Below are 288,358 nucleotides of genomic sequence, written 5' to 3'. Positions count from 1 at the left end.
CAAGCTACTGAACATCCAGCACTTAGCAGATCTGACGCTTGTCCCACAGAAAATTTAAGCTCAGTAATGGCAGCTTCCTTCTCCTAAAAAGGCAAGTCTAAGATGACCCTTGGACTCTAAGTTTCTAAAGGCCGTGAAAATAACAGCTGGCCAGCACTCAAGCGTCAGTACAAGCAAGAAGGGAGAAGGAGCAGCATCAGCAGCTGACAGGTCGCTGACCCAAGGGCAGGTGGGCCCTGCAGACTGTTGGGCAAGAGGCTTCTCTCCTCATGGCAATTTACACAGGGATTAAAAAAGGGGAGGTGAAATCAGGTGGCACATATCAGATGTTTTTCCCAGTTTCTACAGTGACATGGACATTAAAATCAAGAATGGCAGTGAGGAGGAAGGCAGACGAGTGCAAAAAGAGGCATCATACGTCCCTCCTAAACCAGAGTCCTCTTGAAGCAAAGCAGAGAAGTGCCAGCCAGCCAGCCAGCCAGCCAGCCAGAGTGCTGCAGGCAGGTTGTAGCTGAGCCAAGGTATGCAGCGTGCTGCTGACACAATGGGAGCATTCTGTAAACACGCAGTGTGGAGCTGATGGCCAGAGAGACATCACTGCTCCTGGACAAAAAGACAAGTGATGGCAGTGAGCAGGACAGTGGGGAGGAAGGACAATATGAAGCTCTTAATGTGCCTTGAGGAGAGAGAGAATAGCCTAAGAAAACCCTAAAGGGCAGTCGGGACAATCGTGGTCAAGCATCTCCTCTGGTCCCTACAAAATCATCACCTCCAGTTCTGTCTGCTTCCCAGGGGCATGGGGGCTTTATGTTCATGGAAGCAGCTGAATTACTGCTGCACATATTCACGTAATTCCTATGGCAACCTGACAGGCCACAGAGGACTTACTTCATCTGTTACTCAAATGCAACATTAAGGATATTGTTCAGGCTATTAATTATTCACAGACATTATCACTGCTCTAAGCAGAATGGACCTAGTTTTCCCTTTGTAATTAAAAAGGAACTAGTCCAATCTGTGATAAAATTTTGTATCACAGCACCCAGAAACTTGAGACACTTGTCATATCATGGAGTGGTGATAATGCACACAAAAACTGCACCCGTGGAAGGTGCTCTGCTGCTGGTTCAGGCAGAAAGGTGCTCTGAATTGCTCAGCTTTGCCCAAACCCAACTCACAGCAAAGGCAATTGAAAGACTCCTATTAACCCCTGCAGGAGCCAAGATAGGATCAGTGTAGATGCATTTTAAGCATCAAAAGCCTTCAAGCTCAATCCAAAATCCACTGATGGACACTAGAAGTGTGGGTTGGCTTAAACCCTTATCTATTAGATCTCAGTGCCAAAATATATGAGTTAATCTTTATAAATGCTACCCTGCCTAACAATGCATTTTCCAATTAGGTAAGCTTTCTGACTGCTGTGTTGCAAAAGTGATGTACAAATCACCATGTCTTATTACTGCATATGTTTGTGTGTCATCTATCCCTCCTGTGGGATGAAAAAATATCTGCAGCTTGAAAACCCCCTTCCTCCCTTCTTCCACTACAGAGAACTTGGAAACAGTCTTTTTAGAAATGTATCCCGCAAAAAGTGATTACTGCAATCTCAAGGTCTGGGACTTTGTGCTTTCTGCAGTAGTTCAGTATCCCAGGAAATCCTAAAGTGCTGGTGGCACAACTGAGAGTATACGGTTCCTTTATAGTGCTCAGTCACATAAGGGCTTTGGATGGTGCTGCCAGCCCTTTATGACCTTGTCATTCTTTTCACTGTTTTCCTTTTGTCTTCCTATGTCCCATACCCAGGACTGAGTGTTCCCTCACTGATCTCTCTTTCTCTCTCTCTTTCTTTTCTCCCTCCCTCTCCTTACCTTGCTACCACTATTGGGATGTAGAGTAAAGATGCTGGTATCAGGACTTTGGTTATGTTGGATGAGCAAGGAGGTAAGTTCAGATTGCTTCAGTAAGGATGTAAACCATTCTCAAAGTACTGTACTAACTGTGTGCAATCCTGAAAACCAGGACCATAAAGCACGTGTGGTTATGTATGAGAACCCAAGAAATTTTTTGCCTTTAGCTTAACTGTTTGGGGAAGGAACATACAATAACTGCGTAAGAGTCTGCATTTCTTTTGAACTGTTTCCCAGTAATGTCAAAGAAAGCAGCAGGTTGAACTCATCAAAATCTTCATTTCTTCAACACGGATTGGGTCCCAATTCACCTACATGATTTGCCTCCATAAGTATAAAATCCAACATTATTTCAGCATGTGCTATGTAATCTCCCTTGTTTAGCTACAAGTGAGAGGCATGCACTGTATGTATCCCAAGAGAAGCTGCAAGGGTTTAGTTGGTGCAAAACGCAGTTTCTTGTTGCATAGAAGTGTCAGTGAGGATAACAGATTAATACTAAAAGCTGTAGTACAATTGGTTTATTACAAGAGACCATATATGAGACAAGTCCCTGCCTGTGGATGACTGTGTAGATATATTCAATATATACAAGGAAATTACAGTTATGCCCATTATAATATTACAAAGTAGTTGGTTGCTCCTCCTCCCTCCCCTGAATAAACCAATATTTGCTGCAGACCCACAGGAGCAACAAAATGGTGTCTCCAAAGAGAAGTTAATCAAGAGAATGTGAATTTCTGCCATTCTGCATCAAACCAGGCCCCCCAAAGCCCACATAATTACTTGGCTCATGCACGATATGAAACTGTATTAGGAAATGCTTTCTACAGTGGTGATGCCATATTGCTCATCAAGCCCAAGCATAGGTTATAGGCAGTAGTGCAACATTATTGAGAAACGGACTGCATAACCTGACAAATTCTTCTCATCTGTTACATCTCTGCTTCTCTGGCACTAAAATGAATGAAAAATAATAAAATGACCTAAACAGAAAGTATTTTCTTCTGTTTGCCTTTAGGTATGCATATTATTGCTTATTGTATTTTATTTTTCCCCTTTTAAGGAAAAGAATCTAAGCTAACCTAAGCTAAGCTAATCTAAGCTAACTTAGTTTGTCTTGACAAGAAAAATATTACAGAGCATATTTTGTTATCTATGGATATTTTTTATTTCTTGAACAATGGCAGTAGAAGAACTATCACTGAATACAGAAGAGAGATTATTTATATTGAAACAGATAGCAACTGTGTATATAATGTGCTTTGTTCCAGAAATGAATTACACACTTGAAATCAATCACAGATATTGTCAGAGAAATTCTGTAAACAGCCAGGTGTGTGCAGCAATGTAACTCAGAGGTAGATCAGCAGAAACCTCTACCAATCCTTGCTCTGGAAAAGGACGTTCCTTCCCTCTAACTTGTTTTTCCACTGACTGCTAGGGTTATTTATTTTATTTTTAACTCTTAGATTTAGTGGCCTTTTTTTTTGTTTGTTTATTTTTTTGGAGTGTTATTGCAGTACAGTTAATAAGCCCTGTGCACACGAGTTACCTGACCTAGTCATGCTAGGAAGGATGTCAGTGGGAGCCATGCTGCTGATGTTGGTGCCACTGACCTCCCAGGAGTCCAGGCACCTCAATGTTAAACTCTTTCTGACAGTGGAAACTGGAATGTGTGTTGAATGGCCAGAGACACAGTTAGCTGATACTTACAGGAAACAATCAGACAACTTAAAAGCCTAAATTGGTTACGGTCATGCCTTAAGTGGTTCAGTTAATTAAGCTTGTGACTGTACAGTATGAGTTTCCCAATGAAAACAGCCTAACAAGTGCTACTAACCCTGGGAACATTTTAATCACCGTGTTAAATGTTTAATTATGTTTTGTTCGCTTTAGCCATATGCATCTGTAATAACGCCTGATTTATTTATTTATTTAATTCTGTTTTAGTGATAAAGGACTTCTATTATTGGGCAAAGTACACTAATGATTACTTTGAACCCTCTGTAATTAGTGCAATCTGTGTAACTCATGGATGTCTCAACAGATTATCAGATTAAGGAAATAATTTGCTAACACTGCCATGTGATCTCTTTTCAGCTGACTGCACAAGTCACTTAAGATTATTAGGTGTTAAACAGACAAAAACCATGACTTTGATCTTTCCAGTGGGTGGCAAGAAGAATATCTAATCGCTGCAGTTGCTTGAAGCTTTGTTTCTAGGTTTCTTCACAAAATAGTTAGAAGTTAAACATGCTTCACAAGAAAAACATCTTGAGTTAACACAATCTAAGTAGTACAAAGTAGAACTCATTTTCTAACATCATAAGCATAAGCCTTTGGGACTGCAGACTTTTACAGTGCAAGGCACTTACACAGTAAACACAATCTGGCCAGCACCTGTTCCCTAACAGTTTGGTGCAATGGACTACAGAGTCTACTGTGACCCTACAGAAAAATGTAGCTTTACAAGAGCTTTCATTACTCCTGATTCACAAAGAATGGGGCTGTCAAGTTAGCTCTCTAATGACTTCTCGCGCCTTTCGAAGTCACTGGGAATCTAAGTGAGCTCCTGGAGTACAGAATCACAGAATAGCTTAGGTTGGAGGGGACATTAAAGATCATGTAGTTCCCATTTCCTGCCCCATACCAGATCAAGCTGCCCAGGGCCCCATCAAACCAGGCCTTGAGAGCCACCAGCCTGTACCTATACCTGGGACTGTCTTGACCCAAGAGCAATACTTTCACTGTGCCTTGCTGAACCTCATTAGATTCTCACATGCCCACTTCTTGAGCCTGTCCAGGTCCCTCTGGATGGTGTCCCTTCCTGCCATGGTGTCAACTGCACCACTCAAGGAATAGCTCCTCTGCAAAACAGAACTACCACTTTATGGGTCAGCTATTCTCACCCAAGCCCATTCCACACTGTCTTTCCCTTGGGGAGCATGCAGGAAGGAGCTGAGTTTCCTTCTGAATGAGATGACAGTGAAAAGACTTTCCCAGAGCCTACCTGCATCCATAATGCTTATGTGTTATTTTTTTTTAACTTGATATCAAGTCCAACTTCCCTATTTAATTAAATATACTTTTTAAACTTTTTAAACTAAAACGTTGACATTCTATACTAAAAACGTCACACAACAAAGTCTTACAGAGCAGTGACAATTGGTGTCATTTTAAAAATACATCTTTAAAACACTCTGGCTTAGAAAAAATGTTAATATTTGGATGCATTCTGGTTAAAAGCTGACTGCAGAAATGAAACCGATAGTACAAAGTGGAGATACAAAGATAAACCTGGACTGCTGAACTGGTGCAGGCACTACAGCAAATTTCTTCTTCCAATGGGAGGGAATTTCCTCCTCAGAAACTGCCATCACGTGGCATAAATGGCAGGAAGAGAAGTCTGGACAAGCATGGATGGGTGTTTCATTGTTGTTGTTGTTGGTTGGGTTTGTTTGTTTTTTTTTTTTGCATATGGAGATTATAATAGTATAATACAATAATATAATAGTCATGCATTATTACAAAGAAATTTTTTTCTTGTATTCAAAGTGAGGCAGGGAAGAAATATGTCCAGTAACAACAGTAGCTACACTGCCCTTTTTCATCCAAGCCAAGACTGAAGAAAATGCACAACTTTGATAAGCTGCAAAATAAGTGTCAATGCAACCAAAACTGCAAAGAAATTGCATATGCACAAGCACCCTGCCCATGAACACAGAGTAACTTAATGTACTTAATACCTCAATACACCAAATTAAGCTGAAATACAGAAATAAAACTTGGGAATAACCAGGAGATCCCACATGTAAAAGGGTTGGGACCATTTAACAATGCCCTTGCCAGCTGAGCTCTCTACAGTTCTTGCATTAATTGTGTATTTTCAAGTTTTTCCATCAGTTATGGTTGACCTGTTTCCATGGCTCTGGGGAAATAACTGCAGTGAATACAAACATAATTACAATTTCTTTCCTCTAGAGAGCAAACCCTACATGCAGGCCCCTTCTCCAGATTATTTCCTATTTAAGATCTAGCAAAGAAAGTGATCACAGAATCACCAACTCACAGTATCGCAGGGGTTGGAAGGGACCTCCAGGTATCAAGAATTCCAACACACTCCTGCTAAAGCAGGCTCCCTGCAGTAGCTTACACAGGCAGGTTTCCTGTATCTCCAGGGAAGGAGACTCCATAACCTCTCTGGGCAGACTATTCCAGTGTGCTGCCACCCTCAAAATAAAGTTTTTTGTCATTTTGTATGGAACTTTCAGTTTGTGATAGGCCACAAGAGGCGGAACTGCTAGAGGTGCTCCAGCAACACCAGTATGTTGATCTAATGACATGACCAGTCAGAAATGGTTTGCTAAGTAGTGGAAAAAAAAAAAAGGTATCAACTATTCTACACGGAAAATAGCATTAATTATGTTGCAAGTGTAGTGCAGAACAAAAGACAAACAGATCCCCCACAATAAAAGGCTGTGCCTTGTCTGTTATTTTTAGCACCACTAGACATGGGCTCACAAGCACTCCCCACCAGCTTTCTTCCATTTGTATGCACACTTAGCAATGCCTTTCAGATTGGAGTTAGGTCACAGCTCGGGATTTCTGAAAAGGCCATGCTAGAAATGTACTACACTCCAAAATGATTCTTCCTTGTGGAAAACTGGATCACCAGCTATCATTGGAAATAGTTACTCTGCTGACTCTCTTTCAAACTGAACCCTCTTATAATTAAGATGTGCTTTTAAATGTTCTTTAAAAAAAATTAAATTGTCCTTGGTGGAAATTACTTCACTGCACATTTCTTCTCTGAAGGAGCAAGCTACCTTCTTCAAAGGCATTTAACTGACATTCAGGAAGGCCAGGCCCAAATACTGGACACAAGTTGAAAAATATTTTTTATAAACTGCAGATGGGGATGCAAAGGGGGAGCACCAACACATTTGCCCTGTCCTGGTCTTTCATCCAACATTGTGCTAAAGATGTTTTTGCAGCTGTTTCCTCAAGAGGACAGAGGAGGAGCTCAGGGATCCCCTCACCACTGCTGCTCTATCCCAGCCACTTCCCCAGGGATCAGTCAGAGAGGGGATTTGCCAAGCTGTTACAGAAGATCATTGGAAAATGATACCATAAAACTAGCAGAGCAAGTTTATGGAACCTCAGTTGCATGCAGTGTTGATACAGAAGTAATTCTGAAGTGTAATCATATAGGTTAAAAAATATACCCTTCCATAAATCCTAAGACCTGTCATCAGTTTGCTTTAAGATTTGAAACCAGAAATATACCCACTATGTTTTAATTAAAGTGTTGCTCTCAGACTAGAATAGCATCAATACGCAAAAGGGACTACTAATCAGCAGTTTCCTGGAAAAAAAAAGAAGAAAAAAGAAGGAAATCAGAATGAGCACACCTCTAACATGTATTCTGCCATTAGACTGAGATGCCAGTTATCTTATATGCCATGTACATGTATGCATATGCATATAATAGTATATGCACACATAGTATATTTCAAGAACACAGCAACAAACTAGCAAAAAATGTTAAGGCTCCAATCTTGAAGTGCTTCTGTAAATTAGTGATAAAGGATACAATATTCGCTAGTGTGAGTTTGCATAAGCTCATGGCAGCATGTGCCAGCACACTGTCTTAAAACCTTTAATACCATACACTAAGTTGGACTAGGGGAGGTCTTTGAGAACAGCAAATTAAGCTTTTGATACTCATCTAATTACCTGCCAACAGTGATTCATTCTGGGCCAGATTTTAGTATCATTCATACCTAAACAAATCCAGAGTGACCTCATTAGGTTAACTCCTCTATAATATTTATGCCTCAATAACTGTGATTAGATTCATGAATCTATTTACTTGCCTGTGAGACCAGAACTTTGATAGGTATGAATTGGTGTTGCTCCATGAAGCCAGCACAACTATGCTAATTTAAACCAGTTAACAGTGCTGCCCAATGTATTATCAACTAGCAAATGGTTTTAGGAACTGTCTAGACTTCTGGGCTACAGACATGGCATAGTCACTTTACAATGATGAGGTTTCCTTCAGTGGAAGACAAATTAGTTATGAGTCCCTTTTCAGAAATACTATATGCATCAGACAAATTCTAAAGCGGGCTAAATTAAGCCAGATTCCTGGAGAGAGCTATAACTTAAACAAAAGCCTTTAAGTCATGTTGAATATACTCTTCAATTAACAGTTATCTAATTAGGCTGAATTGGAAACAGGAAAAAAAAAAAGCTCAAAATGCCCTGCTACACACTTGGCTTCAGAGATCTGAGGAAGGAAACATGCTTGCACTAGAAATCAAACAGTATTACCTGATCGACAATTGATCCCTGCAGTCTCACCTGACATTTTCTATTGCATAGCTAAGGTTAGGAAAATACAGGCAGCAAAGCTGGTGAAAGAACCATCAGTACTTCTTGTCCCCACAGTGTCAAATATGCATATGGTAACATTCTTTTAACTGAGAGCCCTGAGAACCAGCTAGGCTGTGCAAACAGCTCTCAAGAGCAAAAGGAGGGAATTTGCAATGGTAATTTTGCAATTCCCTTCATGCTGCATAAGCCAGCAGAACAGCCAGCTCACACTCCCATCACCACCCCCCAGAGCAGGAGTGAGTGTGGCCCAGCTGCACAGGACTTGGAGCTAGTGAGAAGCAGGAGTGCTTGGAGGAATACCATCTTCTACCATGTACTCACAGTTCTGGTGAGATTCACAGTCTGTGGGTACAAACATGAACTACTGCTTCTGCTCAAGCCTCCACACCAAAATGTAAAATTACGGTGGGCACTAAAACAATACAGCCTTGTACTGCTACAAGAAATACACTCATTACAAGAAAGACATTGAGGCCCTGGAGCATGTCCAGAGAAAGGCAGTGAAGCTGTAAAGGAGCACAAGTGTGATGGGGAGCATGGCTGAGGGACCTGGGATGGTTCAGATTGGAGAAGAGGAGGCTCAGGGGGAGACCTTATCATTCTCTACAGCTGCCTGAAAAGAGGGTGTGACGAGATGGGGGTCTGCTTCTTCTCCCAGGTAACTACTGATAGGATGAGAAGTAATGGCCTTGAGTTGTACCAGGACAGGTTCAGGTTGGATATTAGGAAAAAATTCTTCTCAGAAAGAATGGTGATGTGCTAGCACATGCTGCCCAGGGAGGTGGAGTCACCATTCCTGCAGGTGTTCAAGAACTGCGGAGATGTGGTACTGAGAGACATGGGTTACTGGGCATGGTGGATCTTGGATTTGATGATCTTAAAAGTCATCCAACCTTCATGATTCTGTGATTCTAGTTTTTAGGTCAGCAGTTTATTGATCTGGCAAAACTTGAGCAATGTATCTCAGGTTTCCTTATCAGTTTCCCAATACTTTGCTCACAATGTACATGCTCCTTTTAGAGGACACTGCCAGGTAACTCTGACCCTCCCTGCATTTGGGGTCCATAATGCCTGTGCCATCAGGAGACAGGCACATCCAGATGGGAAGAATGAAAACTGACAGCTGAAGAGCAGATGCAGCCAGCATGGCTGACATGGCACTTTTCCTTCTCCAAGCCCGGCTTCATGCAAGAATTAAACAAACAGCTTAAGTCCAGTATTTGAATTATTTCAGCTTGAATAATTTAGGACAGTATTTTCAAGGCCCTCTAGGGGTGAGATGCCTAACTTTCATTAAAATTAATTAAATATGATTCATTTTAATGGGAATTGAGCATCCAAATCCCCCAGACAGCTTTGAAAATCTAAGCCTCCATTGTTATTAGAAGCCCAAGTAAGAGATTAGGCTTATACATGTTCCCAAAGAAGTCACAAAGAGTTTCATATTGACGTCAATATGCACATGGCATTTTTTTTTTCTAAATGTTTTCCTTTATTTCCTTTATTTATTTATTTATTTATAATCTTGGCAGAGCTCAATTAACACCAGGGATGACATTGGATTTCTCCTACAACCAATGCTGTCTTAGTTCCTTTCCTCTCAATTCAAATTCTGTGTTTATATGTTCTGCTCAGTGAAGGGAACAGGAATGTGATTGTTTCACTGGGTTTACTTAGACTCCTTGGGTATAGTTAAAATGTTGCTGGATTGAAATGCCACTGCAAGTAACTTTTTCATCACATGTAATACCTGAGTTTATCTCTCATGAAATAAATGTTGAAGCTTTCCACCAGTGTAAAATGCCATAGCTACCACAAACTCCACATAAGATCCCCAATCCCACTGGATCCAATTTCTGCTTATATACTTATATCAATGGAGAATCTGGTCTTACAACTTTACATTGTAGCGCTCTGCTTCTCTAACACTTTAAGTTACTCTGACCCTTTAAGTCACTAAGAGAAGCTTAAATCACTGTCAGCCTTCAGCAGAAATAAGCCAAATTCTGTTTAATGCCGGCAGAGACAGTGCCTGTTTTAGGCTGCTCACTGCACTTGATGCTTCAGTCACTTTCCCTGGAACAAACCAGAAGCGCTCCCATTGGAAAACCTTACTCTTCACCTATTGTTTTCATAAAATTGCTTGGGGAAAGAGACAATGTATGCCACAGCCACTGGTCCTCTTTCAGCGAGCATCGGGCTCCAGTAGTGGCTGTAATTCCTCTGTTTGCTGGAGTTACTCTTGATTTGCAGTATCCATGCAAGAAGGAAAATCAGCCCCAAAGCCATATGCAGATTCAAGATTAACTTCCAAAGCCAATCAGAGAGGCAGGTTTCAGTTTTCTCAGGCCCTGGAAAAAGGTATACTTGGACATAGCTCTTAAGAGCTTGTACACTATCTCTGGTCCTGTTACTGCCCGTTGCCTCACCCAGTCACCCACTAAACCACGCAGTTACACTGCCACACCTCACCAACTCCAAGTCACTTATAAGCATAAGTAACTTAGGTATTTTCCATGGAAGGCTATCTTTTCTTTTGTATTAACATGATTAAATGCAAAATAATAACGTTCTCTTTCTTTCTCTTGGATATCATTGGTCTTAGTAAGTGGTGTATTGTATTATGTTTCTGGACCTTGAAGTTTATAACCCTTCCTTTCTACATCATTACATCTTGTTTAAATTAATATATTTTGAACATCTTCCACCATTGTTTTAATCTTTCCGTACTAGTAAAAAACATCTTTGGCATCCAGAACGGCTTCCATCATTTTAACAATGCATCAGATTGGATTAATGCATTGTAACGTCATTATTGATTCAGTTCCACATGGTCATTTTTCACATTCTGTTGAAGACAAAAACAAACAAAAATACAATTCATTCCACACTGTCATCCCTTTGTCCTGACCAGAACAACTCGATCGTGTTGAAGAAGGCATGAACCATATCAACCAAGACATGAAGGAGGCCGAGAAAAATTTAAAAGATTTAGGGAAATGCTGTGGCCTTTTCATATGTCCTTGTAACAAGTAGGTACTGGGTACCGGCTCTGCTATGTGGTGTCCAGTTTTTTTTGTCACAGTGAATGTCTGAAGTTTTTGTCTTTTTTTTCTTTGTCCTTTTCCATCTGCTTCATTCTGTGGGGATAAAATACTTGTGTTTAATCAGAACAACTGGAACGCATCGAAGAGGGAATGGACCAAATCAATAAGGACATGAAAGAAGCAGAAAAGAATTTGACGGACCTAGGAAAATTCTGTGGTCTTTGTGTCTGTCCATGTAACAAGTAGGTGCTGCCTGCCTCATCTCTTTGAGCACTTAAGGCTGATCTCAAAGGCCTTGTGAAGCTCATCCTTGCTAGGCACATGGACAGGATGAGCATGTGGCATGCAGAAGGAACGATTCTGGTTCGAACGCATTCATCTCATAGCATAGACAACTGACTGGGAATTACTGTAGATGCATTAAAATCAGGCATACTGCAGTGAAAGCTTCACTGTTGACACCTTTTGATGGTAAAAGTTTCAACATTTTACACAAAGTGTACTGAGTGGTTCCATTTTCCGGAGATCAAAACCACTGAAGCTACTTTATTCCTGGAGATCCAAACATTTTTGCAAACAAATTTAATAGAGATTAAAAAAAAAAAAGTCAGTTTAAAAATGCAGAAGAGGCGATAATAAATGGCAGTCAAATTTATAGATGAAAACCACACTTCTCATTGTTTAACAGAAATTGTTCTTGACAAAACTCTGACAAAGACATGATGTTTCACAATTGGAACTCAACTTGAAATGGTTTTCATTCTGTCATAAACAACCAAATTTGAGAACATCCAACCATGTCATGCCAAAAAAATTCTCTCATTTCGGTAGCATGTACACTAAGCAAAAATGTTGAAATTTATCAAATATGCTTGCATGCCATCACTTTTGAACAAAACTGTCCTCCAAGTAATGCAAAGCTTGTTTTAAATGCCAGATGAAAATGTGAAGTGCTGTTATGCGGATGTAGGAAGTGGGGGACAAAGTGGGCAGACCAGAAGTCCTCAAGGAACAGCAAACCCAGCATACAATGAGTCAGCAACCAGATCGATTACAGTGAAAGCATTTATAAGTGACTGGCCAGACACTGTACTGGAAAGAAGGCAGAGAGCAGGGGCTCTGCAGTACTGTACTCTCTTTCTGTGTGGCACAGGCGGTTTCTTCATAGTCAATCCTACAATGATTATCTAGATCAAATCCAATCCAGAAAGAGAGCTGCCATGGAGTTCAGTGGAAATTTGGCCTGGGTTTCTGTCTTATTAATCCTGATTTCTTTTGAAGAGAACTCCCTTGGGACACAATGCAGTTATTGCCTCAGATTTCAAAATTGGTTTTGCACCTGTTTACCCAGCTACAAATACTTTTCAGAGGTAAACATTTGGCAGAGAATATGTATGCTTTTACTTTGACATACTGAGTGGAAGAGAGGCACTGAGAAATGGAAAGAGGTACACTCACATAATGGCCCCTGTGAGCGGGCCCTCCTGCAGTCAGTTCCAGTTCTGATATTGGCTGCATCCCTGATATCCTTCTGAACTAGACAGGCATTTGAACAAGTGCAGGAGAGCTGCAAGTACAGAGGTATGCAGCAGTACCTGAGACGCTCCCACACTCTAAAAGCTGTTGCAAGCTAAAGAAAAGCATGCCAAGACAGCATCTTGCTCCTCCTGGAGAAACGCAGCATATGCCAACAACAAAAGTTCTTCCCTGAAGCACGATAAATCATTATGTATTTTGCAGGAATCTTCATCTTTCAGAGCAGATTTAATTTTTCTATTCTGTATGAAAGGCTGCTCTGAACTGACAGCCAGACCTGTGGCATGGATGGGGTCAGTACCTGACACATGGCACTGAAGCATTTATCACAACGACTGCAGTATCATGAAATCAATAGGTGCAAGAATAGGAAAATACTGCGTGCATTTGATGTTCATTTTTCAAGTTGTGCCCTCCCGGCTACAAAGCAGTATTCTGCCTTTGCAGACTGCCATGAGATTACATAATATAGCACTGCTAATCAGTGAATGTGTTTAGAAACAAAGTATGGATGAACAGTGCTTTTATAATCTGTTCCTTTACTCACCGTGCCAGGAACTGACTGGTACAAATAAGATGATATTCTGAAAAGCGTAGTGTAGGAGGGAGAGAAATCCAGATAGTTCTGAGCATCACCATCTGAGTATCACCATGATCTCAGTGCTTTCCTGGATAGTGGTAAATTAAATGCACGGATTTCATAAAGATTAACTGTTTCACATACAATTGTACTCTGCTGTGAATACAACTGAGCGAGTCATACCAAAATGCAAAACTTGACACTGCATTCTTAGAACAGCAATACCCATGTCATGAAACTAAGGCTAGACTGCAGTCAAAAGGACAAATGCTACTGACCTTGAGCAGGCCCAGGCTTCACCTGTTTTAATATTGACTCTACAAGAAAATAGAGGTTGGGCTCTGGGTATATAAAATCATTCAATTCTAACATAGACTCTGAGTTGTATGGGTCTAAAGAGCAGACAAATATCTGTAAATGTACAAGAGCTACTTCCACTCATTTCTAGAAATGCAAAACTCAATGGACAGTTTTAGAGATTTGAGAAGTAAGCCAAGCATCCTCTTTTTAACTCCTCACAAATTTAATAGAAAGTAAGCAACAAAACAACAAAGGATTATTTGGGAAAGATCCTCTTTGCATCTGTATTTTAATCCTATACTGAAGAATGTAACACACCTTCAGGCTTAACAGGTACTGAGCTCCTTCAGAGGGCATGGAATGAACATAACACCAGAGATAAGTTTGTTGTGTCCTTTCCTGAGGTCCCCAGAAGCATGCTGTTTCTCTCCCAGAATCCAAGCCACAGGGCTGTTTATATGGCTGATCACTGCTGACCAAAGAACAGGGAAACCATGGGGATTTGCAGTTCCCAACCAGTTTGTTGGAAACTGCTCAATTTCTAGAATAAAATCAAGAATTTGTAGATACAGGTCCTTAACATTTATGCTGTCTTGTTTAAGTGTTCAATCTTGTCTGACAGCTCCAATGCAGCAACCCTAAATATGCTACACATGCTAATCTCCACTGAAAGTATGCCTGGATTTTAATTTTCTGTCCACGGCGGCTCAGTCAAAAATGGCTCTCTGAAAGTGAATAACAAATATAACAAATACAGTGACATGCTAGGCTGCTATAAAGTCCTGTACTTTAAAAATCCTGAAGGAAGTAATGATCCATTTTTGCCTGTGTCTTGCTTATTGTGAAGGCTGTTACTGCTGATGCATTAAGAGTATGACAAACTAATGGAGCAACTGTGCTTAGTGAGAATGCTTTACTTCTTATTCATGCCTGTAGCTGGTGCATGAAGAAAATGTAGAAAAACTTCCCTTTCTGATGCTAGATTGCTTGTATCTATTCTTTTCTCCTGCATTCATTTCACTTCTGCCTATTTTACTTTTTGTCTCTGTGGACAAAGGTTTGTACATCAACTGTAGATGTATGATTACTATTTTCATGTACCGATATATTATTTGAAAATCTAACAAACCCTATGTGTTTTATGATAAAATAATGCCCAAACCACCTTGGAAAAGGTTAGGGGCTTTAAATGCCTCTTATGCCACATACATGTTAACAACATCAAAAGCCCAATGTTCTGCACTGTAAAATGTTAAAATCTACCCAAATCCTTTTTACTCTAAGAGGGTGTGTTGCTGTGATGTGATGTACACACTATACTTGGCAGTTATGTTTTTATGTCTGTCTGCCAGTACGTTCTCTGTGTTTGATGTCACGATGTATGTGTCGCTGAAATGAAACAATGTTTTCTACTTATCTGTATTTCTTCTCTCTTTTTCTTTTTCCCTTTTTTTTCTTTTTTTTTGTTCTTTTTCTTTTTCTTTTTTTTTTCCCTTTCTGGAAACTCAGTCAACATCCAAAAACTTGTGTGAAGTGTTGTGGACTTAACAGTTGCAATTCACCCTATTGGATACAAAACCTCTGACCATCACAGTTGTTGTGGCAGTAAAGTTTAAAAAAACCCACCCAAACCAAAGAAAAAACCCATCCTTTTATTCAGGGTTATGATATATCGGTATACAACCAATGACCCTCTGAAAACTCATTTGCTTGATTCAGCTTCTAGCTTGGAGAAGTAAAATTTTGCATTTGTCCTTGTCCACTTGATGCTTTGTTACTCATCAACTTTTTTGCATAGGCTTAAATCAAGTGATGCTTACAAAAAAGCCTGGGGCAATAATCAGGATGGCGTTGTAGCCAGCCAGCCTGCACGTGTTGTAGATGAACGGGAGCAGATGGCCATCAGTGGTGGCTTTATCCGCAGGTGAGCCTTTTTATCCACTGTTTTCTCTCTATTTTGCTTGTCACGGATATATTTAGATTTCTTCCATATGGTCATGAGCTCTGTGACACTAGTTAACTCCTTCGGTGACGCTGGGTAATGTGATAGTGCCAGTGTTTTCCCCCATGTTATGGGTGCTCAGATGTAGGTTGACACCAATTAGGACAGGTGCTAAGGACCCACTGCATTCAGTGACTGTCCCCAGCTCTGCTGGTGTTTGAGCTATTGTAAAGGATGGTTATTTTACCAGAAATCCTAACGCCAGGGTCTCATCCTTAAGGATCCTAAGATGCTAGAAAAAGTGGTCCTAAGCCTTTCTCCTTGACACTGACTGGATTTGGGCAATAATAAAATAAGAATAATGCTTCACAGCAGCAGTGTTAGGATGTAGATTCCCATGATTGGTCAATACTGTCTACTGCACTCGGGCTCCCTGGGGGTGAACAAGGCACTATTGTCAAATACTTCAGAAATGAAGCATGAGATAAATACTGACTTCTTATTATTGTTTCAAGATATCTAGTGCTTATTATTTGTCCTTGCCAGAAAATGCACCAAATCATTCAGCAGCTCTTCCTTTCTCTTCTAAAAGAAAAGAGCTTTAGGCTTTCTGTCAAAGCAAAGCCAAGCACAAAATTTGAAGCACAATTTCTACCAGAGGTAAATATTTTTTGGGAAACCACTTCCCTACTCGTGATCATCCAGGGAACCTCACTGAACAGGGAACAATGCCCCATTCTGCAGCTGCCAAAAAGCCAAAACCACGTGGAAACATTTCCACTTCAATCCACTGGCAATCCCTGGCACTCAGGTGAAAGCTACTTTGAAACACACAGCGATACTACTGGCAACCAAACTGCAAACTCCCCAACATATGGGGATTCAGCAACAAGTGCATACTGATGACAGTGGTTATAGAGCACGTATTTAGATGACAGTGTTATGCTGAATGGATAAAGGCATACCAGCAGGCAAAGCTTTGATCTCTGAAGATTAACGACACTGGATTAATAGGTAATTATCTTTCCGAAAACTATTATCCACTTATTTTTTTGGCTGCTGTGATAAAAGGATATCAGTGCGATACAAACAATGCTGTCATGCAAGCTGGAGTGTGGGATGGAGTTGCCATTAAGTTTGCTGGGTCTGCCATTCACTTTTTTTTTTAATTATTTCTGGATGGTAGCCCCATCAAAGCAAAGGCTGGGGCCTGCTAACAGAATAGCAGTGAAGAAAGTTATACCATGGCATAATTCTTCCACGAATAGCTTGTACTGCCCTTTTAGCACCTCTTTGAAGATAAACTACACGAGAGACTCAGAGCAATGATTTTATGAGTGGGACACGTGGGCTTGCTTTTCCAAGTGCCAGTCTTCATATGTCTTTTCAGTCCTAGGAGAACTGAACTTGGTCCTCAGTCAAGCACAAGTGTTTTCTTTTAAAAAACAACCAACTGTAAAAGATGGGGCTAAGAGGACAGAAGATCTTCACTATAGGCAGATTATCTGGGATAATCTGATTCTATCTGCTGAAAATACATTTAAATAAATACAAGGTTGGATCAGGATTTTCTCAGTCAATATTTTGGCAATCCCCAGGTTTGTGAAGACTGGATGGTATCCTGTGTAGCTGAATGCAAACAGCTGATACAGCTTCAGTTCCACCACCCTCTGGCATCTCCAACACTGTAATCACACACAGATCTGAATGAAGCATCCTTTCATTCTTCCACATCCTTTGAGAAGGCCCATTGCTAAGAGGGAGGTGTAACAGTGGTACAGACAAGCTCAGACAGCAAAACTTTTAGGAGCAGAAGGAATAAGCAGTACAAACTGTGAGTGACAAACTCAGACAATTAATCCCAGCATCCAAAACATAAGCTTGTGAAGGTTTTTAGGATAGCTACTTAATAATCCCTTTCTTTCAAAGCTGAGCACAGTAGCATGCTCCACAGCTGTCAGATAAGGAAGGATGTAGGAGAGGTTTTAGGTGAATCAGAGTTTCAGGGGAATTTCCTCTCTCTTTGCTTCAAATAACTGTTTTATTTTATTATTTATTTACTTATTTATTTTTTGTTCCAAGGGTAACAAATGATGCCCGGGAAAACGAAATGGATGAGAACCTCGAGCAGGTCAGCGGCATCATTGGCAATCTACGTCACATGGCCTTGGACATGGGCAACGAGATCGACACACAGAATCGCCAGATTGACAGGATCATGGAGAAGGTAAGAACTGACATTTCCAAGAGAACCCCAAAAGGGACTGTTTTCCCTTCTGCAAGCACAGGCTGTGCGTAAGAATGGCAGACGTGTCTACCAGCTGACTCCCAGATCTTTAAAAGGGGTTATGCTGTAGTTTTAAGCCTGCTCAGAAGAGGACAGATGACAGAAATAGCTCCTGGCTCCTCTCCTACTTCCAAATCTTAGGGCCAAAGCACTTCTTGCTGCTGCGGATCTCCAATAACTTTCAGTGCTGGCTAGGTTGAACCAGCACTTTTGGGTTTGCAAGACAACAGCTGTTGAGACGCTGCCTTAGAACAAACAGATTGCTTTTGCAAGGGGGTTGGTTGGGAAAGAAAAGTACCCTGAGTTGTACAGAATCATGAAATTTGGACCCTGGCACTTCTTGGCAAATTAGAAACCTTCCTGGACTTCACTCAGAAACTGCACAGGTGATTCAGAATAGGATCGCTCCTTTGAGGACCAGTCACCAAAAGAGGATGGGGATGCACTAAGCAAGGCTTTGCTGTATGGTAAGAACCCAGCTAGGCTTGTCATGCTGCCTGATTATAATCACATTACAATACATCTACTGGCTCTCTTGGTGTGCGTGCATCTAACTGGGCCCTACATGGGCCTGGTGGAGTCCAAAAGCTCAGTATCTCTATTGCAATATCACCAACTAAAAAGATAGAAAGCACCATTCCAGTGCCAGACCTGCATTGCAGATTTCTGAAGCAGACAGCATCACCCTCCAAACCTGGCTGGGATCTCATTGCCGTACTCACATCTCAAGATCTGAAAGCCATCTGCATTCATACTGGCAGCACTCCAGGCACAGGCAGTCAGGCTGAAGTGACATAAGAGGCTAGATCTTCATCTGGTGTAAAATCAATATAACACTTGACTTCAGCTGAGATTTACGCAGCCTGAGGATCTAACCCAAGGACTTACATGTGGTGCTTAGAGTTAATGCTGACCAGAAGTGGTAGAGCTTTTACTCTTGAGCCTTCTGACATGTGCAAACCTTCTTAGATGAGCAGGATGTCCATGTCAGTTTTTCATGTTGGTTAATTACATTAGATACGAGTATGCATGCACACATACACACACACTACACAAAAATTGCAGTGAGGGATTCAGTCAGCTCACTTTCCTTATTGGGGTTTGATTCCAAGAAGGACTAGGTGAAGAATATATTGCCTTACAGGCAGGAAGCTGGTCTCCGACAGTCACACAACATAGAAGTGTGCACAGCTTTGTATCAATCAAAAGAGTGTTTCATAAAGCTGCATCTATTAGTCTGCATGTATTGGAAAATGTGCAGTGTCACCATGATGCCATTCTGCAGCACTTCATATTTTAGGGAAAAGTGAAATGGATATTGGGAGCTGATAGATTTACCACCATTATGAAAAGCAGCAGAAAGCAGCAAATTAACCTACACTGCAACAAGGGACTGGAAGATTATACAGCCCATGCCATAACTAGGTTTAAATGAGTCTTGGACATACATTATTTTTTCAGAGGAAGAACAAACACACACACATTAGCAGCTATCCTACTCATGACATAGCATAGTGCAGGAGGCATTCCCCGTGGACAGAAATCAGATGCATCCTATCCATGTCTGCAGGATGCTATCACAAAATGCAGCGATTCTAACACGGATTCTGCTATCAGTTCATGCTTGTAAACGTCTGGATTTTGAAAATATTGACAAGGCCCCTTGTGAACACAAAAAACACGGGCCATATCTCTAGGCAGTGCATGCTGAGAACGGTGGCTAACTGAGAGACTGGCCTTCCATACCTAAGTAGTGTTCCTACAGGGTTAGGTATGCAGTGTTTCATACAGCAAATGAAAGAAAAAAACATTGCTAGCTAATGCAGTTCATTAAATCCAGCCTCATAGGCTTGCCTTGTTGGTCAGAGCCCTTAGCTAAGAAGTATGACATATTTCTGAAAGATGCAGTGTACACAAAGGAATCATCATGAAAGCAGCAGAAAAATAAAAGTCTTCAGTCTTAGTGAAAATCTGCTGAATTTCTTCAAATAAGAACATGTGGCTCAAGCAGAACTGAGATACTAGAAAAGGAAACAAAATATTACAATAGCCCTCTGTTAAAGATAGAAGTTACTGAATCTGGATAATATCAAAACCAAAAATGTATATACCTCCATTTTGCAATGAGACATGGGAATAGGCACCACCCCTGGCTGGTGGCAGGCAGCGCAGTGTGGCTGGAGCGGTTTTCTTTTCCCAGCCAGCTAAAGCACCGTGCTCTCAGTCAACTATCATGATTAGAAAGAGCCTTGATTGGTATGTGTTGCAAAAGCTTGGATACCTCACCAAGCTAACCCAAGTGCTTCAAAATCACTTATGTTAAACCGGATGCATGCATTCAAATCAAAGCAATTTCATAATGCAGAGAGGTAAGCTTAGCTATCCATGGTAATCAGATGAGACAACAAATAAAAGGTTTTATCCTTCCTTCAGATCAGAGAAAAAGGGACAAAAGCCAAAACAATGTTGTGATAAGTAGGTCAGATATCATCACCAGAAGACAGTCAAAAAAGAGCCATTAATGGAAAGCTAGGAGGAAAGTAGAGGGGACTAAAAACATTTTGTCCTGACCCAAGTGGGAAGGTCTGGGCAAGGACTGACACTGACTTGGATGAAACATCATTTAACAAATCTAGGCTTTAGTATTCCCACTTCGAAACATGATGTTTCATCAACACTTAATATTCAATCAATATTAATGTATTTCATGATCAACATAAATGCTTTCAAGCCATTCATTTATCTTTTGGGTAATCTTTCGGCAAGAGCTATACTGTGATAGACAAGGTCAAATTCATGGATAAAAGAAACAGAAACGTGGTTCATAATGAGTACTTACGGTGACTTACTCTTGCTGAGGACCTGGCACATGCTGCTGTACTAAAAATACATATTTACATTTGCCAGAACAATTAGGAAAAAAAGCCCAAGCTGCTTAAATGTGATTTATTGCAGACCAGTATAACGATTTTCAAAGGCTCTGAAATGAATGTGAGGAAGTTGCTTCATCACTCTGCCTTTGCAAATTGAAGATTTAAAATTAATCTGCCCTATTTGGGTACACCCCAGAGAACTGGAAATAATCATCACAGCTAAAAAAAAATTAAAAAATAAAAAGTGAAGACATCAAACTCCAGAGAAGAGTTTGCTATTTGTTACTTTTAAAGCAGTATTTTCTATCTAGTTCTTCTGCTAGCAACATGGCCTTGAAATGAGCTTTGCCAGTCTTTGTCAGCTACAGTAACATCTTTCACTCCAAAACTGACTTCTACAGAGTGACAGAAAGCCACAGCTAAAGTCTCTGCCCTCCCAAACAGAACTCCAGAATGCGCTGTTTCATTAACAGCATTTTTAAAGCATTGCAGGTGTTACAGCATGGAGACGGTGAAGTTAACAGTTCAGCCCACACTGGGCTAAATTCCATTTTCATTTTTTCAAATAATGGTAGAATCCCAAATAACGATGGAATCCCTTCCTTCTTAATTCCCATCTATGCAGCTGCCTGATCAGAGAGGTTAACCTTTCTCACGGCTACTGTGAGCTCTTCATATAGAAAGAGGAATAACGGCATCACTCCCGCTTCTTCTTTCCTTGTCACACACAGAGTTAAAAGATCCAGACAGAGTCCAGGTCCACTGAATCGAAGCCTTACAGAGCACTGGAAAATTTTCACTGATGAAATCCACAAGCACATCACAATTTTCATCCTGCCTTCCATCACTGTTGATGGTGCAAGCCATTAGCACCAGCCACAGATCTGGCACAGCATTTAAGAGAGCTCAAAAAAATTGAATACAAACACAAAAGCTTGTAGTCTACTCAGTGTCACAAAATCAGGCTAATCTGTAAATTCCATTTGTTTTGTTTTGTTTCTCCTGACATAGTCAAAACTAAAGGAGTGCCCACAAAGCATTGCACATATTCTCTCCCTGCCACATAATCATCTGTCCACTTTCTTTGTGTTTCCCTAGGCTGATTCCAATAAAACCAGGATTGATGAAGCCAACCAGCGTGCAACAAAGATGCTCGGCAGTGGTTAAATGCAGCCAAGTGCATTTCCTTTTAATGCTGTCCCAAGGGGCAGTACCTTCATGCTTTTATCATGGTATTTACCTACTAGGTTTGCACACATGCACATATCAGCCCCGTTGTAAATGTTGTCCTGTGTAGTTTGTCAGCTTTCCAAAAATACTTGTAATTAATTTTTTTCTAGATATCTTTCTTTCCAAAGGTTGTACATAGTGCTGATTTGATGGCTATAGCTCACTATAATGTTTTTTGGGATTTGCCCTTTCCTTGTTTCTGTTTGGATTCCTTTTCCTTTATCCTCTCCTTTTTTAAAATGATGTTTGCTGAATGACAACCATGTTGGAATGCTAAACGTGCTGTTAACCTTTAAATATACAGTATTGTTCTTGTAAAACTGTGACATTCCACAGAGCTACTGCCATGCTCCTGTCTTTGGGTATCATGATGTTTAAGCACTTAAACCTGCTGTCTTCAGTTCTTCATCGCCATTATCTGTTGTTATGATTTCATGATTAGACAATGTGGAATTATCTTACTATAACAAGCATTGCACTACAAAGTGATGTGATTTATGCATTTATGCATGAGGAATAAATAGACTTTTAGACTCCTACTTAAACAAGACTTTTTCCCATGGCAGTAGCACACCAACAATGACAACAAAAGCATGCTCAGTATTCGGACTCTTTTGGGACTATGTTATACCAGCAAGTTTGCAGTCGTGCCACTTTTTCTTGTTGATATATATATATAGTTATTAATCATGATCATTTTTTTTTTAATTAAGAAAAAAAAGAGGGATTTGGCACTCACCATTTAGCCATTGCCATCAAAACATGCTTGGCTGAAAATATGACAAAGACAAAAAGAATAAGTGTAATATATTGGGTTTGTCTGCTGCTTTTGAAGACTATCTTTTGAAGGAAACGACTACCATATGAAATGGTGCAAAGAAATGTAATTTTTATAAGGCTCTCTCTTACTAGTCGCTAACCCCATGTGGTTTGTTATCAGTACAGTTCTCTGTTGCTTACCTAGAGCTATGCACACCAAATCGCTGAGATGTTTAGTAGCTGACTTAATTAAAAATTATAAAAAAAACCTAAATGAATGAACTCTAGATAAACTGTGAGATAAATATCATTTACAGCATGTAATATGAAATTCCTAATGTCTCCTGTCAGTTTGTGAAGTGATTGACATTTTGTAGCTAGTTTAAAATTATTAAAAATTATAGATCTCAGAATCCATGCTTGTTTTATCTATCTGTTGTTCTATGTGTCAATGAGACCCAGTTATATGCCGCTTAACTGGGGAAAGGAGAAGGGCAAAGAAGTCCAAAGACTCTTTACTAATTGGTTCTGTATGAGAACTAGAAACAAAAGATTTGTTTGCAATATTGTATAAAAGGAGAAGTGTCTGGTCTAAAAATAGCATTTTACGCAAAGTACAAAGTGAATACTATTTTAAATAACTTGGCTTGGATTGTCAAACACTGAATCAAAATATATTTTCTTGTTCAAGGGAAAGGAAAATGAAATAAATTATATGCTGCAAAAGGATACAGTTCCTTAGTCAATAAAATTCATTCCTGTGGTGGATCTAGATACATGATACATACCTCTTTTCAGGAAACACTTTGAACTTGCTAAGAATAATTTTTAAAAGACTAACAACAGTTAATGTTTACTGGCAGTGAAAAGTGTTATTATATTTTCCCAGGGTTTTTTTTCCCCCCCATCTAGGCAAATCATGATTAACTCTACATGAGCGACAGTTCACTCATGCATCTCACATGGCCCTAAGTAAAAATACACAAAGAACACAAATGCGAGCATAATTAAAATCACATGATAATGCACACACAAGCTGTATTTTCTTTACCAGCTTTTTATTTTTAGTAGGTATTAAAAATTAATTTATGTAAATGTTTCCCCCCACTACTTCAAGCTGAAGAGTAAACTTCAAGCAATTATTGTTAATCTGCTGGTCGTTTTCAGTGCTGTTCATTCTAGTACTTGTGACAGCACTGTCATTCTGCAACATCAAGGCTACTGAAAGGAGGGAAGTAATCGTGCTGGAGAACGTGACAGTATGAGAACATAGAAATAACAAATAACAAAGGTATTTGAAAAGGGGAAGGAAAATATAAGGTAATGATTATATTAATAGAGATATCATTATCATCTGTGAGACAATAAAGCACTCCATCTGAAGAAAATCAGACTTTCGAAGGCCATTATAGCTGATCAAAAATACATGCTGTGGTTGTGTAGGAAATCGCTATGGCTTGACATCTGTTTTTGAACTGAACAAAGATGAAGACAACCAAATTAAGCTTTTGCCAAACTGAAAATTTAAAGCCTAGAAATACTGAAATGTTTCACTGTATTTGTCTTTGTATCCCCCCACCCCACTGTAGGCAGGGTCTCTGAGGAAACAGCTGAAAATGGCTTCAGTAAACAAGTGCAATACATTGCATTTCTCTGATGTTTTTGAAAATTGAATTATTTCAAGAATAATGAATCCTGCAATAGTCAAAGAAAGCTTCGATTTCATGCAGCTTTCTCCTAGAACAATCCACTTCTGTCAACCAAATTTTTTACTCATTAAATCCCTGACACAGCAGCTGACTCAATAGTTTTAAAGGCAATGTTGCCTCAACTGTGATATTTCCATATTTGTTTGGCACCATCCGTTCTGCTCTGCCTAAGTTTCCCACAATGTGATGCAGGCTTCCCCTGATTCTGAACACAGAGTGCAGGGTTACCTGCCAGAGAGTCATGGCTCACTGCAAGGAAGGAGACAGGCAATCCCCTAAGCCCTAAGATGAAGGGACCCACACTTAGTGGCTTCTTTCATAACATATATGCCCTTCTTTTATTAGCCTAAGTGGGAAATATCAAAGTAGTCCTTCAGGATATTTGAACATTATTCCTCAATACAAAAAAATACATAAGCAGTCTAATATGCTGTGCAAAAAGTCATCTTCATTAAATACATAGCCTGATTTCAGCAGCGAGAAACTCAAACAACTGAGAAATTTAATAACATCCAGGAGACTCATCTGAAAGAAAACTTAAAGCCTCTAGGATGTTGAATACTTCTCAACATCAGCATAAACACATGCTAATCTGGTTAAGGTTTTTTTTCCACAGGCTTTAGATTTGGACCCAAATCAAGCAAGATTGTTCAAGACTTATCTGGAGGATCTGGAAGAATACAAATTCTCACTGTCTCCTTCTCCCTTTTTCTTCTCCTACATGTGCATATGCACATATAAATCTTTTATTTTAAAGGCTCTGAAAAAAAGGCTCTGAGCACTTAGTAATAAGGAAAATTACATGTGTCAGAGACAGCTTAAGTATATGCACTGCTGCTGTGTGCGCCATGGGTGGAGGCATGCAGGATGTGAATGCTGTCTTCTGAACCATTTTGATCTTTCTAGAAAGAGGCAGGGACAGTTAGTTTGGAATTTTATAGTATTTTTAAACCTGTAGATAACTAAAAAAAAAAAAAAAAAAAAAAATGCAGACATAGGAGAGGAACCCTGCTGAGAAGTTAGGGCACTGGGATGGTTTGATGGGCCAGGGCTGCCTTTGGCTAATTCATTTTGCAAAGCACATGCCAAAAAGCTGGATCCTCTGTAACAGGAGTCAGAGAGATCATGCTTGCGTTGTAAAACACTAAGTATTATTTGTTTGTTTAGCTGTGAATGTTATTTTGTAATTAAAAAATAATAATCAAGATGGCATTGAGGGAAATCAAATTAAATTATTACATAAGACCAATTCCCAGGCATTAGAGATGTATGCTGAGATCACTGCTGCCTGTGCAAATACTGCATATAATGGGGTAAATGATTTGGTCTCCAGGAGTCAGGCAGCTGGTATGGACAGAATGGATGCACATTTCTGCCTGGTAGGCTTCAGTGCTTCCTGCTGAAAGTGTCATCAATGAGTGTGTCAAGGCTGTTGCTGCCCTAGTATAAAAATAAAATAAAAAATGCTGTAGTAATCTTTCATGGGAGAATCCTAACCTTGAAATGCTTTTTCTCCCCCCAGACCAGACTCCAGCTCCCTCCACACTGGTTCTACCCCAACCTTCAGTGAATTCTGAACCTCTGCCCCACTGTTCCTCCTGTTCCCTTCTCCTCTGATTTCTATCAGCTCATCTCACCCCTTCCCTCATCATGCAGCACTTTACCAACTACTTTATGCCTTTCCTTTTTACTGTTCTCAGTTGGCCTTTTGTCAGTCCTGTCCCCCATTTCACTTTACATCCACCTACCTGCATGTTTGTCAACCCTGGGCTTTCAGTCAGGCTGTGCCCACACTTCTAAAAGGAAGAACCTTGGAGAAACAAGGAACTTCTTGCCTTCCACTTCACAGCTAAGCAGTATACTGGTCCAACACCCACCTGGAGGGACACCCTGTGAAAAGCCTTTTCCAGCCCTGTCAGTCCCAGCAGACAACTCACATGTAGCCTTGGGAGTTTTCTCAATAGTCTATCCAGTCTGCTAATTTTGTCTCCAGTATTGGTAGATACTGCTGTTTCTCCATAAGACTGCTAGAGGATCTTCTTTAATACGGACAAAAAAGCTTCCCTTCTCTTCCCCAAATTTTATTCACACACACACTAAATAGACTGGCAATTTTAAATTGAAGCTTTCAAAACTGTGTTTATAACAAGCCATCAGAGGAAGTAAGATTCCTTCACCCCACCTGGATTATGTCACTCAAAATCTGTAAGAACTCAAGTTAGCATAAGAAGGCTAAAATGAAATAGTGTATCATAAATGGTTTAGACTGCTTCTCTATAGGAAGTCCTAAGCTAATTTGCTAAGTGTTGTCTTAAATATAGGCAGCTGTAAATTCCACTTACAGCACAGTAGGTTTTCCATCTCAATTCTGATGGAAAGTTCACTAAAAGAAACAAAAGGGTCCTTACCTACCTTTGTGGGTGGCTGATTAGAGCTCTGAAGCATAAATATACATAAATCCCACTGCACTAAGCATTTTCTTGGGTACCAAAATCAACAGTGTGCAAATGTGAGCAAAATAACTTGAAGAGTAACACTGCACACCACTTCCAGACTTGACTATATCAACAATAAACCCCACTAAGGTCAGTGTTTTATGAGTGACTTTTGACAATCAACAGGATCCCTAAAAGCCTAGGTGGCCCTCCAAACAGCTAGGTTATATTATAAACCCCGTGAAAACACATGCTGAAAAGTTAACTTAGAGACAGTGGTAGCTATCATTCTGAAACAGCCTTAAGCACTTATTTTAAAACTTATTTTCAGCACGTGCTGCACATATTTATTTCTTAGATTATATTAGAGATATTCACTGCCTTGCTTGGCCTTGGGCTCAAAAAGGAAAAAAGCCCATTTGCCCTCAAAATAAGTTACAATTTTACTTAAGCTCCCCAGGTATGCAACAGAAGCACTAGCAAGTCAGACAGCTACAGAAAAGGAAAGTGTCAGGGGCCAGAGGAAAAAAAAACAAACAACTGAATAACAGTAAAACACATGCTGAGAAGCAGAATAGCTGTGGTGGATTTGAGGACACAGCACGACCGCAAGCCGCAGCCTTGCAGTGGTGCAGTGCTTTGAGGTGACCTGATTTAAAGACACATAGCACACAAGCAGAAAGTACCTACCAGTACAGACACATGCATGGTTATGCACGGTTTGCTTGAATGAGCAAAAAACCTGAGCAAGAGTTGAGGGGACCGGCTGATACTAAGTTGGAAACCTATGGAAACCCTATAGACTATACAGAATCATGAATACCCAAGTCGGAAAATACCCAGAAGGACTAAGGATCACTGAGTCCAACTCCTGGACCCACACAGCATGACCCAAAATCAGACTCTATGTCTGAAAGCAGTGTCCAAATGTTCCCTGAGCTCCAGCACCGGGGTTCTGCCCAGAACCTGTCCTGTGCCCACCGCCCTCTGGGACAGACCCCATCCCTATCCCCCAGCTGCCCCTGCCCTGACGCAGCTCCATGCCATCCCCAGAGAGCAGAGCTCAGCGCTGCCCTCCACTCCCTGTGAGCAGCTGCAGCCGCCATGAGGCCTCCCTCAGCTCCTCTGCACTGATCAAACATAGGGGCTAGCACTGGATCACCACTGCCTGGTAACCAAACATTTAGAGAATTTGAGTGAAGGAGAAAGAGAATGCAGAAGTGAAACAAGCAGACGGATGTGGGACTGCCTTGCTGGCCACTGTCCTTGCTTAAAATACTGGTTCTGGAATGTGGAATCATTGAACACCACTGGCTTTCTTAATGAACCTACAATACTATAAGCAGAAAGAAACACTGAGTATAATTACTATTTTTGTTTAAAGATGCCTAAACCGAAGTGAAATGAACAGCTGAAACACTGAATAAGAAAGCAGCTTTCACTCACAAGTTGCTTACTTAACTCCAGCAGATTTGACCTAACCAGGAGCAGCACACAATGATTTAACTGTTACTGTTAGCCTGCATGAGCTGACTTTGCTTTTTGCTGTAGTTTCATAATTTTGCAAACTACATTTCATGTATGTAACTATAGAATATCTGGAGTTGGAAGTGTCTCACATGGATCATTATACATGTTTCTGTATTATGAAATTACCCTAGAATACTTCTTGTTAATACTTAGTTGCAGAAGTTAAATCAAGAAAAGCAATCCATGGGAGGAAGAAAAATCACCTAAGTTTCACAGTAGCTTAATTTAAGTATTTGCTTACAATTCCCTCTAAAACACTTCTATTTAAAAGCAATCTGAAGAACTGGAGTAAACAACCTTCATTCAACTGCAGATAGTAGCAGTGCACTGCAGGAAAGGGTCTGTCTTGTTACGCATTAAGTGCCAGCCAGATGTTCTCCCTGCCCATCAAATCCCCTGTGCCAACAGCATTTGTATCACAGCAGCACTTCCAGCTGTCACTGAGGTCAACATCCTTTTGATATGTGCAGGGACAGCCCGCTGCTGCCCAACAAGTTTACAGCCTAAGCAGACAAGAAAGTCCAAGTTGTAGTTACAGAATGAAAATTATATGCAGGTGGCTTGCTCCAAGCTAGCATCCACACATTACAGAGAGAAAACAAACTGGCTCAGGGCTATCTTCTTTTCTTTCCATCATCCTAACTGACACAGGTTCGTCTTGGTTGAGTCTGGCTGGGTAATGTGTTGACAGTGCTGAAGTCTGAGTGAATGCAGTTCATTTTTCCTCATCTATCTGCAAACTCTACAGAGGTGCAAGTCGTTTCACACGAATCAATATCCACCTACTATTCAGCCCAGAAACATCCAGCATGTTTCTATAAAGTTTTTTTCTATAAAGTTTTAAAGGTGAGAATGGCTGATGAGAATTGAAGCTATCCAGTTTTTTGGATGTATTACTCCTTTAACCACTGCTATGCACCACTGATGTTCATCACCCTATTGTCACTATACAAAATAACTAAGCCCTTACTTAGGCATTTGAAAGTTCCAGTACAGCAAAAAAAAAAAAAAAAAAAAAAAAAAAGGAAAAATCTGTGTATTGATGAAGGCACTGCAACCATCACTGAAACCTTTGAGCTATACTTTACATCTTGTCAGGCACTGTTCAGTACTGGATGGAAATGCTCAGCTCAACAGGTCTTGCTTCATGCAAACTCCTGAAGCTCTGAAAACCATGTGAGGCAGAAAAATACTTTAAAATATGCAAAATAATTTCTGGAAAGTCTTTGAAATACAGAAAAATCTTTTGAAAGGGGACAAAGTGTAAGATGTGGGCAAGAGGGCTTGAGATATTATGGTTTCAATGAAATCCTGACAGATAGCTAAGCAGAACATTTGTTCTGCTTTATTTCCACTCTTCTGACAGTGGCTGCTAGCTAAGTATTCAATCCTGAGCCAATAAAGCAAAGTTTCAGTGCTGAAGCTGAATTCCTCAATCTTATTTTATTTTAATGGGAACTAACTAGGACACATGGGACAGACTTCAGTCAATGAAGTGGCACTGGCAATGAAAATTAAACTGAAAAAATAAAAAGTTGCAGGCCCATAGCAGCTTCGTAATTCATGCAGCATTTTCTCAAACAAAAATACTCAGAAGTATTGACACTATCCCATGAATACTCTCTAGGATTAAAAATCAATTTTATATAGTGTACAACACTGACACTTCAATTTACAAAGTTGGTGATTCACAAATATATGACTGCATTACTCACAAAAGACACTGATTGGCTGCCAGTGAGTCACGAAAATGAAGATGTTAATAACTAAGACGAGAATTAAAGCAGCAAGTAAGCAGAGGAAAGCTTTCTCAACAACCCTGCCCATCCTTTCACCAGGGAGTGGCAGACAATTTCTGTTTGAATTCAAAAGAATTAACTTCAAAGAATTAACACTTAAATCCCCAACTGTCTTTGGTTGAGTATATTCCTTGGGTTTTGCCCATCACCTACAGAATGAAATCTATTTTTACAGTAAAGAACTGAATTCTTTAGAGCAATTTTCTTTTTCCCCATAAGCACTGTTTCCCAGTAAAGAACTTTCATTTTTCTATTAAAAAACCCCATGTTTAGGCAAACTGAAACAGAGCTTAGTAATTTTAAAACTTGAAAGCACCTCAGGCTCTTGCTCCCCACTCTGAACTGGATTTCAGTACTGATGTGGGGTATCATGCACTATCAATGCAAGCACGTTAATAGAGAGTACAACGGGACAAGAAAGCTGATCCTGGGAGGCAACAGGGAATTAAAACAAAAAAAAACACAAATGCATATAAGATCTGAACAGCAGCTTTCACAGAACAAAATGGCAGAATTGGTGCTTTTTTTTTTTTGCATTCAAATTTTATTTTGTTGTTTAGGTGAACTAAGTTTTTGTTTTCCCTTTCAAATTGAAATGTTATTTTTCAGAAAAACGCTTTTTTTTTGCCATAGCATCCCTTCATTTTTTAACTACCTCTGTCTCTTTCAAGAAATCCCCAACACCTGCAAAGGCACATTCTGTAGTGTCTGAATTTAAAGCTGAGAATAACTTTGGAAAAAAAGGTTATTTTGCAGCTCCAACGATAAAGAAAATATGCTGTCAAGACAAACTACAGCTGTTTAAATCATTCCTCTGTGAAGCAATTGTTTGCCACAGGGAGAACTCCTAGAAGTATATTTTTACATCTGCAAATGTCTTACCTGCTCTCTTGCCCAGCACAGCATGGAGAAAACTGAGATGAAGTCATGCTTCCGCTCGCTGCTTGTGGGTTGGGTTGGTTAGTTGCTTGTTTGCTTTTGGGGTTTTTTTTTGTTTGTTTGTTTTCAAACAAGTGCTTCAGAAAAGGACAGAACATTTTCCCCTCCCAGCCATAAGCAGCCCTGCTAAAATCAGCACGGGACAGTTCTCAACACAGCATACATACTGTGGTGGCTGGGGGAAGCTCTGATGTTGACTCCAGCATATCACAACCATCTGAATACAAGTAGAAAGAGAACACTAAGAAAATACTGACATTCAAGCTCGTTTTGCTCTGAGGGACTTGGGTGCCTAGACAGGACACCTTCAAGAAATCTCTGTGGCTGTAGGTCAGTTAGCAGACAAAAGTGCATCAAATCCAGCCTGGAGTTGCTCTAGACAGTAGGTAGCATAGGCTGGTGTTTGTCTCTGCGTTCAGAAATAGGCTGACTTGGGCAGGTCAGGAAATTGTCACATGCCTTCTTAACAGCAGGCACACTCTGGAAATGCAGTCTGTGCATCGCTTCCAACATGCATATCCAGAGCCAACAGCCCCACAGCAGGCTGTATTCTTCACCTCCGGAGACCATCACCACAGTCTCAAGAAAAAAAAGAAAAAGAAAAAGAAACAACAGTCCTAAATGTCTGCGTTTGCCAAAAATGAGAAACTGAAAGGCAAAAGCTTCATTTTTCATTTCAGGTAGGGTGAAGAAACAAAGACTTCATCAGCAAAGCAGGGCCATATTACTACGTAGACAGGAGAGAAAAGTTCTGTGAGAAATAAGGACTTAATGATTCAATTTAAAGAGAAAACAATATTGAGCATTGAGTATCATTATTTTCAATGAAGAATGATCTTCAACTTGCCCCCAGAGAAATGAATGGGCTCTCTGGAGAGGCAAAGGGTTTGGCCATGCAGAGGTGTAAGGACATGCTGCACAACCCCAGAGACGAGCTCGTCAGTCCTTATTCTAAGTCACTGATGCAGACTAGAGGTCTGGTAGAGTACTGCTAGAGTACTGGTTCTGCATCTGCTTGTGTCACTGTTCTCTCCAAGGACGGGAGGCTGAGGTAGTACCCCAACACATCATGAGGCTTTCTGCTGCAGCCGTGTCCTGAAGGGCTTTGAATGTGAGGGATGGTTAGAAAGTGGGGCACCCTGCTTCAGCCTTCTCAGAGCACCGTGTGCCATCCGGTGGCTGCTGGCCATTAAGGGCTGAGCTGAAAATGCTGAAGCAAGATTTGTTAATGTAGCTCTTCGGGGAAGTGCTGGATTAGCCCAGATTAGCAGCTGACATTGTAGTTGCACATAATGAATTATGTAAAGCAGTCCTGCTCATGTAAAGCAGATGTACTACCACATGACTTCAGCTGCAGGCAGTTAGGAATGAAACCGTAGATTCAGTTAGGAGGAGGGGGAGACAGGATTTTGCATACTTCCCAGCATGCACTGTATCACAGTGCATATTTGCAGAGATGTCTGAAAACAACACAATATGGTGATTTCAGCACATGAAGCAAGACACTCCACATTTAGGGGAAACCATTTTCCTTTGACTTCCTGTTCAGAGCTAAAGGACTCAGGGAGCACTGTATGAGCCTCCAGCAACAGCCATCAGCTGTAGCCACTCTTGAAAAGATACTGATCTGAGGATGCAGTCTAACCATTTTTTATTAAAAACAAACAAACTTTCACCTAATCAGATTAGTGTATGCATTTCGATAATGTACTTCCCTTCAGAGGTAGTTCCTCAATCAACTTAAGTGAATACAAATGCTAATTAAACAACCAATACAGGGATGTTCATCAGCCAGCAAGAACAAACATGGGAGATCATTATGAAATAGGAAAGACAGGATAGCATATGTTTTCAAAACAACCATATACGAGATTAATTTACACTGAAATGTGGTCAACAAACCCTTTAGATATGGACATGGAAATGTAGTATTTGGAGAACAGGACTCCTTGAGTTCAACGATACTAGATGCTACTTACCACAGGCAAACTTCACACAGCAAACTGACAAAACAAAACAAAAAAATACACAAAGAATAATTTCTCTACGTTTACTAGATAAATGTAGCAAATAAAACTGGCAAAGGAAGCTAGATACTCTGCAGTCAGAGAAGGTAAAAACACATGATTCAAGCATTCATTCAGAGGATAGCCCTTCCCTTCTACTGACAGTTTTCATAGACTGATCAGTCAGAGAGAGCTTCCCAGTTATGGACCACACCAAGGTTTCCATTCCTGAGCAGCGGTATAAAGATCTTGTCAAACCACAGCTACCAGTTCTTCTAAAGCCTACGTGTTACGTCTGCCACTGGCTGTGCAGAAATTGAGATGCAGGAATGAAAGTATCTTAATAATGCATATGTTGTCAGTGGAGAGGAGTCAGATGTTCATTTCACCTTTTGCAATACTGCTGCACCATCCAGCAGCAGGAAATGTGAGATCCTGTTGTGTGTGTCCCAGGCACCAATGGCAGGGTTTTAGGGGAACGTACTAAAATGGTTCTGGCACTTCTGAAGAAAGATGAACCTGAAGAACCCAGGTCCTCCACTAGGAAATTCACCTGCAGCTCACACTAGAATCATTGCTCTTTCCTGCTCTTTCAGCATTTAGACTCAGCCACTAGATGACATATTTAGACTTAGACTACACTGCAAGCCATACACACATATTCTTCTTTTCTTTCATATACAATTTGCTACTACTAGTAGTCATCTGTATCAGTTTGCTAAAATAGTTAAGGCTGGTGGGAGGAAAAGGGAAATAAAAAGACTTGGTGCTTGCTTTGTTCAGTCTGCACTTTACACCAATGAGAGATATCAGTGTTGAATCCAAGAGAGGCATTACAAGCTCACCTATCCCAGCTGATTTAGACTTGATCACATGTACTTTGCAATGCATTTATACACATTATCAGGCACAGTACTACAACTGTAATGCGACTTGTAGTTAGCTACTGGCTAACTAGTATGAATGTGACTACTTTATACCATAAGGAGGCTGGTTAAACAGCAATAACCCTATAACCTTATACTTTTATCTCACATTTGTGATAGGTTTAGCACATGTGAAGCACTAAAAAAAGAAAAAAACAACAAAAGAGGCAAATCAAACAAAAAAAAAGTATGCACAACAGTTTGAGTAACACAAAATCTTTATATCTTTTAATACAAGGAAATAGCCCCTCCTTCAAAACCCAAGTGTTTTGGATTTGCTTTTTTGCATTTTAAATCAGCTGTTTTCACAAGAATGTATTTCACATTTTCAAAGGAACAGTCATACTCATCATATTCTCTATGGACATGGAAGAGGAAATCGAGAGTATTATTAATGCTGTTCAATTCAGAATCTAGATATTAGTCTGAAAAAAAAATAGTACTTTGATTGAGAAAAGATTTATGAACGAGAAACTGTAATAGCACAGAAGTTGCCCAGAAAGCTATGCTGCAGCATTTTATATTGCAGCACTCTGAGCTGCCTGTGAGATCTGTACAATTTGGGGGATGTTCATTGAAATTCAGCACAGTACATTGCAGTCAGGGAAGCCTGCCAATGATTTTATTTTTAAGATGCAGCAGCTACATGACCCATTTATGCTTTCAACAACGAGAAACTTCTCCCCCAAAAGAAATAATGATAATAATAATAATAAAAAGAAATGAAAACCAGTGCAGGATTTAGTACCCACATTCTACGTTCTGATTTCTCCCCTATCTACACAGACAATGCAGAAAAGCAGTAAGAACTGACAGACAGTTGAGATCTGGCTGTTTTCCTACTTCATTTTTCAGTTTTTAATCTCCTTGTGCCCAGAAAGAAAAAGTGACACTATGAGACAATCTACTACTTAAACTGGCAGATCAATTACCATGCAGCTATTACTTGATAAGACCCTGACAAAAATGAAGATTCTGTCTGACAGCATCAACATAACAAGAGAATTTGTCAACCACTCCAAAACAGCAGGGTCCTCTGCTACCTTTGTACCACTCAATTAATGCTTTGGCTGTGTATCAGTCAGCTGGTCCTCTCACTGCCGAGATGGCAGAGGTCTCAGGAGTACATTACTTACATAACACTACAGCAGAGGAGAACAGACTGTGCTGAGGCTTCCTATGGCTCACACTTCCAGGAAGAACAGTGCTCACTGCCCACAGGAAAGAAGAAAGGTTGCTTGGCCAGATCCTCAAGCTGGAATGGGCACAGCCAAGTCAGAAAGAGAGACCTGGGGAAAGAGGTGTGGAAAGAAGAACTGCAGACAGCAGCTATAGAGCTAACAGAAATGAACACCTGTGGGAAAGTATGTCTCACTACACACGAGTGGGAAAAGGAAGCACAGCCCTTATGCACATCTGTGATTAAGTGCCCTTTCAGGGCTACCTGACTCATCACAACTCTCTGCTCAAGTCCTGCAGCACATACACTAATCCATCTTTATAACCCATATTAGCCATGTCAAACCTTAAAACCCTCTCCACCCCTACCCATTCTTTATAACAGTAGACCAAAAGATTATCTCTGCAGCAGCAGTCAACCTACTTGGAAACTCTCAGATTCGTATCAAACTTCTCTCTGCAAATGGTATATTTTCTATTTTTTTTAATTATTTTTATAATGAAAACAGGGATGCTACATGTCTATAACTGTAGTAAGGAGCCAAGCTCAAGAATTTTTTCGCATGAAGAGCAAGCTTGTCTACATCTGCTGCTTCAAGACAAATCACAAGAGTTCAACTTTGTGTCTGACAAAATAAATCATTCTGATTATTTAACATTGCAGAAGTATTCTGATATTCCTAGATAAAGAGAATGGTCAGGAGCATCATGATTTACAAAGAATTAAGCAGACAGTAAAACTCCTACTGCCTAAGGGTGGAACTGTCTGAAGTTGTTTATACAAGCTCTAGAGTCTCAGAGAACACTAATGAACAGTAAATGGGTTCAAAGGTAAGAATACTTTGGCCAAAATTTAGTTTGTAGATTGTCCCCAAACTAGCTATTTGGAACAGATTTCTTCCTGTAGATGTCTGCATTTGCTCTGTTGTATACTCAGTAACCTCACTAGATTTCTACCAGCTGTGCAATTGCATATATAAAGGGAGAACCTTGTTCACAAATTCAAACATGCTAGAACTATTACATTTTTAAGTGAACACTAATTAGCATTGATTTCATTTTTCACTGTACTTTTGTAGAGATAATTTATACTTGAGATTAACAACACTTCATGGTAGCCCCCTCTCTAAACAAGAGCTCTAACAAAAGAAAACATACACCAAAATGCCCAACAAAAACAAACAAGCAGTATGTATACATGAACAAAAACATAAAAGCAAAATTTGGGAAGGCCAGTGCATGCAGATGACTTTGTAGGAGAACATTTCACTGACACTGTGAGCTTTTGGAACTACTTTAAGATGAAACAGGCCTGGAATTCAAGTAGAGAGAACCCTCTGAATCAATTCTTTGAGACTCCTTTGTCTCTTCACCACTAGTTCCTATCTTAAGCAACCAGGCTTTTTTAACCAGTTTGGCAACTGCAGACTTTTTCGTTTGACTGCAAGAGGGAGCTTTCTTTCCAAGCACAAGTACAATTTCTTCATCCAAACTCAAGAATTGCCCCTATATTCTGACATAGATCTCAGAGACTCAGTGTTCACTCTCCATACCAACTCTCAGGACAGATTCATGTCCAGAGGTCTGCTGGTAGTCCACTTTCTACAGTCACAGTTGTTAGAAGTCGTTTACTGCCTCAAATACCTGAGTATAAAATGAAAGTCACCTGCACATGATTCCCCTTTCCATGAGACTTTTCCAGCAACCTTTTGCTGCATTTGCCACTACAACAGTTCAGCAGAGGCCCTCCCAGGAGCAACAATATACACGCACAATAGGCATCTGAGAATCCAGAAAGACTGTACAACATTTGAAGCAGTTCCCTGAAAAGATCAAGGGATATGAGGATCAGAACAACAAGGCTTGGACTAATAATAGTCAATCCACTACTGGGATGAAGTGAATCAGATCTTCACAGTGCTCTACTAGGTATTTTTTTTTAGGCTTTCTATGCTGTTTAATGTCTTTCACAAAGCAAGGATTATATGGAAAAGGAGGACACTGACTTTGGACTCGATATAGGAACTACTGAAGTTAGAAAATATAGAAAAAACAGCATTGTTGCTTTAGAGAGGAAGTCGTAGGATTTTAAAATATTTGCCTAAATTTACAAGGTTGCTGGCAAAGAGGAGTATTTTGGAAAATGTTATTTATGCTTTATTGCATAGTAGAAAAGGCACAGTGTCACTAGAAGTTTGCAACCTGGACATCAGGTGACAAGTGATGACATCCTATCAGGGGCATTACAATTGCATCGAGCTGAGAATACCTATGGAGAATCTTCTCCAGCATTCATTGTAGTTATACCAATAAATCAAATGAATCATTTATGCAAAGGTTCTTTGTTTTTCAGTAAAGCTAATTATTTTAAATACTGCGTATTGTCATATAATAAACACTGAGATTATATATAACCTACATTTCAAAGTTCTTGCAATTTCTGAAGTGTTAATTGCTCACATTGCCTATACTAAAAATATTTTCTTAGATACACTGAAAAAATTTCCTATTATTTGAAAAGCTTAGATTTATTTGGATAGAAAACAGCAATGACATAGATAACCAGTTTTTAAGATAAAGATTTTGGACAACTCGACAGCTTTTCTCCAACAAATAAGCCATCCAAAATCCTGTGATTATCTGCAAGTTTGTGTTCCCAGCTACAAGAATCAAGAAATGTTGGGTTCACCAAGTATAGCAGCCAGAAGAAAATCTCTGGACCAAGCATACCAAGAAGTCCTGTGAATTCCAAAACTAAGACAGTTCCATCTCCTGAAGTTTCTATTCCTTCTATTCCTATATGATTCTGTTCCCCACAAATGTCTCCCTTGACATTTAAACAGAATTATGCCAAGACTTTCCATTAATTTTGAATGTACCTATGACAAACATTTTTGTAAAACCCTTCCAGCTTTTATATATATGATCTTGAGGCAGCCATGTAACACCCTTATTGAGTAACCTTTAATTTAATGAGCCCCTTTCAAAGGTGTCTCAAATTAACAGTCAAATTAAAGAGTACCAGTTACTCTCCTCAAAAAACCCTGCAGTCATCCTATTTTCATCATATCCTTGGGTGACCAAGACACGTTTTGTTATATTTTAACTTAAAACATCAACAGAAAAGGGAAGATATCACAAAGCACTACTCTCAAATGGATTCAATCAAGTTCCTGCAGTGAAACAAGTTTAGTTAATAATCCCTTTTGCCTACATTTGCCTTCACATTAAACATCAATTTGCTCTCCCATACTAAAACAAAAAGGATTCTGATATTCTGTTTTATTTTTTCTTCTCTCTGTGCAAAACTCCTGTATTTTCATGACAAGAACTCTTCAGTACAAAAAATACTTGATTACTGAGAATGCTTTATTTTATCAAGCAGATTATATTTTATAGCATCAAATTCTGAAAGCTGAATGAATAGTTCGCCTCTATCAATTCTGCCTTCAAGATTCCCATATTCAATTACCAAGCAAGTGGAACGAAATACGCATATAAAATGCATAAAAAAGTCATTTTTCCTTCTATGCCAAGACATTCTGCTAATGCAACACTGATACAGAAAGCACCTAAGCGCTGTAGCTTATTCAGAGATAGGACACCCTGGGACCACTGGAAAATTGGAAGCAAATAGAGAGAAAACATGCAAGCAAGTAGAATACAGAAATGCTTATTTTTTCCAGAAAAAATTCTCTCTTGTCTTGGCCAGCTAGCTGTAAGAACTGAGAAAAAACAGGCAGGAGAGAGCTTGTCAGCAAGCAATGAGGCTGGGAATACATAAGAAGCCTGAGTAAACACAGACCAAAACTAGCAGAAAGCCCTGCCAAATCTAAGCACTGCTTAGTTCTCCCCTTACTTGAAGACTGTGGTAACCTAACCACTAATCAGGCAACACCTCCCAGCACAGGCAGCTCAAGATAAGCAGTAGTCTGTGCAGAGCTTCCTCAGCTCACCTCCACTCAGAGCTCACGCTGAGTACCTTATATGAAAGTGAAGAGGACTGCCTAGATGGGAACTGACAAAAAAACAAGTAGTAACCACAGAAGGACTGTTGAGTCACAGCACCACAGAGTGGATGTGAAGGAGTCACAAACCCACAAACTTACCACAGGATGACAGTTTTCAGTGATGACTGGTGATTTTCACTGTAAACAGCTTGTAAGTGATTAGTACGAAAATCTGAAAGTTGACTTCCCTTTAGAAAGAAAATGCTTGGCACCTTTTGGAGCTCCAGTCCTTTGGGGCATTGCTGATGACTACAGAATGGCAGGGTCATTCTGCCTATGAAATACAGGAGGTCAGGATGACTTGTGAGATATCTTAACAGGGCTTACAGCTCAGGACCGCCTATTTGTTTTGACATAAATATACAAACTTAAATGTTGTACCACAGTAAAAAGTATCTACGTTTTCAAGAATTGAATAATCTATTTAAAAAGCAGAACAAATTATAGTTATATGAGGAGGATTTGCTTGAGCAAATAATGGCATGTAGTGAGACGCCATTTGGTGGCAACACTATTCTGCTGTAGTTTCCACAGAAATAAATAGGAAGCATTATATTTTGGAGCAACCCACATATTTCCCTTCCAACTTGAATTATTCTATTGCAGTGTCTAGCATCTCAGAGCTACAGACTAGTTTGATTTAGGATAAAATAAAATGGAATTCACATCACAGTTGTTGGTGAAAATGCTATAAGCATTCATCTTGGACACACTGGTGAAGTGGGAAATTCAAACCTATCTTGACCTCTACCTTTTCTACTTTAAAAAGCACAACAAAGAGAAGTTTTCTAGAAAGGTAGCAGCATCTGGATATACTATATATGACATCTTACATTACTTTTACCCAATTAAAAGTAATTAAAAAAAACAAAACAACAACAAAACAAACAAACAAAAAAAAACAAACAATGAAAGCATTTCATAAAGCGCTTTTCACCCGTCAGAAATTGTTTGATACTAGATTTGTGGAAACACAGCATCAACAGTCCCTTCTAAATACAAGAGTTTAATAAAGAAAATACTTATAAACACAGCTTTCAATAGCTATTAATAGCTTCCAATGTAAAACAAACAAACAACTTTTATCTTTCTTTACTCAGACTAGCTCATCCTTAAAGCACTGTATACCACATAGATAGCTAATGGCTGAATAGCAGTGCAGATCAGTACAAAGCAGAATTACTTCGGTCTTAAAACTGACTTTAAACTTTCCCTGCTGCTGTTGGTTCTAGCTCCCTTTCTAAGAAAAATCTTTGGCCATCACGCCATGTTCCCCAACATTACTTCCAATGTGGTAGCTATTATTCTCTAATATGATTCATTCATTTAAATAAACAAAAAAACCCAACCACCAGAGAAACAGAAAACCCAAACCTTTATGTATCCCAAAGGGGATAATGGAAAAGAGAAAGGATAGACTGACTGACTGCTGGCACAGACAGCAGCCTACAGATACACAACCGGAGAGCAGACCTGGCATAATGGCCAAGGTTTGCAATTCCAGCTGATTGACCTGGACTGAAGCATCTACAAATTAGCTGCTGAAATTCTCATTTTATAACACAATACTGTTTCAGTGTCAGTTGCCACTTATTAAAAAGCAGAAGGTTAAAATGTTACAGTTCAGCAATGTAAAAACACAGGCAGACCGGACTGCTAGGGGCTTGGACATCTTTGTTCTTATCATTCCTAACCATAAGCTAGAACTGGAACACATAGGGAGTACACATTCAACATTGTATTCTTTAAAAGATTTGCCATGGACATCAGGTATTTTAATTTCCAGTTTTGTGAGCCAATATAAGCAACACTGCAGTGTTTCACTGATGTACTGTGGGCGCAAGAGGATAACTCCTGAGTTCTGACCTGCTCTGATGATACATCCAATACCAAAAGAAGCATTAACTCTACATCTGCAAACCAATTCCACCATCATTTTAAACTTCATAATCATTTTGTGCAAACCAGACCGAAGGGCTGGGAGTAAGGTTTGTCTGCCTCAACAAAGCAGCCTGAGCTCAATCCCATGACAGCATTGCAGCAACCCAGACTAATTGATGACAGTCTTATCATAGCAACCAAATCTTTAATACATATTTTCTTCATTTTTCTAAAACTGGATTGATCTTGGAAGGATTGGACTCCTGCCATTTTCTCTATCCTTAACTTATTGCCCATCTGCAGCTGACAGAAGCGTTGAAGTCTACAAACAGAAGAGGGAAGAAAAGATACAAAAGCGGAGGAGAGTCTTATCTTTGATCTATATAGTTATTCCAGACCAATTCAGCAAAAGACAGATTTTCTCCGCTGAGTTGTTTCCCTCATCTAACAACTTGCCAGAATGTGTCTCCTAGAAGGACCGAGGGATCTCAGAGGTTTCAACCTGTAACGCAACATAAACTTCACTATTAACTTCATATGTAGTTCTCCTACTGTGGTACTGAGCAGAAAAGTCTCACATGTCCTGATCAAACAACCTCCTGTTCTTTAATACATGAAGATGTGGATGTAAAACAGAAATCCCTGGATCCTTTATAGACAAAATATGAGAGTAAGATTCACGAGACAAAGGACCACTTCTTCCCACATAAGATGTGATCTACAGAATCTCATGTAGGGCTTCATCTTCTAATTTATCCAGAAGCTGCATTTTGCTATCCTTGCTCTGTCCTACTGATTGCCAAGTACTCCTCACTCTGCCCTTCAATTCAATCGCTGACAGGATTTTCTTATTTTTAAATAAAACAGATGCCATTTAAGTATTATCTCAACATGATTTTTTGCATACTGGTCTTAGAACTGGGACAAGAAAGACTCAGACCTAGATGTACTCCTTGGCAAAACTGACATCTCATCTGAGCTCCTGCTTGTTTTGTCCCTTTATTTTCTTATGAAACAGATTTTTAAAAGTAAGGACATACCTAAAGAAACATACTTTTAGGCATAGCTGGGAAATAGCTCTAACACAGTCTATTAAAAATGACAGCCTAGACACAGCCTGGCACAAAAGTCCTTGAATTGCTGATTGCTGGAAGCTAACAGTACGGCAGCAAAGTTCTTGCTGTTCTTCCCTGAGCACTTACAGGCCCCTTTAAAGAGCAAAGGACAAATAACAGCATGGATATTTACCTCATTTGAGATTATGCTTACTTTGGCTCATCCTCAGTCACAGCTTTTAAGGACCAAGATCATCTTTTTTTGTCTATATTTTGTTTTCTGCCTTCTGTACTCCAGATGAGTCAAACCACAGAGCAAATTTTCTATGTATTCATGGGGAAATGACGGACTTTTCTTTGTCCCGAGAATATGGAACAGATGAAGACCCACCTCCACAGTCCTACAGGTTTTTGTTTATTTATTTTAAGGAATAAAATCAGTTTTCCAGATTTTCTTACCATAGAAGTCACTGTAACTTTTCCCATTTAAAAAGTTGAATATGTATATACTGTTTTTGACAAACGTCAACATGCTAGTGCTTTTGAATTGCAAAAGGCCAGAATCTCAACAACTCCAGTTGTTGCAAGCTAAACTGATTCTGGCCCATGCAAGGCCAAAAAGAAACCTTCCAGCCCATTCTTCAAGGCCAAAAAGAAACCAACGAGAGTACACTTGAGCTCTGGGAACACAGCAGCTCCCACATAAATCTTCTGGCTGAAGCAGAATCTCCTTGGTAGACACTCACTCTTCACACAAAATCTCCAAGTTCCCCATCAGGGTCTACACAGAGAGCACAGACCATACTGTTTATGCACAAACACACAGAACTATGACTGTCTTCAAATTAATTGCACCAAAAACGTTCTGTTGAGATGATTTCCTAAATTCATTATCAAACAGCTTCTACTAGGAAGAGTCTGAAGGACAGTTTCAGCTTCTGAATATTCCCTTACAGATTAAAGTTCCTCTCTCACTGACTTATCTAAAACAAAGATAAACATCATATTCAGCTGGAATACTACTGATAGCCAGATTCCTGGATAGGACAATTTTTTTTTCCTCTAACAGCTTTAAGAAACACATATTTGAAATGAATTTATACATTCTTGATTAAACATTGCTGAACGTAAGAAACAAGTATACTGCACATAGTTTGATCTCTACTAAATAAAGTTGAAACTCACTACACTAGATATGCAATGTAGTGATTTTCTATTAAGGCTTTCTTTCCACTAAATGCACAGTAAAGATCATCATGCACTTGCTATATAAACTATTTGATGTCTTTATTACCTGGAAATATCAATCCAATTTTCTATTTGAGGAGCTGTTCTCCACAATTATGATAAAATGGAGTGCTTTCCTCCCTTCCATGTACAGAAATAATCTTTTGGCTTGTGGCTCCACAATCACTTGTTCCTCCACATTTCTTGTCTGTTTCTAAAATCAAATTTATTACATCTATGGAACTGATATTGTGCCTTACAATTACTGTTGGGTTTGCCACTCACCATGTCCAGTCATTATTAAGGTAGGCAAACATTCTCCATCTGGAGACAGTACTATAAATATAGATAAGTGAAAAGACTTGCAATTTGAGCAACTGCAAGCCAGTGATGAATTGAAGGCAGCCTCATCACAACATCTTGAAGCAGATGAAGAAATGTATGACTTCTAGAACAGATGTGCACTTTCACATTGAAACCTTTAATATCATCTTCCTATCAGCTCGCAGCAACTTCTATGCACAAACAAATCATCATGGCAAATAAACTCCTATTTCCTAATAAAACAAACTGTTCTTCTGAAGTTGACAGGCCTGCTCAGGAGAGGTTAATATTAACTCACTAAAAAGTTTGCAGTCTGCAACATCCTTCACTACCCAAAGCTTCAGGCAGAATGCCTGCCAGCAAAACGTAAACTCATCTCTGCTTTATCTCAGAGGTAGAACTACTCTTAGCAAAGCCTGACCAAACACATTTTGTTAATTTCACTTAGACGCTTGTCTCTAGACTACACAATTCTACAATGATAAGTCCAAAATTATCAGGTACTGCTTTATGGAACCATGAAGAACCACCTGGTAAATTTTCCCCCAGAAAATGTCTTACACTCAGAAGTACTTTTTTTTTTTTTAAATGAAATCACTTAATGTAACGCTTACTGTTCCATTTTAAAATATAAACAGAAAAGTGAAAAGATGTCTGACTCCTTTACTTCCCACCATTTCCAAAATAAGATTAAAAAAATGAGGTTAAAGGTGAGTGGATAAAATCAACTATGTAAAGCATCAAAAACTAGTCACTAAAATCAGATTCTATATTCACAGGAAGACAGGTAGTATATAAAAGTTTGCAAAGCTTTTAAATCAACAGAACTTTTCATAATACTAAGATCCAAATCTCAGGAGAAAAACTAATAACTGAGAACTGAACTCACAGCTACACGCAAAGAATACACACTTCTGTGTAATGCCATAGAGCTCTACAGTTCCTAAGCTTTTGCCTCTGTAACAGCACAGGATCATTAAGTGCAATTTTCTTAAAATAGATATATTATTTTAATTTTTAAAGAAAATACCACAGTTATTTTGCTGGAAAGTGCATTTGAGATACATTCCTCCCCCTCCCCCCAAATCTAAGAGCAACTCAGGAAATAGATTTAATAGACATAGTTCTGCATGACTTGATACCAAAATTTTTCAGCAACAAAAGGTGACTTCAAAAACAAGTATAATGCTTTCCACTTCCTACCCTGATGTTTTTGTATCCCATAGAGAAGTAGACTACAAGTTCAAAGTAGAAAAAGTTCAGCCGTACAACTTCATATTTTTCCTCATTTAATAAATAACACTATGATCTTCAAATACAAGCCATACATTAGAGAAAGGCATGTATTAGTACTTATTGCCCAAGTTTCTAAACTGGTTCCACACCATGCCAACATACAAAGAGCCAAATGGAGACAGTCCAGACACAGATTGCTTCTCCAGTACCTACAACAGCCATTCATGGCTAACCTCAGAAATTCTGTAATACATAGTCTCTCTTTCTTAACATACACTATGCTAAACATAAACAGTAATGTTCTGCACACTGCGTAGGAGCAAATCCGCCTCTGTCCCACATACAGAAAGACTGGAGTGACATCTGCTGTTTCACATGCAGCTTTAGGAACGAGATTCTTCATTTAGCAGCCATTTTGATTAAATAGATGCCACAGATCTTAACTCCTAAAAACAGCACACAAACACATTCACTTACGTTCCTCTCAATGTGTTGCTATTCTGTTGAATGCTGATACATGAAGTCCTCGAAGAGATTTTACATTTAAAATGACATCAAATGCATAGTCTTTCTTATTTGATTATATAATATTTCAGTACTCAAAGGAAGAGTTTACACAGCTATTTTCATTATGAAAACCCTAAACTAATTTCTCCACTCTTTTGCCTTCGATATTAGTGTGTTATTTGGAGATTCTCACCACAACAATAAAAAAGCACATCTCATTGCTTAACACAGGCATTGACTATTCCACTTCCTTAGCATTTTGTATAATATACTTCTGATTGCACACACACATACAAAGCGCTTTATTCTTGAAGAAAGGAGACAGCAGGGACATCTTTCTCTGTCTTAGCTATTGCCTGATTAATCATGTTTCAGCTGAGAGCAACTTTCAATCAGAAATGCTCCCAGCTGGAGAACATTAGCACATCTAAGTGGCCAGACCCAGCATTTCTTCAGTGCCTCTACACAATAGTGAAAAATAAAACAAAACAAAACAAGCTTTCTGCTCAAATTCATACTAACAAGCAAAGTATCACAACAGAATAGTTTAATACCTGGCTTAAGGAACACATCTAGGCCAAATATAAAGCAGGGAAATAACCATAGCACTGCTCATAGAAATGCATCATGTTGGAGCAATACAAGGAGAGTCTCAGGAGATGCTTTCTAGGATCAGGATTGTAAACACTTGAATTTAGGTATAGTTTAAAAATATTTTTACTTTTTTCATCTCTACTCCCAACACAACTGAAAAAAAGGAGGCATGTAAAGCCAAGCAAATGCATAAAAAGGAGGTAAGATGGCAGAAAGCAGTAATAGACTGAGAAAACTCACTTTTTTGAGTCACCTCATGGGTTGCAACACTCAGGTGCTATCAGAAGGACTGGGGTTGATCCTCTTGCTGCCTTGGTATGCTCTCAGCTCTCCGGACTGTGCTTAAACCAGATCTAAATAGGTGCGGGGGATCTTCCCAACCAAATGCAACCAGGAGCCCCACACGTAGCAGATCCCATAGGATTTCTTCTCAGAGAAGTTCCCCCTTCCAGCTGGTTCCCTGCTCCCCAGCCTCCTCAGTCACTAACCACTTTTCCAGCCCTCATTTCTCCACAGGTGCCACCATGTCTGCCTTCAGTAACAGCCCCTTGCAAGCACGCTTTTCTGTCCTCCAAAGCCAGCGAGGCTGAGGCTCTGTTTGCCCCTTGTCACCTCACCAAGAGCCAACCCAGCTGCCTGAGCACCTCCTCAGAGCAGCACACACTCCCCACGGATCGCGCACTGCACAATTAACAAATGCTGGCTCTTTCCCCTTGCATGCTGCTTTAAAATCAGCATTTTTTCCCCACACTTTTCAACAGCACGCGAAGGAAAGCACGCACCCTCCGCGCTACTTATTCCAGAGGCGCTGCACGTGGCGGGGCTGCTGAGGGCGCAGCGCTGCCCCCTGCCGGTTCCAGAAGGTTCCGGCTGCTCCCCCAGGGCAGGGCGGCTCCTGCTCAGGGCAGGCAGGGCGTGAGGGGGAAGGGGATGATCCCAACAAATCGGCACCTGTGCCTCGCGTCCTGCCGCCGCCTCCAGCCCTGCTGCATCCCCACAGATCCACCAGCACAGGAGCAGGGGACTAGCACACCCCGGAGTCATAAATCAGGGCACAGCACTAGGTTTGCTTCAGCCTCTTTCAAGAGTCTTTCAAGAGCTGTGACTCCAGTAGTCACTACAATTCCCTGAAAATCACTCCGTCATAACCCTCGAGTACGCTATTTATCAGCAGAGGTTGCTACTTAGCCTCACGCAGGAGCAATGACTCAGAGTGGAGCTGAGTCATAGCTACGGACTGTGAAACTAATTCCACCCCAACCTCCCACCTCCTCTACACAGTCCTCCCCACGTGTAACAGATGAGACTAACAGTAGCATAAGCCTGAAGACAGGAGATGCTAAGGGTGGCTGTCAAAGTTGAAGAAGAGGTGCATTTGTAAAAGACATAACTTTATAAAAGCTAAGCAAGTTACTAATAAAGAATAGCTGTTGATATTTTGGGGTGCTGCTGTAACAAATGCTTAGCAAATATTTAATAGTAGGATGCTAGTATTTATGATGTACCTGAAGAGATCTGCCAGAACACAAAACACAACACCAGCAGTCTGCCAAAACCAGACTGTGCCCAGCTGAGGCAATACCTACACAATATTTCTGTGTATTAGTGGCACAAAGTGCCCACCAGCCCAATGCTGGAACCTAATCTGCTATTGGTTTATTGGTGTTTTGACTAAAGATGGGTGTTTCTGTTTGTCTGTGCTGTGACCATAGTTCTGCTTCCAACGTGAAGAATAGACCTGGGGGCATGTATGACTAATTTTTCCAGGACAAGGTACATTAGCAAAAAGTAAAGGAATTTCTTGTTTGAGAAGTTGAGATCATAGAACTACTGGCCAAGAAGTTATTTGTATAATGCAGCTCATCCTTACCAGTAAACGAGTAGAAATCAAGTACTAAAAATATTTAAATAAACACTGCCATGTGGTTAGAAGCAGCTGCCTTCTCACACAACCCAGTCTCCACAAACTATAAGCATGATGGAGGGCATCTCTTAGCAATAAAAGGATCATTTCTGCATCTTCAGAACAGAAATACAAATCCAGTTTAAAATATCTCTTGCTATGACACTGATTCATGGATGTCAGCTTTTCTGAGACTGAACAGTTTAGCAGTCAGATGACTCACTTCACATGGCACAGCTGAGAATGTGACATACTGCTTTTTGCTACTTAGCACAGCAAATGAAGGGCGCAGGTTTAAAGTTCAGTTTTAAAGTAAACTAATTTGTACGTGCTCTACTTTGCTTCTTACATAACAAGAAACATTCTTCTTACAAATTTTGGCAACAGTAAATATTTCCTTCTCTTCTAAAAGGGAAAGACCTAAAACTATAAAGGCTGGTTAGCCTAGAAATGCCTGAACACATTTGAAGTATCAGTGCTTTGCCACTGATAGAGTAAGGTTCCGTCTCTTGAACTCATAAACCTGTTTTTACAGAGTTTGCTTTCAAAATAAAGATGTCCTATTTATTTCCATGGAAACTACAGCAGGTATAATGAACACAATAACACTGTTTGATAGAGCACATTCCCAGCTATAAAACAGTATTTTTCAAGTCACCATCGTTGTGCTTTCGCTGAGTGGTGACCGAAAGCCTGCATGCTGTATAGAAATCTGCCTAAGCAGAGGTGTCCCACTGAAAAACACCACCCACTACTGCACTGTGCAGTGGGTATCAGTGGATGTGTTGTGATTTTTTTTCCCATATCGAGCAATAACACTAATAACACTAATTTATTCCACTGAATGAACTTTAAATTCTTAGGAGTGAATAGAATAATAGTGGTCACGTAACTGGAGATATTTAATTTTCTCAATCTGAAAACAGACCAGAGGAAAAAAACCACCATTTTTGCATCTAAGCTTCATAACGAAACATGGTAGTTTAGCAAAGTTAATTTTATGAGGCTCTTGGATTGATATCAGAATTACACTTGAATTTTAAACAATATCCAAAGTTTATTCTACCTGCATTACCTGTTAGAGTAACACTAAACCTCTAAAGGTACAGGAAGATCATAGCACAAATGAGAGCTGAGTCTGAGCTGCCCACAGAAAGCCATGCTAGCTGCTTATTTATTCCTTTCAGTCACAATGGGAGACAAACTCACTCACTAAGACTGTGCCTTCAGGTATACACAATCATTTAGATTCATTATTCCTGATGCTTTCATATTTTTCATAGTATATTAGAAAATCAAGATATGAGTAACTCCTGTAACAAATTCCCAAAGGATGCCTTTATAGCACTGAAGTAATCATATCAGATCATGAAAAGAAATATAACTTTTTCCCCCCAATAATAAAATGATGTTCATTATAAAGAGAAGTCTATACAAGAGGCCTGGAAATATCAGCTTTTAATTACACCTTTCAAAACTGAGTTACACAAGACAATCTCACTGTTTATATTCAGTACATGTATTAAAAACTTTGGAGATTAAGAAAAATTAGCAGGCTATAAGTAATTCTGTTTTCTGCAAAAGCATGTCATGAATAATTTGTTCCCATGACTGAAAACAGAGGGAGGAGAAAAGGGGTAAAACAAACAAACAAAAAACACAACCTGTAACACCCCTTTTGATCTCATATGCATGCTGAAAATGAGAAAGTCTCAATCAACTACAGCCTCATTTAAAGATCAAAGCAAGCCTGAGAAGCTTAAAGAAGCAATGCACAAATAGTTTTGTAAGTGGTTAAGTGGTACATTCTTGCAGCTTTGCTTAAGTGGTAGAAACATTATTTATAAGCCATCTTGTGTTCCAAAGAATGTGTCCAGTGTATGAAAGCTTTTTTTCACACCCTCAGACTGCCATTTCTTTTCACATGTGTCATTACCTGCTCCATCAAGAGATTTAGGTTGAGTTTAATACCTTGCTAAATAAATTACAAGTGAATTGAAAATCTACCAGCAATTTAGAAACAAAGTGCATATAGTAAAGGCTACAATGAGGCTACAATGTCTTCAGAACAAAATCTGAAAATAAGAAGTGCTGCTCAGGTATTTGCTAAAGAAGCTTTTGCTAAGACTACATAAACCCTATGCCATGTTTTCTCAGTAAGCCAACTTCCTCTATTCCTTCAAAGATACCAGTTTCTATAAACACCCAACACCTTGCATTGAACAGGAAGAACATCAGGCAGCTTCTTTAAATTCAGCAGTATTTACTGGAGAAATTGTAAATTCCTCAGAAAATGTTTGAGGAGTCATTTCATTTACTTTTCTGAATATACTAATCAGAATACATTAAGTCATGTTACTGTGCTTCATAGAATACATGGTTAATCATTTAGCAGTTTCTAACATCTTCAACTTTTGAGAATGCTACATCTGTAAACTGATAACAATCAGACAAATACTTACTGGACAAATATTTGACCCAATTCTTGTCTGTTATCCATACTCAACCATTTTTGAGTACCTTAATATGTTATAGATTCTTAGTTGAAAGCAGAGTAATATGACTGTACAACAATTCACATCAGAGAGCTAATTTTGATCTTCAATTATGCATGAGAGATCCAAAATCAAACTGACTGTCTCCACAGCTACTTGCAAGCCATTATACTTTGCAGCAAAGCAGTCCAGTGTCATAAACTCAGCAACCTTTACTGAAGGCTCTTTTGGGCAGCTCTCTATAGGAGGAGAGCCAAAGAGGGGTCGCAAAAGCCTCCAGTTGAGATTCTCAGTGCTACTGTTGATTCCACAGCCACATTTTGAAAGTAAATCTGACCAATTGGAGACAGAAGGAAATCCTGATGGAACAAGCCAACAGTGTGCATAAGCCATGTCGGTGAGAATTTCTCCATCATCATGACTCAGAGAACAAGCTACAGACTCCAGTGAGCGGCAAAAAGCATCAGCGACCAACTGGTACTGTGTCTGAGAACAATCCAGATCTTTGGAACTGCTAGTGGGCAGACAGCAAATCTTTAAAGAAAAAAAAAAGAAAACAATGTGGATTTAGAGAAATAGCTTTAGTCAAACATATACTTTTTTTTAAAGACAGTTCACAGTCTTGACAAAAAACTTTTTAATTTGCTGATGACTTCAATAAGAAAAACTTTTAGACTTGTCTAACCATGTCTGCATGGTTATTCAATTAAAGTCTACAATTTTATCATAGCAGTTAAAATAATAAACACTACTGATACCTAAAGAAACATTTATGAGTACAAATGTTATATTAACGAAACTCTGTTAATGGCATCTTTGATTTCAAAGTGCTTCAAAATGGCATCTTTGTTTTCTGAGCTTAGACAAACATGCAACATGTAATATACAAATGACAAATATATTAACTGTAACAAATTCCATAAAATTCCTGGCTACTGAGCAGCTTTAGAACACCCTTCCTTTTACATACCCTGTGTCTCAGGTATGAAGCCAAATGAGTTTCAGTACAGCCACCTCCTAACAATGCCAAAGGTTCCTTGAGTGTTAACTGCAACACATGCTCCGCAGTTTCACAGGCACGCTGAAAACCATGTGAATTTGTAATGAGAAACAACATAATAGGATTTCCCCCAATTAAAGAACAACCCCAACTGGAATAAAGGTTTTAGTCATCCCTGATACTGACTTCATAAACTGAAATGTGAATGTAACCATATTGAGTGGCTTCCAAAGCCATGTTTACTGAGTAAGGAATGTCATTATTTGTCCACACTCCATACTGAAGTGCTCGAATAAAAATAACAACTGTACTTCACTCCTTTTTTGAGAAACTGATTTATAAAAAGGTGGCCTGTATCAACACCACTTGTAGCGTAGCTGTTCAACAAAAACCCGCACTGCTGTGTGGGTATTGCTGTTGACTTTTTGCTGGGCCATTTATTTATGATCCTATAAACCCAAGAGAATGGAAACATTTACCTAGCACTGGCTTCAAGAACAGGTGAAAAACATTCGTTTCTGAACAACTAGCATTAAAACAGAAGCATTAGATGAACACAAGCACTCCAAGGATTCTTAAAGTCCAGAAATAAAGTAGTTCCTGAATGGCTTTTGAAGTCTCCTAAATTTTAAGACACATTCAGGAACCAAGCCTACTGTTAAAAACCTACTGTATCTATGCACATTTCTCATTCTATTTTTTTTTCATTGAAAACATCACTTCTTAACAGAAGTTTCAAAATTTGCTTACCTTCAGTTCATCCCAAGTCGTTTCATTTCTGTTACAGAGTACTAAGCTGCAGACAACTGTGTCATTAGGAATTAGATGCACAAAATGTTTGGAGGCAAAACTCTTGGTGCATACATCCTTCAAACTGCCATAACAACTGGGAGACAATGAATATATTGAAGCTATAGGCTTTGAACCTGTCCAATTAAAAAAACAGAACAGTATGTATTACTATCACCAGAATGGCCATCTGTTGCATTCACAAAGCACTGACCTATTTCCACTAGGCTTTTTAAATTTTGTATGTTCTTCAGTACTTAACACTTGTGTCTACGCAGACTACCACAAGCAGAAACCAGCATGCTTTCAAAGTGTAAAGCTTAAATCAAGATATAAATTCATCATTCTCATTAGACAGAAGTTTGAAAATAATCTACATCTGCAAAGAGTTGCTAGAATTACATACTCATCAGAGCAGCTGTAATCATCTGTGCAGCATGTCATCACTGCAGCCAGCACAAGATCAATCACTTCTAACTGTTTTCAGAATGAAATGGAGCACTTTCTAGTCTGAAACACTTGCTCTGCTGCTAAGGTAGGAGAAAGACAGAAATACAAATTCCTGCTCTGCAGTGACATCAACCCAGTGAGATTTTCATTATGAGACTAACAGTAACTACTCAGTACACAAAAAAAAATTAATTACCTGCCATTTGACTCAGAGGTTCCATCACTGATAGTCCAACTCTGTCCACAGCAACGACGTGGTTATCTTTCAGATACTGTTTCAAGGATGGGTGGATAACCTTCTGGCATACGACAAGACCAACCTCATCATTAACCAACTGCTTTCCTACATTAAGCAACTGAGTGAGCTCTGACATTTCTAGAGAAATTCTGTGGTGAACTGTTACTGTTCCTTCTTCTGGGTCAAAGAGATCTCCTGACATGGACACACAGAAAACTGCAATCTTGACAGCATCAGGAGAAATTCTTTTGACAGAAAATGTTTTTACAAATTGAATTTCCGGTGTTTCAATCAACAGTCCAGGAATAACTGCAGAATCCAGAACTCGTCTACCTTTCACAGGTACTGTTACACACTTCCCTAAAACAGGCTTAGTTTCAGGATGGCACGGAACAGTAAACATAAAAGCCTTTATAATCAGCACAGCAAGATGATCAACCTCTCTTTTGTTAAGCATGCAAGCAGGTTTGCTTGTTAATATGCTGCGTACCAAACAAAGAAGAGTCTCTAGATTACTAAAATCCACAGACACTCGGCAGCCACAGGCCTCAGACTTGAGGTAGTCAGTACATAAACTCAAAAGATGTTGGCTTATTTTTATGACAGTGCTAGATGCAATATTTAGGTTTTTAAAGTTTTCAATCAAGCTACAACAAAGAATAGCAGTAAATAAACCACAGTCACTGAAGCGGGATACGTGGTTCTGTACAGAGGCTGTCAAAACCTTTAACACAGGGTGACTGACAGAAAGACGACCAAGTAAGGCTGAAGATTGTGACGTTAGACAAACATAGCCTCCCACACCATTGTGGAGCTGTTTAAGTCTACCAGCAGGCCCATAGCACGATTTTAATATCGCACTTAACAGCGACAGTGGCTGACTAACTGTAGTCAAAGGCTCACTAAGAATTAATGAAGGCTTTCTAGCCTCAAGGCGAGACATTTTCAAAAGAAGATTTTATTTCTGATAAACAAGAGATTTCATTTTTACTTGGATCTAGAATTCATAGCACTTAAAGTAGTACACTTATTCTTTGCTGACAAAGATTATTTTAAACGCAAAACAAAATACATTTGATTCTGCTCACCAGCCATCTCAAAATGAGGCTTATATCCCACTGTGAAAGTGATAATGGCAGCTGTAAGCTATTTCATTCATGACGATCATCTCTCTTAGTTTCTGAATGTGATCGAGCAGATTTTTTTGCAACAAAGTTTACAAGCATGGTTCCAAAATGGACCCCTATAAGTGACAGTCCTGCCACAAGCAGGAAGTTCTTTTTACTCCAGCTAGCTTTCCTCATGTCTTCTGGCAGCACTCACAGATGAAAAGCTTCAAAGCTAATTATATCTACAATAAAAAACAGAAAGGTATTAGTATAATCTAACAACAGCATCACACAGCTTTAACTGCTTGGTGTTTTTTTTCCCCCAGAAAAACCTCCCATAAGGACAAATACCACAGTATGAAATTTAATTGAAAAAAAAAAAAGCCCCACATTGTATATAAGTATACAGTACACGAACTACAAATTTTTATTGCTTTCACTTCTGACCTCTAGGCTTTATGCTGTCTTACCTATGGGCCTATAGGTAGCATAGTACTACAAAAGACACCAAATTATATGAAAGTATCAGATCACAGCAATGTTAAGCTGTTATTAAACAAACAAAAAAATGAAATAATTAACACTGCTTCTCACGCAGCCACTTCAGAAACAAAGATAATAAATGTTTAAACAACTTCTAATTCTTTACCTCTGAGAGGAGGGTTTCTTACTTCAACTTACCCAGCATATACTTTTTTAAGCTCTTAAACTTTTCAAAATGGAAAGATGAATTAGTTACATCCATATACAATGTCTACAGTAGAGGCTTCTCTTGTACTTAATCATTTTGTATTGTAACTATCATCTCTATTAAAAAAGCAGAACGATACTACGTAAAGTCATAATTCTGTCCAGCTTGGAATCTGGAAAGGACACTATTACATACCAAATCAGACACAGGAGTTCAACTATTGCCTTGAAAAGTGATTGGGATTTGTTTCAAAATAACTTTTAAAAGCTGTAACAGCATCACATAATCAATCCTGCTACACAGGATTGATCACAGTTTGATAATTCACATGTCTTGTATTTTAGGTGCAGGTAACTACCAGGTCAACTCATTCACAAAAGAATAAAATTCTGGAATACTAACACCAGAGCACCAATACTGCATTTTCCAGAGAAGTGATTTAATTGACACATCCCTGCCTCAAAGATGCAGACATAACTGATTAGGAAGCTTACCTACAACACAGTCCCAGTTCTACTTTTCCTTATTTTTGCGATCACTCTGGTTCATATATGCCACAATTCCAGGTTCTGGAATGACCTCCTCTGTCTTCACTTGGAAAAGAGGACTGGATTTGATGTGGAACCACGACCAATGCACGAGGACAAGGCTAGTTCCCATAACAATCAGAACTTTATAGTCCTTCCACAATGTTTTGAGGCGCATTGTAAACTGGCATTTATCTACCTAGGCAAAGAAAATTAACTTTATTTTGAATACATTCCAGAGATCCTTCTTCCACTCTTATAATATTCACATTCAAGTTTGAGTTTTGTGCTATCTTTAATTACAGCGCAGCAAATGATTGCAACAGCGTGACACGGGAAAGCCTTACTTTTCCACCTCCAGAGAAAATAAGAGACTAATCTCAATTCAGACATCTCAATGCATTAGTTGCTATGTTGCTTCAAGTTTTGGCATGCTAAATGTTAAAGCTTCATGACATTTCCCTAATTACACATTACCACTTCAGACAGCAAATATTTGAAGGCTCAGTCAACAACACAAAGCAGTTTTAATACACCACGTGTCCCACACAGATAACAAAAATAACAGAGAGGGTTCCTGAGAGAGCATCAGCTTTCAGGCTGCAGGCTGAGCAAGCCGCTGTGCCTCCGGCAGCACTCCAGGCCAGACTGCCCAGGGCTGCAGCTCAGCCTAACCTCCTTACCTCGGTGCCCTTGAGCCTCAGAAACTACAAGGGCATCATCACCACAAACGGAGCAAACTCAGCCGTTCTTATAAAGAATATGAAGAACTGCTCACGCAAAGTAACAAGTATGTGTAGGAAAGGATAACGACATGTATTTTGATATTATATCAAGATATCTGCTTGATTTGAAGAGCTACAAAGGTACAGCTCAGACACCAAGCGTTTCCGGCTGCTTCAGCCTCGCACTGAGAAGGGGAAACCTGGTGCCGGAATGTGGGCTCTGAGCTGGCCCCGCTACAGCGCAGGGACCGAGGTGAGCGGCCCCAGCGGCTCCGCAGGGCCGTGCGGGCGGGAAGGCCCCCACCTCACCTCGCCCGGCATCGCGTCGCTCCACGGCGACCTCGAGACGCGAATACCCACCAACACAGCACGCACTCTGACACCAAGAAAACAAACTAGAAAAAAAAAAATGCAGCTGCAAGCGCTCACCTCAGCTCGCACCGCACCGCACAGCGCGATAGGACTGGATACAACATGCGCCGCCGCTTCCGTGTTTAAACGCCCGACGGCAGGAAGTGGCCTTGCGAGGACCGGAAGTGCCTGAGCGGGGGCTCAGGGCGAGCACGCGCGACGGCGTCCTTCTCCTTGCGTGCTATTGGCCAGGGTTTTATCACGTGATCAACAGCTTGGCTCTCTCCCCTACAGCTTCATTGTCAGCCGCCGGCCTCTGCCCTTGGCGGCCATTTCACTTTAGGGCAAAAAGCTGGGCGTGCCGCGGCTACAATCGGTGGCCATTTTGGATAGGGGAGAAGAAGCTCACGCTTGGCAGCCATCTTGCTTCGGGGCAAAGCGGCCGTTAAGACCGTTGGTGGAGGTGCCTCTTGGGTACGGCGCGGCAGCGCTGCTCCTGAGGTGGGCCTCGTTGTCGGGAGCCGTGCTGCCCGGACACAGACGTGCTCGGTGGCGGCTCGGGGTAACGGCCGTGCTGGGACCGGCTCCCGCCGCGCATCCCTCAGGCACCGCCCTCCGAAGCTCCGTTTGATTTGAAAAAAGCCGCCTCGTTTTGCTGCCTATCGTTGTGTCCGCCCCGCGGCGCTCCTGCGCTCGTCAGCCCGAGCCTCCGTGCAGGTACACGCTGCTGCTGGAAAGAAACGACTTCAAGGCGTTCTCAGCGCCTGAGCTCCCAAATCAGAGCTTTCCTTCTGCTTACCTCCCTCTGTACTTTTTCTGTATTCGCTCCTCTTTCGTTTTCCCCTATTCCTTCAGCCACTGTCCGTAACGTTCTCTATTGTATACGCCCGTGGTTTTGAATTGGCGCCGGGTTTGCGGAGTTTATAACTATAGCCAAAATCAGGTTTCTTAAGGCTTAACCTAAACTGCGATGTCTATACGGAAAGGAGCGTAACAGCACTGAAAAACGCGTGGTCCAGCTGATTTTCGCTCAGCAAGACCGAAGCGCTGCAGCCTGGCTGGGAGCGCTGCTGTTCCCATCACTCCAATATCAGCAGTTGCATAGAGTACCACTGTTACATCTGTATTGTACCTTAAAGGCGAATTGGCGCTCTGAATGAAATAGTTTAGATAACGGTGAACAAAAAAAAAAAGCACACGGGCTTGTTGGAAGAGTAGTTTCTGATGGTTAAGTAGAAAAAAATGGGCAGAGTGGACCTGGGGTACCTGAGATGGCGCTGCCTACAGCTGGTGGCATGTTCCTGCTGCGGAAATGCTTTATGAAGTGGCCTTCATAAAGCTCGGTGCTACCCTGCCGACCCGAGGTCCGGGCTCAGCACTCAGAAGCTGCCTGCCAGAGCGCTGGCTCCATGCTGGGCAGCACTTGCTGTTCAGCACCTAAGCTCTGGAGAGTTCAGGAAAAAAATATTTGATGTTATGATGGTTAATTTAAACTCTTTTGTATATGATAACAGTGGGTTATCCTAGAGAGCTCTCCAGTTATTGTTTTGGTTTTGCCTTTTACAGGTGTCCTTCTCTTCTCACACGTGATAACAGCACCCGAAAATGGGCAGAATGTGAACAGTTTGTAGCGTTACAAGCTGCTGTATGTGGGCATGTGTGGCAGGAGTTTTCAGTTCCTTATCCTCACTGATTTCCAAATCCCTTCAGCACTGGAAGCCACTTCTTTGCTAAGGTAAGATGCTGTTCATCAGCTGACTTGATTTCTGGGAAGCCTGATTTCCTTGGTTCTCTAAGTGTCTACCGTTCCACTTCAAATTTTAGGAGAAGTATTCTGTCATGCTATCTTTATTACATACCTGATGCTTCCTACCAGGAAGCTACGTGTTTAGTTGGGGGGAATTGTTTTGATGTTTGTTTATTGTGTTTCTTGCTGGTGCAGGATTCAGGCTTGCATTAGTTTGTGACAGATACAATGTTTCATGAGTCAGATTTTGTCACCATTAGTGGCAATTGTAACAGATCTTCATCTTTTCTTTTTTTGCAACACAGACAACATCAAAGTATTTGTGGGATGTCTGACATCTTTTCTTTTTGGCATTGTTTTTCTTCCCTCATTTCGTGGTGTCTCAATATTACTGTGTTTCGTATTTTTTTCTTTTATTACTTTGTACATTAGATTTGGAGAGGAATTGTGTCTGCTGAGGGCAGTGGCTACATAAGCAATAGCAGCCTTCTTGGGTGGCAAATTATGTTGGTGATACTAGAAAAAATTCAGGTGATGCACACCCACCTCTTACTTGTTTTCAAGCAGGACATGAGCATTTGAAGAAAAAACACTTTTCTGATATACTTCATTTCTTCTCTTCTTCATATCTTACCCAATGTAAGGATTAATGATAAAATAGGAGTCTTGAAACATTATTCAAGTGTTCACAAACCTCATCGCTGTTGTGAAATGCGTGCTATATATTGCTCAAAAGTGGTATCTCACCCAGGTAAATCAGGCAAAGTACTTTGTGTTCTATCACTGTTAGCATTTTGCTTATTGTGTTTCAGAGTATGGCTAATTACATGGAAATGTTAGGTTTGGTCAGTGTTATCACTGCTGTTGTAGAATGTGTGTACTCTGCAGCACATAGCACTTGCAATTCTAAGTTTCCTAGTTTTATTTTATGATTCTTGCTGCATGTGGAAGAAAATTACTTTTTTTATATATTTTTGCCTACTTATACAGAGTGAAGTTAACAAAATGAATAATACCAAATGGTATTGTTAGCCAAAATACGTTATAGATGGTGTAAGTAGAAAGATAATTGCGATGAGAAAATGACAAGTGCTATAAAGAGAAATGCTCACCTGTCTCTGAGGATCAAGACCCTCAGGCAAAAAACTCCACAAAGGAGAGATCTCCAACAAGAGAACTTTCCCTAGTGGTGGTTAGCCCTTAAATGGGGTCTGGGAGAGGTGGAGCCAGACTCCACCGCTTCCAGTCATGCAGGTGAAATGCCTTCACCTGTGCTTCTGCAGCTGACTCAGTGCTTGCCTCAGGTGACCAATCAGTGGTTCTGGCCATGATTCAATGGTTCTCAAGCACTATTCTTTTATGATTATTTTTTTTCTATTTGGTTGTGGGGTGGAGGTATAGGGATCATTAGTAAACCTCTGAATTAATACTAGTCTTTCACTAAAATTAAAACCCCAACTCTGAAATGCTGCTGTGAATTGGGAGACTAGATATTTTTTGTTGTTACTGGTTTTGCAGTGAATCTGATAAGCCATAAATGTCTGGGGTTTGCGGGGCGTTGTTAGGGCTGTGATGTATCTTACTGCTTGCTTTACGTTTTTGCACAAAGAGTGAGTAGTCCTTCCTTGAAGTTCCTGACCACCAAGAGTACAGTTTTGTAGATCATTATAAGAATTATGAGAATTGCAGTTGTTTTTTGCAATGGTGGCTGCTATTCCTTTTAGCTTCTATCTGACCTAGTTCTAACAGCTGCTTTTTCAAGAATTACTGAGTTTTGTCTCTTCCTAAGATTCTTAAAATAGTTCTGCCATATTTATTCTATGCAGCAGCACTTTACTTCCTGACTGAATCGGAATAATCTTTTACAAGCAGTCAAGAGTATTGTTCCCTAGATTGTTTCTGAAACACTGTCAATAAAGTCAACTCAATAAGTTAGTAAAGTTTCTAGGGTTATTTTGTGCAAGGGAGAATGATAATCTTGCAGTGCAACACACGGTATTTCAGTTTGTGTTTGTGTGTCTGTTATCTGAAAAATAATTTTCTCTGTATTACTTTCTGCCTATTATTATTGTATTGCTGATGAGATGCAGTACAGAAATTTCTTTGAATTTTTTTATATTTATTTTTTTAGAATGTAACAGGCATCTTTTTAGCTGTATATAAGTGCATTTTTCGTAACTACTTATTTGCATGATGGTTCTTAGTTCAAATTGGATCTTAACCTGCTTACAGTAACAACTGGGTTCATTTCTCACTGCTTATAATAATTTCACTATTTCTGTTTCTTACTACTTGGAAATTGATGTGATATATAGATAAATCAATGAAGTAATGGGGAGTTTTCATTGAGCCAGTATATACAGCTGTGTTCTTGCTGCTTTTGCTTTTTCATGCAGTTGTTGTGAGATGCCAGTTCTCAGCATTTGGATATGTGGAATGAAAACACTGCAAGGAAATGATAATCTAGTTAAAGTTATTACCTTTGGATCTTAAGATCATCACTATCTGTGCTGTGCTATGTAGTTCTTAAGTGGTTCTTCATCTTGTTTCACACTTTTTTGAAGCTAAATAAGGAAAATGGCTGTGTTTTTAAATATGTAAGTATAGTGCCTGGCAGAGACAAACATCACCAACCAGACTCGTGTCCTGAAGTTTTGCCAGCTCTCAATGCTTTACAGTAGTTGAAAGTGTACGGTGAAAAATAGATACATATTCCTGAATTTTAATTCTTTTTCTATATTCTCTATTACATTTCTTTAAGAGACTGCTCCTGTAGGAGTCTTGTAGAATATAAAAAGCAGCTCTCTTCTCAGTGTAATTTCTATTGTAGTCTATAAATTTGAAACTTGAGCTGCATTGTTGGTTTTTATCTTGTGCAAGTATAGAGACCCTTGTTCACTTGATTTTCAGTCCAATCCACATCTCTCCCATGTATTTTGTCTTCTGTCCTTTCCTGTGTGAAAACAGAACCTATCTTAATTTTTTTTAATTCCATATTTGTGTAGTTATTAGTTTGTTAATATAGACCTGTCCCATATCTCTTTGAAACTCCAACACTGTGGAGTTAGCTGGAAAGGTCTCCTTGGTTTTACATAGTTTGCTATGTTTCGACATGTGCACGTTTAGCTGCTATATGTGGTGTGTGATGGACTTCTCCAGTATTTTCAGTACTGCAACCATAATTTTTGACAGCTTGGAAAATGGTAGTTGAACTGAAATGAGCATAGAGGGTGGCTAGACCCATAACTTGTGTTGTAAGCCTACTTGAAGGCTGTAGCCATCTGAGTGAGTTACAGTGCTCTTCTATGGAAAAAAAGAATCTTAGTGATTAACTAGAGCTTTCTTCCCACACCAGGAGGGGGTTGGGTTTAGCTTCCAGCATGAATTAACACTTCCTAAGTTATTTGGAACTGTCAGGGTTCATGCAGCCAAATGCTTCTCACCCAATATGCCAAATAAAGCAATCTAAATCCTGTTTGGGATAAGGAATGTCTGAAATTCAGTTCAGTTTGTGCAACCAAAATAGCACTCAGGTCTCTTTGCTTTATTCTTATAGTAGTCTAGAGTTTTAAAAAAGCATACAAGCTCATGGGCTGCCAGTTTCTCCAGGAGAATACTGTGAGAGACAGTGGCGAAGGCTTTGCTGAAGTCAAGATAGACCACACCAACAGCCTTTTCCCTTTTCTACCAGGTGCATCACTAGATCGTAGAAGGAAATCAGGTTGCCCTTCACAAACCCATGTTGGCTAGGCCTGAGCTCCCTGTTGTTGTGCACATGCCGTGTGATCTCCCTCAAGACAACCTGCTCCATATGGCACTGAGGTCAGGTGGACGTGCCTGTAGTTCCCCAGGTGCTCCTTACAGCCCTTCTTGTAGATGCTAGTCACCCTAGCAAGTCTCCAGTCTTCTGGGACCTCTCCAGTTGAACAGGAATGGTCCTCTTCTCTCAAACTGTCAGTAGTAAAGGGATATTCTAGGTTGAGTTTGCTGCCATCTGGAAGTTTATTTAAGATAAACAAGGTTAGTTTGTCTAGTACCGGTCTGAAAAATAGTTCTACTTTTGTATTTCAGATGTTGGTTGCTCAGTGACAGGTAATAAAATTGTCTAAGAGGAGCTGAGACAGGTAGTTAAGTTTCCATGAAGCAGAGTATAAATAGTCAGTCTGAAGAGCAGCAATAATAGTAATAATAATAATAATAATAATAATGATAAAGACTATTATATAAAAAAACAACAACTTGTAATTGAGCATAGAGTGTTTCCTAGTGCTGATCATTTTTAATTGATATTTTTATAGGACCAGTTTGCACTGAATGGTCATGGCATCTGACAAATTTGTCATTAAGGTAAGTAGGATGTCACAGCTTTCATTAAAAAAAAAAAAGAAGGGTACTTGTAGTATTTCTTAGAATGCCTGTACACTGGCTTTAAAACTTAATGATGAAGGGGAGCATCCTTCATGCTCCTGATCGTATTATTATTCTGATGGTGTTTTGTGTCGTCTTTTCTGTCTTTTTCTGTCTGCTGCTGTATCATGGCAGACAGATCAAAATCATAAAACTAGGAGTGATTTATTGTGTACTGAGCATTAGAAATGGCGTGAATTCTCATTGAAACAGCACTTGTTATAAGGCAGAATTTAACACTGATTGTTGTCTTACTGTCATCTTGTATTATTTTTACGTACTTCCCAGATAATATAAGAGTTCTGGTTTAAGAAGCAGTATTGTTCTTAAACTCTTTATCACACTCTTTGCTTGCATCTCTTCCTGCCTCTTTTCTGTTCTCAGCCATTAGTTGTGTTTAATGCCTGGAAAATGCTGTTCACAGTTTATTTTTCAAACAATTTCTGTTGTTATATATGCATCTGAAGAGTAATGTATTTCAAAGCATTCTCTAATAAACATAGCATTTATAATTTTTCTACCTTAACAGTATCAGTTTAAAACTAAATTAATTGTTGAGTAAAATTGCTGAATTGACAGTTTCTCCTATTTCTGTTTTGTTCATGTATGTCTGAGGTAGTTTAGATTGTGCATTTCTGAATCATTAGAGCAATGTGTTATTCTCTTGGAAATGTTGTTTCTTAGTTTTTACCCAGGAATTTTCTTTTTAGAAGAGACCTTTTCCTTAGTGGATAAGCTTGGTGGTGGTTGTTGGTTTTCTTGGATTGCAGATACAATTGGTGGTTTTTTTGGATTGCAGATACAAAAATATTGCTGACTGATCAGGCAGTGGAAGCTATTGAAATCTTTTTGTGTGTGTAACAAACTTGTTTAGCAAGCAGACCAAACTAAGCAATAGAATCTGTGTTTTCCAAGTAAAAGTTATCTCACTTACAGGGACACTTACATCTTTTTACTATTTAACGTGATTATAAATCTTAAATTGATGTTATTGTGTCTGTTAGTTCAGAGGTCTCCTCAGCTGACATGCTATTCGCTAATTCTCAATTAATATGGCTACTGTACTGGGGAAGTATCTTCAGTTTAGATGTTCTGGCTCCATGTGCTGGATGGAGCAACAGCAGAAGCTGAGGATGAAGCCATTGTCTTTCTCAGCTGTGATTTCTTTTCTCAAGGAAGGACCTTGTGGAGAAGATTCTCCATTACAGGGCAGAACACAGTGTACAGAACGTGGTGTACTATTGATTTCAAATTTCTCATGTTTGGTGGGATTTATTTTAAGGAAGCTGAAAATCTGTTTTACGCTTTCCTTGTCTTCTACATTTTCTACTTTTTTGCTTTGTAAGTATGCATGATTTAATATTTTTGCTAAAAGACTGGAAATGACAGCTAATTCATCTTTCAACTCTTAGCTGCTTTGAACAACATTTAAGAAGAAAACACCTGTAGTGTATTTAATGGCTTTAATGATTGCGTTCAATGAAACCCGTGCCTGCGATGTAATGGTCAGCTATTTCCAGTAGAGGGAGCAATTGACCTATTTTTGAAAGATGCCTCAGCCTGGTTTTATTGCCGATTGAAGGCGAATGAAATAAAATAATTGATGCAGTAAAATCGTTTTAAACCTTAATGCAAAATCTACGGTTAAGCCCTAAACACGCGATCTTTGATTGCCATTTGGATGGGTTCCACGGTGTTGTGATGTGCAATAGATAATATTTTGCACAAGTTACTTTGATCTGGCACTTTCAGTTTTAAATAATAGTGATACTTCATAAAGCTCTGTGTGGTAAAAATACCCCTAAATCTGAAAAGTAAGACATGCATTTAATTAAGCTTTCTGTGTTGCTAAAATATTTTACTGCTCTTTTGGGAAATAAATCGTAACTTTAATTGGTGGGGCTTAAAGCAAATTCATGAACTTTATACAGACTTGAAAGGCAATATCACTGGGGCCTTGTTTTAAAACTTTGGCCAAGCTAGAAAGAATGCTATTCCAAAATTATGTAAATAGAATTTATTCATGTGAAACTGCAAATATAAATACAGTAATTTTTATAACTCTAATAGAAAAATCTCATTTGCTGTTTTCTTCAGTTTGTTCATTTGCCGAAGTCTGAAGACTTTCAGAGTTGTTACTGCACTTCAATAGCTCAACTCAAAGGGAAGCTTATTCTACTTTGGCATTTCCTACATTCAGAAATTAAGAGCTCTGTTGTATCTCAGACTTGCAGGCCTTTGCTAGTGCATATCTTAGAGCTAGTGTTCTCTGGTCATTCAGCACGCTCTGCAATTGATTTTTCAGCATTGTTCCTTGTTATCAGCTGAATTTATTGTGTGCTGGGAGTGGCCCTTCCTTTTTTAATCTTTTTTTTTATTTGCTTACTTTAATTTAAAACTCCTTTGGAGGAGCAAATACATTATTTTGTTTAATATTACTTCTTTAACTGGAAATAAATATGGAAGAATTGGATGTGACAAGATAGGAAAATGACGGTGTTACTCCAGTGTGATCTATTTTCCCCTTCATTTTCCTTGTTTATATATGCATAACTTAATTATCTATAATAGAATGAAATCATTAAAATGTTGCTTTATATACAAACACATCTTAGTATCTGTCTTTTAATATCTTAAAGTGCTCCATGAAAAAAAGTGTGCATACAATTATGTTGATTCTGGGTTCTAACAGTATGTGGAAAGAGGTCTCATCAGATTACCTGCCACGATGTACCTACGTTGTTGCACAGGTCATTTTAGGGCCTGCTCATAGACCCTCATAGGATACTATTGTGTTTGGTCTGGATTAAGAAAATGAACAATTTACTGTTATGACTTCATTTTATGTGGCATTTGTTTTTGTTGTTGTTAGCTACTAGCTAATATTACAAAGGGATCATTTGTTTTCTGTATCATGTATGTCTACCTGATCCTTAGATTATATCTTAGTGCTCAAGCAGATTAAACGTATTCTTTCTGTAAGTGTTCCCATTGAATTAGCTGATATTTCTTTAAGTATTTTCTATGAGAAAAAGGTGCGTTTGCTGCTTCTTGAAATTGTTTCGAGAGAAAAAAAGCAGAGAGATGAGTGAGTTTTTTTTAATCTGATATTTTAATTTTGTCTGCTTCCTTATAAGGAGCAATAGAGGATGGTAAGTGCATTTTACTGCTGTATTAATTCCATATGTAAATGAATACAGTGCTCTCAAGTGGTGAATAAGGAATACTACTTGTGTTTAAAATATCTTTTTTGTATGTCTTGCAAACGTCCAGTTAGTGGGCTGAAGTTACAGATGCTTTTTTTTACATACATAGTTTTGAACACTATAGCATCATGTTTTCTGATTTGAGTTAGGTTTTTTGGGATATTTGCTGTATCTGCAAATGTTTCAGTACAAATATGCTAAGATTTGATTGCCTAAGTAGAGACTGAATTTGTAAGTGTGCTTTGAATCTTAGAAGTATAGTTCTCCACATCGATTAAAGGTTATTGGATTTTGGAAGTGTGTGTTCTTATGCTTGCTTTTTGGATCTTCAACATTTGCACAATAGCTACATAACTAATCAGTGGTGGTTTTCTAGGGATGTAGTTATCCTGAACCAATATTGGTCAGATCAACTATAAATACAAGCGATTGGAATTATTATTACCAGTTACCATCATACACTTCCCACAGCTGTGATGGTTGGCTGTGTTAGTTTCTGTTTGAGTTTGTCAAATATGGTACTTGTCTAGAAGTGCATAGAAGTATTAAACAAGATAAGTAACATGAGATAAAATGTGGTTTAAAGCAATAATTAAGAAATAATAAGAAGAGATGGAAAGACATCTATTCAGTTCTTGTGCTTACTGTGCCTTTCATTCTCAATTTTATGGCACTAGATATATAATGACTATAGTGATTAGTAAATAAGTTCCAGAAGAAATAAAAGAAAGTTGGGAGGTAAAAGAGGAAGGCGAATTAAGTGTACATTCTAATTCTAAACCTCCCTGAGTCCATGGAAGTTTCCTCACTGACCTCAGGATTAGTTTTCAAGCCTAGGGAACTGATGAGTCGATGAAGAACTGAGACATTAAAGTGCTAGCAGAAGGGGAAAAAAATAGGAAGCCAGAGGGATAAACATCAGTGGTGGAAACACTGCTTTCACTGGGATCACTTTGAAAAGGAATAAAAGAATGCTTCAGCTTGGATTACTCTTTTGGTATTGCAAATAAATTAACCTAACTAATCTAAATAGTTTTTAAATACTAGTTGTACCAGAGAATGAGGAATTTTGGTAATTGTGAGCACTATGCTGCTCTAACAGTGAAAGGATTTTAAATATGCACCATACCATGTGATTTTCTTTTTTTTTTTTTTTTGCACAATTAATTCAAAGGTGTAAAATTTATGGCACTTATTTTATGCCATATTTCTGACCAGAAACAACTTACTTTTCACTAATACTGTTCTGCTTTTTGGAGATCTTGGTGGTACTGCCTGCATGAGCCCTCAGTGCAGCAGTACAAGTGGAAGGAATGGGGAAATTAAACCAGACTTCAATTTCTCGCAGCCCAGCAAAACTTAGCAGAGATACTGCATGGGGTCAGTGCCTGTCTTTAGGTGCAGGGAGAAGCTTCAGCTTGTGCTATACATGGAACTGAGAAATGTTTTAGCTCATTCTAGTGAGTTCACATGGGGGTTAGTAGTATGGGAGGTAAGGGGATCCCCATTTTTCTAGAATTCCTCTCTATGGTAGCCAGTAATATCATGTCCAATTTAATGATAGTGATGAGGTTTTTACTTTAGGAGTTAGTATAAGAACATAGAAAATGAAAATGTATGTATTGTTTCACATGGCCTCTTTCCTTGTTAGTGTAGGTGGATTCTAGCATGTGGAAGTATGTGGGAATTTGGTTTTTGAGTGTGTTCTGACTAGATTGTGAAATAAAATGGAGAGGAAAGGCTGACGACACATCTTAATTCTTTTCTTATGTTTCATCCATGTCGTTTGCTACTTCCTTAAAAGAAATCTATTTTTGAAAAGCAAAATTATTGCTTTGTCAGTTCTCACATAAAAGCTTAGTCTGTGAATATTTTCTGTACCACAATACTTCCAATTCAACCATGACTTTGCAGTATTTTCTTTGACTCATTAGCCAAGTATGTCCTTAAATAGTGGTACCAGAGGACGTGGCGCCCTATTTCAGTATTATGCTGCAGTCGTTGCTAAGCATGAGCACTGATGATGCTTAACTATTGTGAAAACCCTTTAAACTGCTGATAAAATGATGACTCATGGTCACCTGATGAAAACAGACTCATTACCATGACTCCAAGTGTTTCACTTCCCACACTAGTTTTTCTGAAAGGGAAGCAATTATTTTCTAACCGTTGACAGCTACTCTATTAGAATGTGACATTGTGGTTGGCAAAAACTATATGTTCTAGACATTTATTTTAGTAATTTTAGTAACTAAAATATGTATGAGATGTGAAGAAATCACTAATGTTATCAGCAGTGTTATATGGAGTGTTTTCTAATCAAATTGTGTTTCTTAGATTTCTTCTACCAATGTTGAATTGATTATGGTAGATGTGCCCAAACCTCACTGAAGTCCATGGGCTTTAGATCAAAGCCCACAGGAGTATAGTGGCAGCAGCCTGTAGCTAAACTGAGGGCATAACTATTTTATTAACAGTCTTCTTCAGTTTAGATTATCCATCTTTTCGAAATGCAGTCTGTTTGTCTGTAAAATCGATGTTAAAAGAAGTAGATAGGGAAAATGCTGAAAGTGATACAGCCACATAATGAAATGTCAGTTTTAATTTAAAGAGTAAAAAGAAAATTCTGATGTTGTCAACTTGTGTTTACCCAGGGACTGTGAAAAGATGAAGCAAAAGTTTTGGAAAAAAAAAAAAACAACCATGGAGTAAGTTCAGGTTGTATGATTATATAAATGAGAGGCAGAGAAAGGTAATGCTATTGTTCCATGGAATTTGATAGTGCTCAACAAGTAATTGAATGTAGGGTAGTGAGGAGTGGCTAATTCTCTTGTAAATGATCAGGAATTCCACTAGTGTGTTTTTATTTTTCTTAAATTAGTTTCAATATTTTGACTGGAAGCATTTCTAATTTAAGGTAGTTTGAGATGCCATGCTTAAGGGAATCAAAACATTAAAGTGATTTCAAGATTTAAACTTGGGCTAAACTGGATAATGTTTCATTTATAGAGCCAGTACAGAATTGCCCTTTTTCTTAAACGGGCGTACATTACGTAAAATTCATGCTTTAGAAGATAATACTTAAATTTCTGCATCATCTTAAATTATAATTCCATTTCTGTTCATTTTTCTCCATTTATTTTCTAGTTGGCTCATTCACAACGTTGATGATGATGAACATGACATATTTCTGTGCTTGAAAAAACATGTTTGTGGTCAGAACTGAATATTACTATCATGTATTAAGGAAAATACCAGAAATGAGATGCATTTCTTAGGTACTGTAGCACTGTACATTTCTTAGATATCTGTTACACTGACTATGTCAAGAAATGATGAGAAACTCCTCGCTTGTTTTTCACTTGGTTTTTTTTCATTCCTGAAACCCACTCATCCAGATAGTATCTGTCAGCTTTTCTATTTGCATGTTTCACTTGGGCCAATTAAGAGAATAAACACCTTTTAATAACGAATAAAAGTAAAATTAGCTGTGTATGTCCATTCAGCTATGCAAATGGACATTTAACAAAGATAGGTCTTGCAAATGTACTCCGTGATGTCTGTACCTTTGCGTATTGAACTAACCTGTATTTTATTTCTTTGCTTCATTAAATACAGTATTTCTAATGAGGCCTATATGAAAGATAACTTTTTTTGCTTACTACAAAGCTTTATCATTAGTTGTGAAATTTTTGCTTGGGGAAGTGGAAAGAGAACAGTTTGTAGTTTAGATCACGTGCAGACCATTTGGAGCTGAAATCTTAACTGCGGTGATTTGAATGCTGTAAGATGGTCTTTTCTTGTCACTGTGTACGCTTCGCTAGGGAAGTGTGATTCATTTGTGAAACCTGAAGCCTGAGTGTTGTTCACTTTGGTTTTGTGTTTTCTCGTCTTTGTAACACCTTTAATTGAGGCTTCTTTGCTATTTTTCTTATCTGTACTTCTTATAGACAGATTCTCTTACATGAAATCCTAAAGCTTCAGTATAACCATGGTTTTATTACTTTCTCCATGTAACTTCCCATGTATATCTGAGCATTCAAGTGGAGAATCACTATACATATATTGCATCACATGTTCATTGAAGAATAGTCTTGGGAGAGCAGGAGGTCTAGGTTTTGGGTGAGAGGAAGAAAAAGAACAGAGAGAAGAAAGGTGGACGTAACATTGCTGTTTTCCATATGAGAAAATGTGAACCCGCCCCCCACAGAATATTTTGTTGTTGTTTTCATATTGTTTATGACCGAGATCTGTGAATGTACTTCAAGAACCCTACCCTCATTTTGGTATAAAAGCCTGTCCAATAACTAAACTGAGCTAAACTCTAACCCAAGAGCACGGTCCTCTTTGGAAGGCTCTGTTTAGTTTTCAGTCAGTAGTAAGGTGTCTGGCATTTATGACACTACTCAGCTGATGTAAAAATAGTTTTTATAAGATGCAGTTAAATCCAGCCTTTCAAATTCAAGCCAGTGTTCTCCTATTTTAAACTGAGACTTCTTTTTTTCCCATTGAATATACCATTGATTTAATAGCAGTCATAATTTACCAAATATACATGATGGTGATTTATCCTGCTTTTTATCATTCAGATAAAGGCTGATAGAAGATAAGTGTATAGCTCAGAGCATAAAATATTTGCTGAACGTAGGATTTGGGAAAGAGCTATATCTTGGGCCATTAAAGAGGATCTGTTCAATGCCAAGATCCAAGAATTTGACATTTAATAGGGTCATGGAGTGTATAACTTTTCCATCTTTATTTTTACATTCCTATAGTTTAAAAAAAAAAAAGTAAGAAGGTGTACACTACAATAGCACATTGCCTTGCCATAATATGCCAGTCTTTGCTACTGGAAAGGAAATAGGAAGCTTGTAAAGAGATATTCCCTGTGTAGTTCCCAGTGGTAAGGCTCCAGTTCTTATTTTTCTGGGTATTATATTGTCATACAGTTGCAGTCTGTGTCTCAGCATTTGCAGACAGTGTAGATGGTGGGAGTAAGGCTGACAAGTATAATGTTGAATATGAAGCCCATCATTCAAACAAAAAAACCCAGCCAAACAAAACCATATACTTTTCTCCAGTTAAGTGTCTGGTAACGAGTGTTCACAGTGTAAGATGAAATAGACTGATTAGCTGTGGTTGGTGATTAAGTCACCACTGGCTCACATTGACATTCAGGCAGAGAGAAGCCTTACAGAAGAGCTTGGAATGACACAACAAAACTGTCTCCTCAGAAAACTTAGTCAATAGTTACCCTAGATAAATGAGGATTTCCATGGGCAATGGCATGCTAATACTGAGTAGCATATGTTGTAGAGGAAAATCTGTGGGTGTAGTGGATATACAAAGGCTTGTATGAAGCTATTACAGATTGAGATTCAACCTGCTTAAGTGGTATTGAGTTGGTAGGAGCAAATAAATTCTTCATACTTTTCAATCAGTAAGCATATTGATAACTATTCAGAGAGATGGTAGGATTGATAAGAGCAATTATTTTTTTCCCCTGTAATTTAGTGAATTTAAAATTCAGTTTTCCTTTTACTCCAACAGCTTTTCAAGAGGAGTGGAAAATAGTACTGGCGTTCTGTGTTACTCATCGCAGTTTGCACTGAGCTCAATTCTAGCCCTTCTTAGTTGTATTTTTCTTTCCAAAATTGTTTTTTATACTATATGGAAATTATGCTAGTTTGTTTAATTTTTATTGTACTTTTTAAAGGAGTGGCTAGTAGAAGAAGTTAGTAGATTAGCAGCTGGACTATCCTCTAGCCAGTCTTTAGACTGTGAGTCAGTATGCTAAGTGTTTATATATTAAAATGGAAGCATGTTTGTCCGGATATGTTTGAATATAATGGAATTTAAGTGTGTTTCTATGTATTAGGTTACTAGTATGGTGAAAAACAAGTGGTTGTGGCATTTTATTTTTTTTAATGGCAAGTCTGTTGTGGGCTACGCAATGGGAGATTTTTCATTTATTTGATCCCAGGCTTTCCCACAATGTGAGAAGACCCTCTGAAAGTTTGTTCTGTTAGAGCTCATTCTCAGAAGTGAAGGTCTCCTTTTCTTTTCATGTTTATAGTAGCACTTCAGAGTCACTTTCTTCCCCTAGTTCAGCTAGACTTGGAGTAGAGTAAAAGGCAGAGTGACAGGATTGTGGAACAAGCTACAAAAAGTCAATGCCCAGTGAGGAGGGCAACTCAGGGACAAAGTTTCAGTTTGTCCAAGTCCAACAAGTGTGTAACTTGTTGGCTAGCAGAGCTGTATGCTTAACTTTGAAAACAGCAGATAAACTACAGAATATAAGCATGAAAGTGCAATAATGTAGAATTGGTATTGAACTGCCATTGGGATTGGAACAGTTAAAGCTGCTAGCTTAATGGAAAGCAGATCTGTCACTGAATGCTTGTGTACTCTGCAGCTTCCCTCTGTGACTTCCATGGGAAGCTTCTGCAATCTGATTTTGTACAAAATAAATTCCCAGTCAGGCCTTGCTTTGTTGTTTCCAGCTGCGTCCAACCAATCCATTTATTTTTCTGGACTGGAGCAGAAGCTGAATATTTACAAAAAATCCACACTGCAAAAACGCATAGCATAAAGCTTTACGTAGCTCACAGAATTGTTAAGAGCCCAGTGCCGGTGAAGAGAGGATTTGTAGGCTTGTGATGCCGCCTTGGAGATGGAAAGAAAATAAAGGAGAGCTCAGGCAGTGCTGTGACTGCGTGGCATTCTGCGGGCGCTGAACACGAGGTCTGGGCACGTTGGCCCCGAGGAGCGCTGCGTCGGCGCTTCAGCACCAAGCGGGCCCCGGACAGCGCCTCCCCGCAGCGCCCGGCGGGCTGCCGCTCCGGGCCGGGCGGGGGAGCGAGCGCAGCCTCGCCGAGCGGGCGCGTCCCGAGCGAAATTGGGTTGGATTGGAATGGGCACACTGCGCTCCTCTGTTCATCCGTTATATATATATGATAAAGTGAGTCAGTGAATGGCATGGAGGAACTCTTCCACACCTTTGCTTCATGTGTACTTCCATGTCAGACACCACTTTGTCAGACTGCCCCTCTTCTGCCATCTGTCACACTGCAACAAAACGTAAGAGAATACTGATAGGAAGGTTCAGCCTCTACTGCCATACTACCAGCAGCTGTCTCTAAGATTATGGATCAATAAAGTAAAATAGGCATTGGTTTGAGAGCAGCCTTTGTATTTCATTCATACTGTGTACTTGCTTTTGAAATTGTAGGCGTTTTATGCTTCATTACAGAACATGGGATGGGAAGATGGGGCACTTTCATATGCTTGACCTATGTCAGTATTTACTTTTCTTGAAATGCATGAATATAGTGGTAAAGCTACTAATTGATCTCCTTGTGTTGCAGATAGCTAGTGCCTTCCTTACCCTAGTGGATTCACAGTACTGTCCTCAGAAAATTGAGAGCAACAGGTCTCCGATCTATTTAAAAAATAAGAATTATAAAATAAAAACTAAAACAAAACAATAAACTTACTAGATTTTACAGAAGACTTTCCAATGGTTTCCAAGTAAAGCAACAGCTTTACAAAAGTTATTATAGTACATTTCCATGTACTTTAGATTTGTTGTAATACTTATAGGTGTAATTTAATACATCTTACATAGTAAGAGGATACAAGCAAAGCTACCAGTGTTGCTTTTTTAATGATGACAATATTTATTATTTTAAATTTCCTACTTTTTTTCCCATTTTTTTTCTTTCTGAACAACGTAAAGGGAACAAGGAATAGCTTCCTGCTGTGAAATATAATCCCTCTGTTTACTTTTGGAAAAGCTTTATATAAATATACTTTTTAAATCAGTAAACATGTGGCTATTTGTGTGTTTCAGTGCTCATTTTTAATGCTCATAGGAGTTTAAATCTCAACACTTGTAACATTGGCTATCTGGCATTCATTTTAATATAATAAGTTATTTCATGCTGCTTCTCTTTATATGCATGGTTGTGATAGTGCAATGTTAAGACCACACACAGGCAGTAAAGTCTCTAGCCACTTATGCATGTAAACAGTATGGCTTTTTACAAAGTGGAAAAATATTTCTTGTGCACTCTTTTAACATGATCAGCATGTTAAGGCTCAATCTGCAACTGTGTCAACATTTCTTTGGCTGTAACCATTAATTCTATAGCCGCTTGATAATATGTAAAATGTGAAACTGCTTTGTTTACTGTTGGGATTTGTCAGCAATTACTATCTGCACTGAGCTTAGCTTTTTCTAATAGATAATAGATCAAAGAAGTTTTTTGCATCATCATTCTAGTTTTAGTAAAACTTAGGCTTTCTTGTTTTTATTTTTTAGCTGGCTTTAGGCTCTTTAAAGATATGTTAGTGCCATATACTTAATTAATGTTTTTCTTATGTAAATTGGTAGGCTGAGTTAAAATGCATTACACAGAAATCTGTAACTACAGTCTGTATAAAATTTAGTTAGGGAGACAGGAGCAAAGATTTCTTTCAGGCCTCACTTACCTGTAGATCTGATGTAGCTTCACCCGAGCTAGGGTTTGATTTTTTTTTGTTTTTTTTTTTTTGAAATAAACACATTTTCATTGTTATTATTACCATTATGAACTGCAAATGTTGTGGTCATATGTTTAATATCATCAAACCACCATATTGTCTTTGACACAGAAGGTTGAGAAGACTACAAATGCTTTTTCTTCCATTTTTTATTATAAGGAGTTGATAAGATTAAGGTTGTATGAAAGCATTTTTATAGTCATCACAACTATTCACATGAAGAATTGTTTTTATGTAGTTTTTTCATGTTTATTCTCATAATATTATTCATTTGCTAATAAATATTAGTTCTGGAGTGTCTTTGAGGGTTTACAGTTAATAAAAATATGGATTATGTTGTACATTAAGTGGTTATGTTAGTTGAACAAAGTTTAAGTGCTACATTATGCTAAAATAATAATTCTAGAGAAAGTATAGAGTTTTGTTTCTTTCCCAGCCACTTTGACAGTTTGTACAAACAATGAACTTAACCTTCATAACAAATATAAATAAATAAAATACAAAGGAATTCTGTAAGCAGTTTGCTAAACAGGCATAGTTTACATGAAGTGCAGTCACTTTAAGGATCACTTTGTGTTTTCAGTGTAGCTATAGACTGACACTTGCAATGAATCCTCCTTCATCGTTAACTGAAGTAGGTACTCTACAAAGAGAAATGCAAGGAGAATTTGAGCAGTCCTTTTATTTTTTTTCCTCATTTGATAAATAGAAAGCCACTTTCTTATCTTAATCACATTACTTTGAATTTGTATGAAATATTAAACTCTTTCCTTGTCTTCTCTGCATTTTTAATACATCACAGTTCTGTAGATTATTTTTAAAAATGTGACATTACTAGGCACATCTGCAGAACTTCAGTAAGAGGAGGGAGGGGGCTGTTTCCTTTAGATGTAGACTGTATAATCACCAAATACAATTTGCCACTACTTCTGACAAGTCTGCCATTAATCATTCATTAATTCCATTATTTCTAAGGCACTTAGTTAATTCACCTTATAAGCTGATACAGATCAGAAGTGTTTTTTCCTGTAACTTCTATTAAAAAGAGGTCAAAATGACAGCATGATATGGAGTGCACACTGATCCATTCTGGGGTAAGACTGCCACTTTAAGCATATTAAAATCAGACAGTTGCAGCATGGATAAACTAAATTATTGAGGGGAAATTCAATTTTAGGGATGGTTGGCTGATAGAATAAGCTATGGTATGAATCCCTTAAAAGCTAACTCCATTATTCAGAAGTCAGTATTGTTAAGTAATTCATAAGTGTGTCACTATTATTAAGGAGGTTAGTGAAGCTTTACAGTTATAGATCACGATCTTCTCTTTTTTAAGACCTAAAAATGCTCTTTGGTTAAATTCTGCTGCAATTACTGAATACCACTCAGAGCAGTTGATTTGTAACTGCTAAAATTCAAATTAATCTTTTTCCCAGTTAAAAGAAAAAAAATGCAGTTTTCCCCAAAACTTATGAATGAAGATAATTGGTGTATATTTCATTGCTCTTTTAGCTGTTTGGCCTATGTCAATTTTCTCTGATGGAAAAATGATAAATGTAAGTTAAAGTGAAACAGCAAATAGTTTTTATCTGTTAGTTAAAGCAGGAGAGCAGGATACAGGGATCGAGTAGTTTGAGTGAGGAAGCAGAGATGGGCTGTTATGAGAGCCAGTGGAACTGGAGCAGAAAACAAAGAGTACCTGTGAAGTCTGCAGCAGAGATGTGAAGGCAGTGTCTAACTGGAAGCTGAACTTGGAAAGATGAAATGTAGCAGAGTCAGCTGTTCTGTCTTTTATTTTCCACAGTATGGGGAAGGAGGGGTAAAACAGGAATTAGTAATGGCTTAATAGCGAGATGGGAGATAGGGATTACAAAAGAGTTCCAAACTGGTGGAAAATCCTGAGTGGCAGGTTAAATTTCATTGCTAGGCAAAAATCTCCTTTTACCAACTTGGAAGAGTAAAGAGATTGGGGATGCCTAAATGTTAAGAAGTGTCATTTCTGGGAGATGCTGATGGCAATCACCTGCTTTACAGTCTGTGCTATGCTGTGCTAGGCTGGGAAGAAGCTGGTGTCCCTGAAGTCAAAGTCATAAAATGATGTTTCTTTCTCTAGTGCTAATCTAAAGAAAGAACATTGATTTATTGTAGGCTAATTGTATAGGCTCAGTTGGCTGAGATTTCTGTGGCGTTTCTAATTTTGCTCATTTCCCCGTGGAAGTCAACGTATCATCAATATGGTCAATTGTACATAGTCACTTTTTTGCCTACTCCTATTGTGCTCATATTGAGAAACTGTTTAACTTAACTAATTCGCCTAGAATCATGTAGGGGCATGTGTACTGTCTTTGTTTTGTTTTTTTTCTAAAGACTATCTGTAGTATATTGTGGTTGTGCTGTTAAAATATATCATTGGCTTGCTATCTGCTTTTCTTACAATGTCTGTGTAAGGCACTCTGAGCTGTAGATGTACTTAGAAATAAAGTTGTATGCACATTTCTCATACTGTCTTTTAAACTCTTTTGTATTCAGAAGATGCTTGGATGATAGAATTGTGGGGATATTTGAAGGTTATAATTTTTCTTTTGGTTTTTTTTTTTCTGAAACATTGCATATGAAATTATGGTCTGTGAAAGGTTATTCATCAAACACCAACAGTTAAGAAGGTTTTTTTGTCTAGTCGTACATATTCAGCTATTCATGACTTATTGTACAGGTTCAAAAAGAGATGACTTTTGCTAAGCCCAGGATGGCTGTTATTTATTAAGACAAATAATTTGAGATAATCTTTAGCCTAGTGAAGGAAGGTTAAGGGTGAACTGAAAAACTTTCAAGCCTGCAAGATTTGGAGCATCTAGCACTTCTATTGTGTGGTAATCGTTAATATTAATGAATGTAATTATTTCCACACCCTGGCTTCTAATGTTTCCTTTGATGTTAATTACTTTGCAGTTGATGGCATAAATCCATTCTTTGTGTCTGACGAGGGAATATGTCCTTTTCATTTAATTGTGTACCTTAGCTACATAGTAAGTCCTATCAGTTGATCAATAACACCCATTTTTGCTGTGTTTACTATATGCAAATGTTTATCTTGCTGTGTTTTTCTTAGTAGAACTTTTCTCTCAGTAGAACTTTGTTACTGAATTCAAACTAAAAGGAAAATAGAGCTATACTTAGGTGACTCTATTCTCAGATGCTTTAAGGCAGTGTTTCTTTCTTGTCTTTCTCCTGCCAATGTGCCAGAGATAAAATGGGCTGTATGTTCGTGTGTTCCTGTCTCTGTTGTACTCAGTGTTCCTAATATCCAGGAACTATAGTCTTCATGAGCAGTCACCTTTTTCTTAACTTAACAAAGCCAGTTGTGAGTCTAGCACACTATCTCCTTTTTAATTTAAAAAAAGAAAAAGGGCTTGTGCTTTCCAAGCAGTAATTCCCTCTAAAAGTATTGTTGTTCTTTTTTCCCCCCTCTCATGTTGAAATCCAAGAAAAACCTCTTCTTTGTTTGTTTTTAAACTTTGCAAAAGTCTGCTCTTTCCTTTGTTGGCTGTTTAAATAGATGCAGATGTGTACAGCTTAAAAACTGTGCCATAACAGCGTAGCTTAGCAGATGCTGTTGGAGATCCTGAGCTGGTGTAGCCTTACCAGCCATTGCCTTCAGTAGGTGAAATTTGGACCAGAAAAGGGTTCATCCTCTTGCTTTTGCTCCTGTGATTTTTGCACTTAAAACTGTGTAATAGCTGTAGCTTTTGTAACATTTGAACTGTATTATATTAGTTGCATCAATCTTCTAACTAGTGGCAGGCATTGCTTAGGAACAGAAATATTCTGCAGCATACAAAGAAGACTCTCCATATTGTCTGTCTGTCTTTTTCAGCTTTGTGGGTTTCCAATAACATGGGTACAGGTGAATATTGTAAGGAAGAAAAGAAACTTTCTGACCTGTAACATGATCTGTCCGTTGGAAGAATGCTTCATAGATCTGTTTATCTATCCCACAGAGGGCAGAACCTTTACACAGGAAGCTACTGTTGCGCTGCTTTTCTACCAGAGATGATATTTATTCCCCCCAAAATGAACCTGAAATTTCATGGCTGAATGTCCTGAGCAAAATACAAGTGAATTTATACTGTTGAGGCAGATTGCAAAGCCTTAAAATGTTGGTATTGCATGTTTTCTGAAATTTTCATCTCATCTGAAAATGTAACAAAAACTTAGGAACACAAAACTTTGAAAGGATCTCAGGTGGTTGTTTTTAAACATACTGGCACGTTTAAACTTCTTAAGGGATGAATTCTATTCTGAAGGACAATGAATAATTGTAAAGTGTGTGTAAACCTTTCCTACATCTGTGCGCTGGTGTTCCAATAGTAGAGTTTGATGTTGTCTTCTAAAATCCATTTATTTCCATTGCTCATACTATTGGTGGGAAGGTCTGTTTCTGTAGCTGAGATAGATTTTTGATAACAGCCTTTAAAAACTAACAAAAATGTTTCTTTGAGTAGTTGTGACCATAAGTATGTATATGAATCTGGTAAAAGTGGCTGTGAAAATAAGGTGGTTAAACATAACACACCAGTGTAAGGACTGCTGTGCCACACCGACCTGTAGATCTACTCCTTATATGAGTAAAAGTGCTATTGGCAGACACAGTTTATGAAAATAGATTCTTGGCTTATTTTGTTCCAGAACTCTCAATACTTTCTTGTAATACTAAACTGTAAAGGATGGCTGCTTTAAGTGTCCTTTATTTTGTGTGCGTATTGGTTGTGTTTGTTAAAAATTCCTGGAAAACAGACCTAAATTAAAAATATATATATCTTGCAATGCTAAAGCTTCATTGGAAAAAAATTGTGCAGATTACATTTCATTCATACTTTTTTTTTTTTCTTTTATTCTTTCTGTGCTTCCTTTGGAATAAAAACTTTCCCAGGTGGTCATTGAAGGATGCTAAATGTGACCACAAATTCTATATAAGCATTTAAGTTCATAGCCTGTGTCAGGATTCCTTATTTGGGTATCGGGTACTTTGCAGAGGGACTTTTTTTTCTTTTACCACTATCTTTACACTACTAAATGAATGTGAGTTGATGGTGAGATTATCTGTGAGGTCATAGCGAAACTTAAAACTTGATAGACAAAGTATGCTTACTGAGGCTGGAGCTAGAAATAAACAGACAAAGAAAAGTATACGGCCATACTGATAGTTATAAATTAAGTGTCGTGGTTTCAAATCTGGGAAAGTATCATCAGAATTTATAAAGTTTAACTTAAATAGTCCATTCTGCTCACTTCAGACATCTGTTACTGGTTATTGTTTGAATGACCACCGTGTACATTATACAAAAAGGAATGTGTTTTTTTCTAAGATCTCTGCTAATGTGGTAGATAAAATCCCAGTGCTTGATAGCAGTGCCAAAGGGCAAAGAGGTGCTGAACAATTTTCCTCATCTTTACCATAACTTTCCTTCCTGGAAAAACAGTCTTTGACAGTGGGAAAATGAAGACAGAGATAAGGAGAGGTGGAAAGAAGCTTGGGAACTGAGAGTGATATAGACCAGAACTGTATTTCAGCAGGCAGAGGAAAAAGCCTTCTCTTACAGTGATGCACTAATATTATTTTTTTTGTTGCTGTGTTGTTGATTAGAAATTAGAGTTATATGTCCTTGATATGGTAATAAATTAAAAAGACTAGAAAGTTAAGGGACAGTTGTTTTTGTTGGCACATAATGTAACCAGAGTCTGTGTTTTGCAGCTCTGGCAAGTGATCATTGATTTGTTTAAAGAAAAACACACTGCTCTTATTATTGAAAAATACTAGATTGCTGTCAATTTTTAAGATTTTCTAAACATTGATAACATTTTTTGGAGGGGCAAAATAGTCACTGATGAAACGGATGTACCCTTTGTCGCATACTGAAGCAGCTGGCAGTGGTAGTTGTCTCGTTTTTACTGATTGTGGGTGTTAAATTGCAGTGCAGCTGTTAGCAGTGCTTGTTGCTTATCAGCTGTATTTCTCCCTTATGGAGCCAAGCAGGTAGGTGTGGGTTAAGGTCAGTGAGTTGCACTGAGAATATCAGTAAGTCAGAGTTATTTTTCAGTTTTAACAAGTTGCTGCATACATAAAACATTGCGATTGAATAAGATTTAATACAGATACGTAACATCTTCGTTACTATGTATTAGGTATTATACCTTATTTTATTGAACTACTTTCTTCTGTCAGTTTTCTCATAGTCCCCACCCATTTATGAGATGCATTAAGAGGGGAGGAATTGTGACCATAGCAGACATGAAGAAAGTCTTGAATGAAGAGTTTAGAAATATTGTGACGTGATAGATGACATACTGTGATTATTTATTTATTTTTTGTGATATGCCAATGGTCAGCGATAGGTTCTTTTGCTCCTTGTTCTGTTTTATGTGTGTCTATCTTTAGTTAGAAAACAATTCAAATAATAAATAGGGAAGTGTTTTACATGGGGATATTGTCTTAGTTACAGGAGTGTTTTGTACACTTTTTATATGCTAAAAATGTACATTTTGCTACATAGAGTCAACACTGTTTATTGGTTGAAATGATTTGAATATTTTCCACGGATTGCTGGTAATTAACACTGGAACTCAACATTTTAAAATATAATTGTGGGAATATTTCCCAAATATTCCCAATTAGTAACATAATCCATGGGTTTTGAAAGGGGGGAAAAATGTTTTGAAACAAAAAAAAATTCTAAAAATGCATTCCCAAATACCAGTTGATGTCCTAGGTACTGGCAGTGTTTTTAACACTGTTGGAGTTATATTCTTTTTCTTCCTTGAGGCAACATCTTTTTTCAGCTCAGTGAAACAGAAATTTTGAAATCAATCCTTCTACCCTTCTTTTTTCTCTTCACTGCTTTGAAAATAGACTTCTGAAATCCTGGGGGCCTGTTGTTTCTGTTATAATTCATAGTAGGTGAAAATGAGCAATACGTTACCCAGATTGTCTGCACATTACACTGAAATCAGCGTTTTCTCTTGGGTTTCCTTTACTTTATTGACTACATGTAAATAAAGTACCTATCAGTGTGCTTAGTGTGAAAAAAAAATTACAGAAACTGACAAAACTAGTTACAGATTGATCTATAATAAAGTTTCAGGTTTCTTTATTTCTATAGTCATTCAGTGTTTGCTTTCCTGTAAAAATCATTCACAGTGAGCTTAGATAATTGTTTCCCTCAGTGAAGAGTCTCAAGTAGATTAAGTAATTTTAACAAACCTTTTACATATAAGTGGTAATGCATGTTCAACCTCAGCCTGAGAAACTGAGTTGTAGGTAGATGAATATTTGTAGTAATCACTGTCACTGGTTTTTGTTTGCCTTTTATTTTTATTGTTACAAATAGTTGATGCACTTGTAGATGTACATAAATAGTGATTATTTTGTCTTTTTAATGCTGTATGCTCCTGCCTTCATTTAAGGTCAGTGATGTGTTACTGAGTGCCTCCTGGAGGCCTACAGGGAGAGCACAGGTGTACTTCTTCAGCTGCAATCTGATTTAAGTTAAGATATGGTCCTCTGCCACCTGCTTTTCAATTGCCCTGCTCTCCTCTCAGAGGTTACCACTTCTGTATGCTAGGATTGAGACATGAATAGACACTCCTATTTATTTATATCAAAGGATTCTGATTTAGTTTAGTAGATTGAATATGCCTTTTAAAATGAATGTATTAAAACTGGGGTAGTTAGGGATCAGTTATGCCTGCTCCATCCTGGGAGTGGTATAGAATCGCTCAGGGTGGAAAAGACCGCTGTTACCATTATGTCCAACAGTTGACCCATCCCAGCTCCCTCAGCCTGTCCTTGTAGAGAGGGTGCTCCAGCCCTCTGATCATCTTCGAGGCCCTCCTCTGGGCCTGCTCCAACAACTCCTTGTCCTTCTGCAGGGGGCGCTCAAACTGGACACAGTACTCCAGGTGGGGTCTCACAAGTGCCGAGTGGAAGAGCAGAATCACCTCCCTAAATCTGCTGGTCACGCTTTCCCACCAACTCCCTGGGGAGCTTATCCCAATGCCCAACTGCTCTTTCTGAGACAATTTTCGTAATATCCAACCTGAACTGCCCTGGAGACCTCAGGAAGAAATGAGATGTGGGCAGCAAGGGCAGGGACGCACAGCTGGGGTAATGGCTGCTCCAGCTGTAGCCTGAGCAGCCTTTCTGTGGCACCACATGCACGTGGAAACAGTGGGACACTTCGTTGCTTCTTCCCACTTGTTACAAGCTCTTCAGTGTTTTGCAGTGATCTTCTCCTTTTTTACTCTGTTTATGTTTTATTTATACACAAATTATATTCCACCGTGTATTGCTTTGTAGCTGGTAATTCATTGTGATTGTTTTCTGTTCTGTTTATATTTGGAGATTCCTTGTATTCTCTGTCCATTTCATTCTGCTTTTTCAGGGAGTAAAATTTGGAGCATTCCTTGTTTAATCTGTTGTACATTTATAGATAAAACATTGATGATATCATTGAGCTTTCTTCACTTTTATATTGACAAAATATGCTACCACTTAATTTAAGGATTTTGTCCAAAGGAACTATCTTTTATTATATGCCATCCTCACTTCTTATTTGTGTTATTTCTGAAAAAAATCATGCTTTTCTGACACTTTCCTGGCTTAGCTTTATTTGAAAGACAAGTAAGTTAAAAATGTGAAGTTAAAAAATACTTCTTTTGCACACTTGGAAAATGTAACATTTAAACCGCTTAAGCAGATTTAACAATATTAAGAAATCCTTTTCTTTTGGCTTGCTGCTCTGTTTTGCAAATAAAAATATTTCTGCTTTATGTATTTGTCTTAAAGCCTAAGCATGTGTAATCAATGTATCTTTAATCTGTTATTTTGGCGTCAAGAGTTAACATCTGCAAATATTTTATATTGAAACATGGGCTGCAGATGTTTGGTTTTCTGTTGCCTCCTGCTTCCCCCTTAAGTAGTTGCGTGCTGCGGTAGGTAACATCTTCATGAGAGGGAGGAAAGGAAGTAAATTTTAGTGCAGGTGAGACCTTGTCTCTTAGTATAAAGAGGAATCAGTAGCCGAGTAAAATAGTTGCAAAGTTAGGGAGCGTGGAATGATTTCCTGCTTGGGACCTGCCCTCGCCTCTCTATTCTGTTTTTGTGTGAGGGAAGTCGGCCCAACCCTGCAGCTGTGGTTCAGAGAACTTGAGAAATATCTTACTGGATGCATCATGTGCTTGGGAACTGCTTCTCTCTTTATCTTAATAATGTGCATGTTACCTTACCAAACAAATACTGGATTTTTTTTTTTCATCTACTCTTCATTTTACAATAATTTTGTAAATAGTGTTTTGCATGGTATTCAATGGCTGGATTTATTTTCTCTCACACCATTTACATCAAAAGTTATTCAGGGTGGTGCCTTTTTGCTTTAAGTTTTATTGCACTTGATTTTCTTGTCATGACTAGAACGTGCAGAAATAGTGTGGCATATTACTAAGCTCCTTAGCTGTTCTGCATGGTGTTGGTTTTTTTTCATTCACTTAACAACTACATCACTAACTTGCCAACATGTCATTGAAAATAGTTTCTTATGTCACAGTTTGGCTTGTTGATTAAAATATAGTGGGGAATGTGTATATGGAAAAGCTGTGAAAGTGGTTTAACACAAGGGTCTGATATGGGTGCTTAGGGTTTTTTGTGTATTGCTGGCTTAGAATACTTAGAAAATTATACAGTTTCTTTGCTGTTTGTGATCTCTTGCTTTTATAGGTTCATAGGTAGGTTCATAGGTTCATAAGGTTGGAAAGGACCTACAAGATCATCTAGTCCAACCATCCTCCTATCACTATCCCTACCCAACTACTAAATCAAATCCCTTAATCATTCCCCTTTTGTTGGAGTCTTTATCTTCAGTCAACCCTGCTGTTTCTTAGTAGGATTTTAATAAGAAAACCTTGTAATATATTATGGAATTCCAGTCATTCCAGTTATTTTAAACCTGTGATGGTCAGAAATAGTAAGTTTGAAACTGAATTTAGTTACTCTGGTGTAATGTGGTAGAAGTCAGTAGTGAGCTCAGTGCTTATCTGCAGTGCTGAAATCAGAGGGAGTACTGGTCCCTGTTATCAGTTCTCAGTGCTTAATATTGTTACTGTGGTGTCTGATCATCATAACAAAATGAATGAATGAATGAATATGTAGAGCTGTTTCTATAGGGTGCTTGCTAGTTTCTTTATCTTTTCACAAGTAAGGAGCTAAATTGCAGTGTTGACTTTCTAGAACCTCAATGGCTGTCCTGAATTTCAGTATTGTACTGTAGGGACGAGGTCATTCTTGTCATGCCAGTCTTATATTGTTGATACCTTAGGGAGAGAGTTAGGTAAAGTAGCTCTTATCTTTATCTACACCCATTTACCAAAGATCAAGTGATACACAGTAACATGGTATCCTGTGTCACTCGATTGACATATCCAATACCTAAGCAATGTCCTTACTATTGACAATTAAAAATAATTTAATGGAGGTAAATTCTCTCTCATACTCCTTCCCAGTAAACCTGATTGCTATAAACGCAGGTTGCTGCAGAGATTAATATTTCTTTGTGGCCTGCTTGATAACACTTTAAATATACCATAGTTTTTATAATATTTCACATCATAGGAGTGAAAGCAGCTTGTTGGAATCTCAGATTATCTTTCCATTATCTTGAACAAACACTGTGCTTCTGTTTCTCCTTTTTGGATCAGTTCTGACACAGGCAGGGACATGGTCTGTGTCCTTTCAAAACAATGTTGGGATTGCACTGTTACTTGGAGAGTTTGCCTGGAGGAAAAACTTGCTTTTTGCAATTGTTTGAGCTCCAGCTACATGACTCCATTCAATATGTAGTCTACAAAACCTCCTACGGAATTGGGACCGGACCAGCATAGTTTGACAGTGTAAATTAAGTGCAATTCTCTCATGCAATTTAGGCCTCTTTTTCAATGTTATACCTGATAGAGCAGTTCTCCAAGACCAGTTGAGGTGTTTAGATTAAGTAATGACTACTTACCCTGGCTGTGGATGAAGAACAGAAGGGCTCTGTTTGCACTGAAACGTTCTTGCTAATGTTACTAAAAGACATGTACGTGCTTTAGAATGGCAGATATTTAGGGTGCTCTTGAAGGAGTTGTCTTGATTGATTTAATCTACTGATTTGGGTGGGTCACTCATAATTATGTACTTTAATAACAGCATGTTAGTGGTTATTTTGAGAGTCTGTTATAATACACAACTCCATCAGATTTGAAACTACTTAGGTTTTTTTTTTAGTTTTTTTTTTTTATGTTTTCCTGAGGGTTGAATCATCAGCATGTCTTTCTTGTTGTCACTGTTTTATGATTTTTGTTATCTGTATTCCACATCAACATCATGTAATGCACTGGGAGTTCAAGTAATACTCCAGTTCCATGGACTGCTGATTTCTGGGTACCTGATTCTCAGAAGAGAAGAACAATTTCATACCCCAGAGGACTTTTTGTTTTCATTCAGAGGGAAAGATAAAACTGTTGCAAGTCAAGAGGTGTCCCTTTTTTCCCTTTCTGATCATCTTTGCAGTGTGTGCTCCCTAGCTGGCTTGCCTTCAGCATTAGAGGAAGGCCTTCAGTTTTTTGGACACACTTTCTCATTTTATTTGATTTATTGGCTTCGATTCCAATTGTATTGTATTATATTGTGTTATTTTGCATTACGATATCTTATTTAGTAAATTAGCTTTCCTCCTCAGATCATTGCTGCTGTTTTGTTTTCAGGCCCATTTCTCTACCACTTCCCCTTTTCCCCCTTCCCCTTTCCTGGAGTGCAGGTCTGTGGATGCCCCCACCCTGCTAGTCACAGAACGAGGCCAAACCAGCCTGTAAACCATTGACACTTGTTTTCCCCTTTTTTTATTTGTTTCTTATGTTTAATAGTATCTCTATCCACATCTCCTAAGAGTTTCACATCCTGCTTTGATGTGGCATTCTTGTGCGCTCAGATTGCTTTCCCCAAAAAGTTCTAAAGTCTTGTTCACTGCTTGCATCTCTCTGGTGGTATAGAATCATAGAATAAAGGCTGTAAAAGATGCAAACCCCCTGAATGTGGATTGAGTACTCCCATAGCTCACTGGCAGAGTTTAAAGTCTTTTCTTTCCACTAAAACACCAGAAAATTGAATGTTGAAGGGTAGATCTTGAAGCTAGATGTGCTAGCCCATTGCTGTTGATCTTATGCTCCCTTTTTACTGTTGTAGAGTGATCCTGCGGATTCTGAAAGCAGAGGATGGAAAAATCTAGGTGTTAGCTCTTCCCTATAATCCATTGTTAACACCACTAACTGTCAAAACTTTTAACTCTACTAAATAAAGTAGAGTTCTGTTTGAGATTTCCAGAGAGCAGTCTGGTTGTTTTCTGGGCGCTCATTAAACTGCAGTATATGGCCCAAATACTGTAAAATTTTCCAGAATCTAGCAGAGCTCAGGTCTCTGGGCACAAATTTCTAGTTACTCTTCCAATTGTGCAGATCTTCAATCTTTTTAATGATCTGTAGTTGCAAGCAGTACAAGCAGCTGTGGATCCACCAATAAATTAGGGAATGGCTCAGCTTTGAGGATGTTTTGGGTTACGACTCATCTCTTCAGAGACATAAAATCTGTCAAAACAAACAAAAGTCTACAAGCTTGGCAAGTTTTTCAGAACCAGCCAGTCAAAAATTTAGAGAAGATAAAAGATCAGAAGAGGATGATTTTTTTCTTTTTTTTTTTCCTGATTTTTTTCTTTTTTTTTTTCCTGATTTTTTCCTGATTTTTTTCCTGACTCTACCACTTCCTGAAGGGGGGTTGTGGTGAGGAGGGGGTAGGCCTCTTCTTCCTGATAAGTAATGACAGGACGAGAGGGAATGGCCACAAGTTGCGCCAGGGAAGATTTAGATTAGACCTCAGGAAGCATTTCTTTTCTGAAAGAGTGGTCAGGCACTGGAATGGCCTGCCTAGGGAGGTGGTTGAGGCACCATCCCTAGCGCTGTTCAAGAAGCGTTTAGATGAGGTGCTAAAGGACTTAATTTAGTAGTTGGGTAGAGATAGTGATAGGAGGATGGTTGGACTAGATGATCTTATAGGTCCTTTCCAACCTTATGAACTTATGAACTTATGAACTTATGAAATTCTCAAATCTTTACCATTCTGAAGAACAAATTGGATTGTTCACTCCTTGAATTCCTGCTTCTTGAGAACCTTCTCCCTGGTATGTTCTGTACTCTCAGAATCAGCCGATGGGCGATCCTTTTATACTCATCATTTCCTCTTGTCCGGTGACCTTGTAATTAATCTCATGATGGTAAAGCCAGACATTGGTAACCTGTTGTTTCTTAAATCCCCTGGAATTCAAAGTTGAAAAACCTCGTTGCTTTTAGCAGTAATTAGAAGGGTACTGTTGCAGTGGAAAAAAAAAAAAAAAAGCCCTCTATCATTAAAGTAATAAAAAAGAAAGGAACGTCCTTGCTCCAGATTTTTTTTTAATTATTATTTTTTATTTTTTATTTTTCCCTAGGAGAGAAACATCCCAAACCTCAAATTTTGGAGATTCTTGAGAAATATATTTCCAAAAGCAATATGCATATCAAAATGTAACTTTATTTCTAAAAAGATGAAAACAATTAGCAAGTCAGTTGTCATCAGATCTCCTTTGCTCCCATACAGCCACCTGCAGAAGTGATGGCATCTGCAGCTGTCCTGAGCCATGCAGCCTGAGTTAATTCAGTATTGACTACCAGAAAAGTTTGTCCTACAGTTTGGGAAACTGTATCTAACCTTGCATCATAGTAACACTAGCTTAGAGTGTAATAACATATGTAAACACCCCAGTGGTGTATGCTATCTAAATGATTTTTTTCTCTACTGCTAATACTGCTATTGCTCTAAAAGAGAAGAAGAATCAAAGTATTGAAAATAATTGGTGATAATGTGTAAACAAAAGGAAAACTTGTCATTTTCTTTGGAGTCAGAAAGATGAAGTAGGAAGATAAGCTTGCTTCAAAAAGCCTGGAAAAACTGAAGGGTAGCATTCATATATTGTTGAAAAGTAGTTGGCACAATGCATAGACCAATACAAAATATATTTGCACTTAACTGCTGTAGATTTTTAAACTGATATAATTGAACTTGGAACGTCTGTTGATTTCAGAATAACCTTGGAAAGAATGAAATATATTAGAATTATTTTCTGGTTATTAGAAGGTATTTCTCTCAAACTTCTTGCTGTTTATTCTCACAATATCTCTTAGCTGTGCTTTTGCCACATAGAAGCTGATGACACCTTCCAGCAATTACGGCTTTAGTAACTCTTTCCTGCGTTCTGACATCTCTGAGTGCTCATTAGAATCCAGTCATAAAAACAAACAGGCAAACAAAAAAACCCAAATGATTGACATAATCTGAAGTAAAATTATCACGGTGCAGTACCACAACTTTCTGGAAGGGCTGAAGGGAAGTTCAAAGGCTTAGAAACCTTAGAGTTCTTGTATGCTTAGCCTGGAAAACTTCAAGTAGTACTTGAAACTGCAGTAGAACTGAGGTGTGTACTTCAAAATTCCATAATTAAAATTTAATAATAAACAAAGCAAAGCTTATCAAGAAAGGTATTACTAATTGGTCTACAGTAAAAACAGCATAGCAAAGTCTCTAGGCTTTTGAGACTACAAAAAGTATCACACGTTTCCTTTTTAACGAGGCATCAGTACATCCTGACGCTACAGCTCACATCTGCACAATAATCGCAGAAAAGGGAAATGCTAATATGCATCTGGGGAGGCTAGCTCTGTTTCTGCCTTGATCAGTGATACAGCACATTTGGAATGATGTAACTGAATATAAAATCCCCGTACTTATCCCCAGCCTCCCAAATACAAGGACTGTTTTAAGGCTGTTTGAAGCAATCCAATTTCAACAAATGAGAGTGCCGTATAGGAGCTGCCTTATTGAAAGGATGAGCCTGGCAATATTTTTTCAGGTTTATCTAGTTGTGATCCATCTTATATTGGATTATCTTGGGCCAAGGTTTTAGCAGGTTATGAGAGGATTATTTTCTTTGATTGAGTTACCACTTTGCACTGGTATTCACTCAGTGTGCATGCTTGGTTATCTTTTCAATTTGCAGAATCTATGAAGTGTTTGATGTATTTTTACAAAGTTTGGTTCCAGAAAATATGTTCTGAATGAAATGGCATTACTGTATAACAATATACTGACAACACTGAGATAATTTAAAGCACTATGCTTAACAACACTGTGAATGTTATTTTAGAATTATGGAAGATACCAAATTGGTGCATCAGTATTTAATTGTTCAGTAAAATGTTCTTGTAGTGATTAATGACGTTTCCCATCAGATCAGGTGTTCAGGTCTTAGTTTTGACAATTGCATCTCAAATTCATTTCCAGTACAAATCTTGAGATAGGCTGAAAATAGAAACCAACCAAATAAACTAGTTGTAGTTTGCCTTTCAGTAACGAGTTGCTTCTTGCAACCCTAATGATTGAAAATGCTCCATTTCCTCCAGAATAAAATGTTCTAAAGTGTCTCTAGCTGAGTGGTGAGACTGTTGGGTATTTGGTGTTGATATAGTTCCGGATAAGACATCCACATGGAGAGTACTCCAAAATGCTGAGGGCTAGGAATCTTCCATTGGGAAAGCTCACCATATTACAAGGATTTACACACTATTCATCTGTATTTATCTTTGAAGTGTTACAAATGGTTAGTCGATTTTAGTAGCTTTTTAAAATAACTTGGAACTGTTTTAGCATCTTGTTTCAAAGATAGTTATTTTCTGTTGTTCTTGAGATTGATAAATGAGACAAATACTGTTATTCAAAAGAAAATAATTACAAATGTTATCTCATTAAAAGCCAGTCTATGTTTTGCACGCATCTGTATGTCTCTATATCTGTATATATCTCTATTTATTTACACAAATAAAGGTGCTGCAGTGAGTACCAAATCATGCAAGTTAACACCCAGCATTAGGTCATTGCAATTTTCTTAACATATCAAGTTCTTTTTTGTTGTTGTAAGCAAAATACTATGAATAATTTACTACCTTTCTGTTGCTATAATATGCAGTGTCTGTTATAGCTTTCATGTTCAGTAGTCAGCTCAAAAGTTTGCTGGAGCTGAATAATGATTCACCAGAGATTTTTGAGAGAGATTTTGCCGTCAATTTAAAGCTTGAAGAGGTTTGCTATTGCGGCCATCTGGTAATTCGTGGTCCTCTGGAGAAAAGAGAATCCTTTTGATAACACAGATCAAAGTGTTCTGTTCATTCAGTGAGTGATACCTATAAGTAACATAGAGCTAATTTCATGCTGCCTGCCTCGTTTGCTGAAGTCTTGAGTTCTGGTTACAATATGATATTGGTTATGCATTATATTTTAAAAGTAGTTAAATCATTATTTAAATACTTGGGTAATTAGACAAATTAACCCCAGAAATACCTAATTTACTAAATGTGCTCTCATGATTAGTAACATCAGTGTTTAAATCCTATTGCTCTTTGTATGTACTAGCCACGCAGGTAAGGAGACACTCAAAGACTCTTATTTTGCTGTACCACAAGCTTAAAATTTAGACTTTTGGACTGTAGGTGACGTACAACTGTAGACTAAAACTATCATAATGTTTCTAGAAATGTTTGCACTAGCACTGGGATTTCCAGTGTGGGGTATGCCGATGTTTGGCAGTGAGGGGCAAATACAGTGAGGAAATTAGAACAGGAAGTGTATGCTGCAGCATCCCCTTGAAAGGTAACAGATCTCAGTCTGGGTTGCACATACACCTTTGAGGCTTGTCTGGTGGCAGGATGTTCTTTCTATTCTGTCAGACATTCCAGATGTGCAGTTGCCATGACTGCACATGTCTAGTCTCACAGCATGAGTTTATTGCACCATGGATGTGATGCAAGAAATAAAAACAAAAAACAAACAAACAAAAAAACCAAACCAAAACAAACAAACAAACAAAAAAAACATGGGGAAGGTTTTACCTTACAAGTTGTTCCATTAAAGGATGTGTGAATGAGATTGGTGCTGCATCACAGCAGAAGAAAGGGAAAATTTGACGTTATGATACACTGCATTTATATACATGAAATGAAGCATTATTTTCTTTTTAGAGGTAGTATAGCTCGTATCAGAGCTAATTAGATGTGTATGCATCTCTTTGGGATGTAGTCTGTGTCATCCTAAAAATCTCATGTAGGAGTAATTAATAACTTAGTCTTATAATCACTTCATTATTCAAAGTATTGGCTAAATAACAGACACCAATGAATGTTAGGTAATCACACAAACTCTTCAAACTTTGCTATTCTTTTTTTTTTTTTTCTTTTGGGAGTTTGGTGAAGGAATAGCTTATTTTTCACATGGTAAACTTTGCCTGAACTCTGATTTTCAAGTGGTTCATAGATGGAAAAAAGTTCAGCATGCTTGGTGCTCGTTGTTGTTTAAGGGTTTTGGTTAGCTACCTGAGATACGTCTGCCACTCTAATTTCTCATTAAGTCCACTGGTGATTATCGATTTGTAATTCTACACTTTAGTCTGACACAAACTTCTGCATTGTGCTTGTTGCATCTCTGACTCAGATGCATATGTGCACTTCACTCTTCGGTGTCTGCTTGACAGCTACAATTGAATCTTTTTCTAAATTATTTTTCTTTCTTTTTTTTTCAGTGTGGGAACTTTGCTGTTTTGGTGGATGTTCATATTTTGCCTGAGGGCTCCAATAAAGACACCAGCTGGTTTTCAGATCAGGAGAAGGAGGTACAACAAATAACAATTTCACTTCAAAAGCATGTGGTCACAGGGAAATGTTGGATAGCCTTGAACTGTTCTGCATTTTTCAGTGTTATGATGAGAGCATTGCTGGTTATGCCTAACTGAATGGTTGCTGTGGGGCCCCTAAGTGAACTATACATGCTTTTTGGGTCACTAATGGCTGCTTTCTATTTCCCTTTTAGTTTTTAAGCTCTGCATGTGTATGCATGTGGTTTTGATTCTTCTGACTTTGGTTTTAAAAGCATCTCTCTGACAGTATCTTTATCTTTTGTAAACGGTCTTGAGTGATGGAAAACAGATTGTGACAGGTGTCATTTTTGTAGAGCTTGTTGGTGAAAAGCCCGATAATTGTTTTATCACATTTAGAGAAGTGTGAATGGTATTTTATTTAGAGTGTGAGTGCAAGAAAATATAGCGTATATGCATGATGTGCAAGGTAATGTATAACAGAACCACTGTATCTCATTAAAGGAGATTACTAGACTTTATTTTTAAATGTATCAGTTGAACATCCTGACAGCAGATGAAATCTTGGAAATTCAGAGCCCCACTGACCAGTGAAATTACAAACATAACTGTCATCAGATTCTGTGATTTCTATTAGAATCTCGTGAAGAGTTACTGCCTGGAGTTTTCCCTTGTTTCAGTCTGTGTGGGAACTTGAGAAGTTCCCTGTTGAAAATGAATGCAAGGCATGCTTGAGATGCCTGTGGACTTTCCCGCAAGTCTCTGTTACGGTAATTTTCAGCAGATAGCTTTCCTAATAATGGCATAATTAACTTGTCACTGCAGAGCATCCCCGTATGGCTCACAGCAACGTGTTTAAAGAAAATGGAAAAAAAACCCCAACAAATCATTGTCCAGAGGAATGAAGGCGGAATATTTGTCAGGTTCACCTGAATCGTGCTTTAAGAATCAGACAAAGAAGAAAATAGAGGAAATCTTTAGATTACTTTTTTCCTCAAGTAAATGAATACTCCTTACCACTTCTATTTATAATTGGCGCTATCTCGGTTATAACTTCTAAGTGTTTTCAAAATGTATTTTGTGTCGCTGCCAAAACAAAAGATGTGAATTTCAGGAAATTAGATCATGATTGTTTTAATAAAGAGGCATGACGGGGCGGCATTCGTTGTGCTGCTGTGACCGTGTATTTTGTGAGAAGTACAAAGGTTGCATGTTTTCAACAGCCAAGAAGTGATTCCAATGCCCTTACAGTTTGCTTCCTGAACACCTTACACAGAGACTTTGTTATACTGGGGGGAAAAGGTTATTATGCCTACGTGTTGTTTTTTTTTTTTTATGAGACCTTTTAAATTTTTACTGTTACAAGTCTTTTTACCATAACACTGGTGCTGCCTTGTTTGTTTGTTTGTCTGTCTGAGGAACTGTGGGGAAAAGCAGATGCCTTTCAGGTGCCCTATAACACGAGCATGGTTTCTGCTGATCCTCCCTTCCTCTGTAGAAGTCCATGGCTGCTGTCTGTGGGCTGCAGAGCCCTGCAGAGGGATAACGTGGCAGCGGATGCGGTGCCGCTGCAGAGAAGGGATGGGTGTGCTCTGCTGGCAGTGCGACTCAGGGTGGAAGGATGAGTGCAAGATGCATGAGGCAGGCAGGGAGCTGCCTACATGCCCATCAGTGTGGGGATGGTGTTAGAGAAGCCCATGCATGTTGTCAGGCTGGGTGCTTCAGTGAGCACAGTCTGCGTGCTGTGGTGTAGGAGTCATGTGGGACTGACATATGCAAATCAATAATTCGATGCTTTTCAGGAACTTTTCTCTCTTTCTGTCCTACCCTTCCAGGTTTTCCTTGCACTTTGTGTCCTCTTTCTTTTCCCCTGGACTAAGAAACTCTAAAGTTTTAGCCTTATATTTGAAGAAAGAACTTTTTCTTTTTTAGATGAATTTCTCCTCATGTCCTTGCTATAATCTCCCACTTTGCGTAAAGAAAGGTGTTAGTTACGAGTTATGTTTAGCGGAGAACTAGAAGGAAGAGAAGATCATCCTGAAAATTACTCATTTACACTTAAATATAGACCTGTATAGTTCTTGTGGAGAACCACTAAAGTAAAATTTACCTATGCATAACAAGAGAATTAAATATTTTCAATGTAAATCAAGGAAAAGTGTGATGGTCTTTTTGTTGTGGAAGAAACCAAATGCATACTCCTTCCTCAGCTTTCTAGACTTTTCATTCTAACCTGAGTGCATAGTCCTGATGAAGGAATGTGTAATGAGATCGCTTTAATGAGTTAAACAGAGGAATAGGCAGATACTATATTTTACAGCTATACTCTTCAAGCAGAAAGGAAAGTATATTTCTAGCTGTAAGGAGAAAATACAATTTGTGGTTGACCTATATATGTGTGTTGCTCTTACTTAGAGCAATATGTTAAAAATGTTCCTCTGCATACTTGGTAGATAAATCCAAAGTAAGTTTCAAGCCAGGATATTTTATTTTAGGTGATACTAATATAATTTTGTCTGACGTCCAAACACTATAAAAAAGGTGAGATGATATCTTTGTATGCTGCAAAGTGTCATTTCTAAGAGCACAATGTTAGACATAATGGAAAAAAATTTTGAAGGAAAGGGCTCAAACATGTACATGTCTTAATCAGAAAACTTATTCTAGTATTTGAATGAAAAATACTTTGCTTCTGTATCAAGGTGTTTCTTTTTCTGTGGTTATTCTGCATAATGGTCTTCTTTCAGAGTTGTCTGTATGTTGTTGTGTTTTGAATGAAGTGTGAAAGTATGAATGGATAAATTTACGAGGAGAAAAATCAAAACGAAGTGGACAATTGAAGCTGACAGTTTCTGGGAGTTTTTTTTACTAATATTGTGTTCAAATTTCTGGTATTGTGATACTTTACAATGTGTATTTTTCCATATTTTGCATGAAAATAATTTTCTTTTAAACACAGTGATATTTAATGTCATAATGTATTTCTATTACTAAAAACTTCTGTGATTTTCTATAAATAAGTTGCACTATGTGTTGTGTCCTATTTGAATCGTAATATTTTTGTTCTCTTATTCTACAAAATTTGTAGATAAAAATATAAAAATGTGTGGAAAAAAAGTTTAGAAAAACTGTAAGAATTTCTCTTTTTTGTTCTAATGCATTTATTAAGTATCTTCCTTCTCACTTCTATATAACATCACAGTACTGGATTGCAGATAGTAATTTTTCTTTTTATGTTGGAGTGATTTTGTGCCTTCTGTTGTGCATGCAGTGCAAGGGAGCTTTGCTCTGAAGAGAAAAATGTTTAATTTTTCAGGAGGTCTGCATGTACCTAGAAGAGGTGGTTGTTGCACGGATCAAACACTACTTGGAAGCACGTAAACAGCGTGGTCAATGGAAGTCAATAGACCATGCATCATCAGCTCCTCTGTTTATTACAGGTAAAATCAGTTATTCAATTTATAACACAATAAAATAAGGTAAAGTATGGTGGAAACTGCAGTTCTTTATTTTTTCATGAGAAATTTCCCTGCTCAAAATCTAGAAGAGCCAAAATGTCTGGGGTTTTAGGGTTTTAAATTACTTTGGCTATGTTATTGAAAAAACAGGAATGGGTTTTAATCTTTTGTACATTGTTGAAAAATTAACATCTCACTTGTTCTGTTAATCTGAGAGACTATAATTAAGCAGAATGAAAGAATATTTGGTCCTCTAAAAATGATGAAAATTTGTCTTTTTAGTGAAGACAGATTTCTACTCGTATGTTTTTTATTCTAGAAATATTTTTTTCCTTCCTCTTGCCATCTATTCATTCTTATAAAGCTGCTATGATGTGATAAGTGGCATTTGTTGTTTCACCTGTGTTACTACGGATATGGTAATGAAGTCAATGACCTTGGAAGGCTTTGATGGGCTAATTACTGTGCAGAAAAGAATAGTTATTAGAGCATTTACCCAACCGGAAAAATTGTGTTGGATTTTCATTCGTGTGAGGGTGGTGAAGTTAGTAGGTGCAATTCCAGTATATTTTAAAAAAAGAAAAATGATTACTATAGCTTTTCTTCAGATGTTCTGACCTAGTGGCTTGACACTTTCTGCTTAATGTTATTTCATGAGCTGCTCTAGTTATGTGGGTTTTAAGAAGTTAATAGGCTTATTTGTTTGTCTTATGCTTCAAAATCAAGCTCCTTTTAAATATTTCTCAGGAAACAAATGATTTTAGTTTATTACCAGCCTGGAGCATGTTCTAAACTTGTTACTACACTTATCTAGTTCTGAGTGAACAAATAGAATTTTCTTATGCTGAAAGCAAAGGCCCACTGCAAAGGGTGAGATGGGAAATGCTGAGATTTGTTGAGATTTTTCTGTATTTATTTTTATTGAGAGGAATTTTTCACTGATTATTTACTTAAATTTCTTGCCTCAGTAGAAGTGTGTTTTCAAAACCAATGATTTTGTAAGACGAAACTACCAGACAAGCTGATTGTTGTTTGCATATGCAGACTGATGCAGTAGTTTGAGGGAGCTCTTGAGATTTAAAGGTCCTGTATTTTCTTTCGTATCACAAGCTTTTCAGTCAGAACACTTTTACACTGTTCAACACTTGTGAACTGATCTGCTTGACTCTTCGCCTTATTTCATGAAAATGAAGAACCTAAGGTCATCAGGAATATCTGTAGTGGTTCTGAAGAGTATTTACTCTGGATGAGACAGAATTTCTGTTTCATGAGTTTTCTGCATTTAATCTCAGCATCAATAATTAACACTAGAAGAAGAAAGAATGAGAAAGTCTGTGATAAGGAGCATTCACGTTGAACTTAATTTCCAAATCTTTCTTCTTCCCTCAGCCCACTTTGCTCAGGGCTGTAATTTGTAAGAAAGGAGTGCTTTGTTCAAGAATCAAGTTTATTCAAGTTACGTTCAAGTCTATTCTTACCTGAGAAGGAAGTAGTGGATATAGGAGGTGGGTGTTCACCAGAGCAACTGGGACCTACCTGTGAGTGACTGACCCTTTTAGGTAAACCATATGGCTAATAGTCTGTATCTTGTGTTTTACTGTCCTCTCTTTGGTCACAGTTTTGAAGGAGTGTTGGTGGAGTACAAAGATATGTAATATTCTCAAACAGATGAAGTGCAAGATAGCTGGCCAGTATTTTGAATAGTAGAGAAATGTGCAAGCTTGATTTGTGGCTAACTACATTGGCATTCTATAGCATTTGCTGGTAAAATATTTAAGCTTGCAGTAACTGTTGCATTTGGAGGTTATTGGAAGTTTTTGAGTTCTTCAAACTGGATGTGGTTTCTTTTTCTCAAAGTTATGCAAGTCTGTGTCTGGAGTTTCGCTGCTGTAAAATCACCACTATTGCAAGTCAGAGTGTACCTATAAATAAAAATGTTTATTAATTTGTTATTTACTATTGGAGCTGAGCACTCCACCCTTATTTGGACTTGCATCTTTTAGGGTTCATTTTTGTTAGTTTGTTCTCCACATTACAGAATTCCAAAGTTATTAGAATCAGTATTATTAGTTCAGTCTAGTATGCTTTTCAATTACCTTTAATATCAAAGTTGCTGTATTGGAGTTTTCCTCAGAAATAGAAACCAAGCTACTTTGTTTAGCAGATCCAGTTCTGCTTTCTAGATCTATAGAGCAGACTGGCTACCATTACTTTTTGAAGGGAATTTCTTCAGCTATCACAATTTCTTTTAAATATTGACATTCTATTGTGTTTAATGTTAGTATTAGTTACTGCCACCTTTCAGTTTTGTGGCACAGAATGTAAGTATCCATTTGTGTAACTTTACATTTCTTTTTCAAGTTACACCCACACAGCAGTGTGTGGTGGGTCGCATACCAACTCATTAGGAAATCTGTGGGTGTTACGCATAGGAGAAAAAAGAGAGAAAGAATGGAAAAATGAGAGAAAGTAGCCAAGACAAGCAAGTTCTTCCTATTCTTCCTTCTGTCTGAACAATTTCCCCACCCCTCCCAAATGGCCAGTAAGAATAATATGCCAAAGTAAGCCTTAATTTAGTCTTTGGACATAGGCTTTGGTATAAACTCTCCATTTCCTGTGTTTAATTAACATCCAAAAGTGTTTAATTTTGCTTTGTTTCATCTTTTTTAAAGAAAATTAAAATGAGGTAGAAGTAAAAAGATTTGATTTTATCTGTGTCCAGTCTGCATGGCCAAAACCATGTAGAAATGGCATTAACAATATATGGTTTGCTTTCACTATTTGAATTTCAGTGAATTTAAGCCAACCAATAATAATAACTATAATAATAACAATAAACATGTGTTAGCGAATTTAACTCATTCAAAAAAAAAACAAAACAAAAAAACCCAAACCAACTGTACATACCTGTTTCACTTTACATAAGTTTTAAAGTTAGAACTATTCTTTGTGTAAATATATATATGTGTTTATGCCATACATTTCCAGTCTGTACCACTTGTGCTACTCAGTAACACATAGCTGTTTTTAGCGATAGTGTTGAGCATCTTTACTGTTAGTGTCATAATAGTCACTGAAATACAGGAAATCTGTAGGCCTAAATGGGCTAAAAGCAAAGCCTGGCTTTTCACGTTCTCAGAAAGTGTTTTTGATGAAAAGTAGCAGGCATTAAGTAACTAGAGGCTATAAGGAGGATCATGTAGAGATGCTAAATACAAGAGCATGACAAAGTGAGGGCTATGGAAAATTAGGGAGGAAGACAAAGTTCACGTGGGCATAGAGGAAAGAAAAAGGAGGATGTGTAAGGAAAATATGCCCACCTTACAAATGGAGGGAAAGAAGAAAGAAAGAAGGTATCTTGTAAACAGGCCTCTTCCTTCTTCCCTCTCCTGAATGTGGAGAAAGTTCAATATATTTATCCTACAAATCATTTTCAGATCTTTTTTTCATTCCTTTCCTAGCATCCTTGTTGTTTTTCTTGGCTTGATAGTGGGACATTTTTGCTCTGATTTCGGATCTTTGTATTGTACTGTTTCCTACAGTGGAAATAATTAGAAAATATGCAGTCACATGGCACAGATAGCTTACAACTTGATTTTATCTGCGTTCTCTGGAATGGAGTATTTTAAAAAATATTTTTAACCTTAATTTCTAAGAAAAACTGAGCTAATTATGGTCATATTTTCTGTCTCTTTCTGTTTGCCTGTCCTTTTCCCGCCGACTGCTTTTTTTAAATTGATTGAACTTTATGACAGGTAGAAATCTCAGGTGATATATTTGTCAGCAGGTAACTTTAAAGAAGCTCACTGAAATGAGAAAAAGGAAGAAGTACAAGTCTTATGATGAGTAGTTCGTCCCCTTAAAGATCCAGTGTCAAAGTTCACATCTTATTACTTGTAAACTAAAAAATAAAATAAAATAAAACAAAAATGGGATTCTATTTCATAATAAAATACATTTCCTTTGTTCTGTTTCTCATGGAACTTTTTTTTTTTTTTGCTCCTATAAACATACAAAAAATATCCAATAAAACAAGTTAATCATGATTTCAAACTATCCTGGCCTTGCCTCACTCTTTCTATAGTAATTGAAATGTGTGTGCATAGAGTAAGTTCCCTGTTAAAATTCTGTGACAGCAAAACTTGTTTAAAATATTCCCACCCTTCTAGCTTTATACTCTCATTTCTCTGCAGTGAAATAGCATTTAGTTTGTTTCTAACAAGAATTATTTCATCATTCTTCCTTAATAGCAACTCGACAAAAACTTAAGGGGCACAACTGAAAGGTAAGCAAGCTATAGCCGAAAAGCTGCAACAAGGGACAGGGGAAGACAGAAGTCTTCTGAATTAACTTTGACATTTACAGTTGCACGTTTTGATTTCTCTCTCACCAAATAATTACATTACAACTTCTTTAGAATGGACTAATTTATGATTGTTACCCAGTCTGGCAGTTCTTTGTGAACTTTAAGCTTAAATTCATAGCTCCCTGAAGAATGCAGCAATTTTTGCAATAGCTTGTGTAAAATGTTTTACTTAATATTTTGTACTTAATGTTTTGTGTATTTGCTTTAGACCACTTTTTCATCCAACTTAAGGGGCAGTAGTGGCATCATTTTTTTTCATTGGACTCTTTTTTGTTTGTATGTTTTCTTTTAGAAGATTAGATTATATATCTGAAGTTGTTGTCACAGAGAAGAGAATATTTGGCAATACTTACGCCCTCCTAGGGTGTTTTCCTTAGTGATTTTCCTCTTACTTTAGATCATAATGCAAAATAATGGAGTAGAGCTACAAAAAGGGTATTAATGTTCATTCAGGATGAAGAAATGCAGTACAGGGATGTGTAAAAGACTGGGAACAGCTCTGCAGCATCCAATTAGGACTGCATAGTAATCTTGCTGTTAGTAATTTAGTTTATGCAAAGGCACACATTTATGCAAACTAAAAATGTATTTTTTGTTGTTTTCATTGTATAGTTATGCAAAGAATAAGTAGTCATTAATTCTGTACTTACAGAGTGGAATTGTGTCTCCTTTTTCAATGTATCGATGCTGGCTAGAAGCTAATAGTCAATTTACCCATCCAGAACATGCAGCATATAATTAATTATATCTAACTTTGCAAATCTAGTGGTTTAAACTCTGTTCATAAGTTATAGAAATAGGTGGGTCCTTGTCACTTCATCTGGCACATTTTATAATACAACTTCAGATGATGTGAATCCAGAAGAGCTTGTTTGTCTACATCAGTTAAAACTGGAGTTCAGAATACTAGTTTATAGATGTTGCAAATTAAGCAAGATTAACTTTGCTTTTATTTTCTGCTTTACTTGATTGATGTTCACTGGAGAATGTAAAAATGAATCTCATTTTGACTGGGCCACTACATTGTTCCTTTCTGTAGGATAAGTTAGCACCTACCATTATTAGAATCTGCATGGAGGGATTTTGAAAGTAGTTCCCTGTGTGCATGCTGTTTCTTATGTCTCTGACAGATTCTTTTTTGTACATCTGTTCCTCTTGAAAGCACTTGCGTGCGTTGTTTAGTTTTTAAAGCTTCCACCTTCGCCTGGAAGAAGGAATCTAGAGGATAGGATATCAGTGTTATCTTCTCTAGACCTGTTTGAACACGAGGGACAGTAGGTATAGATTTTAAAGTGCTTGCTGTTCCAAGTGGAATTTTCTGAGGAATAAATATGACTTTCTTCTTCTGTCCACAATGAATATGGTTTTCTGCTAGGAGCGTTTCATAGATTCCATGGTCTGCGTTCAGTGGATGCTCAAATTCCTTTTGTTAGAATGTCTAAAATATTGCAGAAGAGATGGTTAGTATGAGAGAGCTGATTTTCCTTAGCTGTCTGATTTTTGCAAATAAATGTGTGGGATTGCTAGGAAACTGTGCTGCTTGGAATATTGCACAGAGCAAGTGTCATCATCTTCTAGTGAGAGCAGTTTGGCAATGATAAATTCATTCTCCTGAAGTAAAGTGTGTGGAAACTTCTAATTCTGGTCAAGTATTCGTATTTCATGAAATTTTAATGTAGGATGAATATGCCTTAGGATTTCTTTTTTTTTTTTCCTAGCTTGTGTACTTAAGAGTGCATTTATCATTTGTTTGCACGCATACTGGGCCGGCATATTGGGTATCTTTACATTCCAGTTATGGCTCTTTTCTGTGTGCAGCTGTGGTGTCCATGTGCTTAGGATGTCTATTTAAAACAAACAACAACAAAAAAGCCTACAAAACTTCTGAAGTTCTCTGTGCTAGTGGGTGGTGGACTCCCTTGAGGTCATGAAAAATCGTAAGTGGTCTCATTGAGCAATGGAAGCAGTCACTAAGTTTGGCAGGGCTGTTTTAGCAGGCGTACGTTTGCAACATCGGGATCTTCATCTGCATCTTGGGTTTGGGAGTTTCTTCTATTAAGAATAAAAGGAATGCAGCTGTGAAAATACAGATAATGAAGGTGGATGTAAAGGGAACCATTTTTAAGGGGAGAAGAAAGACTTTAAAAATTAATTAAGTTTGATAGCTTCCTCTGTCTTTTTAATTAGTTCACAGTAAAGTAAATGAGGTAGGAAAAAATAAGGATTTGATTTTTTTTTTATATTGACATGATATGAGGTTCCTTTAATTAAAAAAAAAATGAACAGGAGGTGCTCTAAGTGTTTCTAAAGAGAGCAATGCTATTTTTGTTACGATGTAATCAAGGTAGAACAAGGATTTGAAATAAAGCCTGAAAGAAATATGATTTCCTTAGAAATATTTAGAAGAATTTACTTAATTGCAACCAGAAGTTTGACCTGGAAGTGTAACGTTTTGACCTTTTAGCTGCCTGGTTTCCTAAATGTGTTGTTTTGCTCCCTCTAAACTGTGAGAAAATCTGTTTTACGTATCTTTAACCCTTTCATTCTCTAAAAATGTTAGTATATGCCCCCAAACTATAACCAGCAGTCTAACAAAAACAGAAACTTAAATTTCATTATCATGTGAAAAAGAGAGAAAATACTGCTTCATAAATTGCAAATATTTTTGTGGGTTTATTTATATTTGGAAATTTTTAAAAAGCTTTACAGAAATTATGCAGGTAGAGATGGAAGGCCAGTTCATGGGGAAAAAAAAAAGTAATCATACTTTCCTTACATAAGTAATTCAGGGAAAATAATTGTGTGTATTTGAGTGATAGCCCATCGTCAAAACTGCACCTGCTGAACTTTTCAGAGCCTTAATTTGTTAACAATGTATGGAACTAAATTAAAATTTAGTAATACAGCAAATAATAAAGACTTTCTCTTGAGAATGGGGAAAAAAAAGGTTGAATGCAATATTGAATATGCATTGTAGATATGGTGACAGGATTTGATGAATTCAGTCAGCCTCAGACAGATGAGATAATCTTTTGCAGAGCAATGTTATTGAAGCAGAAACATTCTACCTTTAGATAGTCAGTATACATGTGTAGCAAACAAAAGTGATGTAGATGACAAAGCTCACTTTAGATAAAAAAACAAAGTTCTGTTTGCAGACCATGGTTTGTTTGCTTGCTTGTTTAAAGATATTTAGATTTCTTCAGTTTGTGTACATTTGTATCATGGGATATAGGCAATGCTTGTCTGTTCTTTTCTCTTGCATTTTCATCACACCTGATAGGCTCACAGTTTCCATCCTTTTTGATTTTGCTGTTGAATATTGAAAAGGGGGATGTGTTATGTACCATTTTTCACTTAGTATCTGGTAAAATGATGCCAGAGCCCACAGGATATTGAACTGCGTAATTCAGATGTTCCCTTACAATACTGTACTCTTAATAGAGCAGCTTGCTGCATACCCTTCTGAGATCAGGTGCCAGGTCTTTGCACTGTGGCCAGTACCTGCTTCACTGCTTGAGCCGAGTGGCACTGATCAGATGATCGCAGTCTTTGGTTGTTCATAGGACTTTTATATCAGAGCTTAAGAGAGGAAAAGGGTGGATGCTTGTTTTGAAGTAGAGTACTTCAGTGGACGACTTAATAATGGCCCATCTGCTAGATAGTGTTTTTGAAGAGAAAATACAGAAGGCTTCATTGTGGAGGCCTTCCACCTATTCACTGTGCTTCAGAATTTCCCTCTGTTCTGAGCTGTTTGAAGCCTGAGAAGAGTTTGTTGTACGAAAAGAACCTGTGAACCCCCAGTGACAGTGTTGTGAAATGCATACTGGTTCAAGTCCACAGGCATCTCTTGAACTTGCTTGCTTTTGAAGTGTCCCCTGGATGATAAGGTGGAAGAAAAGAGGGATCACAGTTATCAACATATACCTCTTGGTTTCATGTTTGTTGCTGCTGTATATCAAGATCACCTTTGGAGAAAGTACTTTTTCACATTGTCATGCTGTCTTTTTAAAGTTCTGCAGAAGGTATCTCTTACTGGCTTTTCTTTCCCCCTCATGCCTACACCTTGTGTCTCCAGAGGCAAACTATCTGGACTTTTTCACCAAACCCATAGGTTCTGTAGTTGTGTGATACAATATACATCTCTCCACATGTTCAAAACTTCTTCCTGACATTTTTAGTGACCCTTGCCTAAGGACCTTGTTATTAGTAGGAAGATGAAAGCCTATTCAGCTATGGGACCTATGGGGTCAAAACCCTTCCCGCTCGGGGAATATGATTTTCCTGAAGTTACTTCCTATTACCAGAAGGAAAAAAAATAGAGCCTTCAAACATGTAGAGGATTTGATTGCCTTTATTTGAGAATCTTTTTGCGCTGTAGTTTGCACCTACAATCATGTTGTACTGAGGAACAAGGGGAACCGGTCGTGTTTGTTAAATTCTGAAAGTTTCATTTTCACATTCTGGTTGAGCTTTTATTCTAGACTTGACTCTGATTTGTAGAGATTCTTGACATTCAGAATACAAAATCCTCCCTTTGAAGAATTTAATGGCATCAGAAATTTTTTTGTGAAGTTCACGGATGTCTTCAAGGAATGAAACAGAAGCAGCTAAGCTGAAAAGATGTATACTTTAAAACTAAAATGTGCTTTAAAGACCACTCTGTGCATTCCCTCATGCCCTGGAAGTTGTACTTGTGACCATCACAATGCCTGTTTCATTTTACCTAGAATCTGCCTTCTACAGCCTTACTGTAATCACTGCTAGGAATTCAGTGATGAAAGTGCATGACGTTGTGTGATTTGGATACAGCCATAGCCATGTCTGTCTAAATTTGTACGGATGCTCATCATGATTCTGAATGTACAGTGTATGTGTGCATGCCACATCAGGCAGTTTCTACCTGAGCTGCTGCTTTGTGGTGATCTAGCTACTTTGAAGAGACTTGAGATTCACCTCTGCTGCTGAATTTGTCACAGTGTTTACCGCAGGGTTTGTTTTTCAGCTGTCGATGCCTTTTGGCAGGTATTGACAGATGCCTTCCTCCTCCTAAGTTGTCAGGCTTGTTCCAGTGGTTAAATAGCTCTTAGCACGAGGCTTGATCAGGACTACAGTTTATGCATTAGAAACAACAAGGATTCATAAGTAGCTTTCAGTTTGTGTGTTGGAGTCTGTTACAATAAATAATATGGTCATAAGGACTGACCAAAAGGTGAAATCAAGTCTTGTTTCCTGTTAGAAAACAGTGTTCTATAGGAATGGTACACTGATCTTCAAATATTTGACTTTATCTGCTTGGATACATTAGCAGCTGATGCTAGCTATTATTTCTTATAGGTGAGAAGGCTTTTCTCTAGGACTGGTTCAGTCTGTCTCTTCATCTCCAGGTTTAATGATGGGATGGCAGCCTTCTCCTTCAGAGCTGCTGTGTACTGAGGATTGCCACCAGGTGCATTTCTCACCTTGAGTCCACGTGCTCTGGTGTACACACTTTTCTTCTCAGTTCTTTTCTCCAGGATGCCTGTGATGATCAGGCCAAGAAATGCCTTATGGTGTATCCAATTTGCTCATTATAGCTTTGATGGGAGAATAAATCCCATACCTCCTGGTTAGCAAAGACCCTGCAGCCCTGCTCTTGCTTTTAGATTTCATCATGTGGCTCAGTGTGACTTTGCTGCTAATGGCTCACATGCTGAAAGTTTTAGATGATGCTCAACTGACTATACTGTGACAGCAGAAAGGATTCTGGTAGGCATACCTTTTCCTGTCTTAATCTGATTAATTTGAAGCTTGCTTAATTTCTTTACTCCAGCTAGAGATCCTGTTCTCTGAGAAGAGCCGAATCTTTGTCCTAAATGCTTTATGAGCCAGATCTCTTAATGGTGTTATCAAGTGGCCTGTGCTGAGAAGATTTGGCAAATAGAAAAGTACTGCTAATACTGATAAAATTGTGAAAGGGAAGAGTAAGGGGAAAAAGCAGCAACCAGTTTTTGCCTGTACTTGGTTTAAACTGGCTCTAAGGCACCCTGGAAAATGCAGAAGAAAAGTACATCACTGGATTTATTTGTGGATATAAGAGTTCTCAAGAACAAACGTTGCATATTTGTAAATGAGGGAGCCATTGGTAGAAGTGTTAAGAGGGAGCCTTTTGGTTTTGTGCATGGAAAATAGCACCTGCAGTGCTGTGTTGAATGCCTTCAGCTTACATCTGACTCTTTCTGACATGTGCATGCATGCACACACACACAAATATACATATAAATGTAGTCAGGACAGCACCCAGGCTTTTCTCTTACACCACACTTAACTGTACATAAATGTAGTGGCAAAAATGCTTTTTTCTTAAGTATTAAAAAACAGCAATAAAAATTAAGGTGGTCTTGATGTTACTTGCAGGTACTTATCACTTTAAACAGTGAAAATTTAAGGAAACAATTTAAAATTTCTTTGAACTGAAGGAATAATGTATGAAAAGACTGCACAAAGATCCTCGTCTGTGTAGATAGGTCTGAACCTACTGTTTGGTGTATGAAAATCTGCACCAGGTGAAGATCTGTTATGCTTCTTGTCACTGCCTATGCTATGAAGTTGATAGGGTTTTGGGAGAGGATCCAGGGATGGTGATATGGAAATTCTGTACCCACTTGGTATACTGGAAAAGGCTCAGGAAGCGTCAGTAGCTTCTTGTGTTGTTCTTTCCCTCCCTTGTTTATTCCAGACTCAGACTTAAACTTACCTGCAACATTTCACATTTGCTTTTGAATCTTGTCTGAATTAGAAATCATGACCTGGAGCAGATGATGTGAAACGTGCCTTTGTTTTGGGGGTGGAAATCTGCACAGTCACCACTCGGTTTAGAATAAAATGCTGCTGCTTTTTTCTTTTTTCTTTTTCCTCTTTAAGTTTACAAACGATCAGGAATTTGGGTTTGGGAAGATTTTAAGTGGAGAAGTATGACTGCTAAAAAGAACCGTAATAATATGTCTGTAGAGCACTTTGAAGATTAAAAGCTCTATATACTGTAAACACTGTTAATAGTGTAGCTTAATCTGGAATAATTAGCATGAGCAAAATGTGATTTTATTTAATGTAAAATACAGTAGTCTAGAAAGTCTGTTGCACCTGTGTGTTTATTTTCACATTGTAACCAAGGAAATCCATCCTCTTTTCTGGTATAAGTTACTAGGGTTTGAGATTTTGCTTTACATACAGACTGACCTAGTCCAGAATAATGTTCCAGGAATGTGAAATGATGGGATGCCTCAGCTAGAAGCTAAAAAGGGATGTGGGTTTGGGTTTGTGGGTTTTTATTTTATTTTTTATTTTGTTTTGATTTGTTTGTGTTTAAAGGTGGTATAAAAGTGTTGCGCAACGTGTCATAAATGGAAGTGTTCAGGGGGCAAGTCAGCCTCCTTGAACTTGTGCTGTGGCTTTGGAGAAGACTTGAGTGAGTTTTGTTACAGAGCCATGCAGGTGCCAGATTTTGCTGGGAAGCGAACACCTGCCAGGCCGCTCCAGATAACTCAGCAGCTCGGAGGCATTTTCCCAGGCTCCCAGCTGAATGGTCGCTAATAGCCGTGGGAGAGGGCTTCCCACTGCTCTGCTCTGCACCACAGCCGCCTCTTGGCAGCCTCCTGGAAGCTCAAGGCAGCTTGGCTGCAACTCCTTTGGAAAGGAAAGCAAGTGTTGCTGGATAGTTTTACAGCACAGTCAGTGTCTGATACTTCCTCTCAGTGTCTTGGGACCATGAAATATAACAAGCAGGGCAAATTACCATTCCTTTAAAAGGCAGCACTCACTGGGGCATGTTACAGCTGAAAGTGAACTGTGGCTTTTCTAGAGTTACTTCTATTCAGTAATTATTGGGGTTCGTTTTCTTTCTTTTCCTTTTTTTTTTTTTTTTGTTAGCTGGTTGGTTGTTTCTTGCTGCTGATCCTTTGGATGCACAGTTTAGAAGAAAAACAAACGTCCAAACTACTATTTTTTTCCCTTTTTTTCTCCTGTTAATATTCTACAAATGAAGCTATATCTACATTTTATGATGAAGAGGAGCTCAAAGATGGGTCCGAGTTGGTTTGCTGTTGCTGATCACAAGATGTGCGAAACTTCTCTGTTACTGGCTGCAAAACAGTCTTTGTAGCTTGAGGGTAAAGCTTGAAAGGAATAGTTAAAAGAGTTAATGCTGGACTATTTGGTCTTCCAGATAGGATGATGAGCTGCTTTTGGTCCTCTCTGTGTATATACTGACTTTCCTCCTGGAGCATACTTCACAGCTTGCCCTAAAGCAGTGTTAGCGTATGCTGGTACATAAACAGCACTGATAGTGGACAAGTCTGAATTTGAGAGCAGATGCAGACTCATGCTGAGTAAGTGTGTAGAAAGTTTAAAAACTTGCAAGATGCATGAGATTGTCAGACAAGGTGTCCTTTTGGCTCTTAGTTTTTAGCTTTGTATTTCATGAAGCAAAAATGGTTAATTGGATAATATAGTTCTCTTGAAGGAAGCAGAAAGAGCTTATTGCAGTTTTTATAGCTCTGCAGTAATCCAGACTATTTTAATACTGGAAAGTTTGTGAACTGTAGTTGACTTTATAGACTAGATTAGATGTCACATACAAGAGGATTTCAAAATATTTGTTAAACATAGCCATATGGTGGTTTCAAAATACAGGTATTTTGAGTGCAGTGCATCTTAAATTTTTTATCACTCTTAGCAATAAGTACAGCAAATAATCTTTACTGGCTTTTTCAATGAAGTCAAGTAGTAAATAGTCATGGGAAGTCATAGAAACTAAAATTATTTTCTGGTGTTAGACTCTGGGCAGAAGTTATTACCTCAGATGCCAGTTCCCTATCAAGGCTCTATAATACTGTCAGTCTTGAGGTGAAACTACAAAAATTTGTAGAGCTGTCTGCATCTCTTATTTGAATATTTTGCCAGGTATGAGGGATGTGTTCTCCAGGGAGCAGTAACTGACAGAGTCAAGGGCTTTGGAGAGGAATTTGAAACTTTGTTCACACCGTTAGTCAATCAAGTATGATTAAATACTTCTCAGAGAATACCAGAACAGCATGAGAAATAATCAGATGTACAAGTCACCTGATTCTTAAAAGAATTTCAGGAGTGATGTATCATGCTTTTTTCCATGCGAAAGTGAAAGTTTCACACATTTTCATTTCTATTCCTTCCCAAGAAAAATACATTAAGAGGGTCCCTGACACACAGAGGTGATAAGACTCTTACTCTCTTCTAGGAAATTCATTTGTGAAGTTGTGCTTGTATGAATGTTACTTTTTTTGGCATTACAGAGATCACAGTGGAAATGCTATCGAGATGCTAATGACTTACTGATATGAAAGGCAAATTCCTTGCTTTGGCTAACCCTACCGACAGTGTTAAAGAACTGCGGATGCCAAACTGGAAATAGCTAAAAGTAATTTTCTTTAATTGAATTCATAAATATACAGTTAATAAAGATGGTGGATTACATCCAAATTTTTTCTGTAGCACTCATCATTTTCAAGAGATGGTTTAACTTGTCACATCTTGACTTGATCTTTGAAGGGAAGTCGAAATTTAGGTATCTTCCTGAGGGGAAGGAAAAAAGATGGCTGATAAATTTCAAGGAGCTTGATTGTGATCAATAACTGTAGTTCTTAACAAGTAAAGCAGTGCTTCGTGGAGAGCTCCAGCAGATGTTAAGAACAAGCAGAATTGTAGAGTGTAGGAGAGGACATGCCTTTTCCATATTATGCTTACGAATAAGGTGTGCCTTGGCACTTGCTCAGAAGAGATTAGGATGGGAGCATACGGGCTTTCCCGACTTCCTTTTAAACTGTTGGAGAGAACAGCAGTAGCACTTGATTTTCTGTAATTGCACCTAGGGTAGCTGACTGTCTTAAAAATACAGCAATAACATAAGCATTGCAAAACTTATCAGAGATAGAGAAAATATCACATACTGTCTTTTGCAAATTCATTTTACTGAAGCGTATAGAATGATTACAGAGGGAAGAGTCACAGTTGCTAACTTTCAATTTCAGGGGGAGTTAAGTTGCTAAATACATTTATAAATTGAGTCCTGACTCATTTGCTCAGTGTCATTTGTGAATTAAAGTAGAACAAAAGTAAAAACTGAATTTCTTAGCTGTAGTCTAATCACCTCTTTGCTGTAATAAAATCCTTTCTGTCGTTTTCTTATGATCCTGATGGACAAGGATTTTTGTCATTCTCAGAAGCCGAACACATGTGTATGCTGCAGGTATCTGCTGGGACAGCCAGGCTAACTGTGTACTTGTAGCTGTTGAGGAGTCTGTGTATGAATTTCTTTCTTAATTCAATACAGCTCTAAATAATTAGGCCTTTTTTGGATTTTTATTTTACAGTAACTTTTTTCTGTCACCTTTGAGTATGTCACCTTTCCCTAGAAAGCAGTCACACACAGTTAAGTAAATGATCATTGATAGTTTCCTGGTAGGGTACATGTGAAAGCTGTGTAGTAACTAGGACTCCAGCCTTTTGGACTAGTGACTCAACGCTAGGCTGTTAAGTAAATGGCATCTGTGGTCAATTAATTGACTTAGATTTATCTCTAAATTGTATGCTGTAACATGAAGGTTAGTATATTGCATAGACTTTTTCATTCCAAATGCTACTTTTCTGAGACTTTGACACGAGTGGTTTCTTTTTTAAAATATTCCTCCAAAGTTATATTTTCCTCTCAACCAATCCTTTCTTTATAGATATACCGCACTTTGATACCAGAATGCTCAAGATATCTTTACACTTATTATCTTTTTGTTTTATGTTGCAGCCAACAATTTTCACATTACTGCCTACTTTATGAAGAGATGGGTTAATCTCCGCTGTGCTCTAGGGAAACGTTATCGTGGTAAGAAATCAGTTTCAAACAGCATTACTTAGAATTTTGCATTTTTGTGAGTAAAAATAAAAGGGAACTGATAGTTTTTAAGTTTTGATCCACTTAAGATTTTTTTTTTTAAATCTTGCATTTGTTTACTCTGGAATATGTTGTCTAAAAAAGATAAATGTTTCTTAAGATATGATTATTCTTCTTCTTGAACTTAATTTTAAATATTTCTATGTCTTGCCCTAGGGTAATCAACGGAGTCGCACCAAATTCTCTATGAATGATGAGACTCAGCATTTTACTGAGTCTCTGCAGGGTGTATCAACCAGAGGTTGCAGTATGAATCACTTCACTATTACTTGAATGTCTTGTGACATCAACTGTATAGTACAAGTGTATGCAAGAAAAAGTTTTAATTCAGCTCAGTGCTATAAAATCTTTACATAGGTGATGTCATTGGACTAGATCCTTTTCTCATGTTTTCTCAAGCCAAGATGCTCAGTAAGGAAGTGATATCAATCCTGTCCTGCCAACAGCAATAAAGAGAAAATGTAATGATCACTGCCCTTTGTGTTGAGATTTTCATTTTTTTCCTTTTAATATAAAACAAATCCACCACCTGCCCCTAAAAATATTGACTATTTGAATGGATATCTTTAAGATATTTATCTTTTTTTTTTTTCAATTTAAATTCATTATATTCACAAATGTTTAAATCTCGCTTCAAATGCCAACTGTTTTTTTTATTCTGAATCTGTATTGGTGGAAGAGACTGGAGTGTTGATTTTAAACGTTTCATTGAAGTTGCAGTCTCTGTCTCCTGGGTGAATTGTATCTGCAGGAGAGTCTCAGCACTGTTTTCTCTATGTTAAATCCAGACCTTTTTCAAGGTCAGTGAATGCCTACTTTCATTTTGTTATCCAGCAAGTGAGATTGTTGTAAAGTATAACAATATAAATTACTAACTGGAATAAACTTGCTGTAGCAGTGCTGCCAAAAAGCAAGGCTTTGATTCTGCAGTCAAAACTTCCCTTCTATGTGAAGTTCCTAGCAAGACAGGAGCTTCGTTTTTCCAGGTTTCACTACTGATAAATATGGGAGTAACACATGTCCTCAAAAAATACTAAGTACTGATGTTTCTTTTCTGTCAGATATACCTAGCTTTTAACAAAAGTGAGCCTAAAAGAGAATCCTGCATACTGTAATTGGTTTCTCATTATCTAAAGTAAACTTACCTTAGGGATGAATTGGAGCCCCTCATAACAAATTCAGTCTTAACAAAAGTTGTCCAGCTTTTCTTTGTAGCCATTTGGAAGTAGCCTGCAGACTGCTCATGGTTTGAAAGCCGTTGTCTAAGACCTTTGAGGGTGGCCTTCAGTTCTGGATGGTACAAGCTGAGAAACAATAGTCTGGAGATAAGGCACAGCATGACTGTTTCCTTGGAAACAGTTTTGCTAGCAGTTGATATTTCCAAAAGGCTCATCATATTCATTATGCAGTTATCATGTAGCTTAACTAGCTGTTGTGCCAATAAAGATGTATCTGAATTCTCTCTATAATTTTTCAACCAATGGTGTTATGGTTTTATGATTTTTGTGGAATATCAATAATACAACAAAAATGATAAAACCATAACACAATGGCAAGTAGAAAGTAATCTGTTTTAACATCCCTATCTTTAAAAGCAATGGTTTGAGCAAAGGTACTGCTGGTAAGCTCTCAGAGGGCTTTGTCAGATGCTAATGGTGGTGGTAAAGGAGCAATACCTTCTAGAGAGACACTTTTCCATATGGATGATCATATCTGGCCAGTACTCTTATTTATTTTGTGGAGACCCTTCAATTTTCAATCCTCTGTAAATAGACATCTGCTTGTGTTCGCAACAAACTATGTGAACTTGAGTAAAATATAAATAATATATATATAAATATATAATCTATATTTTATATAAATATATAAAGTACCTTCAGTAACGTTTATTTATTTACTTTAAGTTCACTGTACTCAGCTGGAAACACTTGTCCGTAGGCTGAATTATTAAATCAAGACTGGATGGAATATGTTGTGCTGTGTTAAAGACATGATTAACAGCTTTTGTTATGAAAAGACTGATTACCAGAATAGCACAAAATAAATGGTTAAGTATTTTTTCTGTAGGTTCTGTCTGGTGTATTTGTCCAGAGGTATGTGTGGACTTCTTTGCAGCTATGACTGTCTTCTTGGGAACTAAACTTACCCTGACATACTGATATATTTTTGTAATGATTTTAACACAAAAATGAAATGTATGTATGTTTTCAGTGTGTGTGTTTTTTAATATGTGTATAATTAGTCTTCTTTCTGATTTTTTTTTTTGCACAGAGCTACGTATGTTTCCAGACAAATTTGTTGTTTGTATCAGTAAACTTGAATTTAATCCAAGTGCTTGGATGTGTGAAAATGATGCACTGGTATGTACAAAGCTGTTCTATAGTTTTTCTGGTTTATTTTATAGTGGTAAGATGAATGCTTATTTGTAGCTGTAATTATCAGCATATATGTGAATGTCATCTTGTGATCAAAATGTCACATTAACAGCTGTACAGAGTATTCAAAAGGGGATCCTTAAGTGATTGTTCAAAGCAAACAAGGATTTTTGGAATTTTTGGAAGCTCAGCATTTTCAGAGCCACATAGTCCCAGAACTTTGTGATTTGTCCTTGTAACGCTTTACTTACCAAGAGGATAATGGAGCAGTCAGTGGCTTTCTTGTATGTTTTCTTAGCACTTGTCCTGCAAGACAACTCAAATGAGTCAGTGCTAGGCTCTGTTGGGAAAAGAAGTCCCCAAGCATTTATGGAGAAAAAGGCAGGGGTGTGTGGTTAAATACCATAAACATTTCTGCTCAAATATTTAATCTTGAAGGCTTTATAAGGGTCAAGTGCTTATGAATTTCATGCTGCAGTTAACTGCTGGTTGCGTCAGGAGCATTCACGTTGGCCCTGGTGGCCTGTGGTGCAGCACACAGCCTGTTCTGAGCTCGCAGTGTCAGCGTCACATGCTGACCTCTGTGAATATGACAGTCATTTGTCTTAGATATATTAAAGTATGTTTGACATAAAAAAAAAAAAAACCTAAACATTGCATTTAGTACTTTTTTTTTAATATCAAGCAGGTCTGTATTTGCTACGCTAAATGCAATTTTTATTTTCTTGAGTCTTAAACTGGTCTTAAATACCCTTAAATGCAGAGCACTAAGGAAATACCTTTCCTTTTGCCAGGAAGAAATAAGTCTAACTGCTTTACAAGTAATTTGTTCTTTTGAAAATTATTATTTTCTCAATATTGTCTTGAAAAACTGTTTAGATGCTTTTAGTAGAAAATCCTGCCTTTGTATTTTGACTGAGAGATAGTTACTATTTCTTGTTTAAGAATCACTTATGAAAGATCCAATTTCCTCCTTTGTTATTTTTATTTAATTTTGATTGTTGATAAATTTTCTTTTTAGTTTCTTTCTGTGAGTCTGTGTGGTAAGAAGACAAATGAAAAATAGGATGATATGGTCTTTAGGTTGACTAATTGGAAATTTGATCTTATATGTGGAAAGTCCTACTCATTTAAAAAGGGTCTTTAAACGTTTGAGTTTAAAAAACAAAACAAAACTGTCCTATCTCAGTGGGATCATACTCAAATCAATACTGAAGCCTTGGGAGTTTGCTTTACTTAGAGAGGCAGTGCATGCACATAGAACAGTGGCACGTTCAGTGTAGTGTGTTGGTAGGAGAGGATAAGATAAAGCTATCCTTAAGTCATTGATTTGAAAAACTAACAAGAATTGAACAGACCCTCAGCAGATGTTCTGGGGTACCTTCTTAACTCTTGTCACTCTAACTTAAGGGGCTTACTGTGGACTGTTTTGTTGCTCCAAAATTTATACAGCATGTTAATACTATTTTTTTTCTCTTACAGTATGGGTCAGTACTTTGCCAAACTGAGTGGGTGTATGATTGCAACTGAGGGGTAGTTTCAGGGGAGTTTTTTTGTCACTTTAGAAGTAAAGACTGGGGGTCTGCACTTTGTTTGCATACTTTTCACTACCCAATTTAGCACTGAGTGTGCTCAAACTCTAAATTAGACTACAAAAGACCACCCAGAAGACCTTTCTGTTGATAGACTCCAGTGTATTCTGTCATGGGCTAAAAATGAGGCATATGTTTTGTTTTCCTATGTGTGTTGTTTGGGTTTGAATCATTCATTTCATAATATGTATTTAAGTTCTTTTTTGTGTTTAATCAGCTCACACCCTTCATTTGAGGGTCCATCTGTGTTTTATAAAAGCAGCTGACTCTGTGTTAGTGTAGACTTTGTCACATTTCAGTGTTGTTTATTGTCACTGTGATAATCTTACTCAAGACTTAACAATTTTTGTTTTATACCTGCTTTTGTGTAGTTTTATGACTTGGGGCAAGCATTCATTCCTGAGCTATTTTGTCTCTCCTAGGATGGACAGTGATTAAACCAAGAGTTTTAAGAGAAGTAGCCAGATGAGAAAGAAAATTCTTCTGTCCTACACTTTAGGAAAGATCATAATTATATTGCTTCTGAGATATTCACGAGCACAAATTGCATGCACAGAGTACTCAGAGAAGCAATTGGAAGCCTTGTGATGTATCCTTTAAGACCAAGGAAAGGTGGCTTAGACAGACTCTGTCAAATTAGATTAATTTTAATTAGAGATTTGAGAGCATTTCTAAGGAGTAGATCTGAAATAAAATAGAAGATCAACTGATACACAACTTTCTCTTTTCTAAAATCTATTTAGAAGAAGGTGTAGTTGTATCTGTGAAACAGGCTGCAGGCAGTAATTATCATTTTCAAAGAAATTTCTTTTTTAAAGAAACATCACAGCAAATTATTGAAAATACTAAAGCAAATTGAAAGTCTCAAGGAAAAGATGGAAGAATAGCCCAGCCTATTAGTGCTGAGTACAAATATAAAGCCATAAAGCCATCATTTCCTGTTTTGCAGAAGTGTTTTTAATCTTGAATGTTTTATCTTGAAAAAGAAGACTTTGCTTTGGGAATATGGCAAAAAAGAAAACCCAGGCAAATGAAAGAACTCTAGAGAGATCAGTCGTCTCTGCAAAAATGGCAACACTTTTGTGCTGATTATTATGTAGAGAGCTAAAATGGAAAATTGGAAATGGGTTATCTGAAGAAAGAAAGTGGAAATGGAAATGGGTGGAAGCTTTATTGAAGGCTTGGGAGCATTTGAAAATGTGCTAACAATGGAGTATTCATTGATAACTACATCAGCTTTATGCTGGAATCTATGAGAGGAAGCGCTTGTAGGGAGAACATAAAGGAGGTTAAGCTAATGACGGAATCGAAGTGGAAATTTGAAATTACCATTCATATGAAATCAGAAAAGAAAGTGGAGAACAGGAGATCCTGCCTTGATTAAAACGATCTCTAGGTAACCATTAAGCTTTGTTAAGTTCAAGTTAAGTTGCAGAGAAAATTAGAGAATATTGCTCTTAATAATGAAACAAAGCAAAATATAATAATAATAATAAATAAATAAAAAGCATATACAGGAACAATAGGAGGAGAAAAGTGCTAAAATTATGCCCTGTGCTTCTTAAATCTCCAAGGCTGGAGGAAGTAACATTTCATCATCTTCATACATGTCTGATTTTATAAATTGTTGTGACATACTTTATGTACATTGCAGAATTCTCTTTATTAAAACAAATGTTATAAGAGAGCAAATGACATAATTTGCTTGGATTTTGATTATGCTAGTAAGAGGCTTCTGGTTCTCCCATTGAAGACATGCACACTTAGCTTTGTTTAACACAGAGCTTGATATTAGAGTGCTGCTGCAAGGTAGAATGAGAAGGAAAACCATTTTATTTTTTTAACGCAGGAACAATTTGAAACGATTACTAGAAGATTTTGTGTGAATTTAGTTAACTTAAGAACTTCAAAGTGATATCAAATAGAGCAGGGGAAGCAGGAAATGCTGTGGGATACAGTTGTACAATTCTGTCTATAAAACTGCCTGAATATCTATGATCTCAAAGTTAAACTGCTGTAGTTTCTAATGAAAAGGCAATCTGTGTTTCCTCTAGTTCCAGCTGTATATTGCTTTCCTTTCTGGTTACAATGGACCAACCAAGTGATTCTTCAGCCAAGAATGAATTAGTTCATTGAGCTGACCTGAAAGATAATGATTTACTTGTGAAGTTGTGGGTTTGTTTTGTGGTTTTTTTTTTTAGTTTTTTAAATTGGAGGATTAGTTTTCCATCATCTCAGTTTACTTAACAAGCTCATACCGTGCCCTAGAGTTGCTGATTGTGACACAAAAAGTGTTGCAGGAGCATGCAGCCAGGACTTGGAGAAGACAGTGGGATCACCCTTTGAGGTAGCAGCTGATTATTACCCTCCTTTGTAGGTAACATCCAGAACGCACACTAATATTATCTTCTTCATACTTGCTTAGTTTTCAGATTCATTATCAACTTCTAAATTTCATAAAGTGCATTTTTCATTTGTTTTCAAATCTCATGCAAAATTTTTGTTTTCAAATCTCATGCAGAATTTTATTTGGTAATTTTTGGAGACATAGCTAGAGGAAAACAGTGTTAAGCTGTACTTTGGCAATATTTTCAAGAGGGTTCACTGCAGGGGAAACTGCAGACCAGGAAATCCTATCCATATACCACACGTGGGTGAATGGCTGAAGAATTTTGTTTTCACTTTGAGTTTCCACTTTTGATACTTCAAGATTTTGTCCTTATTTTTTTTTCCCTCTCATTTTTTTTAACTCAACCTAATGTAAGACTGAACTGTGCAGTACCTCCTGCTTTCTCTTCTCTGAGCTGTGCATTCTTGTCCTTGGTGTCTGTCAGTACTGGCATGTGGGGAGCAGGATCAGTTCACTGATTCCTCTGAAAACAAGGGTTTTTGGTTTTCTTTGTTGTTGCTGTTTGTGCGATTAGTCTTTAGCTGGTTGACTTTCTTGGCCAGGTTCTCACTGTGTGGCTGCATAAATGATGCAGAGGATTTTGGCAGGACTATGTGTTTGATAAGGGTGAGATTTCCTTTTTAATCTCAGTGTAGCTTTGAAGAGTGCTCTGATACTATTGTTTTTGACTAGGGAACAAAGAAGAAAGCTACGGCAGTTTTAAAATATTCTCTTTTGTCACAGGTGTTTGCCTCTTCTTGGATATCACCACTCCTATATAACAGAGTTTGCCAAATGGTCTGTGTGCCTGCACCTCATCTTGTTATAATTCAGTCTTATGGATTCATACAAACCGAAGTTCACTGAGCTTTCAGTTAATGCACTGAATGAGTGGGAGAACCTGGGGTGTGTGCTCCCTTCTGCCAACCCTGATGTGGGAGCAGAAAGCTCTACAAAAGGGGAGGGAGGATACCCGAGAGTGGTAATGTGGGAGATTGCTGCAGCATGATTTGTCAGAACTTGTCTTAGTTTCTTCTTATAGCTTGCAAACAGACTGATTCATTTGCTGCACAGCAAAAAATATCATAGCTGTCTGCCGTTTGTTATAGTAATGTTCCAGAGAAGTGGACAAAGAATGAAGTGAAATCTGACAGTTATTTCCATTAATCAAGACTAGAGAAGGTTGTGGAGAATTTCAGAAAAACCTCACAGTGGTTGGTGCAAGAGGGTTAGGACTGTAAATTAAAATCATCTATTGATAAATGTAAAGTCTTCTTACTGAAAAGAGCAATTATGTTGTGCGTGCATACTGCTGAGTGAATACACTAAAATCTCTGGAAAAAGGCCAGAAGTGTGCTACAAGGAACCAACTGAAAAAATGGTATTATTTGGCAGTAAATGAGACCAAATTTTAATGTATATTAGGAATGAAATAAAAAGTAATATCTGAATTGTCTTAATGCCAGTAAGCAAGTCGAGCGTATCTTCATTAAAACATTATGTACTTCTCATAGTGCAAAATGTAGATGAAAAATAGTAGTATGTAGAGCACTGTAAATGCAACATAAATTCTTAAGCACGTACAATTATTTCCAGATGAAGCAATCTTCAAAAAGGAGTGACAAATTAAGTAATCTTTCACTGATTTTAGTAGTTGCTTCTTACATGAGTACTGCAGTTGATTTAAATATAACTACTTAGCAGCATTTGCAAGATCTCATTTGTCTAAGGCTTGTGGTTATTTAAGATATTATCATCTGTCATCATTCTTTCACCTTCCTCATTTCGCTCTCCCCTCTCACTCTCTTGCTGTCCCGGTTTATCCTGGTGTTTAATACAGATCTGAGCTCAGATTTGTAGACTTTTCACTGAATGATGTTCTTTTGGCAGACTTTGAGAGGATGAGCACTTCCAAGAGACGTGGAGGGCAGCTGGCAGTGTTAATGTTTAAACCTAAGTGAGCTAAAGGTTTTATTTAGTTGCCGTGCATCTGAGAGATTTTGATGACTAGTGTGGAAAGATTAACTAACTTGAGATTTTGATAGTAGTTTTCTGTATTCCTCTTGTTCAAATAATTTGTCAGGTTTTTTCTTCTTTTTTCTTTTTGAAAAGCAGTCAGTTCCTCAACCTCCAACAGAAAACTCTTAAAACTAATTGTAATTGTACCTCTTGACTGAAAAGTAAGCTGAAGTGTATGATGGAAGGGTTTTTGAACAAGCAATGATTTCTGCTGGTCAGCTGGGTAATTCTCACCCAAGCCTTATGGCAGACTTTTCTCATCAGTGTGTTTGCATATGTTCTGTGCATATTCTTATTGTGTCCACATTTCCATTTTGTTGTAGTAGATAGTGACTATGACATGAGTTTGGAAACGAGGGCCTTGAAACAGAATGCATTTTCTGTTCCTCTTACTTCCTCATGTTGCATCCTTAATCCCAAAGGATTTAATCCTGACTTAATCCCAGTCGTTGCTGGAATTTAACAAAGCAACTTTTTTGTTTTTATCATGAATCATCTTTTCCCTTCTGCTGGTCACCAGCTTATACCATAATGCCACTCATTTCCTGGCTTATTTCCTATATCCCATCCACCTAGATGACCCAGCTCCCTCCTGTTTGGTTGGCTGCACCATTGCTGCAATGATGGAGCTACCCTCTGTAGATACATTTATAAGGGTTTAGAATATTAGAAAAGTTGTTTCTTTGTTTTTGCTTTACTTTAAACATGTAATAGCTGACTGACTTGCAGAGTTTTCTAAATCTGTTGTATTTTCTTGTGCTTAACATGTGGCTTAACATCTATCTGAGGGGAACAATCCACAGCATGAGCTCAGAAATCTTGGGGATTTGTGGACCTGGGTGTTTTGTTCTGGGAAGTGTGCTACAACATTTACTAAGCTGTTGAACAGTAGTTCTCTCCTAGTCTGTGCACTTCTGCTGTTTCATATTTTAGCTAATGTATAACCAACAAGATTAAGAATTGAAGTTAGTATTTCCAAGATCTCATACCATTCTTAAGTGCTCTTATAATTGTATAGAGAGAATAATTATTCTTAAAAGTTGGTGTACTCTGTTCAGATTTTTTTTCTTAGAATGCATGTTTTGAGTGAACAAAACAGTGTAGTATATGTCATCTATTTTAAGTACTGCTTGATTCTGACAGACCATTTAGATTTGGCAGGCAGACAGGATCCTAATATCAGGCTGCTAAAAGCTGTAGCACAAGATGACAGGAGTGGCTTGCTTTTCCTCCACATACCTGTGTGAAAGTTAGTAGTAGATTCCTTCTCTTATGGTGAGCTGGGGGAAGTAACCGAGCCCCACAGGAAATTGCTGTTGTCTTAGATATTGAAAAAGTCTTTTAAGAATAAAGTGTACATTTTATGTGCATGTTCTCATCAAGAACTAACAAAGGCAAAAACCAAAAGATTAATTGCAATGGTTGGTTGCAGATCTATGTGTATAAGATACTGGTTTTCTTCTTTATAGAAAAAAAAAAATATTACTTCAGGTTTTCTTTATTGACCTTAGTAAAGATTATTTTGTTTGAAAAGCCATTCTGTTTTCCTCAGTTTCTTATCAGTGGACATTCTTTCTGAAGATAGAATCTCAGTTTGCTAGCATCAGTGTATGAAATTAAAATGATTAATAGCTCAATTACTTAACATTAATTTTAACACTTTTTGCCTTCAAGCAAATATACATAGAGTGTATTGAGTGCTTCTTGGGTGTGTAAATAAATCATTTGTTTTGAGAACACTTTCTGTGGCTTTAGAAAAAGTGTTAAGTGTGTTCTTGCTACTTGTGTTAGATATATTTGTCAAGTGTTAAACAGGCACCCTTCTAACTTTTTTAATACAATAATATGATTTTTTTAATACAGTATCACAATTTCTGGCTTGTGCCATTTGCAGCTTGTTAAGAATTCTTTTTTTTTTTCTATTATCTTGCAAGGTAACTCTGAATTTCCTAAATTTGTAACAATTTAGGATTCTTGCTATACCCAAAATATAATTAAAATCCAAACAAAAGACTTCAGTAGCAAAAAGGTATTTTCCTCACATAATCTGTATTCTTTAAACCAATCTGATCCTTTGGGAATTTTTGGAATGTGTATCACAGGGATTTGTAACGAATTGGCCAAATTTTGGACTAAGTGGTCCAAAATCTTAGGTATTCTTATCTTAGGTACTCTTGACCAGCAAAAGCTTAATAGCTGAGATCCCTAAAATCTGATCACAATGAATTTTCATGGTAGATATTGAAGACTGCTGATCTGGAAGTTAGATTTTGCTTTTTGTGCTAAGCTTCTGGTAGGTTTTCTAGTTATGCACTGAGAAGATCCTGTTTTCTCTGGTTATTACCCCAGTTTCAACTTTCTCAGAAGGGTGTATTTCAAAACCATCATCATTCCTTAAAAATGGTTGCTTCAAATGAGAAATCAGTACTCCCACGTGTAACATGGAAAGTGATCCTTGCTATTTTTGCTAAAGCTTTCTGACATACAGGACGGAACGGTCCATTTGAAAATGTAGAGCAATATTCTGCAAGTCTAATCAAGGAATTGTATTTCAGGTTGAGAATACTATCCTTTTCTGAACTTGGAAAATTGCTGTGAATGTTTTACAATGCAGGAGTTCCAGGCTGAGAGAGCTGGGGCTGCTCAGCGTGGAGAAAAGGCTCTGGGGAGACCTGAGAGTGGCCTTTAGGTATCCAGAGGGGGCCTATAAGAATGAAGGTGGCAGATTCTTTAGCAGGGTCTGTTGTGACAGGACAAAGGAAAATGGTTTCAAAGTGAAGAGAGGAGTTTTGGACTGGATATAAGGAAGAAGTTTTTTACAGTAAGAGTGATGAGGCACAGAAACAGGTTGCCCGGAGAGGTGGATGCTCTGTGCCTAGAGTCATTCAAGGTCAGTCTGGACAGGGCTTTGAGCAACCCGATCACGCCATGGGTGTCCCTGTTCACTGCAGGGGAGTTGGGCAAGGTAACCTTCAAAGGTTCCTTCCCTCAATTGTATGATTCTCTAAGTAGAATCTGTAAGACAGCTACATTGCTGCTACATTGCTACACTGGAAGCACTGGAAGCTTTGCATCACATAGAAATGAAATGAGACACTGGGATATTTTCATTCATGTATGGTAGGGCAGAAGGCTCACCCTGAAGTCCTATTGCTGTCTGTTTTTTATCAGTTAGATTATAGTATCTGATTCATCCTTCACTGACAAGCATCCCCACTTGTCTAATGAGTCTTTTTCTGTTTACCAGATTGAATAGCCTTGTCTGACCTCTCTGATCTGCTGGGCATCTATTATAGTAATGTTGAGACCTGAAGGTTAGCCTATGTGATTGAGCTCATGATGGCATTAAGAAAAATCATGCAATTGCAACTTACATAAAGCTCCCAAGAATAACTATTTAACTGATTTTTTCACTGATTTTCATTTTATTCATGTGTGTGACTGGGAAAATACTTTATGCCATTGCTTCTTCTATATAATTATATTCAGTCTGACGTTGGGGGACTGTCTTGCTGCATGTGCTATATGAGGCCTCAGTGGGGACTCTTATATGCTACTCCAATGTTAAAGATGAGTTAGGGGACTTACTGATGTTTTCTGTTCAGTTTTTTTGGTGAGCAACTTGAGCCCAATTGATAAGTGCAACTCAGAAACAATGTGATTTTTTTTTTTAAGCAGACATGAAATTTAATTATCCCTTGGTGTTACTTCATTAGTACATAAGCATGTACGACAGTTATCCTGAGCATAGTAGTAGGAGACAACTAGAAAATGCGGAGCCAACCAGAGGAGGGAAGGGTGGCAGCATTGTTTGCTTTGCATTTTTTTTTCTCACGCCTACATCCCAAACCCATGACTGAAAAAAGAAGAAAAAAAAAAAGTGAGCAATATTGTCAGGCTTATTCGTGGAAAAGTCCAAACCTTTCAATCTTCTTCACAATAGAGAGACGTAAGGATTCTTCATAAATGCAAATCCATAAATAGTTCTTTTGCATTTAATGCTGTGCTGCTCAACTGAGCTGTGCTGGAGAGAGCTGCAGATGGCAGCCACCCTTCTTTTGGATGTGTTTGAAGGTTTCTTTTTAATTTTGAGTTCAAGCACAGATAGTAAAAAAAATGGATTTTCAATTTGAGAAGCTTAAAGCAAGTATATTGTGTGCCTAGCAGTCATATTTATGTGTAGGTGTGAGTAGAATTGTGTGGTGTCTTTTCCAGACATCTCTTTGAACAAATGTTGAGGATCTACAGGGCAGGTTTTGTAAGGTCAGTACTTTTGGGCAGGTAGGGTAGTAGGTCTTTGTAAGCTTCATTTCTGCATGCCCTTTGCTGAGTTTTAGTGACAAAAAGGAGGGAGCTTACCCTAGGATTTTAAGAGCACAGATTTCTAATAGATCTTGGCAGTTCAAGGGCTAGAGAAGCATTTTAATCTTTTGTGCCCACCCAGTCTCTATACAAATGTAAATATGTCTGTCTTTAACAATTTGCCAAGAAATGTGGTTTTAATTTGTTAGCAGCAACCCCACTCCCTGCAGCTCTTTCAGAGTCAAGTCACAAGTCTGGCGGTGCTTTGACGTTTTTCTCTGTCATGGTGTCATTGTTTATATGATGTCTGCTTCTGCTGTCCTCCTTTTTATGCCTGGAATATTTTTCTTTAATTATTTTGCTGCCTAAAAGGAATTTGGGATTACTAGACAGGATGAGAACAGATTAGCTTTTTTCTTTCTTTCTTTAACAAGTTCTGAAGTTCCCATAGGAAATAAATAGTATTCCCAAAACAGGCAGGGTTTTTTATTTTTCTTAATTAACTAAAATTATTAAGTCTAATAACGAAAATAAAGGAAGTATCACCAGTAATGGCTGAGTGTCTTAGTAGTATACGGAGTGCCCATTGTTGTTATTTGTGACTCTTTGCCTTCTATTGTGGACTTATTCCAGCCTTAGGGAGTTTACATCACTCCTAATAGCAAAAGGCTCTTTGGTTCCCACAGAGTTTTTCAAAGACTGACTCATATGCCTCATGTTAATTGTTCAGCTCTCAAAATACAGCACTTACAGGGTGTGGTTCCAAGGGGAAAATCTACTGTACTTAGAGGGCATGTTCAGAAGTGTTTCACATATAAATCATTTTGATTTTTTATTTTTTTAAATGCCTTAACCCTTTTCTGTCACTGTGCTGTGCGATAAGTTGCTGGAAAACAAAATGAAGAGTTGATGATGGCATAGCGAACGTGTCTGCCCTTCCATTCTGAGCCCTTAACTTCCAGTCTGACTCAGCTCACAGCAGAGTGGCTTTGTTAGCTCTGCCTCCCTCTGGGGTCTGCTCTTCACACCCTAGACTGCACATTCCAGACAGCAGTCGTTCACTGCTCATAATGGGATACAAGTTAGAACTGAGGCTTATTGCTTACCTGCAGTAGTAAGTATGTGTGGACGGCAACCGTCCGCGATCCTCCTCTGCCTGCACTGACACACGGGTTGTTGTACAAAGTACTACTTTCCACCCATCGTTTACCATATCTAGAAAAATCATCTTAGTGGTCTGGTGGTCGTCTGGTAGTCTGCCTCACTGATGTTCTCAGCTGAGGACTGAAGCAGATATAGTGTAATTAGCCTTTCCAACTGCCATAACTCAGAGAGGGAAGTTCGGATGCTTCTGTTTGTACTTCCCTGGCTAAGTAAGTGCTCTCCGGCTGCTCTGATACAGCGTTATTGTGCAAGGTCGTTCAGTCTGAGCTGTGCAGATGTTACTGGAAATCAAAGTAGTTTCTACAGACTTTACAGTTATAGTCTGTGCATACTCTTAAAGGTAGCGAAGATCTTTTGGTATCTTCATAATATTTCCTTCTTTAATAGCTCGCAAAATATGAAAACATACGAAGTTAAATGAGGAAAGTCCACGTCTCTCGCAGGAATAGAAGCAGCAATTCATCTTTCAGATTAAACTAGTTGGGCTTGATTTTTTGAGATGGAAATCACATTGCATGCATGGCCAATGTATTTTGTGCTTACTGTAAACACGCGTGTTGCAGCGTTAGCGCACAGAACTTCATGCATCTGTTAATGCACGCAAAAGCATTGGCACAGATTGCCTCTAAAATGAAGGCTGAAAACAGCTGTTCTTTTTGAAAGTGTCAAAAGAGCCCATTTTCTTTGCTTGACCTGACTACCCTCTTTCTGCTTGCAAGACAGAAAATTGATTTCACTGCTTTATTCTTCTGGAAAGAGAGGTGGGATTTACTCCCTCTCCTGTCAAAAACTGAAGTGGGCAGGGCTTAATCCCATTGCAGTGACAGGTTCCTGAGTGGTGTTCCAGGTAACTGTCAGGCACATCCTTAGCCTCCGCTGTCCCTCTGTGCTTCCATTCTTTTGTACCACCTATCTCTTAGTGTGCTGGATTTAGAGGGTGGATCAAGAAATGGCACCAAGAAGCACTCTCTACATTTGATGAACCCCATCAAAAGTTCAAATTGATCTAATGAAGAAAAAAGCTATCAGAGGAAAGGAGACATACAAAGCCTCTTCTCTTCTTGACTTGGAGTGGTTTTTTGTTTGTTTGTTTTTTCTCTCTAGCCTCAGAGATAATATTTTTTAGAAGTATGTGGTGGTTAACAGTGAAATCAGCAACTGGCCCTTCCCTCACTGAGATCCTTTCGTTGTGAAAGGAAATGCTCACAGCTTGAAGAAAAAGAGCATTTTCCTTCCCTCCCAGTTGCCTTAATCTCATAGTATATAAAACTATGGTACTGCTGTTAGTTGAGACCAGAAAGAATTCCCCTGTTGTCCTGTAGTAGCCAACCACCACAAGCTGTGAGTGTTTGAATGTTATTATTAAACGTTTTAACCCTTACCTTCTCTAAATGAGCAAGTAATACTCTGTATATTTTTTATAAGTATGGAAAATTATGGGAATTCTTCTGAGAATAAGTGTATAGACCACTGCGCCAGTCAGTCTCTTCAGAAAAAGAAACTGACAAACATGCTGCTGTCTGCAAGAGAGATTCCTGGCATTTGTCACAGTTTGAGCCACAAAGATGTCAAATATTTGCCAACAGTTTCCTCAGATGGTTTGGAAAGCTACATCCTTTATGTTGCAGTCTTGTTTGTTTGCGGTATATTTTAGCATATGAAATATGTTCATTGGGAGTCTGAAAAGGGAGTGAACTGACTAGACTCCCAAGTATTAAAAGATTAAAAATAATTCTGTTCTTAGCTGTTTCTTTTAGACTACTCAGATCAGAATAATAAAGAACATCTGCAAGTCTTAGTATTAGAAATGGAGCTTAATGTTGAATAATCATATCTTGATGTGTCACGTTTTAAACCTGTGTTTTCTTTTGGGACAGAAAGAAGTTTCCAGTGGGACATCTGAATATTTTGCTGAGTCTGCTGAGAACAGAAAGCTTAAGCTTAGTCTGAATGAGCAGATAAAACAAGACGTCTTGAAAGAAATGTATGTCTCTTTGTTTCTAAGCTGTTATATTTATAATCTGATAGAATTTGTGTTAATAGAATCTAGCCTATGTAATAAAGTGTCAACAAAAAAGATAGTATAACATCTTTGTAAAAGTTTATTTAGTGTTATTATGGCTGCTACTCTGCTGTGAATAAAGCACATAAAATGATCTTCCTTATTTTGCACAACACGAAAAATCTATGTGGGTTATAATAGCTTTTATATCTCCTGTAGCACAAAGCAGAACAAAAACGGTGTTTTCTTCTTGAAAGAAGCTCTGAGCCAAAATAAATAAGTACTGTTTGAATCTGGTGAAAAACACTTGCAAATATATATATTTCATTTGTTTTGACAATGTGTAGTGGTTGTGCGTTAGTCTGAATGTTTTGCCACAGCTGAAGAGTGCCCTGCACAACTCTAGCCTATAATGGATGAGGGCTTTTGTTGGTCAGCTGAGCGTGTTGCCTGCTGTACCAGGGTGCTACTTTAATTTTCACTGCCAGAAGTTCCACGTATTTAGTATATCAACTGTAGACTTGGGGATTTGCTCTGAACTCTGGCAACTTCAATTTTAACCTGCGTTGTCTTGTTTGTTGTCTTCAGAGAGGAGATTAGATTTGGAGGAATGCCACTTCTACCTATTTTGCTAGGAACCACTTGTCCAAAGAGTTAAATATCAACCCGGGAGCTGCTCAATGCCAGCAGACCAGAGGAAGGCAGTTCCAGTATGGGAGGTTCTACAGCAATATCTTTAGACCGAAAACTTGAAGCAGGCAGCTTTGGTACTTATGCATAAAGCTCATCTCGCAGTGAAGTTTAGATTTGTAGGTAACAGCACTGCTGAGGAGTGCTTATGAACTGATGCTCCATCATGTCCCTTGTGATTGATTCCCTTTTCCTGTATAATTCCTTTTGGAATATCATCTGTGTGCATTACCTAAGTCCTTCCCAGATGAGCAGGCTTGATATTAGTTGAGTGGTGGTTAGCTTTAAAGTAGTGCTTTGAAATGTCCTGGGAAAAATTCCAGAGGAATGTTTCTAAACTAGAGATTAGAAAGTCGCAGAGGCGCACACAGTGCTTCTCCAGCCTGCCCCCCTCTCTTCTTTAGATAGCCATTATGCATATGGATATCTGGGAATGGTTTGAAATCATTTAGGCACTTATGAAATACTTTTTTATCTAGCCGGTTTGGGAAGGAATTCAATATACTTATGTTGTGCTGACCTTTAACACTTGTAATGAATCCAGTTCTGCCTCTTGGAATAGAATGTGAACTCCTTCATGGCTTAGTCATTATTAAGAAGGGTTCCCCTAGTGCAGTGGAAAATCAGATGGATAATACTTGATATTATCCACACTAGAGAAACATTACTGCTTGTCAGGATGATATACGGGCATTTTTTTCCACATTCAAAAGGAGAGTTGCCCTGGTGGTCTTTCAGAGTTTGTAAGAAGGGCAGGTGGAGACAGCAAATGTTCATTTTTATTAAAAGCAATGTTTCTTTTCTTCGCAGTGTGAAAAGGACAAAAAAAGGAGAAAGTAGTATGAGCAAACCTCAAACCGGCAAGGACTCCAAGAACGTGGATCTTGGCTCAGTGGGCTCACAGACAGGGAACAGAAAGAATGACTGTCAAACTCCTCCCAGCCCTCAGTCAGAAGTGAAATGGAGGAGCACAGGACAACCGAAGGACTGCATAAATACAGCTGAGAGCAACTTGGAGCTTCCTGTTTTGGAGCTGGAAAATAATGTTAATCAGAGACAGCCGGCGGATGCTAGCAGCCAGCAAAAACCTCACTCTGTGGAGCGGTTGAAGTCAAGGCTTCTAAGCAAGAATTCTCCTTATAGCTATGAGTCAGCACTGGTAGTCTCAAAACAAAGTCAGAAAGCGACCAAAACACAGGCTCTAGAAAATAGCTGTAGTTCAGAAGAAAAGTTAGACCATTTTGAAGAAATATCCTCTGGGAAGGCTCCTTTAATTCTTAGCAACACAGAAAAGAATAAGTGCAGTGATGATCACTTAGGTCTGTTCTTGGAGGAGAAGACCCCACTTAATTCCAGGTTGTTTTCTAAACAAGACTTAATAAAAACTGCATCTGATGAAGAGTTAGTTACTTTTGAAAAAAACCCCTCCCAGCCTCTTCCTATGAGGATAAATCAGAATGAGCCAGGCACAAACACTGAAGAATCACCTGTGGTGCCTTCATCATTAGAAATGCAGGCTGTCTCTTCAGAGAAGCTGATCCAGAAAAGGAAAAAAGAAGGTGAAGGTGGTCTCAGGAAGTTAAAACTACGAAGGCTTAAGAAGCCATGAAGACTGATATCACCTTCATAGTATGGTCAGGCAGGCAGATTTAGGTTTGGAAAGCATATATAAAAAGTAGGAAGCAATTTAAAAAATACATTAAAAAATAGTGAAAATTAGATACAATTTTAAGTAAAAATTCGGTAACAAACTATCTTAGCTATTTTGAACTGTGATGAAGGTAATTACCTCTTTTGGTAGTAGATGCATAAATACTGTACAAAACAAATGTAGTATTTAGAGAAAGAAAAATCTCCTGTAATGTAATATTTACTAAGCAAAATTTCAGATCAGTGGTTATTTTGATACTATTAAAACATCCTGACAGCTGATGGCAGTACAATTTCAAATCACTTTTATAATCTATTAACAGCTACAGTTATCTTTTTTATTTTTATTTTTTAGCTGTTTCTAAACGCACCATTTATTTTAGTAAAAATGAATCCTTTTTCTGTGTTAGGAAAATCGTGGTTTATCCATGTGATATTTACAAGAGTGAGGCAAATTGAGGTTATTTCAAATAAATCTTTAACCAGATGTTAATATTGCTGGTAATTTAAGGCCACGTTTTCAGTTGGTTTTCCCTTGCTTGTGCTGGGGCAGTTTTCACATGAATGCATATTTCTAAACTGAGCTGTGGATGCAAGCGATGATGCATTCACTATCTGGAAAAACATAACACAAGTGTGCACTCAGGTTTCAAGATCAACCCTCGTTTGTGTGTGAGGACACCACACAGTGCTTTTCAGGTGTTAGCAATCTGAATTTTTTAAGATAGAGTTAATTTTGAAGTGCTCAGTGCTTTTTAGTACTGTTTTTATAACTTGTATGCAAACGTGCTATGGAAACGTGACTTCTTATTTCGTGTTTATATTTTTAAATGGTTAAAATAAAATGGTGAGCAATTTCCTTTTAATCATTCTCTCAAAATCAGTGTGAGCACAGAGATTTTATGTGAAGCAGATTTTGCAGAATTCTTACTGCCATACGCTGATGTTGTGAGTAGCCTCATTCAGATGCATGGGGAGACCCACATCCTTAGCACTGGAGTTGGTATATAGTACAGGTTAGAGTTAATAACAGTGGCAAAGCACTGACAGTTGAACAGCATCTTTGCTGCTATGGAAAACCTTCTGCTTTTACTGTAAATGAAAAGGTTTCTGCTAGAATACATGTTCTTTTTCTTTTCTTTCAGCCTTTTTACACAGTGCTTTGCAGTAAGGTTGCTAATGCTTACCAATCTTCAGACTGTGCAGAAAGGTCTTTCCTAGTAACAAGCAAAAGGAAGGCTGCAAATGAACCCGTGTTTGGAAAAATAGCCTGAGGTATGTTTCCTGCTGTCTTTTCTATGGGCTTAAGACACTGCTAGGAAGGACTTAAAAGAGATATAAGGAGTATAAGGACACCTAGTTAAGTTTCAGAAAAATAAAAGTAAGTAAAACAGAATAGTTTGATTATTTATATTAAAATTTCAGCCACTTTCTAGATGGCTTATTTAAGTCCTCACAGTGAATAATCTGATGACGGATGGTACAAGCACATACTCTAGTCTGCAGTTTTACATTCCCGTGATTTCTACCGTGCTTTTTATCTGGATGCCTTTTAATTTTCCATTATGTTCTTGATTGTAACAGGTAAATATAGGAGATGTTTATTATGTGAGAACAGACACATGTTGTGTTTGCAAATTTACTTCAGGTTTTTTGTTTATTTGGTTTTGTTTTTTGTTTCTGTTTCATTCCATTTAGCAAAGAGGCATTGTGATGGCTTTTCCAAAGTGGCAAACGCACTGATTGTTTCTGTGAAAACTGTGGGCAGACTTGAGCCCTTCTCTTCACCTTACTGATAACATGAGAGCATCTTCCATTTAAAATAGTAATCTTGTAAAATTAAGAAATGTAGGGCTAGATTGTTCAAAAAGAGTGTTTGAGCTTACAGGCTCAGAACAATTACAGTGAACTTGACAATGAACTGTAATTGCTGGCTTTTTAGGTTTCTGGGCTGGTTTGTGAGATCCACTGCTTTCTAGAGGTGTATTTAGAGGTTAATTTGAAAAGCTATCTCTTGGATTCTTCCAGAAATGCAGGGTTTTTTAGGGAAAAAGTTTTGGTATCATCATTTGGATTTTAGATGGTGCTACTGCTCAAATTGTTCTTTCTTTTCCTCTGTGCTGCAGGACTACTATAAAGGTTTCCCTTTTGCAAATGCTATGGAGGTTTAATGTGATACCTGAACTGAGCGTATGCCTCTGTTATCTGTGTGCTTTAACCCCAAGGATCTTCTCCTCAGTCTTTATCTGCAATCCACCTGCATCCAGATCACTGACAGGGGTGTGTGGTCTGGCATGCTCTAGAAACACTAACCTGCTTTCCAAGTCATGCTTCGGATCAGGAGGAAAAGAAAAAGAAAGAAGAGTCTGCTGGAAACTGAGCTCGAGTAATGGAAAATTAGCAGCTTGCAAGTCTGAGCCAGGGCTTGCTATTACAAATTTGCTACAGAGTAGCATTAGCATACCTTTTTATTAAAGGTGTTAAATATTTAAGGCTCTATTCTGTACCGAAACTTCCATTGAAACATAGAAACAATGTCTTCATTTTTTTTCCTCTGGGTTTGTTTCTTATGTTTGGTTTTTTTCATCTTCAGTGCTTCTTTGAACTTCTCTGAAATACATGGAGGCCTGAGGAGCTCACTGGCTAAAGCCCATGGTCTGGTCAGTTTGGTCTATGCTTTTCCTGATAGCGAAACAATCCTTTCCCAGCCTAACTAATGTGTGCAGACTATCATTTCCAGTATGTGTTACGAAGAAGCAGTTAAAATATTTGTTTAGTGAACCTGCATATTTAAACACACATCAAAGGCTAGGCCAGCCTTTTACATATTTATTTATTAAAAGGAAGCAGACAATGTAAAACATCCCTTGCCCAGCACTGATGCATAGGAAAGTTCTTAGCTAGTAGAAGAGTTTTACTGGGCTAACAGGCATTGTGTTAGTTCTGATGCTCGTTGTCAAATTGTAGTTCCATGCACCAGGGTCTACAGCACATACTGCTGTGTTACCACCTCTGCGTAGTCACATTTCAATGTAACACTTGGCTTGAATAATATCAAGAACAGTTGCTTGTAACAAAAAGGAAACTCTTAGAACAAAACTTTTCATTACTACAAAATATTTCCTCTGAGTGAGGTGTTAGATAAGCTTGCTGAGACGTTTATTTTATCAGTGTAAACTTCCTTCCCTCTCACAGCTCTGCATGTGGGTCACATTCTTTGGGTTTTAATTGACACTTTCATATCAACACCTCATTGGCTTTTGAAGGGAAAATTGATCTTTTTTTTAAGGAAAAATGTAGAGGAAATAGCTTTGTGTTTGCATTGAAAAGCAGTTGAAATAAGAATGATGCAAAATGTAACTACAATATCCATGTTCACGTTAACAGTAGTTATCTCCTTGTCTGTATCAGTACCTAGTAAAACATCTCCTGCTGTATTAGAACACTCCAAAGCAAGCTTGAGCAAACACAGTTAATAGTGTAGAGAGTCTTTGAGCGCAGTGGAAAACGTGGGTTGGCCTCAGAAATTAGGTTTAATACAAGACGCTCCTCGCTTCTTTGCATTCTGCTTTTTTCTTCTCTAATAAACGTTAAGTAGTATCCAGAAAACTGTGAGAAGGAAAGACTGGGGGATGGGGAAGCAGCAGCACGTCGAGCCTTCCATCAAAGGGATATCAAAGCGTTCTGCAGCTGAACCTGAGAGGAATATGAATATGCTTATTTTGGTGGTTGAGAGCAAGCAGTTTCTTCATGGTAACGCATGTTGGTTAAGGAGCTCCTACTGCAAAGCCTTTCATCAACTTGTTCAACTATTTCTTAGCACGGTTCTCCCTTCTTGTCTTTTTTATTCCAGATATCTTCCATGGAACCTGGTACCATGTGACCTTGCCCCTTCTGCAATGGCAAGAAGGTGGCATTTTTAGATTGGGACGTTTTGTTTGTTAGCATTGGCTTGTGCTAAGAATTTGTATAATGGTTGCGAAAATGATGTAGTGCCCCAGGGCATTTCAGCTGTAACCTGGAAATTGTCCAGGGAATTAGCCTCCAACATCCTACCTTCTTTACCATATATTTCAGTTATGCCAGAGTTGGGAATTTGTTGCTGTGAGAGGTGGCAGTGTACTTTTTGTGAATGAGAAGTTCACTGATTTGCTCCTATTTTGTCCAAGGTACACCCTTTAGTAGAGCTGAAGCAACCCTTTCAGTTACTATTTCAGAAGCAGGAATTGGTAATCTAGCTCCAGAACTGCGCTTTATTTTCTGCCTGAATAATTCTTTTTGATTATGCACCAAATATTTAAGGAAAAGGGGTCCGGGGCTATAATTCAAGAGATGTGCACGGCCCCTCTTAATATTAATGTGATCTCATAGCAATAGAATGAAGAGAATAGAAGTTCATTCCTCCACCCTGTAGTGAAAAACTGGTTGGAACAATTTGCACATCACAGAGAAGGAGCTTGCTGGAAGCTGTGGGCTGGAGCTCTGGTCTGACGCCTGCCTGATACCGCAGCACCCCACGGCTGCCCCAGCACGTGGTAACCATCTGCCAACCAGCCAGTGGCCAACGGACTGCTCACAGCCTTCAGCTCTTCTCTCCTCCATGTCCAAAAATTGGAATTAATCACATTAAGCACAGCGATTTTACTGTTTGGTTTTGTTTTCCCCTTGGTTTGGGGGTAATAGCTAGCCTTTAAAAACAAAGTCTGTAGCCACTGGTAAACAGTAATTGTGATGAGCGCTGGTGTAATATTGCAAAAGGAGAAGCTGAAAAGCTCCTGAATATCAAGCATCTGTTAGCATCTTGCTTCTTTCAGAAAGGGAGGAGGAGCTTGTGCAGTCACGTCCATCTTCTGGGGAGAAAAAGACTGAATTTGGTACTTCCCTTTCAGAACTTCTCATCTTCTTTGCAGACATGAATATAAAAATTGCCTTTGCCTTGTGACTTGTTCCGGGGGAACTTTGCAAAGCCCCAGGGCTGCAATCCAAAGCTTCTGAATAGATGAGGAGGCAAGGCTAGCTAGAGGGTAAAGGCTGGAGCAGGCACATGGGATGGATAGCAGATGACAAGCTGTGTCATGCAGTCTAAAAGGAGCAAGAGAGAAAGTAACCCTGTACATTTTCTAGCTTACTATAGAGCAAATTAATAATATTATCTAACTTTTGCCATGGAGAGGTGTCAATTGGTGCAGGAACAAGTATCGCTACAGTAAAGAGAAAAATATTTTCATCTGTGAAAATAGCTTGAGGATTGCTAGTCTCATATTTATGCCCAGAGCTGGTTTGTGTTACTTAGATGCTGGGCCTCAAATATACAAGAGCTGTCTGGCTGTCATTTGCTTGTATTAACAACACAGAAATAGCTGTTCCCAAGGCTATCTTTTACCCAGTGACGTGAGTTTATCGTCAGGCTGATGTAACATGCATGGTCAGCAGCTTTTTGCTAGTCCCCTCCATGTAAGGTGTGCAGAGGTGCAGTGACTTTGATGTGGCTGCGCTCAGTTCACGTTGAACCAAACCCAGGTTTGATGGGCTCAATTAACTGTAGGAATAGCAGAGCTGATGAGCAAAGAGGAGGAGCTTTAAAAATAAGCTCCTGTGTTTAAGTGGCAGCTCAGGAAGCACACGTTTTTCATTCTTAGATAAATAGGAATCCAGAGAACAAAACACACTAGTGGCAGGAAGCTTCTCACGAATAAACAGAATGCATCTTCTCAGAGTAATAAACAGTGAGTGGACAAAGTGCAGTTTCCATAAATGTAAACGTGCATTGATAGTCTTAACAGGAAAGCCTTAAATGCCCATGTTTCTATTTATCTTCATCCCAATAGAAAGCACTCTATCAGCTCACCAGTGAGGGTAGTTCTGGGCTTCAGAAGACTGCTTTTGTTGTAAATTCTCTAGTGTAAAGTAAGTTTGAAGCTACCACTGAGATACAAGAATATAACGTAACTTTTACCACGCTGGTTTTGTAAGGCTGTCTGCTTATGATGAATAATACAGGAAAACAATGGCATAAAAAAACTGCTGTATGGTCAACACAGTGCTTTGTTGCCCTGGAAAAAATAACATAAAAACGAATACTGTGCTCAAAGTTTTGAAGGTTGGGGAACCCAGGTTTTTCTCTACTCTGCGTCTTTGGAGATCTAAGTAGCATTGGCACTGTATTAAGTGGTCAAGTCCGATTAGAATTTGCCTCAGTAGGCTTTGAAGTAGCATGTCACAAACATTCCCATGACTAGCAGAAGTCTGGTGTTTTGGATTTTTAATTTTGCCTAATAGCAGGTAGTCTCAGGTTTATTCCTTCAACTTCAAGTGTAAATGTTCAGGTTATTTAGATGCAGTAGCTGGCTTTGTGCTGTTGAATTTGAGACCTCTGTGAAGAGTAGACTAAAGGAAGCTTGTTAATTCAGCGGTACAGTACAGAAAATGATTCAGCTGGTCGCCTCACCGTGCCTCTAAGCCAGGTGGAAGATTCCATTAAGTGGCTCCCTTAGACATAACTTCTGTGCATTATTGCAGATGGTAGAAATTTAGGAACAAAGGTTAGAAAAACACACAAACACCAACTTTAAGGTTTGTTTGATTAGGTTCTATTGTTTTGAATAGATGAAGGTAATGTTGATTTCTCCTTGAGCAAACAGTAAACTGATGACTCTGTGGTACTTGAGCTACATGGCAAGCAACTGTGAACAGCAGGAGCAGTAGCCCTTTCAAGGTACTGTGCAGCAACAGGTTAGAAATGTCATTATAAAATGTGCTTGAAAAAAAAGTATCACTAAAGAAGGATTTCACCTTTTTTTAAAACAAAGAATGGTGATAGTGTTCTGCACGGTCTTTATGTCTTGTGCTCAGGTTATTTTCAAATGTCTCCATTATAACAATCTTTATATAGCTATCTGCATTTATTAACAAAAACCGTGGAAGAAAAAGCCCATTAACATTCACCCTCTTGCACGGAGTGGTTTAAGGTGAAGTAGGAGAAGGAACCTGAACCTCTTTCATGTTATATTTCAGCTGAGTTTTTACTTAATGTTTCCCTCAGCTTTAGCAAAGCTAAGTTACAGCTGCATTAGGAAACGTGCTCAAGTACAGAGCAGGGTCTCACTGAGCCGACCAGTACTTCCACAGCCAGCCCCTCAAAGCCCGGAGGGGCCGTGTTAGTTAAGCACTGAGCCATTTCAGAATATTCTAAGAGTTTTATTTTATGCTTTACAAAGCATTTTTTGCCCATCAGGCATCAGTATAATCTTATGGCTCCTTTCCCATCCAGGTCAGCAGTTTGTATCTTGCCTAGCTACTTAGATTTGGTTACTATCTGGTGGTAGCTCATTGGCCCATGCAAAGTAAAGTAGTTGCACAACTCCAGTCACATTATCATTCTCTTTTGAAAAGGACACAGAGGTGCATTTGCCAAAAGACATCAAGAAGAAGGGACAGGTTGCTTCTGAACCCCTTCAATTTGAATAAAAGCCAGACAGAAACATGTTAGATGATTACAAAAAGCCAGACTTCACCAAAATCAGCGTCAGGTCTTAGAAACGTAAGCCATCACCTGCCCCTGCTTTAGTACAGCTAACCAGTTGGGAGTGCTTCCAAGCTCAATAACCTCCACGCTGTTTTATGTTTTCATACAAAAAATTTAATAAATATTACTTTTCAAGATTTATTGCCAGGAACAACACATCAAAGATGCATTTTCATATAACACTAATATCACAATACAAGGTATCTTCATGATCTCAATGGTTAACCACCGAGATTAGTATGCTTATAAGCCTTTTGATCTTAAACATTGTAATAGCACTTTGATTTCCTCACTTGTTAAGGCGGGCAGTGTAATCTATGGCAAACCTACACAGTGATCTTACTGGACATTCTACTGTTCAAGTATCCAACAACTAGCTTATTAGAATACTCCCTAAATGCAGTAGATTACAAAAAAATTCAAATCTACAAGTGGTTCAGTATTACATATTCATGGTGAGAAAAAAAAAATCAGAATTTACAAAATAAGATTGCTGTGTTTCCAACTTCACACGCTAATTTGATATTTTAATTACATGCAACCACTCACATTTCATCTACATAAAGAAATAGCTCAGTTTTGTTCCCTTAAACTGCTTCTTCGCAGGTTATCTGCCTGTCACTCGGTTTCAAGTCTAAAGCAGCAAAAAAAAATTTCTAGTCTAATTATCTAAACTGCCTCAGTCAGTACTTACAAATAGTCTTAAAGTGATACTATGGAAGGTGTTTCAAACATCTGACATTGTACAAAAACCAGCATCAAGGCATGAAAGCCCGTCCTATTAAAAATAAACTATTTTAGAACACCTTAGTTTTGGCATATAGGCAACATGTAACAAGAAAATAAATTCAAAATGAAGAAGCCACAAGCTTACAATGCTATCAAAAACCTTCAACTCTAAACACATACATATAAATAAAAAGGAATGATATTTTAAGGCTCTTGATTATTAAGTTAATAAATCAAATATACACAGTGATTAATAAAAAAGAATTATTTACATATCTATACAAACTTCTATTTTTGACACATTTTCCTCTTTAAATTCTTCATTTACCAGCAACTGCTGACAAGTTCCCCCCACCCTCCCCCAACAAAAATACAATAAAAAAATAAATAATAAACTTATTTTTGATAGTTGCTGTGGTTCTGAGCTGCAAAGGCACTTTCAAATACAGAACTAGTTGTACGTCACCATAAAACCAATATACAAAAAACTCAGATTCAATAAATATAAATAAAATGTATTATTCTAAAGAAACTGTATAAATTGGGACATCTGGCAGGAAAAAAAAATAACACTACGGAAGAGTAATAAGGCTATGTAATACCTTATGAAACGTTTCCATGATGTATCAGCTACAGCTGAATTTACATTAGGGCACTTTTGACTAGTTTTGCATAGATGTGAAATGCAGCACTTGGTATTCCAGCCAACCACAGCAACTATCATTGCCAGTGTAAGCCAGCTTGTCAAAACTTAAATTAACAGAGGGACTCTAAGTAAATAATAGCCTTAGACTCAAATATTACACAACAGTTTAAGAACTACAAGCTCTTGAGTGCCTTTATAATGATACTTAAAGGCCCTGCACGGCAGCACCCAACTGTCTGCTATACAATGTACTCCATTCTATTTAAACTTTGTGCACTTTCCAAGTCTCTGTTGTCCTGTTTATTTGTCCAGTTTGGGTGTTTTGTAGGTGTGCTGTTGGGTGGCTTTTCATCTCTGTCTACCAAAGTGTACGCTGGCTGCTTGGCAAACCGGGCCTTTTGCTGGTGTTTGTCCATGTCATCTTCCTCCACTTCTGAATTGTGCGTCCTTATTTTGGCGATTTTAGAGTTTTTGTTTTCATAGTCTTTAATTGGAACAGTATTTGCTCCGTGTTTCTCTATGGGGTTTTTTATCTGATTCAGCTGCTCCCTTACGTTGTTGGTGGTGTTGTCATCAGATGCTGTGTGAGTGTGGCTGCTCTGCTTTCTGCGCTTTTGAATGCACCAGTAGAAAACAGTTACCAGGCAACAGATCCAGGCTACTGTTAAGACTGAGCTCAGTAATGGCACCAAGAAATCTGGAAGAGAGATGAGACCAGTTAACCCTGCTACAAACTAAACGTTCCAGTCAACGCTTTCCTCAAAGGATAACCTCAGTTTTTAAGGCTTATTTATGCACAGGGGTCCAGACAGTAACATGAAGACAATCAGCTTTCTTTTAGAATACGTGATGTCTTAAGTGAGTTTGGTATTTTAACTGCTAGCTAACAGTCCCCTTTTGGATGATGTCTTTCTCATCATCACAGGCAACACTTCTGCAGGCTGCGTTGTACTGCCCTGCCAAGGCTCTCTTGGCTTGGGGGCAAATGGTTGCATTCCCACTGAAGTCATTTTCCTCTCCATTTGTGTCTGGCCATAAGATGCCACTGCATTCCTGGTGCTATGGGGGAAAGCTAATTCAACACTTCTGACCTTAATATGTATTTAATCACATCTAGACAGTGGTATCACTGTGTAAACTACGTGGGAGCTCTCAGAACTAGCTAGCTCCCTTCCTTGCTTCTACATGGGAAGGAGCAGCCCTTTTAAGAGGGTAGGTCACTCATCTAGAGCATTTGCAGGACACTTTATTTGAAATAGCAAGATCCCGGTGCAAAACTTTATTGTTCCCCAGTTAACGGGGCCAGCAGGCAGAGATTCTCACTGTTGCTATAGATTTCAAAAGAAAAGCTTCACCTGCTTTGGAAGACTTTCTAGTCATCAGAAGTATGCTAGTCATTTGGAGGCAGGAAAAAAGCTTACCTGTTTTGTTTTTAACTGGTCGCCTTTGTACTCTGACTTCTGCAACTGCAGCAATGAGTGTGTTGTTTCCATCACGCTTACTGACAAGGTCAATAATCTTATCTGTGATTTCTTTGATTGGGTTTTCATCTTCCCCTATATCTTCAGCAGACTAAAGAAGTCACACAATTAATACCAGATGCCAGATCAGATGTACGGGTAATCTGCTATCTATAAACTTTCACAATCAGCTAAGGCTCTCGGTATTTTTCATACGTAAAAAAAACCACAAAAAAAGCAGGAACAAAAATCTCAGTTACAGGAAGAAAATTATATTGCAGAACTTCAGTCCCCCTTATCTTTAACATGAATGAAACAACAAAAAAAAAGCCTGCTCAAGGGAGTATGACAGAAAATGGTTTACTGCCCTATTATAGTTGCTGCCAGATGGTAGCTTTCAGATATGCACATGTAACCAAGATTTCTTCCCTGTCCTTTAAAGAGAACGGGGATGGAAACTAAACCATGAGAGGTGCTGACAAAGCCAGGACATTACGATTTTTATGAAATCCACATGTTATACGTATATCCAAGCAATTAACTACTAAGACGTTTAGAAATATTCCAGGAATACTTACAATAGCAACATGTATTTCATTATTTGCCAAGTGTGAAGGCTCACAGGTAATATAGATGGAATACTCAACAGAAACATTCTTCAGGATATTCAGATTCCTCAGTTCACTGCAAATGTGCTCTGTGGTAAGGCCCTGGAGGAGATGAAGAAAAGCTTTTTGTTTTTTAAATATATATATATATATATATATATATATATATACATACATACACACACATATATATACACACAATAATACACACAAAAATTTCATATTTATTAAATATATGTATTATGTGTATGCATATGTATTTTATATGTATATATAGATCATAGAAATGATTTACATTGTTATGTATTTTCTTATATAAAATTTAGGCATGTGTTTTTATTTTATATACACATAATTATATTCCATAAATGCATATATTATAACACACACACTTACATCAAGGCAGAAGGGAGAATTTGCCCTTAAGAAAGAGTTCTAAAAGGAAGGGCTGTAAGATTCCCTCCAAACCAGCTTTTGTTCCTCCCTGGACACACAGACATTTAGGGTAGAAAATCTGTATCAACCTTCCATGTTCACTGTTTTCTTCACTAAGGAAGGAGCATCAGCTTTTACCATACTTTTACCAGCTAAGTATCTTGTGTTGGGCTCAGAGAGAAAAGCACACGTGTACCACAGCACACTGAGTTATGTTCTGCTACTTACTGGTGCCATCATTTCCTTATTAAAAGTGAAGGTGATGTTGGCACAGTTATCTTGGTAATAAGAATCAGAATTGCATTTGGTCTTCACAGGTTGTTGATTAGAAGGCCAGCATTCACCCACTGCAGTACAAGGGTGAGTGAAACAGTGGTCGTCTTTAATAGGAACACAAGCATGTCCAGCTGGGCATTCATTATGACCTTTGGCATGTATTACACAAGGCCGAGGACCACACCAAACCTAGAAGAGAACAGATAGTGCTATAAGGTAACCACTGGCTACAGAAAAGACGACAGTACAACAACCAAGAACACAAAGATGTACCTTAGAACAGGTGACTTTTCCATTTGAACACTGACAAGTATTACAGTCATCATCCCACTTAGCTCCATCTGGCATTACTCGAGTACTGGTAATGCAAGGCCTCCCTGTTACTGAAAACAGATTTAATAGAATTAGAAATTAAAAAAAAAAGTTTGAGAAACATCTAAATTCCTAAGCTCTATGATAAGGTACCTGATACTCACTTGAAAATAACCATCACTCCCCACACATACAAGTGCCAACCCACCAACATGCAGTTACATGTCCAAGTAGTACCATCAGCTGTGATACCCCACAATACCTTCCTGGCATCCTGGACCACTGCGACCTGGTGGACAAATGCAACGGTATCCATTAATTTCATCTACACAGGTAGCCCCAAAGGCACAGGGTGAAGACTGACATTCGTTGATGTCTGCAAGGGTAAAAGAAAGGAGGAAAAAAAAAAAAGAAAAAAAGAAACCATGAGGCATTTTTGCCTACTGGAGCTTTGTTTACTTTCTAGTGTCTACCCAGGGATAGATTCTTATTAGCAGCACCATCTTGGAGCAAGTTCTTTGAAGTCTGCTGCGTGGCACTAACAACGACCAAAACCTGACCCCTACAGCTACTTAAGCTTTTCAAGGGCAAGAACACATTCCTTCTCACACAAGCATGTTTCCTGTCCTTTGACATAGTTCAGTTTTGTTCACCTACTCAATTCCTCAATTGATAACAGTTAAACGCCTTTCCAGTCGTACTGCTACTATGAAACATCTATTTCCATGGTTATTATTAAGAATAAAAGGTGTCAGCATCCTCCTACCTGTAATTATTATTAAATTACAGGGAAGTACATACATCACCTGAAGGCGTGTAGGTGGATTATTCATTGATAACGTTTTTGGCTGGCACCCTTTCACGTCAAACAAACTCATCACACGTAAACATATTCTAACTGGGATGGCCATACTGAAGGGCATTTTGCCCACTGAGCTGAACCAAGAGCTTTCAGCTTCAGCCAAATAGGCTTGAACATTTCTTTCACTTTCAGTGTAATTCCCGTCCTCCGCATCCACTACAAATCTGGATATAGGTACAGAAGACACAGGACCTCTATCAGAAATCTCATCTGAGTAACTCCATTAAATTGACTGTCACCCCACAAGATTGAAACACGACAAAAATCAAGCTGAGTGCCACTGAAACACTTACTGATCCTACAGTCGGGACCTGCGAAGCCTGGAGCACACTCACAGCGGTACCAGTTGTCTCCATCCACACAAGTGCCACTATTGTAACTAGGAAGAAAAGACATTATGCACATTATTAAACTGCTACAAATAAATAGAATGTAGAACTTTAAGACAACAACAACAAAAAAAGGAAAAGGATGAAAGACAAACATTAAACTTACCAAGGATGAGGACTGCAGTCGTTTGTGTCTGTAAAGTGAAGGCAGACAATGTTAAACATGCAGCCTGGCTAATACAACTCTGCTGTTAGTAAAGAATAATTGAACTTCCCCATATTGCCCAAATTACATCTAGCTCAACTTTAACAAAAATATGCTGAAATTCTCTACTAAATTGATTCCAGGCTTCCAGCACAAAATTTGTTAACTACGTCGTGGAACACATGTACACAGGAAGAGATTGTTGTAAAAGAATCTAACGGGGAAAAAAAAAGTGGAAGCAGACAGAGCTGCTGGTAGAAAAAGAATGCAGGAGAAAACAAGACAACATCTGTCTCCACTTAGCTCATTTGCAACTTTCTCATGCCCAGGTCAAGGCTCTATCACATAAAGTCATTAAAAACAAAGATTCAGGTGATGCTAAAACCTACATCAAACAAGCTTTCCCTTCTGGTTTCAATCTCAACTCCAGGAGTGACAGGATGAGCTAATATTCTCATCATACAGCACTCTGGAGAAGTTCAAGCAGAGATGACTTACTCTGAGTACACGTGGGTCCTTCCCAGCCCTCCTTGCAGACACAAGTGAAAGAATCCCCACTAACTACACAGGTACCACCATTGTGACAGGGGTTTGGCAGGCAGCTGCTGTTCCTTGCTGTAACAGAAACAAGATTTAGAAAGGCACCAAAACTGAGCCAAGAGGAAAAACTGAGGTCACAGATTGAGTGCTGCATCTGCTTCCTGATGATTACTCAGGGTATTTACCTATATTACAAGTGGCTCCTTCCCATCCTGCAGGACACATGCACTTGAAAGTGTCCCCCTCATCGTAACATGTACCTCCATTATTGCATGTCGCCTCATCACACTGGCTGTCACCTACAAAGAACCCAAAGTATTCTTAATACCTGTGTTTTCTTAGGGCAGCACAAGTTTAAGCAGCCAAACAGAGCATGCCTATTACATTTTTGGAAGTGCTTTACTTACGAGAATGGCAAGTTTTTCCTTTCCACCCATTTTTGCATTCACAGAAGAAGTCATTGACCAAGTCTCGGCAAGTTCCTCCATTGTGGCAAGGGTTTTTACTGCAGTCATTAATATCTAGATGTGTTAAGGAGAGGAAAAACAAGCTAAGCAATGTTTACAGATTTGAAAGACACTTAATGCCTGAAAGGTACCTATTCCATCCTTAATTTTGGCCTGAGTTTCAATCATGGATTAAATGCTTAAGTCGGTATTTTAAAGATTTAAGCACTGTTACAGATAGGAAGAATTTTCCACCCTGTTCCTCCAGTTTGTTTTCTTTCTGTTTCAGTAAACAAGAAGTGAAAATGTGTATTATATAAACTACCCTAGCGGTCAGAGGATAGGAATGGAGTGCTCACTCCTCTTCTGTTCCCAAGGCTGACAAAACAAATGTGACACAGATATGCCCTTCCTAAAACAGTATAAGCAAATGCTAAGGTTTTCTTTCAGGAAGTTATCCAAAGCACGGAGAAAAAAGTTGAACAGTAAGAGAATCTGGTGTATTAACTTGGGTTTAGTTCTGATTCAAAAGCCTGGGAATCAGTGGGGGAAAAAAAAAAAAGGATATTTTGTCTTCTGCAGTTGTTGCAGCAAAGTTTATATTAAATAGGCATTGGACAGTTATTTTAAAGACAGTACCAGTCATGCCTCCAAGAGGTCTTATTGCATGCTGAAGAACAGTTAACTTACTTGTTTCACAGTATGTTCCTTCCCATCCATCACTGCAAATACATTTGTAGGAGTTCACGCCGTCAATACAAGTGCCACCATTTTTACAGGGGTTGCTCTCACAGTCATTGATATCTGCAATAGTTTGGAAAATAGAGAGAGAAGGAGATAAAAATAAATAAAAGTCAAACAAAATCAAACTAGAAGAATACCCACTGGAAGTTATCTGAATACTATTTGGTGCTTCTTCCACTTCTGAGCTCCTTATGTGTAGGGTTATAAACAAGATAAATATAAACAAGACAAATAGCTCAAGAACAGCGCGGAGAAAACTGAATGAATCCACTGCTCAGCAATTTAGCATTAAAAAGTAAAATTAAGAAATCAAGGGTCTTTAAGATCCATGTTAAACCCCACTATTAAGTACCTAAGACCTTGTATACATAAGGTTTTTTAAAAATATACAGTTCAAGGCCAGAAGGTTCATTGCTATGAACTTTCCCCAAGGCCTAGCAAATTCCAATCTGCCTCACCCAACCAGGATATGAAAACTTCACACAGTTCCAAGGTTCACTGTGTGAGAAGAAAAGAAGCCTTCAAGCTGTCTGGGAGGACAGAATGGAACAGTTTTCCCTGAACAGAAGGGAACGGTAAAACATTTTAGTTCTTACTCTCATGACAGTAAGTGCCAGTGAATCCTTTGTTGCATTCACAGGTAAATTTTCCACCTGCTTGACTCTTGCATTTTCCATGAGGACCACAGACATTTGAAGAAATATAGCGAACTCCTTCTGGTGTGCTGTTAGAAGCCACTGCCACTGTACAGCTGTCAATTACTGTAGAAAAGAACAGATTTGAGTGAGGATTGCCCATTCTATCTCATTTCTTAAGCTAAACACAACATTTTCAGAGATGGAAGTTTAAAAGACATACATAAGCTTACAGCTTTAAAACAAAAGCCCTATACCTAGTATTTATGCATAAAAATTATCACGGCGTCTTATCTGAAGTTTGACAGATGGCTTCCGTGGTCTGTAATACATTCACCGAAATGGCTTATTTAAAACATGTTTTGCTATCTTTTAAATAGTTACTCCTTATAAATATTACTCATCTTCTCATTGGATGAGAGGCTATTTATTTAAAAATGACTCTCTCATTATACTACTGCAGCTACAGTACTTTGGCTTTGGTAGGGGACAGGAAGAAACAGTTATCAGTTATTTCTGTTCACCTTCACAAGGAGTTGTACGGCAGTGGTCTTTTAGGTGGGAGCAGTTCTTGCCTTCGTAATCTTCAGGACAGTTACAGAAATAGTCCATAGCAAGATTGAAACACTGGGCCCCGTTCTGGCAAGGATTTGGCTCACAGTAGTCTATATCCAGCTGTAAGCAGTGGAGAGAAAGGAAAGAGGAAGGAAAAAAAGGGGGGGGGGGCATTGAGGGATGGGAAAGACTGAGTGAGACAGAAGTTTTATCGTAGTTTTCCTTCAGTATGACAGGCAGACATCGTGGAATCTGACCTTTTTATCTACTGCCTCAGTGACTTGTTCATAACACACAGAATTTAGTTAGACTTGCAGCTATTTCAACAGACAGCACTCTTGATATTAAACAGCCACTGAAAGTTAGTAGTAAGCACGCAACAAAACCTGACATGCAAACACTTGTAGTCTGTTTAACAAGAAAACCTTCAGCAGCCCATGAGGGTTTATTTTGTTGCTTTCTCCTTCCCTGCTCTTCCCCCCTCCCCCCCACAAGATATATATTAATCAGTCACTTTCTTGGCAGACTGACAATGATATCAAGTACAACTTATATTATGGTTCACTGGACACAAGGTATTCAGTGTACAGACCCAAAGTGCTGGTAGAAACACCACTGGCTGAGGGCCTGCTTTTCACCCATGCTTCTTACCTGACAGAGGTTTCCTGAGAAACCAGCAGGACACAGACATTGGAATCCATTGATTTCATCCTGGCAGTGACCCCCATTCATGCAAGGGTTACTTGCACATTCATTGATGTCTTTCTCACAGTGATCTCCTGCATAGCCAGGTGAACAGATGCACCGATAACCATTAACCAAGTCCTGGGAAGGAACAAGAAGGTTTAAAGTTATGTAAAGATAGAGGAAATAAACATATTTTTATTAAAGAAAAAACATATATATATCCTCTACAATGTCTAATACCAACATAAGACACTAGCTCAAATTAAAACTAGCTAGTAATAACTGAAAGGGAGAAGAGGGAAAATAATTAAAACAAAGCATTTATACATACAGCCAGTAAAGCTTTGTGTTTGTAATTCTGAGTAGAACACATTCATCTACGTTTTACAGTGGAATACCTACATTTACAGTAGATAGTTTGCACAAGCATCTCATTCACTGGTGACACTGGTTGTGAAAGAGTCCTTTCACGCAGTCATTTTCTGCCCTCACTGTTCTACGCATATACCCCTACATGTTGTAACACGACAACCCCTCCCCCCGAGTGAAAGAAACAACAATTTATGCCAGTTAATTGCTATTTTCTACACTACTTGTGTTTAGACTCAAATGTTTCAGTTACTGTTGCAAGTCTCTGGGAAACCAAAGTAAAACAAGAACGGCTTACCCGACAGGATCCTCCATTCTGACATTGTCCACGACAATCATTAATATCTGTAATAAAATTAGTATGTTAGCAAGCAAAAATATATTTAGGGTAGAAACAGAGTTTGATTTTCTTTAAAAGTGCAGCCAGATAAACCTTTTGTCAAGTTTCCTGCACGCCTTCCTTGAGATAAGGTTATTATAATGGGTGGGAACCTCTTGCGATACTTCTAGTAGAAGTAGGGAAACTTCACATCATTGTTTTACTCATTTTTATCAGAATATAGCTGGGTTATGGACTAATGAGTTTGATAAAATTGTGTATTTTCATTCCACACTAACTACTCCCTTTCAAAAAAACATCAGCTGCTGGGTCTCAGCCTCACGTGTAAATCCGAGCTAAAACCTCAGTGGAATGTATATATTTACACAGACAGTTTAAGAAATGCAAGGATAGAGACACGTACTTATATCACAGTTGTGGCCAGACCAGCCAGTAATGCAGTCACAATAGTAGCTGCCAATCAGGTTCCTGCAGGAGTTGGCATTGACACAGGGTTTGCCCTCACATTCATTCGCATCTGAAAAACAACGTGAATGGCCAAATGCGGGGCTTGTAGAGTAGGAAGAGGGGGAAAAAAAGCTCTGTTTTCACAGCAATCATCAGCAATTCATTCAGATCTAAGGAACTTATACAGCGTGGATTAGCGTGACTGGAGCGAACTAAAGTCAGTCAAATATCAGCCTTTGAAGCCTCTTACAATTTCTCTGTAATTAGGACATACAGGCCATGCTAATTATTTGATAATTACCTAGCTACTCATTTAAAGCAACTTCCCTCCCCCCCCAAATGTCAGTGCAGCATTTTGAAGGAGTGCTGCAGCCGGGTGACTGGAATTAGTGTGCTGTGTAAAGAATGCAGACAGCTCATTCTTCGTGAGATCATCCACATTTTGGAACCCAGCTGTGAACTTCTTGGCCTGGAGGAGTTGACATGGCTGAAGAGATACAGCAACTTTCTCACAGGCTGAAGGAAGAAATACGTGTGGGGGTGGGATTGAAAGGCATACACATACACCCTCCCCACTTCATTTATAGTTTAAAGTATGCCTGTTTGGGTTAGTCAATCGTTTCCTGATGGCGTGCATCAGGAGCAGTTACTCTATGCATTGAATCTGTCCAAGGCCCCAGTCCTGCCAACACTGCAACCTGGTTTTCTGAATATGCCAGAATACGTCCACAGGCTTCAGTGCTGTAAACGTGCCTGAAGTAAAGGGCACGACTGCCCTTGCCTGCTGGACTATGATCCTGCCTGCATTTCCCTGCCACTCCCAATACCTGGAGCAATGTAAGGGTACAGAGAAAAGGAGTTCTTACCTAGCTGGCATGTTTTGCCAGTCCACTGAGGTGGGCAAACACACTTAAATCCATCAACTAGATCTTGGCAGGTTCCTCCATGACCACAGGGATTTGGAGAACAATCATCGATATCTGTAATGCAGAATAAGGAGAAACTTAGCTCCGTTACCAAACAGGTAATGTCAGGAGGTGATCAATCTTTTGAATGGTGCTACTAGGATTTGCCCTGAAGAACAGCGAGACAAGAGGGCCTGTGCTTGGAATTTTTAGGTCTGCTCCCATATTGGAAAAAACATTTTTTCTTTTTTAAAAAGAGAGTATGAAATGGGATTCAAAGCACAGGGGAAGAAATTTATTTATACCCCTAACCACGCAGAGGTGGAAGTCAGATTTTAATACAAAACAGTATTTTAACAACTCAACAGCATGCTACCAAAATGCTGTGTATTGTGCTTTTCTCTAGAAACTGCTGGTCATTCTTTCCCCTTGCATTTGACAAAAACCTGAGCACCATGATATTAAATGGCTGTTAAGGACCAATGCTGAAGCTAGGAAACATTAAGTAGGCTACTGTGTACATTCATCGGGTATTAGAAAGACAAATCTAGAAGGGCAAGCTAGCACATTTTAATACAGTTTGAAGGGACTTACTATCAGTGCAAGTTGGTCCAGCCCAGCCAGGTGCACACACACATTCAAATCCTGTAGATGTTTCTAGGCAGCTTCCTCCATTGTGGCACGGATCAGAGAGGCACGCGTGCTCCGCTGCAGCAGGACAGGAGTACATCATGACACAGACCATCACAAGAAGCCATGCCCTGCTCCCACTGCATGCTTCTACTCTGAACACCCATCAGCACTCGATGTGTTGTCCTGCTGGGCCAACTGAATCAAAGCTACTACCTAACAGGGAGTCACCTTCCACTGTGCTCATCAGCATCCTGACTTGCACTTGTTTGAGTCACAGCCAAACCAGGCAACTCAAAATGATCTCTCTGGTGAGCAGAATTTCAGAGATACAAGCTGTTCATGATAAAGCATGAACATGCAAGTCTGATCTTTATAGCCAGCCCTGACAATAAGACTAACATTGGAAATTGACTTCCCCAACCTCATAAAAAATCCCAAAACAGCAGAAGAATTAACTAGCAGTGGCAGTTCAAGGGCTGCAACACACACTTACCAATTTCACAGTTCTGTCCTGAGTAACCCTCAGGGCAGGAACATTGGTACTTATCGGGGCCAGTGTTGCTGCAGGTACCACCATTCAAGCAGGGTGGGTGTGTTCCACAGTAGTTCAGATCTACAAAAAGGTGTTGAGTTGAAAAGCCACGGTTTGAAAACAACAGAAACATCCCACTCTTATCCTTTGCTCTAAAGACTTTATAGAATACAGAAGTAGGACTTGACAGAGCAAAGCACTTCTGCTAACGATCCCGTAACAGCAGAGAATGACAAAAACTCCTACATTTCAGGAGGCTTACTGTGGAGTGAGCACGTGCACAACCAAGTACGTAAGTCTGCCAGTGTTAAAATTCAAGTGTTACCCTTGGCTATCCGTAAGATTAGCATACCTTTGTCACAGAGCTGACCACCCCAGTTGGTTTCACAGAGGCACTGCCATGGTTCAATGCAAGTGCCATGGACACATCCTGGGTGTGGAATGCACTTATCACAGTACTGGCCTTGCCATCCATACTGACACCTTTGTTTAATATAAAAAAAAACAAACAAAAAATTAAAAGATTATATATACATATATATAAATCAGAACAAATAAACAAATGGAAATTAATAAATGAATAAGCTCTCCTTGTCCCCCAGCCCTTCAGAGTTACATAAATAGGATTGAGAACTCCAAAGCTTTGAGAAAGACTGGGGAGGTACAGGAGGAAAAGGGGAAAGGAGAAGCTATTCAGCATTTGTTTGATGGTTTCTTGTAAACAAACATTTTAGTAGCTTTGCCAAGGTCTTTGTAGCTGGCCTCCTGACAAAAGAATAACTGTTCAGAGAGAATCAGCATGAGGCCATTCAGCACAATAATACTCTTTTGGAGCCTCATACAAATGTGGCAGAGAGGGTGGGTGTTCACTACAAATCAATCTCTGAGCTTTGACAGGGTGCATTATAAATTGGAAGGGGAGGGGGAAGTCAGTGGAAACAATAGTTATCCAGAGATCCTCATAAATACAAGGTTCCAGGCACTGCAGCCATGCTGGGTCTGCAGGATGATGAACTGAACCATAAACACTGACTGTGAGCCTTGGCAAGGCAGCAGCACAGCATTAGGAATTCTCTCCTCCATTGGAACCAAACCTCATTCTGAACTAGAACTCATACACAGAAAATAGAGATTGGGCCACAGTAAGAGATTAAAGAAAACAGCACACAGCAGGATTCCACTAGCAACGTAGAGCAAGGATTCTTCAAATTAAAGCTGATCTATACATAGAAGCAAGGAAAACAAGTTGAAAATTGAAAGCAAAGGTTGGCCGAAGTACTGCATTTCATTAACAGGTCCTGAGAGTAATTGATCAGCAGCAATTATGCACTAAGCTGTCACTAAATTATGAAAATAAACCCCTTCTGTACAGAAGTCAGCTAATCTTTCTATTTATAATACCCCCCACCATTCTTTTACAGGCGATTTCTTCTCATGGGAAAAAGCTAGAGGAATCTGTCCAATGGTAATCACACACAGCTAGTGGCAAGTCTGACTTCCCTTCTAAAAATCTCAGGTGACAAACTACATCCTAATTAAACTTCTTTAATAGCTGTTTCAATTGCAGCCTACTCAGGGTCAATGGGAAAATCTCAGTAGTTTATGTATAAGAAAATAGCTAGTCCAACTTATGTTTCTTTGTGTGCAGAGAACATGAAAGAAAATCAGATGAGGCAAAACAATCTCTTTCAAGTAGGTCCTGGAAAATCCTTCTAGTATGGGGAATATTGCAATAATGCACAATGATTTAAAATAAAATTAGGAACATTTTCTTTTAATTTGTATTGCATTGAAAGCAACTTGCCCGTGAGCTTGCGTGGCAGCAGAATTAATGGACCTCACCTGCAAAAAGAAGCACTCTAATCTAAAATTTTACTCCTTTCTGACAAATTAAAAGTTTGTGGGTTTTTTCAAGTCATTTTATTTAAAGCAAATTTAAAGAGAAAAAAAAAAGAAGAAAAAGGAAAAAAAGGATAAGCTGTGGAGCTGAAGATAAAGCTTTCTTCAGTCAGATCAACTTCAAAGTATAACCAACTAAATGGGATAAAATCTCTGGGCATTTAAAAAAAAAGTTGGGTATCAATTCCAGAACAATATTCACAGTAATAATTCCTGTTTAATAATATGTATGCAACAGTTTCTCATGAGAAATATATAGCTTTCTCTGTAAAATGATTCATGAGTAAATTTGGGTTTGCTGGCAGGCTTGCACTGAAGAAAGCAACTTGCACCAAATGGGAACAGGATATTTTAAGAATGTTTGCAAGTTGTCTATTGTACCAGAACCCAGAGCAGTTTCTGCTACGATGTTATTTTTAAACTCTGTTGCATTTGTAACATTCAGGCTATATGACTCATCAAAACTTAAAAGAAAATAAAATCTCGTTTCTGCGTTCACTTTAAAGATATTGGTCTAACTTGGCAAGCAGAAGTTATCTGAAAGCACCAGAAGGACAGCATTGTTTCAAGACTATGCAAATCAAGTGTGGGAAAGTTGCACCTTAAGTAAATAAGAGCACTAGTGCATGTCTGGGCAGTGAGTGGGAGGTAAGAGACTTAGAAAGAGAAAGGAAAAAAAAAAGTGTGGAAACAAAGCCTGTTGTTCTGACTGGGAGACAGCAACCCTACAAGGCATGTTTATTCTGATGACAGAAGCACAAATCACTGCTAGCCCTGACTGACACTCCTGTGACCATCTGGACCCCCAGTACTTCCTACTACTTGCTTGGCTTCTTTTTTTTTTTTTAAATTGAAATACTGCTGTGTGGTGTTTTGGAGGTTTAGCAGCCTGTATCAGTGCTGCTAAACATTTAAATCCCTTAGCGTAACCCAGAACAAGCCCATCCTGTGGCTTGACTTTCTCTTTGCCTCGTTGTTTGCAGAAGATGAGAAGTTACTTCCTACCTCACTTTCAGAATGTTTCTTAATAAAATTTCACTTTGTTTTAAAGCACAGATTACAGAGACAGTGCACTGTGATTATTTAGGCTGACCTTCTACATAATTGAGACTGTCAGACACCTCAGATTAATTTGTATTTGAACTACAGCTTATCTAGAAAGAAAAGCAGCTCACTTCATGCAGAAGACTCCAGCAACGGAGAATGCACCCGTATGTTTTTTAGGCAGAAAAAGAAAAAAAGACTTCTGCTCCTTCAGATGTTGGTGTTTTACTCAGGAATAGCCGAGCTTCACTTCTAACCCTTCCTACACAGGATCAGTATCACCACTTTGTAGCCTCAGAAGCGCTGAGCTCCCTGATCCTTAGAAACAGGCATGAGAAGGGCTCACATGAAAACACAACCAGTTTGCTCACAAAGAATGAGGACGTTTTAATATTTGTTAACCTGTATCAGTAATTGAGGAAACCCTCCCTGCACCATAAATGTATGCCATGTATTTTGGAAGCATTCTAAGTATTTAGTCGTTGGGTTATGGATAAACTGTGCTTCTCATTGTCTGCTTGCCAGGACAGAATGGACTTCAAAGCACAGCAGCAGAATTCGACATTCATCAGAGCCTACTGACAAGATTTCATCCCCGCTATTAACCTCTCAGCACTCTGAGCCTGGCTCACAATGGTAAAGGAACCAAAAGATTTAACTAATCCTATTCTAAAGAATGCTTGACTTTTGCCTACTGATGGAAGAAAGCAGGGGTGGGAGGGAGGGGGAAACATGAGTGAAGGGAAGAAGAGAGAAAAGCCACACTGCAAGCTTGTAGTTGAAACAGACTATTAATCAGGATATTGGAGGGAAAATATAAACAAACAAAAAAACATCCCATAAAACATTTGGAGAATTTCTGCAGAAGCAATTAGTCAGTGCTCGTTAGGCACTATTCACATGATTTATCCCACTTCTCCCCCAGCCCCCAAAACACCACCATTTCACAAACCAAAAGCTTCAAATCAGTGCATTAAAAGCCTGCTCCCCCCTTATTCTGGGCAAGTCCGCATGAATAATGTGCCTTGCTCAAAAACACGGCTCCAAGAACACCCTCCCTCCACAGTCCTATTGTATTTAGCATCACTCATTTAATTGCTTGGTGGGGGCAAGGAGAGAGAGGGGAGCATTTACCTGCACTCTCCTGGAATTGTGCAAGAACCATGCTTGGGGCTACATCCCTGACGACAAATAGCTGTTAAAACACAAAACAAAAGAACATCAGCACGCAGCCTGCTTCTTGCATCTTCACACTGGTGGGAAGGTTTTAATCTCTAACCACCATCATAATCCTACTAAATCCAAGGTTTTGACAAGTCCCTCCTATCAAGTCCATTAGAAAAAGAAAAAAATAAAGTAGGTGACTCCCTGTGATAGGAAATCTATCAGCTAGATTTACAGAGAAATCAGACCTAGCACTGTTCAAAGAGTTGTTTCTATACAAGAGAAACCATTTCACCTTTGAGCTGCAGGTCAGTGAGTCTACCAGTTTCTTTTCCTCTGTGGTGAACTGGCCCACTCTCCCTATCTGTACATCTAATTCAAAGCAACTTTTTAACTACTCTTTACCTTTGAGATCCATCTCTGAACAGACAGGATATTAAGATGAGCGTCTATTCAAATTGCAGTTAAACTCAGTCAGCAAGACATGCTGATAGACTGCTCCTATTCACAGTCCTGCTTTCTCCTTCTGAAATTACTTAAGGAGTTGCCATTCCCTAATAAACACGTTGAACATCAGCTCAGGTAGAACAAACACCTGGGGACTTTTCAAAGACCAAAGCTTCACACTTGCCAGGTCAGCTGTGAAACAAGTCTCTCCTTCCTGCTTGTCTTGAAGTTCTGCACCAAAGGGGAAATCCTGCCATTGAAGTCAGCAGCAGAACTCCCACTGAAGTCAGTGGGCAGGGTTTTCTTCCCAAGGGCAAAAGTCGTGGATGCTCAGAGGAAGAACATATCTGCTAAGTACCCAGTACTAGCAAGATCTCTCCAATATTTTAAAAACAAGGCAGAAACTAGTCTTGTCCTGCCTCTAGTTCTCTGTGTAACAAGTTACTCGCTGTCCCATCAGTCCTCAGCCCTGCTGTCAACACAAACTGATCACTGAATTGCAACCTGGATACAAAGAGCTCAAGTCCTACTCAAGACTGCTGATCATCTAGGGTTCAGGCATTTGTCACAAACCTTTGTTGCATTCTGGTCCCATCCAGCCTTCCAAGCAGGTTTTATTGCCATTCTGGTCACAGGTGTGGTGAGTGAAGAAGTCATCTCTTGGTCGACAAAACTTGTTGCATCCAAAGCCATAGTAATGTTCTGCACAAGTCACACGGATTTGATACTCAAAGTGGGCAGCTCCTGTGTTATGTTTCAGTGTCTGCCATTGACGGCTTGGATTGATCATGCCAGAGTGGGACGCCTTCTCAATTATGCGATCAGGATCTAGATGTTAGAAGAGACACCAGAGTTAAACCTTTGTTTAGGTATCATTGCCTCCCATGTTGCATATCACTAGCTTAGCAGACAAGACTCTCTGAGATAGCCAGCTCTATTAATTTTCTGTTTTCAAGAGTAAGATAAGGCTGCCCTGGAGCTACAGACCAGTAAGTGAAATGCATATACAGCTCATAAAGCCAAGAGGAACTGATAGGTTACTGCCTATCATCTTCTTCTCAGTGTGTGGACATCCCATAAGAATCATACAGTTAATTACTAAAGAAAACTGAGCTGCTTTTACTCCAGGCTCCAATAGGTGGTACATAATGTGGTTCTCCCTGCTTCTCCACTACTGGCATTGGTTTTGTTTTTAACTGGAACATTTACAAAAATGTCATGCTACAAAATCCTAATAAAGCAATGTCCACAAACTGAACATAAATACGGCAAAATGTTTGTTGCCTTCTGGGACTCTGGTGTAAACACTAAACTGAAAACTAGCAACTTTGGCATTCAGTCAGCATCCGTGAGTTCTGGCTGAAAAATACCATGGAAGTTCTCCCCTCAGATATTAGCTGACACTAAAAATTCAACATGGAAAGAGCTCCAAGTAGAGAACTCAAATTACGGGATATATTTGCTATACAATCTCCTCCTCTCAATAGACCATCTCAAAGTTTAGACTTTGCACTCGACATTTAGTTCCAGCAAAGGTTTTCTGGCTCTGTAAGCCCTACAACTGTCTAAATTATGGCTTGAAATAATAATATTTCACATTAGCTTGGAACTTTGTATACATCTGTGGTATTTCACTTTGTAGTCCAGGTCTTGTGACTTAAATGATCTGACTGTCTTACAACCTGCTGCTAGCGAGCACTTGACTGCTGAATGTATGTTTATCATAAAACAGCCAAAGTATCCTTGCAAACATAGTAAAAAAAACAACAAAAAAACCAAAAATAAGTACCAGACTGCATTGTTCTGTATACTGGAGCATAATCCAGACACAGGAAAAGTTTAGGTAGAAGGGCAGTTTGCCAACGATGCGTTACAAAGTGGTGCGGAAAGTACTAGCGCATTCAAGTGTGAAGAATTAAAGTGTATCCACGTTCAGTTAGTTCTTTGGACAGCTACAAAAGAAAGCTTGGAGATTTTATGGAAGAGCTGAAGACTAATGAAGTTGCTACAAGACTTGACATAACACATGGGCAGTATTTAGTGTAAAGCACTTCTAAATACATTGCTAAAGTCTTTTGATTTTTAGCTTTCAAAAAGAACATCCAAGCAGGATTTGCAAGACTGATACCTACTGTCAGTTCATCCCTAGGTCCTGACTACTTGTCTAGTTTTGAGAATAGTTAAGTCAAAGTGCTTGCTCCACAACCACAGAAGAGTGTATACTTTTTATATAAAGTAATCATTTACTGATTTTTATGAGTATTCTTGGCTCAAGTTCGCAGCATTCATTAACTGTTTACAGTGTGAAACTAAGGGCAACAACTTCCAATGCATCTTCTGGTATTTCTTGTTTTATATTTTCCACTTAAATCAGTTTTTTATTATTCATTGGCACTAAGTCCCCAACCCCCAACCTTTGTATAAGACTGTCAAATGCATATAGGCTTTTATTAATTTAGAAACCTAAGGACTTTCCATACTGGTATATCCAGAGCAATACCATGCCCTGCACTGTGCAGGTGTAAGGCTCTTAGATCTCATCAACAAGATTACTAATTCTAAGAGGTACTTAGGCAGATGCATATCTATTTGCCTTGAATGGGGCTAGTCAAGCGATTACAGTTCTACTCATGCGTGCTAGAGATGGCTTTGCTGCACTTGCCAAGATTACACCCTGATCTACAGCAAAGCTGGAAAGGGAATCCATTTCCCCAGATTCCAAGTCTGTGCATAAAGACATCCTGTTTCTTGTGAGCAAAGCAACTCCACTCATTTTCTCCTCTAAGTAGCAGGAGAACAATGCTCAACTTCGTGTTGCACAGCCTCCTGCTCACTTCTCGTCTTTTCCTGTTCTCTGTGAGGAACATCACACAGACAACTATTTCAATCCTTGGCACCAGAAAAACAGTCACCTTGGAAAAGAGATCTTGCCTCTGCTCTATCATTCTTCCCCTATCTTTCAGCTCATTAGGAAGCACGTCCTTGTTGTACACCTGCAACACCAGTTCTTTTCAGTTCGGTCTGTGGATAAGAGCTCAAATGGAAACACCCTTTTTAGTCCGTCGGACTTTATTTTGTTAAGGGCCCAGATGAAAGCCAGCTGCAGTTTCATTTTGAATCACAACTAAAATGCCTTTGATTTGATACATGTTACAAAGCTACCACCACACATTTAAATTCAAAGTCTGACAGACTTAAGATCCCTTTCCATTAGCCATCACCCACCGTTTTCACAATGGAGTATTGGCATGTTCCTTCTTGTATAAGAATTTCTCCACCCTTCCTTATTCCCACCTGTCAGTACAAACTTACACAAGTGTGCTGACCCAGACTTCAGGGAAGGCATTGCAACAACCCTCCCATTCATAGCCTGCACTGACGATGTTTTTAAGTTTCAAAGTGAGCAACCCCAAAGTAGCAGATTGCCTAATAAAACAAGAATTCAACCAGGCCTGAGAGAAAGAGATCTTCATAATTCTCTTGACATCAGACCAAAAATCCCATGTTTAGATAGAAAGATTAGAGGAAATATTATTCAGTTAGAAATTGATGAAGTATAAGAGAAAGGCTCTCTGTACATCTTTAGCTTCCTCCCAGCACTGTGCTGTCAGAGTTGTTTAGCCACAGAAAGCAAAGGGAAACTTTAAAGCTATTAATCTGTTTATTCAGTGAACAACTGTATTCAAAGCTTCTAAGCACAATGAAGTTAGCTATTTCTACTGCCTGCCTTTGCCTTTCAGTGGTCTAGTTTCTTGAAATTACAGCTATCAAGCATCAGGAAGCAAAAGTGAAATGAACAACCAACAAAATCCGGGCTACGTAAGAAGTTTGGGTTGTCAAGGACACCATAGTTATTTTTTACAAGTCTCTGTTTCAGACAGTTTCCAGCTATAGCTTCTCGTTTACATTGTGCTGAAGTCTCTTAGGCCCAACTGGAATTCACGTGCAACTGATACTAGTAATTTACAATAGCTCTTCGACCTAGCTTGAGATGCAATGGCAGCCCCATTAGCTTTGTGTATGAAGCGACAGTAGCAAGATGGAATCTGGAGAAGAACAAGAGTAAGGAAACTATTTACACTGAGTCCTGGCTCCAGCAATGCATGATTCTCATCAACTTCAGCAGGGCCAGAATTTAACTGCAAGACACTCTTGGAAGTGAGACAAGAGAGAGTATGTGATTAAGGGAACGTAGGAGGAGTGGAATGCAGAGAGGGGAAGGAAGCATCCATTCTAGGATCACCTAATGACTGCACTGATCGGAAGGATGCTCAAACTTGCAAAACACACAAAACCTACTAAACTCACTTTTTTGAGAGCTATCAGAGAGTACTTACGATTCAATAGTAATTAGGGTGAGAGAAAATCCTGAGTATATAAAAAAAGCTCATCACTTAATATGGTGACAATTGTTTAGTTTAATTATTTCCCTAACTAGTTCTTCATGACATTTTTTAGCTATGGGAAAGCTGACTGCAAGTAAAGTGACTTTACAAAGAAAAGGCTTTGTGCAGTACTGTGACTGAAGTGACCTACAGATGGATGTGTGACAACAAAGCTAGTGCAGAAATGCAAATCAGGAACATACATAAGAACATGTCTACACTTGGTCAAACGTACTGCTGAGAAATGAGGCAATTTTGTCTGAAGACATTTGTGCTTCCACAACATGAAAGCAAAGAAAGGGTTCATTGTGTGGCTTTGGAAGTGCAGTTGTTTCATGAAAAAAAGATGAGCTCTAATAATAGTAAAAGTGGCAGAGACCCAGTCTGAAAAAAAGCTTCAGATCCTACTGTAAACAAGACCTTCATTTCGAATTCAGGCATCTTCCATTTTTAATACAACTCTGCTGCTGAAGCACTCTTTTCTACTCCTCCATAAGACTTATTTAGTCAAGAGCCAAGAGGTTTCCCAGACATCTCCATGACTGTGCTGGAGTAGGACTTGAGATCACAGGTACTGCAGAAGTGTTGAACACAGCAAGTTGCAAAGCAAATCACAGACACCACTACACAGATCAGTGTAGAAAGGTTCTTGGACTCAAAAAGCCATTCCCAAACTGTCCGTTCTTCACCAATTAAAATGTAAACAGAAAACCACAGCACTGTGCACACTTCTAAAAGGCCTTTTCCTGTGAAGTCCACTTCAGTCCAAAGGGGTCTATGAGATGTTATAAGATTGAGGGAAGATGAGCCACAGTGCTGATGTTTCCTTGTTGAAGGAAAAAGCTTGTCGTGTCAAACGTTTACAAGTTCATATTGATAGTTTCTCCTGTGGTTTTACCACACACTATTAAAACCTTACATTGAAAAAAAAGAGTTAATTTTGCATACCTGCTTCAGTAACAGTAGGCAATATACAGAACAGCTCATTGTGTCAGGAGACTATACAGCTTCTTCTAGCCAATGGTAAAAGCTCAGCAGAAAACATCTTAAACCAGCCAAAAGAATTCCAGGGGAAAGAGTCTCACCCTTGATTTCCAGCCAGCTCTACCAGGTGTTATCTGGTAAACATCTTTATAGTCCCTGAATATAAATCTGTAGACATCCAACCACCAAGGAAAAACTGATAATCGTTTGCTTTTCTTCCTCTTCTATAGTCATTAGATGGATCACTTGTTTCAAGTCCTGGAGATTTTTATTATTTTTTTAGTTTGTTCAGTTCTGAGAAGCACACAGTTTATAAGGAGGTCCTTAGTCAAGAATGCTTATGCTTCTAAATATCATTCTTTAAAAAAAAAAGCAAACAGTGTGAAAACAAAACAAAACAACACTTGGGCTTTTACTCTCTCTGTGGAGGAGGTGAGAATTAACAGCATCTATTTTTAGACACGAAACTATTGATGCCTAAGTGAGCAAGCTACTAACCCTCTACAGGAAATAAGGAGACAGGCTACTGCAGAGCCTGGAGCAGTTGCTCTGAATTGATTGTGGGAGAGCTTATCAGTCTCCTCACTGTTCACAGTGAGCTGGGTAGTCTGCCAAATACCTTTCAATAGACAGGAAATCAAGGAGTCCAAACAAATTAAACCAAGGGAACAAATACTTACTAGTAGAGTTATCATTGTAATCCCATGCCTCAACAAGCAACGTGTAGGATCTCTGCAAAAGAGAAACGAGAGTTAATTTTAAAGTCACATACAACCTGAAGGAAAAACAATAATACAATTCAGATTTAAAGAAAAACAAAACACCTGGACTGTGCCCAGGAAAACATAAATAGGTAACAGGTTATACTTGAGACAAATGTGATCTTCCTGAAACCCCATAAGCTACCTTATCCAGTCTGACTTAGAAGACCTTTCACCTTGGATAGCTCATCTTTGTCATCATTAATGCATCTTATGTACTTAACCAGGAAGTCCAGCTTTTGACACTGCTGTAGCCACAGCTGAGCATGTGCAGAATTGCATTAAAAAGCAACAAAACCAAACCCAACACCATACCACTCTCAAGAACTGCTTCAAAAGAATTCTACTGACAGAAAAGTAGTCTTGATTTCCCTGCCCCCAATCATCCTGAAAGCAAGAAGTGTTGCTAAGATTACTGTGCTCTGCCTTGACAGCACAATCTCTAGGGACTTTGCTTTTCAGCACCCCCTTTGAAAGCTCTGTCTGCATGAGGGCCATCGCAGCTCCCACAAGTATCAGGTAACTGAGGGAAGAACTGATGGATGTGGGAAGGGGGTGGGCTAAGAGAGAAGCATTGTAAAACAAAGGCTAAAAATCAAGCTATTTGGAAGAGCAGGGAAAGGGAAGACGCACTATCCACCCCGTGTCACATTTACAGACAGACTAACCTGCCAATGAGCTCCCCAGCACTCCAGTAATAATAATCATCAGCATAAACTAATCAAGAGTGACTCCATGGGTTGGACGGATGCCAACTATTTCATCTGAGCCACCTTATCTTCAATCCTAACTTGAGAACAAGAGCCATTAAGATGTATCCCCCTCCCCCTCTCTACTCTGGGATATTATTAACTTAGCTGTATCTTTCAAAATTGTCATTTAGCCAGGCACAGCCAAACCTAGAGAATGATTCAAAAAAAAGCCTCCAAAATGAAAGAAGACAAAGATAACAAAGATAAATAAGAAAAAAAAAACCCAATGACCTCTGATTTGCTAAGTACAATAAGAACTACAAATGAAGTAATAAAAGTAACATCTTTCTGGTGAGAACAACAGAATACAGTACTCTCCATGAAGAGCTTTGATACTTCTCCACAGAAGCTGCGTACTGTAAGGCTTATTTCTTCTTAATTATATATGCACTCAGTAGTAGTCTGCTGTGCTTAACACTTCTTCAGTAATAGAAACCAAAATCCAGTTGAGAATAAGCTGCTTCAAGGTGCAGCTTTAAGGCAGACCTCAAATTGCTTGAGAGGAGGGAAAGGAAAAAAAACAACAACAAAAAAAAAAGAAAGGAAGAAAGGAAAAAGGGGCTGAGGCAGACTGTTTTCTCACGACTGGACACAGCATGCAGCCTCTGAATGAAAACCTAGTTTGTGATGGACACTGGCTTGGAATATAGCCTAAATATGTTTCATATTCAAAGCATACTGGGATTCCATTTTGTTCACTGATAACTGTGGGAAAATGCTTCAAAAAGTAAGCAAAGCTGGGCAAGCTGAGACACGCACCCTGACTTATACAGGGAAGGCTGCATCGGCCACACCATTTTTGGTTAATATTTCATGGAAGTGACACATTTGTTATTAGTCTAGAACAAGTCTCTTAACATGGAAGAAACTTCTGAAACAACATAGGAAAGCACAATGTGATCGTTTAACACTACTGAAAGCATATTTAAGGAGATCTTTCGCAAGTCAAAGGTAAAAATCAATCAAACAAAACTCAGAGGGTGCTCCTGAGCCATTTTAGAGATAAACACTGCACTATCATGGATGCTTTCTCACTGGTTTAATTGCAAACACTGAGAAGCACAACGTGTTACTGCAAGCTTGAAAAAAAGTGTTATGATATAGAGAATGAGTTATGACAGCTAGCATTATTTTCAATAAAGTTAAGGATGTTTTCCTTTTGGCCTTGCATAATTGTTTTGGAAGATATTTTGTCTAAACTCATAGCAACAGTTACGGGTTGGTTCTCAGGACTGTTTACCAACACACCTAGCCCTTAAGGAAAGGAAAGGCTGAATCCTGGCTTTAAGTACTAATGTTGCTAGATACCTGCATGACCACTTTCCAACAGGAGTTTGTTTACAGAGTAAAGAGCTTCTGCTTAACTGGATAGAAATATAATGCAGGGAGGAAAGACCTACCCTAGCAATTCCCTTGTTTCTATGTGCCCCCTCTCACCTCGTCTGACATATTTAAAATAAGTGATCTCTATTGTGAAAAGGGAAGATATCAAGAATGGCAGTTTAATCTCTATGCTCTGCCCCTCTCAGCGTGGGGCAGAGAAAGGACAAGACTTTGTGTTCAATACAAAGAGCACTGACACCCCCTTCCCCACAACAGCAGTGAGCGCCCCTCAGCAATACAACCATCACATAACTCTCACCAATGCCTCCCCACCACTGCCTGAAAAAGAGTTCCGTGCAAAGACTGAACCATTGTTATATTTTAAAAGTGCATATCATTCCCACTCTATAGATCAGCATTTAAGATATCTCAGGAATGACTACTTACAGTGAGGAGGTTTAAGTTTTCCCATGCCCACAGCTGACCTCTGCCCATCTTTGAATAAATATATATATCCAGACACAGGAATTCCACATTATGCACCTTATTCCATCAAAGCAATGTACTAAGCAAAGAGGCAGCAGTGAACTTTCTGGAGTCACACCCAATTAGCCACTATAAGACTGAGCTTGACCAGGAGGCAGGGATTCTGACTAGAGAGGCAAGGCAGTTTGAAAGGAACAGCAAGCCGGCACAGTGTCCTCAACATCCACAGTCTGATCCACCCAGAGGACTGAAAGGCAGCGTGGTCAAATTTAAGCAGAAGTCCTATGAGTTAAGCTATGAGAGGATGGAAACGGTTGAGATCACACTAAACAAAATAAAGCAAGCGCTCATGTTTAAGGTTACTTTCCTCAGTAACAAGCCACGATGACTTAGTCTCAATACACTGATAATACAACTCACTGAAAGCTTTGAAGACACTGAAATCCATCAAAGAAAGTCCCTTTTAAGGGTCTGAAAGGGCAACACAGCCTATTTTCTAGTTATTTAAATGAAATATTAGCAGCTCCAGCTAACCAGCAGGTGTTCTCTGCTCTATTATTTCTTCTTTCCTTCATGCAGATATTTACCCAAGAGAGGTGTTTTTGTACTTTGGCTTCTAAAGACATTCTGCGATTCAGCGTGACAGAGGAAGCTCGAAAGATCAGGCTTATTAGCGAAAGGACAGCCTCCTTCTGAAAGAGGCTGCAACTTGTCAAACATCTTTCCCATCTATCCTTGTGGTTAAGCCATGCAAGAGCTTTGCTGAGCATGTGAAACCATGACTAGACAAATGCAGTGGGAAGTTTGCATTCTTAACATTGTGCCTGCTCCTCCCCTCTGCTGAACAAGGAGAGCGGGTTAAGCTCAGCCATGTTCTCCTCATACACTCCCAGCCAGGCACACTATCACAGGGGATACAGCACACTGAGGGAGCTGCTGCAGTCTCTCTGCTCTTCAGCTGGAAGGGGATGAGATGAAGAATAGAGAAACAACAGTAGTTCAGAGTGCCCAAGAGCCAGGGAGGAGGGCACTTCTGAGCACATTTAAGGCTAGTCACAAAACCACTTCCCCTAAAAGTCAGCAGGTTCTCGTTTGCATGCTCCTGCTGCCGCACGGCAAGTCACAGTGATGCCATGCAGGTGCATCCCCCACATCATGCCACAGCCAGTGGCAGTAAACCCTGACAACAGAATGCTCCTCCATGGGAGCTGAAGGCAACTCATTCCTCATCCATAGAAATTGCATATTTGGCCGAAAGAAGAGAAACAGTTCTCTTGATTCCTTCTTGAATGCAATCAGGAAGCGATTCTGTGGGCCAGCCTACATAAGGCTAAGGCAACAACCCGTGAGTTGTTACTCTCTTAATCCTGCATACGCAGACAAAGCAAGCTATAGTGCTCTTATGCATCAGAATCCCTGACCAAGCACAACAGGCAGGTCTCATCAGAATATGCCCAGGTGAAAATGCAAGCACTTTCACTTGCTGGTTTAAGCAGTGCCTCGGTTGCTGTTAGTGCTGGAAAACACTTCAGTGCCACAGAAAGAAGGTACAAATTTAACTCACTGTCAACTTCCAGGAATGACTTTAACCCACCATTCCAGCTTGGCATAAGCCAAGCCAGTAACTGAAGACTGTCTCCATGACACAACTTCTCCTTCCTGCCAAATGATGGACACAAAGTACTGCTATCCAAACTATGCATACGCTTAAGCATCCAGTAAATCAGCCTGATCTCTGATCTGTCAAACTTGCTGGAATAATGAGTGTCCTGTGAATACATAATGTGCTGAAGTTGCCATTGTGTGAAGTAAGTCCATGGTTTGTCTGGGAGCCGAGCAATGCTGAGTCTACTGCTGCTTCCTGTTGCTTGTCCTGTATTAGCATTATTTTTGGATAGGCTCTATTATGCTCTGTAATCCTCACTGCAGTCAGTATGGCCACGCTATTGTGCTCGGTTAATATTAGCAGCCAATGTCGCTGTCTGGGTGGCCAGGCTACAATGTACCCCAATCATAAAAGTAGCATGCATTAATGAAACAATGTACTGGGTTTGAGGGGAGTGGCTTAGGGTCCATCCCTCCCACTTCCCTTCTTAAAACATATATATATATTATGTTTTACAGAAAAATCTTTCTTTTGAACTTATGATTTTAGGTGATTGCAGCTACTGAGGTGCATCAGATGACAAGAGCATTTTAATCAGCACCTTATCTGGTTACAGGGTGATTTTCTCACGGAGTCCCACTTGTTAAAAGCTAGCAGGTAGGCCAAGATGTCAACAGCTGCTTTTGACCTCCCCCAACAAGCAGATTACCTGCTCTTATCAGTCCCCCTACCTGTTTAAAGCATCCCACTGATAATTAAATGCACCAGTTACAAAAGGGTGGCAAGGTTAATAGAGAGAATACCTAGTAGCCAGCCAAGCAAAACAGTCAGGTTCACATAGAGCAAGCCTGAACAAGAAGCCTTTCTACTTATTTACCTAAGTGCATCAGAACTGGGTTGAGCTAGTAAAGGACTCAGGACTTTTGACTACTTACTAACCACTTTAACCACTTCTATCCACATTTTACAGCTTCTTCTTCTGAATACTACAACAGTATTGAGTATAATTTATGCTGTAGAAAAGTGACCACAGAACCATGAGCTCCAAGGGAACAAGAAAAGGTTGTAACTTCTAATTTTCACATATTCCCCCATTTAAGATGCATATGGCTCATATTTAAACTTATTAGAACTTCATTAAGTAACATAAAACTCCTATCCATCAGCAGAAATACTAAGTCCAGTCTGATTTTTCAAAGGCAATCCCACCTTTAGTTTTATTTATAAAGAAATGCTTTTAAGAACTGCAGCTTGAGGTTTTTGCAGGGCAGTGGAGGCACTGACGTAGGAACTGAAGCTGGAATAAAAGCCATGGATGAGAACGCGAGCCTCTCAAGCTGCACCACATCTCACATAATGCGACGAGGCCCAAACTAGTTTTTTCACCAGCTTCCAAACTAGTTTACTTCTACTGAGGCCTTCATTCCACAATGAAGCAGTAAGTTTTCCCAACTAGAATTTTACACATAAAGCATCGATTTTATGCAATTCATTTTTAGACATGCAGACTTCCAGCTGCATAAACAAGCCGACAGTGCTGGATGTATGCACTCTGAGAAAGTTTAGGAATAAGCTTCAGCTTGAGGCCCAATCCAGCTGCCACTGAAGTTAAATGGGAGCAGGCCTTTATTATGTATCACAAGAACAAAAATTCTGGAAGCAGGCAGGACTTATTTTTAGGCATATTATGGTAATATAGTCAAATGGATTTACCAGGAAGATGAAGTTCTGAACTGACTGGAACGTAAATAACTTAAGAACATGTAAGAAGTCCAAAACTCCCAAGTAGCTGCATTGCTTCTCTGCAGTCCTGAGGAAAAAACACAGCTTTGTGGATGGTAATTATGCTTCGGATGTCAGTTAATACTCTAAGCTCCATCCTGGCTAGTAATCCTAGGCAAAACTTTGCACTTTAAGTGCTGAAGATTTATTCTTATTAGTGAACAACAAATGACAGGGTGTAAGTATTACTTGATTGATATGTATTTTGTTATAAAAGTTTCTTCTGATCTGCCCCTGCTGTTAGATGATTTATCAGACATTCTTTAAGAAGAGCTTGAACAATATTGAGCATGTGCTACTACAAGTTTGCAAAAGTTAACTGGAAGGAGGAAAAAAACAGATCCAAAAAAATTAAGCTTTAGTTGTTACCTAATGGTTAAAAATGAAAACAAAACAACAAAAATAAAGATGAAACTAAAACAACAACATCACCAGTTGAATGACGTTTTTCTATCAAAAAGCCTCTACATTAATTAATGAGGCACAGAAAAGCATTTTGGAAGCCTCTTGTGTCAAGACAAGAGGGAGAGAGGAAATCATGAATCTTAAGAACACAACAGTAAAGCTCTTAAATTCTTCTCTTTCCAGCCAGAAAAAGCAATGCCCACCCAGAGGATGTCTTTTACATCTTTAAGAACCAGAAACAGTGAGATCTGTCATTAAAGGAGGGAAAGGCTGAATATTTTATTTTTTAAAAGACTGAAGTAAGATATTCAAAACACTTTTTCATCACATTTTACAGGAAAGCTATTTAGATGCTGGAGGATTTTTTCCACCTCAATAGTTTGCTGGTGGGTTGCTGCTATTGGCCCCAATATTAAATAATTACAAGGATCATAATTTCAGGATAAACAAGCTGTTTGAAATTGGAGCTATGCATAGCTAAGGAATTGCCAACTTTGACCTGCTTCTTACTCACAGCCTCATCAAATCTGCAAAAAACCTCTCTTCACATAAAAGCAAACTTTACTGCTAAGCTTTGCTTTGTTAATCCATGTGCAGCTCCCTGAAGGTTACAGCACACATTGGACTTTTAATGCTGTTTGACTCTTTAAGAAAGGAGACAGATTTGATTTATGCCAGAGAAGAGCATGTGTCTACCAAACAAAACTTGTTGAGACTGACTTTGACAAGTGAACATGGAAATTCTTTTGTTCCATACTTTTCTAAATGGCTTCATAAGCCAAGCCTGTCCGTCAAGAAAATCAATCAAATCTCTAAAAGAATGTATGAATAAAGTCTAGCTGTGTATATATATTTAAAAACATTATTATCGTTGCAAATTACTATAGAACTGCAAGCTACTGCAGGGGTGGCTTTCTGGATGCACCCTAGTGGTTTGGGTTTTTTTTCCCCTCCTGGTCTGCTGCCCTCTTCCCTAGCAACTTTGTCAAACCAACAGTCACTTAAATTAATTTACAGCCCACCATCTCCACAACCATTACTCACAAGGATTCATATCAAAACTGACAACAGCTAACTGCATGCGTTAGTAATGACTCCCATGCTTCACATCTACATTACAAGCCAAATTTAATAGTATGTGTACATTACACACCATCTTCTTTTGTTCAAAACCTCTAACACAACATACCTATTTTTGACAAAAGGCAAGAGGGGCAGCTTGACGTGGGAAGAAGTGTTAAGGGATGCCCCAGCAACCCCCCACACACCTTTTTCTTCTTGTTTTTTTAAAGTCATGAAGGAATAAGAGCTCTGAACGTTACTGATTCAAGCTGTAACATCCCAGAAAAACCTCCCTCGGACAGCAGAACACAAACAATACACATACAGAGGTGAGCACAAATTTTCAAGTGCAATACAACGGACACTTTGGTTTAGCTCCAGTTTCTTTGAATATATCCAATTGAAAATTAATGGTAAACTCTCATGATGAGCCACATTTGTAAAACTAAAACTGGTCATATGCTTGATTAATCAACAGTGTTTACCCATCCAAATTGTTTTAAGTGCTGAAATTTCAAGATTTGATTTGAGTTGACTAATTAAGTTTACTAGTTTATCTTTACAGCTTTCAAAGCTACCTAAAAATGATTTATGTACACAATTTTAGTACAATCAGGAGCTTTGTCACATTAGATATTCTTTTGTTCCAATGCTATTTAAAAGTCATAATGGCTAACCAAAAAGCCATGTCCTGTGAAGTTAAAGCTGGGATGCAGGCTTTATAATTGAGAACAGTCATCACAATCTCAGAAATGACATTTTTGGACTGGAAAATTCAAGTGCTTATTCCAAAAATTTCTAGTTGTAGGAAACAGAGTTGTCAGAAATTGACAGGGTTTACACATTTTGCAGGCTGCACTAGAGTTTCACTGCTGCTCTACGATTCCAGTACTCAATTACATTCATCAGGACAACTGAAAAAATTCTTTCACTAAAGAAAGCAGGTAAGGACTTCTTCCAAGTCCTCCTACTACACTGAAGATGTCCCTCCCTAGTGATCCTAAGGAGAGAAGGGGGTTAGAAGGGGAGTACTCTGTTTTCACATCCTTTTTATATACACGTATTTTCACGTCCGAGGCATTTAAATGACTGGAAGCAGACTGGGGTGGGGGGGGAAGATGACCCTGACTTTTTTTTTAATTAAAAAAAAAAAAAAACAGAAAAAGCCCCATAGTACAAGCATTAGAGCTATTGGCAGAGCTTCAAATACCTCAGATTTTTACAAAACCCTTTATTCCTTTGATGGCATATTTGATAACAATTTTATCTCATTCATGTTAGGGAAAGAAAGAAAAAAAGGAAGAAAGAAAGGATTTGTACTTCCAACACAGAATACTTTTGTTAACTCCACTATTGTACTTTGTAATATTATCTCCTTAAAAACACAGACTCGATTTCACCCTTCTGCCTCTCCAGCCTTCATTGCTCCAGCAGTCACAACTGACAGAGAAGGCAGGTAGGAGGCAGCACAGGACGCTTCAAGAACACACAGCTGCCTACAGCACTTGGCCACAGGACTAACAAAGTGGGCGTCTGCACTGCAACTGGAGGGAGGAATGTTTTTGGGGCGGGCTTTCCCCCCAAAAAAAGTCCACGCCCTCACAGCAATCAGGTCTTATCTGACTAGGAAGGGCCAAGCTCTGAAGAGAGCCGAAAATCTACAAATGCTTCCACCTTTCCAGCAGCGATATAATGACGTAGGATAGGAAACAAGATTCACTCCTCCACTGCTTGCATGCAAGAGCCCTCCACCCCTTGCAAAAATGACCGTAGGCATCTAGGTTAGGATGACTGGATGTTCAAAACTGCTGAGCATCAACATATCCCAAGGCAGTCACTGGGAAAATGTGTGCTCAGCACCTTTGGGGAAGGGGAGGGGGAAAAACAGTTTTGTTTCCTAGGTGATCTTTAAATACAAGTTTTAGGAACATAAATTTGGGGATTTTCAGCTAATATACCATAGCATCTGAGAGAGCCACCCCAAAAGGCAGTCTGCCATGTGTGCACAAGAGCCCCCCATATTGGTCATCCTCAGTTTTTGCTGGTGTGTTGGCAACACTACTGGGCACAAAGTAGTGCACCTCCTGGTACTGAGAGTCACGGCAGCGGCAGTCCTACATACCCCCAAACTGTACTGCATGAAGTGGGTCACTGTCCCAAGCAATGGTTGTTTAGAGAGGATGGTCCTTAGGGTCCGTGCAACAAGGACAGGACTCCTTTGCAGGGCTGACCACATCAAGGCTTCACTCCCCTTGAGCTCTCCAGAAGCAACAGGAGGCTCTGAAGGGTGAACCAGTATTCTGTACGCGACCACCAAGGAGGCAGACTTCAGCTAATGAAGAAGTCACCCCCACTGTTGTCCCACAAGGCTGACCACTGCTTACTGAAATGGACAACAGTAGGAAAGTGCCTGGCAAAAGGCTCCACAAAGTTTTGCAAACTGGAAAGCCAGAATCTATGGATCACAGAGCCGACACACCAGAAAAGGTGCACTAGGTCAGGGTGAGATGAACCAAAGCCAGGCTTCTCTGTCTTAGGCTCCAGAGACTGCATGTACCTCAAAACGCAGCAAGCTTCCCAGGGAAGCTGGCAACCAGCTCACCCAGAGCCGCAACAGCAGCTCCCATCAACACCAAGCAGCCCAGCAAGATTTTGCCTTGAGGGAAGCAGGAACCCTTCCCAAACACGCTCCAGGGAAAGAGGCCAGCTATGACACACACTTTTCACACGGGATCCCTCCACAGCCCCTAACCCACTGCTCCTTTGGCTTAAGCCCAAGGCTTCACTGGTTTGGAAAAAGAGAAAAAAAAATGAACTTCTGACCTTCTAATTCTCAAGAGGCTTATTCATGCTGTAAAGTGCAGAGATACTGGGTTTGCTTCCCTGACCCATTTAGATCCCCCTCACTGCACATCTGACTTTCAAATCGAACAGGCTGTGCATTGTGAGCCCCAGGGAACACAAACAAAAACACCACCGCATTTCACTCGTTTCTGAGCGGCACAGCTCCGGCTCCCTTGCCAAGCTGCCTGCTCCCTCCCCAGCCCCAGCGAGAGAAGTTGGAGATGACCACAGCAGCATCCAACAGCGCAGAGTCAGAGCGGGCTGTGCACTCACCGGCCACGCGAAGCTGAAAGGGATAACAATCCGGTTCTTGTCGTTATTCCGGCTGTACTTTAAATTGAAGGTATTCCCTCCGATGACAGGGGTGGATTTGGATCCGAAGCTGCAAGGGCCGCCAGCAGTGACCCGCGATTGGTACTCCTTCAGGCAAACTTTAAAGTAGGTGTCACACTCATCTTTGGTGCACTTTTTATCTCCGGGGTTCCGAGTGCCATCGCAGCAGTTCCCATTCTGCAGCACGCCGTTCACATTTTGCACGGATAAGATCTCCAACTCGAACTGTCCCGATGCTAACACCACCTGCTAGTCCCAAGAGAGAACCGGAAGGGAAAACAAAAAGAAAAAAAAAAAAAAACAAGAAACGAAAAACACGGTTACCTCACTTTTTACCCCAAACGCAACCTACGGCAGCGCTGCAGGCAGGAGAAAGTCATCTTAAAGCCAGCTTGCTTTTGAGAAGCACACGTGTAGTGTTAAAAAATAAAGGGAAAAAAAAAATAAGAGAGCTATTGCTTCAAGCTTTTTCCGAGCAGACACCCACGAGAAAGGCTCATAAATCACCCCAGCAGCACGGATGCTGGAAATGAACCCGAAGCCCCGAGACTAAAAAGCTTCGGCGAGGCTGCACAGCCCTGCGGGAACACAGCGGAACCGGAGCGGCGGACGGGACGCGATGTGAAAAAGTAATAACAGATAAAATAAAAATAAAAATAATAGGAAAACCAAACCAAAACACACACACGAAAGCACACATGCAAAGAAAAAAAAAAATGATGTCGAAAAGAAGGGATGCGCGCTAATGGCACTCGGATCCTCGGGGAGCCCCACATCGCCGCAGGGACCGCCGCCCTACCCGCAGGAAAACCGGCACCGCCGCACCCGCCGAGCCGAGCAGCCCCGCGGCTCTCGGGACCCGTCCAGCAGCCGCCGCACGTACCTGAGCCCGCAGCCCCAGCAGGGCCAGCAGGAGGACGAGGGAGCGCGCCGCCGCCCGCCGGGCCGCACGCATGCCGCCGCCGCCGCCGCGCTGCCCGCCTGCAGGCCGCCGCCGCCGCCGCCGCCGCCGCTCCGGGACGCGCCGGGGAGGGCCGCAGGAGGAGGAGGAGGAGGAGGAGGAGACGCCGCTGCTGCCGCCGCCGCCGCCCCGCTCTATATACCGCACCGCGCCCGCGCCGAACAACGCCGCTTTTCAGGCGCTTTCAATAGCGCCCCGGTCTTCAATGCAAAGCAGCCCGGCCTCCTTTTATTCTCCTTATTCTCTCGCCTCCCTCTTTTTTTTTTTTTTCTTCCTTTCTTTTCGCTGTCCGCCCTTTCTCTTCACTTTTCTTTTATTATCGTGATTATGATCCCGATCCTTTTATCGCTTTCAGGTCTCCGGGCAGCGGCGCGGCGGAGGCGCCCCCCGGGACGCACACACACAGCACACACACGCGCACACACACGCACCACGCACACATATACACACACGCACATGCAGCGCACGCACCGCCCGCCGCCCGTCTGGCAGCACCGCCGCCGCTCGCCTTCATCTAGCCCACGGCGGCAGGCGGGGAGGCCGCCCGCGCGCGCATGCGCCCATCCATATGCATGAGGGGGCAGGAGGAGGGGAAGGCAGGTACCGGCGGGGAGGCGGGCGGGAGGCTGTGCGGTGTGGGGAAGCCTTATCGCCCCGCAGGTGCCACCTGGAGGAGCTGCGATCCGCCGCTCGGGGCGGTTACAGCACCTGAAGCGGAGCGGCCGAGGGGCGCGCGCCGGCGGCGGGAACGCTGAGGGGAGGGCGGCGCGCGCCAGGAGCGCGTTCTCGCGGTCCGAGGGGACCTCCAGCCCTTTGCCCTCAGGGGAACCGCGGTCCCTCCCGCTCAGCCCGGCAGGGTTTCGGTTTGCGCCGTAGCAAACAAACAAACAGGCGTTGATGCGCGCTCCCTGAGGGTGAGCCGCACGTTAAATGGCGCGGAGCGAACGAACGCAAACTTCAGCGCAGCCCTGGGCCGGGAGAGCCCCGAGCCGCCCCAGTACTGCTGCGGGAGCGCGGCGCCGTCACTGCGCCTGCGCGCACCGCCGCGCTGCACCGTGCGGCTCCGAGCTGCGGTTCCTGTGTGCTCCGATCCCGTCCTGATGTAACGCGGTAACGTGTGTCTGTTTTATGCACCACAGACAGCGGGAGAGAGGAAAAGAAAACTTCGGACCTATTTGTGCTTCCTTCGTCTTCATTTCGTGTGGCTGAAGCGCAGTGCGCGCGTGTCCTTGACTGGGTGAGGGCTGATACCAGAGACGTGCACCTCCAGCTCTTTGTCTGGGAACTCAGAACGCGGGTTCTGAACCCGCAGTTTGGGCACACCTGGGAAACGCAGCACTGCTTAATACTCCTCTCCCTTTTCAGCCCAGAAGCTGTAACAGCATCAGTTGTTCCTCACTCAGAAGTGTTACCTTTCCTTAGGCTGGTAAACTTTGTGTCTTATCCACAAAGCGTCTACAGCTGGGTGTGACAAGAACCAGCATCTCCCTTCCTTTTTGAACGGCTTCTCCTTAGCTTCCACAGCTAATCTGAATGTTACTCATTTACCTGTGCTGCACAGCTGCTCCTCTGGGCCTTTAAATACCCGCTGCCTCCTAGCAGGCTCCCTACCTCTAGGGCAGGTCTGGAGTTGGCCTTTCTGTGGAAGGTTACTCCACCTGTTTGACTCCAGTGCTTAGGAAACCCAAAGCACTGGTTCCCACAGTGCTTGTGACTCAGCAGCTAAGCTGTCCTTAAACAGAATTACTTGTCCAACAACTTAAAATGCTTTGCAAGCACTTACGAATTAAGCCTCCCAGTGCCTTGAAGATGCAAAGCATTACTGATAGGTAAATCGAGGCAAAGAGTGAGAAAGGTGGAAGTGTACTGCAAGCCTTCTGTCTTGCAGCTCCAGGAGATGCAGAGACCTCACAGAAGTCAATAGCACAATCTCCTTAACTTACTGAGGCTAGAATTTCAATCTCAAAGTCCTATGTCCTGCTTCTCTTCACTAAACTCTCAGGGCTGCTAGCTTCTGCAAAGCAGCACTGAAAATCAATGGTCTGTGTAGTGTTATGCCACTTGAGGATCTTTTTTCAGATGCCCATTTCACTGCGTATATGGCAATGGACAAATCACTGCGTGTGCAGGTGGGACCTGAGTTGTGGTTGCTTTGAGTAGCCCGGGACTGATGCATTTCGAATTCCTGGTGTAATGCCATTCTCACACGTGTTCATGTCACACAAAGTGCAGAGCCAACCTATCTTCCTTTGAGGCTGGTGAAGGGCTTTTCAGTTTCTGGCTCTCAGCTTTTTACATTGCGTAAAGTTACTTCCTGTTAATCTTCCTATTCTGACATAATTATATTACATCCACATTAGAAGCTGTTACAAACATCTTGTGTGCCAAGGTCCGGTGTTACAGAGAGCACTTTGCTTTAGTCCTGAATCAGTTTCCTAATGCAGTTAGATCCTGCTTCGTGAGAGCCACTGGGAGACTGCCCAGCACTTCAACGGGACGAGGATCACAGCCTTTAGAGGGAGTGCCTGGCCTACAAGGGTCAGGTGTCCTGAAGTCAGTGCTTTGTGTTAGGAAAGTTGTAATTTCCTTTTAAAGCTCTGTGAGTCATTAAATCATGGCTGTGAACAATCCCACAGGATTTCCTTAGATTTGTGATACCCGAAGGTAAGTTTGGAATGGCGCCCCTGAAAGTTCCTCATCTGGGGACCTGATCCATCTCATTTTCAGGTCAGTGACTGAACCGTTTACTACTGTAATGCAGATCAAGGTGGTTGCATAATGATGAGGGTCTGATCCTTTACCAACCTTCAAAAAACCAGTAGAAAGGGCTACCATGCTGTCATAAAGAATTCATAAAGCTTGATGACCTCATTCCGAAGCAAATGAAGGAGCTAGAGGAGCCCTTTGTTTCTGCACAGATTTTTGCCTATACATGGTATTTTTTAAGTTACTTCTTGCTTTTCTATACAAGCCACTAGCCAGACTTGTTCATCACAGTTTCAGATATAATTGTGGGCAGACCTAGTGAAAGCGGGACAATGGCATCCTCTTGGCTAATCCTTTATCTAGGAGTTAAGCATCCCTTTTGCAAGGAGAAAACCGTATCAGTGGAGTTAATCGTGGATGAGTGAGCTGTTAGATAAGGCTTTTCCTATAATATGCCCATAACACTTTTATTTTCCCCTTGCTGTACTGGAACTGACCTCCCCACTTGGGCGAGTGTCAGGGAGGCAGAGATAGGGGCCGTACCGTGCTGCTTGGCTGACACACATTTCAGAGCAACACATTCCACCAGATGAACGCATTTGCACAGTTGACTGATCTAAACTTAGAAAGCTAATTTCTCTAATTACTAAGTGAGACTGAACTCCTGTAAAGGTTTTCATCACCTGAGACGAATGGGAATTGCACTTCCATAATCATTTAATGTTTAGAAGCTAATTAGAAAGCATTTAGTGGGGATGCCACGCCCCATGTTAAGACTATTTCACAAATGGACTGGGAGAGAAACCTACCTGTGCTGAGAAAGTTGGGCAAGAGGCAGAAGTTCAGGTAGGAGAAAGAGTAGTTAACCAGACACTGAGCAGCTCAAGCCTGCTCCCATAAAAGCTTCAGATCTTCCGAGTCAGGCAAATTCTTAAAGCCGTGTCTCTAGACAAGCTTTTCAAATGTGATAAAAGGTTCTGGAGAAGAATGGAGACCCAACTCCAGTTTGCTACTGCAGGCACACACTTTCTTGCTTCCCTGGGTTATGTTGCTTAAGAGAATTACATTTTTAAAGCCCCACAAGCACAGAGTGCCTGTGCCTTTTGTGACTTTGAAATTATTCCCATCTTAGTTCTGTACCTTATCTCCCTGAACTAAAAGCTCAGATTTGAATTCAGAGGTTTATCTGAGAACAAGAAAAAGTTAGAGTGTGAGGTGCTCAGAAATGAATGGTGAGAACCAGTGAAGTCTCTGTGTGAGTTAAAAGTTGTAGAGCCAAAACTTGCATCTATTGTGAGCTTTAAAGTTTTATCCAGCTGTAATTAACTGAATCCATAACATTATTGCTTTCTGTTACAGCTTAAAATTGAGATCTTACTCCATTCCAGAGAATAGTACTGTTTCTCCTCCAGTTTCCTTTACTGAAATGCATATTAAATTTTGTTTTCTGGTTGTTTCCCTGTTAACCCTTTGAGGATCAGATGCCTCTTCCTTAGCTGGTGATCCCAATTTTGTTGTCATCCTGTTACCTCCCCAGTGTGGGATTCCTGTGCACTGGGTGTTTGATCTCAAATCCCTGCTTTCTGAGCACACAGAGATCTCTGACTACAGCTTTAGGTGCGAGCAGGGGGGCAGCTTATCAAGCTGGAGTAGCTTCCAGTAGGTGCAAAGACTGACACTGAGCAGTAATGGCATGTCTGTCGCAGACAAGATGACACTTTCATTTGATAAGCTGCAGCCTCAGCTATTCCTGTCAGTCATAGAAATGGCTGTGCTGAAACCTGGGCTGAGCCCTGCCTCCAATAAGTAGCTGATACCTGCAAGAGAGCTCCAAGTTCCTGGCAGGGCTTTTCATGCAGCTCTCTGCAAGGATGCTTCTTTTAACTAATTGCATTAAGTCCTCACGATGGAAGTCATCTCATTTTCTTGTGATGAAAGTATCAAAATGTCAGAAGTTTCCCTTCCGTATAGGTTGTTTTCACTGTTAAATGCATATGACAGTATTTGTTCAATACATTCTCAATTCCAAATTATTCTAAGGGTGCAGTACTGAAGAAAGCAAGGGTGTCATTTTAGCCAAAGAAATAACTCAAAAGAAGTGGATTGCAATTAGTGCATTTAAATGGGAACGAGCAGTTTAGGATTTCTGCACAGATTTTTGCCCTTGCCTTCTGTTATTCCATTGCTCATGTGATATTTTGGGCCTTGGTTTAGTCCTGCATGGGGGACGTAAGCAGATTTGCTTCATTTGGCATGAGGAAGAATTTAGAAGACTTACAACCACTAAAATCCAGATTCAGCCCAAAGTATAGAAGTTCCTAGGTTAAGGAACAGAAAACTTCCATTTAGGGATGTGCTTGAATGGTCAGTGAAGCTGGGTGGGTGGGAGTGACCCTGCTAACCTGCAAGAGAAACAGTTCTTCAGCGAGTAGGGGTATACACACGCACAGTGGCACAATGGCATGCATTTGTCTAATCCCTTGGCATTGACTGCAGGCTGGCAGAAGGATTTATTTTTCTGTCAGCTAAATATTTTTATACAAAGCACAAGGCCTGAAAGATGCATCCTTGGTGGTACCAACAGACAAAGTTCTAGGCAAGGACCCTAATGTAGCAAGCTTTCCTCATGCCCGTGCTTTACACACAAGTCATAAAAAGTCCTGACCACTGTGTGTTACAACAGTGCCACTGGCATGCAAATGTCACTTGAATGTGCACTGATGGCTTTTATGTCACTGATCAACAGTGAGGTATTTGACTGATCTGTATGTTAGAAACAGCAACATGGAAAAGAATGCGAGTCTGCTCTGATTTGGGAGTTTTGGTGATGCAATACTCTGAACAAGGTCATATTAACTTCAGCAGTTTGTTTGAGCTCCTCTCAGTCCTGCTCAGACAGCACTCACCTGTAATCAAGGTGCCTGCAACTATCAGCACGATAGTGGTAATGGGAGTGAATGAGAAGCAATGCAATAAGAGCGTGCTAGGGGCATCGTGGAGACATGAGGGATAAAATACCTTACTCTTGGATGTGTGGTGTGAGCAAGATGCAGTGCTCAGTCACTCGTCCTCTCTGACTGAAGGTTTTTCCTTGCCCTTTCAGCAGTATGTGGAAGTTTTTACGTTTCCACCTCCATGACTCACAACATTTTCAAACACGCAGACGATTTTCCCTTCCATTTGCTCCTGGTCTTGACCCCAGCTGAAGGACCATTCCAAGTGTGATGATGGACATGCTTGGCAAAGGCCCGAAAGAGCAGAAGTCTGGCTGTTGAATTGTGCTCTTAAAACTAGTTCGTTTCTTTGAAGGCATAATCCTATGCGTGTCCACTTTTGTGTCTGAAAAGAGCTTCAGACTCTCACAGATCCACAGCCTCTGCATTGCCCTGAATTGTGTGTCAGGCTTTTTGTCATTCTTGTTTTAATATATGTAATGATGATTTTTATTTACTGTGGCAGAGGGGAACTAATGAGTCTCCGCTACAATTTGAAATGAAGCAATTCCACACCTGTCCCTTTAAATGCATGTTTGTGGTTGGCTGCCTTTTATTGTCCCCTTTCCTCTGGGATTACAGGGCAGTGTGTGTGTGTAAGGATTTTGCAGCCTAGTGGATGACCCCTCATTTTGCATCCTGAAGCAGCGGCTTCCTTTAGCTCCTTTCTTTCCGATATTTATTGGAAGCACGTGCTAAGGAATCTGTGAGCCTGCAATGCTAATGAGTGCGTGGCACAGCACAGAGCGGGGCACCAGATGCAAAGGGACGGGCACGCCTCCTAATGAGGGTGTCCCGAGACCCATCTGTTGAGTCTCGTGGGCCCTCAATGAAGTTAGCTGCGCAAGGTAGCCAGAGGAGGTTTCTTTCTCTAATGCTTTTAGTTCTCAACAAGTGCAATCCTGTATAGAGCAGCATGTCATGGGGTTAGGCTTTGTTGTTACTAGCAGATAATGAGACTTTGGAAAGAATGCCCCCACCCCAGCTGAAAAGAGGATAACCCTCTTCTACCCCCTCCCTCCCCATCTTCCTTGCTCAGATCAATAACAGGTCCCTAGGCACAAAGCCTGCATTCTTTTATTCTCAAATTAGAGCAGCTGCAGCAGCAGCACCACAGCTCATTGGAAACCTATTAGCTTTTGAAAGACTTAATCCAGTTTGAAAATAACTAGTGTTTCTCAATCCTTCACGCACTCACTCCCCTAAGAGGCAATATACTTAGGTGCATTGAGAGTGGACTGTGCTTATTATTATAATAACCTGCATTTCTCTCAGTGTCTCAAAAGGGTAACAAAGAAGGCAAAATGTCAGTTTCCCAGCTTCACACAGCCTAAGAACATCTGATTTACTCTGCCATATCACACCCCATCACTGAGCTATGCTGCCTGCTGTCTCGCCTTCAATAGTGACTGATATCTTGTGATTCACTCTTCAATTTCATAGCTTTAAGGCCAGAAGAAACTATTATGATAATCTGTTAGACCTCCTGTGCAATACAGAATTTCATCCTATGTAGAGAAAGAAACTAGAAGCTGAATTCTTTGGTGCTGCTTTGCTGGGTATCAGTGGAAATGTGTGTTTTCTTTTGGTAGGGTACTTTTTGCTATAAGGTTAATGTGTTCCTATAGGGTTTTGTGAATAGAAGCCTTATGCATACCTGGAATATGCATTTCTCTTGAGTCAGAGGAGCTGATTTTAGCTAAAAAGGGTTTGCTCACTCTCCTGGTTTCTTGGTTAGCTTTTGTATTTAATCAGTTTTTTTTTGTGGATCTCCTGCAGCAGCCCAGTGAGCTGGTTATTCCCACTTAAAAAATGGGGATCTGAAATATAGCAACTATTTTATCAGAGACATTTAGGCCACAAATGCCTTCTGAGGAGCAGAGCAGTGAGGAAACAAACCTTTTATGAGCAAGGTCCTTAATCTTGTGCCTCAAGTCATATTGGAAATCTGTGGATGATCAAAGAGCTGGTTTTCTCATTTTTCTTGAATCCCAGCCTGATCTGTTTACTGGAACATCCTTCTCTGCTCAGTCTTTCCCCGTACTGTGCCAGTCCTAAACCAACTCCCATAAGTGCTGCTAACTGTTATCCATAATGATAGCATAGGTATTTTGCCAGTAGTAGCTGGAGTAAGACCACCAACTGACTTCCTGAAGGCCACCGAATGGTAACAGCTTTTGATTTCTACTGACCTGGACCAGATTCAGTGTGGTGACCTAGAGCTAAGGGGCTCAGTATCTCATTACTAATCCCTTGAGCTAGCCAATTCCTTCCACCAAGTCAACGTTTTCTAAAGTGTTAAAAGACTTTTCCTGCCCGCCTGCCCATTAAATCCTGCTCTTCTGTCCGTGTCCTTGGATCAGCCTGATCACTGAAGTGGATCAGTTTCAAGTCTTAATGATGCAAGCTCTGGTACTGACAGTGCAGGAGATGACAGGCAGTGCAGCTGAGGCAATGTGCAGGCAGCAGGGCAGATACTGCTCCTGGAGGTCTGCTTTGGGGTAGCCCAGGTTGTTGCTTTGTAATGCATTGCCAGCTTTGTGGCATTTCCTGCCTTTAGCTTATTTATCAGAGATTTACAATTCTTAAAGCTGTTCTTGTTCTTGTTCTTAAAGCTAGAAAAAAGAAAGGATCGCCCACTAGAACCATTATTTAGGTGCCTCATGTCTCAGTTCTCTTCCGTGATATTTTACTATTGTTCCTTACTTTGTGAGACAGTGGATGTGGCTTCAGGGAATGAACTGCATAGGGGGCCATCACTATGTTCTAACATAGCTAATGTATCTTTATTATTGAAGTCATGTATTTTAAAGATACAAAGAAATGTACTTGAAAAGAATGAGTACAGAAGAACATACCTTCAAATTACAATTTGCTTGGTTCATGTACACTTTATAAGAAATAACTTCATAGAATTGTAGAATCCTTAGAGTTGGAAGGGACCTTTAAAGGTCATCTAGCCCAGCTCCCCTGCCATGAAGAGGGACATGCACAGCTAGGTCAGGTTACCCCGGGCCTGATCCAGCCTCACCTTGGAAGTCTCCAGGGACAGGGCATCACTTCCATTGTTCTCACTTTTCAAGTGGGTACGGAGCAGCTTTGAAATCTGTGTCTTCTATATATTTGCTTCCTTTGTTAGCAAAGCTTCTTCTTAATTCATACAGGTGAGCCAGGGTAGGCACATACATTGCTCTATGTATTTGTTTGTTTCTTTTTTTTTTTTTCCAAGCAAATATATCCGTTTAAAAAAGGGAGAACTATTCTTAGACTTTGAGTTACTTGTCACTGATAACAATTTTCTTCATAGTTATTCTTCTGAAGTGGGCTTAGCTCTGGTTTGGTGAGTAAGATTTTTCTTTGTGCAAAGCAGGGACTCTGCTTCTCCCACTGCTTATGCAACTGTACATGTGGCACTCTGTGTTCACATGCACTTGAATACAAATTTTCTTTATCACTTTTTTTTCTTAAAAAGATGATTAATAGAGCACATCTGCCTTTGACTGTGTATGATATACTACTACTGGTCTACAGATGAAGAAAATGCGGATCCTCCAGCTTCTGCTCTTGGTCTGCCAGGAGCTGTGTATTTACTAAGGGATCCTACCACATTTGTGCTTTCACTCAGCAGACCAGGATACTGTAATTCCAGGCTGCCTCATTAAGAGAACGCTCACAATAGTTAAGTCATCTCCAGAATCACAGGAGGTTGCTCCTACTTTCCAATACTGGTGATGTCAGTTAGTGCTGTTACCGTTTGAAACTAATTTCTTAATGTGGAGCTTGACACGAAGTCTAATAATGACACAGAAGTAAAATCTAACATTGTCCTTCCTCTTGCTAGCACTTTGTTTATCTGAATTGTTTCCCAAGGTAACTCCTGTGGCCTAACCCCACACAAGAGGAGATCTAATCTATGATTGTCCTCTGGGACTGTATTTCTGCAAGGTCCTTAAAGAATATATCCTGTTTCCCAGTCAAAGAGTCATTCCAAGGATGTGTCCTGTCTTCTCTTCTCATTTGAAGATTGTTTATATGTTATTTATGAACTATGTTTTGTCTATGGACTACTCCTAGTGTGTAGGCATTGTGGTGCATACTAGAGAAGGAAGAAGGATTAAAATGGCTCAGACTGTACGTTCAGTGTCACACATATGCAGCACTGAAAATACACCGAAGCCCAGCCTACCCCTGGAGGCAGCAGGAGTGATGCCATCAGCAGAAGACAGATTAGGTCTGCAATAGAGAAGTAGTGAGAGAATTAATAATGACTTCTTTTGATGATGTTTTAGTGCTCAGTATGGTATGTGCTGCTGGGTGTCAGATGTGGAACAAAATGCTGACTCTTTCAGGATGGTGCTAAAATATAAGCATATCATTGATTAAGTTATGCTTGAGTGTAAACATTCAGACTTGGCTGTAGCAAACAGAATGCTCACAGTTATGCCAGCTAGGGTTACAGTTTGGCAATTTTATTGGAGTAAGAAGAGGTCACTTATTGTTCCAAGGAGTTTTTTCCTGAAAGGAAGGCAACCAGTGCTGAAGAGCTGAAAGCACTGAGCTGTGTTCATTTGGATTAAAAATAGGTATTTTGGGCCAGCAGAGCTTCCAAATAAGCAAATTCTCAAAACAAACAGTTTTCCTTTTGGTAGCCGAAAAGGAAACCGCACATCCAGAAGGAATGTAGATCAAAGCAAACTCTGCAAATGATGCAGAAACACATAAAAAAACAAACAAGGCTGGTGGGAAGAGGGGAGCTTTTGTAAGTAGATAGGTCTATTCATATTACACTGAAACCAAATCCAAGATTGCTAAAGAAGATACTTGAGAGAGGCATATAAGGCTATAGGTTTTTTCCTCTGAAGATTTTTTTTCAACCTGTTTTTGCATGTCTATTGTATTTGCCAAGTGACATATAAGGGGCATACTCAGCGGTAGGAGATCTTACTGATACCAGCTTTGGCCTTTCATCACTCTCTTATCTCTTACTTTCTTTCTCCTGCAGCTTCCCTGAGCCTCTCTCCCTAAGTCTATGGCAAAACATCTGTTTGTTTTACTGCTTGTCTTTCACGTTGTTAAAACACATCACCAAGTTGTCTCTCATAACTAAATTTCCAATATTGAGGTAGTTTAACTTTCCTATATAAAAAGAATAATTCTCAACTTTACATATTAATATTAGGTGGTTAAATTGGAATGCATCTGTTTAGTGCATTCTATATGGAAGTAAACATCCACAACAGAACTCCTTTTTGATAGAAAATGTGAAATTATTACTAAATGTTTTAACACTCATTTTGTTTAAATTCATATATTGCTGTATGCTTGTACAAATTGAATTGATAGAGAGCTGGTAATTGCTGGAGTGTAGTTGCTCCTTAGCTTAGTGACTTGTCCAGTCCTTTCCTGGACGCAGCTTCATTAAGCGATGGATAATTCCTCAAATTCTCTGGGTTTTGATTCCTGGGAAGGGAGAGGAAGGGCTTCATAGATGGGGAAAGAGTCCTTTGTCCAGCAGCCATGAAACATAGTGGAGTTCCTGGGCCAACCATGTTCCTTGCTGTGGGCCCTGCAGACCTTCCCTCATCTCTTTTGTCCTGCAAGCTCCTTCCATCTGCTTCACCAGCTGAAGAAGGCTGTACGTGTGCCACCTACCTCATGTTAGGTAGGAAAAATCTGTCGTGCAATAGGAAATTTATGTCATCAGGACAAGAAGTGAGAAGGCAGTTCTGCCTGAGCTACATTTCTTTTCACAGAACTCAGCGTCTCTTGCCTCTCACACACTTCTGCAGCCACACACTTTTTGAAAACACCCTGGTTCACATTGCCTAATGCTACAGCAGAGGAGGTTCCCTGAGGCACTATGTAGGTGAGGACAGGACACAGGCTAGGTTTACTCTGTCCTGCATAGTTGGAAAGATTCTGTTTTCTGTTTCTTTTATTCATTTATTTAACTATAGAGCAGCCTCTTTTCTTTCTGCTTTCTACAGCAGTGTCCAGACAGGATGGGCAGGCCCCACTGCACCCATCCTGTACAGCTCATAGGATATACATCAGGCTTGGTTAGGCACCTTCCCACTTTGGTTGTGCACAGAGATGCATGCTTGTTGAAGGAAGGGCAGTTTATTGTAGAAAAGCCGTACAGTTGAGCAGTAATGTTAACTATCCTTGTGGAGAGTGGAAAGCAGCATAGTTTCACTGTCATCAAGGAAGTGTAACATTTATTCAGCAGTATCTTATCCCTTTATATTACTTGTGAATTTGGCTTAATCTGCAGAAGACCGAAGTGCTCTGTTCTTTCATTTCTTTTCCTGCAAGGAGGTAAACAGTTTTTGTAGCAAACAAACCAGAAGCACCTCCCAGCAGTGAGTAAAACTTTGTCAAGACTTCACTTATCTTCAGAAACTTTCTTTTACAACCAGAATGTTAGTAGGAAGCTAGCCCACTGGAGGAAAAATGACATTGTTGCGTGATTTTGGTAAAATTTGAAGGGAAGAGGGAAGCTTGCAACCATATTCTTAGGTGATTTGATTCAGTGCCACTCCTCTGAAGACTATTTCTGGATAGCTAAAGGACAGGTTGCAAGAAATTTTTTCCTGCAGTATCAATACAATCTTTCTATATATACCTTTGGCAGTTATTGATTTCTACAGAAATTGTCACTTATTTGAACATTTTTAACATGGCCACTTTTAGCCCAAATAGAGATCAGTGAAAGTTTGAGCTCTGTATCCGGGGAGGCTCATCTCTTTATGGGCAGTGGAGCAGTCAATGGGCTCTATGTATCAGATTGTTAGACAAAGGGGCAGCCTGCAGCAAAAGGGATGTTTGTACTGTGGCCAGAACAGGCTCTCTTAAAAATAATAGCCAAGAGCAAACACTATCAATTAACAAGTTAGATGCTTGTAAAAAAATGTCAGCCCATTTGCTAAACCATTAAGAGGGGAAATAAGACTTGACAGCTCACTGCGCTGTGATTCTAAGCATGATATTGCCCCTGTAGAAAGAGTGCTTCTGGTGTTCTGCAAGCAGGGTGAGAGCTCTGCAGTCACTGATGACAAGTGACTGGGAAGATTTGTTGCTGTACAGAAGTTTGTGCATGGTTTAGTTTTAGGTTATTTCAATCTGTCTACGTCAAGTGGAGCGAAGTCTCCTGCTGACAAGATGCAAAGCTGTCAGACTTGAGCTGGCAAAATAAAGCTGATGTTCTAAGAAAAGTATGTCATAAAGGCACTGCTGTTGTTATACTAAATGTGGCCTTTATTTTTGTGATTTCAGATTACAAAAAAAAATATTCAATTGTTGTTGTTGAAAGGATTATCCCCAAGCCCAAACGAGCTTTGCTGAGGGGAACTTGCTTCTAGAAGAGAATTTTTTGCAAAATGTATTCCCAAGATATTGCCTTCTTAGTACAGAATAAAATGACTTTTGTGATCCCCTTGTTTTCTTGGTAACTATACTGGTGGGAGTATGTTTTCAGCTGTACAGAAAAGGAGGCTTTTCAAAAGCAGAGCATTAAGAGGATACTTTGTTAGTACTGGGCAAAATAATTCTGTAAAGCGGGACTGAAAAGCCAGGCCTTCTCAAAATACTCTTTCATGTTAATTTCTATAATGCACTAGTAGATTTTCAGAACCCAGTGGCTGACAGCATCATCTGGGTGATCCTGGCCACCAGAATAGGTGCTGGAAGAAGTTTATCGATGAGAGAAACAGACTAGGAAGAAATTGTTAGCATGGACAAGCTCAGAAATACCCCAAAGGATTGCTACTCAGTAATGATTACCCTAGCTGGCAAAGAAACTCCACTATGCATGTTACTGCTGTGTAATATTATTAGCATGTACTTTCATTGTGTTGTAATGAAAGGGAGAAATGAGACCAGCATGATGTGGGATAGAGCTTTCAAGAAGAGTACTGTATTTGGACTCATGTTATGTTTTAGAGCCATCGGGAGACATGAGGGCCATGGAAGAACAATGTGGAAAGATGCAGAATGGACTGGGGCCACAGGAAATGAAAGGTTCCTAGAGACAAGGAATGCCTGAACCTTTCCCACTCCTGAGCAGGCTTGGAGGCTGCTCACATTGCCATTGAGTGAAATAATGTGATTGTGAAGAGAGAGCAAGCGGTCAGGTCTAAGATAGGTACTATCAGAGCTTAGGTGAACAGCATTAAGAGGGCACAGAAATAAGAGTTATTATCACTAAATGGAGGCAAAGAAAAAGGCTTTTATATATTTTTTTTAACTGTCTGGTTCAGCTGAAAACCTTGCATTTGTTAGCACTGGGCCTTGGAGCAGGGCAATACCTTGGTGAAGGAATACAAAGCAGAAGGCTGACCATGGAGAAAGAAGGGCTGTCTTTCTCAGAATTTGTGCAAAAAGTGTGCCTCCTTTCTGCTTACGTTGATCTTCCCCTTCTTCAAGGAAGGGCAGATGGCTCGTCTGTAACTTTGCCATGTGGATAGGTTGCTTCAGCCACCAAGGTTGAAGAGCACTTGATGAAAGACATGGTATAGACCTGCTACAAATCAAAATGGATAACTTCTGAGTAATTTGATACAGAGTATTTTAAAGCTGATAGGACATCTCTAACACAACCCAGAAGTTTTCACATTGTCCCACTGCGTGTAGGTAATGAGGTAAACATGAAAAACCATATTGGAGTTGGCATCTTTTAAGGTCAGCAGATTGATTGGTGAGGGCCTTATGTAGCAATAAAGGCAGACTGAAAGGCTGATGTAACTTCCAGTGTGATTGTGAAGATCGTGCTTGATGACTATGTGATTGGTAAGTCGTACCAGAGATCAGCTTTATTAACCAAGAGACCTAAGTCTTAACCTAGTCCTTAAAACTGAGTTAAAGTAGTGTATAGGAACTGTTGAATCATGGCCTGAACCACTGATTGATCACCTGAGGTGAGCACTAAGTGAGCTGCAGGAGCACAGGTGAAACCAATTCATCTGTGTGACCGGAATGGGTGGAGTCTGTCTCCACTTCTCCCAGACCCCATCTAAGGGCTGACCACCACTGGGGAAGGTTCTCTTGTTGGAGACCTCTCTTCTGTGGAATTCCAGGTAAGCCTCAGCCATCAGTGGCAGATGAGCCTTTCCTAATTTACTAGTTGTCTTTATGTCATCTGGATAAGCCTCGCAAAATATGCCATCCGCCTTCATTATTTTGTGTGGGTGCTATTCTTTTGGGTTATTCACCCTGCAAGTAGCTGGGACAGACTAATGAACTTGAGGTACACATTGAATTGAAGTTCCTAAGGAAGCCTGCTTAGGAAGATGCAGCCCAGATTTTTCAAAAAACCAAGGTAGGAAATGAAGCATATGCTTTTACGTGAAACTAAAGTCATCATTTGAGGTTCTTCAGTTGAAAGGCCTTTCTGTGTACCTCATGAATTGATTATAAGGCCAGACTTTTCCTTTTGGTGGCTCAGCCTATGTTGGTAAACATAGCTTGAAAGCTGATCTAGAAGGACCTGTGGAATTTTTATTTTACAGATTATTCATTAGGATGCAACTTTCTAGACAAAATATTTGGTAACTTTGTCAACAGTTAGAACTTATTAGTCTGTGGAAACAGCTGCTTTAACATAACCATTGATATAGCTATTGCTTCTATTATAGTGTAATTCTTTCATAGTATCTGATATGCTTATGTATTTTTAAGGGCTGTATTCTACCTCAAAATAGTCGTTGGTTTGTTGTCAACCAAATGTTTTAATCAGAATAATTATTTTTTAAGTAGCGCTTTCACAATGAAGGTCGTGCCTTCCTGAGATTTCTAACAACTGAGATCTGGAAAAGGACTGTTTTTAGAGAAGGAACATGCTATTAATATCATGGTATTGTAGAGAAGTCAGTTACATAAGAAGGAAAACAAAGGAGAAGCATAAACACTACCTGACTAGATAAGATATCCAGTGTGATATTGTTAGTACCGGTCAGAACTAGGGGCAAGTAAGTTGGAGATCAAGTATTATTTGCCTTGATGACACAAATATCCCAAGCTGTCGTATAGAAGCTTATATCAGAGTCATAGTGCTTTATAACAATTTTGTTGTATCTTGTAAAAAGAAATGAGTTATAATAGCCTCGGCATAAAACACTAATCCATTTTTAAATTCAGCATGTTTTGTTTTCCTGTTATTCTTCTGGAAGAGGATCCTCAATTATTCTTTTTGAGGTATATTAAAGCAGTTTAAAATGTTATCTTCATACTTAATTGGCAGGACTTTTGTTATGGGAAACATTGAGGAGGACATGAGTCACTTCTTGTATGTGCAATATGGTATGTATTTCTCTTCTCATTTACATCTCATTTACCTTCAGCACTAATAATCTGGTGTTTTCAGCTTTTTTTTTCCCAGATACCTCATTAAGCTTCAGAGTACTTCACTTGCCCATCTTCGGACCTCTTTGGTAGGATTTTGTTTTCTTCCTCCTGTAGTTTCAGTATTTCAGTCAAGAAACTTATGAAGTGACACTATTGTAGTGGTAAAGTGATGACATTTAAACTAAATGCCTATATATTAATAAAAAAACATGTCTAGCCAAGGTTTTACAGCACTTGTCTCATCCCAAGGCACTCCTTAATTGGGTTTTAATCTGTCAAAGTGGAAGTATAATAAATACTGTTGCTAAAAAAAAACAAAACCTATGGCTTGTCTAAGCCAGATAGGTCAGCTATGCTACTACTTAAGAATCAGAGCTGAGTGAAAAATAAAGATACTTAAATTACAGAAAAGCTGCAGCACTGAACATGACTTTTGAGCCTGAGCATGATTTTTCATATTGCTGCTGGGGAGGTATATTTGTTAATGATTGTCACAGTTCTGTATGTATGGGGTATGTCCAAATTGTGATAGTTGTCCTGGCTGTGCTTCTTAGCATTGATATTTATGATGTGGAATATCTATGAAAAACTATGAAACCATGACCAGAGTCATTGCATGGTGATACCGAAAATAGATTGGTTCATGACCTTTGGTCTTGTACAGGATGATCTCATTATAATTTCAGTGTTTCCTGTACACTGAGGTATCTTTAATTCTGGAATATGTGTTTAAGGAAGTTTTGCACACATTTCAGAGTATGTTGCTGCTGGTACTGAGCATGAGGCAGTGTGAGTGGCATAATGGTGGAGGTGCTAAGTCATGGGTTGAACCGGTGATTGAGCACCTGGTGGGAAGGCAGGGCCAAGTGCATGCAGTACACCTGAGTGACTGGAAGGGCTGGAGCCAGGATCCACCCCTTCTCAGACTTAAGTGTTGGCAGTGGAGGCAAGGGATCTTGCTGAAGATCCTTGTATGCTTGAGGCCTTCTGAGGCAGCTTCTTTCCTCTGTTTCTGTGCCTACAGCTGTTGCATTTGAGCAGATGCTTGCTTGCTGCAGCCTAGGTCTTTTCTGCTCTGCTGTTGTTGCTGCACTTCCCTTTACACTGCAGCTTATTTCAAGAGATTTTGAACTACGGTAAAAGAACAGGAACAAGTCTAGTACATGCAGAACAGCGGGCTTTTGTTTACTGAGTCAAAGTTGTAAAACCATAAAGGAAGCAAAAGCTGAAATCAAGGGAAACAGAAATAATAGAATGGGAAGGGAAAAAGGAGGCTCAGCATTTGAGGGTTCTTCTGTATGAAATAGCATTTCAGTGACGAGGGAAAGACATGAGTCATTCTTCCAAAACTTTGATGCAGGAACATCTTTATTTTAGTTTGGATTTGAGGCTTTTGTAGGGGTTGGGGGCAATTTGTCAGTAAGAATTCACTAACACCTTCCCAAACTTTATGCTTTCCACCTTATTCATCATGACTAAAAAGTACCCTTATGTGGTGATAAATATGCTCCTAGACTGCCAGCTGTAGATAGAGACCTCCCTCATAACATGCAGGAAAAGCTTTCTTAGATTTTGTGCTTTCAAAAAAATGCTTTCAAGTGTTCCTATTTGAGTGTTCCTGCTCTTGCTGAAAGTTACTCTTTTCTTGAATAAATCTATGGTCTATTAAAGAGTTTTAATACGAATACCCTAAGGAAGTGTGATTGCTGTGGGGCATCTGGCTTATAATCAGTCCTTTCAGAGCCTATCTCTTCTGTCATGACATCGACCCTGAGCATGCCTGGTAGTGTCCCGGGGAGCCACGTGCCTTATATGTCCATTGCAGCTTGCATGAGGTCAAGTAGGGGGAAGCCAAAGGATTTGTGCAAATGGTGGAGCCAAGAAGAAGGTCAGGGATGGCATTTTGTGGCCATGGGAAAGAGACAGTTCTTTCCCCTGGGTAGGGATGAGTCTCTGTCAGTGCTGAGTCTCAAACAATCGTGGGGCTCCCATGGCTGGCACCCAGTGTTCTTAATTTTGTGGTGAATAAGAGCCCTGGAAACGCATAATTTAGTTAGTCTGCCTGAAGATTATTGTTGAAATAAATCATTCTCTTGTTTAAAGAATAAATCTTAAGCAAATTTCAAAAGAGCCTAAAGCACTGCTGATTTTAATCATTACATAGGGAAGTGCCTATACAGTTTAGTGTTTTCAAACCAGCAGTAATGCTATAAACAATTGCAGCCTGGATTTAAAAGCTGTCACAATTCAAACAAAAGGTTTTTGGGGGATTCCTGAATTCACAGATGAAAAAGGAGGAGCACAGTGAGCAGAAACCCCATGTCCACTCCAAGTCTAACTGACCAGTAAGCAACACTCCCCTTTGATGCCTCAGTTCCTATGCTTGAGCACTGGGATACAGTGTTCTGTAATGCTGTCCTTCTGAGGAATAGAAATGCTCCAAGAAAGGTGGATATTTTTGTTCCTTGGTGTTGATGGGCTGTTGCTGGTGTTTGGATTGAGTGAGTATGACAGGAAATGTGCTGTGGTGTGTCAGACTGTACCACAGAGAGCAATTCCAGTCAATGGCGGGTGATTTTTATCAGTCTACTCTGTGGTCATCCAGTGGGCTCCCAAGGGCTGTGTTTGTTGACTCCAGTGATATTCTTGTTCATCAGCATGTCCTGCTTTGTTAGGGATTTTTTTTAGGGTTTGGCTGATCAACAAGGGATTTTTTGAGGGTGTGAAAAGGATCAATTTGGGTGAGATGGGTTCTAGCAAAGTAGGAATTCCTCAACTTGGCTGAGGGCTGGAGAGTCATGCTTCCCCAGAGCTCCCATCCTTTATTTATGATCTGTGCTGTGGCAGAGACTGTTCCCTCTGGAGGCAGGATGTAGGCTGTAATAGTAGCTAAGGAGATTTGTCACCAGTTAGGGGCAAGGTGGGCTTTAAATAGACTAGAGCTTCTTCTTGAGGATTGATGGTTATATTTGCACTGGTCAATTTGGTGGCTTCTCCGGCAGTTCGTTGGTTGGTTGGTTAAAAGGCAGATCATTGTTCAGCTAATTTCTGATCTTTCTGATAAATGGCAGAGATGTTGGGTCATTTGTGTAGAAATAATGAATCCATGATAGATTGCAGCCAGGTCACCCTTGCAGACTCTTTCTTCCTGGCCACTGGACACCCTGGACCTGATGGTCCTGATGATCTCCCATATTTTTATTAATTTCTCCTTTTTTTTTTTTTTTTGGAGAGTGTGTGGAGCTCCTCTTTTTTTCTGGAGCTTTTTTGCATGAGTGGAGCTGCCCTTTTCCAGTGCAAGTAGCCCCATTTCTCTATACTCTTCTATTCAAAATGACTATAGTATTTAAGAAAATAAATTCATACAGCTTTTGGCTCAGAACCATTTTAGTAATTCTAAGTGGTTGGGAATTAATTCACTGTGCCATTTATGGTACTTTGAAGAAGAGATCTAACTATATTTTTTTAGTTATATGAAATGTGTGGAGTTATTGGAACCAGATATATTAACTTTGCACTGGGCTGGTGTACACCAATTAAAAATGCATCCTCTGGCATATGGAATCAAAACCAAGGACTTTCTCAGACAACGATACCACCCAGCTCCCTTGATTCTTGGTATCTTAGCCCCCTGATATGTTACCACTGCTAACAGATATGAAAACACAGGGTCCCCGTACTGCTTTCAGTGACTCATCCATTTTAGAGATCCTTGAGTTCCTTTTGTCTGAGTCAAAATGTCATACATTATTAGAATGGACCAAAAGGCACCTTACTGTGGAATGTCAAAAATAACTACAAGGATTTAAAACATTGTTCAGTATATGCGAGTGTGGGACATGTTTAGCTCCAAAAGTGGTTGTGGGTATAAACAATATGTCACGAACCATTGTATGCTGAGTTACAGTGTGCATAAATCACAGTAGTATCATATGTCATCAACACAAGTTTTCATAGGCAATCATTTCTACAGATCTTCATTTGTTGCAAATCTTGGTAGTAGTTGTCTTTGTTCAAAGTTTTAAAAAAAGTTTATATAGATAATAAACTCTAAGAGAGAAAGCATCAAAACAGAAGTGTGACATTTCCAGTTATCTTTAGAGGGAGATCTGTTCTACAACACATTTCAGGTGACAAAACACAAATATGATGCACTGTGCCAAATGAAAAGGAAGAATAGACCCTCTGCTGCTGGGAATAAAAGACTATAGTAATGTGATTATGGTAATGGTCAACAAGTCATAGTCTTGTACTTTTGTTCACTGTAATTAACTTCTTGGAATAGCACAGTCGCTTTCTCTGTGCTCATCAGATCACCCCGCTTTTGTATCTGCAGTCTGTTATTTCTTCTGTAGGGACTACAAGCCTCCAAATGCATTACTAAATGAATTCATTGCTGGAACAAAGATTCAGCAGTAGAATAGAGATTGGTATCTTTTGTTGTCAGACATTCAATACCATATAGCAATCCAATTACTTAAGCTGTTTCTATCAGTCTTATTAAGGCTCACTATTGAGGCATGTTTTAAAGCTGGATAATTCTGTCTTGCAAGAATGTAGTGGAACAGATTAGAGCTTTAATGAGGAGGCTTTCTGTGAGTGAGAGCATTTCCATTGTACGTATTAGGCTTGAGGAATCATACCTAGGCAAAGGCCTGGAGTCATTGTTGCAAAGGCTGATCAAAGGAAAACCTGAAATCTGCACGACTGCTTGAAGAAATTTTATGGCTTGTAAAATAAATACTGGTGAGGTTTGTCTGTTACTGCCTATCTGATGAGTGCCTACGATACAATGGAAAAGGGAAATCGCTTACTGGAATTTAGACTGTGGGATGGATATCTCAATTTGCATTTGAACTTTTATTTTGTTGTGCTATAGGTCAGATTTGCACTTGGCAATTTAGGAATGTTGATAGGGCAAGCTGAATGTAAGTCTCATTCTGTATACAACTATCCAGAGTGGATACCTCAAGAGGAGGGTTTCTAACGTGTAAAAACACACCAGAAAACAAGGCTCTGGTAACTGCACGCAGAAGAGAAAAGATTAGGCTGGCAAATCACCCTTCCTAGTTCTGCATCCTCACTCATGATCTCTATAGGAAAAAATGGGGGTAGGTTGTGTCCCAAAGACAGCAGAAAGCTGGAATCTGTGAGGAAAATAAACCAACAATATCAATATAAAAAAATACAATTCAGTTTTTGTTTGCAATTTTATGAGTGCATGGGGGAGAGGGGGGAAGTGTGAATGTGTGTATGTGTAAAACACTCATACCAGATCTTACTGTAGCAAATACAAACAGGAGAGATTTGGGAGGTGCCAGGCTATGTTTGTGTGTCTGGCAACAAAATTTGCCTCTTTTCCAAATGTGTAATTTCTGATGGGATTTAGGATGTGATAGAAGTCTCCAACTTTCTCTTAGATCTTAACAAAATCATTCACGCTTAGAGTCAACACAGTGTGAATAGAAGCAACTGAGGTGTTGCTGAGGATGAAGTAAACTGGAAATGTAGGTTGGAGTGTTCTCATATGGAATACATCTGGTTTGGACGTCATTCATGAAAATAACTGTTTGTAAACTTGCCTGAAATTCCACCTCGCTATCCCTAAATATTTGAGGGTATGTTTTATTTTGTATGCTTTACTTTTGTTGTTTCTTCACATAGCTTTTCAAGCTGTGTGATTTCTGCAGGGCAACACTGATTTCCAGCAATGTAAGGATTTGGCATTTTTTTTCCTGGATTCAAAGAAGTGCATATGATATGTTCCTTCTATAAACCTGGTTTTCTTTCTTACACTTGCCTTACACTATCAAGAACTCACCAAGCACACAGTATTATAATGTGCCCGTACTGAATCACTGCAGTATTTTTGAAGTACTGTTTAGAAAAATAGTAATTATGAATACTTTTTTTCCCAAAGGAAATTGTATTAGACTTAGGATAAGGGTGTGGGTGCATGAGCTTGTATATGAGGCATACCTGACAATTTATCTATGCGTGTATATTTGTTTCTGAAATAATTCCATATGTAGACCACAAATACTGCTTTTCTTCAGCAATAAAGGTTTGGCACTGTTCTGGGCAGAAGCTAGATTTTATTTGTAGCTTCTACTGCTAGATGTGACTTAAGGTTAATGTTTCATAAAGTAAAGGATGGTATATGCCCGTTCCACCAATAACTATTGCTAAGATAGTTATTTTCAGTCAGAGCTAAGGTGATTTTGTGCTGAATTATCCTTTTATTTCTCACTTAGGAGTGGAAGGGGCAATTAAAGATTTAGTGTGGCCTGACCTTTATTCTTTTCATTGCTGACTTTTTACTGCAGACATCACTCATTGCAACTTTCTTGTCATTTATTTACTCTACTTAGAAAACGTGGGGTTTGGGCTCAGGGATTTCCAACGGGAACTCTCTATGTGAGTTTTCACTTATTTTGTCTAAATACACTGAAACCTGCGGACCAGATATTCAGCTGGTGTAAATCAGCTTAATTCCATTGACGTCAGTGGAGCAGTGCCAGTGGCAGATCCGACCCACTTCTTTAATCTGATCACTTGTCCATCTCATTTATTTGAGATTACATCAGAATGAACAAAGCCTTACCTCATTCACTGTCACCTTGATATAGGTATGACCTTCTCAATTTTGGACAGAAGACTGTCATCTCTAAGAAAGATGTAAAAAGAGTAGAATCCAGGCCTCTGCCATGTGAAAAATGCATTGGGCCAAGGTATCTGACAAATCCTGCTTTTCTTAGTGACTGTGTGTATAATGCATCAAATTCCATTTCTTACTTCATAAATCATCTTAGTGGTAGTTTCCCACAAAACCTTAACATTAATACAGCATTTTATATGGTCCTAATAGCTATTAACTAATTACTAACATTTATGCACTGCTCAGCATGCTCTATACCACTGCAGCAAGTTATGAGACTTTAGAAACCTAAACATCTGCTTTCAGGACTGTGTTCATACCTAGATTATAAATTTCCAAGGGAATCTGTTTATGATTACTGACAACTTGGATTTGGCGTTGTCAACTTGTTATTCAGTTTCCCATATTTTTTTAATGTGATATGCCCTTGTGTCTATTTGCTGCCATTAGGGAGGTACTCAGTCCAACCAAAAAGGATTTTGTAAAAGTTGAATCAAGTATTTTCTTCTTTCTAAGCGTAATTTTCTGTGCTTTGGTAATTCAAGTATAGGAAAGCATTGACACTTTAAATCCTTTCCCCAAATGTATGGCAGTTTCAGTCTTTTTACACACTTGAATGACTCTTCCTATAACTAATGGTTGGTGCTGGGTACGATCTTGTTCAATACCTTCACGAGCTATAAAGATGAAGGAGTAGAGTGCACCCTCAACAAGCTTGCTGATACAAAGCTGGGAGGAGCAGCTGACACACCAGAGAACTGTGCCAATGAAAAACTGTGTTAATGAAATCTGACAGGCGGCAGAGGAACATTATGAGGTTCAACAAGGGCAAGTGTGGAGTCCTGCACCTGGGGTAGAAAACACATGCATCAGTACAGGTTAGGGGCTGATCTGCTGCAGAGGAGCTCTTTGGAGAAGGAGCTGGGTGTCATGGTATATAACAAGTTGGCCAGGAGTTTGCGGTGTGCTGTTGTGGCCAAGGTCAATAGTATCTTGGGGGTGCATCAAGAAGAGTGTGGCCAGCAGGTTGAGAGAAGTTCTCCATTCTGCCCTGCTTAGTCCATGTCTGGAGTACTTTGTCCCATTCTGGGCTCTCCAGATTGAAAAAGACAGGAATTGCAGATACTGCTTGTACCTGAGAATTTACACTGAGATCTTTATTTCTTTTCTGTTTTGTAACCTTGAAGAAAAACATTTTTACTGTAACAGATACTTTTTCTTCATAATCTACGCAGCACATTTCTCTATGTATCTCAATTCTTATTTCCTCATTAAAGGGAAGCGTTTTTTTGTCTATTTTCTGTAATTGTTGCTAATAGTGACGAGGCAGAACTAATATTGCACATTTGTGTCCAATCAATCCTAAACAATCCATGTTATCAGCAGTCAGCTGATACTCTGAAGCATATTCTACTGTTCTACAACTTTTTCAGAGCTAGTTGTGAAATGGCTGTTGATTTTGTACAGGACGTTCTCTAGTACTTCCCCTCAAGACTTTGTAAATGCCAAAATGATGTGAGCCATTGCAGTTCTGGTATCTTTCCAAATACCAGACATTGTCTTGGCTTCTCTTATTCAAAAGGTATGTCTTGTTTTTGTGGAGCCCCCCAGAAAACATCTTTCTTCCTGCTTACTGTCTTTGTTGGAACTGTCACAGCACCCTAAGTTTCAGTTTGGTTTGAGTGGCTTCCCTTTCTTGTCACGTTCTAGCTATTCATAATTTTTTCTTTTTTTTCTTTCCCCTTTTTTCCCCTTCACACTATTACATCAGCTTGACCCTTATATATTGTATTTTCAGCTATCGGTTAACAAAGGAATACCTCAGGTTTTTTTGTGTACTCTTTTGGTATGGTACTTCTGTACATTTGCTAGTTACGCCCTCTGTGCCTGAGTTAACTATATGGATAATCTATAGCCTCAGAATCAGTTGTTACCTGAAAGGAGGTTATTTTCCTGTTGGCTAGAAAGGAAATTTGATTCCTTAACTTTCCTCATCTCTATTCTGTCATTCAGAAGAGCTTTAACTTTGGGATTTTAAAATTCTTCATTCTTCCAGAAAAGATATTGTCTTTATTTACTTTTTGCCTGGTAAGTTATAGTTCTCTGAAACTGCTCCGAATAAAGGGGTCTGAAAATAGACTGCCTTTCCAGCATCTCTAAATGCTGAAGCCTGATTTGCTGATGAAAGTGTGACTGATGTGTATCAGAGCTTCTTTAGGGTACAGTTTCCGTGGGCCTTAAATCTGCCACTTAGGTAATTTCCCTCTGGGATATACTATTCCCACTACAGTGTACAGTCACTGTTCTCCTTTTTGCTTTGATCTTTAGAAACAAGGATAGCTGATTGCTGCCTAAACCTGAAAAACCCAGAGCAGAATCTCAGATCTTGTCTTATGCCCATCTATGGCATTACTCTTTTCTTTACATAAAAACCTTCTTCTCCCTTATGTTTCTCTACAAGGTTTTCTCTTCCCAGCAGTCACTTTTCTGGTTTCTATAATGTGTAGAGAGGCAAAACTGGAGGGCAGATTTTGTCTGAGAGTTTGTCTCACTGCACATGTAGAAGAGGAAACTCATTTAAATAAGTTTAATGGCAAACTTCAGTGAATCCACAGATAGCAAGAGGAAAAAAACATAGTTTTGGAAATCAATTTCAAGGCTTCTGCTTTCACAGAAGACTGTACAGTTGTTGGTGGAGTACATGCATAGGGTCTGTGCTGAATGAGAACCTTAATAAATGAGTAAACTAAATAAACCAAGCAAGAACAAAAATCAATTTTTACAATACGCTTGTGAGAAAATCAAGTGGAAAACTTTTTTCTTACTCTAAAGAAAATGTATGAGGCAGAAAAATGCAGCAAATCACTCTTCTCATGGGAGCAAGTAGAATAGCAGACTCAAAATTCAAAAGGTTATAGTTCTGGGCTGTGTCTATTTCTGACATTTTAATTTTCAAATGTTTCTTCATAGGATGTTGTGCTTATTTTATTCATTTTTGTATGTGCTTTCATAAACAGAAAGCAGAATGATCACGATCCAAAGTTGAGACAACGTTGAGTTCAAGTGGTACAGAAGAAACATAGTGAAGATACAAATATATCTGCATCTTGTCAAAAGTTACTCTTTCATTTACCAAGGAAACATAACTTAATTAATGGGTTTTAGGTCAGATGGAAACTCAAGACTATCTAATACGGCCGTATGTATTTTGCATGCCATAGAAATCCACTCAGTTATCTCTGAAAAACTATTTCCTGCCAGATAGTGGGCCAGAATCATACCTCTGCTAACTTTAACTACTTCAGTTTCAAAGTAATAGTACACTCTAAAGATGTATTCTGATCTTCTTAGTGTAGGTTTATTGTATAAAGGCATAATGATTCTGAAGTCCAGGAAACCTGAATGAGAGGTTTATGTATGTACTCCATTTACAATACCACAGTTCAAGTGAAGGAATGGAAAGAGGTACAGGAAAATCAATGTTTAACTTGTCAGTTAGCAAGTCACAAGGAAGTGAATGCCTTTAACACCTAGGATTGAAGTAGGAATGTATGCAGTTAATACTTCTAGGGGGAGGGGATGTTTAAAAATTCCTTCTAAAAAGTTCTTCTGAGCTTTGCTACCATTGTGTTTCTTCAGCTTAGGAACATACTCTAAATGTACCTGAACACTTATTTTTATTGAATACTGACAGTCCAGTCCCCAAAAGCATATAAATGCATACTGAAATCCCTCTTCCTGTTGGGCAACATGTCACTGTGTGCATAAAGGCCTTTTCTGAATAGAGAGACTTTCCTAAACTGAATGTAAATCTTGTGTGCTTCAACCGTTTTAAGGGATTTCTATTTTCTGGCATCTTGCTGCTTTTCTTTTCTCTTCAAAAACACATCTGCTTTAACATCCTGTTGAGTTAAAGTATATTCCTTTACTTTCTCACACACTTCTAGTTTTCAGGAACTTTGTTTTTTTAAACAAGGAGATCAACTGGAAATCTATAGAAGTTCTGTGTATGATAAATGGAATATTTAATTCACTGCCTTAGTTAAATATCTCAGGTCTTTGTCATACTGAAAAAAAAATCTTAATCCTTCTGAGGAACTAGTGTCTCAGGTATTTCTTATTGATTAGTACTGTAACATGTAGATCTCTATGAGGCATGTCAATTATCTTGTCTGGAGTAGCTGAAAGGATTTTATGCATTGAATTTTCTCAGTAGCACTATAAAATAACACATCTTGGCGAATGAAGCCAGCCTGTTAATGCATGGATTTTCTGCCTGGAGTGATTTTTGCTAAAATCAATAGCTCATTAGAAAGAAAAAAGTCCAGTTCCCACAACTTGTCCATTAAATAACAGATCGACTTCAGCAACAGTGCTGGAGTTATAACACTGGTTTAAGAAGATGTGTTATATGTTGAAATGCCGTGATTGCAGTTTCATTTTTGCTTGGTCCTTTCTTAAACCCGCTATTTTAACGTTATTCATCCATTAGCTCTTGAGAGGAATGCTGTATTGGCAGAATGGTTAAATAGTTACTAAATGTAAGGTCTGCTGGTGAATCCTTTAAGAACATGACTAAATCCCCAGCAAGAAATTTACTTTCAGCAAAGAATGCAAGTGTAAATCTTTTTCAAAATCAGTCTAGAAATCCTTCATGTTTATTGTTATTCCTCAGAAGAAGAATCAGGTAACTTGGGAAGGAGGAAGCTTTCTATCGTGAGTGCGCAAAACATTGCTGTCATTAATTTATTGACTGAATTGATCTGACTTCTAGAAGACTCTCCAGCTTGATATCAGTATTCTACTTATCTCACATGCAACGAATCTGTCCTTCCCTGTGTACAAGTACATAATAGCTGTTAAATTGTGAAGACAGGCCTTGCTGGATCATTAAGTATTGTGCTTCAAGGTACATTTGGATTAATGTGGCTTTTTTTTCTCCTGCTTAGCTCTCAGGTTGCTGCACTGCCTGCTTAGGCTTGAGAAGGCTTGGAAACCACATCAGAAGTTTTTCCAGAATGTTCTCTCAGGAAGGTTTTTCTTGCATCTGGAGGTGAATTAAAGTTAAGGGTTTTTTCCTCAAGTTCAGTGGCAGGATATAGGCACCTTCACAACTGTTCTGCATAACTCACATCAGTTTTAAGGAGTATTTTCTTGTTGCCCATTTACCATGGCTTTTAACAATTGTCTCAGAATGGCTCTGAATATGTCAGTATTAATGTATGTGATTTGGAGACAAAAAGAAAAGGCAAGGATTGGGGAAAGGAAGGTAGCTGGAAGAGGAACTGGTTCCAAAGGACACCTTCTAGCAAAGGTGGCAGGAGAGTAGAATTAGGTAAATTTAACTTTAGTGTGAGAGAAAACAAACCTTGTGTGCCAGCTGGGACTCGTGGTTTAATAAATTACTGGAAGATGAGGAGAATGGAATGCCCCTCCGGATTCCCAGATCTGAGGGAATCCTGATCTCTGTAAGTTATTTTCTCAATCTCAAATGAAAAATGCAGCTACTAGTATCACCAAGCATTTATAAATAACTATGTACAGGTTCCCTAGGTGTTTGAAGCCAAGGGAAGAACTGACAGTCCATCTAAGGAGTTAAGATCAGAAATAATGTTGTTCATTTTGTAAAAAAAAGTATAAGGAGCTGTTCCAAGTGCAGCAGGAGCCTACTTTCCTATGAAGCCACATTGTGTGTTTCTCATGCACCTTTACAAAACAACAGAATTCTTCCCAGATCCCTCAATTACAAAGAGGGCACAAGACAGCTTCTGCTACATCTGTTACCAACCCACACACATACAGATTTGAAGACTAAAAATAAACTGACTTGTATTGATTGAACAAATAACCACTGATTCCACTCTTCCAAGGAGATTTTCACCAGCTTGGGGCACTAATTTAGATCCCTTTCCTTTGTGCAGGGACTAATTTTTCACAAGACCTGTAGAAACTTAATTATCTCCTGGTTTTCTGCTTCTCCCCTGGGAGCTTGAATTGAAATGTGCCAGTGGGTTTGAAAGTTATTAAAGGGAGACAGATGAACAGGCAGACGGCATGACTGCATAAGCCTCATTTCCTTAGGAAATCAAGTGGAAATATTTGTATAGTTTATATACAACACAATATGGTTTGTGTCTGTCCATTACATCAAATGTTGTTGTTGAGCTTATATGTTCCATTGTTGTTTCATCTAATCCCAAGTTTCCAAAAAATATTTCTTTGGGGCCTTTGTGATTTCTTTTCATGCATCTTGTAGGAGCTTGGGACATGAAGGAGCATCTTGGGTCATTATGTCCAGACTCCTGCTGAGGTACGTGAACTGTAAAAGTTGAAAGGGAAAAGTACTGTATAATAAACTTCTGGTCGGTACAGTGGGAAAACTAATGAGACAAATGAAACCTTCCGTGTGGCCTTTACAAGGCTGGAAATCACAGCATGGGGCTGTCCCTGTGCAAATTTTGGGTCATTAGCTTATCTTCTGTGGCAGCAGCAAAGATGCAAGAGAATTCAGAGGATGAATGAATTTTCCCTTTTACAATGAAGGTGTGCGAAGTACTCGCATTTTCTGTAGAGAATCCTGAGAGAAAGATTGCTAGATTTTTTTTCATGTGTAAAAGGAGTTTTCCAATGTTAAATGTGTTTACATGGAGGAAATTATTTGGTCCAGGGAAAGGAGAGAGATCCCATGGCATTTAAATATGCTCAAATAACATGTTGGTGCACGTAAGATGCATTTGGCATTCTTTACAATTTCCCTAAAGAAAACATGAACCCAGAAATCCTTCCAAGAATTAAGACTATAGGTTAAAGCTTGATGGCAGTTTCTTATTATAAGTGGGGCACAAGGAAACAATAGTATAAGATTATTGCTGAAGATATTTCATAATGCTAGAAAAAGAACCCAAAGATATAACGTTAAAGACCACAAATGCCTGTGTTTCAGGATTTGTGTTGCTTGCCTTAAGACCTTTGCTGTGCTCTGCTTGTTACATTAAATATATTTCTTAGTGTATGTAGTTACTTAAAGTTTAAGGACACTTCTAGAATATTTATATTCCAAAATGTCTAGACTGTCTCAAGTGTCAGTGATAAAATGACCTCTAGATAGAGCTCTAAAGGATTCTGCTGATTTGAAAAAGGTACAGTGTGAAAGAAGAAATAGAACACTAATGTACTTCACAATTTCTAAAAAATATAATGGAAGAAAACAACTGTTTGAAAATCTCAATTTTCTGATGTTTAAAATAGCAGTGCTCTAAGATAGAAAAATCCTCTTGGATTCAAATCATTTTGCATTTTGAGAGAAGAGTTGATATGTGTGTGAAGTATTGCTGTTTAAAATATTTTCTATGGTATAGCTTTAGCGTGAGCTAGGAAGACCACTAAGTGCTTTCAGTGCTGTCTTTGGCTTGATTTGACTGTTACAGTTTTATCCTTCTATGCCTTTCCATCAGTTTGACTCAGTAGTACTTTCAGCAAAATGATACTGAGAGTAACTTGACAGACTTGAACAGACTCTTTGAAGTGTACGCTTAGATAATTCATTGAGTTGTAGAGTGCTCCACAACTTCACTTTGCAAATATGTGGGACTTGACAGTGGTGATCTGAGTGCCTCCAGCTTTGTGTTGTGTGCTTACACCCAAAACTGAAGTGTGCAGTGGGCTCTGCGAGCAGTTCGGAAATTGTTATACTGAAGATGGAGGTTGCAGTTTTACTTCAGAAGAGCATATTTGCTACAGAAAATTGCATGCTTTATTTGAATTGGGCTGTTCTGAAAAGAAATTCCATGATTTAAATCATTAAACTTTGGACCTTTAAATGTATTTAGCTTGAAATCTTGTCTGAATGAAAACCTATTTCTGGAAAGTTGTAGATATCATTGTTTTAAGGTGTTTGGAATGAACCTAGTCTTTTGAATGCTCTATTAATGCTTTCAGTGTGTTAGTGTTTAACAAAGAGGTTTTCTTCATTAAAAGCACTCTTTCTGCCCAACAGAATTTGATCAAGTTTTCTATTAAAACTTTGAAGACTGCTAGATTTGACAGTGTTGCTAAATTTGTTCAGTCAAGTTCAGCCTTTCAAAAACAGTCCTCTAACTAAAACTATAGTGGGGAAATGGTATTGTCTTTTGCCCAGCGGAAGGATCCAGGCTGCTTTCCTTCGCTGGGTTGCCCTTCATCACTCTCAGTTGCAATGGCTTTAGGCAGGTGTGACTCATTTGTATGACTCTGGCTCATGCAGCTTTGGGAAACCAATGCACCAGCTGGCTTTGGGCTTAGCACGCTGCTCTAAACATCACCAGGACTCATTTCTAAGCCCGTCTTATCCTTTTCTCATCTTATCTTACATCTAATCTTAAATTGCAGATATTATTACATGGTCAGCATTCAGTGACTGATGATTTTAGTCTCAGTGTTTCTCTTTGTCCAGCTACTAGCAGCTAAATCCTTTTCCCCTGGTGCCTATGCAGCACCAGGGCTTTGTCATCTTAGCTGAGGAGGCACGCTGAAATCTTTTCCTCAGTTTTTCTTTGGGTAGGTACACTATTTCCCATGCTTCTATCAGATCAGGCTCACTGTTATTTTTTGAATAAAATCTCTATATCAAATCTCTCTGGCCTGGTCCTGTCTGCCTCATTTTCCTTGCTGATAAATTTAGTTGACTTAAGTGGAACTAATAAACAGATAAAAGGAAGTCAGTTGGCCAAAACCAGTTTTCAGTTACCATTCAGTAGTCAGTGTAGATAACATAAGTTACTAGAGAAAAAACAGAATAAACCAATGTTTATTTCTGTAGTGAGTTAAAAGAACCTATAGTTCTTTTTATTGGTATGTATCACAATGCCATATAAAAGCAAGTTTCCCTCCATCAGCCATAGGAGAAACTGAGTCCCAGAAAGATGCGCATGGTTCCATAGGCTGTCAGACTTGCAGCTAAAATTCTTGTTTTCCTGCCAAATGACCTTCTCTATAGGACCGTATTGTATTATTGAGGGGAATACTTAGGTAGAAGGATCTGATTAAAAAGTTATTCATATAGATCACACTTGGAGTGGGCGAAATTCATATTGGAGTGTTGCCATCTGTTTAAAACAGAAATGATTTTCATTAGCAAGGGAGCATCTTTTATCCTTGCATTGTATAAGCACCATAAGTGACAGCTCTTGCACCAAATTAGTGTTTAATATAAGGTGAGCTAAAAAGTGTATTTGTAAATACAGGAACGGTACTGCCTTCCCGTGCATTATAGGGTCTTTTGGGAAAGAGTTTTAACTGCAAAAAAAAAAAAAATAAATAAATGCATTGTTATTCCAGGAGTTAGATTGTCACATAATAAATATATTTCTGATAATAAAAACTGATGTCATTTTCCTTGCAGAGACTTATTTGGAAGAAAGTTAATAAAAACTGCATGGAAAAACTAACATCACAGGTTATTTTTTGTTGGTGGGCTTTTTTTTTTTTAATTCATGTGGAGAAGTTTGCTGAGAAATATTTTTTTTCCCATAAAACCCAAAGGTGAGATTCTCTTTGTAATGCTACTGTTAAGGAAGGTATCTCCCACAGACCTTTTAAGTATCTTCTAAGAGCAAAGACCTAGCTGGCCCTGCTGATGGGAAAGTCATAATGTGGCATTTTTTCCTGATCATGTTCTATTCTTTGCATGTGTGACAGATGTCAGTGAAGTTGAAAAGTGTCCATTTCCCAGCAGGATGCTGGCTGTTACCCAAAGTGCCCGGGCAGTTTATAGAGGCCCTAGTATCTCCTGATCCTGAGTGAAGGATTTGTAGAGAAAGCATCCTGCAGAGTAGAGGCCTGCTGCCTTTGAATAGAGGGCAGCTAGCAGCTCTATGGGCCTCAGCAAGAGATGCCACTGTACCATTAGGAAACTTTGATTTATTATCTGAGAAATTCACCATCCATCTGCATGAAGAGGTCACTGAAGCAACTTCCCTAATGTGAATCTGAGACCCCTATTATTTCCCACTTATTGCTACAAGCATGAAAAATTGTTCCAATTGAGAAAGTTGAGCTTTCAGGACTTGTTACCATGGCTGAATTTATATGAATATTTAGGAGCATTGCTTATTGTGTTGGTGTTTTTTTTCAACCTATAAACTCCAACAATTTTCACAGGTTTTTGCTAATTAATGCCACCATTGTGGAAATGGAAGCAGTTCTGCAAACAAGCTGCGACAAATGGGATTTTTATTGCCAGTGGAAAAGTCTAGGGAATAATTAGCGGGTCTGCAGAGATCTCTTGATTACAGACATCTGCATTGGTAATGTCCAGACTCAAAGATCGCTGAGGGAAATGTTTAGGGATTTTCACCTTAGGGCACATTTATGTTGTCAGCTACACCCTTCAAACTGCAGTCGGACAAATGTGGGAAAATATTTTGTGAAATGTTAGACCAATGAACCTGATGTTGACTAATCTGGACTAGGGAAACTGGCTTTGCATTCCAAAGTACTGTCCAGGAGCCAAGATTTGCATATGTAACATTTTGATATCTCATTAAACTTGATTTCACAGAGCTATTTCTCAGTGCTGCGTTTGGGTTGCTGTGTGCTGCCTAAGTTGTCACTGCGTTGTTGAATAGGATGTAGAGGAAACAAGAAGGCTGGTTATTAAAAACCCACATGACTCCTTTAAAATGAAGCTCTGAAAAAACAATTCGTGTCAACACAGGATTTATTAGTGCAGGTTGAAGAGTAACTTGATTTGGGTTTTTCCTACTCTTGCCAAAGTGATTCACAATATAAATTGTGGATCTACTTATAGAAACAGCCAAGGTTTTGTCTTTTTAAACAGCTGGCTTTTAAAATGGCTAATATATTTTATGCCTTCAAAGCAGGTTTTTAAGCTCAGGGGTTTTAAAAATACATAATTATATTTATTTTATAGTATTGGTTTCTGCTGTATTAAATGCAGTGTAAGTCTCGAACAGAAGCTCATTCCTTTTCTTGAAGAGCTTACAGGACAAGGATTTAATTCCTTTTACCAATTGTCTGGGCAAAGAATTTAAAATGTTTTGAATGTATAGTGTCTTTCATTGTAAAATACATGTGGCACTATGTATCTCTCGCTGTATCTCTCTGTGACGGGACCTTCTCTTCCCCGAGCCTTGCATCAGAAAATATCTTTAAATGTGCATTTAAACCTGTCTTTCTCTAGGAAAGCCATTAAGCAAATGATTAATTTTAAGATACTTTTCAGTCCCAGTGGCATCGTTTATCCTACTCACTGGTCAGACAGACACTTACAACAAAATTAAGTACTGATGAGACCTAATCCTGTACCCAAGCTGCCTACGAGATGTCACGAGAAGCTGGAGTAATTCTTTTGGCTTCTGAGACTCCATGTGCAGAGTGCATGTGTAGGGCTGTGCCCTGTAATACACTAATGTGTGAGTCAGCAGTCAATCACCAGCGTTGCGTTGTTGGCTCCTGAAATCCTAAATCCATGGAACAGGGTGAGTTCTTGTTCAAAGTCAACTGGCACTGTGAGGGTTTGAACTATCACTTGTGCCCATGAATGACTTCTTTTTCCCCTGTACCTCAAAGTAGATGCGTGGTGAATTTTCTATTCATCAGATATTTCCCAAGATCTCTCTTCATTTGGCCCTTCTCATCTTTCTGTAATGAGTGGAAGGAACAAATAATTGGTAAAGGACAATCTGGAGTTGCTATAGATATTTCAAGTAACTGGAACACGTGTGACAGACATATGTATTCATGAGCATTGAGTACCCGAACCAAAGCTTTGCTACTGTCTGACACAGAAAATTTACAGGCACGTGAAATAGCTCCACAAGGAGGTCTTTAGTAGCCTTATTCGGACTATTCGGACTCGTGAAGTCTTTCCAGATGTGTCCTCAGTGGCATCTGTGATGACACATATACTGTCAGTGCCCTGGGCAGATGGGAAATCCCCAGAGAAACTGTTTCAAGTGTTGTTTTCTGGTCAAGTTGCAGTAAATGCTGATTTTGCAAAATGTGGACTTTTGGGGGCTATGGGTAAAGTGACGTTATGGCTTAGAATGTCCTGCAAACAGAACTTATTTATTACTGAGGTGGGATTTTTGTTGTTGTTTTTTTTTGTCTTTTTTTTTTTAAGGCATGGGGTGTTTACACGTATAATCCAGATGACTTTGAGCTCAAATTTGGTGCATTTTTAGCTTAATGTAAGGAAAAATTTTACAGTGGTTAAGGTATGATTATGTGGCACATATATCTGTGGTTCACAAATATGATATGAATTCTCGTAAATAAGGTATTCAAATATAAGTGTGTTTGACTGTTTTCTAATGAGCCTTATTCACAGGCCCTGCAGGGTTAATTAGGTTCCTAGATCTTATCTTTACTCTGTTACACAAAAGGCAAAAACCTCTACAGGAACTGAATCTACTCAGAAAGAGCAAATAAACGAGCTCTAAATGATCACAAACTGACCAAGCTTTTCTGCTTCAGCTCCCTCTATGCCTTCAGGCAACGGGGATTTAAAAGCACTGAGATTACAGGACCATAAAAATACACATTTACATTTACATGTGGTCACATGCAAAATTTAAGATTTAGAGAAAGTCACAAAGGGAATGTTTAACATAAGTAGTCAGGCACAAGCTGAATTAATGGCACAGCAACCCCAGCAGAAACACAAGAAAAACATGTAAACCTTCACCTATTATTAGTTGCTTTAGCCCACACTCCAGAGCACAGGGACGCACGGTCATTAAAGTCTGTTCTTTTCCTCTAGATCTTTTAGCTGCTGTGTGAATGGAAGCTGGGCAAGTGCTGGAGTGTATGTAGTGAGTTCATATGAGATAATTTAAGTTTGAGTTTTGTTTCCTTGTTTGATGATTAAAATTGCGAGTAGTATGAAAAAAGCCAGAACCCTTTTTCAAGCCCTGACTAAATAGGGAGATTCTGCCAGGAGTGCTCTCCAAGCAGAACGCTGGGCACCCTGGTCACGTTGGGAAGGGCTAGTAGAAGGCTGCAGATGGTTCCCAGGATGAGCACTGACTCCTTCTTACACTGATGCAAAGAATTTGCATTCCTGCAGCCACTGACTGATAGGCAGATATTCAGCACCAAGGCTTGCACATCTGTTGCGTGCAATCCTATCCCTTAAAAGTTGCACATCATTATGTAATGTAGACATTTTTACTGTAAAGCTTCAGAAATAGTGACTCTTTTTTCCTATTATCTGTGTTTATTTATTTTTATTCTTTTCTTTTCCCCCTTTCCTTTTCTTCCCCCTCCCCCCACCCTCCCATCCTGCCTCCTTTGCTTTAGTAGGGAATGATGGTTTTTTTCCACAGGAGTGTCCTTTCAGAAAGCCTGTACCACAATGGTTCAGTTTAAGGAAATCTGAGTTCTGGCTGTGTAATTACAGATCTGCTCACGTGCACACACATAAGCACAAAGAGTGAAGGAGTTTCCTGGGGAAAAGTGATGAAGTCTGTTGGTCTTGTGAAAACTATGTTGAATTATAATATAGCAAATTATGGGATGGGAATTTCTGAAGTAGAACATTATTCAGCAATCAATTTCAAATGACAGATGAGTTTCAGAAGTTAGTTGTCTCTTCGCAAATCTTTATCCTGCAAATGTATACTTGTTTAGTTCCTTTGTACAGTATAAATTACCGTCTTAGGCAGGGTCAGATCCTCAGCTGGTCTAGCTCAGCATAGTAATGGAGATCAATAGTGGTGCTACTTTATATCAACCCTGTTTTTAGAATGCTAATTGTTTAACCTTGCAAAGTGGAAAGTGTAGTGTTATTCGTATGCTAGAAGAAGGAAAGTCAAACTGTCAAGAGGGATTTTACGCCATTAGTCATTGAATAAATAAAGGGGGAAAGAAGGTCGTGCCCTTATATATGCAGGGTTTTTTTGTTTTTTTTTTTTTGAGGGGCGGGAGGGGTGATTTTGCACTTAATTAGACTAATTGAAGTCTGTGGCATTACAGATGTGCTAAAAGCTAAGCATATGAAGATATCTTCGCAGGACAGGAACATGGATTGTTAGTCTGGGGAAAGAAGAAAAATCAGATGGTCTTGTTATTTTGTCTCTCACTGGAGTTTTCTCCTAGGATTTGTTATGATTTACTGTCATTACATATTATGTAAGCAGTCACTGTTTCCATGAAGTGGGAGGTCCTGTTAATCTTCTGAGTAGCTATTCAGCATTGTCTGTGAACTTAGCTGGAAACATACATTCTTACTGCAGTGGAATGATTGAGAACTGTACGGCCCATAGCCTCCGGTTATGGTTCTGACCCTATAAGATCTGTAGGTGGGGTTTCCCTATTAACAGTTGACAAGTAAAGCTTGAGGAAATCTGATATGATTTCCCTGCTTCCTGCTGTTGTTTCTCTGTAGTGGATGCTTTTGACTCATCCAGATCAGCAGCTGCCTGGCCCTAGGGCCCATGAAAATGCTTTCAAGAGATACTTTATTTTTGGAGTTTAGGAACTAACTGAATGGCAGGTGTTTCAAAAAATATTAGAAAATGGAGGATAAAGCCTCACTTTCTTCCCAGCTCTGTTCTATGTCCCTTACAAAACTACATGTTTACTTTGTCTCTTTCCAACAAAAACCTCATTACTTAGTTATAAGGGGTGTCCATACTTTCTTCAACAACAAGTGCAAACCAATTCCAGCAAATGCATTGCTTCTAATCTTGTGTACATGCTAACTAATCTTTTGGGGTTTCCATAAAAGGAAAAGAAGTTTACGGATTAAATGCCCCATTCCTGAACTGTCCTGCTAGTATATGTGGTACTGAACGTTCAGTGAGATGTTATATTCTTTTTCCAGCTGGAGGTAAGGTTTCTGTCATAGTGTTGAACTGTTTTACCATAGTACCACCCTCCCCTCAACTTACTGAAGGTGGAACTCATCTGACATTTGTGGTACAATCAGAGGCACTTCATGGTGGTACATGTTGGGGATGTCAAACACAAGAATTGTTTTTATATTGGAAGTTGAAAGTAACAAATCTGATGCATAATCCTAATTTGCTTCATAGAGGTGAATTTAAAAGAATCACAGAATTGTAGGGGTTGGAAGGGACCCCTAGAGATCATGGAGTCTAACTCCCCTGCCTAAGCAGGCTTCCTAGACCAGGCTGCACACTTAGGTGTCCAGGCGGGTCTTGAATGACTCCAGAGATATTCAAGGATTTATTTCTATATTTTACTCAGTTCTGAGTTATCTTCATTAACTTGGAAAGACTGAGCTGAACTTAAATCCTGCATCTCATACAAAGTTTTTAAGTTTGCAGAGTACTACATGTGTTTTCTTCTTGATGAAAAGTCCTGTCTTTCCATGTTTGTTTCCTCACCTGTAATGCATAAATTCTTTTTTTTTTCCAGGGATGACTTCTTCAGTGCTGCCATTCTAGTGGAGATTGCAGTAGAATCTCCTTCCATGCTTACTGGAATAAGTTCTCTGGTTGTGTTTCCTGTCATCAGGTGTCACCCCATCCAGATGTCTGCAAGGAGGAGGTAAGAAATATACACCAGTCCTGCTCACTGAGCTGCCAAGCATGCACATTTCATTGATTTCTTGAAAACAATTTCCTGCAGTGGAAATGTCACATAACTAATGAGGTATGCCAACAGCTTTCTGATTGTCCATCTGCTGATTTAACAGCTTCAATATTACCATTTATGTATCCTTGAAAGCAATAATTTTTTTTCCACGTATGGTTCTCAAAGAAGAGGGTTGGTTTATTTATTTATTTATTTTGTGTGTGCACCAGATAAATTGTCAAACAAGTGATATCGATGGTCAGGGTGGGAGTATACACACATGACTAGCAGAAAGAAGAACCTATGATTTGGGTTGGTTTTTTTTATTGTGCTTTCTCTTCCTTCATAAATGAAACAAACACAGAATTTCAGCGAGGTGACTACACAAATTGGTGAGGGAGTCCTGTGCATCTGCAGGGTGAAGGCATCTTGATTGTTAGCTGGTGAAATCTGTCTAGGAGACATTTTACACTTTCATGACAAATCTTTCAGCTCCTTAGGGTCTTAATTGCTCCTTCTGTTCTATACTGACCACGTATGTTTGTTTATAGATATTAGAATTTCGGTTCTCTATAGGTGAGTTTGATTTAAGTAGGTGTTTTCTTTTTTTCTTTCAATTAAGAGAGAGGAATATTTGAAATAGATTTAAGAAATAGACAGTCATTCTTAATTTGTGTATTTAGGGATTCATTTTCCTGATGCAAGTTATTCATAACTCCCACCAAAGCCAATAAATTAGTACTTCTTTGCAGCAGGAAAAGCAGTGGAGTCAATGGGAATTAGTCAAATCCTACTGTGGGGGAATATTCCTCCTGGGAAACTGTGCATCTCCTGTTTATCATAAGCAATTCATTACTGCAGTGACAGTAATAAATCATATGACTTTGTAGTAATCCCTATAAATACTTAAGTGTACGTATGCTTTGATTACCACTTCTTTCTAATACAAAAGCACTTGATGTGAGTTGCAATATTAACGTATAGATTTCTACTGACATTTTGTTCAAGGTTTACCCTTCATTCTTTATACTATAGTGCTTCTTGTTTCAGATTCAGTGTTATGACCAGGCAGATCCCGCTCCTTCAAATTTCACCCATCGTTCATGAGAATTTCAGCTTCTCGATAAATAAATATTTTGGGTCAGGTCTTGAAAACACAGAAGTACTTATTTGCATGTTATTTTTGGAACGGGCTCATGTCTTAGTGGAACTCACATACCACAATAGCTGATGGAAGAAATAGAGAAATGTAACTGCGTGCCTTGGGTTTGAGTGTCAGAGGGGAGAGGAGCTGAGGAGAAGGGAGGAGTAGATGGATTCAGTGACTGAGCTTTCCCTGCAGAGGGGCAAAAAGGTTTTAGTACTGACAGTAAGTAGAACAAATGTAGCATCAAAGGCAGGCATCTTCCTAAGAGAGCTAAAAATCATATCAGGCTAAAACAAACATTATTAGCAGCACTGGCAGATCACAACAAGCTGAGCTCTCTCTATCCTGTCCATCCTGGCCTTTTTTTTTTTTTTTTCTGGGAACTGAGTTTATTTCTCCTTTAACTATCTTCTAGTTCAAGAATGACAAACTTGTGCCTTCATGGTTACCTTCACAGTCATCTCTATTCCTAGTCTGTGAGATTAACTTCATTGTTATTCTTCTAATTATCAGTCTCTTCCTGTATTGCTTGTGGAAAAAAAAGAAAACTGACATTTTAGGCTTGTATTGAACCATCCCTATTGCTCAGATATCTGCAGTTTCCATTTTCCAACCACATACAGGTAGAAAAGATTTCTAGACTGGGATGTTTCCAGTCTTCAGACTAGAAAAGTATGTGCTGCTTTACCAACAGAAACAGTCTGAAGCTAATTTTTAAATAGTACAGTTGGAGGTGATCTGCAGGAAAAAAAATAAGAGTATAGAAAATCTTTGGGATAAAGTGTTTTAATTTTCATGCTATCAAGAGAGTTATGGCTTTATTAAATATATCCATTTCAACAGGTGATTTTGACAGTGCCAAAGATCTTTTCCACACTCATGTTAGTGAACTACATCTCATATTACAACATTCTTCACTTTACTCCAGACCCATAAGCATAAGAAAGTAAAGAGTGACTGGTCAAATGCTCAGAATAGGTTTCTGGGATTTAGGAAAAACTATGAATGGGAACAGTCACATGTAATGGATGCACAAACAGAAGGTGTTTCTATAGAAATATGCTTACTGTGTGCTTATCTGTGAGTGGGTGCTTCTGTGAAGTCCCAGCAGAGAGAGCAACACAGATTTGTAGTCACACATGCTTCAAGGTGAAGGATTTTCTGGCTAATCAGCAGAGCTTCACAGAATTAATCAAGGCAGGTAGAAAGATTTGAGTAAGATGAACCCTTGAAAATCTTCTAGTTGTCTACGTAGATGTTTCCACTTGATTTTCTTGTCAATTGAATTAAAAAATATGTATAAAATAGAGCCAGGTTTAGGTTGCAGATTAAACTTATAGTTTATATAGAGAACCCACAGTTATGAAACACCCTGCATAGCTTTAATCATGTGATTTATATACCATTAATTCTTAAAAAAATGTCAATCAAGGATCAGCTATATGATCAAGTCCTTATGCAGTATAAACAGCTGGTTATCTTCCTATTAAAGATTATTCATTGCAGTTCTTCACCTCTCTTATTCTCCTAATAACAAGGGCCTATGTAATGAAATGCTTCACTTTGTTGTACAGTGAGGTTAGTTTGCATATGTTTTGTAAGTTTATTAGTATTTTTTCTTTTACAAGCCTTTCAAATGTTTGCTGAACATGATTGGAGCAGTATGAAATCCTTCAGTGCCAGATTTGACACCTGCTTCCACTGTGGTATCTTCTATCAAACACTAACCTACTTATGAGGAGACTGTAGAATATTGATAAGAGCACAGAATCATTAACACAAAGTAGTTTTCCACATCCTGTCACACAGCTGCTTGTGCAGTTGATGTTCAACTTTGGCAGTGTATCATTAAGGATGTGGAAATCTGTTTTAATCAAATATTACAGAACAAGAGCCAAATCCTCATCTTCTGCAATTATCCTGGCATTTATTAATTTCTGTTTGGCTGCAATGATTTTTCACCCTCTGAAAAACTTTGTCTTTGAAGCTTATAAACTGAGATAAATACTGGTTCTTACTACTGGGCTTCCCAGTGATCTGTTGGAAGCCTGAGGTCCCCTGTCTCCACTTGGGTAATAAAGTGCAGATGCCATATACCTCTCTACCTGATGAGCTGTCAATTTGCTGGGTAGATAAGCTGTCGGAAACTGAAGAGGTTTCAGTTTGAAACATTTCTTTATTTAAAAAAAAAGTAAAAATGGTTCTGTGGAATGTCTTGATTTCACCAAATCAGCATTTTCTCTGGCAATGATCGGTTCTAAGAGAGGCCAGGACCCCATGAGTTCAGCTGAATTTTAGAACACTGCTACTGTACTGCTTTTGAGTGACAAGGATTTGGGGCCTTTGTGACTAGAGATAGCTTGGTTGCATTGCACAGACAGAATTGTTCAGTAGTGAGTCATGAGGAGAGGAAATAGGGCGAGAGTTCAGTGGATAGGGTAAAGGCCTTGAACATAGAAAAGTTAGTGCTAGCATGGCCTCATTTCAACATCCCCAAAATACTTGTCACTGAAGGATTTTAATGTGTATGGCTATAAGGTAGACATTACATGGAAATTAACAAATGGAGTGGCTAGTTTAAGTTCAGAATGCTAGCATAACAGGCAGTGGGTATGTATTTTGGAGCTTCAATTAAGGGACCAATAGTGGAAAACGTGTCCCATATTAGTTTTTGTTCTAGAGTTAACTCTTTTCAGTCACTCAGTTTCTGACTAATTCTCTCTTGATGACAGAAAGTGTTAATGTGAAGAGTCCTAAGTGGATGGATCTGGATCCCGACTCTCTAGAACTCAATGTAGTTATGCTATTTATTTCGTTAAGAATTAGATGGAGCCTTTAGGAATAAAGAGTTTAATTACTACTAAAATTAAATAGATCCAGTGCACAGTCTTTCATCAGCTTTGTAAATCTCTCTGGTAAAAGCCAACATCTTTTAAAAAGAAGAAAGCATACACAAAAAGCCTAAGAAGTTCCATCTCTAAATCTCCTCTCTGAGTATGAAGGTGGTCCTAGTCAATACGTTGAGTAGTTAGCAGGCAGGATATGGTAAGTCTCACAGCCGTGTTTTTGGGCCAATTGACAGCAGAAGAAAGTTCCCGTGTGAATGCTGAGTGCTCTGGCTAGATCTCTTGAGTCAAACCATTTCTTCAAAGACTAGACAGTGCTGAACTTAGTAACATGAAAAATGTGACTTTTAAAAATTCTATTTAAAGTCCACAGCTGGATTTTCAGTCAATTAGGATGTTTCTTTTCTTGCGTTTTCTGGATAAAATATTACCTTAAGCTAACCAGCTTATGTTTTATTCTGCTCTTAAATGATGGGAAATCAAGCCTGTATTTTTATGAATTTCCATGGCCAAACTTTTCTTTCTGATTTTTAAAATAATATCTTTAAGTGATCAGGACCTAAGGTTTCTCTTCTAAATGCCTACTGGTTCCTGCTAGGATAGAATATTCAGCCGAAGCATTGATTTTAAAGTCAGTCATGTCTTAGAAATTGAATAATTACAGATTGCAGTTCAGATTGTACATTTATCTAAAATGACCCCAGCTTAGAGAAAAGAATATTAACATCATGAGATATCTCCAAAAAATTTTGGGGTCAAAATTAGCTTCTAGAACTATATATATATTTTTTCTATTACAGGGCACATAGAGTTTGCTTTTTTCCCAGGGTTTCTCTTAATCTGCTTGCCAGCACACAATTTGAATTTGACTGCATCTCAAATCAGTGCCATTTCCTTATAAAGTACTGGGTAGGTTTTTGTTTTTTTTTTCTGCTACAAACTAAAAATGTCCTAATGGAATTCATTTTCTCACATGTACTTTTCCTCAGTGTAAAACGTAAATGTGAAAGGAGAATGCATATGTAAACCTCGATCCACTTTCTAGTGAGATTGTCATAGTTTCTTCAGAAGCCCACGCACCTCAGATGAGCAATTGTAGGACTATGTTTATGAATGCCTCTCTTGACACTTCTGATGTAAACATCATGTACTGCTCTGTCAGTAACTTCCTTCTTCATGCTTGGATGGGATTTTTTTGGTCATACAACCATGGCATCATCTGTGACATCGGGCTTTTCTTTCAGTAGTCAGAGTCTGTGTCAACTTCAAAACTTTGGTTCTACAGATCACTGTATTTTGACAATTTGTTTACATATCCTGTCAGGAACATTTCTTTCACTGATAACTGTGTGGTAGATGGAATAGTTGCTTGGCCTTGGACTAGGAATATATGGGGTCTGGTCTGTGGAGATTTGATACTCATTTTATTATAGTGATACTTATCATTCATATAAATGTTAACGAAGGGCAATTGTAGTCTGCAGCACTCTGAGATGGTAGTTTGGGATATTAGGAGTGACACCAGGAGATTTGCTTTATTTTTCTCTGAACGTGCCTATAAATTGCACGGTGCAATGTTTTGTAAGGCTTAGAAGCTTAAGAACAATAGCTACATATTTCTATACCCAGTTATTCCCACTTTAGTTTCATGTACCACAGTTAAGAAAGAAGGAAGTACAGACACAGAAAATGAGGAAAAAGTAGGAAAGGATGGAAGGAAAGACAGGGAGAGGTGAAGGAACCAACTTGTTTTCTAATGTCTTTTTACTCATCACAATACTTGGTTTCTAGTCACGTTTGTTGTCTCAGGCACACATACTGTCTCTTAAAAACAGAAGTCTTTGAAGATAAGTCTAAGGAGTCTGTGTGTGTATAGGGAGCATTCTAACTGACCGTTACAAGAAAGGTTAATAACTACCTCTACTGAGTCATTTCTTCAACTATACAGTGGGAGGAATATAAAATACGGTGAGACTGTTATTCCATATAGCTGATAGATACAGCCTGAGTACGAATAGATGGAGGAGATAGTTAGTGTGAGTATAATGTCTTAGAACACCACTGTAAATGGGGAAACATGCCCATTTTAAAGTCTCTGTATTTAACAGTTGTGGTTTTGAGAAAAGAGCAGGCTTACACTTAACAAGTGTAAGACATTTTATTCTTAGAAATAAAAGTAGAACCTGATAGAAGTAGTCAGCATGGGTTCACTAAGGGAAGTCATGCTCAACCAATATGGTAGCCTTCTGTGATGTCATCACTAGCTGGGTAAATGAGGGAAAAGCAGTGGATGTTGCATACCTTGACTTCAGCAAGGCTGTTGATGCTGACTTCCATAAACTCCTTGTAGGTAAGCTTTTTTCTCTTTCTGTGAGATAGATGAATGGATAGTAAGGCAGATTGAGAAATGGTTTCCTGGCAGGGATCAGAGTGTTGTGATCAGTGGCACAGTGGAGTTGGAGTCCTGTAACTAGCAGTGTTCTCCAAGGGTTGGTGCTGAGTATGATCTCAATCAATTATCATTAACAGGAAGGAATGAGTGCACCCTCAGCAAGTTTGTTTATGATACAAAGCTGAGATGAAGTGTCTGACACACCAGAAGACTGTGGTGAGACCTGGACAGGCTGGAGAGCTCATCAGAGAGAAACATTATGAGGTTCAGCAAGGGCAAGTGCAGAATCCTACACCTGGGGAGGAAAAGAAACACATGCATCAGTACAGGTTAGGGACTGACTTGCTGGAAGAGAGCTCTTTGGAGAAGGACCTGGGTGTTCTGGTACACAACAGGTTGGCCATGAGCCAACAGTATGACACTGGCTGAGAAGGTCAGTGGTATCCTGGGATGCATGAAGAAGAGTGTGGCCAGCAGGCTGGGGGAGGTTCTCTTCCTCCTCTGGTGTGCTCTGAGAAGGCCATGTCTGGAGTACCATGTTCAGTTCTGGGCTACCTAGTTCAAGAAAGATGGGAAATTTCTAGAGTCCAGTGGGGGACTACAAAGATGATTAGGGACCTGGAGCAGCTCCCATATGAGGAATGGCTGAGGGACTTGGAAATTTCAGCCTGGAGAAGACTGAAGGGGGACCTTATCAATACTTATAAACGTCCGATGGGGGCGGATCTTTTTGATCCTTCCCAGTAATAGGACAAGGAGTAATAAACAGAAACTGTAATACAAGAAGCTCTGTCTGAACACGAGGAAAAACCTCTTTGAGGGTTACACAGCACTGGAACAGGCTGCCTGCAGAGGCTGCAGTCTCCTTCTCTAGAGATGTTAAGAACTATTTTTTTGTTTTCAGCTGCATCCTCTTATATTAAAATAATACTAATAATAAATCATTATTTGTAGCCTTTTCTTCCCTTTCCCAGGTGACAGACTGAGCTGCCTTATCAGAAGATCTCCCATAATCCCTCATCAGGTGATAAATTCCTTATTTGTAGTCTTCTGTTGGTGAGTCTGCACTTTCAGCCTACTCACTATGTAGCACAGGCAGATGTAGGTCAACAAGTGTTGGTAAAAGGCTGTTTTTTTTTTTTTTTTAACTTGTGCTACCCAGATATGAGTGCAGGGAAACCTTCTAGCCACATCCTTCCCCAAACACACTCATCAAATCTTATCTTGCAGTGAGGATCTCTGGAAAGCAATTTTAGATCAAATAGCGAACAGCAAGAATAATTGAATATAATCACATTTCCTGTGAAGCTTCAGAGAAATGTTACAAAATCCGTCATGTTTTTACACTTTGAAAAACTGAGGATTTTTATAAAAAGGCAGTAGCTGTTAAAACAATTCCAAAAAAAGAGTATGGCAGGCAGAGCCTGTCTCCTCACTACTTTTCTGTAATGCTAGTTAGTGTCTCAGCTGCTTCTGGCCACTTGAACAATAACTGTTGATTGACACTGACATCTCTGAAGCATCACCTATCCACCTAGTTTGCATACTCTCCTCTTCTGTGGAACAGAGCAAGGCTCTGTCCAGCTCTCTTCTGAGTAGAGAGGCTGAGGGAAACAGCAGTGTGACTGCTGTGTACGGTAAGTAGCATTCCACATTAACTGATAGTAATGACAAGAGAGAGGTTGGCTGTAAGCATTTAGCTCTCATGTGATCCATAAATCAAAGCATAGGTGCCAAACCTTATTTTGGTGAAGATGAGTAGTATGCTTATTGCAAGACTGTGGAGTAGTAAAGGGAAGTCCATACACTATTTCGTAGAGCTGTTGGAAGAGGATAAAGCAGGGACCTTTCTACCATTCTTTCACACAACATTTAAAATGTCAACATGCTTAAAACTTAATTGTGGTGAAACCAAGACATGGAAAGAAGAGACTATTTAACAGTGAAAAACAGTGAAATTACTAAGGGAAAAAAATGCCATTACTGACCCTGCCTGCTTTCTCTGGGAATTAGCTCAGTTTTTATTCCCTTGGGCCAGGACTCCATTTCAGTCCAGCCCTGGTCAGTCACTCCCTGCCCTGGTGGTGCTGTAGGATCTCTTAAACTCCTCCACACACTTGCCTGGCCCAACCCTGGGCCCTGCTCAACCAACCCTGACCAGCAATATGATGTCTTGCCTTCAGCCCAGCTTAGTCACCACAAACTTGGCTCAGGGTTCTGGGTTGCTCCTGGCTGCTGCAGCATGCTTGCCCTACTTGCCTCACTGTGTGTCCCCTGGCAATGTCATCCCACTCGGCAGCTGGTCCCTGCGAGATTAGCTGGCCCTTGTTGCACCCTGACATTGCACTTTCCTTCTCTTGTTCTCAGGGCTTGGCTGAATCGTTAGTTTTCAATCTGTAAAGTATAGTTTCAAGGCTCTAAAATATTTATAATATTATAATATATTCTTTCTGGCACTGCTTCTTTCTCAGAAGATGGTATACACCTTCACATTTTGTGTCTGCAGTTCACATGGGTATCTAACCTCCTCCTCTGTGAGTCAACTTCCAGGAAAACAAGGTAGCAGGAATTCCAGATGGCATGTGGGTACAATTCAAGGGAAGGTGTATTTGCTATTTCTTCAGCGTATTAATCAGAAAACTTCTCAGAAAACATTTCTGCCATTCCAGCTTTGTTAATTTGCCTGATTATTAAACCACTGGTGTTTGTAATACTGGTTGCCAAACAGTGAACAAGTTTTTGGCATAGTCTTGTATTGTTTTTTACTTGACACTCGCAAGTATTTAATTGTTCGGGCACTGGTCCAACATACACTGCCCTTCCCATTATTGATCGCTAGAACAGCCAGCATGTTTTGTAACTGCCTGTTTTAAAGACCGACAACTGCATTTGAAGTGTATAGTCTGTATTTTGTCAGCTGCAGCAGGGAAACATTATTGGAACTGGATCACATAATGCACAGACCTGATAGATGGACTCAATTAAATCAACAATAATATAGCAGTTGGCACATTCATTGTAGCCACTCTGATCCTTCTCTAAAATTTTTCCAAATCCTTTTTATTCCCCAAACCTCTGATCAAAACTTTAGGCCTTTATAACCCTAATTCAAACATCACTTCAGAGGTTAACACGTTTGAACTCCCAAAGCAGTGCTTTTAACTTCTATCCTGTGGTCAATAAGAGGCTAACTCTATCTATAAACAGTGTCAGATGGTGTCTCGCACATTGCACTTAAGAAACCTTACTCCTGACAGTTCCTTGACCTTGGTGGCCTCGCAGACTGGGCAGCTTAAATGACACTGAACAGAGTACCAGTGGACAGATCACATGCTTGATACTGTAAAGCTGACAGCAAACTGACAGCGCTAAGGGTGTGAGGAAGAAGGCAGGAGAGCATCTGAGAAAAGCAAACAATGAAGCCTGGCCCAAAGCAGCACATTAGAATAACTGTAAGGTATTTTTACAGCCAGCCTCCTGTATTTCTTCTCTTGCTCATAGATTAGCAATGTGTACGTATTCTAGGCAGAAAGAAATTTTATTTATTTATTTATTTTACTGATGGTTAGTCCTCCCCTTTGTGCCTAATGATGTTGAAAATTACAATAATGTCAGGAATGACGTGCACTAGAAAATGTGTTACTATTGAGCAGCCCTCTCATTAGCAAACCAAAGGTGAATCTTCAGATGATACAAATAAGGAAAAGTTCTGTTACATTGTGAGTGTTAATTTGGACTAGATGATGGTCTCGTCCTAAGAAGCACAAAGGCAGTTCAGCATCCAGGTCTTATTGAAAACCCTCTAAAAGTTATGTGACTACAAGAATGGCAGTTAAAATTGCATGAGAAGATTCAGATGATCCAATTTTGGTTTGTTGTTTTTTCTCTGTTACAAAGTAAAGCAGTTCACAAAGTACTGTAAAAGTAACAGTATCCAATATTGAAAAGAGAAGGGTATCCATTCTTATTGTTCTATTGATGTTGACAGTGCAGAATTTAGTGCAAAAAAAAGTGTCAAACCTTTTGCAGTTCTTCAGAAAGCACTTCCTTTTAAAATGCTGGATGTAATTCCTCAACAACCAACTGTAGTCTGGAGATCTTGCATCAGATTTGCACTGGGTGTTACGTATCAGTAGCAGATACTGTATGATCTACAGCTGATGCACTTTTACTGTAAAGGCAATCTCATTAGCAGAGCTCTGTTATGTATCCTTTTGTCAAGAGATGAACTGGAACATGACAGTTTTACTGCTGTAAGTATGTCTGCAGAGGCAATATTTGAAAGCCATCAGAATCGTTTCTCTTCATGTACCTGATGCATCTAGCCACGATGACACAAATGTGTAACACACATGTGTAGCCTTCAATCTATTTCTAGGCTCTTGAGCACGGAAAATATTTATTGCACTTGCCTGTGCTCTGTGACAGCATACATTTTTCTATTGTAGATTGTGGGAGCAACTTGAACATGCGGTACCGAAAGGTTTACATATGCTGATCTGGTTGGAATAATGAGTCTGGAGGGGGAGATACATTCCTGACATGCTGACATATTTTGAAGGCTTCCATTTCTACTGTTCACAACTGCAAATCGTTTGAACACTGAGTTGTTACAATTCAAGTTTGCAGAGAATGATATAGTGGAAACAGTTTTTCATTTTCCTATTTCCATGCTTGAGCCACCTGAGATCTGTGAAATCTTCGCATTAAGATTATTGAAATTATCAAACTATCCAAGCGAGCTACCTGACAGAAAAAATAGTGTTTTGTTCTCAAGTTGCAAAATACATACAAATTGCATGCAATGTCTCTTTGACTGTTTGTGGATTAAGGGAATTAATGTAGAAAATCAGACACCTAGGTTTCAAAAAAGAGTGAGCAGAGGTAGCAGGCTAGTGACAGTCAAATCTTGAATCAATGGCTTATAATGGCAGCTACTGGGCAAGCTTAAAGTGTCAAGAACTGTGGTGCTTGCTATGTTTTATTTAGTATAAAATTTGAGGATGCTTAATCAAGATGAAGAAATCTTAAGTATTTTCTCCTCCTACCAGCTTCTTTATACTTATTGTGTGCTGAGTTGCAATGGTTTCCATAATTTGAATTATTCCTTCTTTGAATATAGTTGCCCAGAAATTCTCTCTACAGTTCATGTGTCTGAGGCAGGTAAACTGTTTGTACAGCTGATTCCTGTTTAGTGGGTATAAAGTTACTGTAATTTGTTTTGTAGAAAAACAGTGAAATTTTTGTTTATCTCCCAGTTTATTTTCTCAGGGAATAGCTGAACAGCTGAAAAGCTTAAATAAGAGTAAATCTCTGCTTTTTTTTCTTTTTTTTTTTTTCCCCCAGATATTTTACTTTTGGAAAATCTAATTTCTGAGTACCGTTAGAAATGTTTGCTCAAGGGAAATTTTCAAAGATATAACATTTGGCTTTGTTAATGCACGTTTCTCCTAAATTTTGGTAAAATCTTTTCAAAATTTCTTCAGCTTTTTCTCCAAATGAAGAAATAGCAATATTTTCATCACCTGATTAATTTTTTTCTGTGTTATTCATGACTAAATGACAAGTTCATTGATCAATTCTTTTGTCTATAAACATAGTTTAAACATCACTTTTAAATGGAAAAGATAGACCAAACAATCTGATAAGGATTCCTGATTGTGTACACTGAATGTCTTCTTGTAATTGCATAGCTCTGGACTCACTGGTTGCAGTACCTTTACTATTAATTACATAAATACTCTTAATTCTCTGTTTCTGTAACATATCCATTGGGTTGGATTCAGCATGGAGTTTTTTAGGTCTTTGTCTGTAGCCTGCACTTATATTAGCCATGTCTCCTATTCCATATTAAATAAGAATCACATCAATAAGCAGTGAATTTGGAATATAGAAGTGCGTGGCATCCCTTGTTGCCTGAGCGCTTCGAATGTGTTCTGTAGCTCACCAGTAAAAGTTTATTGCAGCACAGTGTAGCAACCTCTGAGAAGATGAGAAAACCAATGTGCAAGTTACTTTATGCTCAAATAAGAACTGCCTCTAAACAGAGACAAAAAGTTGGAGAAAAGTTGTCTTTTATTCATGATATAATGCAGTGAAGAGAGCCCATTGCTTCATCTGCTTGTCAATATGCAATGATCATGTATCAGAGGATGAAATTAAATCCTGGTTGGGCTATTTATATAATCTTTGCATCAGCTTTCCCTTCTTAATATATTTTTCCTGAATTTTTCAGTTTTGAAATTCCCATATTCAGGACTGAAACCAACATGGCAGGAACTAGAGAGATGCAAAACTTTGAGAAAGATTTTGCTATTCTCCCAGTACTTTGCTTCTCTGTTGTGTGATCTTTATTCTGCATTACTTTTTTGAAGGTTAGTATCTGGCCTAGGATAAATGACCTCAGTGCCTCTCTGCAGCATGCATGCACAACGGATAGCTGAAGTCAAGTAACATCAGTTGTGTACAAACAGCAAAGGTAGCTTGACTTCCCCAGGAGGAGAGGAAGATTTCAGCCATCCAGGATATGTGTCAAATGTTTATCTCACCAGAGAATTCAAAACAAACTCTGTGACAGTCCTTGTGCCATGCTATGTTGCTACTGAGGGTATGTAAAGTAAGTAGCAGCCCTAAGCTGGCCTTGAATTCCCCACTTGGTGTGTTAAGCATTTCCTCGATGAGCGTAGGAGAGATTTGATTTTCTCTGGAAGGTGATAGAAATACTCAAGAAAAACAGGCACCCATTGAATGCAAAAGCTAATTCTCAGCTGAGGATACTGTGCAGGCAGCATCTCCCATAAAAGCAGGAGTATAAAACAGGATAGCAAGGTCTGACATAAATGAGTGACAACTACAGGGAGATATATACCTGCAGTGTCTCGTGAACTTCCCAGCGCGTCATAGAGAGGGAAGGGCTGTTTAGTGCATGAAACTGGTGTCTCTGAATCCCTGACCTCAACAGATTTTGCCTTTGTTACATAAGAGTGAAAGTACTGCCTCTAAAATAAGAAAAGGGAACTATGTAATCATCTCTGACAGCTACATGCAGGAGTTACACAGGAACATTTGACCTCTAGTTTTCTGAGACATAAGAAATCTGATTTACATGTTGGGCCTTCAGAGGTACTCAAAATTTTCATTTGTTTATGAAAATTGAGATTTACACAGTTCGGAAAAGAGTGTAGTTGCATCCAGTACAAACATCTGAAGCGATGAGTGCTTCTTGCTTTTCCTATGCTCTTACGTAACAGTAAGGATGAACACAAAAGCACATGGAAGATGTGGCTATCCTTTCACTTTAATCTCTAAGAGAGTTGTGCTAGAGATTAATTAACTAAAACTAACAGTCCTGAAACATGGCCCATAATTAAAGGTAGATATAAATGTACAGCAAGCAGTGCAGAATCCAGTTCCTGCAGCCATGAGAAGAGGAGCTTTGTGTCTACCATGGGTCCCTTCAAATCCTTCAAAATTCTGGCAATAGTCAATAAACTGCAGTTAGGGCAAGAATAATTGTTGAAAAGTACAAATTACAGAAGCAGCCACAAATGTGTACAGTTCTGGAGATAAAACTCTTCCCCTTTTTTTTTTTTTCCTGCATAAAGTCTCTTGGTTAGTGTCCAGAGGAAGGAGCTCATTCTGAGATGCTTTACTGTTATTCTGTGCTGTGTTCCAGAAGTACTAATGTTGAGTCCAGGACCTGAACAAGGTTTGTTGGGAATGGCTTGTGGTTATTAGTGTTTTCCTCTGGTTTTCCCTGTGAAGAATCACTGGAGAAGGTGGCTGTAAGAAGGTCTCAGCCAGACAATACTATTAGGTCCTAATAAATGGAGCTCTACTTGTGGCAGTACTACTTTTCCTTTTGAGATGCGGAGTTTAGGTCACTCTTAAGTGATTCAGTGGGCAGCGAGACACAAATACATCTGCCCTTGACCTGAGTTACTTGAGAAAACTGAACTGCCTTCAGTGAATCTGTGGGTTTATAGCAGCTGAAGAACTGGCCCAATAGGACACGAAGAACTTCCTTCTGCAGATGAAGCAATTCACTACCCACTTCTATTATTAGCTGTTGAAGGCTTTTTCATTCAGGAAGAATGGCAAAATTGACTTCCTTTTTTGGGGTTCTGAAGTGAAAAATGAGCTGTTGTCATGAGCAATGTTAAAAAATACCTCTTGATTTTGAGAAAACACACAGCTATTGACTGGTATTAATTATTTACCTGTATATTAAACAGCCACTAATGATGAAAGGAATTTGTGAAATGTTATATATTTATCTGAAAGATTAACTTAGGGAAGTAACAACATATTTCTGAAAATTACATTTAAGCATTGGACTGCCTTGCACTGCAATAAGACATGAACTTGGACCAAGAGTCTGAGAATCTGAATTCGGTGTGTGATTTTGTCATTGACACCTTGTGTGACCTCAGGGAACTTACATAAGCTCCGTGTGCCCCGTTTCCCTTTTATTAAAGGAAAAAAAAAACCAATTCTGTTTCTTGTGCTTGTCTATTTAGATTCAGGAGCATTTATTCTTTCTGCACCATTCCAAAGAATGAGACTCAAGTCTGTTTTGTAAGGGGCCCAGGGCTTTACCATAGGAAGTCACTGTAAAAAAGAACAAATTCTGTTGTAGCTGGAATGTTGAATACCAGAGCAAAATTAGAACAAGACAACTCTGGGCTTGGATACACAATGCTATTTTTTTAATTACTACTTCAATCATTCATTATTTTTAAAACTAAATGCAATGATGTTTACAAAATAAATAACCACATATTTCCCTGTCACCAGCAAAGTGCTAAAAGGAGAATAAAGGAAATTGTGTAGAACCCTTCTTCAGTGGGAGATCTCTCTGAGAGGGAGCTGCAGAATTGGGCCCAGCATTTACCCAGTACTGCTGCTCTAAAGCACAGATGTGCCCTCCCAGTTCTCACGGTGGTAGGGACCAAGTGCTGTCTCCCTCTGAAAACACAAAGATTCAGTTCTTCCACACTTCCCCAGAGTATTGGAAGTTCTTTACTTTTATTTCCCTTGTCTGTGCCCCACAGGTCCAGCCTCCCCTCTGTGCTTGGAAGTCACAGCTCCATGCCACTTGAAACTGCATTACTGGTGATCCAGCAAAATGTATATGTTCCCTTGAGGTCTGGGTGTTTAAGGAGCCCATCTTCTTTCCCGTCAGATATGCAAAAATGCTGAATAGGGTGACCTAAGACCTAAGTATATCATGAGATTCCCTTGGATTGACAATCGGCCGTCTGCCTTGGATACAGATGGCATGGGATGAGTAAGTCCCTGAGGGTAAAGGCCCATATGTCCGTGTGTGTTTGCCAGTCATAGAGAGGGTCACCCACTGCAACACCTCTTTAAAAACTTATCATTAAGCCTGCCTCCTTTGTGAACTTTCTCATTATCATTTCATTGTGCTGTGCAGTTCTGGCCTGGCGCAATGAATATTGACTTCATGCTTGCTTTTCTAATTGAATTACAGTGGAACAGGCTGAGCCACTGAAGTTTCCTGCCTTCAGTCCTGCTTCCCTGGCAGCCAGCTGAATAGAGGCTGAAAGAAAAGCTGTTTGCTTGGGCATTATGGATAACAGAGACCTGTCACAAGGCTGCTACAATGATTTATTAAAAGGCAGAAGAAATGAGAGAGAAAGAGTCATGCTCACTTCTAGAACCAGCTGCTTGCTGCTTATGTTCTCTTTTCCTTTTTCTTCTTTTTCCTCTCTTTTTTGGGTCATTTTCTTTTTTTCATTTTTTCTTTTTCTGTTTTCTTGCTTGATTTTTATTTTCTTTCACTCCTTCTTTCTCTCTTTCTCTGTTTCTCTTTCTGTTTTTCTGTTTCTCTCTCTGCCTCCATCTACCCCTCTATTTCTTTCCCTTTCTTTCACTATCTACCTTGTTCTCTCTCTCCTCCCTCTTCCCCTTCCTTTCCCTCTTCCTCTTTATTTCTCTCTTTTTTTTTCTCTCTCTTCCTCTTCAGGATGGTCTCTCCTTGTCTTATTAGAAACAGAAAAATAAAGACAAAAGCAAGTGATTTGAGAAAATTCTTCAAGAAAAAGACATTGTTTTCCAGTCCTTAAATAATATTCCTTGCCTAAGACAGATGTGTGTATCATTATAGTTGATTCATAGCAAAGAATACCATCACGTCATTGTAATTGCTCCAGCAAACAACAACCCATAAATGTCTATACCGTGCTAGTAGCTCTTGTTTAGGAAAGCATACTCAGAAAAAAAACCAAACCTGGATTACATCATAGTTTACCTTTCCTCCCACTGAATGTCATGATCAGATTCTTATTTGCAGGTTGTTAACTAAATGTTTAATTTCTTTTGTTATGTCATTATTGTTATCTTTTCTTCCTGATTCTGTCTTTCCTATCGTTCTATGCTATTAACTTTCTCAGTATTTTATGGTCTTTCACTTTACTTTTCAGCTGAATAGAGGCTGATTCTAGCTAGTCTTAGCATGGAAATTTGCAATAAATAAGTGCAGGAAAATCTCAGTTTCAGTGGCTGTCATTTTCCTTATTTCTGATTTAACCATTCTCAGTGATTAATCAGGAATTAATCTTTGTTTGGATCAAGTTTACTGGTGGCTGCTCTTCAGAAGCTATTAAGCTGTTTGCAAACATAAATGAGTTCTTTAGTAACTTCACTGAAGATAGGGCAACAGGTGGATTTATTCTCAGGTTTACATGGCTTAACAGGGCAAACACGAAGCTTCAGCCAACACTTTGAATTTCAAAGAACACATCCACAGGGCTTATGTGTGTTTGTTTGTTAGGTGCACTCCACATGAAAACAGACTGGCTATTGATGGGAATTGATGGGTCTTGTTACTTAATAAATTACTTTCTGGCACTTAAATGATTGATATTTGTTAAGAAATAATAGATAGTTGATAATTCTCTGATATATCTTATCCAGTTCCAGATTTTTGCAGCTACCTGCTTTGTGGCCATCGGTAAATCAATATCTCTCTGTTTTCTGTTGTTTATTTACCTGTCTACTTTGTCCTCAAGCCTTACGGAGTAATGTCCATTAAGCCTTTGTCAGTTCAATATGTGTTTGGTGAGGTCCCTATCTTAGTCACTGGCACTAAAATGTGAGCAATGTCACTGTAGCATTATCTACTTCGTGCAGTGTAATGTATGTATTTTATATCTTGTATTATGTTGTTACAACGGGATGAATAGTTATTTCACTGGACACAAGCACATACTCATACACAGCAACAGTAGACCTAGGATGCCACATCCTTGAGCTGTATTGAATTGCAGACTTAAGTAGCTTCCCCAGCATAAAACTAAGTACATTTCGAAGTTTGTATTTGCCAGGGAGTTACAGTCAAATAACAGAAAAGTAAGTAAAAGGAGTCACCTGATCACCTCACTTTCCAGTTGGTGCTGGAATTGATACTTAAATTGGTCCTGAAGTTGGTACAGTTCCCAGAAAGGCTTCACTGTCCTGCTGGTTACAGGCTGACAAATCTCCTTTTAACTTTACTGAGACTACTAAAGTTAAAAATTTTGTCCACTTCTTTCAGAATTTCCATAAAGGAAAGCTATTAACCATATGTGTATCTGGGAGCAAAATATAGTTATTAGTACCTGGGACTGAAAAATCACAGCATGAGAACCATAAGCAATTAATGCACTGAGAAATGGTACTACAATTTCTCTCAGTAGAGAAAGAATTTGAATAAACAATAACAATTTTTCACAGTGTTTTTCTTAGTTATGTCATAGACTTAAGAATTGAGTATAGTTTTTTCATGCCTAACTTGTAGGCCTGAGTAACAACTGAACCTTTGATACAACGCAAATGATTCTGACCTTTTGCTTAGATTTGGGGTCACTGTAGAAAGGAAGTTTTATAAGCCATCTACACACTATTTCTGCCTGAAGTAGGAGAAAGAATTTTACTAGATTGCAGGCATTTCAAACCAGTTTAACTTTTCGATTCACTGCATGAAGCTTGAGACAGGAACTTCTTTGTGTGACATTCTCACATCAAGACTGGTGCTCATTAATCAAAATGAATGTCTTTCTGAATGACTCGCTACAGCTCAGCTGCAAGATCTGGGCTTGAGGCAGTGGCCACTAAGCTAAGTGTTTTGGCCTGTGTCAGGGTCAGGTCTGAAGAGCACGATGCTTCCTTGAACTTTTATGGCTTGCTTCAATGTATGTTAGTTCTTGTAACGAAAGGGTCTGGGAAACATAAGATCTTTTATTGCTAGTAATTTCTTTTTAGCAAAGGAGACCACTGTAACTTCCCAAAGTTGTGTACGTATTCTGGAGCAAATGGAAAAAAATCCTTTGAAAAGCATAATGCTTTGACCTTCTCTTCCTTATGTTGGTAGGGGTCCTGTGTTAGTATGAATTCCCTGAAAGATGACCAGACTGCACATAAAAGACAACTATGACGAATAACATTCCCCACTTTTGTAAAAAGCATTGCTAACATTACCTCATATAATCCCAGAACCTTACAGTATGCTGTGCGTTTGGTTTTCATTTCATTTTACAAACCCTTATTACCATTCAGTGAAATTAATCCACGAGAGCGCAGGATGCTTTGTCAAGGCTCCATTTGCTCATTCTGACAGCACATGGGAGAAATGCCTTAGATAAACCACCCTTGTGATCAGAACGGGGACCTGGGCTGGCAGGTGCTGGCCTGAGATCTGTTAATGACTTGCCAGTTGATCTTAAACACATAACCTCTTTTGTTAGTTGCTTCCTTTTCCTGGTTCTGTTTGCTCACACCATCCTATCCCTGGGGCAGTCTTATTTTCTGTATATTTGTACCGCATTTAACACAAGTCAATTTTTTGGTTGCAATTTTAGTGTAGTTCTAAGAGAACCCCCATGATGTGCTGCCCAAATCAATACTGTATGCCTGTGTGTGTTGTTTAGATTAACACCTGTCAGTCCCATTAGCTCTCTGTACAGCAGTCCAGGGGCAGGAGGGAAGAATGAGATGGGTCAACCTGTGCTTGCTACTGCATCAAAGAGCGGTGTGCTATGGGATATTGAAGAAATACCCTTCATGAGTCTCAGGGCTGTTACTTCTGGCGGCAGTAAGCCTGGTGCAGCACTTCCAAAGTTTGATGCCTTTTCCTAAAGAGAGGTAGCAGACATCCCTATCTTGCTTGCAGAAGACAAGAGGCACAACTTTTTCAGATCTCTGGCGCGCAGAACTCCCTGGAGGTTTATTAGTCTGACATCATCCTGTGGGAAACAAATCTTAAGAGGCTCTGAATCACTGAAGCAACCTCTCAGTTTTTAAAAATTAAAGTTATATACAATGCCCTCTCAATACAAGAATGGGAATGTTTATCAATCCATTTAATTAAATATATCTTTCTTAATTTAACAAGCTTTGCTAAGCAGAGCAGTGATAAATGCATACAATTTCACACTCCCGACAGGCATGTTTAAAAAGAAGGAAGGAAAGGAAGAAAAAAATGCAACAGAGCTCCCTAAATGGTAATTCAACTTAATTTTTTAACAAGACTGTTTTGGTTTCAGAGTGATTCCATGACCTACAGCAATGATCAAAGTGATGCCATAGTGGTGAGACTCGTACAGCTAGGGTACTACTGAGTGTGTAGTGGCAGGCTCTGCAGTGTTGGAACAATCTAGCGACCAGGTGCTTTGTTTTCCTCTATCGGTGCTGCTGGATTGTCTGGATGCTCAGGTCCTTTAGCACAGTAGACCACAGCTTAATCACGACTGCGGAAAGTATAGAGAAGGGGTGACAACTGAAAGATAAGGTGTTAAGAAGATTGCCTGGATTTCCCTTTCTGGGCCACAGCTACAGATACTCGTAGTTGTCCTGGGTAGTTCCGTATTGTCTAGCTATTTATTAGTCTAATGATTTGTGTTAATGTTCAATATGAATGATACCTTATAATCAGAAGAGCTTTTCCATTTCACAGTGAAGGGAAGAGCTGGTTCTGCATTCTTTTTATCTGTTAGATTAAAGCAACAGGGTGAAGGAAAATCTGTGGTGTCACTATCTTGGTACGTATAAGCAATCCCCACAGTAACACTTATATAAAATACTCTGCAACCTTTGCAGTCATTTCTCAAAGGAGTATTTCAACACAGAAAATGAAGAATTTTAGAGAAGCTAGTGTGTTTCTCAGTATGTATGAAAACTAGTTTGATGCTGGCATCGAATTGTTCTGTGAGTAGACCATTTATTAAAGTCTAGACGCAACATAAAAGCATGTAAATTGGTTCCAGTTGTCTCTAGTAAAAACTTCAACTTGAGCTGGGAATTGATTGGTGAATCTCTTACCGTAATTAAAATTGACTGTTAAAGTTTCTCTGACTTAATTGGTAACACTTTCTTTGGAAATCAGTGAGTTAAGGTTCTTGCTGGATCATTTAAAAGAGTTTCTGTGTATATGATCAGAAGTCAAATGCAGTTTTATAGAGAGGTTTACAGTTATGTTCCACCCTGGTGGTCTTTCATTCTGTATCTTTCTTATTTAAGTTTTATGCTGTCATTCACCACAGCCTAATTGTGTTTTGATAAAAATGAAACGATTGCTGACGCATTTCAGACTGGGAGCTGGTGATACTTTGAAGCTTGCAGTAAACTGAGCTGAAAAACTGTTCTTCTCAAAACCCCTGTCTCCCTGCAAGTCTTCATTTCTATTTCCAGCATTTTAGTCTGTTTTCTGTGTATTCTGATATGCATCTGTAACTATCTAAGTGCACTGCCAGTGGTGTGTTATTCAGTGCATTTAACAGCTGTCTCATGAAAACTTGTTCATTCTTTCTTAAGAAGTAATATGTGCAGTCTTCTGTTTCATGGTTTTGGGTTTTCTTTCAAGTTAAAATTACACAGGTTGCTACATTTTTGTCTTGAAACCAATTCAACACAGCACATCCTAGTCCTTGAAAACCAGGCAGAAAAGGCTGTGGAGGCTTTTAGCTAAAGGTTTCCTTCCAGTCTTGGGATGGATCCAGTTTTGAATGTTGGTATTATTCAGCATGGCACTTCCGGACATACTTAGCTCTCTTAAAACATAAGCTTATTCTTGTCCTGACTGGCCATGGACTTAATCACAGCATTAACTGCTCTCCTGAATCAGACACTAGAGATACACTTAATTCTCCTTTCAGTCACAGTATTTTTAGTTCACCACAGCCAAAGCTTATCGTTAGTTAGATTGTAAATGTGTCAGGGGATTGTGCTGTATCTGATAGCACGTGCATTACAGAGGTATTGTCACTAGCTAGACTTAGCATGGCGAGCTCTCATAACAATGATCAGTGTTATACAGAAAAGGCAGGAAGGGGCTCAGAAAGTTACTTAGAGAGTAATGCACTTGCATGTTTGGAAGCTGCTTCAGAGAAGACTGTCTAGCACTTGGCAACATACAGTGATGTGTGCAGAATCCATCACGGAGGGAAAGAAATCACTTGTTGAACCTTGTTAGCTAGCCCTCACAACCCTGAAAATTGATGCCAGTTAAACTTTACATGCCATGGTATCCTGACTGGTGCCTGCTCATGTGTATAAACTTTTCCTGTGCCACTGTGATAGGGTTAGCAGTCTCGAGTGAATAAGAGAATAAACTGTGCTCTGTGCAGTTATTTTAAAGGAAGCATGGTGTCACTGGGTCTGGTGCCAGAGCTGCAGAGGTCAAACCCTGAAAGTTTAAGAGGTGCTGAAGAATAAACTGATTGCAAACTCATGAAATCACTTGGAATATTTTGTTAGTATCATTGGATTGCAGGTGGGTGGTAAAGGTCAGCCAGGCTAGGTGAATTAGTATCTTTTGTTTTTAGCAAATTCTAAGCAAAGCATTTCAGAGGTGAAAGTTTGGTGTTAAATGTGTGCTTAACGTTCTTGTTAATCATTTTGCCACCCTGAACCTAGGGCCTCTGGTAACAGAATTCCAGAACTGTTTAAATTAGATTTGGATTTCAGAAATGATTTTTTTGCTGTGTAAAGGCTAAGCTGCCTAAATAGCCCTAGCTAAGCCAACTAGATACTGTAGTACTTGTCTTCCATAACAGCTATCCACTTCATATCATACTATATTCCTTTAAAAGCCACAGAACCAAATCTTATTTTCAGCTTCAAGCCACTAAACTACAAACAAAAATGATGACTTGAAAAAAATTGATATGTATTACATTTTGAGGTAGGCATGCCGTTTATGCTATTACTTCTGTCATCTTAAAAAAATACGTATTTAAGTTATAATACCATGCTTATACCTCTCAGTTAAAGTAATGGTAGGAAAAGGAGCCCAGGTATTACTGTTAAAATCACAGGACTGTGATTTTAACACTCCTGTAAAATGTCTCAAGTGCAATTCCTGAATATTTGCTTCTTCTCGTTCTCATGCTGTTGCAGAGTCTTTCCCAGTCACTGGATCATGATTGTCTCTTATATATGTATATATACACACTGGAATGTGCTTGCATGCATATTTACAACATTGAGCTGTTAATTTGTACTTAGAAAGAATTATTACTTCAGCTCTGTAGAAAGAAGAGCACAGATTGTGTGAGAATGTATGACTTCTGCCATCCTTGACAATGTCCCCTCAGTTACTCAGTGTACCTGCAAAATCTTTTTGGCTTCAGTATCTATTTGCAGTATATGTAAAGATGAGTTCTCCTTTGACGGGATCAGTGGGAAAAAGTGGTGATGACCATGTCCAAAGAGATTGCTTTAATCATATTTGCTTTTCTTTTCATGTAAACAACACGATCCAGTTCATTTTAAGCAGCGAGGTCCTTTAAGTGTGCCATGCCAGAGGTTTGCCATTTTCCTCTCATTCACTTAAGTCTTACTGTCAGCCATGTTCCCTTTGACTAGCAGAAGGGCTGCCTGGGGTCCACTTGTGTGGTTATAAAACCCATTAAAATCCCTCCATTATGTTGCTAATTTATTTATAAAGAAACTATTCACCTGGGATTGATTCTTCTCCCTGGACATACAGTACTGGAACAGAATCATTCCCAATCCCCCAGCTTGTTAGATACAACCAGTTGCATTTGTCATGGTGCCAAATTGGCTGAAACAGATGAGCAATTAATGCAGAACATGCTTTCTTGTGTTTGTAAAGTACTTGTAATCATCACTGAAAATCATATTCTCATCAGCTCTTTCCTGATAATGCTGAGATGGCAGATACTCTGGGGCTTAGGGAGCTTATGACCTTTCATGGGAAATATGAAAGAGCATTAAAAGAATATCCTGACAGATCAGGTGAGGAGTCTGACAAAAAGAGCCCTTAAAAGCCATTTCTAAATATATAAGCCTGTAGATTTTTCTCAACCACTTTTCCAAGCATACAAACCTAAGGAAGACAATGTGATAGTTGTGGGGAGAGGATTCTGCAAAATTGCTAGGTATGTCTATGCTGACTTACAGATACGAGTGCAGCTGTATGAACTTCTGAGGTCATTTTAGACTAGTCTGAGTGGAGTTCTGTTCACAGCTGTGAACAGCTGTGAGCTGTGCAGACTCAGCCATTCATCCTGTGGTAAGGTTTGTGGTTCCACTGCCCTTAAAAGGCTATTGGTACTTTATTGGGCCACTCCCAGAAGAGCTGCAGTGATTCTGCCAGATCATGTTGGCTCTCTTTGTGCAGCCTGTTTACAGGTGGGGTCTTTCTCACTTTCAGCATCACCTGAGAGCTAACCAGCAATTTGGCTATGTGTGAAAGCAATCTCTGACCTACTGCAAAGAACTGTTTTTCTGGGACCATAGCGGAGCCCAGTTATCATACCAAACATCACCCAGTATAACCAGCTTTAGCATAAGAGGCTTCTTACACCTCCATCCATCTGGAAAGACATTTCTTTGTCTCTTCAATGGGTCTAAGTCTCAGCTGAAGTTATACCTCTCAAGCTCGCTACTCAAGTTGAGTGGTGTATTTGACACTAGGGTAGGGATGCCATCCAGGAGAACCTGAACAGACTTGAAGACTGGGCCTACAAAAATCTAATGAGTTTTAACAAGGCAAAGTTCAAAATGTTGCATTTGGGTCTTGGCAGTCCCAGACTAGGATAAGAACTTATTGAGAGCAGCCCTGCAGAGAATACCTGAGGGTTCTGGTGAAGGAAAAGCTGGACATGAGCCAGTAGTGTGTGCTTGCAATCTGGAAGGTCAACAGTATCCAGAACTGCATCAAAAATGGAGTGGTCAGCAGGGAGAGGGAGAGTACTGTCCCCCTCTGCTCTGCCCTCATGAGGCCCCATCTGAAGTACTACATCCAGGCTTGGGCCCCTGCATAGAAAAAGGGTGCAGACTTGTTGGAGCATGTTCAGAGGGGAGCCATGACGATGATCAGAGAGCTTGAGAACCTTTCCTATGAAGAAAGACTGAGGGGATTGGACTTACTTAGCTTCGAGAAATGAAGGCTCTGGGGAGACCTCATTGTAGCCTTCCAACACTTGAGGGGAGCTCAACAGGAAGGGAACACATTTTACACAGTCTAATAGTGACAGGACAAGGAGGAATGGCTTTAAATTAGGAGGAAAAATTTATGTTAGATGTTAGAATAAAATTCTTTGCTTGGAGGATGGTGAGCCACTGGAATAGGCTGTCCAGAAAAGCTGTGGATGTCTTATCCCTGGAGCTGCTCAGGGCCACATTGGCTGGGACCCTGGACAGCCTGATCTCTAGTGGGTGGCGACTCAGCCCTGACAGTGGGGTTGTAAATAGGTGATCTTTAAGGTCTTTTTCTACCTAAGCCATACTATGATCATATGATTCTGCTATTCTCTCTTGCCTTGCTTCTGTTTTGTAAGTTCATTCCAGTCCTGCTGTTGCTTCCCCCTGTATATGCAACATTTGTGTTGTAAAGCATTTTTGAGACCAGGACCGGAGGATTTTGTTTTCTTTTAAGGAATGTTGTATAAGCAGATCTATTTCCATTGAACTGTGTTCTGAACAGGAGACAGAATGACCTGAAGAAGGCAGTGAACTGAGAGTTAATAGGTTTGTTTGCAATATCGTGCATCCTGGGAGTACTATAACCCTGGGCAGGTCACAGAATCACTGTGAGAGGTGGTACAGTCTTATTCATGTGTTGCTTTCTGGTTATTGGGATAGATGCTATGATGTATTTTCCTAATGCCTAGCATGATGGCATGGAATACTGACCTGACTAGTACTGGATTGTGGATGTCTACTTCCTCTGAAATCAAGGGGACCAGAGCGTAGCTAGCCCTGCTCTAGGAATCACTGCAGCCCAACTTAAGGTATGATCAGTCAGATGGGTTTCCTTAGAAGACTGAGGCTAAGCACTGAGCTCACTAACAACACCAGTTTAAAGGTGTCTTAGTTAACTATGTAGACTTCAGTACAAACCTGCCATATGGAAGTCCATCTCTCTTGAATCTGATTTTTGATGCCTTCTAACCATACTTTCCTAATACAGTCCTGGTTGCTTTTATAAATGCTCTGCATCCTGAAGCGCACTAACTGAGCTAGATTGCCTACAAGAGCAGAACATCAATTCAGTATGACATCTCTACTGTATTTTGAGGCCTACTGAGTTGTGGAATTTTTTGATAGTGAAGGACGGTCTTGGAAGACTAAACTAAAAACACTGTCTATATCTGGAGCAGCGAATTTCAGGGGTACAGTGCACACAGAAGAACAAAGCATTCTGCAAAAAGTAGTCCTTCCAAAGTGCAGTCTAGCTGCTTTTAACTGAAATGTCTAATGTATGCCTTGCCAGTGGCTTCAGACTCTCTTCATTTCCTCTTAGGGGAAACAGTTCATTGGAACTGTTCAGGTCTCTGCACACTGCTGGCAGTGAAAGCCCCAGAGCCAACTTCAGGAGCTTCCTACCAAAGGTGTTAGGAAAGAGCTGTTCATTAGCAAGTTGGGGTAACTCCCACATCCCAGAGTACATCACAGCATTTAGGGCTTCTGTTATCACTAGCTGTTAGAATGTTTCCAGGAGATGCTGAATCAGGGACACAATTCTGAGTAGATTTTAGGAGATTCCTGACTGTACCAGAAGGTCAAAAGACTCCTACTGTCCACCAGGACTTGAGGTCCCAAAAAGCTGTCTTTAACTCAAGCCAGATACTGTTCAGTCATGGGCTTGAGAGCAGCTCGGTGGAAGAAGGGGATCCAGCCCAAAGGTCTTTTTGAATGTTTCCATTTCATGTGGCTTGGTATCGTAACACTCTCCTGTGGTTCTACCAAGTTGTGTAAAATTGTGAAGCCAAAGCAGCATTCTTCCTTTAAAGTTTAAAAATTAAGAGAAATGGTTGTGGGGTTGGAAACTTGGGAGAGATGTGCTGTGGTTATCTACTGGTCCAAGAATAAAATTCCTATGGCTTTGTACAAAAGCACAGAGTAGTTGTGTGTTGAAATAAAAAAAAGTGAATTCAAGTCAGGACACCTTTTTAGTGGCAGCTGGATAACGTTTAGAGGATTCAGGAGGCTGCATATTTTCTTCTCATATGCCTCACTGTGATTCCAGTAAGCACATGAAATGCAAGTCAGAATTTTTGCTGAGGGAACTGGACAGACAAGAGGAACGGTAAACATATAGCTCATGCAGCTTACAGCAGAGCTTTGAAAGGAAATACACCTTCAACATGGGTAGAGCGGGTATGCAGCTGTCCAGGCTAGAGTGTTGACCACTAGAGTGTCTTTTGGGCCAGGGCACGGAAGATAATTGCCTTTGAAGACACAATATGTTACAGCATCCCAGCAGCCACTCAGAGTTATACCTTAGCTACACTGAAAACACAGAGCTGGACAAGTTGTGGCCTTAGTGGTAATTCTGGCAGGAGATATTCTAGAAGAGGTTAGATTTCGAACAGGAAATGTTCAGGGGCTTCTAGTTGCTTCATCCAGAAGAATGGGCCAGTCTCTTCCCTTTGTGTGTGGATAGAGGAGGTTACACATTGGCTACACTTGAACACGGCTATCCATTTATACAGGGGGAATCCAGACTCTCTCTGAGATTGATAAATGACTCTGAGAATGAATAAAAATAGCTGGAAAAGCTTTTAAGTTTTGTTTAAATTTAACCATCAAAAGTCAAAACATAAGAGAGTGTTTAGAGAAGTGCCTCAAACTTGGAGACCCTGAGAAGAACCAGAAAGGGAATCAAAGGGCTCAGAAAAAAAAAAAAAGTTAAAAAAAAAAAAAAGAGTGTATGTGAGTGAGATTAAGATTAAACAAGCCCATTTGAATAAAGTTGGTCAGCTGAGAACCTGCTCCATTGAGATCATCTGGATGCACTGGGGCCTCAAGATAATATTGGGAAGGAGCCCAAGAAAGAGAAAATGTGTATGTCTTAGGTTGGCTGGAGAAGTTTTAGCCACGCCAGATTGGGTGATATCAGAGGAGTCTGCTGTATAGGAAGAGGTAAAGTAGTGTGTGGGGGGGGGTGGCTGCATGTACAGGGAGGGAGAAACTATAAAGGCCTCAACCAGTGATGTTTGTTAAAACTGAATAATGAAGTGGCCAAAGGGAAAGAAGTTCTTGGCAAAGTCTGAAGTAGTTATGTCAATCCAAGTATGAGTTTGGAGTATTACTATTTATTGCAGCGCTGTCAGTTGTCAGTGCAAAGAAATCTTCAGTTATATCACGACAACCTGTTTTTGTTCCAGTGGCTGTAACTCAACCTGCTGTGTGGCTTCCCTGCCTCCCCCCAGGGCTCAAGTCACACTTAGTGGCTGATTAACTTGTTCAGTACCAGATGCTCAGCTTCAGCCTTGCAGACCCATGGTGTTACATGGTCTCTTGCTGAATCAGAGTTTCTCCTTCCTCTCACATCTCTCTAAGAGATCTCCCATAGTGCCAAAGAAAATAGTGATAATGTTAAGAAACAAAGACTTGGCTGTCAGTATATTCATTGCACTCATTTTCTTTTGGTATAAAATTGTAAAAAATGAAAATGAATTTGTTGAGTCTTCATTTATAATTACTGCTGCGCTTACTGCTGTTATCAGTGCTAACATTGACCACTGGAACATCTGGGCAGGGTTTGCTCCTTGGATTTAGAGTCCTGCGCTTTGATTTCCCTTAACTCCAAGATCAAACCCTCAGGCCGAGCACTGAAGAATTCCTGCAGAGGTTTGCATGTGCTTCATTTTACATGCTGGTCCCAGCTGTCAGCCTCGTGATGGCAAAGAGCCCTCTTTCTCCCCTGCATGGGATTTTCATGCTGCCAGACCCTTCACAAGGGAAGAGCAGATGTGTCTGGCCTGTTTCTCCTCTTTTCTTGCATGGAGCAGGGAATGAAATGATGCTGCAGCTCCACCCTTAATAGCATGCCAGCACAACAGAGCCAGTGAAGGGAGAGGGAAGTTGTCTAATAAGAAATGAGCATGAATCCAATATGCATAACACCAGAAGCAAGAGAGACTTGTCCCTCTCCACTGCTTTCTGCTTCCCTTGCTTGTGGCTTGGTGCAGCTATGCAGTGCTGCATGCATGGGCTGTGTTGCAGGGTGCATGTACTAGTTGCTGTCTGTGGCCCTCTGGAATCTAGATGGGCTACTCTTGGCTTGGAAACTTAAAGATATATGTTAGTCTTCACAGGGCTTGGTCCATTCAGGCAAATTCCATGTTGCTGGTCTTTGTTGTGTTATATTCTACAAATGCAATTTTTGTTGGAGAGTTATGGTGCCAAGAAAATATCAAAAATTCTAAAGTATCTACCTTTATGGGAAGACCATTGCAGAATGCATGGAGAAAAGATCTCCAAAAGCAGTTCCTCACTTCTCATCTAATGGCTTTTAATTAGCCTAAGCAGTTGTGCTCTTGAATTGTACACACTTCAGGGACAAGCTCGATGGCACTCTTCCTGCTGCTAGGAGAGTATGAGCATGACAGTTCAGTTATTGCTGTGCATTGTTAATGTGGTTGATTTTGGTCCTGCTCCAAGAGAACCACTAAGAAATCATGGAAAATGAAGGGTAACACATTTTTAGAAGGATTCTGGATAATTTTGGCTATAAAACAGGCTGCATAATCTTGGCAAAAAGTATATGAATTCATTATCTGCAAATAGTGGAAAATATTATAAATGGCAGTAAATGAAATAAATGGGTGTTTCCACTGTAATATGCTATTCTCTGAGCCACCCAGAAAGAATACAGCTTGGTTTACTGGGTGGGTAGTCCTAGATGAAGTGAAAGATCATGTTCATATGCTCAAATACTTGTTTGGGAGTGAGATATTTTATACCTTCGTTGCAGAGGGAAATCTATACATTTTACATTTAAGAAGCTATACTTTACGGCCACATATGGATTTTGGAATGAAGCTAAAACTCTGTATGTGCCATATATCTGTTTGCATTCCACAGCTAACCTCATTTTCATTTGCTCTACTACACCTTAAGAGTTTGGAGAACTCAGTGACTCACTCTAATGGAAAATCACTGACCCTTCTTATTAGAAGAAATTGATCTTCTGTATATTTTGGATTTGTTTATAGGCCAGCACTCTTGCTGTGAACACATAGAATTAAAGTCTTGGCAGTTTTTAATAGAAAAAATGCTGCCCACTAATGAATAGAATTTGGCTGGATGATCTTCACTCCCACTTCTTTGGCCTTGGGATATATCCTGCTTTTTGAAATTCACATTGTAACCAATGCCTAAGCATATATTTGTGCATGTGAGTAGTACCAACATTGTTTGTAGGCCTGAGTTCACTCATGTGTGTAAGCGTTTTGCTATATCATAAACTGCAGTTATGCCAAGGAAAACTTGGTGCTATGTTCAGAGAAGGCAGTCTTGCATTTTTTCATTCAGTTTGGAAGAGTTAAATTATAACTGCTCATACCAGAGTGTCTCCAGGTAACTCCACTGGTTTTAGTGGGAGACAGTACCAAGAATGAATTAGGTGTCCGTGCTGTATGATTGCTATCAACACCTGGAATCTTTATCAAATGAACTTAATCCTTTTACAGTTGAGTGGAGGTTTTATTGAGTGGAGGGCTGTTGGGTTTTTTTTTTGCAGTATTTGTAGGTCGTTATTTTTACTTCTTAATCCATCATAGTTACTGTTTAGGATAATAGTTGTGCTAAAGTGCCTACTTCTTTATTAAATAAAAGTTGCCTTCATACTGCCTGCTAAGAAAAATGTTTCCTCTTGTGCTTAGATGAAATTATGGACATAATCATGGCAGCTATGCCAACCCTTTTCCTAGCAGAAAATACTGTTACAGTTTGATATTTCACAAAGAAATGAACTTATACTAAAACAAAAAACAGTCTGCACCCGTGTTCACATCTGGCTCTTTATATACGTGCACGTATTTATATACACGTGTACGTATGTTTATATATATGCATGTGCACATGTGTATATGAGTACATATATCTAATCATTTTTAATTAGGTAAGCTTCAGAAGCTCTTACCATCTTCAGATACATTACTAACTCTACTGGTATTTGTCCTCTGGGGATAGTTTAAATGTATGACCACTGCATATATGCACTTATGTACTACGCTAAGCATGGACAAATCTCTGTTCTCATGCCATGTCTGCTTTTACAGCCATCCTTCTGCATTTATAAACAGCTGCACCCATAATACTGAGTACAAATAATTGCAACTAAAGAGGTGAGCATTTATAGCTGGGCTTTTCAAAGGAGTCTAAGGGAGTTAAGCACCCAAATCTCATTGAATTTGGTTACTTAATTGCTGTGGCTTCTTTGAAAATTCCAGCTATAATTAACTATTTATCTTAATTAACTCACTCAATCAACTATCTGTGAACCAAGAGGTGTAGTGGAGACATAACATGCTAAGCCTAGTCAGTTTTGGTTGCGCAGTAGCTACATCAAGAATTTTTGACTAAGACTAATGGCTTTATTAATGACATCGTTTCAAGACTTTCTGCTGATCAAACTTCAGCATGTAACAGAAGCAATACCGTCCACACTAATCGAGAGTGGCTCTCAGGGTCTTTGAGGTGACTCATTCCTGTGTTTAGATTTGCTAATGAGGATGTATGGTAAATACCTTTAGGCCTCCTTTAGGCTTCATCTCCACTTTTAGTTCCTAGGAGTTGCTTCTTGAGACTACATTACAGATAGCTTGTGTGAAGGTTCCCACCTTGGACAAACACTGAGATGCAGGAGTGCCAGTTTACAGTCTGTACCTTCATGGCACCTTAATCCCAGGGAGATATCTGAGTATGAGAAATTTCTCATTCAGGGAAAGAACAAGTGGGAAGAAAATAACATAGAGCATATGAGTTTTTATATTATTCTTTCCAGTACTTATTTCTATTCCATAATAGCTTTGCTTTCTTGCATCGTTGTTGTTTGAAAATTTGTGTTTCACAAAACTTTGATGTTTGTTTATTTATTTATTTATTTGAAAGACTGTTCTGCTAAGTATGGAAAGCCACAGTTTTAACAATTCCCCTGTTTGTTCAGAAATAGTATCATTCATATTTGGCATCAGAAGGAGGACTACACTGAAGTCCAAATTTACTCCTATTAAATTAAACCTAATTGAAAAAAGGCAAAGACATTCATTAACTAGTTAAATAAATGGCATTAAATGTTTTGGGGTTTTTTTTGTATTTCAAAGAAGAAAGAAAATAGCTCTAACTAAAGAAAAGTGGAAGAGTAGCTATTAAAATGTGTGATGGAAGAAGTATATGTTGGTGAAAACTTAAGAAGAAACCACAAATATGTATAACAATAAGAGAAATGCACCTTCTTGGCCATTTCTCTGTTATTCTGTCAGCTGATTCTGATTTGAATAAGAGCTTTCGTTCATGTCCCTGAGCTTCTTCCATTTGACTTTACATTGAAGTCATAAACTTATCACCATGGAAACAGTGGTGACATCACAGATGTAGCATTAACTTCACCACAGGGCAAAATAAATGACTATGATGGCCTGTGAGGAGAGAGAACCTTTGTTTGAACCAAAAGCCAAGATTACTAGAATCTTGGCTTAGAGCCCGGTACCCCTAAAGCCTTAAGTGGGTTCTCGGCCCCGTGTTGTAGGTACAGAACAAACAGTGCCTTGTAGCAGGGACCCTTTCTTGGACCTGATGGTCTCTGTAGAGAGGACATGACACAAAAAGGAAGCATTATCAGCTGTGTCTTAAGACTGGAAAACTGAGAAAGGAGCACATTTGAAGCAGAGCCCGGAACTGTGCTCAGATAACTCAGCAGGATCTGCTGGAGATGCTGAAATGCAGGAGTCAGAGCCTCTTTTAACATATCAGCTCCAAGAAGTCTTTCCCAAGCTCTCCCCAAACTGCAAAAATATGCAAAAGGCAGTACAGCTTGGGACAAATCAAAACATTGCTGCAAGCCTTTTAGAGAGTTCAGGATCTGTTTGCTCTCTAGGAGAGTTTGTTTTAGGGAGGTGTGTATCTCTGGAACCACACTGGAGTGAAATCTTTCATTACAATCTTCCCACACACTTCCCTGAGATCAGGATTCCATACATGGCTTTTAAAGGGCGGCACCAACACCTTGAGCTCTATTTGAATGTAAAGAAGGAGCAGATCTTTTATGCATTGTGCATATAATAACTTACGGCCAAGCTGACAAATTAAATGGGTCTTGGCAACTGATGGGTTTTACTTGCATTATGATCATGATCTTAACTGTTAAGAGATTCATCCGAATCTTTGACTGCTCCTGCTGCCAAGGTTGACATTGGCAATTGACTGCTTAGGTTACAGTCTGTGCCTTTGTGACCAGCAGATTGGTTACTGCAGTGGTCCCATGTGGGAACCCATTAAGATCACCCACAAGTTTTAGCTGGCACAGGTGTCCAATTTTTGAGTTGCTACAAGAAGTGGATTACTCCAAAATATCTTAAGCTTCACTTGCTCCGTACATTCAGGGGTATATCACCACTTGGCTATTGGCCCACCAACCTGTCTAGCTGCTAGGTTGCAGCTAGCCAAGGTATCAAATCAAATCCTACATTGAAGTCAGCATAACAGTAGTGACTCCCACTGGATAGAGTATTTTTACCTACTGTCTTACCCCCACAGACATGCAAAGCCTTCAGCTTTATGAGAGTTAATGGAAGGCTGCCATACCACACCCATTGATTTGAACTTCTGGTGACTTTAATGAGCGCTGTGTGGCTAAATCCCACACAACTCTCAAACTGTGGGGGTTAAATCCATTGTGCTTTTGCATTAGTCTGTGGTTGAGAAAAATATCCCATGTGTTTTAAATTGTTTTAACTGATAACTCTGGTCAGCAATTGAGAGTAAATCATGGTATCAGCACACACCCGCAGCTTAACCTGATATATGTCTACATTTTAAAGTGACATAAATGAGTCATGAGAGCACTTTTAATTAAGAGGATTAGAAGTGTCAGAATTTTCTTAAATCTGTCATTAAAATGACTTGCTCTTTCAATGCATTTTTGTGGGTTAATGAACTACTGATATTTGTGTAGTATAATTTTAAACAGAATTTAAGTTTTGCACAGAGATTTTCTAATTTAAATGCTGAAATTTTATTAAGACATACTAAGCACAGAACTCATACTTTTCTTCCTGAAATCCATTTATCTTAATGTAATTAATCTTTGTGACTGCAATATCTATTATATTAGAAGAGGCTTCTGTAACACTTGATAGAAAAATAAAGGCATGTCAAATAACAGAGAGTATCACATCACTTCAGGCTAAACCACATATTCTTTAATCAAGGAAAAGTCTTTCTGAAGGTGTGTACAGAAATGTATTGGTGAAAGTCATGCTAATTCTTGATTGAATAAAACAGTGGCTGGAATAAAATTCTGTTGTTAAATTTTCACCGAAGCCACCTTGTCAAAATAAAGTAGTTAGATTTGTCATGAAATGTCAAACAATGAAACGTATCAGTCACAAAGCCAGATAAATAAAACAAAAAGAGTGTTCTTAGGCAATCATTAAAAAATGAAGGAAAGAAAGGGGTTCTTAAAAAAAAAAATACCCTTTGCATCTGTATGGCTGGTTTTTAGTTTAGTTGTGTCCACAATTCATTTATGTTTGGTTTTGGACAGCATTTCTAACAGTGTCTACCAGGGACAATAATTATCAACAGCAAATATTAAATTAAAATCTTTGAATAGAAATCCATCCAGTATGGACAAAAAACAGCTCTAGGTTTAGAATGGATCATGATAATTTTAGAGAGGGCATACTGAGCTTCTAGGCTCAAGACAATATCTGACCATAAAGTCAAGGAAGAGACATCTGTGGGGAATTAGATTATAAGATGTTGCAGCAACTGAGACCTTATCAACTCCTCTGGAAGATCTCTGCTGACCAATGTAAGAGACCAAATAGGAAACCAAGTAGACGAGGTCAAGTCTTACAATCCAGGCTGTCCTAAATTACTTGGGCTGGAAACAGAGGCTATCCCAGCCAAGTTTGGTCATTACCTCCTAGTGTATGTTGAAAGGTATTGTTACTAGGAAAATCTTTCTAGCTTTCATGGGCACAAAATTTGGACTATATGCTGGGTGTGGTAGGACAGTGAATAAGCCTAGCTAACATCCTAGTCTAGCCTATGTTTTTCTAAATAACAGAACAAAACAGAAGGACTAAAAGGGTTCTCAGGCTTAAGGATTGGTTTATCATTTTAAAGGGTACTTTGACCTTGTCTTATTCTATAAGCAAAAGGTTGGCCGTTATCAAATTCAGATGCCACTTTTAAGAAACATGGGAAAACTGAAATTTTCTCCTTTTCATTTCTTTTCTCAGCAAAACAAACTTCGCATGGTTTCTGTAATAGATGAACTGGAGTGAGACTGTAAGGTGTCTATTTGCCTGCTGCAGTGCCATTGTGCTAGGTGTATTAACACACTACAGTGTGAAGGGTTTGGTCGGTTGAAATTTAAAGACTTGTGAAAGCTTTCAAGATAAAAAAGGATGTATATTGGAAACATAGTTATTGTATCTAACTGATCAGTTTGAACAATCTTATTACAAAGTCTAAGTATCTCCTTATGGTTTTATTCAGCAACAGCTATTCAACATTAATTTTATACTCTTGATCTTCTCTGGAATAGCTTTTCTTTGTAGAATGGCTTTAAAAAGATGCAGTTGCAAAACAAAACTATAGAGAAGTGAAAAGAATATTTATCCTAGTTCAATTTCACAAATAACAGCATAAATAATGAAATTTATGGAAGGACTGATCTATTATCCTCTTATGTTGTCCTCTTTTTACAAATGCACAGTTCAGTAATGGACAGTGTCAGTTGGTTCTGAAACAATTATCTGTACAGGTAGTGGGAAACACCTCTTTCTTGTAATTGAGGGTATAATTTTGATTTTCCCATGACGAAGAAGGCTTCGTGAGAGCTGAGACATGGAGAATCAGGTGACAGTTCACCCTGCTGACAAGCATCCTTGGTTATGTCATTTATGGCCTGGGTATAACTTGGTTTACACGAATTTAAATGAGGAATTGTCTCTAATGAAACATGGGGTAATAAGTGCTGTATAAAGAATCAGTTTACTTTTTTCCTCCTACATTAATTTTCTATCTGTAAAGTCGGGGCATTTGTGCTTCTTTTCTTTACTGAGTTCTTAATTGCTTGTGCAGAAGTGAAATCTTACAGTCATAACCTTCAAAACAAAGCCAGAAGTCATTACCACTTCTTTATTATCATGCTAATAGATTTATTTAATTACCTTATGCAATGAGAAGTTCCCCTGATTGTTTTATCCAGAATTAATCACATTTCTGGCTTAAAAAAACCCAACCAACCAAACAAACAAAAAACCCCACTTCCTTAATATGTTTAGCTGTTCATGATGGCCCTTTAGTTAGTTCCATAGGATGTTTTAAATTCTGAAAAAGTCAATGACTTTTTGTTTAGTGAAAGGTATGCTTCGACCAACGCCCTGAACTCCACAGAGACACCATCCCAAATTAATTCTCCAGGTTGCAGCTGCATGATCTTGCTAAAGATGTGAGTAATATTTTGACATTTAATGTTAAATGAGTTATCTTTGAAAAATGCTTCCCTGCCCCTGATGTACCTCAGGCAAATGGAAACACGCTTAACGTGCATAATGAAAACTTGGTAATGGAAAAAATGGGGAATTGAGATGATCTATCAGCATCTGGAATCTGCAGGAAAGCTGATAGTAAATTCATGGTCTGATTAAGACAAACTAATCAGTTTGATTGCATTTTGTTGGAACTCTCTTAACAATACAACTGTATTTATTCTTAATTCTCCGTCAGTCTATAGAAAGATTTTTGGCAAGTGTTCGACTTCCAGCATTGAAAATTGGGTGGTGAGATTTTCAGAAGCACTGAGAACACTTGTTTTTTCATCAGTTGACTTTAGGGAGAATCCTATATTTTTCAATTGTTTCTCATCTGAAGAGCACTTGCGGTTCATAATAATAAATATAACAATAAATATATATTAATTTATGTAAACATAATAATCCCTCCTTATTTCCCCCACCAAATTGCATCAGTATTTCTAAACTTTTATTTCCATTTTTAGAAATAAAAAATCTGTTGATGTTTCTTCAGGAGTTTTTAGGAATTATGAATGTTCAGGAACAAACCTCGAGACTGCCAGGAGGGTGAACATCAAAATGAAGAGTTTGAACTTTATTGCTTATCTGCCAGATTAAGTATGCCCTTGGCTTAAGAGGAAGAAGTTGAGAAAATAGTAAAGGTCTGACGTAGGAGTGTAACAATTTTTTGGAAATACATAGCATCATCACTCCTTGAGGACATTTTGCATAATTCACTAACAGTGAGCAATTCAGCTTTCTCAAACTCTTGCCAACAAAGCCTTTGTACCATCACATACTGTCATTTGTCTGCAGTTATATCTAGCTTTATCTGCATACATCAGTGCTGTGTTTCCTCTAAAGAACGTTATTGCTTATGCATGACTCAGAAACCTGTGGTCTTTATTCTATTAGTAACTCTCATACAGAAGATCTGACTCATCTTTAAAAAAAAGTCTCTATCAGTGTATCTGTACTCGTCACAGAGATTTTAAAGATCTGTAAAAGGTTGAGTGCTAGACAGACTTCAGCAAATGCAGATGGTCTAATTCCCATGCTATTCCTGAGGAGTTGTGACTGTTTAGTACTGTACCTCTTTGAGCCACCAGGGAGTTCGTTCTTCCTCTTCCGCTAATCTGTGGTAGATAATTTTCCCTCAGGTTAATTGATTGCCAATTAAATAGATGTAATTTATTTAGTTGTAATGACTACTCCCAAGGTGCTTGTTCAAAGCTACAAACACTTGCTGCTTATCCAAATTGCCTAATAGGAAAATATCTAGTTTATGGTCAAAAGAACCATAAGGCAAATCATAGGAATCGTATAGGAATCATAAATCACATCGTATAGGAATTCCTAGAGGAAGAAATCAATAGAGTAGGTCTTGTTTTTGCCTATGAATTCAAACTTAATAATAATTTCAGTAGTTATAATTGCAGCAGCACAGTTCAGGTGTCATCTTCAAGGAACTGTAGACATTAGAGAGCTGAACCACATCTGTACTGGAAACAGTGTGCTTCATTCCCACCTGAACTGGAATACTCTGTCCCCCTCCTCACTGCTGTCGGTATTTCAAATAGCAGTATGAAGATCTTAGCCCCTTGCTTGACTTAATGGCTTCACTTTCATATTGTGTCTTATATCAACAGAGTCTCTAGACCCTGTGCTGACTGAAGTCTCAGTCCCTTATTTGTATGAGTAATCCGCGTTCATACAAGTATTCACACTGATGTAAGGGACAGAATCCAGTGACGCTTATTAGACAGCTGTGCTACAGGGAAAGTTGTCTGTGGCATGGTCAAGACATGTTATGGTATGTGTAGCATTTAGTCAAGAAAATTCTTCAAGGACTGTCACTGTTTCAGACTCACCTTTTTGATGATAAATTCCTTCCTTTTGTCCTCACTAAGCCTCTGATGCAATATTATTGTTGGATGAGAGAGTAATAGCAGCTGCTGATTCAAAGCAATACAAAATCAGAAGTGCAAGGTATTCACTGACCGATTACTTTTCAAGCTACCAATACAGTTAAGTACAGTTATTCCTTGCTTTTTATCATTTAAAGTGTGACATTTGTATAAAAGAACTTGAAAACATACATAAGGACTTGTATAAGATCTTCTTTATTAAGGTAAATTTTACCTACAATTGTTGCAGAGTATTGTGAAAATGAAAATCTGAGTGGATTTGCGTCCCTGTTACACAGAATGGTACTGAAGTCACTTTTCAGTCCTACAAATTACAAGATTTTTGCTTTTGTATGATCAATTCCTAGGGATATGACAACTTGTAGTCACAGTGTGTCACTAATATTGAAATATTTTTTGAAGAGGTGGACAAATCAGTGCTTTTCTTCTTTATATTTTCCTTACAAAACCAAACTATTAAAAAATAGTTGAAGGAGAAACTCAAAGACACTTTCTTTCTCAAGAAAATGTGATCCTCCCAGATTACATCCATGTATTATGCATTTTGGGTTACTGTATAAATATACTCCCCACTTTCTGTTGTAAGGATATTTTGAAAGAAAAGGTAATATTTTGAAATGAAAATACATACACGTTTCAGCACAGTATGCTTAAATGAAATATTATCTCACTTTTAACTGAACTGTGTTATTTTGAGGATATTTTCCTTTGATGAATCCCCATATTCTGGGAAAAAAAAATACTGTAAGAAATGAGAGTGGTTATTCCTTCTCTTCATCTTCCCTGAAAATAATCCGGTTCAAATTTCAAAACATTTTCACTTTATTGCAAGTCACTAAGATATGATAATTGAGCAATAGATTAATATTCATAATCCCTTGTAAGAAAAGTAATGCCTGCCTACTGGAATGCTTATTTACCTTTTAACGTTGGAATTGAGATCACAAAAAAATAGTAAGTGAAAGAAAAAATTAAAACATAAAGGCAAATTCTCAGGGAAAGTTTAGCCAGCTTTGATGAGAAAATAGGGAATAGGATTTTAGCAAATGTTGTGATTTAAGCTAAACTTCATTTCAAATATGAAGATCTGTGAAGGGAAGGGGCCCATGCTGGATTTGTGCTTGCCTACCACTCTAGGTTAGATCCCAAATACTGTCCACAGCTGCTTTGCTGCCAATTAGCTGCCAATGTAGAATGGCTATTGAAGAGGTGCCTCTGAATGCTGTGTCACCTCCTTGTGCACTGTACTTGTGTTCAAAGTGAAGGTGGAGTTTGGGTGCTGCTGGTAAAGAATCCAAGAAGCAGTCACATTAAATATCAGTGAACACACTGATAAAGAGTGCATTACAATGGACATATTACTGTACAGTGCGAGGCTTGAGGTTTGTTTTTGCCTTTTTCTCTCTCTTTTGAACAAACTTAAGACTATCTGCAGTATTCCTCTCCAAATTTGATACAGAGCTATGTGTGTGTATGCTTATTCTGGTTGCCTCTGCTTTTGGGCTTTGACATCTATTGGGTTTCCATGAACCTGTCATGTCAGCAATAACTAAACCCCTCATTATCACTTTGTCACACTATGGTTCCTTCGTAGGCTTCTGACAGTAATTCATGGACCTGACCTAATACACAGAGATCAGAGTCATACCAACATATCTGAACCTCAGTAGCAGTAGTATTTCATGGTTTAAGGGCTCTGGGTATAGTCCTGTTGTAGTTTCCCCTTAACATCTACATATATAATGACATATAAGATGAATGGAACTTGGCTTATCTTCTTTTAAAGGATTCAATGATAGGTACTGCCAAGGACTGGCATAATTTCAGAAAGCTGTTAGCTATGCTATTTTGCATTTTAGCTACAACTCTGGTGCTTGCATAGACCTGAGAACTGGTCATCTCCCCTATCATTGTTGCATTTGCTCTTGTAATTATTCTGTGGAGAAAAGGATTGTTATTAATTCCTGTCCTGAAGAACTTGAGGGGCAAAATGTGGCATGAGATTGTAGAGAAGTCAAGTTTCAAATCCTATCACTGATATTTCTTCACAGCTATAGGTCTCTATATCTGTGTATCCAGCAGTCTTCCTTTGGACAAAACTCCCATGCTTGTTGAAGGAATTCATTCTTTGACAGGACTCGAGGAACTGGAACAATAGCACTAAACTCTGCCTGAGCAAACTAATAAATGTCATTGTGGGAAAAAATGTTGTGAAAGCAATTACTCTACCTTCTCATTAAGAGCGTATGTGTGGGAAGCTGAGGCAGGCAGTAGGGCTGGGCTGACAGGAGGCAGTGAGAAGGGACATTCATAGCCAGTGGCAGCAGAGGGGAAAAAGCAGGTGCAACTCCAGAGACTGAGAGATGTGAGTTTGGCACACATAGAAGGAGGCAACCTTGAAAGTATTGAAAGAGTTAAGATCAAGCAGCACTGTCAGGCAATTCATCCTGAGGGCCAAGCAGCCAGCAAAGTAGAAGAGGGTGGCACAGAAGTGCTTCTTTCTCTTATCTGTCTGATTCCTACCTTCCATTCCCATCCTGTACACTTTCTGTGTGTTTTAAGTTGTAAACAATTCTTCTCAGGCTGAAAAAATATATCTTTTTTTTTTTCTTTCTAGCTTGAAACTTGTTGTTAATGGTTCTTTCTTTTTAATAGTAGTGAGAAAGAAAATGTAATGTTCAGGACCATTTGGCACAATTTAATATGTTTTTTAAACATTTTTCATTTTGGAAATCTCTCCAAACCATGTCATCCTCAAGAGACTTTCATTAACACCTTTGCTGGACCACTTTATAATATAATCTCCATGAAATTTTCAGATGAATTTAGTGCTCTGACCCAAAGCCAGTGAGAAGAGTCATATCAGTTTCAGTGAATAAGGTCCTCAGAGCCCTTTGCACAGAGGCCAGCTCACTAAAAAGGGCCTAATATGTGGCCTAATAAGCTACTTAAAAATACATAATGTGAGCAAACTCCTCCACTTTGTTACATTGGTGTTACATGTCACCAGAGCCAATGGAGTTAGTCAGTGGAGTTATATCTGGTGAAGAACCAGGGTCACAGAATCAAGATTTATCCTCTATAATGGCCTTCTAAAACTGGTTTCAAAGATCAGAGGCAGTTAGTCTGTATCTTATAGTAATGCTGGGTCTGATCCAAAGCTCAATTTAGTCAACTGGAGTTGTTCCATCAGGCCCTAGGGGGCATGTATGTCTATGTGTGCAGATATGCATATGTTTCTGTGTCAGTCTATCTACGTAACTTATTTGTACCAAGATCATCTCTGAAGTGACTAAGAGCCAGAGTGGCTGATGTTAAGCAATATGTAGAGTCCCCAAAGACTTCATCTACTATATACTTGCTGATCCTGTAATATAAAAATAAATGTAGGTTAGTAGATGATCTGTGGGACATATACAGTCAAACATGCAGAACACACAGAAGGAGCAGGGCTGTTTCCCATCCAGTTGGACAGGTTGTGCCATTGATGGGACACAGCAAGCTCCTGCCAGAAAGGCATCTCCCATTTTTCAATTCTCAGGCTCTGTTTTTATATGCTGCTGATGGGTATCGGATGAATTGCTCACAGTACTTAATCTTCAGATTAATGAGAAACTAAAACTGTTTCTAATAAATGTTTAAATGCTTAGCATTTTTTAGAAACCAGGCCTTTTGTGAGGAATCATCTTTTTATTTTTGTATGGTATAAAATCATTTTTATGTGTGGTATGGTATATGGTTTATGAATGGTATAAAAACATTTGGGATAACCTTGAGAATCACTGACAAGTAAAAGGACAGCTCATTGTTTTATAATCTGAGCTGCACAAAAATATGTTCAACAGAAAACAGAATCATAATGAACAGTAAATAAGGTGCAGTATTTATTCTGAAAAAAATGAATGCCCTTTGGAAGAGCAATTGTGATATTACTATGTTATAGTTATATTGTTATTTCTCTGTTTCAGACTGAATCTAACTGAAAAAGATCAGGGCAAATTGCAAAAGGGAGAAAAGTTGTCAGTGTGTCGCTCTTGTTAGTTTCTGAGCTCTTTATTTGCTCTTTATTGCACTTGGAAAAAAAAAAGGGTGTGACGATTGAGATTTTTGTTTTTGTTTTGCAGCTTTGCAGTTGTGTGCTTAAGAATTCTTTCTGCAAAGTAACAAAAATCATGGGCAAGTGATGGACTTAAAATGGATGGGGCAAAAACAGTTCATTTTTATAAAGAACAAATGTTTTATCCACCAGAAAAGCTATGTGAAGTAAGATTGCATGTCAAAAGTAGCAAAGCAATACAGTGGTCAGTAAACTGCAAAGTTTTGCTGTTCATCAAAAAAAAGAAAAGCAATGAAATGTTGTTAGAATTTCCTCTTTACTGCGTGAGGAATGAAAATAGCCCAGAATAACATAGCGGGTGAACTGTATACACCAAGCAATAAAGTAAACTTCCTGTCTCTAACAAAAGGCTTCTCTTCGTAAGGTGCCAGCACTTTAAACTGCTAAACATTGGTATCTAATTCTACTTCAGCTCTTTAAGAATGTCTTAAGAATGTCTTCTGAGATATTTGTAGTTTAGTATTTTGATTTTAATTAAATTTTACTTTTTTAAGAAACATAAACTGCTGATAAATGAAGAGCATAAGCTGTACTGTTTGGAGCCCTAGATTCTAAACTTTCCATGCAGAAACCATTTTCCCCTTTTAACCACCTCACAGACCCCAGTGCACAGAAACAAATGTATAATTTTTACCCTTTCATGTGTTCTTCCAAGCTGACTGAAGTACTAATATTCCACAGTTTGAGTTATATGGACTTCAGTGTTCTTTTTCCCCTTTCTGATCACACAGATAATTCATGTCTTTGTCAATCATGCATGCATGATCAAGGATTCAGGTGTCTCCTAATGGGGAAAAAAAACCAAAATCTCTTCCATCTGTTGCCTGTCAGCTGACAAGTCAGTGTTCTTTACTTCAGCAGTAGAAAAACGTTTTCCTAAAGAACAGATTTTATTCTAACTTAGGGATGTAGATTTGTATACTTGTGATTTTACATATAATCTCCACTCAAATTCTGTTATTCTTCTTTTCCTGGAATAGAAGGGGAGACACATGTGCACCATGCTGAAGACTGAAATTTGTGTGTTCAAGTTATCAATCAGATGATGTGGTGGTTTCAGATGTGTCAATGCCTATTTTCTGTACACAGAACCAAATCTACTTTTAGTTTTTGTCAGGATAGTAAGTAACAAACATTGCTAGCTATGGGGAACCCAAAGGACAGTCTAGGTTTCTGGCTTACCAAACTTGGATACACAGGAACTTCAGCATGTGTGCAGTTTAGGTTCACTACCTCCAAGAGATGCACTGAGTTGAATTAAACCCTGAGCTGGCAAGAAAAGAGTTGTCCAGAGATCATGGGGAGGGTTGGAAGGTCTCAGTCAGTGGAGAACAGCAATACCTGGAGCAGCTGACAGGAGACACACCTGTAGAAGTCTTGGTTTTCCTCTCCCTGGGAAGTGTCCTGTGAGCTGTTCTTCTAAGAGAAGGTTTGGGTTGGAGGTTAGGATCAATTTTGGCATGGAAAAAAGATGTATTCTAGGTTGGTAAACTTCCAGTTTGATATTTTATTAAAACGCTAAGTTATTTGAAGATGCATCTACTTTTTCTATGGATGTTATGGATGGGAAATTCTAGCAGCTTCTCTGAGCTGTGGAGGAAATGCATATGTGTTCTGTTTGGAGTTGATGAAGATGAGTTATTTTGTGTATGCGTTGTTTTTTTTGTCTTCCTTCCCACCCTCTCCCCACACCGCACATGTTGTTTGGTCTGCACTTAAGTCGATAACTGTAAATTGTAGGGTTGTGGGTCACATGCTGGCTGGAGAGCTCTACTGCAGAGGCAGACCAGGCTATACCTGGAGCAGTGCTAATCATCAGCCTGCGAGCAGCTTCATTTCTAACTGCAGGGAACCGGTCTGTTCTGTCTACAAAACTAAGGTTACCCGCAGCAGCGGTGCTGGGCTTGGGCAGACCTTCAGAGCCAGTAGCACGTGTGTCTGACATCTAAATGGGACTCATGTTTCTGATGTAAACCTTGCGAGCAGATACATGAAGATTGAATACAGGCTGGTGAAATCCGTGTACTACTACAGAGATACACTTGCGTAGAGAATGAGATGATCACAGGTAAACTGTCATGACAAGATCAGCTTAAATGTTAACCGACTATTTTCTGTTTAGAGGAAGTATTTGGATCTTGTTGCAAAATGGTACAATAGGTAAGAAGGAATCCTTTAAGAAAAGGGTTGTGTGCAGAAGAGTATGCTTCCCTGCTCTGTGTGTTTTTAAACCTAGCGTTTTCACTTCTTTTCAGTCACTTTACCTTTGTGTCATTTCACTGCAGCTATTATGAGAAGGGAAGATTGTGTGCCTGTGAAGGACTTATAAAGGTGTTTAAAGAAGGGATTAACACCACTTTAAGGGTGGGACTCAAGAATGTGTTTTCCGTCTCACATTAGGGATTAAGCATGAGGGTCAAAACTCAGTGGGAGCTGCCACCCCCTCGCAGAGGTAAGAACCTGCTGACACCTTATTTCCACCAGAGGCAATGGGTCTCACAGAGTTTGGAGCTGGTGGGAATGTTCTCCCAAACTGCAAATTCCCTCCTGCTAGCCCCGGGGCTGCTGTTCCAAATGACAGTGATTTCCTGGGTGCTTCTGCTGCAGGCTGCCAGCTCTGGGAGGTGGATGGAATTGGGGGATGCAAGATTTCATGCATCTTGCGGGCATGCCCTGATCGGTTCTTCAGGTGTGGTACCTCTAATTCTTGCCTTGGCAACGCAGAGGCTCTAAATGCTGCAGGCTTTTCTCTAACTTGCAAATCTGGGTGTTGCTTTTGTATGCCGTGTTCACCCTCTGAGTGTGTGTGCCAGGCTGTGCATGTGTACAGGGAGAAGGCTTGGTGCCACTGGCACTTCTGGGAGCCGAGCAGCTTATTTCCCTGAATCTGCTAAGTACAGTGCTTTGTAACTGTGAAGATGGCATATGCAGCTGCATGCTAAAGATGGAACACTTCCTCATGCAACTGTGTTTCTACACTGTTTAAATGACCTGATTTTTGACCTCTTGCACACACATGATACTTGGCTCTGCTGTGTTACTCTTCACTGACATGCATCAGACCAAGGTCAGTTTGCTAGCTCTTAGTTTAACAGCAAAAAAAGACTATCCAGCAGTCTGCCTGGTTAGCTGAAGTCTTCATAGAGATTCATGAGCTTGGTTCACCAAGCTTTGAAGCTTATCTGCTGTTGGAATACCTATGGGAAAGAACAGCTGGGTGACTGAAGAATATAAGAAATCTTAGTTTGTCTGGCACAGAATAATTTGCCACCATAGAAGATGAAACCGTAAGAGTGGGTAGGAGAAATCCTGTCAGCAGTTTCAGTTTTCAACATGCAGTCTAGAATGGTGTTCTTTTGGTTATCAGGGAAAAGGAAAACAGTGTTGCTTCTCCCTGAAACTTGCACTTTAAAGAAATCTAGAACAACCAATCCTCATACCGGTCCTTTGTGAAAGTTAGTGTGTATTAATGATATAGAGATAGTGTTAATATAGTTTTAAAGTGTTTTATGTTTACATGTGGCTCCAAGCTTGTTGTGCGTAACAGGGCAAATATAACTAAGGTGGGGATGAGCACAAGACCTGGATTCCAGACTGTTGTAGGAAGCCAAAATAAACACTTAAATACAACATTACACATGGACGTTATGTACATTATCTACAGTTTCTGACGCTGGCTTTTAAAAGGGTGAGGGGGAGATGGTGAAATATCCAGGAAGCACACTGCTGGGAATACTGAGGGCTTCATCCTAATCTTGTTTTTGCAGTGTAAATCATACAAGACTCTTCTGCAGCTCAGGATGAGGGTTGCCCGGTCTTTCTCACCAGCATGTGTCAGAGTAGTCTTGGTCTTTTTGCAGAAGTAATCCACCAGGAGTTAGTGAGTAGGTGCTGAGTTGAGAATCTGGTTGTGAGGCTTTTCCCTGCTACCTGCTCTTTTGCATCACTTGGAGTAGGACTGTACCTCTGTTTCCCACCTGTACTTTGTCCAGCAGCTGCCAGCTGTGTACTATTTCTTTGCCTTGCAGTACTGTCTGTGGGCATCAGATCATCAGCTTCACTGCACACCTGTTTTATCACTCCCTGTTATTTAGCTTATCTCTTTCCAGTTATATATATTATGCTTTTGTATAATGAGCTGTGCCTCTGTGTACAGCCTTCGCTTCCTTGCTTGCTTAGACTGTAAACTCTGGAGCAGACTGCTGACCTTGGTTTGCTGTTTTATGTTATCCCTTGTGATAAATATTGTTAATAATAAGGGTTTGTTACTTTAAATAACACATTTCTTTTTCCCCTCTACCTGTGGTTCAGTTCAGTACTTCATCATAGTTGATGACAGCACATGATTTGCATCATTTGAAGCTTTTTTAATGTCTTGTGTAGAAGGGCTCTCGTCTTCTTCAGAGTCTCAAGGTACTAATGTTATACTACTAATAAAGGGAGTATAAAAAGAAAATATTTAAAGTTACTCACTGTTCTTGATATGTTGTCTGTTACAACAAACAAATAAAAAAAGAAAACCCCACAACTTTCTGCTTGTTTTTATTTTGTCAGTAAAACCTCGCTGGTGTGTATTGAGTTCTGTAGGGACCCTTTAATTATGGTACATCTGAATGTCTATAACATCAGGAGTTAAAGATCTCTATTTCAAGGAAAAAAGTATTTTTGCTTTTAATATAAATGAATATGCTTCAGCCTTTTTACCAAATTCAAACTGCATGGAAGGGTATTTCATAATAGACTAGGAAGGCAATACAAAATTAAGTAAAGCTGGGTCTGGTGCCTAAAAATATTTGGCAGAATTCCCTTGAAAGCCACATTTGAGCATTTTTAATATATATTACAAGGCAGACAAGAATAATTATCTTCCCTTGAAGTTCCCCAAGTGAGAGAAGTGTATTGTAATGCCCTTTGAAAGAAAATAACGTAAGCTGCCAAATGATTATATTGCGGCATTCTTCCCCACCGCCTGTTTCTTTCACCCATCTGAATGTATGTAATGTATATTAGAGAGGACTTAGGCTTAACACCTTTAAGTAGATGCAACTGTTAATGCACAGCTTATTCCCTGCTAAAATTAACAAAGAAAGTATTTCTAAACAACTGAAGGATGGTAGCATTGAAGATGAGGCACATCTTGAAGTTTTACACCGTGAATTCTTGGAAAAATTCAAGTAACTTAGTTCTGATTGTTTTTTCCCCCCTCTCTTCTGAATGTAATTCAAAAACTGAAACGTGAAAGCATTTCTTATTTGTCATCTTAATCATCATTAAAATCATAGAATCATTTGAGTTGGAATGGACACTCAAAAGTCATCTAGTCCAACCTTGTGCAATGAAAAGGAACACCTACAGCTAGATCGGGTTGCTCGGAGCCCTGTCCAGCCTTGAACGTCCCCAAGGATAGGACACCCACCATCTCTCAGGGCAACCTGTTCCAGAGCTTCTCTACCTTTACTGTAAAAGCCTTCTTCATTATGTCCAATCTAAATCTCATTTCTTCTAATTTCATAGATCTATGAATCTATGAAACCATTTCCCCTTGTCCTATCATAATGAATCTGCTAAGGAATGAAAGTCATATTCCTAGAACTGGGAGCCAAGACATGACAGTATTAATTGTACCTGTAACAGTAACTTATATTTTAAAAAGACATTGATAAATACCAATCTCATTTTAAAATTGTTGTTCTGAAATTCCATCTGGAGTTGAAAAAAAAGAGGTATTTCATTAGTTGTGAGAAGATTTCCTTAAAATATGAGTTCTTATAGAATTAGTAGAAAGACTTAGTGGTAGTTATTGTGACCTTGTTTTCTTTTGAGTCCTGTAATGCTTGTCGGTAGAGAGTTGCAAGGAAGGACAGGTGTACCAGTGCCTTTCTGTGTAGCATATCTTGTCCTTCATATTCTGACGGTGAGGAGTGTAAGGGTAGCCAGAATAATGAATGAAGAAGGGATTTTTGGAAAGGAATTAGCTGCAAATTTCACCATTAACTTCAATGTGTGCAGAGGCAAATGTATGGTATTTGAGGAAAGCCAGTGCCCTGATAGTGAGTTCCCAGATGGAAAGAGACCTAGGCTCATGGGATGAACTTGGGATAAGAGACCTAGGCTCATGGGATAAAGGGATTGGAGGAGAGGCCAAATTCTAATGTTTTAGGCTGGAATTGACATCACTTTGGTAAGAATGTTTCCTTGTTGCATGGGAACTGTTGAATCAGGGCCTGAACCACTGATTGATCACCTGAGGTGAGCACTGAGTGAGCTGCAGGAGCACAGGTGAAAGCAACTCACCTGTGTGACTGGAAGGGGTTGAGTCCGGCTCCACCTCTCCCAGCCCCCATTTAAGGGCTGACCACCGCTAGGGAATGATCTCTTGTTGGAGATCCCTCCCCTGCAGAGTTCCAGGCAAGCCTTGGCCATCAGTTGCAGGTGAGCCTTTCCTTATTTACCAGTTGTCTTTATACCATCCGGGTGAACCATAGAAAAATATACCATCCACCTTCATTATTTTGTGTGGGTGCTTTTCTTTTGGGGTATTCACCCTACATTTGTGATTTATACCAGCCAAGATGAGTCTTTGCAGGATCTTGAGAGACCTGCGGTTATATGATCCCACAAGTAAAGAAAGAAAGCAAGGAGTGTATGGAGGGACAATGGGAGTTATTTTGTTACCAAGAACAAATTAAGATGGGAAACAAAGCTGTAGTGTGAAAAATGAGACTGAGCAATCCCATCCTGGGAATCCTGTGAGGGAAAAGCTGCAAAGCGCTTTCTTATGTTTTTTTCAGACCAGAGGATGTGAAATCAGACTGCCTTGTTTCAAGGAGGAAGCGGGGAATCGAATTGTAGAATGACTTGGATTGGAAGAGACCTTAAAGCCTACCCAGTTCCAATACCCAGATATAGGCAGGGCTGCCCCCCACCAGCTCAGGTTACCCAGTGTCCATCCAACCTGGCCTTGAGAGCCTCCAGGGCTGGGGCATTCATAGCTCTGGGCACCAGTGCCTCAGCCTCACCACCCTCTAAGTTAAACTTTTCCTCTTAATGTCTCCCCTTTTAGTTTAAAACTGTTTCCTCTTGTCCTATCTTTGTTAGTGCTCACTTAATTTGGTAGAATCTTTTTATATGCGATGTGCGTGTGGTTCATGTACACATATTTGAATAAAAATCGTTGTATTTATTAAGTGATCAGGACAGACTGTGCAGTAATGTTTCCTGAGAGTTCTACAATCTTATCAGTAAGTGTCTTCAGGCCTGGCCTGTTGCAAAGAGATAGTCACAAAGTACACTATTTGCAGAATTTTCTTCTAGAAATGTACTGATGTAAGCTGGATGGGACTAGTAGAAACCTGTGGTTTCACTTTATGGGTAACAAATTGATACTAGGAATATTTTTCTGCTGCATGGTGCTGTGACTGTGTAACTTTATCTGTCTCTGGCACATAATCATGTTCATGAAACAGCATGAAACTCAATATAGCCCATCACCATTTACTTAATTTTCTTGGGAAAATTTGCAGTTGACATCAAGCTCAGTTTTGCAGCTTCAGTTTAACAAGCACTGCAGTTGTATTCTGGCCACATTCAGCCATATCATTTATTAATATTTTGTCTGTGATGTTGGCTATGGCTTATTGTTCCCGATTATACAAGAGGACTTACTTTACTTAGTAAAATTTCTGTGATTGGTTGTATGTAGTTTCAGAGGCACTGCAACTATATGTTGTTAATTGTTACGATGGACTTATCTACACAAACCTATGGTGAATTGATTGCCTTCAGCTGCTGGTGTATGAGGGAAAATTATGTATGAGGAAAATTAGAGGGAAGGCTCAGTGGTGATGGCAGCTTTTGCTCTGTTTTCTGTTGTGGTAGTACAGTGTACTGGAATAGATCTATAGATGCATTGCAGTTCATAAGTGTTAGGCATGTATCAAAGAGGCTGAAGTTCAGTCCAGGAGAGTCCAGCTGTTCAGGTGCTTTCTCTCAGTGGAGAAGCAAAGGAGAAGGTGGTGATTCTGCTTTCTCTTCATTGGAATGGAAAGCAACCAGGCACTTTCCATCCATGCTGACTGTCTTGTGCATACCTCATAGCTCTCTCTGTTCCCAGGCTTTATTTGCTTAAGGAAGTATGGGATTTTAACAGTGGATGAGCTGTTGAGCTCTGCCACGCTAATTTCACTTTCTCTCCTCAGAGAGATAGGGAGAAAACACAATGAGAAAAAATAAGTTGTCCCCACAAGCTCATGGGTTTAAATAAGGAGCAATTGAATATAAGGAAAGAAAGTAAAGGCTGTGCTGAAGTAAGAGTGTGTGTGTATCAGTGTATTTGTTTGTCAGTTTAGAAGATGGTAGGGTTATAATTTAAATTTGCATAGTTAATGTCTTTGTCCTGTAAAAGTGCTGTTTTCTAACATTTGATATTTGAGATTAATAACCCTTGTGGTTATCAAAATGAACTACTTTTCAAGTTTATTTTTTTGTAATATTTGTTTTCAGATCTGCTTTGACCTGGACAGTTTGGCTTAATGTTGAATACCTTTTTATTTCAAAGATTTAATCATGATCACGAGTCAGGTAAGAAGATAACCTTCTTTTGTATTTGTTCCAAGTATTTTGTATGGAATATGGCTTGTGGTGTTTTATAAGGAATTTGTCTGTCTGTGGCCTTTGAGGGAAACTAGGGTCTCAAGACATTTTGCAAACATACTTCTGAGGCCTTAATGAGGACATCATGCACTTACAGGCCAAAAACAACAGAAAAAAATCCAACCATCTCTTGTGATGTAACCAGTAACTAAGTGGAAGCCTGCTGGTCCATACAGGAGAGAGAGGATTTTCATTTGGTAGGAAATATGAACTCTTCAATAATAATTCTCTTACTAAATCGGTTTATTGCTGTATTTTTTAAAATGCCAAATAAGTTTTAGTAACTGTGTTGATTCAGATTTTTTTGTTATTTATTTGGGTAGAGACATTTTGTTTCTAGTGCAACTTAAAAGGCCAAGTTGCAATTTGTTTTGATTTATTGGATAAATATTTGGGAGTAGGAAGTCAAGAAAATAGTGGTGGAATATGACATTTGGGCTTTTTGCTATTAAATAATCTCCAAACTGACTCCTTCCATGTGGTCATGTGCTCCCTATGCGGCTTGTCAAACATTCAGGCATGCAGGTGTTGTACTGAGCCCTGGAGTACCAAGAGGAGCTGCGGCTACCCTGGGGTAACTAGAGAAGGAAAAAGGTGATGGACAGCTAGATGGTATCCAGAAGAGAAGAGCTAAGGGAGGGCTCTTCAGCTACTCTACAATGGCCATGTTCCCAACTGTTCCTGCTGATACAGAGTGTTAACAAACTGCACTTGCAGGAAAAAAATCAAGTACAGAGTGCTTTGTGTGCACTTAACATTTTTAAATAGTAAAGCTTGAGATCTGTTTTCTTTTGAATGTGTTCTGAGTGAGTTTAATGTAGTCCTTTGTAAAGAAAACAGAAGTCTGGAAATCCAAACCTCCAGGAGACTGCTCTATTTGATAGTTTTAAAATCTTTAATGATCACACACATAGATCTGAGGGATCTCAGGCACACAGCTGGAGTTTCAGAGCACTGGCTGTATTTGCCAACTGTCTGTAACCAAGCAGATCTTGGCTGGGTATTCTGCTCCATATAGCTGAGTGTTATTCATTTTGTTCCTCATCACTTTTAGATTGGGTTTTCCAAGAAGTCTGATGGAACCCTAAGAGAAACAACTCTTTCCCCTGCCTAAGAAACTAGTAACATCATCCTTGTTATGAACTCAGATCAAACTGGTGGTGTTTTAGTGTTTGTACTTTCTGACTGAATATCCCAGTCAGCCTAAAAATGTAGAGGGGCTTTTCTGTAGCATCAGAGTTGCATGTCTGTAACCTATAGAAACTTCTCATGGGTGAAAAGACAGAAATAAAAGACATATTGTTATTCTACTAGCTAATATGGCAGTCCTAGAATCCCGTTATACTGCCAGAAAAATGAAACTAATCACTGTGAATCTTTCTCCTTGAAGGAACATATTTTTGGGGGAGCAATGGAAAAAGCCTTTAGTTTTCATTATAGCCTATAAATATCTTAAACTAAAAGCCTCCAAAGTGGTATCATATTGTACAGCATGCATGTATTCTACCTAGCAAGTTTTGAAATGAAGATTTTATGACTACATTCACAGTATTCAGTGAAAACAGGGGTAAATGGATAATGGGATGATGATGAAATCATTGTTTCTGTTCCCAAGTTTGTGGATGGAGGCTAATGCTGTTTGAGTTGTTTGGGTTTTTTTTTTGTTACTTTTTTAAAGCACAGTGCTCTTAATTACCATTGTGACCAAGGAAAGGCAGAAGTTTTCAAAATCTTCCTGTTTGATGACAAAAGTGGTTTTTAAGAGGACCCTACTAAGAAGAGAATCCCTGTTAAGAAGGAGCAAGTGGTAACAAACTATTGACTGGGAAGAAAAAGAAATTTGGGAAATCAACTGCAATATATACTTTTTCAGGTGAACTATATAGTGAAAAATGCATATAGGGGAGCACTGTGAGTATACTTTTTGTCTAACTGTTTTGAAAGATGGTGTTAGCACGTTATACTAAGAAGTATCACTGCCACGGGTCTGTGTTTTTGTCAGTGGGGACGGTTGGTGGATGTCCTTTAAAATTGCACTGTTGCTCTGAACAAATGCTGAAATTGAGGCAGTACTTAGTTCTCACTGATGCAGGCTATGATCTATAGACCAAAGTCTATTGGTGGATGCTGTGTTCTTTATGTTATGGAAATGACACTGTTTCTGACAACACCTCTTTAGTGTTACTGATTGAAGTCTATCAAATACTACCTATAAAAAAAAAATCTATAAGGAAATCCATCCATGTTTGTCAGAGACAGGGAACTCTGTTAGTCAGCTAGTCTGTCAGTGGCAGTTCATGTCTACCTAAAACAACAGAGTGGTTTTGGTTCAACACATTTTGCAATGACAGAATTTTCCAGTCAGCCAGGGGATGATCAAGCTAACTCTTTTCCTGGTGATTTTAACATGTCATAACAATAATTCCTGAAAACCATTATTGTTGGAGAGAAATTGTACAGACACACAAAGCCTCTTCCCTCTAGAGGGAACCCACATAACAGATACCCAGATTGTTTTATACCATCAGCAAGCAATATATACCATCATCAAAGCAGAGCCCCACTTGTGGCGTTGCTTTCTGTGCCTAGTATGTGTGGCTGGGGACATCCTATAATTGCATTACCTTTCTGCCAGTCAGAGAAGAACTTGTCTGTCATTTGTAGAGAATTTAAGAAATAAAGGATGATCGGTACTTACATGATTCTTACCCTTCCCATCCTGCCTGTACTTGTTGATCTTAGCTTAAAAGTAAAGCGAAACTCCAGTTATGTAAGCTGTTATGTGCATAAAAAGCTTTCAGAATAACTTTTTTGCTACTCAGGCAGAAAGCCGATAGGGTTCAAACTAAAGTGTGGTGACTGTCCACAGGTCAGTGTGAAATGAAGACAGATATGGCCTTACCTCAAGGCATTCATACTTTGAAACTGGTAAAGAAGGCGGCTTGGGCTGTCTTGAGTAAACGTAACGTGATAAATCAACAGCCCATTTAGGCATAGTTGCTGTGGGTCAGATCACAAGTAGTGCATGTCTGCTGTGCTTCCCTATGATTTTCACTGTACTTTGTAATGAGGATTTCATTACCAGCTCCATCTCCATCTTTGAAGAAGGCCATTAGCAATTGTTAGCAGTTGTGAGCAGTTACAGTACTGAACATCACCCTATAGTTAGGATACAATCTGAAAGCCAATAAGTTGATTGGCTGCTCCTCTCTGCACAAATGCATCTTTATCCTTGTTTTCTTCTGCTTCAGCATTCAAGGCGTAGGAATCTGGTGCTGTTCCTTTCTCTGCTGGACAGGTACAAGAGCTGAAAACTGAGTATTAGCCTTCTGCACCTTTGAAAATGTAGGCTCCTCTTCATAACCTCTGTGCACAACACCAATGACCCATATAAAATTGAGCAGCTCTGTGGGTGGAGACCTTGTATGTGGAAAGGAAGGAAAGGGGGTGGAGGGAGAAATGAGGATTCATTTTCTCTCTGCAACAATCTTTCTGGGTGGCCTTGAACACATCACTTATCTTTTCCCTCTTTCCTGCCCCTCCTTTCCTTACATGTGTTTCAGTCTCCCACCTGTGAAAGGAGGATGATAAAACAAACTTCCTCTCACACTGTTCTTTCAGCTAAATGCTCCTAGAGATGATCACTTGTCCACAGCAGATGCTCTTGGTACAGTGCTACAGCACTGAAGTCAATGAGGTTGAACTTGGAAGGGAATTTAAGGGTTAAGTACTGAATGTAGTATGAACATTTAGAAGCCAGATTTTACAGTAGGCTTCAAGAATGGGATTTTCAAAATTTCTGAATATCCACGAATCAGAGAGATTTATCAAATTAATCACTCTTATATCCTAGGAAATTCAAGTTTTGAATTCATTTTCATGTCTCTGGATCAGAGGCTTGACTCCCAGAAGCAAGGAACACCCGACAGTTTGCTGTGAATATGGTGAAGATTAATTTGGGATTAACGCTTTCACAGCCATGTTTGAAGAATTAGAGATGGACTTGGGAGCCTTGCTGTAGATGCTAGAGGATTTTTTGGGGTGTGTGAGTGCATGGGGCTGTGTCGTTTTCTTAATTTTTTTTTTTTTTACTTAAGCCACCGTTCCATTTCAAAATGTAACTTGTTCACAAGGACAAAGTAAGCATACTAAGTGTCTTGATTCATCAGTAGGTTTCAGACTGCCAGATGCATGTGGTGGTCTTGGTTATTGTCCAACCAAAAAAGTCACACAGACCTGACAGTGTGCGTATATATTTTCACACACAGCTATTTTGGCATTTCAGCTAACTGTCTGTATTTGCTTAGTAGAAATGTGGACTGAGCCATTGCAGGAGTGAGGGGGTGGTCCCCCCTAGGTCAGAGTTGGGGTTACTGGTAGGGCAGGGTGGGGAAGTTTGGATTGCAGCTGCCTACACAAAATGTGACCTCAGATTAATCAGACAGCTTCAGTTTCCACTGCTGCTGTCTCAAAGCTTCTATGAGAAAAACAACCAAAATGTAATTTAAAAAAATAGATTTTTGGAGGTCAAACAAAACACTGAAGAAAAACTTAAAATTAAGAACTTTCTTTTTATTTGACTACTTACTTCGTGCTGACAGATGAAAGCAAATGTTAGAGATCAAGGGTAGCACTGCAGTAGCATGCACATTGTCAATGTTAAACAGGTTAGGCAAGATCAGGTACTGATTTTAATCAACTTGTCTCTGTTGAAATTGTCAGTTTATACCAGTTACTACACAATAAATTATATTCTTAATTTATCACATTACTTCCTCTAAAGCATATACACCTATAATTTTTCTTATGCTGAAAGAATTGTTCTTTATCAGATAATGAGTTGATAGGAATCGTGTGTTTTTATTAGATGTTAAGAATTCAACTTTTATTCTAGCAGAAAGTCTTTTTATTTAGTCCCAGTCAAACCTGACAGTGAAGAATATATGCTGTTCTTACCAAGTTTGGTATGGTAAAGCAGCAAAGTGTTAAGCAGGTGATGGTGAGTCTCCCTTCCCGGAAGTGATCTCATTGAGAACTTGTAGTCAAGAACAGACTTTCAGAAAAGGGCAAACATAAGTTGCTTTTCAGAAACTGAGTGTTGAGTGTAAGTCTTAAATAGAAAATAAAATTTTCAAAGTAATTCCAGGAGATTAGGATGCAATGTAATTTTAAAAATCAGTATTTTGTTATCACTGGAAATGTTTCATACAAGAAAATTCTACGCGCTTTAAAACAAACGAAAAACAACAACAGCAAAAGAACCTCATTAACTGATGGTTGGAAGGGGTGTAATTCCATTTAATGAAAATGCAAATTACACCACAACCTCACTAATTTCTTGGTATGAACCCAGCTGAACTCTTAATATTTTGAAGGAAATATTGAGGGGAAAAAAAGCTATTTTTCTTGTTTTCATATACTTTTTGTTGAAAATGTCATAAATATTTTGAGCAGGAAGTCAGAAGAATTTCCATCTTCTCAGAAGGAAGATACACGATGCATCTTGTTAGGCAATCCAGATGTTATCAGATTTGAGTCCAGCAAGTTCTAATACTGGATATGAATTTGTGAAGCTTCCAAAACTCCTTATGTAAGATGAATGTCTGATTTTTACAGACAGCCTGTTCTAGTCCTTCTGAATTCACTCATATATCTTATGGGGCCTACTCTAATATTTGAAGACAGTATTTTGGAAAGACAAACTACTTAGCTTCTACCATAAGTCAGACCTGATCTCTCCTTATAGCTTTACTGTAAAAACACTCTAGGTGTTGCTTAAACTTTTCCATCTTCCAGAATATATTGTAGAACTCAATTTGTTTTGTGTGTGAGATTGGGTTATTATTCCACTAAGAATGTAGTAAATTAAATCATTCTCTGAGGTGTCATAAACATCTGTGCCACTATAAGTGGTGCTGTGAACTGAAGCACTTTCTTCAACTTGGTGTAAACAGATTCTGTTTGGGTTCTATTCTTGGAGCATCCTTTGGTATTACTATGGCTGCAGGCTTCTTCAAGGGTTCATACTTATCTCCAGTATTTGCCATGGCAAGTAAGATCAGATTAAAAGACATCTCAGGTGAGAGTTTCCTGTTCCCACAAACTAAAATGACCACTGGGATAGCTACTGGGGTAGATCTAGGTCTCCCTGTGACTGGAGGTACAAGCTATGATTGCGTTCTTTTCTCTTCTCGTTCTGCGTACTAGGAATGGTCAATACATGATTATTTAATTAAAACACAGAAGTGCAGCTTTTTCAGGTGCTTAGTTCTATAGAAACACGTAGAATCCAAAGCAGGGTGAGTCAACACTCCTAGGTTGTCAGGGAGATGGATTTTGCAACACATTTTTAATAGATGTCTCAAATTCTTATTGAATTGTTGGGATACAGGTCTAGATATAGGTTTTCAGAATAAATTTGCACTCAGTTTTGGCCCCTTTTGAAGCATGTAGTACAGCTCTATTAAACTTATTTTAGCCAATGCTTAATACTGTTTGCTACTGAATATTTTCTAGTTCTGTTAAGTGAAAAAAAAAAAATCCACTTCTAATTTGTTACTATTTAATTCAAATATAACGAGATTAATTACAAATAATTGAGACATAGTAGGAGAGATGGGATATTTTTTATAAATGAAAGTATTTGTTTTTACTTCCCATTCATCTTTTTAGTCCGTATGTAGTTATGTGCAACCGTTGTTTTAGGGGATGGAGGGGATTATTTTAGAGGATGGAGGGGCAAAGGAGACATCAATGTACTTTTTACAGATGGCAAAGAGTTTATGTTAATTTTTCTACCTGGTCTATACTCACTTCTTAGGTACAACTATCTCAGTGTGACAAGATTTCTTTCAGGCTTCAAAGGATATGAAGTGACAGGGAAATAAACAGTTGGTGCTTCTGTTGGCATTTCAAAAAGCGTTATTTCTTTGGATATGAAAATTGAGCAGCTTCTTCATACAGAAAATCAGCACGTTTTTGAAGAACTGTACTGTTGAACTGCTGAGATTTTTGCTTTGACTGAGATGAAGCTAGGAAAATCCTGGGTGGAAAATCCACAATCTGAATATATTACTCATCCCTGCATCATGATGTGATGACACAAACCTACTGAGTATCTTTAACAAAGGAAATCATTTTGCTGCCTTCTCCCACATTGCTTTTTAATTCATCAACATCTTCCTTCCCACGTTTTTTTTCCACTATCTTCAACGTGGCAAATTCAGCATGCATTTGCTCTCTTTGACGTGAGCAAAATGATTAAATCTGCTCCAATAAATTATTTCAGTATGTTAGAAGTGAGCTCTTTCTCCTTGTGTCTTTCTCCACACCACTTGTGTATTTGATGCAGTTGCTGCATCAGCCCAGGCTTTGCAAAGCGTCGCATGGTTCACCAGGTGCTGGGGGCTGGACTTGCTTGGACTGTGTGCTCGTTGCTCAGCAGTGTAGGCAGGTACTGAGAGTTCTAGCTGCGTTCATGTTTATGGCACTTTGCTTTTTCCTTTTTCCTCTCATGAAATAGAAATGTGGTCTGAACACCAAACTTTCTAGGCAAGGGCCCAGACCCACTAACCACTCGTGTTAATTCAGAAGTACAGTGTTACAGAAGTTGTCACCTGTAAAACATCCAGAAGGTGAGGTGCCAGATGTCTGTGTAGACCCATGTCTGACCTTATCTTCTGAAGAGAACTTCATAGTGCTAGGTAACTATCTGACAGCATGTAGCAAGATTGAAATTACTTCTAAAGTTCACTGATTATCTGCATGTGTGTGCAGGATATAAATATTTTGAGGCAGTCACATAAGCAATAAAGCTCTTCCAGTTTCATTACTCTGGCTTCAGAAACATGAATTTTTATTTATTTACTTTTGTTCTTAATGCAAAGCGCACCTACAACTTAGAAACTGCGGTTTTTAGTGGGTCTATCATTTCAGACAAACATAACCCTCCGCGAGGGAAGAGTTAGTAGTTATTAATAGGCTTTCACTATTGTCTTGTCTGTCTTTGTTTAATGCACTTGAATGTTGAATCATGCTAAATTATGTACATGTTAAGTGATAAATTATGTAATGCTCCAGTATTGTGGTGGGAATTAATAAGGGAACTGCCTTAATTTGCTCCTTTGTTTTTTTTGCCATAAAACCCATTAAATCTTTCTGTTATGTATATGGCTTTGTCCAACAGTATTCATAAGAAAGGAGGATGGGAGAAGGGGGAGGTGGGGGACCCAAACCAAACAGAGTCTTGCTCCATTTGGACAGATGGTGAGGGCTGAACCTTCATGAATGTGTTATTGACCTAATTGGAATCACATTCATGTATTGTTCTCAGACTGTGAGAAGGATGGGGCTGGCAGAGGCAAGGGAGGAACGCCACGCTGCAGAGATGCCGGGCTGTAGAAATCCTCCAGAAGGATAAGGGAAATTCCTACACCTCCCAGCCCATTGCTCTGCTGCACAGCCTTCTGCTGACCCAGGATCAGACATGGACTACACCTCACAGTGCGTTGCTTCTCCTTCTGCTCCCTGTGGAAATTACTGCAGAGAGCAGATTGCTTCAGTGCAGCTTGAAGCTTGGGAAAGCATGAACTGCTTCTGAGCAGCTTACAGTTTAGTAAATTAGAGGCAGGTCTCGTAGTCACAGTAATAGTTAAATCAGCAGTAAGTTTGTTCAGTATTTCAGTATAAGAACTGCTAGTTGATAATGCTGGGTGAAATAAAGTTCAGCTTTGATTTCTAGGGCATGCTGTGGAGGTGATACTCTGGGATGTTTTCTTGATTGCACATCTGAAAATGGTATGAAAATGTGGTTTAAATCTAACATACTGGCAAGAAAATAAAAAAGGCAAGTGTGTGTATCTGTGCCCATCTGTTGCTTGCATGTTGCAAGAGCATTTTTACAGATGAAACAGTACTCTACAGTTTCTTTCTTATTTAATAGTATTTAGTTGTGATACCTGTGGGTTTTGGCCTTGTCCTAAAAAGGGTCCTTTCAGAAATGTCAGCGTTGAATATTATTTAACCCATATTCTGGTGTACATCTGAAGCCAGAGATAAGATTCTCATCATCTTTGTAGGCCTGGGCAATCTGGAAAAGTCAGTGGCTCAGTTTTACTTCCATTCATCCCCAAGATAGCGGGAAAAGTTATTCTGTGCATCCGTGAAGTTTTGACTTTGCACTTTTGCATCAACATTATTTCTCTAGCTAGCCATCTTTTGATCATTAATCATCATGAATGGGGAAGTTTCTATTCCTGCTAAGAAAGCAAGCTTAAACATAGAACAGTGGAGGTGCTGGTGTCTCTAACTTCAAAATTCATTACATTGCTCAGTCCACTGAAGTGCAAGAGGTATGTACAAGTAAAGAGTAGAGGAAGCAAATTGCCTTTTCATGCCAGTGGTAAAGAATGCTGGGACTGAATCTTTTGTACAAAACCACTGTTTATTTTTTTTATTTTTTTTTTTGGGGGGGGGTGGAATTTTTCTGTTCTGTTGCACTGTTGGTTGTTTTTTTTGTTTGTTTGTATGTTTAACTAATAGACAGGAGTATAAATAACACTAACAGAGCACACCGTCTCAAGATTATGTTGTCTTTTTAGTGAGTGTGCATGTATATTGACCTTATCATTACGGAGATGACTGGCGTCGCTGTTGTAACATGAATAATAATAATGATAGTACACATTCAGACATAAAAAGGATATTTTTCCCCAAATTTAAAGAAGATATCTGTGTTCTCAAGATTAGAGAAGGAATTGTACCTGGTAAAATCACTAATAAAACCTACAAAAAGCTTTGATTACAGGCTTTCAGACTTTGTTAACTTTCTAGTTTTTCCATTTATTTTCTTTGAGTTTTTGTATCTTTTTTTACTTACTCACAGAATGAAGATAGGAAGGATACAACAAAAGGGACCTTTCAAAAACTGGAAGTGAGGTTTTCTCCTTCTGTGAAAACTTCCTTGAAGAAAGTTGAACTTAAAGGTTGCGCATACTCTCCCTGGCATGAACAACTGTACGTATCTACGTATTCATAAGGCTATGATATTCTCTGCAAATCAGAGCAGTATGTTTACTTTAGGTTATTTATATATTTAAAACATAAAGGCTTGTGTGGGGATCCAAATAACATATAAATGGAATTTAGGGCTAGGAATGGGGAACAAACTTAGAGATTACCAGATAATGGAAGTGCATCTTTTGAGAGTATTATGAAGATCAGATCACTTGATGAGTGACGTGCATATGTAAACTTCTTTCTTTGTCCTTTGAAGGGCAGACCTTGTAAAAACTTCTTGATGGCTTTTTGGCACTCATGTTGTAGTCAAATGTGTCATCCTTTGAGCCCATCTGTAATGGGGTGAGGCATTAATCTTGAGGTAGAACAGAGCCACTTCTCAAAGCAAACATATCAGTGGGTGCTCACAGACTCTTAGACTGCACTTTTTTGTTTTCTTCAAGGCAGGAAACAATCTCTGTACAACTCAGTGGTATGAGCAGTTCAAAACTGCAGTGTACTCTGGTTATATTCTTGCAGCATGTATTGTACCCTTTAGTTATTTTGTTGATTCTAATTTGTATTGGTGACTCAAGGCTGCAACTAACTCCTTGCAGTCCTTAAGATGTCTTTGAGTATTCTGCAGTTTTCCAAGACTGTTGAGGTCTGCTTTTATTTTTTAACCTTTGCTATAGTCCTTACTTCTGTCAGGAGTCTACAGCTTCTCCTTGAGCTCTTTGCTGCCTAGCAGTGTTAGTTGGACCTGTCCTCCCTTCTAAAAACAATTCAAACTAGATACATGCAGCTACACTCAGGAGACACAATCTTTCCTATGACCTGAAGGACCCCACCTGACCCAAAGCATATCAAGGAGTACAATGTAAGCCCACTGACTCCCCAGACTGTTTCAGAGCAGACACAATGAATAGCACTGCTACAACAAACTGAGAACAAATTAAGCTTTTTTCCCCCATCTGTTGCACAATCTGAAAACCTTTCAGGCAACAGATGAGACTTTGCATTTGGATGGTGGATTGGAAAGAAGGCAGTGAATTGACCTGATGTACCTATTTGTGCTTTCACATACAAAGAGGTGAGGATAAGGGGCTGAGGAAGCTGTGGGGCTCTGTAGTGCTTTGTCTAGGAAGCATTGTAGAGGGCTCCTGTACTGAGAAAGATGGTGTATTTGCGTACTGAGAGCTGAGATAGTGGCATAGGAAAGGGGTCCAGTGGTATAAAACGTGGCACAATCAAGCAGGAGATTTGAAGTAGGAGTCTAAATGAGTCTGCACAACTGGCTGTAGGCTCTAGTTAGAAATTAGGGAAGTGGCTGCATTGCTGAGTTTCCTGACAGTTCATCAAAAGCCAAAGAGAGATGAAGTGGAGATACTGAGGTAGATTGCTGGCTAAATTGACGTGTGCTTATTTTTGATGTTATTGTGAAAAAAATATGAAACTTAAATTACATTGCAAAGTGGCAAGCTCAGGAGGGTCACTAGGACTTACTCTGTAGTGTGTGTGCTCCTGTGGTGGCACACTTCCCAGTGGATGCTGGTGTTACTGGGCACTGTGTGTGCTCTTGGAGGGTATTTCTGACTGTAACTGTCTTCTGGCTCTCTGATAAATGCCTGGATGCTGCTTGTTCCTTGTCATGCAGAAAAGCATGCTCTAGGTTCTGTGGGTGAGATGGTTCACATGGCTCTTAGAGACAGATTAGTTTGTTTATGAATAGAAAATGGCAGTTCAGAAATCCTTGTGGGGAAATAATTTATTAACAGGTGCTGTCATCTGGTTTTATTATTAGTTCTTGTATTTTCAGTGTTATTCTTTGAGTGAATGTACACAGGTACAAAATAATTAATTCTTTAGCTCTGTACTAGTGATATCTTCAGTGATGCTTCATCTGGAAAACTACTGTTCTCTAGGAGTTTGCACTTCAGTGATTCAAATGTCAGCAGGAACTGCTTAATGCATAAGGAACTGCCTTCTTGGTTTGAATTCTAGCTCTTGTGAATATTTTCCTTTGATTTTCACCAGTAGATGCCTTTTTCCTCTTTTTCCCATATTCTCTCTCTTCTCTGTGTAAAGCAGAGGTGGTTTGGCACGTTTATTTTAAGAACTGACCAGACTGATTTCTTCTCTAAAGAAATGCGAGTGCTATGGAATGTAGGTATGAATACTTAGTGCCACTTGCTCTTTTACATGAAATACCCTTGTTGTATCATAGGAACTTACGTCAGTTTTGCAAAAGGACTCTTATCTCTTACGCAGTAAGCAAGAAGCCTGTGCAGATGCTGGCAGCTGACAGAAGTCTTCCTTGCTGCTTACAGCAGCCTTCCCATCTTAAATAATGACAATGCAGATATCTTAAAAGCTAAACTTGACTCATTCTTGCATCTTGTTGAGTTGTTACAAGTGAACAACTCTGTCCAGTTTCTGCTATAATCTGAATGCAGACCTTAATTCTCAGGGGCTCAAGATCTCTAGGGCTGGAAAAGTCTACTTAAATAAACATGATATGACTGTTAGCACCCTGCAAAGTATGCATAATTAATTTAAATGTGAAAGATATAGTTTATATTTTGTGGTTAGTTATAATAATTGCTTTATTATTTTTTTTAATACTTCTAATGTCAAATAACTTCCATCTCTCACCATTTGGTAAGAGACCATCCCTCTTCAGTGACTGGAACATGAATGGTGTGCTAGGAAGATGTGCAGGGTGCCCGCATAGAGTGCATTTTGGAAAGGGCAGAATTACCTACTTGGATTTGCTCATGCAGAAAAAGGCCCTCTCTAAAATTCAAGAGAGAAAGCTAGAATTACTCAAGGGTTTGTGATGGCATTTTCAAGTAAAAAGCGATGTTTTCTTCATCCTAAGTTTTGACTGGGAAAATGTGAACTCTAATTTCCAGACCTAGTTTCTCTGTTCCCTTTTAAGCACACATTATTTCAATCAGGTTAATTTTTATTTTCCAAATCTCATCTTCTATGGGAGTTGTGCAAGAAAGCAGATTTTTGGATCATGAAAATTGGAGATTTCAATTTTTCTTTCCCATTCAGTGTTGTGGGGAAAAAACTTCCAAATCTCAAAGTTCTTGTGGGTCAGGAAAAAACGTTTCTCCCATGTCTCCAGTCAACGGGAGTGTTACCGTAAACTTCACTGGGTTTTGGATCAGGCCCTGAGAGCATATCGGAGATTTTGTCAGCCTCATTGATTGCACAAACCAGCCTTGTTATGAGGAAACATTCCTGGGCCAGACAGATTTCTGACATTTGTCTGTAGTTTTTACATTTAGGAGAGATTATTGTCTCCAGAGAGTCATTCTTAATGATTTAAATCTGAGGTGGATCGTTTTTTCTGGCAGCGTGTGTGTAATCTAATCCATATATTGTTGAAAATAATTGGAATGAGCATTGAGTTGCTATATGGATGTGGTCAGTTTGTATTGACTGCACTGAAACTTGCTGAGTAGGTGGTATAAATTATAAGAGGACCTGGAAAACCAAAACAACAACAAAAAAAAGATATTCAGAACAGAACAATATGGAAATAGAAATGCTTTCTACTGGGGTTACTTTGGGAGCAAACAGTTTGAGCTTTTAGAAAAGTGCTCTTGTTAATTGCATTTTGGATAATACTACCTAGACCATATGACCAAGCATATGTAAAGTTATTGTTTGTTCCCTTCACAAAGTACTTGACAATGACTTTAGGCACAACCTCTGAGCAGGAATGGTGTGTAAACTGTACCACCCAAGGAGCAGCCCTGGGAGGCAGCATGACTCACAGACATGCTGCTGAGACAAAAATCCCTCCCTACTTTCTCCTGGCTTTTAAAGTGGCGAAACATAAAGATTGGTCTGGGGTTTTTTTTTTTTTTGTTTTTTTTTTTACCTTGACAAATTTTGCCTGCAGTGGCACAGCTGTATGGATTAGTAGATGTGGGACCTGGAGGAAGGTGACTCCTATCCAGGAAGGGGATGTGTGGGCAACTTGAGTTATATGATAATGTCTGTGTAGCTCCTGGAAGTGAGTTGTGTCTTGAGCCTGGATTGGTAAAGCATTTCAACGCTCTTCAATTTCTTAATGTTCACTGAATTTAAATGCGTGCTTAAAAGTTAGTGCTTCAATGCTTCACAGAGAAAAATGTTGCTATGAGATTATAATCCTTTGCGTGTCTGTGGTACGAGTTACGGATCAATGTGTTACACCTAGCTTCTCAGAATTACTGTTCTATGATTAAAAACAAAGTTTTGCTGACTTCAGTTTTGGACACCTCACTTTTTATTGATCAGAAACATATTTTAGAATTCATTTATTAGGACTTAATGTTATCTCTAGCCTTATTTCTGCATGCTAGGCTAAAATCAAACAAACAAACAAACAAAAAAACCCAACCCACAGGTATATGGAGATTATTGGTAGTGCCTACATAACAATGGAAATCAGCACTCCTGTGTTCCCCAGATCTGCAAGGTCCGGTGTGATATATACCTAAAATATTGAACTTCTTAGGAAGGTATTTTAATAGGAAGAGAGCCAAATTTTGGCCAGCAGATTAAATTTTATTTCAAACTCAAGAGATAACTTTGCAAAAGAAATCAAGCCTCCCATTTCCCATCTCTTGGTTCTTTTCTTTTCTCCTTTCTATAATTCTTTCAGTTAATTGTCAACTGAAAGAGAAATTCAACCCTCTGAATGATTTTAATCAACATGAATGTTTTTAAGACTCTGCTCTTTAGATGTTCATCTTTCAGTAGGTTTGGCATAAACCTGTGTGAAAAGCCATTTCAGGAGGTCAATTGGAATTAGTTGTAAATATTTTGCTTATATGTAGTTCAATTCTAGTCAAACTTCTGATAAGTTTTTAATAATTTTAATAACTTAATTATTTTTATTAACAGTTCGTAATACTTTATCTCCATTAGCAAGGTGACAAGAAACCTCTTGTAGCTTGAGGTGGTGGTTGCTTTTTCTTTTTTAATAATTCCACATATTGATTCCATTGATTGTTTCTTGTGTGAATTGAGTAATATTTGGATACAGAACTAGACAGTTCAGAGTACAAGCCAGTCTTGGCATTTATGTGTGCATGCAGCTCCTTTTCGTAAGAGTGGAAACTCTTAGCAGTTGCTTTGTGGGTGACTATAAGAGCTGTGTAAAGGATTTTCAAAACCAAGAAAACCCTAAAACTGTGTTTTAGTTACTTTAGTGGAGGTTGACGTTGTAACTTTAGGCTTCTCCTCACCAAAGAGCAGTGAATTATGTCACTGCTGCGTCAATGAACCATGGAGAAAGTACTGTTCCACGGAGTCCTGTTTTCGGGGACTTTCCCCAAAACTGTCCAGTGATTCACTTGCTCCTAGTTAAAATTTCTTTCTTACTTTAGCCTAGACAATAAGTAGCAGATGAGTTATTGTTAGCACAACAGTGCACAGGTTGTAGAGAACTGCCATCTTGTAGCTGGACTGGTGGCCCTCCATTGGAAGTCTTCTCTCTTCATCAGCGCTGGCTAATATCTAGCCCAGGTCAGGTATTTGACAGGATGGAGGGAGGCACCTGTGACTTTAATTGCTTGAAAGCAATCTTTTATAGATTGTTTCTCCTGAAATTCTAACTGTTCACTGGCAGTGTTTCATAGCATGCCAAGTGGGTATAACTGATTGATCTATGTGGTCATAGTATGTTCCAAAGTATTAAAACTGTAGAGACGATGCTACTGCTGATGTGCTGACGTGTTTATCTCTGCCTGTGACTGTCCGATGCTGTAATGGTTAATAGTGTTAAGTCAATTTTATATTACATAAAATGATCCTGAAGCAGACTGAAGGTCTTCTGCTAGAGTGCTGCTTGCATTAAATTCCTGAGGGACTGTGTCCAAACAGTGCTTATTAATTCTGAATAGCGAGAGAAAAGGATATTCTCTACTCTTCTTCTCATGGAGTAGCTTACAGTGTGTAAGTGGTAAAATATAAGATTGATTTTGTAGAGTAAAAAACTGTTACTGCACTGAAAAGTCTAGGAAACTCTGGAACCCTGGGAAAAGGAGTTCTTCAACTAAACAAATATAGTGATTTTCCTGCCTGCCTTAGGTGCGGGCTCAGTTAATGGATTCCACCTGTGGGAGTCATAAGGGGAACTCCAGGGAGAAGCTTCAGGCTGTGCCTAGAAGACTTACAGTAATGAACATACAGAATCAACAAACAGTGAAGTTATGTGCAAGACTAGATTATTGATTTTTGTCATTTATCTTGATGGAAGCTTGTTTGGAAAACTCAAGCAGTGTTCATAGTTAACAGAACACTTCCTATTTTCTGATATCATGTTGAACCTAAAGGTGATGACTGCTTGGATTTTCTGTACTTCTAGAGCTAGTTAAACACAAGTAAAATATTTCTTATTTCATGGAAACCGCTTTATTAAAAAGGTAGATCCTCTTCATGCGTTGTACTTTTCAGAAGCACATAGCATGGTGAGTGTTATAGTCTGGGTAATAAATGTCTATTACTTGCATGCTTGTATACAAAATCTCCCTTTCCCACTCCAAAGTATAAAATCTTATCTCTAGGGTTTTGTATCTGTGCTGGCCATGCCCATCTAACATTATAGGCCTCAAGCTGTAACAAAAGTGACAAAGCTGCTATAAGAAATGGAGAGGAATGGAAAGAATTAAGCTTGTGTTGACTGTACCCTGGGTCTCTCTTAGCGTGAGGTAGCAGTGGAGAACAATGTTCATTCATTATGATATAATTGCTTGGAGCTAGATGTGTTTTTGCCTTCCATGCTGGTTTTCTTTGAATGCCTTCTGTTTAGACTTTCCGTTCTCGTTGCTGTAATTTGCCATGCTCTGATGGGGAGAATGTCATCAAAGTTCTGAAGCTTTTGATGTTTCTAACATAAGATGCAAATGTTTAACAGATGAAAATTATTTGCTAATAAGATAATATATATCAAAAGCAGAAGTACAAATAATAATAATAAAAAACCCTGGTGTAATGGTTGCTAGAAATTCAAGTGACATTGTTTAAACAGTGGGCATGCCCCTCTTTGATGTATATAAATATTTTCAGACAGGCATCCTCATGTTGTTGATGTAACTGCTATTTTCATTTGTTCTTAAATTTCTCTTTAGGTTATAGGAACGTTCTGGGGAGGTGATAAGATGGAGAATCTTACTAGATATCTAAGAACTGGGCAATAGGAACATCAGCTGTTGATGATTCCCATCAGTTTGTGTATATTAGGGAGACTGCTTTAACTTGCAAATCTAACAAATTGTTTTTTTTTCTGTATAGATTTCTGCAAATTCTTTCTGTTCAATATTGTGCAATTGGTTCTCATGCACTTCTGAAGTTTTTGCAGGCTTCTGTAATACATACTAGGCAACTTAAACGTGTCTAAGATAGGCTTTCAAATGTAAAAGTGGATTTGTCTGGACTAAGCCACTAGAATATTCACCTTGCTGCTAATTGATGCATGTGATATGGAGTGAGCCAGAGGTGCTATCATATCATCTTTTATCTTGGTAACCTGCATCTCTGTAGTACTGTAGCTGAAATCTGGATAAGGATGATGGGCGGGATATGATATATCCTGACTTTTTTTTCTATCTGGTTGACGTTTAGGGGTCAAAGTGCTTTGGCCTTTGGATTTATTCACTTCCAATTTAGAACGGTTGAAGTATTAAAAGCTTTATGTGCGTTTCTTCTCAAAGAAGAGAATCAAATACAGTCTAAATGAGTTATTGAGAAGAAACAGTTTCCACTTCTTTAATCTGTCTCCCATGCTTAGTAATTGATGTCTAGTTTCATGATTCACATTTAACTAGCCTCAGGTTAAATCTCTTACAGCCTAAATCCTGTGCATAGTTCCATAGTTGATATTTGTACTTGTACATTTGCTGATGGAGGTTTTGCATGAGTAAAGACTGCTAGATAGGGTTCTGCAGAAGCTTGCCATTTTTCTATCTAGAAGGGGAGGTATCTTCAGGAAAAATGGGCATCTGTAGTCTTCTCCTCTCAGGCAACCAGAGAGGCTCCCAGAGTGTTTGGATCAGTCTCCCAGAATGCTCTGTGAATTCCCAAGGAGCAAAGTGTTCTGCCATATGGAAAATATGGAAGTTGTCAAGATCCGATGTTTATCCTGTAGGAAGTCAGCCAGAAGAAAATTTGATGGTAAGTATCCCAAGCAGAGATGGCAACGAGGTTTAGAGGAGAAAAAAATGTGTGTCACTCAGAACCTGATGTTCCCTTCAAGTATATGCAAACTGCCCTTTGTGAGACAGAGATGGGAAAATACTGGTTATTTATTTTGATTCCTGTCATTACTGAGAAATTTCCTGATCTGTGACAGTTATGCTCAGAATCTATTTCTCAAGACTCACTGACTATTCTGTGCCCTAGTTTCCTTTTCTCTTCCATTTTACTGTGGAAAAGGAGTTAAAAACGAGGGAAGAAGGGCATCTAGTAATGAGAATTTGTGGTTGCCTGTTACAAAGAGAAATGTGAACATAGTGCCAATTTTCACTGTAAATATAACTTTCAATAATAGAAAGTCATTAAATAACAGCTCCCTTTTCTGGCAAAGAAATAGGATATATTGAAAGGCAAAACAGCAAAAATATCTTGACTTCTGTCAATCACTCAACTAAAAGAGGAAGAAAGTTGTACCCTTCTCTCTTTCATTGGTTTGTTGTCTCAGTGCTATAAATACTGAAGAGCCTTTAAGTGTCTTGCCCCTTCTGTTTGTTTTTCTGTCGTTTCTTCAACTGTTTTTGTTCATAATCAGACCAATTAGTTTGTCGACAGAAGTGAATCACTTGTGGATTTTTATTTCCCTCTGAGTCTGGAGCGAGGTTTAGTGGATAAATATATTTGCCACTAATGAAAGAGGGGAAATTGCAAATGAGAATTTCACTAGATACATGTCATTAGCTACTCCCACGTCTTACAGATGTGACATCAATCAGATTGTGGACCATATTCTTAGAGTCTCAGCGGGACCTGACACCATCTGCATGGCTCCTATGTTCAGGGTCACTAACTGAGTATGCAGAAAAAGATCACTTCCTGAGGTGTATCTGCCTTTGAACAGTCCTCTTCTGCTCCATGACAAATACCTCAAATGGCCAACACCTGAAGGGCATCACTTTTCTGGTACTGACACTGATGAATGTACCCAAAGCTAAACTAACACTTCCTCCTTACCTCTAATCCTGGCTGTCCATATACAAACTCTGCTTTTGGATTGATTTGTGCTGCCAAATCCAAGGAAACTGAGCAGGATGCGGAAAGTCATATATGGGGAGTTCCTATTTTTTTTTCCTTTTCTAGCACACACATGGGGCATCAAAAAATCCTTGAGACTTGATCACCAAATATGCTGCATCTTAGCAAGACTTGTAAATGAATCCCTTTTAAAAAGGTGTTGCTGTTCTTGTTTGTAAGATGTATATTACATCTTACAAATTCATTATATTATGTATAACTCTATATTCTGCACCTTTAACAGCTGAGTCAAGAAAAGGCAGAGAGTATGTTTTGGTGGTTTTTTTTTCTTTTCTCTCCTGTGTGGTGTAACTGTTGCAGGGTAGATAAGTAATAAATTATTTCCTCTTTCCCTTGCATATCTAACTATGTAGTCATTGCTTCTCTCAAATCTAGCTGTCCACATACCATGGTGGTTTTAAATCCAGCACTGCACCCCAGACACATGCTACTTTATATGGAGGTATACAGAAGGTCCATCTTTATTTCCATGACTCCCATCAACTCCTGCACAGCCAATTTCTCTGGAAGCTGTGCACTTCCAGCCTCAGACTGCACAGAAGAGAAAAAGCTACCCTGGAGTTGGTTATCTGTCTTTTAATTCAAGTAAATGCTGGCTTTCTTCCCTTGGGAAAGTATCCTCTGATATAGATTCAGTTCCAGTTAGGCCTTGCACTTTCAGTATCTAACAGAGCGACCTAGTTTCCTTCAGGCTTCTGAGCCTAACAACTTGGGAATGGTTTCTCCCCCTCCCTTTCCCCCCAAGAGATCATGCTTGCTAGACGGGCTTTCCCAAATTCTCACAGCTCTAATCTGGATACCATTTAGTGTGACAGCCTTCTTCCCGGGTTCCCACAGCTGGTTAGTGTTTTGAATTCCAGCCTCATGAACTCATATCAGGCTACATGGGCTAATGCTCTGAGCACAACCTAGAGCAGATATCTCTGATGACAGAGTAATGGAGAAATCTGTGGTACTTTCTGCATGTTTATAAATGCAATGTCATTTGTGGCGTTCTTCAATTTCTGAAGAGGCTGTTACCAACTCTAATGCCTCGCAGAAGCATTTAAATATTAATGGCAGCAGAATAAAATCATTAAAGTGTGCTTGGTGAAAGACAAGTAAAACAACCTGCTGCAATGCAAAAAGTCCACTGAATCCCAGGGTTCATAAACATGGGTAAAAATACCACTTAAAAATAATTGCTTCTCTCTTCCACTGAATTGTATGAAGGAAGAAATGTCCAGTAAATGTAAGTTCCTTCTCTCATATAGCATTCAAATTTTACCTTGAATATTGTTAGTTATCTCCATGTGATGGATATAACACCCATTTTTTTCAGTCAGATGTGGGTAATACCATTGAATTCAGTGCCATGGATTTGTTTAAGTCTGGCTTTGGATGCAGCCTCTTGTACAGCGCTGTTCTGCTTGTTCCTCGTGCTGATTTCTGGGGGCACCAGCATATGGTATTGTTTATGGTTCTAAATACCACCTCAAACGTTCTACTCACCTGTGTGAGAATGCAGCACATCTATTAATTAGACCTGTAAGACTCTGAGCATTCCATGTGCAAAACACTTCCAAAGAAATGTTCTTTTTGAAAACGTTGCTTTTGATATTTCATGTGTCTACTCAGTTATATAAGAAATAAAACAGCTGAGTTATTCCAGATATAAGCCACAGTAGCTCTGCTGATTCTAGGGAGAGGTTGGCAATCTGTACCAGTAAAGGACCCGGCGCACTGCCTTCTTTCTTCATCCCTCATTGCTTTTTCATTAACTAAGCTATGAAGAAATCTCATTTAGAATTAAAAACTGTGTATCACAATGAAAATGATTAGTGGCGTGCCTTGAGAGCATGGAGAAGCAGTTGGTGGAAGTTGAATATTTTGTCTGTGACTGTGCTGCTCAGAGTGCTATTAGGGATCTATTTTACCTAAAAATTTATGAGGGCAAAGCTATGCTCAGGGCGCATGAGAAACAGGATTTCACTTGAAACGTTTTCAAAACACTTGAGTGTTTGTTTTCCTTTGTTGACACAACTGCATCCCATGACTTGCCTATCCTTATTCAGTGAATAACAGTTGGGAGTTTGAGGACTGAGTGAAGGAGAGGAGGCTCTCCTGTGAAGAGGAAGTAAGGAAGATGATCTGCAAGAAATATGTAGAGGGATATATATATTTTTATTTTAACATGAAAGTCCATTCTAGAAGAGGTCAGACACTTAGAATGTTCAGCAAGGAAGTAGATCTTCATGCCCTTAAAGAAAATTTATTTATTTATCTTTATTTATGATATGAATATCATAAATATGAAAGGAAAGGTTTTTTGTGAGTGGTTTTTAATATTGTGCCATTTTGCACAATCAGGTTTTGGATGTTTCTGGTTGTGAGAAATCTGACTTAAATATGAAATTTGAATGCGGGACTGGAAGGGATTGGTCAAAAAAAAGTGGTCACCTGCAAGCAGTTTACTCTGCAGTCCCATTTGTAATTTAATCACATTTGAATTTATGTATTTTCTATATATTGAGAAACAGTTGCTGGATCTTGTTGCTCTGCTTCGGAAACCTTGTTTCAGTGCTCAGCCTTTTCCAAGTGATACGATCCTTCCATTAAAACAGGAGTTCTTAACCCGGATATCCTCTAGAATGTGATATATCTCTTCAGCACTTTTGTCTGAAAGGAGGCAGGTAACTGGTTCCACTAGAGAATTCTAACTAGGAATTAGTCAGACCTTTAGGAAACATGGGAGAGCAAATGTTTACTGACCGTGTAATTAGCATGATGATTTGCTCTGTCTATTGGCCCTTAGCACCACATTTCCTGTCTGAACAGTGGAAAGCAAAAATATTAGTTGCTGTTTTACTAGAGGAGCAAGTGTCTTCCAAATGAACAAATGATCTATTACTAGTCTTGCAGACTCTTCCCATGGGAATATTCATTTTGCTTCTTTTTCTACAGCTAATTTCTTTCATACAGCAGGTTCCCAGGCACATCAAATGCCTCACATGTTAAGCTGTTAGTTAAGATTTATAGTCTCCGTGTTATCAGAGTGAATTGCATTACGGCTGGCAGTCAGACTTCTTCTCATGGACATGTGTAAAACTGAATAAAGGAATAAATTGGTTTTTGTTATCTTGTCTTTGTAAAACACGAGGCACTTCTATGTCTTCTGTTCAGAAGCTTGTCGTATTTCTGGGCAGCTGAGGATCAAGCAGTGGATGATATTCCTTTGATTGTTGAAGGACTAAAATAGGTACAGTGTTGGTGGGCTTCCATAGAAAATGGAAAAGGTTTGGAGTTAAATTCAGTGGTTGTGCATTGCAGCAGATGTAACAGAGCTCAGATAAGGCATGAGAGGAACATGAAGATTTGGCAGATTGAAGAAAAGTTACTTTTTCTTTAGGCCTTCAGTATTTGATGGCAGAATAGGAATAATAGTGGTTTGATGCTAAGCCATGAGGTGATCTTATTAGCTTTAGTCCTTAGCCTTATTCACTGATCTCTCTTTTTAGCCATAAATGCATGATGGAAACTGTTTTCTTTGCAGTAGCCCAGAAGAGAGAAGAGAATTATTTGGTATTTGAGAAGTTAGTTTATTTTTGGAAACACCAAATACAATGTTTAATTTTTGAGGGGGGGATATTTAACAAAACTGAATTTCTAACTAATATTTAACTTTATGGGATAGCTTGGAATTAAATGAAGTAGAGCTTCTTTGTATCAGAATCAAAACATGGGTATGCAAGTGTAAGTAAATTTTCAGTCAGTGCTGGAAATGAAACCCATGAGGCTTCGCAGTCCCTAAAATTCTGCAGTCCTTTTCCAGCTGCATAACAAGACACAAGAAATACACTTTTTTTTTTTCAAATTAATGGAAGTGAATTCTGTTGTTTCTTCACCTATCTTGCTTCACTTTTCATATAAATGCTGAATTATTTAAGCTTTAGTTAAACACATTGCAAATATATTGCCAAAAATATAATAAAACAACAGTTAAAATCTTTCAAGCATGGAAGAAGACACTCTCAGATCGGGAATATTTTATTCTGTGAACTTTGACAAGCACTAATGTGACAAGCACTAATGTGAACTACTGCATTTCTTAGCTATCAATGTAGCCTTGTTTTCATATGTTTCAAGCAAAGGAATCAATATTTCTTTCTAGTGCCTCCTGTTTTCTTGTCAGCCCTGATGCTGTATCACTGTGCCACTGCTTTGAGACACATCTGAACTGTGAAGTGAAACAAGGAGATCTATTAGACCTGATAGTTAACTTCAGGTTTGAGCTGATCCATAGTAACAAAACTGAAGTGCAGTTACTTTAGTCACTCAGCCTCAGCCACCCAACCCCAAAGCTTGCTGCTGTTCTTATGCTCAGGGGAGATTTCACATTTTCTTCTTTTCTAAGACTTGTACTGTTCTTGTAGCTCATGGCTATGTGAAGTGCATGAACAAATACGTTCTGCATATTTGTCTTTTAGTTGCAGAAGGACATCTACAATCATTAAGATATTTCAAATTGCAGTGCAATTACTAAGCCATTCTTGCAGCTTTTTCTGGTGGTTTTTATTGTGGTGATAGTTGCCTGATTTTTATGAAGATGGTTCTTTTTTCAGAAATTCATAGTTCAAAGTGGGCTCTTTTTCACTTGAGTGCTGAGCGGAATAGCAGAGTCTGTTTCTCATGTTCTTGGTTATGTTTTTCTGTAGTAGAAAGAAAAGTACAAAGCTCTCTTACTGTACAGTGGTTTAGTTCAATTACTTTTCATCTTGGAGACCTGACACTGATTTAAGTCATATGTCCAAATGAGTCTGTCTCATTCTAGTCTTTAATAGACCTGAATCTGCATCCCAAACCTCATTCTTTGCCTGCGCTTCATCCGGTTAATGAATTTTAGCACAGGAGAAAGCTGAAGGTTGTAGGTAAGAATGTTGGGAGAGCTGTTCTGCCTTACACTCCCTTGCCCTATCCTTGTTTATCAGCTTGAGGTCCTGATGGGACAAAGCAGGAATGAACCTGTACAATTTTGATATTCTGAGTAGGATGTCAGGCTGTCACCAATGATGTGACAGATGATGTAATGCTAGGGCAAGAACGGAGCAGCACAAGTTTACATCTTAAAATCTGGGATTAGAACACTAGCTTGAAGTTGTCATATGAGAGGTTTAGCTACTCACTTCAAAATGTGAATGTCTTCCTATCTGCAAAAAAAAAAAAAGAAGAAATCAGATATATTCCTACCACTATCTTGAATAAGAAGATATTTAAAAAAAAAAAAAAGAGAGAGAATACTGGAGATGGTTTAATAAACTGCTTTATCCTTACTCTGATTGTTCTGTGATTTAATATAATGGCAGAGATTTTTTTTTTTCTTTTTTAATTAGAGATTGAATGCAGTCTAATCTTCCTGTTAATTTTCTCTTAATAATTTTATTTCATTTAGTTCTTTTCCAGCACAGGAAGTACCATGTTTGAGAATATCCTTCATAATATTTCAAATCATTGTTACTTTTTCTTGTAATGGAAATTCTGTGGGATTTCAGTTTGTGTTTATACATAGGCTTCAATTTTGAGTGACTTTATGGAAAAAGATAAAATTGTTATAAAAGAGCGGCTAATTTTTTTTTAAAGTTTTGTAGGTAATAGTTTAAACAAGTGTTTTAACAAGTGTTTATTTCTGCAGTTATATAAAGATATAATTCTGTAACGAAAATAGTTTTTTTAAAAAAGCAGATGTCCTCAGAGTTTGTATTTGAGTAGATTGGTTTTTTGGGAGTATTTCTGGCTAGGACACTTATGTTTACCTTTAGTAAGCACAATTTTTCAGACTAGATATCAAAAAGACAATTTTGCCAAGATATCCAAATTCAGACTTCTGTTTTATTTATATATATATATATAATATAAATTTATTTATATAATTATATATAGATTCTTCCTATAGCATAAATGCTGTTAGGAATTTAGCAGTTTAATATATCACTTTTTCTTATTAAAAAAAATAATAATAATCTTGGTCCCTTATTGCTTTGTTAGACTAAAACCAACCAAACAAAAAACAGCATTTATTTGTTGAAATCTCCTCAGAGTAATAGTTTGAAAATAAAGTAGAAAACAGTTTTTCCTTACAATGTTCTTCAGAAATTATGTTTTAGGATTTTAACGAGGACAGAAATGTCTGCAGAATTATCCAAAAGGTGAATTAGTACTCCAGTTTAGAATTTCAATCCAATGTTTAGGCACTTATTTCTGCAAACTTTTATGCAGTCGAGAGATATTTTTACCCACATCCAGGACTGTACAGCATAGATGAGAGGCTAGATTTTCAGAGCCCCTCGATATGTGAAGATCCAGGGTTAAGTTTTTCTGTGAACATAACTGGAAATAAATTTCTGAAAGAAAAAACAAGCTTTTTAAGTATGACAATGGGATCATCAATGAGAACTTGTCATCCTTGAGCAGTTATGCTGTATTTCACAAAGAATTAAAGCTTGATGTATTTTATGCTGGCAAGGAGGAGTGTCCTATGGTGCAGAGTTAGGTAATCCTATTGATAACTGTCACTGGTCCTGGAGATAACACACCAAGAACAGTGCCACATCTCAAGAAGTAGTGGCATATCAGGCACTTCTTAATGTGAAGGTAATTCAGAGTGGGAAGGAAGAAAGTCACTGGATGGAGAAATATATCAGCAAAAGCTATCTTTCTGTATCACCTGAGGAAAGTGATAAGCACGGGGAGTGTAAAGAGAGTCTCTGACCTTCCCCTGCTGTAAATGTGATAGGTGGATCTCTGGCAGCAATTCTTCCTATATCCTTTGCTTTGCAGTAATTAATTCCTGGTATAGAAAAATGGGAGCATTAATATGATTTTTCTTTACCTTAGAAATAATCACTGTCATCACATCAAGCAAGGCAAGATGAAATATGTGATGCTAGCAATTTTCCAGTTTACATCAGCCTGTACTGAGTTTAACTCTCTGTTAGAGAAGATAAACCCAGAGAGAGAAAGCAAGGTGTGTGCTGCTTGGTCTTGTCAGACGATTTCTCCAACACGTTCACTGGAGTGAGATTCTTTCTCTGCAACAAACCTATGCATGTTATGTGTCAGGCTCTTCCCAGATGGTGGGAACCTTTCTGCCCCCACTCCTTTGTGGTTCTCAAAAATGTCAAAGACATGCAGCAAGCACTTGTACACATGTAGTTAGTTGGTGGTCTGCCCGCTGGCTTGCACACTGGGCTCTTTGCAGGAGGGTGTGCTAGCATGTGGTTTCCATCTCAGAAGCTCTCAAAGCCTTCTAACAGTACCACGTACTTCAGCAACTTGGTAAGAGTGCCATGTCAGCCAGATACCTGGGCTTTGGTACTTGCTTAGCTACCCCCTGGAACATAAATGTTTGCAAAAGAAGTGCAGGGTGTTTTATTTCTACTTTTGAATGCTTCTTCCTCAGCAGTGACTGGCTGATGGTTTGTCTCTAGCATCTGGTCTGCAGTGCTCCAGAGTTTGCTCCTTCACTGTTGGGCCGGCAGCAAGGGCTGCTCAGCTGCCCTCATCACACCTGTATCTGCTGAGCTCCCCACCTCCTGCTACGGGGGAAAGTTTTAACCCTATATTTTATCTTGAGAAAACCACTTTCCTTCTTCCCCTCTACCTGTACATAGGCTAGAAACTATGCTTATCCCAGTGTGGGCAAAATACAGGTTAACTAGTCATCAGGAGGTATCTTCTTGTCCTTCTAATGCATGGTAAATGTATATATAGAAATATATATAATAAGCAATCGTTCTCAACTTTTAATTCTGGAACTGGCACCTGGCTGAGGATGACAGGAGCTAGGGGGAAGGCATGAGCTTGCAAGACTTCAGATTTCAGTTCTCAGCGCTGCTGTAGATGGCCAGTGTTTGTGAATCTCTCTGATCTAGTTACTCAGCTGTAATAAATGTGTTGTTTTTTTTTGCCCATCTGTAGTCACTTATGCCTTTCCCTGATATTTGTTTATATGTACAGCGCTTATCACTGTCTTGACCATCACTGCTTGTAATCTGGTTAATTACTCTGATATAAATAGTATTTTTATGGAGAATGCTTCTTGATATCACAGTCCTGTAAAGCTCAGGCCTTCAG

At 39.1% G+C, this 288,358-nt stretch overlaps 6 protein-coding genes across 8 annotated transcripts in view; 2 read left to right on the top strand and 4 right to left on the bottom strand.

Annotated features, from left to right (window-relative positions):
• The window catches only part of SNAP25 (synaptosome associated protein 25), a 64,484-nt gene extending 40,849 nt beyond the window's left edge, over window positions 1–23,635 (top strand). The window contains exons 4-8 of one of the 2 annotated variants that reach the window (XM_065730309.1): window positions 1,893–1,941; window positions 11,224–11,341; window positions 15,571–15,696; window positions 17,797–17,941; window positions 21,973–23,635. In XM_065730309.1, the coding sequence (XP_065586381.1) occupies window positions 1,893–1,941; window positions 11,224–11,341; window positions 15,571–15,696; window positions 17,797–17,941; window positions 21,973–22,041 (507 nt within the window). In that variant the 3' untranslated portion in view covers window positions 22,042–23,635. Of the gene's footprint in view, window positions 1–1,892; window positions 1,942–11,223; window positions 11,342–11,480; window positions 11,599–15,570; window positions 15,697–17,796; window positions 17,942–21,972 lie in introns of both variants that reach the window. The other variant, XM_065729495.1, reaches the window with a different exon arrangement.
• Window positions 23,636–50,366: 26,731 nt separating this feature from the next.
• Window positions 50,367–54,038, bottom strand: MKKS (MKKS centrosomal shuttling protein). Its single transcript, XM_065745399.1, has 4 exons — window positions 53,054–54,038; window positions 52,369–52,544; window positions 51,589–51,699; window positions 50,367–51,152 (listed from the first exon to the last, which is right to left on the bottom strand). Exons 1-4 carry the CDS (start codon window positions 54,036–54,038, stop codon window positions 50,712–50,714), a joined length of 1,713 nt encoding a protein of 570 aa, XP_065601471.1. The 3' UTR covers window positions 50,367–50,711.
• LOC136059362 (uncharacterized) lies at window positions 54,038–54,470 on the bottom strand. Its single transcript, XM_065754983.1, has one exon. It carries the CDS (start codon window positions 54,397–54,399, stop codon window positions 54,247–54,249), a length of 153 nt encoding a protein of 50 aa, XP_065611055.1. The 5' UTR covers window positions 54,400–54,470; the 3' UTR covers window positions 54,038–54,246.
• A 922-nt stretch (window positions 54,471–55,392) lies between these two features.
• LOC136048414 (uncharacterized) lies at window positions 55,393–56,649 on the bottom strand. Of its 2 annotated transcripts, none has more exons than XM_065736075.1 (2): window positions 56,577–56,649; window positions 55,393–55,621 (listed from the first exon to the last, which is right to left on the bottom strand). In XM_065736075.1, exon 2 carries the CDS (start codon window positions 55,598–55,600, stop codon window positions 55,409–55,411), a length of 192 nt encoding a protein of 63 aa, XP_065592147.1. In that variant the 5' UTR covers window positions 55,601–55,621; window positions 56,577–56,649; the 3' UTR covers window positions 55,393–55,408. The 2 variants fall into 2 exon arrangements, with proteins under 2 accessions (XP_065592147.1, XP_065592141.1); XM_065736069.1 differs by lacking the exon at window positions 56,577–56,649 and adding an exon at window positions 56,457–56,502.
• Window positions 56,650–57,059: 410 nt separating this feature from the next.
• Window positions 57,060–129,368, top strand: SLX4IP (SLX4 interacting protein). Its single transcript, XM_065733183.1, has 9 exons — window positions 57,060–57,215; window positions 58,065–58,233; window positions 62,544–62,592; window positions 92,141–92,230; window positions 95,529–95,652; window positions 110,850–110,927; window positions 113,268–113,356; window positions 126,715–126,821; window positions 128,340–129,368. The coding sequence occupies exons 3-9, from the start codon at window positions 62,560–62,562 to the stop codon at window positions 129,136–129,138; spliced, it is 1,320 nt and encodes a 439-aa protein (XP_065589255.1). The 5' UTR covers window positions 57,060–57,215; window positions 58,065–58,233; window positions 62,544–62,559; the 3' UTR covers window positions 129,139–129,368.
• Window positions 129,369–136,395: 7,027 nt separating this feature from the next.
• JAG1 (jagged canonical Notch ligand 1) lies at window positions 136,396–172,174 on the bottom strand. The gene is made up of 26 exons (XM_065733605.1): window positions 171,560–172,174; window positions 170,617–170,922; window positions 160,003–160,054; window positions 154,527–154,781; window positions 153,477–153,537; window positions 149,752–149,882; window positions 149,361–149,480; window positions 148,829–148,942; window positions 148,196–148,309; window positions 147,286–147,399; window positions 146,841–146,887; window positions 146,138–146,311; window positions 145,456–145,606; window positions 144,893–145,057; window positions 144,243–144,356; window positions 143,514–143,627; window positions 143,292–143,405; window positions 143,065–143,181; window positions 142,528–142,555; window positions 142,326–142,411; window positions 141,433–141,546; window positions 141,132–141,241; window positions 140,811–141,047; window positions 140,118–140,249; window positions 139,501–139,651; window positions 136,396–138,776 (listed from the first exon to the last, which is right to left on the bottom strand). The coding sequence occupies exons 1-26, from the start codon at window positions 171,629–171,631 to the stop codon at window positions 138,319–138,321; spliced, it is 3,651 nt and encodes a 1,216-aa protein (XP_065589677.1). The 5' UTR covers window positions 171,632–172,174; the 3' UTR covers window positions 136,396–138,318.
• Window positions 172,175–288,358: the final 116,184 nt, after the last annotated feature.

This window comes from Cyrtonyx montezumae, unplaced genomic scaffold (genome assembly GCF_038088225.1).
Source record: "Cyrtonyx montezumae isolate F1298 unplaced genomic scaffold, pur_monq_1.0 scaffold_0, whole genome shotgun sequence".
Taxonomy (NCBI): domain Eukaryota; kingdom Metazoa; phylum Chordata; class Aves; order Galliformes; family Odontophoridae; genus Cyrtonyx; species Cyrtonyx montezumae.
The sequence above is the reverse complement of the archived record's forward strand: the minus strand, read 5'-3'. Positions and strand labels throughout refer to the sequence as shown.

Coding starts and splice junctions, on each gene's coding strand:
- SLX4IP (XM_065733183.1), top strand. CDS start 62,560: ATGGTCATGGCATCTGACAAATTTGTCATTAAG. Junction 92,231..95,528: donor TTTCAGATCAGGAGAAGGAG/GTACAACAAATA, acceptor TTAATTTTTCAG/GAGGTCTGCATGTACCTAGA. Junction 113,357..126,714: donor TGTGTGAAAATGATGCACTG/GTATGTACAAAG, acceptor CTTTTGGGACAG/AAAGAAGTTTCCAGTGGGAC.
- LOC136059362 (XM_065754983.1), bottom strand. CDS start 54,399: ATGAGGAAAGCTAGCTGGAGTAAAAAGAACTTCCTGCTTGTGGCAGGA.
- MKKS (XM_065745399.1), bottom strand. CDS start 54,038: ATGTCTCGCCTTGAGGCTAGAAAGCCTTCATTAATTCTTAGTGAGCCT. Junction 51,700..52,368: donor CGACTTGGGATGAACTGAAG/GTAAGCAAATTT, acceptor CATGGTTTTCAG/CGTGCCTGTGAAACTGCGGA. Junction 51,153..51,588: donor CTTCATACCTGAGACACAGG/GTATGTAAAAGG, acceptor TTTTCTTTAAAG/ATTTGCTGTCTGCCCACTAG.
- JAG1 (XM_065733605.1), bottom strand. CDS start 171,631: ATGCGTGCGGCCCGGCGGGCGGCGGCGCGCTCCCTCGTCCTCCTGCTG. Junction 170,923..171,559: donor TGCTGGGGCTGCGGGCTCAG/GTACGTGCGGCG, acceptor TGGGACTAGCAG/GTGGTGTTAGCATCGGGACA. Junction 148,943..149,360: donor AGGACAGAACTGTGAAATTG/GTAAGTGTGTGT, acceptor GTCCTGCTGCAG/CGGAGCACGCGTGCCTCTCT.